This window comes from Sorex araneus, chromosome 2 (genome assembly GCF_027595985.1).
Source record: "Sorex araneus isolate mSorAra2 chromosome 2, mSorAra2.pri, whole genome shotgun sequence".
Classification (NCBI taxonomy): Eukaryota; Metazoa; Chordata; class Mammalia; order Eulipotyphla; family Soricidae; genus Sorex; species Sorex araneus.
Window position 1 is genome coordinate 25,135,204 of NC_073303.1, and position 288,358 is coordinate 25,423,561.

Sequence of the window (288,358 nt, forward strand, 5' to 3'; positions counted from 1 at the left end):
CCTGGAGCTGGTAAGCCCCGTTCCACAGCACATCCTATTTTTGTGGTTTGGGAGGGGGAGGGGTGGCACAGCTGTGGATGCTCAAGGCTGACTCCTGCCTCTGTGCTCACGGATCACTCCAGACAGTGCTGGGGGACCGGGTGGGGTGCTGGGGATCGAACCCAGACCAGCCGCGGGCAAGGCAAGCGCCCTGCCCACTGTGCTATCTCGCCAGCCTGCCCTGAGTATATTCTAGAACCTCGAGGGAATGCGCTCCTGCCGGTGCTGGTCACCCAGCATGTGGGACTCCACTCGGCCGCAGGTGCCTCTGTCCACCCGGCTCTCCGCACCCCTACAGCGGTGAAGGAACAGACCCCACACAGCAGCGACGCTCAGGCAGCGGCTTTAATGGGGCTGCCTCGGTCCCCTTCCCCCCTTCCCTCCAGCCCAGCCTTGGGGGGAGTCCTATGATGGGGGACCAGGGCCCGCTGGCCTCGGCTGGAAAGGTTTTCGCCCCAGAAGGTCCGACTTAGGCTGGGACCAATGAACACCGAGGCAGCGGCGGGCAGGGGAGCCTGCGGCTGATGTCCCTGCGCCCTGGCTGGTGGCATCGCTACAGCTTCATGCCGCTGCGGCGCCTCGAGTCCTGCCGGGTAATGGGGCTGAAGTTCATGATCTCCTTATAGATGTGCTCTGCGGAGGCGGGGTGGGGGCGGTGTCAGGGGGAGCTCCAGGGGGCGGAGGGCTCAGCGAGTCCCCCCCCAGTGAGACAGCGGGAGGCGGGGAGGCGGAGGGAACCCCGGGAGGGAGAGGGAGGGGCCACAGGGGCGGCGGGAGGGCGGGGGCGCGGGCTTACGCTTCCACTCGTCCACCGTGAGTTTCTCGTTCTCCAAGGCATCCTCGAAGGGCTGCAGGGCCACCGTCTCCTCCTCGGGCTCCCGGAAGGGCTCGAAGAACGGGTGGGCGAGGGCCTGTGTGGCCGTCAGACGCTTGTCCACGTCCAGCTCCAGGATCTTCTCCAGCAGGTCGGTGGCTGCAGCGAGAGCACGTGAGCCACCCCCAGCCCAGGCCCAGGAGGGCACCCCCTTCTCCCCAGGACCAGGAGGGACCTCCTTCTCCCCAGGCCCAGTCAGAGACTCACCCTCGGGGCTGGCACGTGGGAAGAGCTGAGAAAAGTCCTTCTTGGGGCTCTGGGGCAGGGACTGGATGTAGGATTTGGCCTGGCAGAGAGCTGGGTGTGAATGAGTGTCCTGACCACCCCCTCCTGACCTCTATCCTCTATCCTCTATCCAGCATAGGCCTGGGATGGTCCCAGGTTCCAGAAAAAGCCCAGCGACAGTGGAGGGTCCCAAAATCCCTTTGTAGAAAAACAAAAGACTCTTGGGGCTGGAGCGATAGCACAACGGGTAGGGCATTTGCCTTGCATGCAGCCGACCCAAGTTCAATTCCCAGCATCCCATATGGTCCCCTGTGCACTGCCAGAGGTGATTCCTGAGTGCAGAGCCAGGAGTGACCCCTGTGCATCGCCGGGTGTGACCCAAAAAGCAAAAAAAAAAAAACAAAAAAAAAACCCCAAAGACTCAGCACTCCCTTGGAAATCTTGCATTCAACAGAGCTCCCCACCCGCCACAGCACCCCTAGATCCCAGCCCCCTTCCCCTCCCTGGGGATACACGACACGGCTAAAGGGCCAGGTCAGAGTTCAAAGGGGGATGAAAGGAGGGTGAGGTGAACCCTTCTTTGCCACTCAGAGCCCTGGTCAGCGGGGCGCAAGACTGAGGCCCCCCCAACCCCCAGGCCACTCACCGCCTTGTCCTTCAACTTCTGGACAAACTCTGCGCCCGGCACCCCTGTCACCTTCAGGATCTGCGACAGCTGGTCCAGGTCTGGCCTCGAGCTAAGGCTGGACACAGTCTCGCTTGGGGTCCTAGGCTGCCCTTCCTGTCACCCCTCTGTCCCCGCCAGCCCGGCCGTGGCTTCCCGTGTCCTGGGTGCTGCCTGTGTCTAACTGTCCCCTGCTTCCCAGACAAGGGTCCTCCCCCACCGAGAACCCGGGTCTCTAGAAGGCTTCCCCCTGCATGGCTGGGGCCCCCACATACACTCCTAGACTCTCTTTTCATCACCTGTGTGTGACAGGGACTCTTTGTCCTCTTTCCCACGCTGTGCAACAGAGACACCACACACTCCAGTCTTTCTTTTGGGGTCACACCTGCCGGTAGAGCTTGGGGCCCATGAGGTGCCGGGAATGAGACTGGGGGTCTCACGTGCACAGCATGTGCTTTCGCTCTCTGAGCATTCGCCACCCGGCACAAACGCCAGGCAGTCCCCGAACCACAGACAGGGCCCAGCTTGCGTGGCGCCACTGTCAGCACTGTGACGACTCCTACAGGGAACACAGGTCACAGTCTCAGGAGAGAGTGATGGGGCCGCAGTGACACTACACAGCCAGCTCGGGTTCGATCCCCGGCCCCACATGTGGTCCCTGCGTCCTGCCCAGGAGTGAACCCTGAGCCTACAGGTAGGAATAAGCCCTGAGGAACACTGAGTGTACCCCCCAAATTCTCCCCTTCCCAAACGAAAGAAAAGAAAGAACAGGGGATGGGAGATGTGATTCAAGTAGACCCTGAGTTTGATGCCCGGTACACAGAGAGCCCTGAGCACTGCCCAGCGTGGGCCCAGAATCAGACTAAGGAGTTGGTGGGGGAGGGGGAGAGAGGGGCAGAAGGGGAGAGACAGACTCAGAGAGAAAGAGAGAAAAAGAGAGGAGAGAGAGGAACACAAAGAGAGAGACAGAGAGGGGGCTGGAGTGATAGCACAGCGGGTAAGGCGTTTGCCTTGCACACGGCCGACCCAGGTTCGATCCCCAGCATCCCATATGGTCCCCTGAGCACCGCCAGGAGTGATTCCTGAGTGCAGAGCCAGGAGTGACCCCTATGCATTGCAGAATGTGACCCAAAAAGCAAATACATAGATAAATAGAGAGACAGAGAGAGGGAGAAAGAGACAGAGACAGAGAGACTGAGGAAGTAAAAAGTATCTAGGAAGGACTTTATCCCAGTAAGCTAAGCACTGGCTCTTCCGGCAAAGGATACAATCTTTCCCTTTGAACAGAGTCCTGCCCGTCAGCATCTCCGCCATGATGCAGCCCACAGACCAGATGTCCACTGCAGAGGGAGGGGAAGGACAGTGTCAGCTGGCCAGGACAGTGCCAGGGATGACAGGGAGCCTGGGCCCTGCCAGCCTGGACACTGACCCGTCTGGTTGTAGTTCATCCAGCTGAGGATCACCTCCGGAGCACGGTACCAGCGTGTCACCACGTAGCCCGTCATTTCCGCATCCGCGTGCCGTGCCAGCCCAAAATCCAAGATCTATGACTCAGGGGACATTGGAAGAAGGTGCCCACTGAGGAGGGGAGACTCCTGGAGCTGCTTGGGGTGGGGGATCCTAGGGAAGAGCCCCGTCTCCCCGCCACCCCCATTGTACCTGGAACCAGCCCTGCCTGCAGTCCACTCACCTTCAGTTCACAGTCCTCGTTCACAGCCAGGTTGCCCGGCTTCAGGTCCTGTGGGAGGGGGAAGCGGGCCCTGGCCTGACAGGCTGTACCCCAGCCCAGCAGTGGCCCCCCCAGCCAGCTCAGCCAGCTCCCTCCACCCCAACTGATCACCCCCAGCAGTGGGCACTCACCCTATGGACGACCCCCGCCGAGTGGATATACTGAATGGGGGAGACAGAGAAATGTGAGAGCCGAGCCCCCATTAGTCACCCCCAACTCTTCTCACCCAGCCCCCAAGGCCTCCCCCAGATATCAGGCCTCAGCACCAAAGCAGCCCCTCTGCCACCCTGCAGGTGCCCGGACCCACCTTGAGACCCTTAAACATCTGATACACCAGGTACTGGACTTTGTCCTCACTGAACTCCACGCCCATGAGCTTCTGCAGGTCCGTTTGCATGAAAGGCATCACCAGGTAGCTGCAAGGCACGTGGACTTCTAGAAATGTCCCTGGTCCTTCCTACCCGCGCCAGGTCTGAGCCCCCGTTAGTGTGTGTGTGTGTGTGTGTGTGTGTGTGTGTGTGTGTGTGTGTGTATGTTGGGGGGTGAGCAAGGGGCATGACACAGCAGGGGCCTTTGAGATGAATGACAGCATGTGAAGACCCGCCCACCCCACGCAGCTGGCCAGCACCCTCAGCAGGCCTCCTGGCTCCCAGCCTGGCAGTGACCACCACCCGGCTGCCTGAGGCCAGGGTAAGTGTTTCCACTGGAGCGTGTCCAGAGCCAGGGTCCGGCTCTGCAAAGGCGCCCGCTCGTCGCCCTTTCGCACGGTCCTTCGAGAGGCCCGGAGGTGGGTGAGAAACGTCTGCCAGCACTTCCTTCTGCCTCTTTAAATATTTGCTCCCGGAGGTCAAGCCTGGCTGAGACGGCTTGGGTGAGCCCCGAACTTCTGATCTTCCAAGAGGGAAACAACGAAACCACTTCCAGCCGGGGTGGAAGGAGCGGGAGGGAGGCGAGGGGGCAGGGCGGGGGCTGCCCCCTCTTACGGGCCTGCAGAACAAGCGGGGACCTGCCACGCAGCTCAGGCCACGGGGAACGGCCTAACCCAGGAGGGACGTGAAGGCACAGAGAGATACTGCAGCAGGGACGGCACTTGTCGCACCCACAGCCAACCCCGGTTCAATCCCGAGCACTCGGCATGGGCCCCCAGCACCACCGGAAGGGACACCTGAGCACTGCTCACTCCGAATCACCGCTTCGTGGTGGCTGCTTTTGGTGTGATTCTCCAAATTAAAAAATAATAATAATTGTGGGGCTGGAGCAATAGCACAGCGGGTAGGGCGTTTGCCTTGCATGTGGCCGACCCAGGTTCGGTTCCCAGCATCTCATATGGTCCCCTGAGCACCACCAGGGGTAATTCCTGAGTGCAGAGCCAGGAGTGGCCCCTGTGCATCGCCGGGTGTGACCCAAAAATCAAAAATAATAATAATAATAATAATTGTAAAAGAAAAAAAAAGAGCGCTAAGGAAAGAGGAGGATGCGGGGGAGGAGGCCAGCCCTGTGAGCCGGTGACAGCGCCACCTCCTTCTGCCTGACCACTTCTCCCCACACTGTCTCTATGCATCTTCATCCTTCCCCCTTTCTCCTCGGTGGAAGCACACGGGCCTCTGTCCAAGATCCACCCTCCCCTGACCTTCCTTCTTCAAGGCCTCTCTCTGCCAGCTCTTGTGTCCCTACGGCAAGCGTGGCGGGCAGCGTGGCATCTGCTCCCACTGAAACTGGGCGGTGAAGGGCCCTCACCAGTGAAGGGCTGACAACCCCCCCGCCCGCACCCCCTTCACGTTGGACTTTCTGCAAGTCTGAGCCTCGCTCAAGCGTCTTTGCCTCGTTCACCTCTGATCAGTCTCCCTGGGTTTCTTTTTCTTTGGTTCCTCCCACGGATTTTCTCTCGAAACTGAATACCTCAGACCAGGGTACTGGACCGTGTTCTCCCTGGGTCTGAGCCCCCCTGATATTGCCTGGCTGAGGTCTGGGTTTATTGGCAACAGCTGATTAAAGAACTGAATATTCTGGGATGGACAGGTACTCGCCTTGCGTGTGACTGACCCCGGGTTTGATCCGTGGCACCCCATCCAGTTCCCCGAGCACAGCCAAGAGTGATTCTTGAGTGCAGAGCCAGCTGTGCCCTCACCCCCACCCCTTCCCCAAGAAAGAAACTATTCATGGGGCACGAGAGATAGTTGAGTGCATAGGGCACTTGCCTTGCATGTGGCTGACTCGGGTTTGATCCCCTGACAGCCCATATCATCCCCTGAGCCCACCAGGAGTGATCCCTGAGTGCAGAGCCCTGAACACAGCCGGGTGTGACCCCAAAGCAAGCAAACAAAAACAATAACAACCAAAAAAATCTGAATACTCCCAAGCTCTTCAAATGTTCAAGGGTCCCAGATGGGGTTTCTTTTCTCTCCTGAGATGCATCTTCTGCCACCTTGCTTCCAACTAGCGGGCTGGCCTTCCGGCTCTCCAGCCCCTCCCCCTGGTCTCTGCATCCCCATGGTGCTGCAGCCTCATGGGCCCTTAAGCCACTTGCCCAACCCTGAGCACTGCCAGGAGTAATGCCTGAGCAAAGCGCCAAAAGCACGGCCAGTGGCAGCCCAGACACCCCCATCAGCTCCCCCTCTCCTTGACGTGGATCCTGATGTGGCTCTCTGCCATCACCCCACAGGCCCTTCCTCTCTGGCTCCTCCAGCTCTTCTCCTATCTCTTGCCCCCTGGGGACTCCCCCAAACTGATCCGACCCCTCATCACCTCTGTGGCCGTGAGGCGGGCTGTGGATGAGGTCTGGGCACTCAGCTTGAGCATACCAGCCACTGGCCTCCCCCCGCCTCATTAACCTTCTCACCCCAACAGTCCGATCTCATATGTGGAAGCAATCAGACCTCAGCCCCGGCCGTGTCTTCTGGGACGCCTTCCGAACCTTTCTATTCCAGGCAAGTGCGCTCTCATCTCTCAGGATGGGGGTCAAATGTTGCCTCCTCTATGAAGCCCCCCCGAGGTGGCATGCAGTCCCAGTTGGTGCTGGCACAGCACACAGGTCCCTCTTCTGTGAATATTCGAACCCCAAACCGCAGTCCCCTAACTGTCCCCTTTAAATTCCCAGGCTAGGGCCAGCAGCTGTCTTTGCAAGCAGAGGTCCACTCAAAACATTCAACGCAAAACAAAGGCCAGGGAGCAAAGAGGCCTCTGGTTACGTTTGAAATAGGTTATGGGGGAAGCCCAGAACTTTCTATCTGTTAGATCACACACTACCCAGCACAGCCAGGCCTCTGGCAGCCTCGAGTTCTGTCTTGATGACTGTCAAACGCCCCATCAGTTGGAGACAGCCCAGGTTCCCTGACCCCCTCTCATGACAATGTTCAGTCCTGCACTTGAACCTGGGGGTGGGGGTTGGTTGCAGGGTGGGAGATTCAGTGGTGGCACAATGAGCTGGTTCCAGCCCCCTGGGTGCCAGCAACTAAGTCAGGGTCTCAGCTGCAGAGCGCGCAAAGCAGTGTGGGAACCCACAAGCCCCGCCCACTTCTTCCTGCTTGCTTTTCCCTCCACACTGGGTCGAAAAATCTTTCTTTTTTTGTTTTTTTTTGGGGGGGTTCACACCCAGCAATTCTCATGGGTTACTCCTGGCTCTGCACTCGGGAATTACTTCTGGCAGTGCTCGGGGGACCATATAGGATGCTGGGAATCGAACCTGGGTCGGCTGCGTGCAAGGCAAACGCCCTTCCCGCTGTGCTACTGCTCCAGCCCCGGTGGAAAAAAATCTTTCTGGGGCAAATCCTAACCCCAACACCCAAAGGAACAGGGGCCTCCAAGAAGCAGGGAGAGCCTATACCCAAGGACAGAACCCAATCCTTATCTGGGATGAACCTCCTCCTGAGAAGAAAGAATCAGTGTGTTCCCCCATGCTGAAGGATGCAGTGCAGCTCCACTCACAAGTCCTGGAAGTTGCGCAGGGAGGAGGCCGACGTGAAGACATCCAGGAGCCCGATGACCTGGGGAAGATCCGGCGTGAGAGGTCCCAGCGCGGGGCCACCCACCTTCCCCACGTGCCAACCCCGGAAGTCGTGAGGACTTCCCTGATCCAGAGGGAGCTTCTCAGTGCCCAGGGAGAGCCAGGTGCGGGGTACACCCCCAGGCTCTGTGCCCGTCCGGAGTCTGGTACTCTGGGCACCAGCAGGAACCAGGCCTTTCACCCTGCCGGCTGCCTGGCCTCTGGGGGCCAGGTGGAGGGGTCTGCCGAGGACTAAAACCCACATATTTTAAAATTCTTTTTCTTTTTTTTGGGGGGGGTTGGATTTGGGGTCTGCTCAGTTGTGCTCGGGCTTACTCCTGGCTCTGCACCCAGGGATCACTCCTAGCAGATCTCTCGGGACCATACGCGGTGGCAAGTACTAAGCCAGAGTCCGCCAGGTGCAAGATGAAGTGCCTTACGCTAAATGTGACTATCACACGCGGGAAAGACATGACCCATGATCCGGGGCCCGGCTCCTACTTCTAGAACAGCTAGTAACTTGCCTCTGGGGCCCAGTTCTAGAAGGAACTAACCGTCAATTTGCTCCTGTCACAGCTTACTTCGCTATACTGCCTGGGATGCCCAGAAAACCCTCCGGAGGAGTGAAGCACAATGCCCCGCGCCCCCAAACGCCAGCCCCGGCATTACAAGGGGCCCCGATCCGTTGCTGGCTCTGGGAGGGATCAAGGGCCTAGGATGGAAGCCCCCCGGGGCCTCACACACCACTGACAGCGCTGAGCCGCAGGGCCCGCCCCGCCCCCCACCCCAATCTAATAATAAAGCGTGGAACAAAGGTGGGAGGGGGCAGGAAGGAGACTGGACTCTCGGTGGGCTCTCCCCCTATCCCGAGGAGTGTCCCCCCACCCCCACCCCGCTGCTTACGTTCTCGTGCTGCATGTGTTTGAGCAGCACCAGCTCGCGGTAGGCCCGCTTGGCTAAGATCTCACACTGGAAGGGCCGGCACAGCTTCTTGATGGCCACCTTCACCCCTGACCGCTTGTCGATGGCCGAGCTGCGGGGGCACGGACGGGTCAGCACGACGGGCTGAGTCAGCTCCCCAAACTGCCCGGCCCGCAGCCCGGGCCAGGCCCCCCCTCCCCCCCAGCCCCTCCAGGTCGGCTGGGAAGGGAAGGGAAAATGCATTCCCCCCCCCTCCCCAACACACACACACCTGCCCCTCTTCCTCAGCCCCTCTCCCCTCGCCCTCCAATACCAGGGATGCGGGGGGACCTGCGGGTGGGGGGCGGGGGGCACAGGCATGAGTTGGAGGCGCCCTGCGCCGGGCACCGCACTCGCGTGGCTCATAGATCATTTCTCCACCGGGTGAGGGGGGCTCCGTGTGATCGCTGGGACCCACCGGGTCCCCGGTAACGCCCCCCGTCCCAGGCAATCGGAACCGGCTCTCACGCAGCCCACCGAGGCGCCCCAAAGCAGGGAGGGAGAAAGGGAAGGAGGAGGCGTCCGCGCGCGCTGGCCCCCGCCTGACTCCGTGTCCCCGGCGCGCCCCCGGGACACCTGCACGGGCCCAGGAGTCGGCGATCCCCCGGGGTCGCGCGGCCCCCAGCGCCCAGCGGGTGCGTGGACCCCCCCCCCCCCACACACGCGGGCTTGGAGAGGGGGTGCAGGGCGCGCGCCCGCCCCGTCGAGGGTCTCACCACACTGCGCCATAGGCCCCGCTGCCGATGTGCGTCGGGCACACGTAGGTCTTGGGCAGCTCCCAGGCCGTCTTGTGCACGTCCTGCCTGTAAAAGCTCTTTTTCCAGGTGAGGCTCATCCCGGGCGCTCCGTCGTCGCGGCGGCCCCAGCGCGGCGGTTCGGTTCGCGGCCCGCGGGCTCCCAGCGCCCGGGCCCCGCCGCCGCCCGGCCGGGCCCGCCCCGCACCCGCCGCTCCTCCCCGCGGGGGCGGGGGCTCGGGGGCCCAGACGCGCCGCACCTGCAGCGCCGCGCCCAGGTGCGCCGAGCGCCGCCCCGCCCCGCCCCGCCCCGCGCGGGGAGGCGGCGGGTGACGCCCCCTGGACGGTCCACCGAGTCACGAGAGCGGGGCAGGGGGCGTCCCTAGGGCGCGGGGAGCTCCTTCCCCACCCCACCCCCCACCCCCGAGGGCCCTGGAAGCCAGGGTCCCCGGCGGGGAACTCCGTCGGCACATTCATCTCTCTGTTTTATTTATTTATTTATTTTTATTTTTTGGAGACAATTTAGGGAGGGGAAAAAAAAAAAACCCAAACCAAACCCATTGGCTTTGTTGTTCTGGAAAGCTGCAAACATAGACCCAGGATGTCTCAGGTTTAGGCACGTACGCAAGCCCCGTGGGGTTTTATTTTGATTAAGATGCAATTCTGATTCACTACGTCTGGGAAGGAGCCAGCACTTTTTGTTTGTTTTTGCAGTGACAGATCAAACTCAGGGCTTCACACATGCCAGACACGTGCTCTAAGACCTACACCCGCTGCTCAGAGACTCCCCTTGCAAACCAGCTGCCCAGGTAGACGCTTCGCTGCACCACCCTTGGATACGGAGCCTACAGAGCCTGCATGACCCCAAGCCCACCCCACCCCCCAATTCTAGGTCAATTCTCCCATCAGTTACTTGTTTGCTTCTGCAGTGATTGAACCCAGGTGTCATGCGCAAGGCCAGCCTTTCCCCCTGGGCCTTCATCCTTTTTTTAAATTATTATTGTTGTTTGGACGACTCCGGAGGTTCAGGGGTCGCTCACTGTGATACAAAGCTAGCCAGTGTTTGCTCCCTTCCAGCTGGGATTCTGCTCCTGCCACCAAAACCACACCTGTGGGTGCCTGGGAGAGAGGATGCAGCTTCCGGTTGGAACTTGGGTTCTTTTATTTTTTTTTAATTAATTAATTATTATTTGTTTTTGCTTTTTGGGTCACACCTGGCAATGCACAGGGGTTACTCCTGGCTCTGCACTCAGGAATTACCCCGGCTCAGGTGCACAGGGGACCATATGGGATGCTGGGAATCGAACCCGGGTTGGCCGAGTGCAAGGCAAACGCCTCCCCTACTGTGCTATCGCTCCAGCCCCGGAACTTGGGTTCTTGTGGATGCAAGGAACTCACTCCTGACCTCTGAGCTCTCTCCCCAACTCTTTTCCTATGAATTTGGGGGCAAAACCAAGTATCTTTCATTTCACGCAAACATATCTTTTCCCAGGGCCAGGTACAGGGGATAGGGCACCCAACCAATCCTGGTCCCATCCCCAGCACCCCGTATGGTCTCCCAAGGAAGAGTGATCCCTGAGCACAGAGCCAAGAGTAAGTCCTGAGCACCACTGATTATGTCCTCAGAACAAAAACAAAACAAAACAAAAATTTTTTCAACCAAAAAAGAGCTTTTATAAAGAAAAGTGTCTGCCATAGAAGTAGGCTGGGAGAAACTGGGGACATTGGTGGTGGGAAATGAACACTATGACAGGGACAGTGTTGGAACGTTGTATGGCTGGAACCAAATTACCAACAACCTTGCAACTGTGTATCTCACGATGATTCAATTATTAAAAACAAGTTTTTTTTTTAAAGAGCTTTTGAATCTGGAGAAGATGAGGATCGTTTTCAAAATCATAATCACAATAGCATTTCTATGCCTCGAGGGAATAACGTGACTTCTATAAAATCAGCCCGCCACTCCAAGTTCAGACGTTCTGGTTTGAACACAGTGTTTGGCCGCTTCTGAAAACTCCCTTGGGGCAATCACAAACCCCGGCCCCTGGGCCACCTGGGCTGGTGGCTAGGCAGCCCGGAGGGAATTCTGTGCGCAAAGGAATCCAGAGCATCCCCAAGCCCTTCCCGGGGTGCAGAGACGGGTCGCAAGAGGTAGGATGCTTGGCCTGACCCGTGCAAGCCTTCCCTGGTCTGGGGGAAGGACAGCGGGGCACGGACCCTTCCTCGCCACATCACAAGGAGAGAACGTCTTGATAAGGAAAGGACTCGTTTGTACCCTCTGTGCTGTTTGTGGGGCACAAGGGTTTTTTTTTTTTTTTGCTTTTTTTGTCACACCTAGTGATGCTCAGGGGTTACTCCTGGCTTTGCACTCAGGAATCACTCCTGGCGGTGCTTGGGGGACCATATGGGATGCCGGGGATCGAACCCGGGTCGGCCGTGTGCAAGGCAAACGCCCTACCCGCTATGCTATCGCTCTGGCCCCGGGGTTTGTGTTTTGTTGGGGTCCACACTGGCAGTGCTCCAGCCCCAAGGGGCACCAGTGTGATTGCATGCAGGGAGTCTGTCTGATTTCTCCCTGGCACACCACAGGTTATCAAAAACTGTGTGGAGAATCACTGGAGGAGTTGCCTATGAGAAGTGAAACAATATTTACCAAACACTTGGTTTTGTCACAGGTCAATCATCTTGCCAAATGCTTGACACAGACACCTCCCTTCATCCTGCTAAGAGGCCTGTGAGTCAGTGTTGTCATTAGCCTCATTTTTGGCGATGAGGCTAGAACAGAGAGGTGAGGTAACTTGTCAGAGGTTGCACAGCTGGGGAGACACAGAGCTGGGCTGCAGTCACTAACACAGCCTTGTTCTGGAGTCCCGGTCCGGGTCGAGAGGAATTGTCCTTTATAAGGGTATGGCTGGTGTTTCTGTTTTCTTTTTTTCATCACGGTGAAATATTTTTGTTTTTTAAAATTTTCTTTTAAATTTAAATTAAATTTCTTTTAAGTTTAAAAGATTTGGGGGGCTGGAGCGATAGCACAGCGGGGAGGGCGTTTGCCTTGCATGCAGTCAACCCGGGTTCGATTCCTAGCATCCCATATGGTTCCCTGAGCACCGCCAGGAGTAATTCCTGAGTGCAGAGCCAGGAGTAACCCCCGTGTATCGCCGGATGTGACCCAAAAAGGAATAAATAAATAAATTTAAAAGATTTAAATTTAAATTTAATTTTTCTTTTAAATTTTGAATCACTGTGAGATAGACCATTACAAAGCTGTTCATAATTGTGTTTCAGTTGTACAGTGTTCCAACGCCCATCCCTCCACCAGTGCACATTTCCTAGCACCAGTGTCCCCAGTTTCCTTGCCTGTAACTCTCCCCCACACACACAGCCTGACTCTCTCTCTCTCTCTAACCCCCTCCTCCTCCTCCACCTCCTCCTCCTCTCCCCCCCCACACACAGCCTGACTCTCTCTCTCTCTCTCTCTCTCTCTCTCTCTAACCCCCTCCTCCTCTCCCCCCCACACAGCCTGACTCTCTCTCTCTCTAGCCCCCTCCTCCTCCTTCTCCTCCTCCTCCCCCCACACACAGCCTGACTCTCTCTCTCCCTCTCTCTCTCTCACCCCCTCCTCCTCCTCCTCCTCCTCCCCCCACACAAAGCCTGACTCTCTTTCTCTCTCCCTCTCTCTCTCTCTAACCCCCTCCTCCTCTCCCCCCCAACACACCGCCTGACTCTCTCTCCCTCTCTCTCTCTCACCCCCTCCTCCTCCTCCTCCTCTCCCCCGCCCCCAGCCTGACTCTCTCTCTCTCTCTAGCCCCCTCCTCCTCCTCCTCCTCCTCCTCCTCCCCCCACACAAAGCCTGACTCTCTCTCTCTCTCTCACCCCCTCCTCGTCCTCCTCCTCTCCGTCTCTGGCTCATATTTCTAATGACCTGCTTTGCCCATGTCCTGCAGATAGAACTTCTGCTCAAATCTCTCTCCTGAGCCAGAGAGATAGCTCGGTGGCTGGGGCACTTGCCTTCCACATGGTGGACCCGGGTTCGATCCGGTTCCCTGAGTCTGCCAGAGCGCAGAGCCAGGAGTAAGCCTTGAGCACCGCCAGGTGTGACCCCAAAGCAAAACAAAAAGTCGTTTCTTCTTCCTCACACTCAGCCTTGCGGTGTCTGACACAGCCCCTGCTCCCGTCCCTGCCACTGGGGTGAGGGAGAAGGAAGTGACACTATGCAGTGCAAGGGGCCCTGATTCTAATGTCGGGACCCCGAGGCCGGAGTTCCCAGGGGTGCTCAGGGCAGAAAGAGAAACCCCGAGGCGTGACTTAAGGGCTGGGGTGAGGACCTGCTCTCCAGAGAGGGGTCTGGCTCCCGTCTGAGCCCACCGAAGCATGGGGGGCGGGGGGCGGTGAGCCCAGGACGGGGGGGGGGGGGGGCGGGAGGGAGTACAGGTACAGGGAAGTGCTCGTTGCCCAAGTGGGTGCAATCCTGCCAGGGCACGAGCCGGCCACTCAGACGGTGACTCTGGGCACCTCTTAAGCAATGATCAGGAAATGACTCAGGCCTCAGGCGCTGCTCACCGGACACCTTCGGACCTCAGCTGGCCTGGGCGTGCTCAGCCTCTGGTGGCCTTAGATGCGTCTTGTCCGTCGGGGTGTTAGCGGGGGAGCCACAGTGGGAGGAGGGTGGCACTGAGGCCCCCCGTGCTCCCTTCTGCTGCCACTCCTCCCCAGACACAGGGTCAGTTAGCTTGTTAACACCGACGAGGCATGTGTGTGTACATGCATGTGCTTATGTGTTTACGTGTGCTTGTATGTGCTTATTTCATGCATGTGTGGATATGTGCGCGCGCATATATATGTGCACATATGTGTGTATGTGTGTGCATGTATGTATAGTGTGTGCACACATGTGCATAGTGTGTAGTGTGTGGCATGTGTGCACATATGTGTAGTGTATGCATTGCGTATGTGCATGTGTGTAGTGTGTGTGTGCATGAGCGCGCGTGTGTGCGCGCGCGCGCGTGTGTGTGTGTGTGTGTGTGTGTGTGTGTGTGTGTGTGTGTGTGTGCACATAAACCCACTTTAGAGTCAAATGCAAACTTCCACCCTGGCTCGCCCTCCCTGCTGGGTTCCCGGGACGGGCGCCTTCTCCCGGGAGTTCTGGTGTCCCGCTTGTAAAGGGAAACTACCGGAGCATGGCATGTATTTAAAAAGCTTTGGGAGTGCATCACTGCGGTGCGGGTGACAGCAGCCCATGAGCTGGCCTCTAAGTGCCTCCCAGGGACAGCCCGTGGGGTGATTACTGGGCAGGGGGAGGAAGAATGCGCAGCCTGCGCCCGCCCGGTGACTTGCCCCAGGAAGAGGGTGTCAGGGAGGATTAGCAGGCTGGCTCGTGGGGGGTGACTCGAGGAGGGTGTAAGGAAGCAGGACGCCGGTCTGGATGAGATCGGAGGCAGGCAGGAAAGGGAGAGAATCCTTCCGCTGGCCTTTCCTTAGCCCCCTGGAAGGTGGTATGTGTAGGGGGCGGGCGGGGGTATAAAGCAGCCGCCTCGGAGCACCTGGTGGGCCGGGTTTGGTCCTTTTGCGGTTTCGGCCATACCATGATTTGTGTTCGGGCGTGATTACAGAGTGGTGGATATTTTGGCTCCCCCATCATGTCACAGATGACCTTGTCCTGCTTGAGAGGATCATACCGAGACTAAGGACACACCATAGTTAAGGATCTGCGGACAGGCCCCGGCAGCTCCCGCGTGCCACACGGCCTGGCTGTGTCTGTTCGGCTGGTCCCCAGCACAGTGGCAGTTTGGCCCCCGGGGGAAACGTGCTCTTCAAGTCTGCTGTCTGTTCCAGAGTCTGCCCCAGGGACAAGTGTCTGAGCAATGTCACACTGGCCTCGGAGCTGAGGGTGTGCCTGAGGATTGGGGTGGGATTGGGGGGGAATGATAAGGGCCTTCACGAATCAAGACAAAGGTTAGGGTTAGGGATAGTGTTCAGCGTTAGGGCCCAAGGGTTTGGTTAGAATTGGGGGTAAGGGCTTGGTTTAGGATTAAGGTTTAGGATTAAGAATTAGAGTTAGGGCTAGGGCAAGGTGAGGGTTAAGGTAGCATTAGAGTTAAGTTTCGCTGTAGGATTAGGGTTGGGTTAAGGGTTTGGGTGGTATACAGTCCGGGTTAAAGTGCGGGTAGGTGTGAGGGAGAGTGTTAATTGTATGATATCAGGGTTAGGGTCAGAGGGCGAAGGCTAATGTTAGGGTAGGTTCAGGTTCGTGTTGGGTACTGTTCAGAGAGGTTAGTATTAGTTTAGGCATTCTTTGTTTTCCTCTCTTGTGTTAGGGATAACATTAGAGTTTGGTTGTGATTTGGGTTAGGGTAGCATTGAATTAGGGTTCGAGTTTGGGTTAAGGTTAGGATTAGGAAAAGAAAAAGTCATTTTTTTAAGTGAAAATTTAAAAGTAAACTAAACTTTTAGAAAGGTTGGGATTAGGTTTGTGAAAGGGTTAGGGTTAGGGTGATGGGAGGATCAGGTTATTGTTGGTGTTAGGGTCGTGTCAGGTAAGGTCAGGGTCCTGGTGGGGTTACTGGCTAGGTTCATCCTATTGCTCCGTGACCCTCTGGGTTTTAGGTTTAAGGTCAGGATATAGGTGTTAGGGTCAGAGTTTTGTTTAAGGCTAGAATTGGGGTGAGATTGGAATTAGAGTTCTGGTAGGGTCGAGGGGTAGGTTTGGGTTAGAACTCATGTAGGGTCAGGGCTGGAACCAAGGTTCGGGTAGTTAGTGTTGAGTGTGTTAGTATAAAGGTAGGTTAGGTCAGGTTCGGGTCAATATTAGGGCACTTAGGGTTAGGGTTGGGTTTAGTGACCATAAAGCACAGGGTTAGGTTAGGGTTGCGGGGGGGGGGGGGGGTGTGTAGCGCTGGGCTTGTTACTTGGGGTCTCTCGGGGCCCTTCTCCACACTCCCCCGCACTCAGGCATGGGCGTCTCCTCAAACCTTAGAGCTGCCTCTGTACCACGAGTGCAAGTTGCATCTCTAACTCTCCTCCTGGTTAGCCCTGAGCCCGCGAGAGGTCGGCAAATCACGACACTCCTGATGGACAGGCCTGAGGCCCTCGGCTCCTGCTCCAAGACTTGGCCACCTGCCGGGGAGCTTCTCAAGCTCTAGGAACCCACCAGACTCATCAGGATGTAGTACGGGGGTCTGGGAAGCCCCTGCATGTGGGGCCACCCTCTGGTCCCGCTGTGGGAGCACGGACAGGTGTGTCGGAGTCTCCGTTTCCCCATGCCAAGGAAAGTGGGTGACAATACCCACCTCATGGGGCTGGCAGGAAGCTGAAAAGAGAAGATTCTGGAAGCTTGCACCGGCCCTGCCATGCAGTGGCCCTCACAGGGTGCTTCTTGCCCCGGGGGAGCTGGCTTTGCCTCCTGCTCCACCCCTGTCCTTGCCTCTCAGCTCCCCTCCTCACAATCAGTGAACTGACCCCATCCCCGTGGCCGTGAGGTTCTGGGGACAGCACCAAGAGAACAGACACTCGTCCCTGCCACGTGGAGTGAAGCTTCGCGGGGTGGAGGCCAATGAGAAACGGATGGACAAGTCAGTAGCATCAGCCCGAGTGGTATCTAATGTCTAATACTCGCCCGCGTCATCTGGCTCACCCAGATGAGGGCCAGGTGCCATCAGGTGCCAGGAAGAAACTACAGCCAATGGACAAGGACAGAAGGACTTGGCTCTCTTAGCTGGGGAATGGGGAGGGAAGGGCTGAGGAGGGGACATTTGAGCATCAGGGACTGGGCAGAGGCTGTGTGTGTGTGTGTGTGTGTAGGGACAGGGGCCAGGCAGTTTTCTTCCCAATGTTAGTTTTATTTATTTACTTGGGGACGGGGGGGACTGGAGCAATAGCACTGCGGGTAGGGCATTTGCCTTGCATGCGGCTGACCCGGGTTTGATTCCTCCGTCCCTCTTGGAGAACCTAGCAAGCTACCCATGGCAGATTTATTATACCAAAAACAGTAGCAACAAGTCTCACAATGGAGACGTTGGGGTGCCCCCTCGAGCAAACTGATGAACAACTGGACGACAGTGATACAGTGCTATTTTTGTGGGGGGGAGGAAAGAGGGGGTATTTTGTTTTTGTTTTGGGGCCACCCCTGGAGGTGCTCAGAGCTTCTTCCTGGCTCTGTGCTCAGGGATCACTCCTGGAGGGGGTTGGGGGACCCTATGACGTGATGGGGATTGAATGCAGGTTGGCTGTATGCAAGGCAGGCGCCCTATCCATTCTACTATCTCTGCATCGACCCCTCTCCCCATGCTGACTGGTGAGGCGGCCCCCTCTTTCTCTCCTGTGCCCCACTCATAGGTCTTCTTGCTATATCCCTTTTCTGCCACTTTAGCCATATCTGGTAATTTTCTCAGGGGGACCCAGCTCTGAATCTCTGGGGCACCTAACTGCCCCGTCGGGAAACTCCAGGGCGGGTCTCCAGCCCTTCCTGAGCAGCCGCACCCCTCCCCATCTCTTCCAGTAGCATTTTCCCTTCTCGAGCGGGGTGTGCTTAGCAGAAGCATGCCCCCAACACCACCGTCTCAGCCCCCCGCGTCTCCCCCGCGGCCCCCGGGCTCTGCCTCCCCTTCCCCGGCGCGGACCGTCTCCGCGCTCCCCGCCCTCCGCTTTGGCGCCCCCTGGTGGACAGCCGCGGTAGGGCCCGCCCTGAGAGAGGGGCTCAGCACGCAGCGTGCCCCCTTCACCCCCGGGCTCCACACTCCACCCCGGGCCAGGCCACCCGGGCTCCCGCAGGCCCAGCAGGGCAGTCAAGCGGGGTCTGCCCCGCGCGCCAAGGTGGGAACTGCCAGCCTATGGGCGGTAACTTAGAAGCTGGACCCGATCCCACGTGTCCAGCTTCTAGCGCAGACCAAGCCCCGGGGTCCTGTGTAGCGGGCCAGGGGTCCTGGGGTTCAGCCATCAACAGAGCAGCCAGGCCCCCGAGCCCGCAGAGCTGACCTGGCAACAGCAGGCCACAGATGACCAGCTCAGAGGCACAGGCAGGGCTCAATGAGGCTGGAAATGAGGGGGACGGATCTCGGGGGTCACAGCAGCCTCCCCCACCCGGATCACTGCCGGCTACCCCCTAGGTAACGCTGAAACCTGCTTCTGGCCAGGGTTGCCCCCTTCCGGCCTTTCCTGCTCTCCAGGGGCACCCGTGCACCCTGACCACTTCGCCCCGTGCCCTCCTTCTGCTTGGCCAAGGACTGCTCACTGTCCCCTCGCTCCTCGCTCCAATCCGGGCTGCCTGTCCTCTGTCCCCTGCAGCCACTCAGCAAGGGTGACAGCCGTCATCCATTTAACCTAATTCTGCAGTGTAGCGAGAGAGACGGCAGCTCCGTGGACAACTGCCTGGGCCTGGGTCCTCGGGAAGCTCACGACCCCGTGAGGGAGGCAGAGATGAGAAAGAGTCACAGGGTCTCCTGCAGGGGGGAGTCTGCACCGGGGCGCCTTTTGGGGGGATCCATTCACTGGAAAATGCGCACCTCATTCATCTCACAGGCCTGTCCAGAAGCAGATAAGGAGGCGCCGCCTCTCACTGTTTTATCCTCATTGAGATTTATCATCATTCCAGCATCTCACGGAGAAAACTCAGAAATAAAGGAAGCGTGGATGGAATGTTCCAGAGAGTAGGTGGGGGGCACGTTTCGCTTTAAAGAGACAGAAGAGGGCCCTAGGGATAATACAGTGGGTGTTTGCCTTGAATGTGACCAACCTGGGTTCAATCCCTGGCATCCCTTATGGTCCCCCGAGCACTGCCAGGAGTAATTCCTGAGTGCAGAGCCAGGAGTAACCCCTGAGCATCTCTGGGTGTGACTCAAAACAAACAAACAAAAAAAAAACAAAGAAATAGACAAAAAAAGCAAAAAGAGAGAGAGAGAGAGAGAGAGAGAGAGAGAGAGAGAATCATGGGTGGAGAAGCTATAAAGAGAATAAAGAGGTGGAGGCTCATGACTGACATGTGACCGACGTCAGTTCTATATCCGCCCCCACGTGGTCCCCCGAGTGCCTCTGGGAAGATGGCCAGGGGAGCCCAGGTGATCCCCCCACTGCTGGGGCCTGAGTAGCACATCCCAGGCCCCTCGCATTGAGCCACCAGCCACACTGGACAAGCTCTGAGGGTTAAAAGTAGGTAATGGGATTTTTTTTGGAGGGGGGAGATTTTCTTGATAACCTTTCAGTATCAGTATTGCAAATCACAATGCCCAAAAGGAGAGGACAGAGAGACAGACAGACAGAGACAGAAACAGGGAGATACAGACAGAGACACAGAGGGGGGGGGGAGACACAGAGAGGGAGAGAGAGAAAGAGAGAGAGAGAGAGAGAGAGAGAGAGAGAGAGAGAGAGAGAGAGAGAGAGAGAGAGAGAGAGAGAGAGAGAGAGAAGCTCGCCTCTTGCCATAGAGGCAGGCAGGGAGTGGAGGGGTGGGGGTGATAAGAGGGAACCTGGGGACACTGGGGACACTGGTGCTGGGAGATGTACACTGGTGGAGGGATGGGTGTTGGAATACCGTATGACTGAAATCCAATCATGAACAGCTCTGTAAGGGTATATCTCATAGTGATTCAATAAAAAAGAAAAAAAAAGGAAACTATCCCACAGTAAGTGTGAGTGATGAGCTTAATTCAGCAGGTGGAGATGGTGGAACAAGGGACAGGTACCCCCTGAGGCAGGCGCTGAAAATTGGCCACTGAGTTATTTCCACACCAGTAACAGAGTCAGTTCAAATCCTCATGAGGTGTTAGGGCTGGGGACTTAGCACAGGGGTTAAGACTCTTAACTACGTTGACCTAGTAAGACCTCCAGTGCCTTACGTGGCCCCCCAAGCACTGCCAGGTATGCCCCCTAAAAACGGTTCTAGGGACTCATAATTTTTTTTTCTTTTTGGGTCACACCCAGCAATACTCAGGGGTTACTCCTGCCTCTGCACTCAGGAATTATTCTCGGCCATGCTTAGGGGACCATACGGGATGCCGGGGATTGAACCCGGGTCGGCCGTGTGCAAGGCAAACGCCCTGCCCGCTGTGCTCTCACTCCGGCCCTGGGGCTCATAATTCTGATAGTGGTGAAATGTACAGAGCTACTCGCTGCTCAGAGTTTTTCATTTGCGCTCTCAGTGTTTCACCACCACCCTGCGAAGTGGGTCCCACGTCCCATTTTACACATGTGATAACTGGGGACTGACCAGCCAAGGCCACACAGCAGGAGAGATGGGACTGGTAGGAGAAACCACACTGCGGCACCAGCTCATGTGTGGTGCCTGGAGACACAGGACAGGCTCGTGTTCAGCACTGAGCTGCTGCCCAGAGCCCGCCACGGCCCTGCCTGGCTCCGAGCCTCGAGCTCCCTCCCCAGGGGTGAGCACTGCCCCCCTGCCCCGCCCCCCGAAGATGGAGGTGTTCTCACGGCTGCCATTGGCCTGTGCTACGTGTGTCCACGGCAGCGGGAACTTCCCTTCCCACCTGTGAGCGTTGGTGACACAGACCCTGCTGGTGACACAGACCCTGCTGGTGACACGAATCCCACTGCTGAGACAGTCCCACTGTAACACGGATCCCCTGGGTGACACAGACCCCACTGGTGACATGACCCCATTGGTTGAGACTCCTGGTGAGACAAACCCCACGGGTGACACATACTCCACTAGTGACACAGGCCCCATTGGTGACACGGGCCTCACTGGTGACATGGACTCCACTGGTGACACGGACCCCATGGGTGTGGCCTCACAGGTGAGGCAGGTCCCATTGATGACACTGACTGCACGGGTGATACTAACCCCATGAGTGACACGGCCCCCATGGGTGAGGTGACCCCCACGGGTGACACGGCCCTCATAGGTGGGGTGACTCTACAGGTGACATGGCCCCCATGGGGAAACTCAGCTCTGGGTTCCCAGCCTGGGCCCCAGTGCCCATGGGGACCGGGGTCTTGCTGGGTGGGGGGTTCTGCTGGGCATTGTAGGGTCCTTGGCTTTACTCACTAGATGCCATAACTTAGTGCCTGCCCAATTTTTGTGACAACTCCAAATGTCTCCAGATGGTGCCATTTGTTCTCGGGACACAGCCAAAGTCACGTGGGCGGGAGGTAGAGGCTGAGTTAATTCATTTGCTCTCGCTGCCTTGTAACTTGGTGTGGAACAGACTGCAACTTATTTTCCATTTCTCTTACTGATGGGCTTTGAGATTTTTTTTTTTTTTTTTTTTTTTGCTTTTCGGGTCACACTGGGCAATGCACAGGGGTTACTCCTGGCTCATGCACTCAGGAATTACCCCTGGCGGTGCTCAGGGACCATATGGGATGCTGGGATTCGAACCCGGGTCGGCCGCGTGCAAGGCAAACGCCCTACCTGCTGTGCTATCACTCCAGCCCAGGGCTTTGAGATTTTATCATTGTTTTCCCACTGCTGATAATGTGGGATGAAAAGTTCTGATACTTGTTTCTTCGAGCCCAAACTTGTTTCTTTGGGTTTGGGCTTGGGCCACCCCCAACGGTGCTCAGGGCTTACTCCTGGCTCTGTGCTCAGGTGGTGCTGGGGGACAGTACTGGGAGCCGGGGACGGAGCCCAGGTTGGCGACACGCAAGACAGACACCCTACCTGCTGTTATTACTCCGGCCCTCGTTCTGCATTTTTTTTTCGACATGTATCAAAACCCTTCTCCATTTCAATTTATAATTTTTCTGGGATTGTAACTAAAGAAAAAAGGGAGCTGTCCAGTGGCTTCCAGACTACTTACTGACATAGGTGACTGAATGATATGCATTTAAGGTTTATTTTTATTTATGTTGGTGTGGGGGGCACACCCGGTGGTGCTCAGGGCTTACGCTTGTCTCTACACTCAGGGATCATTCCGGGTGGGCTTGGGAGACCATGGAGGCTGCTGGGGATCAAACCTCGGTCTGCCGCAAGCCAGGCAAAGGCCCTACCCACTGTACTATCTCTCTAGCCCACACTTATTTTTATATGTACAGATTCAGGAACTTCTCGAGTAAGTTACTCGAATCTGTCAATGGTTATGATTTCCAGGTAGTGGGCTAATGAATGTCACCTAACTACATTAACAGTTTCTTTCAATAATAATCTTTTGTGATTTCTTTTTGTTGGGGGGGGGGTGGGAGCGTGGGCGGGGGGAGTTTGGGTCACAACCAATGATGATTAGAAGTGATGCCTGGCAGAGTTTAGGTGACCAAATATGATGCTGGGGAATCGAACCTGGGTCATTCGCATGCAAAGCAAGTGCCCTATCTCCTATACTATCTGGTCTAACAAGAAACGTGTCCTACTTGCATCAGGAAGCAATGCTAGCTGGAAAAATCAGGCGGCAAATTCCTTGTCACCAGAAACTCCATGCAAATGACAGAGATTCCAGGAGCAGGGCCTGGACCAGAGAGGCAGGGGAGAGGAAGCTGGGGGGCGGGGCGGGGGTGCTGGGGAAGAAAGCCACACCCCTCCAGCACTTTGTCAGCTGCCATTCTGAGGTGTCATAGCTTGGTCCCGGGCAGAGCCGTGGGTGTAGGTCTGCTCAAGACCCTCCCATGGGCTCTGCCATCTGCCACCACCCAGTGGCCAGCAGACACAGGCCCTTGGGTGACGGTGACCGATGACAACCTCACAAGCGGAAACAGATGGTGATATTGGTGGCCCTGCAAGTGGAGCCAGCTGGTCAGGGCAAGGGAGCACAGGGGAGGGAGCTCAGGCCCAGGACTCCCATGAAAACAATCTCATTGTCCGCCGGGTGCCAGCAGGACCCAAGGTCTACCTGGCCCACAAATGGCCGAGGACACCAAGGAGCTCAGGTTTCATCCCAGGGGCGAGGGGGTTGTTTACAATAGTCTCTTCCTGTCAATATGTCAAGTCTGAGAGCACAGGAGCCTCATTTGTATTTTCCCCGCGTTCCCAGGGTCTGAGAGATGCTCTTTGTGACATGGATAGGTAATGGCACAAGATACCAGAACGACTTTCCAATGCCTCCTTCACCATGTATCCCTTGAAAGATGGCAGAAGGGGCCAGAGAGATAGCAGAGCAGATAAGGAACCTCATATGGTTCCCGAGGCCTGCCAGGACTGATCCCCGAGCACAGGGCCACGAGTAAAATATAAGCACTGTTGGATGTGGCCCACCTCACCCCCCCAACCCCCCCAAAAAAAAGATGGAGAAACAGGAAATTCTTTTAATTCTCTTGGGGGCTGGAGCGATAGCACAGCGGGTAGGGTATCTGCTTTGCATAGGCCAACCTGGGTTCTATTCCCAGCATCCCATATGGTCCCCCGAGCACCGCCAGGAGTAATTTCTGAGTGCATGAGCCAGGAGTGACCCCTGTGCAACGCCGGGTGTGACCCAAAAACAAAAAACAAAAAATTCTTTGAATTCTCTGCATCAGAGCTTCTATTACCTTCAGTAATCTTTGGATCCTTGTTCCCACTCACTGAATGTTGGTGCATCAAGGAAACTTGAGTAAGATGGACCCAAGGATTAGAACCCAATCCTCCTGCCAAAGATCTCTTCTCAAACTGGGAATTTCCCCCCAAGCCGCTTTTCTTAGGGCAGATAATGGTTCAGTGTTTGCTTTCTTTAGATCGCCTTTGCTTCCGAGGGCTGTGGAAACAGGGGGCGGAGGGCAGGACTTGCAGGGGATTAAGAGGCGGTGACTGGCTCCTCATTGTGAAGGACCGGATGCCTCCTCCTGGATGCCAGGTGATGGGGACACGGCTGTCAGTCAGCCCATGCCACCAAAGACATACAGCCCGGAGCTAACATTCATCACGCATTCTGAGTACGCCGAGGGCTTGACTCATTGAACCCCGGGCAGGTAGGTTTACAGATGAGGCAATCTGCTCGATCGAGGAGGCAGACAGAGAGCCCGGCGCTGGAACCCGCAGGCCGCTCCGGCTCGTGTCCTTAGCCTCCGTGCTGCAGCCGGCTCAGATCAAACAGTGGCGTGACCAGCACCACCGAGCCATGCCGATGATCAGGGGCACACAGGAGCGACCACCGACCCGAGCTGAAGGAAATTAGCTAAGAGAAGCGGGGAGGGGAAAGCCAGGGCAGAAGGGAAGGCCGAGAGAAAGAGGCCCCCTGGGTGCCCCCGAGGAAGGCTGTTCTCACTACCCAGCTCTCTCCAGAAGACGGGGACATTTCCCTTCTAGATGAGCCAGGCAGCTGGGGATGGGAGGGCGCAGGGCTGCGACAGGGAGAGAGGCCAGCGCGTGCCGAGCGAGATAAGGCAGCGAGCGCCCAGCCACGGCTGCCCTAGGCTCTGGGGACCCTTTGGATTGTCTTTAGCAAGGAGCAGCCAGCAGGTCTGTAGGGAAATTATGCTGAATCTCTGTACGTGTGCGTGTGCGTGTGCGTGTGTGTGTGTGTGTGTGTGTGTGAGAGAGAGAGAGAGAGAGAGAGAGAGAGAGAGAGAGAGGAGAGATTTTCAACAATTGAGGCAGGGCTGATATCAATGCTAAAAATCTCTGGAACAGGTACTGGAGCGATAGCACAGCAGGTAGGGCGGCTGTCTTGCATGAGGCCAACTTGGGTTTGATTCCCAGCATCCCATATGGTTCCTCTGCACTGCCAGGAGGAATTCCTGAGTACAGAGCCAGGAGTAAGCCCTGAGCATTGCCGGGTGTGACCCCAAAATAAACAAACAGAAATCTCTGGCATAGCGATTCGTCCTTCAATACTGGTACGCGGACGGTCTATTGAACCCGGCCTCGGTTGTCATGGGTCTAGAATGTCCAGGGAAGGATGTCAGTGGTGGAATGAATGGGCCCAATGCAATGACTTCCGTCTTGGGGCCACACCAGCAGTGCTCAGGGCTTATTTCTCCAAGATGACAGCCTCCGTGTCCGGGGCCAACTGACATAACCAGGACCATGTGTGCATGCCTGTGTGTGTGCGAGAATGGTGCTATGGATGGAACCCAGGGTCTCACACATGGCAAAGCAGGTGCTCTACCACTAAGCTACATATCCTATCTTAGAAAAAAAAATTTTTTTGGCAAAGCTTTTCTCACTTTATTATTATTATTTTTCTTTTTGGGTCACACCCAGCAGTGCATAGGGGTTACTCCTGGCTGACTCAGAAATTACTCCCTGGCAGTGTTCAGGGGACCATATGGGATGCTGGGAACCGAACCCGGGTCGATGGCATGCAAGGCAAACGCCCTACCTGCTGTGCTATCCCTCCAGTCCCCAAAGCTTTTCTCACTTTAATGTGTGTGTGTGTGAGAGAGAGCATAGCAGGTTAAGAGCTTGCACTTAGCCAATCCGGTTCAATCCCTAGCACTACGTATGGTTCCCAGAGCACTGCTAGGAGTGATCCCTGAGCACTGCCAGGTGTGGCCCCCAAACAATAAAGGACTGGAGAGAAATTCTACTCCAGTGCCAATACAGTCCCCTAAGCAATGCCAGGGGTCACGCCTGAGCACCCGCAGGTATGGACACCAAAACTTGGCCGGAGAGTACAGCAGGTCAGGCGCCTTGCCCGTGGCCAACATGGATTCCTATCCTGCTACTCCACCTGGCCCACGGAGCACCGCCAGGAGTGAATCCTGAGCACGACTAGGGGTGGTCCCCAAACCAAAATAAACACTTAAGAAAATCTGGTGAGGGACTGGAGCGATAGCACAGCGGGTAGGGCGTTTGCCTTGCATGCGGCCGACCGGGGTTCGGTTCCCAGCATCCCATATGGTCCCCTGAGCACCGCCAGGGGTGATTCCTGAGTGCAGACCCAGGAGTAACCCTTATGCATCGCCGGGTGTGACCCAAAAAAAAATGCAAAGCAATTGTTATCCCAAGCAAAATCACAAAAATATGTGATCTGGCAGTCAAACCAGAAACAGTAGAGGAAACAGTGATAAGGTTACTGCCAACAGATACTGATTTTTTTTTTTTTTAAAAAGGACAAAGTGAATATTCAAACAGTGAGGCCATCAGGAAAATCATGCAAGAACCCAAATATTCTGGCAAAACGTCTTCTGACTACAGGGTTGGGGTTGTGGCTCAAGAACAGGTAGACACTTGCCTTGCAAGCATAAGACTCTGGGCTCAATCTCAGTCATAGATTGGTGGTCTAGGGACTGGCCCTGGGTTTCCAACACTGCCGGATGTGGTCCTCACTCCTGGGGGGGGAAATCCCTGATCGTTCCAAATATCCAAGAGGAATGACACTGTAGGCTCTTTCCATCACGGTTTTGCTTGAGAAGCAAATTCATGATTCATTCTGTTCATTATATTTGAAATCACAGCATGTTTCTATAATTTTGGTTGATGATAAAACCAAAAGCTGACACTCCCTCGTCCCCAATCCTACCACTGTGAAATTTTGGTTCCCAGGGCTGGAGTGATAGTACAGCGGGTAAGGTTGCATGTGGCTGATTCAGGCCTGACCTGGTTTTAATCTCCGGTATCCGGACATATGGACCCGCAAGCCCCACCAGGAGTGATCCCTGAGTGCAGAGTCAGGAGTAAGTCCTGAGCATTACCAGCTGTGGCCCCCGAACAAAATAAAACACCCCCCGCCCCCCCAAGAAGGCGATCTGCTTCTGGTGTCAAGCCGCTCCTCCAGCTAAGTAGATCTTCCATTCTCAGAAGTCTGATGTGTCATTCAGTTACCTGTATGTCCGGGCACTCATGCCTGGCACATAAAGGCGACACTGTCCTACAACTGTCTGATCCTTACAGGAGCTGCTGATATATTCAATGTGACAACGGGTCCTTTTTCTTCAACCTGCAAGAAGTCGCCAAGGACAGAACGCAGAACCTGGGGTGCTTGGCGGCCCCGTGGCTGCGGTCATTCCCAGCTGCCAGCCAGGGACCAAACAGAGCAGGACAAGAGCGCAGCTGACGCTCGAGATACCCTCACTGGCCGGGACTCACAACCCACCCAGGGCACCTGTCAGCATTCCGGTGCCAGGAAAGAAAATGCTCCCCCAGGGGCCTGAAAAACTCAGCTGGGAGACCTTGTGGCGCTTTAATCCTGTGATGCAACTCGGTCGCCTGAAGAGTATGTCCAGGGCGTGAGACCAAAAGGTCATAGGATACATTTGCTTAACGGACTAGAAGCCACATATACATTCCACCTTCTCTCTGACAATAATTTTAAAATAAAAGACCCACTTCCGGCATGTAGTTTTAGAGTGTTAATGCCGAAAGGCACCAGTGCCTATTTAAACAAACTGCATTTTACGGGTCGAGAGATGGAAGTCTGGGGCCGGGCTCGGGGAACGGCTGCCGTGAAGGTTCGGGTAAACAGCTCAGGCCGCGCAGGGCACAGGTCAGCTCTGAGTCATGACTCGGCTCTGTGTCTGGAGCACAGAAACGGCCCAACAGAAACATGAACACATGCAGGTGGGCCCTGCTGAGGCTTTCTCTACAGACCCCCGAGATGGACAGTGTACATGAGTTTTCACAAAAATAGCTTTTTTGAAAATGCAAAAATCTTCTCAAGTGAAGTGGTGTAACAACAGGGTCTGGCCTTGGGGCCTCAGCTGCTGACGCCGGGCGGTCGCACCCCGACATGCTGCCGGGCGCGCGTGGCCGGCTCTCCCCGTCCTCACGGCTGCGTCACCACGGGGTGGACGGCTAGGAACTGAGAGCCAGGCCGTGGAGGAGTAGCCCTCGGTAATGACAAACAAGGGAAACATGCAATAAATCTGAGCCACTCGTTCCATTTTGAAAAATAGGCTTTATTTTGACCAGTGGTATTGGAGGACACCTTAGAGAGCATAATTGATTACAGCCAAGTTCATGGATACAAATAAAATAGCAGTTTCCCTCCTTCTCGCGTTAGTTCCCTCTTCAGAGAAGTCGGGAGGGGGGGCGGTGCCCAGGGGCTGCTCCGTGGGCCCCCCCGCCCCCGCCACCGCTGAGGCCCAGCTCCTGGAGCCTCCTGACATGGATGGGTCAAATGTGCAAAGACTTTTGTTTCAGAAAGGTACAGAGCAGTATTTCTGGAGGAAATCACACTAGCGGCCGCCAGCAGACACGGCCAGTAAGGTTCCTCTGGCTGTGGACGGAGGGTTCCGGCGGGATGGAGGGGAGAGGAGGCCTTTGTGCTCATTGTCTTTGACGAGGGGGTGGTCCCCGGAGGGGCCCCGTCAGCCTGCCTCGTTCCTCTGAACTCCAGGTGACTCAGGGGTCCTACCAGCTGCCCCCGGAGTGCGCCGGGAAATAAAAGTCCCTGGGCTCAAATACGAGACTGTCACACAGTCCACAATGGAGGAAGCATTCTACATCCTTATTTCACAGAAGGTTCAACTCTACCGGCCTTCTGTGGAACAAGGTGCCTGCTAATCAGAAAATTATGAAAACAACTCTTCTCCACCCCTGAGGATATTTCATCTCTATAAAGTTGAAAGTACAAAATATTAAAATAATTTGCCCTTTCTCCCCATCAAAAAAGAATCACCTTCTCGAAAGATTCCTGCAAAATACAAAATTCTGAAATAAAATTTATTTCTTCCCAAACCAAGACCAAGAAGTCAATGGTAAGCTGCCAAGAAGACGCTTTTCCACAGCGGGGTAGAAAAGACACATTACTTTTTGCTTTCGTTTTTAAATGGCCACGTTGAAACAAAGATAATGAAAGGGATCTCTGGCCTCATGGGTTTTATTCTCACTTGGATGTTCGGCATGTCTTAGCGTTGGTGACTGGGAGTGAAGAGAACAGCTTGTTTTCCAAAGTCTGAGGCAGTCCCGGAAAAAGCCCTGATCTTTCCCGCTGACAACTCCCCGAATGCAGTTCGCGCAAAACCAGATGGCAAGACTGAAAATGCTCTGCGGCTATCCGTCCCCTATCTTCATAGTTTTCACATCAAAAGCACCTGGAGTATCGATTGTGATCAACACAAAATAGCATCGGGGGGGAGGCTGAAGAGACGATGATGTCACCAGCCGGGAGCGTCAGCCGAGGTGACACAGGATTCTGAATGACCCGAGCAGTCGTCACTGGCAAACTGGCCTGGCACGGGGGGCCTCCCGCGGAGAACAGGACAAGCAGCTGTGCATGCTCAAATAGCAAGACGTGCAGAAACACGCTGGCACTCTGCGGGGGGAGGGGGGGCACCGCGAGCCAGGGCCAGCTCCTGACCCCGGGGCCAGCACCCGAGGAGCCTCTGCACTGCAGGAGAGGAGGAAGCGGAGAAACGGCAGCAACACCTGGGGGGGTGGTGGGAGGGGGGAGCAGGAGCGAAGCGCACAACCGCAGGCTCACACATGCGCACACGGTGCCTCTGGAGACCGCCCCCGCCCCGGCTCACTCCGGGTTCACGCGCGACGCCCTGCCTGGTGCAGAAACTCCATCTGCTGGGCTCTCGCGGCTAGCTAGACCCTCGTCCTTCTCTTGCAGGCACAAACAGTTCCGCATACGCCAGCTGGGTTCCGGGCCTGGGGCTAAGCATGTGAGCCAGGTGGTCCTTTCCTGCCCTGGGGGGGAAGCAGCCAGGAGGGGAGCCTTCTCCCCCTGCCACCCTGGGCTGTAGCCGTCGACTCCCCCTAATCACGGGCGGGGGCTGAGGCAGGCAGGCAGGCGGGTGGGGGGGTTAGGGGGGCGGCGGGGCAGTCACAGGTCCAAACGGCAAAAGCGCGGCTGGGGTGTGGGAGGGTTACTGATTTTCGCTTGGCATTTCACAGACCCCTACTGAGATGCTGACTTGCAAGAAGAGATGGTGGCATCTGCAAGTCCATGCGGAGTCGCTGGGACCAGAGTTTGCTCGTGATCTCGTACTGACCCTCCCACACAGACAGACACACAACACACATGCACACACGCACACATACACGAGCACGCGCACACGCACGCACGTGCACACCCTTTCCACCACAGAGGAAATCTTTGTAACGAGAGGCACTTGAATGATATTTGGAGAGTTCCCGTGGAAAGGCCTTCCCCTCACAGTGAGGTGCGACGGACGGGGCGGCGCTCAGGACTCCATCTCTTCTTGGTCAAGGGGAGGCGGCACGAAGCTGATAACTTCATCGTAGGTCAGGCCTACGGGCACGGGAGGGAAGTAAGAGGTGAGATGGCCGTCTTGGCTGGGGCGATCGCCCACCCGGCTCTTCTCCCTGCTGGGCCAGTGGCCTGACCGGCTACTGCAAGGACCTGTGTGGGCGCTAATGTGTGAGATCCTGAGAGAAGGTTCATATAGACACAGAAGTTCGAACACACACACCCACGCACGCGCACATGCGCGCACACCTTATTCCTCCCATTCTTCATCACCGAGTCTTCTTTCAAGCTCTGGCAAAGCTGCTCGAGAATCATCTGCACCCTCCCAAGCACAGCAAGGAAGCCCTGGCTTTTGGGGTTTAACTGAAGTCCTGTATTTGTTTTATTAAGAAGAACTGGCGATCAGACCGAGGAGAAATGGCTTCCATTTCTCAATGTATCCCTTTTCTTTCTTCTTTTTTCCCTCCCTCACCCCATCCCACCCCGTGATGCTCAGGGGTTACTCCTGCCTCTGCACTCAGGAGTTATTCCTGGCGGTGCTCGGGGGACCCCATGAGATCCTGAAGATCGATCCTGGGTCTGCCGAGTGCATGGCAAGCACCCCACCCACTGTCCTTTGGCTCGGGCCTGGCTGCAGCAATTCTGAGAGCAGAAAAATATCCTAGTCTCTACTTATCTCAGAGAAATATTGCAAATGTGAAGACTTGAAACACCAAAGCTACCAGCGTAGCTGCTCTCACCAGTGGCCGCGTTCTATTATTCCTAAGCAGCTTCTACAGAGAGCTTGAGAGCGAGAGACTCAATGGTGAAAGGATGAGAGGGACTAAGGGCAAACCAGGGCGGAAACCCACTTGAGAGATCCCCAGACGCTCACCAGCCACAACAGGTCACTTCCAGGAAAAGGACTACGTCCATTCTGTACCTGAGACCCTAATTACAAGCTGTAGTGAGTTGAGGATAACCACTGGGGAATTCTGATTTCCCTCCCCAGGCTCACCTAGGTGAACGTTTAAATGCTAAGCCTGGGAACCAGATGGGAATCCTGCCCACAGGACTTACTTTTCCATTCATCAATAAGGAGGTCCCTGCTTTCAAACGACTGATCGTAAGGGTCAGCCACGGGTTCGTCGTCAGGATCATGGTACTGGGCAAAGTAGGCATGAGCGAGGGCCTGGGCCGCCGTGATCCTCTTATCCGAGTCCAGCACGAGCATCTTCTCCAGCAGGTCCACAGCTGTCGGGAAGTGCAGATTGGAAGGAAGGGAAAAACAGAACAGAATTGAATGTGTCACCCAAAGAGCACACCTGTTCAATCAGACACACCGTTCCAACCTTGTACACCTAAGTAAAAAACTCCCCGAGTTTCTGGCCTAGGAGGTAATATCCCTTATTTTCTCCTGTGTGTTGTGTGTGTGTGTGTGTGTGTGTGTGTGTGTGTATTGTTTGGTTTAGGGTGAATATATTACTCCTGAAAAATAAAAAGATTTAAGAACAGATACTGTTTGAACGAGCTCTGGGGGATGTCAGCATGAAACTGCTAGCACTGTAGTAGAATTGTGAGAAGTGAAAGTCCACAACTGAAATAATTAAGAAGATGTAGGAAGGATTCAAATTTATATAGATTTTTGTCTCCTTTCACTACTAATATCAGAAATAAATTTTCTAAGCAGATCTTCGACATGAACAAGTTGAGTATTTTATGTGGGAGTGCAAGTATGACATAACTGAGACAAAGAGAATTTTCCCAGGCCAGGGCAGAATTACAGCAGGTGGAGGCTCTTGCCTTAGGTCCCCGGCTCCCCATGGGGCCCCCTGAGCACCTCCACGAGTGATACCTGAGCTCAGAGCCAGGAGTAACCCCTGAGCACAGCTGGGTGAGGCTCCCCCTGAAACAGAACTTTCCTTAAAAATGTTCACTCTAGGGGCTACCAAGACAGTATAACAGCTAAGGCACCTGCCTTGCACGTGGAGGACATGGTTGACACAGGTTTGATACCCGTTATCCCAGATGGTCTCCCAAGCCCCACCAGGAGTGACCCCGGAGAAGGAGAAGGAGAGGGACAAGGAGAAGAAGAAGATGGAGGAGGAAGAAGAAAAAATTGTTCACTCTAAGGGGTCTAAGAGAGAGTCGGGGATGAAGGTGCGTGTCCTTACATGCAGCTGACCCCAGCTCCATCCAGGGCTCCACTCAAGGCAGCCCCAGGCCCACCCCCTACCCCTCTTGGCATGCTCAGTTCTGAGACTGCAAATTACGTCAGTGTGGAAGGGGCAGGAGTGGACACAGCACGGAGGCCAGTGTCCTGGAGGGGTCTACTGCTCTGAACACTGGGGGCAACCACAGACCCTCCTGTGCAGCTTGAATTTCAGAGGTATGCAGTGAAACATGCACATAAGAAACTCATAACTTCGCATTTCATTGGTGCGTGCGTGCGTGTGTATGGCTATCTGGGAGTGCTCGGGAAACCATATGGTGCCAGGGATCAAATTCAGCCTTCGGCATGCAAAGCACGGCTCAGTCAGTTGAGCCAGCTCTCCAGCCCCTTAAGTTTGTATTTTAAAGCTTTAGGAGGATTAACTAGATTCTCAGGAAAAAAAAAAAAACAACCAAAAAAACCCACGTATTGGCTATTGTTTGGGTGACAATGACTCTTTGCCATCCCTAGCAGAAAAAGGACGGTGTTCTTAAAATCAACAGCTTGGTGAAAGCAATCAAGTCAGAGAATCAGATTTCTCTGGGATGGAACTGGTTCAGCGGCCAACGGCACTCAAAAGGGTGAGGCCAGGAGTGTGCGCCCGGAGCCTGCCCACCGGGGTCGAGTGCAGTACCAGCAGCTCCCGACAAAATGCGGCCCCCAGTGCACAGCTTTTACACAGCACAGTAACTGCAAGCCTGCACTGAAAAACCAGAAAGTGCTCAAGGACTACAGCTTAAGTGTGTGACCCCAGCAAGCACTGGGAACAAATAAGGAAGCAGCACCATCAAGTGTGTGGGGGCCCTTGTTGATTGCAACAACGGCAACGAAGGAAAGAGAAGGGGGCCGGGGTGGGGACACACACACAAGAGGACAAACTTTCCTCGAAGATCCCCATGTGTGGGTTTGTCCTGCTGCTGCCTCGCCAGGCTCCGCTAAGGCCCGGACAGATGCAAACACAGGGTCCCACAGGGCAACTGGACGTTCAATCCACCTCCTGAGAATAATGGTGAAAAATGAAGTCGGTGACTGAAAAACACATGGCTGTGAACGGTCACGACGCAGATGTCTTTCTGCTCCGTGAATGGCCCGGGCATAAGCTTGTGGTGGTATTATGCTCTGCCAGCAAGGAGGGACTCTGTGATATTACTGCTTGTCAGTGAGCTGCCAGCCATGTTTTAATTCTCAGAACTGCTGTGCTGAACATCAGGTGGTCCAAGGCCTCCCTTCAACTCGCTCACCATCCACATTTCTAAGTGACATCCAGTTCTTGACAATGTTTACGTGCGATAATGCTGGGAAAAGTGACACGGCAGATGTACGTGACCTAGAAAAAGCTGCATATATCCTTCCAGCCCCTTGGAAAAGGAATGGACATGTCTCCTTGAGACAGCTACCGGGCAGTCCAACAGTGCCGGCTATTATCAAGTCCACAACTTGAACTGCTGAAAAATAACTCAGAACAGGATGACGGGAAACAAAGCTTGCTACCTACGAACAACATCACTGCTCGACATCCCGGCGTACTGACTACGCAGAGAGCGTCTCACAGGTCTGTAAACTAGAAGAGGATGGCTGAGGTAAGTCATACAAAACCAGGAAGAGCACACCAGGGCGGACACGACCACACCAACCCCAGGGGAGCTCGGGGTGTCCCCACCCCAGGAGTCTTGACCAGGACGGCCGCTCCGCGAAGAGCTCCCTCCCTCCCTCCCGGTCTCCCAGGCCGACACGGGCTCATCGACAACTGCCGGACACGTGAGAGAACAGGAGCGTCTGTGCCATTGTGTGAATTGTCCCAAGAACACGGGAGCCACGCGCCACACTCCCTCTGGATGCAGGGATTAAAAATAGGGCGGCCACTTAGCCCGCACTCCAGCTCCTGGAGAGCTCCTCGTGCCTGTCAGCCCTCAGGACGACAAAACGGAACGTGAGACACAGCCGGTGGGCGGGGTCCTGAAGTGAAGGGATGAGCCACACACACTTGAAGAGATACAAGAAAGACGGAAGAACGTGCCACTCTACCACGGCACAGAGAAGCCTGAGGCTGGCTGTTACCAGCTGTCCTCCCAGGGAGAGTCCCGGCCTGCTCTCTCCATGTCCCCCTTCAGACAGCACTGCCCACTGCGCTGCTTGCTCCTCACTGGAGAATCAGCTGCAGTAAGTGCCAAGTGAAGCACATCGGAGCTCCCAGGTTTAGGGCATAGAACAGCTATTCCAGCCGAGACAGTACTGGGTCTATCACGCCCATGTCACTTCCCCTGCCCAAGGTGGCAGGAAGGAACACGGAGCCATTCCTGGAAGTGTGAGGTGGCAAGTTAGCGCCAGAGAGAGAGAATGGTTAGTCTCTGAGGGGCAGAGGAAGAAGATGGGAAGGAGCCAAATCCATGGGGACGACAGGAGCCGGAGCACCGGGAAGCTCCAGGCAGAGCAGAGCGCGGGGAGCCCCTGGGTGAGGCTTCTCCGGCCTAGCGGGGCTTCAGGTGTTCTCAATCCTCGGGTCTGAGACACCAGAAAAATGACAGCAGCGTGAGTGACTCACAGGCTTCCTACTGCGCCTTCCTTCCTGGGCCATTCCATCTTTCCTACCAACTCTCCTAATTCTTTCTCTGCTCTCTTCACTTTATCGGCCCATTTCTCTCACAGAATTCTGTGATCATATAAATATAAGCATGTCACGTGATTAAAAACAATCTCAAACACCAATCGGACAACACAAGCACAGCTAACAGATGGCATTATTTACCACCTGCCACGACTTCATTACCGGCAACCTTTCAGTCGAAAGGGAAAGCTCAACCAATGAGGTATCTACGAGAGGAGTACCTACAGTCAACTCACCCAGGGGGTTGGCACCGATAAATACATTTGCAAAGTTCATCTTCGGCATCTGGTTCAAAGACTGAATGTAGTTTCTTGCCTGTAAGAACAAGGATATTCAAAATGATTTTATTCAATAATTTGACTGGTCCCAAGTCCCATCAAGGAACGACTGGTCAGTGAGAAAGTCTCCTGGCTCCAATGTTACACTGTTACTGATTTTCATTAAATACCTGTCTTACCCCTGCTAGCCTACCCTCCTTACAATCACCTTTATTTCTTCTATCCTGAAGTTTTATTTCAAGTGAGTGAGCATACGGTTAAGCTTCCTGTCATTAACTTTCTGGTCAGAGGATCAGAAATCTGAAAAATGAGGTCAAGGTATCTAAGAAGTTGCCTATTTGAGACAATCTTCTGAAAAAGCTAGCAGTGCCATGACACGGTATTCCGAAGTACCCACTGAGGCCTGTGTTATCAAGATGACCTGGGTCAAAGATCATGTGTCAAAGATCATGTATCTCTGACCAGCACCCTTTTGATATTAAAGGCTTCTGTGAGAATGGACACTGGGGGAGGGATGAGCTCTTAAACACTGCATGAGGGAAAAACAAGCACGAAAATATGTGAATCTGTAACTGTACCCTCACTGTGACTCACTAATTAAAAATAAATAATTTTTTTTTAAAAAGAAGGCCTCCGTAGGTACACTAAACATACATCGATATTAAATCTTGCCAAGAAAGTAAATATATTTACTCAGATTATTCCAAGACGCTGGAGCACATTTAAAAGAAAAACAATCTATTACAAATAGAGATATAATACCTCCAGTCCCGAGGGAGGAACAAGCTCGTCTGAGCTATTATTATCATCACATCAGGCATGTTACTTCTTTAAGCATATAATAGTGGATTATAAATGATGTGTAGAAATCTGTCACTTATAAGTCACATCTTTGTGAGCAACTATCAACTAACGAATCAATTACCTGACCTGTAAACACCAGGGCTGGGTATCAGTATTTGGTTTGCCTTCTTCACAGTGTCAGTGTAACATTCAAGGGAGAGAGAACTCATGAAAGCACTTCAGACAAAAATTCCAACAAAAACAATATTTCTATTACTAATAGAGTTGTAGCACCTTCAGTCCCTGAGGTGGGACAGGCTTGTCTGAGCTGTTATTTTCATCATATTGGGCATGTGGCTTTTTCTTTTAAATCTTAAGTCCTCAGTTGTACAATAGGTTGAATGACAGTGCTTCTTCTCATGACTGGGGGTGAGGGTGGGCAGTGACACGCCAGCACCACGGGAGTGGACTTATTTGGTTTAGTGTGAGCTCAGCACACACCAGCTGCCATTACAGCTGCTTGTATGAAGTAACATCTGCTTGTTTCCTTGTGTCAGAAACTTCACCACTTCTAAACCTCATTCTAAAGAATTTAAGGTGCCAACGGACTGATCAGCTCTGATTAAGGCAAACCCAAAACCTGGCCTTGAGACTAATCACGTAACACAAAGCTCTGAAATGTGCGCTTCAACTATTCAGGGATGTTTCGAAGAATAAATCCCACCATCAGTCCATCTAAGATCAAACATCTTTCAACCTACCTGAACTGCCTCAAGATTCCTGTTATAATTCAGGTTAATAGCTGTGTGAGTGTGTATGACACACACACACACACTCAAATACACACACACACAAGGTTAGAAAGCTCTGGTTGCTAGGGCAGCTCCATCTTCTTGGGCTTCCGTACGTGCAGCAAACAGGAGGGGTGCACTTTTAAAAGCAGCTGACAATTGGGATTTGAAGACACACGTGGCTGTACCCTCTTCCTACGTGAGCATGGAGATAAAAGGTGAAGGGAAATAGAGGCAAGAGAGACCAGTCTTGGGCAGAGAACAGTCATGCCTCTAATAGCATGTAGAGATAAGTAACAAGGCGGCCTGCCTGACTAGAGCTGAGGCACAAGCAAAGCTGGGGTGGCCTCTATCCTGGTTCCCCCGGACAGTTAAGGGCAGCTCAGAAAGAAGTGCCCGAATCATCAGTGTTAGGCTCAACAGTTAGAGTCAGTAGAGAAGGGACCAAGAAGGAACCAAACTCTTAAGTGTTTGTATTTATTTTACAATACTCGTCTCTTTTCTTTTACATGCAGTACTTATTAATGTCAGTATACAGCTTTCTTTTCTTTTTTTTTTTTTTTAAGCAGAGAGTCCTCTCCGGGTTATTAAAATAAAAATGAATGCATGGGAGAGCATACACCTTCAATTTACTACACCTCCAGCCAAAAGTCATTAGACAGGAGCATACTGTAATTGCAGGCATGGGAACTAGGAAAACACAGAGCCGCCTGAACACGGAATTCATCAAAGCCCCACGAGAAAGGCACTTTGTTTCCCATGAACAAGGCTGTGCGTCCACAGGAGTGGACGACATTTCCTCCCTGGGGTCACCCTCTTGCAACAGCACCCAGCAGCCGCTGCTTCGGCCCTACGGGCACTTTGCAAGCGTTCCGTGCCCAGAGGAACTGTGTTGGTTACACGGCGGCGACAGAACGGGAACGAGGCCTTCTGCCTAAGAGCCCTGCGAAGCCCGCCCATTCTCACCTCGTGGCTTGGCATCCTGTTAATGAGATAAGCAGGGGGGGTCCCCGTCAGGCGCATGATCTGCTGAAGCTGGTTAATATCTTAGATGCCTAGTCAAGGGCATTGTTAAATATATATCGCAATAATAATAATAATAATAATAATAATAATAATAATAATAATAATAATAATAACTTTCAACTCAAGTTTCAAAAAAAAGCTCCAAAGCCAGCCCCAAACAAGAAGCCTAATCCCCACCCACCCCACCCACCCCAGGCTGCTTGGCAAGTACACGTCTCTGAATGGCGGGAGAGTTACTAGGCTTGTAGCCGGCAACTGGCTAACCCGTTGCTCATCGAACTGTCACTGTCACTGTCATCCCGTTGCTCATCGATGAGCTTGAGCGGGCACCAGTAACATCTCCATGTGAGACTTGTTGTTACTGTTTTTGGCATATTGAACATGCCACGGGAAGCTTGCCAGGCTCTGCCGTGGGGGCGGGATACTCTCGGTAGCTTGCCGGGCTCTCTGAGAGGGGCGGAGGAATGGAACCCGGGTCGGCCGCGTGCAAGGCAAAGGCCCTGCCCGCTGTGCTATTGCTCCAGCCCAACTGGCTGGCCAGGATGCCAGCCCGAGATAGTCTGAACCCTCTTGCTTGTGGGCTAAAGGGAGATGATTTAGAACATTTGTAACCAACTTCGGACGAAATATTCAACATGTTTTATTCCATTCCAAGAGGCGGCTAAGTTTCTGTGCCAGAGGTTCTGGTGATTCTCCGAGGCACCACCTGTCCAAATGTGCGATGTGAGTGGGTGTGCGGTATGATAAACAATGTCAAGCGTCACAGATGTTAGTAGTGGAACACACACACACACACACACACACAAATGGTAATGAAGGGAGGGGAAATGGGGGAGCATTAGAAACGAAGGGCATAGACAAAGCCAAGTCTTAGGCTGCTGACAGTACAAAAGTTGCCACGGACATTGCAGCATGCCACAGTGATTTCTCTCACCACCCCCCTAATGGGCAAACAGACGAACCCCACTTAACAAAACAGGCAGGAGGAGTAAATCTGCCCCCAAACTCAGCAATTACCTGACGAGGGCAGAACCGTGAGGTTCTCCATATGTAAGTTTTACTCCAAACTTCTCTTAGTTGTTGCAGGATTTTATTGTTTGGGGGCCAAACGGAGTGGCACTCAGGGGCTTCCCCAGCTCAATACCCGGGGGACCACTTGGTGTGGGGTCTGAATCCAGCCTCCTGCCTACCTAGCTGCTGAACTACCCCTCCAGCCCATCGCCTAGATTTTAAACACGATTCTCCATCCAAAAATACCATTAAGAGCTGCTAGTTTATCATATGTTCCTATCAGTATAGAAGGGATGGAATTTTTTTAAATCCTCCAAGAAAATCAATAAAAGCCTTTTTATGTTTAATTCTCTCTTTCAGTTGTAGCACCATTGTCTATGAATGCCTTGGGAAAGTAATTTCCCTTCATTGTGGCTGTCTTTAATAATTTCCCCCTTTCGACTCATACCCTGAACTAAAATCCAGCAGTGGTCAGATTACACATACTCAGGCTGGTCATGAGTATTGAGTGGGGGTGGTCAGATGCCCCCCCCTTCCGGCTCCTCCCTCAGCCCACACTCAAAAGATAGCATGGGATTCTTTTTAACAGTCTCACAATGATGTTGAGATGGAAAATTTCAATATTTAAATACATTTTCATTATTTAAATACTTCAAATCATTTTAGTCTTAAAAGTATTGTAAAACAAATTACAGAACAAACAGTATTCTGCATGCCAAGAGAAACAGCAAAAGGGTGATCGCGAAGCAAAGCAGCAAGAGCGGACTCTCCACTGGGGTCTATCATTTTAAGATCCTGCCATTTCTCTTCCTGTCTCTGAATAACACTGGGGCTGTAAATTCTGTACATTGTCTTGTCTCCTTTAAAATGGTTATCCTGGGGCTGGAGCAATAGCACAGCGGGTAGGGCGTTTGCCTTGCACGCGGTCGACCCGGGTTCGAATCCCAGCATCCCATGTGGTCCCCTGAGCACCGCCAGGAGTAATTCCTGAGTGCAGAGCCAGGAGTGACCCCTGAGCATCGCCGAGTGTGACCCCCCCCCAAAAAAAAAGTTAAATGGTTATCCTCTCCCCTGCTTGTCAGAAGACTGGGAAGAAAATATTTCTACAGAAACATGTGACCGTGAGTCACTGACAGGGCTTAGCTGTCCTCCTATGATTTGGGGAGATTCTGTCACTGTAGGTCACCAACCCAAAATTCTCTCTCCTTGGCCATCCCTCATCAGCCTCTGTCACCACCCACGTGGCACATGCCAGTGTCTCCTCAGTCAGCACCCCTTTAGGGGCCCTTCCCCAGAAAGACCTGTTTACGGACTGAGCTGTTACAGAAACGAGGGCATCACCACTTCCTCTGTACTTTACAGAAGTCATGAAAACAGCTATCACCTTTCTGTCTACTAGAGTCCTTTACGAAGATTTTATTTTTATTTAAAAAAATCTTTAAACAATTTATCCACGTGATTTTTCTATTCACCCATTTTAATGTGCTCCACATATCATGTACTTTTTACATAAACATGTACCTGAGTAGTGACGCTAACATCAAATTGATTTCATCTCCCCTTTGGGTTTTTTTTTTTTTTTTGCTTTTTGGGTCACACCCAGTGATGCACAGGGGTTACTCCTGGCTCATGCACTCAGGAATCACTCCTGGCGGTGCTCAGGGGACCCTATGGGCTGCCAGGGATTGAACCCAGGTTCGCGGCATGCAAGGCAAATGCCCTACCCACTGTGCTATCTATCGCTCCAGCTCTCAGCTCCCCTTTGAAAGGTTTAAATTACTTTAAGCCTTAAGCCATCATGTATCTATTTGGTGGGGGGCAGGCAGAGGAGAGGCACAGGACAGGACGTGGGGAGGCGCGCTTATTCTTTAATTCAATGCAGCGTTACATAAGTTCTGCATTCTGCTGCTCAATTTTATTATGCCTGCTGCGATACACAAGCCGTGAGAGGCAGGTATTGTCTTATTTCACTTACGATGAAGACACCTTATTATCAGGTAGGGGTCTTGGTGTTGTTTCTTTATTAGAATCAAATGACTGATGGTAGACAGACACTACGTTGCCAATACCTTTCCTCTCTGGAACGCTTGTGACTAAGAGCACATCTCTCTAAGGCAGGGGACTGGAGGTTCAGGAGCAGGAATGGAGAAAGAGCCGACAGGGAAGACATTTGTTCTCTTCAACTCCCTAGCACTAAGAATCAATACACGGAGCTCCCTCTCATTCCCATTCTCGGGCCCTCCATCCTAGTCGCTGATCTTTCCAATAAGCAAATGCGTTTAAAGCCGAAGAGCACTATCCCCCTAAAAGCATTTTCTCATACCTTTGATTCATTCCAATCCAGCTTCTGCATTTCATAAAGCAAAAGAAAACACCTCTTTCAGGTTGGCATTGTGATCAAGAACTCTGACAATGAACTCCCAAAGACAGTGTGCAAACTGCCCAAGATAAGGCCGAGGCCGTGTCATCGGGACATCTGGGAGCGAGGCCCAGCTCTGCCGAGTGACTCAGTGCATGATTCAGGCAAGCCGCAGCCTTTCTAGTCCTTTGCTTCCTCATCTTAAGTAAATAAAACAAAATCAAGTAGGGCCACTGCACCCTGGAACCCCTTCGTGTGAATTAATAAACACACTGGATTTAATGGTCATTTTAAGGAATGTAACAGATGATCACCGGCTTCATGTCGTCCGAGAGACGATAAACAGTTAAAACTCACCTGCTCCCGTCTGCCTGACGCCACCCAGTGGTTTTCCCGATTGGACAAAAGGAACCTGTTCAGCCAGAAAGGCTGGAGGAGAATCCAGAAGGGCACCAACGGAGCTGGGTCCGTGACTATTTTTTCCTTTTATCCAACATCCTGGCACCAGGCAGAAGGGGAAATGGGGCAAAGGTTGGGCTCTCATGGCTTCGGCCACATCTTTGGTCCAAGAAAGTGACCAAGAGCAGGAAATCGCAGCCGAGTAGGAGCTGCAGTGCCCGTTTCAGTCCAAATCTCTTACTCAGGTCTGCCGACTCGTAGTTACAAAGGCAGGAGGTGGGGGGGGGGGCTTCTAAGCCCCCACCCAGTGGGTATAAGGTAACAGGAATTGGACTGTCTCCACTGATGATCGGCAGGCTGTGTAAGCGCGTAGCCCCGCTGGGAACAGACACCCGGCAGAGCATGACAGTGACTTCCAGAAATGAGTAAGAGTGTGCAGAGATAAGACGCGATCATCCTTTCAGTGCTAAAGCCAGATTAACACAGGGTGAAGCTCATGCCGTGAGAACAGTCACCAGCACAGAGTGAAAAGAGCTCTTGGGTGTCTGTGAAGCTTCTGAGAGAGAGACGCAGTCAGAGCTGGGGAATGGAGACGCACATTCCCCGTTAGTCTCGTGGGCAGGAAGTGGAATCTTAATTCGCGTGGACCGAGGACTCCCCGGGCACAAACTCCCATGACCAAAGCACACACCCAGGGAGAGAAGGAGACACAGTCATGCATGTGAGTGGGCAGGCGCACACGTACACATGCACGCCCGCATGCTCGGAGCGCGTCCGCGGGGCAGCTTGCCGAGGGGACCCGTGCGCGTACCGACTCGGCCCAACCAAGGACAGACGGAAGGAAGGAGAGGGAGCTGCCGACGGGCAGAAAACGACAATCAAAGCGTCAACTCACAGACTCTGAGGAGATTTTCTTCAAAAGCTCAGCCCCTGGGGTTCCAACGAGTCTTAAAATGAGCTTCAACTGATCAATATCTAATGGTGGACTATAAAGGAAAATGTTGGGACAAAATAAAGGTGAAAAAACAAAACAAAACAAACAGAACAAAACGAACAACATAACCCAGAAGGAAAAAAAATAAAATTCCAAATCAAGACAAAACGGTGACTGCCGAGGCCCCGGCACCTGCGGGACGGCGCCTCTGAGTAGAACAGGCTCCTCCTGTGTGCAGAGATCCGAAACCCCACCGGACACGCAGCTAACCCACAGGCCAGTGCGCATCTGCCAACCCAGCTATTAGTAAAGAGCAGCGGCTTCCAAGGGGGCAGCCGGTGAGAACAACGAAGCTTTACTCAGTCCAGAGAGTCAAAGGCAAAGAACACCCAGAACCGGGCGAGAGGCAAGAAAAAAGCAGCAAAGCACAGGCGTGGGGAGGCAGAGAGCTGGGAGAGACCCCGAGGTTAGGATGCCTCTAGGAAAGCTCCTACCGTGACCTGCCAGCACCTAGGGAGGGACCGATGGGGGGCCGGCTGGCCAGCAGAGGGCGCCACTCCTCCACTTGCAGCTCCCTGAGAGCGGGCGCAGAGAGGCTTCCCTCACTGTAACGGTGTGGTTTATGCTTTGGGGCCATACCCAGGGGTGCTCGGGCTCGGGCTTACTTCTGGATCTGCACTCAGGAATCACTCTTGGAGGGCCGGGTAGGGTGCCAGAAATCAACCCAGGTCAACTGTGTGCAGGGCAAGTAGGTTACCCACTGTGTGATCTCGCAGGCCCCCTGGTGAAGCTTTAAGCCTACGAATGAATTAACACAGCTAAACAGACCCCAAAGGCTTTGAATCGAAGCTCCCGACCAGCCTGCTCTGACTTCACCTACCACCCCCCTTCTCAGGAGGAAAGCCAATCGCTACGTGCCTACCTTCGTTAAGTGAACAAAGTGCCCACCAACTATGCACGGGGCTTCCCTTGCTCCCCCCCACCCCGGTGGTTTCAGCTCTGCCCGGAGGGTAGCAGGTCAAACTGGCCACGCGCCCAGGCCCGGACTCTGGTCGCCAGCCTCCCACCTATCCTCAGAATGATGTGCACTTATTAACGAAAACATTTATTCTTACAGCTTTCAGCCCTGCCGGGAAAGAAGTAAGTTCAAAGAAAAAAGGTGTGTGTGGGGGGAAGACAGTTGGGGTCTCAGCAGCCAGCCTGAGACTCTGACCCAATCCCTTGCTCCCGGAATCAAGAGCCGGCCCTGCTTACGGGGACCCAGGGGCCTGCTCCTGAACTCCACACACAAGGCACTCTGGCTGAGGGTGAGGGACGGGACAGTTACCATTTACCCGACCCTGAGAGCAGGAGATGCAAATCATTAACCAGCATCTGGACTGAGCCCGACGAGGTAAATGTGACACAAGTGGATTGCCCCCTGAACTGCATGAAAACCCCAGTGTGAGCGCTAGTAAACAGACTGCTGACTGACCACCAGCTCTCCCCGCTCCGCATGGCTCTCTCCCTGAGGCGGCTGGGGTCCAAGGTGCACGGAGAAGGGCAGACGCTTCTCTCCTACCCACTCCCTCTCCTGTAGGGAGTAAGTCCGGGGTCCTGGCCAGTGGACCCCGGGAGAAGCCATCTTACAGTTTTCCATATATTAAAATTTTGATGGGGCCGGAGAGACAGTACAGGGCATTTATTTGCCTTGCAAGTGGCCAAGCCAGGTTCGATTCCCAGCACCCCATGTGTTCCCTGACCGGGAGTAAGTCCTGAGTGCAGAGCCAGGAGTAACTGCTAAGCATCGCTGGACGTGACCCACCCAAACTGAGTCGATTATCCACATCTAAATAAATCCACATTCGGGAGGGAGAGGGAGGGAAGGTGACTGCCTCTGGATCCTTGTCAAAAGTCCTACTAGGGTTTCCACAGGCTTGGATCCTTTTGACTTCCGCTCTCAGACCTCCCCTCATGCTCTCTAAAAAGCCCGCCCAGCTTCCCCTGCTACGCTTCCTGTCTATGCAATGCTTAGAAATATCACTGTGCTCATCAAAAGTCACAGTTACTCGGCGTTTTCACCCTCTGTGAGCTCTACTGATCTGCAGCTCTATGAGGGCTGTGGGGCATTCAACCTACTCACTGCTTACCTAACAGCCAGGACACGCGGGATACTCGAAGTACTTAAGAAGAGAAAAACAGAATGAAGAGGAGGATGGAAGTAAAGTTTCCTGCCTATGATGAGACAAATAAAGGCAATGCAACATACCTTACAAACAACAGCTTCTGCACGCCAGGGTTACCTAAGTACAGGAGTTACTTATGCAATAATATTGCTGGCATCCTGTCTTGCTCTGCCCGCTCTCCCACCACCCCCCAGCCCCATATGAAATTGATTAACTGAGAAGAAAAAGCGTTAGCAAACCCTGCTGTGCTTCGTGCTCAGAATAATAAAGTTTTATGGAAACAGTCTTGCTCACTTTTTTATGTGTTGTCTGATTTCTGACTACACAGCAGTATCGAGTAGCTACAACAGAAACCGTATGACCCAAACAACGGTTGTTCTATAGAAAACAAGAACAAGTTAAAAATAGCCCGCAGACACTTATTTCTGGAGCTTGGGATAGTAGAGAATTTCGTCATTAGCAAACAGCAAAAACCAGTGTGTACTGGAGGTTAATATTCAATAGTGGTTCCCTAGTTAAAGGCATTGACAAGAAAAAAATAGAGCATATAATAATGGGGACAGTGAGAAGGGTGGGTGAACAAATTACCTTGTATAATCAAATAAACTATGATAAAAGAACTTAGCATAATATATGCAAAATAACTGCTTATAAAAATTTAGTTCTCATAAAAAAAGTGTCATTGTCACTCATGATCAGGGAAATGCAAATCAAAACAACACTGAAACGCCATCTAATGCCAGTGAGAATGACAAATCACCCCAAATCTGGAAACAGTGCAGGCAGGGCTGTGGTGAGAAAGGAGCCCTCATTCACAGCTCTTGGGAATGTCGTCTGGTTGGGCCCCTACGAACAGCCATTTAGGGATCTCGAGAAAAAAATAAAGGGCTGAAAAAAATGGGGGAAAAAAATAAGGAGCTGGAGAGATAGTGAGTAAGCGAGTAAGATGCTTGCCAAGCACAGTACTGACCTGGGCTCAATCTCGGGCACCCCATATGGCCCCCGGGCCCACCAGGAGTGATCCCTGAGCACAAAGCCAGGAGTCAGCCCTTGAGCACAGCCAGGTTTGCACCTTTTTCCCGTTCAACAAAAAGGGAACTCCCACATGACCCAGTGGTACCACTTCTTGGCATCTAACCCCAAGACAAAGATTAAGTTGAAAGGGGACAGACATACCTATGTACATCGTACTGCTTAGCATAACAGCCACGACAGGGAAACAGCCCAATTATGGACAAATGAATGGAAAGAGAATACTACACAGCTCTAAGAAAGAACAGAATCACGTTACTTGCCAGGATATGGACAGAACCAGTGTATATAATGCTGAGTGCTGTCAGTCAGAAGGAAAGGGACAGGTACAGGGTGACCTCTCTAAGTGTGGGAATAGCGATAGAGGGCCAATGGCAAGATGATGGGAGAAGTACTCACAAAACTGAGTTTCGTGAGGAGGGGGAAGGTTTGAAAGGGCAGGACCTCGGGGGAGAGAGGTGGGTGCACTGGTGAAGGGTGTGGTGTTGGAATTTTACGTACCTGAGACCATCACTAATAACTGTATTGTAAGTCACCGTACCTCAACTTTTAAAGAAGTGTTGTTTTTTTATTTTTAAGTCAGGTAATCTTGATAAGTAAAAGATTAGAGCAAATGAGTTCTCTAGGAATACTTGATCTCTGAGGTCTTTGGAAACTTAAAATTCTAGAGCTACTGGGATTATTTCAGGCAAGATAATGGTTCAAGATTGACTAAATTAGACCCCACCCTAATGAAGCTGAAGTTGTACGAAACACGGAGCCCTGGTGACTAGTCTGAAGGTGTGTCTTAAATTGTTTTCCAAGTCTCCTGGGAAAATCAAGTTGTACTAAATCCTGGGATTCCACTGAGTACTTTTAAAACTACGGGTTTAAACCTATAAAGAGTGTAAATACCTGTTTTAGGTGAAAATGATAATGGACGGAAATTTCTCTGTTGGGCAGAAAAAGAAATGCTGCTTTAAAGCAAAATGGAATGAAGCAGTTATAGGACAGAATGAATTCAAGGAATGTGTAAAAGGTTTGATGACTGTGTTTTAGGGAAATAAACTTTGTATGGTGAAGGTAAATTATTACAAGGAACTTAAAATTAAGTTTATGTACACAATAGCATGTCTGAACAAATTCAGATTTAAATTTTCTTTGCTAACAGGAAAGAAAAAGTGTCATAAAAGACCAGTGAGCTCCTTCAGACTGTAAATTGTTTTCATGCATAAAAAATGAAAATATTTGTTATCTAAAGTATTTCATGTCAGTTTTATTACTAGTCTTGGTTTTAGGAAAATTAAAATTTTTTTGCTTCCATGTTTGAATTAGTATTGCTTCATTGCTGTCTGTGTTTTAAAGTTTATAATACCCGTGAGACAAAACTTCTGAGAAATCAAAATCCTAAGGAAAAAAATTCTTGGTTGGTTAGAGGGAAAGTAAATGTGGAACATCTCAGAAGAGCCAAGACATCCCATAATAATTACTTTCTCCCTATGGAAAGATAAATAGCTATGATTCGGCCTATTTGCTACATAAAGGCTTCATGGGATGCTTTGTCCAATAAGCAATATTTAACCTTTTAACATATTATGTGAATAAGTATTCTATAATTATTTGGAAATCCTGAAGATACTAATAATTTTGATTATTTCTGGATACTTTAGGAATTACAAAATCGAGCAAACTTCCTTGTCAATTAATTGTGCTGTAAGATTTTTTATAAGCATTCTGAATGAAGCCTTTCTGCCATTTGTAGAATTGTTTTAATGCCTTGTTTAGAAAAGTCTGTATGAAAAACAATCTGTGGCAAATGCTCCAGGGTACAGTCATGGAACTGAAGATAAAAATTAGAGAGCTCATGGAAAAACTGGGCACTTAAAAAATTATAGAACACCAAGATTTTCTATGTGGGACTGAATGAACTGAGAATAAATTCTGATCTATATTTGAAAAATTTAGTATTCTTACACTCTTTGGGCTTATATTTAACCAGGTAGCTTATCCCACAAGATAGAGGGTATCGCACAAGAAAACACTTACGTTCTACCTTATCTTATAAATATTGTAGAAACTTCACTTTCCACTGAGTCTGAGCTATACTCTCCGCACAGGGATGGCCAGCGCCTACCAGAGCAGCTCAGTTACCTACTGGCTGACCTGAAAAATCGGCTATACTGTGCATTTCGACTCAGTCCCACCTCTCTGCTTTCCCCCTCCACATCTAGAAAAGTCCATTAAAAAGGAGTCAGGGCGGGGCTGGAGTGACAGCACAGCAGGTAGGGCATTTGCCTTACACGCGGCCGACCCGGGTTCAATTCCCAGCATCCCATCTAGTCCCCTGAGCACTGCCAGAAGTAATTCCTGAGTGCAGAGCCAGGAGTAACCCCTGTGCATCGCCGGGTGTGACCCCCCCAAAAAAAAGCGTTTGGGGGCGAGGGGGTGAGGGGCAGAGAGATAGTACAGCAAGTAGCGTGTTTGTCTTGCACAAGGCACCACATACGGTCCCCTGAGCCCCTCTGAGAGTGATCTCTGAGTACAGAGTCAGGAGCCAACCCTAAGCACTGCCGGGTGTGCCCCCAAGGCAAAATAAAAAACTTATATGCAGCACGTGGACTGTCAATCAGCAGCCCTGCTCTTTGCTAGCAAATGGCTTTTACAAAACTTTATACTATATACTTTATTATTTTTTTGTGTGTATAGTGATGGGGGTTAAATCCAGGGCCTCACACATTGCTAAACTACACCCCTAGTTCAATGCTGTATAGGAATATTTTACTATAAATCATGTTTTAAGGAGTACATAATGATATTGAAAAACTCTCTTAAAAAAAGGCTGTTACTTTTTTGTTTTTGGGCCATACCCAGTGATGCTCAGGGCTCCTCCTGGAGGGTTCAGGAGACCGTTCGTGGTGCTGAGGGTCAAACTCAGCTTTGACTGTGAGCGAGGCAGAGGCCTGCCTACCTGCTATCCTATTGCTCCGGCCCGAATTTTCCTAACAGAACTATCCTACTTACTTATGTACATTAAGCATATAGTCAGAACAATGTGAAGTTACAAATCATGGGAGCAAAGACTAGAAAAATGCAGTTGGCAGTGTGTAAAGGCAATCATTTCGTGATTATGGATATATGTGCAGTTGTTCAAAAACACCGATTTCGATAGCATTAATGTTAATTTACATGTGCAAGTTACTACACTAATTCCTCCACCCATGTTTCAAGGTCTCACCATTATGATCCCACGGTTTCTCCTCCCTCCTTAGTAAATATCTGACTAATACCATTTCTATGAAAAGATACGAGAAATCTACACATGAAGAAAATTAATTTGATTACCTAGGAGAGGAAAACAACTAGGAATGCTGTAATTTTCAGAAGAGAAAATGGTATTTGACATGTGTACCAGAGCTACTAAACTCATTTGCCTTTTGTCTTGGGCATGCTATTACTGCTACAGTAATCGGCTAACTCTTCAAAACCAACATTATCTGAAAGAAGCATTATCCCTGAAGAGGTGTTCTGTGTCCTTACTCTCCCCTAACAGAAAGATGTGTCACCTGTGTCCACTTGACACACCTAGTCCACTAGACTGGGAAGGAAGAGCTCCCATCCTTTACAGTAGAGTCATACTATTTTTGAGCTAAGCCATAGTTAAGCACTATTTTCTTCCACAAAATCACAAACAAGGGGCTGGAGTGATAGCACAGCGGGTAGGGTGTTTGCCTTACTGGTGGCCAACCCGGGTTCAATTCCCAGCATCTCATATGGTCCCCTGAGCACTGCCAGGGGTAATTCCTGAGCGAATGAGCCAGGAGTAACCCCTGTGCATCGCCGGGTGTGACCCAAAAAGAAAAAAAAAAAGAAAAAAAAAATCACAAACAAAACCAAAAAGTACTTCTTATAATTTTAGGAGAGTCCAGGGATTAGCAACCACTGCCAAAAGGAAGGAGGGAGGGAGGGAGGAAGGGAAAAGAAAGAAAGAAGAAAGAAACTGAAGACCTCAATAAATGAAATGCTATCTCATGTTCATGAGATAGAGACTTAATACTGTCAAAATGCCGACATTACTGAAAGTGATCTAGGATTCAATGCAGCCTCTATCGTAATTCTAAAGCCAGTCCTGCCCCCTCCCACCCAAATAGAAAAGTCCATCCTCACGTCCATATGGAACTGCAGAGTCCAAAGAATAAGAACAACATGGGCCAGGCATGTGGCTTATGGGCAGTGCACAGGCCCTGGGCTGGATAATTCCTCACCTTTGCCCTCTCCAGCCCAACCGGAAAATGAGGACAAACTTGGAGAAGCCCTAAATGAAAATTTGTAACTTCATATCACATTTAAAAATTAATTCAATTCAAGGACAGGGAAAACAGGGCCAGGAGAACGGGTCTATGGTTTTGCTTGCCACAAGTGTGTGCCCTGGGGTACAGGGCAGTTAGGATAGAGAAGGGACCAGTATAACAATAGTTGGAATCAATCACTCTGGACAAGAACTGAGTGTTGTAAGTAGGTAAAGGGATATACATGATAACCCTGCAGTATCTTTACTGCAAACCATAATGCCTGGAAGGAGAGAGGGAGAGGGAGAGGGAGAGGGAGATGGGGTAAGGGAGAGGGAGAGGGAGAGAAAGAGGGAGAGGGAGAGGGAGAAGGAAAGGAGGGAGTGAGGGAGAGGGAGAGGGAGGGAGGTAGTAAGGGAGGAAGGGAGAGACAGAGACAGAGAGAAATGCCACAGAGGTGGGTTGGGAGTGGAAGGAGAGAAAGTGGAGACACTGGTGATGGGAAATGTGCACTGGTGAAGGGACAAGTACTAGAACATTGTATGACTTAAACCTAATCATGAATAAACCTGCAACTGTGTGTATCTCACTGTGATTCAATTAAAAATAAATAAAAGTTTAAAAAAAAAAAAGGCAGCTCTGCTGTCTGGGACCCCTCGTCCTGCGACTGATAAACAGGCAAGCCCAACAGCCATGAGCAGCATGGCCAAAACGTGCACCTTTGCCAAGCACAGGGGTCCAAACGCGACAACCAGGATGCACGTGAGCACCACAACTAAAGTGAATGGGAGCACCACAGCCGGACACGCACGAGACTCCCTGGTCATCACCACAACCAACAGAGGGGTGGTGATAAAAATAAATATGTAACAAAACTTAAGAAAAAACTAAGTAGGGGCTGGAGCGATAGCACAATGGGTAGGGCATTGGCCTTGCATGCGGCTGACCCGGGTTCAATTCCCAGCATCCCATATGGTCCCCTGAGCACTGCCAGGAGTAATTCCTGAGTGCAAAGCCAAGAGTGACCCCTGTGCATCGCCGGGTGTGACCCCAAAAGCCAAAAAAAGCTGAATTAGGGGCTGGTGTGATAGTACAGCAGGTAGGGCATTTGCCTTGCACACGGTCAGCCGGGGTTTGATTCCCAGCATCTCAGATGGTCCCCGGAGCACTGCCAGGAGTAACCCCTGTGCATTGCCAGTTGTGACCCAAAGAGGAAAAAAAAAAGCTGAATAAAGAATTACTATATTATTCAGCCATTCCACTCCTAGATACTGACTGAAAGTACTGAAAACAGGGACTCAAACAGAAACTTACATATGCCAAGTTTCACTGCAGCACTGTTCACAACACGCGAAAGGTGAAAACAACCCTGTGGTCCCTGGTAGACGACAGGTCAGCAAGTGTGGCGTACACGGACAGTGGGATAGTAACAACAGGGAACGAAATCCTGATACACGTTTCAACGCAGATAAATTTGGAAAACATTATGCTAAATGAAACTATCCAAGCAAGTACTGTTGATCCTACCTGTGTGAATATTTGGATTAAGCACATTCATGGCAACAGAACAAAGAAGAGAAGTAACCAGAGGCTGTGGGTGGGACAAACACGGGAACTGGTGTTCAGTGAGTACAGAGTTTTTGTCTGGGACAATGGAAATGTCTTGGAAATAGTGGCAAAAACCTGCACATCATGCATGTAATGAGTGTCACAGTATACTTTAAAAAATTTGGTCTATGTAAAAAAAATGATTAAAACAATAAATTTTATATTATGTACATTTAACTACAATAAAATAGTTCAGGATAAATTTTACGATAGATACCACAAAAAGTCATGTTTAATTCAGTGACTAGGTTTCACTAAGCCACACTTTATGTAACTCAGTGGCCACATGTGGTTGGTGACCTTCAACTACAACATTGGACAGCAGTTAGAAAACATTCCCAGCGTCAGAGAAACATGTTTTTCTTTTAAAAACGGGTCACATCCAGCAGAGCTTCTGGGGCGCTCAGCCTGCCACTAGGGCTGGACCCAGCAGTGTCCAAGGGCTGTGAAGTGCAGGGATCAAACTCTGGGCCTTTCCCCAGGCCAGTTCTGCATGGGACCTACCCTAGAGCCACCCTCCGGGTTCACCACAGAAACCTTTACTAGGAAGTTCTTTTTGTTGCTGTTGTTTGTTTGGGGGGGTCACACCCAGCAGTGCTCAGGGGACCCTATGGGATGCCAGAGATCGAACCCCGGTCGGGCCCCGTGCAAGGCAAGTGCCTGACCCGCTGTACTACTGCTCTAGCCCTGCGATTTTTATCTGGAAGCTAAAACCACCAGTTCTAAATATAAGATGACTGATAAATAGGAACGCAATCAAAAGGCTGCCTTGCACCTGGCTGCACTAAATAAACAGTCACCGCAGGCCCTTATGAGCAAAGGGAGAACCAACGTGGGGCCAGTACATTCTCCAAAGATTTTTAAAAAGACAAGATCAAGGAACCAGAGAATGAGACAACAAACTGAATTTTGGAGTGACAATGAGCAGAGTGGTAGGTAATAGTTTTGTTTTTAAGGGCTGCAGATGAAACTTCATACATGCAAAGCAAGTGTTATACTGGCGGATGCACCCCTAGCTGTCGGGAATAGTTTTTCCATCTATTTTCTTTGGGTCTTGGTTTAGATATACCAACAGAGGTCCAACTAGACATGTTTCAAAAAAAAATTTTTTTTTTTGATGCTCTGGAGTCTAGATTTTCTGATATTACTGGAATCTTTAAAAGAACAAACTTAAACTCCCTGGTTTTGATCCGAGGACCTGGGTTTGATCCCTGGTACTGCAGAAAAAAGAAAACAGAAAGACGAGGAAAGGGGACCAGAGTAGCTCAGTGGTACAAGTGCCTACCTTACAAGCACGAGGCAAGAAGGCCACAAGTGAGACCCCAAACCTGCTCCAAGTCCCCAGTGTGATTACAGTGGGCTGCAGCCAAGTGTATGAGAACACTGCAACTGAAGTGTGCAAGCAAATGGAATACACTGTGATTCCAGTGGGTGGCACAGCCAAAATGTGTGCAAGTCCCCTAGCTAAAATGTGTCACTCCCAGCAAGCACTGTAACTAAACCTTCCAGCACTGCCAACAAGCATGTGATTACTGATGGGTCCCACAATCATTTATTCCCAAGTCATTGAACACACAGCAGAACTAATAAAAGGGAAGGGGGAAAAAAACATTTTTTTTTTAAGTTATGAAAGAGTGCTAAATAATTTTTTAAGGATCAGCCAAGGTTAAAACTAAAATTCAACTCAGTCAAATCTACTTATACTCAACACCAGCTACACATCAGATCAACCAGAGTCTTAACAAATATACCAAAGCCTTTTTCTGGCTCACACCAACTACCAACTACTACCGAGTCAAGCATGGTGTCAAGCATCTGGCATCTTTGAAAGCTTTCGTGGGTCACACTGGCAGTATTTGGGGGACTAAGCAGTGGGAGGGATCGAACCCAGGACTCCTCTGTGTTTGGCATGTACTCCAACCCTCTGTGCTATCTCCCCAGCCCCATATTCTGATATACAATAAAGACTAAATCATTTTGCAAAAATATGAGACTGTACATATCTGGCAAGAAAAGTATTAGAAATTGCTCTCTGTCAGAGGTACAGAGGTTCGTGAAGAAAATTCATTTTCTCGGGCAGAAGACAGTTAGAATATGCAGATAGACAACATGAGTATCAGTCACCAAAGAAGTAATCCCACCCTCTAAGCAAGCAGACAGGCAGCAGGATTTACAGATGCAGTAGCTGGCTTAGATAAGGGGCTAAGACAGCTTTCAGACTTCTTAGCATCTTAGAACAAGTATAATAGCAGTAGCTCTAAAAGATCAACCTAAACTATGGGCAACTTGTCAAATACAGTTATAAAAAAAAAAAAACCCAAAAGAACGGTGGTCATACATTTCAACATTTTTCTCACCTAAACATCTTTCTCAACGAAAGACTGCATTTTGATACTACTAAACAAGTCACAATTTGATATTACTAAACCATGAAATAAGCATGTAGCAATAAGACAGAAGCTAAAATAAAAGGATAATAGTAAATTATAGATTAGACAAGTCTAGGAGCAAACTAAACCATATCTGGCAACAATCGGGATAAAAATTTAGTTGTGCTGGAAAAAAAAATGGGGGGTGGTGGTCACACAAGGTAACCTCTCACTTCTTGCTTTTAATATTTGTTGTTCAACAATCTCAAAAGTGGTAAAAATATAATTACCAAACCCAAATAGACCCTTTTAAATATGTAAACCAAACATATAAGCAAGATACCCCAGATTTATAAATGGTGTCTGGTTCGTTAAGTGTAAATACAGGCAGACTAAACCAGTCTCTGAGGCCAACAGCTTCCCAAGGACACCCCAAGTTGCAGAATTGCTGTGGGAAGTTGTCTGTAATAAGGAACCTGCTGCAAACAGATGACATGTGAAGGATTTTTCAAGTTTTCCAGCTTCTGAGAAATTTTCTCAACTTGTAAAAGTAAACTGAAGTCTTTTTCTTGAGCTAGTTCAGCAAGAGGGCAGATCTCATGATTCAAACCTAGGATTCTAAAAGAAGTAGCCAAGAGTTTTCCCTAGAGGAAAGAAAAAAATAATACACTTCCATGGAGCCTGGGATACAGATAAGAAACAAGAATTCCAAACTTTTTAAAGGATACGGTCTGTACCAGGAAACAATGTTCTTCCAGTCAACAGCTCGGCCATTATGCATCCCACTGACCAAATATCAACTGGCAAAATTAAAGAGAAATAAAAGTGCACACAATGTCACCATTATCATAGTTGGCCACAAAGGGAATTATAACTAGGAAGGAAATATTCAAATTCATATTTAAGACATCAGAAATTCAACACCCATACTCATTTTTATATAAATAGACTTATTAAGAACTTGATCCCATTAAAGGGTTTCGTAAGTCAAATCATATCAGAAAAACAAGCAGTTCATAAAATGGCAAATACTTCACACTGATAGAAATTATGAATTATCCCAATAAATATGGAGAAGATTGTGAACCCATTGTCTTCAGGTAGAAGTAAAAATCTACATAAAATAAAATAAAATAAAATAATAAAATAAATAAATAAATAAATAAAATAAATAAATAAAATAAAATCTACATAAAATAAAAACTCAACTGCCAGAGTGATCACTTCTAGCTCTCTTTGTCATAGTGGGCCCTTCTCTATCTCAACTGCCTTTCCCCTAGCACTATCCCCCAGGCTTCCACTCATGGGCCAATCCGACCAACCCTCCTGGCCCTTGTTTCTACTGTCCTTGGGTATTAGTGGGAAATGTACACTGGTGGAAGGACGGGTGCTGGAACACTGTATGACCAAAACCTGATCATGAACAGCTTTGTAACTGTGTATCTCAGTGACTTAGTTAAAAAAACAAACAAACAAACAAACAAACAAAAAAAAACCTCAAAACAAGCAAATTAAAAAACCCAACTGCAAATCAGAAAGTTTGAAAGTTGTGTATAAAAACTTCACTTTCTCTCTCTGAGAAACTGAATATTTTCTATTTGTGGTCTTCAAAAAGATCACTGGGGGAAAAGATGTTTCTTCCCACTCCTACCCTCTGCACTTCTGAGAATCCTCAGGTAATCAACATACCAGTAAGACCCCAAAAACCAACGCCAGCAATACCTGTCTGGTTGTAATGCATCCAGTTCAGCATGATCTCGGGAGCCCGGTACCACCGAGTGGCCACGTAGCCAGTCATCTCATCGTCTGTATGTCGAGCCAGTCCGAAATCCAAGATCTAAGAGGGAGAAAGAGAAATTAGTCACCGGAGACATACAAATGAATCTCGTACCCGAGCAACTTGCTGCAGAGATAGCCCTGGACTTTGCAATAAGCCATTTTCGCCAGGCCACTTGGTGCCATCCCTCCACCTGCCCTCTAGGAACCCCAGTGGACACCGTCTTCTAGAACTCAGAGAAATGCTCCAGGTACGGGTGGCGGTGGCGGGAAATGCCAGGCCTCATGGGATCGAAGCTCGAATATAAAAGCTGTTACTATACCTCAGGGTGAATCAATAAAAAGGGGGGGAAATATATATATATGTATATATATATGTTATATATATATCATACACATGTGTTCCCAAAGCTAAAAAAAAGAAAAGAAAAAAATCAGCTACCAGAAAAGTCATATTCCTCAAAGCAGAAGCAAAAAAATTCTAGTGCCTAATAAAAACGGAAAACAATACAGTACTCTCATAAATATACTTACTGATCTTTGCTTTAAAATGTGCGGTAATGGGGCTGGAGCAACAGTACAGCAGGTAGGGCATACTTGCACTCGGATGACCCGGGTTTGATCCCCGGCATCCCATATGGCCCCGCAAACACTGTCAGGAATAATTCCTGAGTGCAGAGCCAGTAATTCCCTGAGCATCACTGGGTGTGACCCAAAAAGTGTTTGTGTGTGTGTGTGGGGGGGGGGGCCCTGTACGGATGGACTCGGTAAATACAGCAAGAGCTTAAAAAAAAAAAAGTTATTAAAAGAAAAAAAAAATGCCACTCCCAGGTGTTTTCCCAAAGCAATGAAAAATGAAAACACAACGTCCACACAAAGCCTTGCACAAGGAACTCAGGGCCGCTTTCCACAGCCCCAGCTGGAACGAAGGACAGTCCCCCAACAGGTCCACAGAGAAAGGAATGGTCGTATGCTTATAAGATCAAATACTAGACAGCGATAGAAAAGAACCAACTACTGATACACAGGCAATACAAATGAACCTCAAAATACTATGTTAAATAACTGAGGTAGAAAGGCACAAAATAAAAAATACTGTATTAGTCTTTTTTTTTTTTTGAAACTGCAGGAAACATAAATCCACTCAGCAAAAAGCAGATGGATGTTTGTGTGAACCAAGATTAGGGCAGTGACATGGGAAATGGCTAAAAGGGGACACAAAGGAACCTTTCCAAGGGTTGGAAAACATTTATATCTGTATTAGTAGTTAGCAGGGTGTATAAATTTGTTAACTGTACATTTTAAATAATCCATTTTATTGTATGTGGACTACTTCCTGAAAAACGAGTGAAGTGCGTGTGTGTGTGTGTGTGTGTGTGTGTATAAACACATACATATTTTAACCAACATACTAAAATTCTAAATGAGCTTTATTACTTTGGGGTAGAGGGGCTTGGGCCACTGTGGGTGGTGCTCAGGGGCGATTCCTGACTCTCTGGGTAGGCATGTCCCCTCATGGTGCCCCGGGTACCACTATGTAGTATACGGGGATTGGAACCAGAGATGGGGGAATAAATGAACTTTATTTTAGAATGAAAAAGGCACCTGATGCCACCTTCAATGTCACTTCTTAACACTGAAGTTTTAAAGTTGGGGGGGTTGCCTTGGAAGTGTAAGACTGTAAGTTTGAGTCCCGGTGACTGTCACACGTGTCACGCATAGTCTAGGAGACTCCTGTTTTCTGGGATCCTCAGTGCCACAACAGTGTGTGATTTCGAGAGCACGGCAACTGAAAATACAGGTGTACTGCAGTGACAGACATGTATGTGAGCACCAAGAAAACCTCTGGTGAGCACCACAACCAAATGTGTGAATACCTCAAACAAACACACGTGACCTCAGATCATTGCAACAATGAAAGGAAAGGGAAGGGGGGAAATATCCAAAAATATATAAATCAACTAATCTGAAAGTCTGATATTCCTAAAAATAGTGTTTGCAGATTAAAAAGTCACAGCTTATAAACTAGCCCCTACCTCTAAGTTTAACTAGTTAGTCAGAGACATAATCACAAGGTAAAGCAATCAACCTTCATGGTCTCTTCACCTTACCTTCAGCTCACAATCTTCATTCACAGCTAGATTACTAGGCTTTAGGTCCTAGGAAGCAAGCACATAGAGGAGGATCAAATTTATAATCCAGAGGAAATTCTCCTCTCATCAATAGTAACGAGGATCCAGAAATATAAGACTTCACCTGGCTCTAAGCACGCTCTACCCTTACAGGAGTCTCTAGTCCTTTCTTTTTTTTTTGGTTTTGGGTCACACCCGGCGATGCACAGGGGTTACTCCTGGCTCATGCACTCAGGAATTACTCCTGGTGGTTCTCGGAGGACCATATGGGATGCTGGGAATCAAATCTGGGTCGGCCTCATGCAAGGCCTTACCCGCTGTGCTACCGCTCCAGCCCCAGAAATCTCTAGTCTTGAAAAGTCTAAAGTAAGTAAAACAACATACAACTTCTTTCTTTAATCAGTTTAAACTTCAGCAAAGTTCCAATCAATTTTTTAAATTTCTAAAGCAAGTCTAGATTAAGAGTTGACTAAATGACCAATTCCAACACGCACCCCACCCCCCAAGTCACCTCTGCCCTCACACCACCACCCTACCAACCCAGGCACCCAAATAGTTTGATCAAAACTGCAATACATACCCTGTGAATTATGTCAGCTGAATGTATATACTGTCAACGAGAAAAAAAAAAGGATGTAAGAAAGTTATATCCAACACCCAGCCCCCACCCCACACCGTCACCCAATGTCACCCAACATTTTTTAAGTGTATTTTCATAAGTGCATTAAGAATTGATTATATTGACAGTTGGATAAAAATCTGAGTAAGGAATTTCAAGTAGTCTGTATGTTTATTGTGACTATGCCTTCGTACTATCAACTCTAGTCACAGACTGAAAACACTAGAGCTTTCAGCCTACTTTCTGGTGAATTATCTGAACCCAATCAAGACTCGAAGCAACTATCAAAAGTGATTTAATTTTAAACATTTTATCAGCTCCTCCTACAAATTAGCCTCATGACCCATTCAGATATTAGAGTATAAGAAGAAATCACACTGTTAAAATGCAATAATGAAGCGTCCTTAACTCCCAGACATACATGCTGGGCGAAATGATATAATGTCTAGACTCGTAATCCAGGAGTTTGGGGAAACAAGAGACAAGACTGTCCATATGCTGATAATTATGGTCACTAAATGTTTGAAATTTTCCATAAGAAAAGTTTGCCTTCTTTCCCCTCTTAAACCTTAAGTGGAAGGGAGAAAGGGAGGAGAATTCAGCTCTCCAACTATTACTACTTGTGGGGCTGGAGTGATAGTACAGTGGGTAGGGCATCTGCCTTGCACGCAGCTGACCCACATTTGATCCCTGGCACCTCATAAGGTCCCCTGAGTCCTCCAGGAGTGATCCCTCAATATTTTATTTCTAAAGCAAGTAAACTTTGAGTACCACTGGGTGTGGCCCCCAAACCACGCACACACAAAATTGTTACTCATAGTGTCTGTACCTTGAGACCTCGGAGAATTTGGTAGATAAGAAACTGAACGTGGTCATCTGTGAGCTTCTGACATTTCACAATGTTGTTCAGATCTGCCCCCATGAGATGGGTCACCAGATACCTAGAAATTAATAAAGAGTTACACAATAATCCACAAAATTATTATCTTCGTAATTTTCAAAACATTACCCAGAAGTAAACCAGGGACAGCACAAAGTCGAGTAACTTCATGGAAAGGCAGAAGCCTTGCAATATCACTATTCTAATTTAACCATCTGCCATTTTTTCTAAAACATACACACACACACACACACAGACACACATACACACACCCTTGTTCCTTAACATAACCGTTTCCTAGGTTTGTGAAAATAAGGAAAGAGAAAGAAAACATGAGACAAAATTTAAATAAACTTAATTTAAATAAAATTAAATGCTTTAGCACAAGTTTTTTTTTAACATTAATATTACACAAGAAATAAATGCCTGGTCAAAAATAAAAGGATTCTACGGTTTTAAGTTTATCATTACAATTTCATATCATCTCACTATAAAACTCCCAAATTGTGGGGCTAAAATAGGAGTATCTTTAAATTTCCAAACTACAATCATTTTCTTCTTTAGGAATAGGATCTCATTCACTGGGAAAAAAATAAAGTAAAACAGCTAATCTGTGACCAAGAGAGGCAGTCCAGAACCTCTCATAGGTGTGGTGCTGCTTACTAATCCTGTCTTTATGTGGTAAGATTAGGGAAGATTATATTCAAGTCCAACAGGTTCAACACAGATACTGCAGACGTAATACCTTACCCAATCACATTACTGTACCACACAGCTACGGGAACCTAAGAACCAGATCAGTGCTAATAAGGCTGAATTTTTAAAAATTAAATTGGGTTTTATCTGCTGTATGAGAACCACTACCGATTCCTGAGACCAAATAATGATGTGTATCAGAGACCTAAAGAATGCTGACTTTCTACCGCTTCTATGAGTAAACTGCAATCTGTTAGTGTGCTATGTATATGATGCATACACTGGCATGTATATGACATGTATCTGATGCACACACATACATATACATGCACACATACATACACACATACCTGTGTACTACACAATATCTACTTATTACCTTCTTCCCCCAGGCAGTAACTGAATTGTCTGTTTTGGTTTGGGGGCCACACCAGCGGGTGCTCGGCAGGCGATGTGGTGCCAGGGACCGCACCTGCAAAGCACGGGCACTACTCCTCTGGCCCATCCCCTCGGCCTTGAATTCTGTGTGTGTTACAATTTTTCTGTGGGACTGTCATGGTCAGTCCCCAAGCTCATGAAGATCAATAGGACTTAGTCTGCATGTAAAATAAAGGTAGATTTTAGTTTTTCTTGAAACATTTCATGATTGTACTGTTGAGGAAAGGATAAGCTCCAAGTATAATTTAAAGAGCAAATTGGACTTGTTTTGGGGATTAACTGAAAATGTTCTCATAGGGGCTGGATCGATACCATGAGGCCGACCTGGGTTCAATTCCCAGTATCCCATGTGGTCCCCTGAGCATCGCCTGAATGCAGAGCCAGGAGTGACCCCTATGCATTGCTGGGGTGTGACCCAAAAAGCAAAAAAATAGAAAACAAAAAAAAGAAACGATAATGTTCTCATAGAAACAGATCTGACTTAAGAATGGATTGTACCAAGCTCAACCAATACACTTTCTACCAGGTACCACTCATCATGCCCAGGGCCCAGAAACTCTTCCTGGAAACTCATTTCATTGATGAGGAAACAAGAGGTAGGACAAAGTACTCTATTCAAGGTTAAACAGTGGTGATAAGTTCAATTACTGATAAGTCTATGAATAATGATGCCTTAACAAACAAACAAAAAAAAACTTATTGAACTGTCTGATTTTAGATCCAGTGATGTCTGGGATCCGGAAATAATGCAGGTACTGATCCAGATTCGATTCCCAGCACTATATGGTCTCTCAGCATCATCAGATTGGGCTCTGAGGCTCCCCAAATGCCAGGATGTCCCATGTAATCCCCAGCATCACGGCACTACATACAGGGGCCCTTATACTGAACTGCCCATGTGGCTGGACTTTCTGAATATCACAAAAAGCCAAAGATAACAATAATAAAAACAGGAACCATTAATCTTTATCACAGTAACACCACCCTCCAAATTATTTTAGTTGACAAGGAATTTTTTTTAATAATAAAACATCACGTTTTAGAATTAATGATTAAAAACACAAAACTAAATTAAACTTAAAAAAATAAAAGCATAAAACCTAAACCTATCTTTAAAGATTTTTAAGTAAGGTTCAAAACTGTCGTAACATCCAGGGAGGCACGATCTATAGATAATCTCCTTAACTATTCTCAATATTTATCACCAATGCTAATCGTTAAATAAGCTGGCTCATAAAAAGCTGACAAAAACAGAATATCCCCACCCTTATCAGGTTTTTCATTTTTTTAATCCCAGACGGATACATAAGCTAACAAGTGAGAATGCTGTATCTGATTAATCTTTTGAAATTAGGACTCCCCCAGAAAATTTGGGATAATAGCATATTCCTAACTGCTATAGTTAAAAACTGCAAGGATCAATCAAGCTGAGGAAGAGAGTCCAATTTCTGTCTTATAAATGATTGCTTTGCAAACCACGACATCTTACGACACTGCAAGTAAAAAGGTTATTCTCGCCACTTAAAAAATAATTATATTTGAAACCACAATTTCAAATTATACCTGAAATTGTAAGGATTTGAAAAGGTATGCAAAGAAAACATTTTCAAAATAATTCTGCCTAGAGTCTTGATTTGTCTGGCTAGAAATAAACTCTTAACAATCCTCACTCTCCGGTATGTCCGTGGCAGTTCACAAAGGCACTAAGCAGTGTTATCAATATAACCAGGGTGACTTCAAGGATAACTTCCGTGTTTAAATGGTAATTAGTGGCTAAAGAAATCCTATGCATTCAGAACACCATACCACAGGCTCTAGTCTAAGATCATGCTTTTAGTTAGAATACTGCCCGATCCAGTTTACCACTGAATTCCCTGGCAGAGGGTGAGACTGTGAACACATTATGTAAGTAGCTGAGATTAATTGGTCTGCACAGTAATAACAACCAAGCATCGCTGGTCGGCTACAACTAAATCAAATGAAAAGAATTCATAAAAGTGTCTTCCAGGAACAAACCTAATTATCATACATTGCTTCTATGAGTTCTCAGGAACAATCCACAAGGTTCGATTGTCAAATCCCTACTTATCATTTACAGGAAAGCTTTCACAGAAAGTTTACATCATGCAGTGTCACTGAATGAATGCTAATGGAGGTCGTATCATCTTTTAGGGAAATGAAGATGACACATTTAAAGTAAGTCAATTTCCAAAGGGGCATTAGTGGAAAATTCCATACTTTTTAAAGCATGGGTCTCTGGAAAGCAAATATAACTACATACTAGAAAAGACACACCTAATAGTGTCAATGTTTATAGCACCGCAGATTAACGAAGAGTTGAAAACTTCCAGAAAACTATCTAGCTGGGGGGGGGGGGCGTTGCAAGAGACTGAGAGAGGAAAAAAAGGAAAAGTGCCTGCTATAGTCGTGGGGGATGGGGGCAGGAGGGAAACTTGGGACACTGGTGATGGAAATGTACACTGGTGAAGGGATGGGTGTTGGAACATTCTATGACTGAAACCCAATCATGAACAACTTTATAACTGTGTATCACACTGTGATTCAGTAAGAAAGAAAGAAAGAAAGAAAGAAAGAAAGAAAGAAAGAAAGAAAGAAAGAAAGAAAGAAAGAAAGAAAGAAAGAAAGAAAGGAAGAAAGAAAGGAAGGAAGGAAGGAAGGAAGGGAGGAAAAGAGAAAGAGAGGAAAAGAGAGAGAAAAAAGAAGACTCTAGTTCTCACATTTGTTTATTCATATTTGTTTCTAATAGAATAGGTAACAGTTACGAGAGTATCACTGTATCACTGACATCCAGTTGCTCATCAGCACCAGTAACATCTCCATTTGAGACTTGTTACTGTTTTTGGCACAGCAAATGGCATAGTGAATACTCCATGGGTAGCTTGCCAGGCTCTCCGAGATGGGTGGAGGAATCTAACCCGGGTTGGCTGCGTGCGAGGCAAATGCCCCACCCGCTGTTCTATTGCTCCACCCCCAGTTACAAGAGTATTAAAGCTTATGGCACTGATGCACAAAATTACTGCACCCAACCACCACCAAACTGTCGAAGACCAAAAAGGAATTGCAGAGGCTGAGAAGGGCAGCTCGAGCTATTCAGAGAACCCATCTTACATACTGTGAAGCCCTGGGTTCAATTCCTAGTGATACATGGTCCCCTGGCATCACCACAAGTGAGACTCAAGCACCAAACTAGGGGAAACCCCTGAGAATCCTCTGGTATGGACCAAAAAAAAAAAAAAAAAACCCAACACTAAACCTACTTCTCCCACAGAATAATTAGGAATTCAGTAGGGCTCTGTAAGATAAAGGCCAAAAAGCTGAATTTATGGCCCATTACAAATCTACCTTGTTTTTCACATTTATTTGTGAAGACGGTCTCCCTCATATTTAACCAAACCATAATGAAGGGAAGTCCCAATTTCCCAAAATGACTCTTACAAATACAATATACCAGACTCCGCCGATGGGAATATAGTTAGGTGGGAGAGACTTGCTTTGCACGCGTGAAGCCCTGGGTCTGAGCCCTGGCAGCAGGAAAACAAGATGAAACTTTAATAAGCAGTTTTTAGCATGTAGACAGCTTCATTTAGTAAGCACGTCTGGAGTGACCCCAAGCTCACGGCCCTTGATTCTCGGCCCAGCAGTCCAGTGCTAGGGAGGTCGGGGCATGAGGTGCGGGGTGTTCGCGACACCTAGGCTACCTACCCGCCCCTTTCCTGTTCCCTTTAAAACAAAAAGGCTTAATACACTCAGAGAAAGTCTATGTAGGGGAAAAAAAAAAAAACCTATGCAGAAAAAAAAAATCTCTATAACTCATCATCTCCCTTATTTGATAAGATCAATTAGCAACTGTTTAAAATAAAACAAAACAACATTTCCATGTTTAAAGAAAGTATTTAAAGTCATCACAGGATTGGCAATTTTTTTTTTTTTTAAAAGAAGCATGCCACTAAAATGGACTGAATGATTCTTAGGACTTACTAGGAATGTTGAATACAGTCTATTCAACATGGCAAAGTGATTCTTTATTTAAAAAAAAATTCTGGAATTCTGGGCTGGAGAGTTAGTACAAAGTTGTTGAGGCCTGGGGTCGATCCCTGGCACCATGTGTGGTCCATTGACAGTCACCAGGAGTGATCCCTGAGCACGGAGACAGGTGTAAGCCCTGAACATGGCGAGGGTCATGACCCCAAATCCCCAGTTAAATGTATTTACTTATTTAAAACTCATCGTATCACACAGCAATAATAATAATAATAAAAAAAGCTTCCGGTTTCACTTAAAGGCACAATCCTTTCAATGACCACACGGCCCTTCGTAGCCTCGTACTCTGCCCCATCACTCCTCTGATTACATGACCTACTTCATCCCCTTGCTCCCATGCAGCCCTTCACTACCTACTCTCGTGGCAAGGGTCTCTCTCGTTCTTCCCCCTCAGAAGCTTTGGCAGTGGCTACTCCTTCTTCCCTAGATATGCGTGGGTCTAACTCCTCTACTTCTTCCAACTTTTGCTCGCCATGGGCCTTCCCAACATGGTCTATCTTCATCACCCCATGCCCCATTGTATCTTTCCCCTTGCTTCCGCCACACACCGACCAGGACCAGGCGAGGACACATCTCACTAAAATACTCAACCCTTATCCAGGCCAGCAGGCCAGCTTGCTCTAAGGTTAGCCCACAAACTACGTGCACTTGAAGTACAGCGCAGTGGGAAGGACATCACTGGTGCCAACCAAACCCAACATGATCTACTCTGCAGGAGAAGCTAAAAAGCTGGGCAAAAGGATGCGCTGGCCACGTTCCCTCAGTTCTCTTAGAGGAGCTGGTCTGTGTCCAGGTCTTTAATCCGCCTGGTATTAACTTCTGTGTATGCCGTGAGATCCGGAGCCAGTCCCGTTTTCCACAAGTGGCTCCCAAGTCTTTCCAGCACACGTGCTGAAGAGTTTGCCTCACTCCACTCCATCACTCCATCCCTCTGTGACAGAGTAACTGTCCATATGGCTGAGGGGTAAAACTACCCCTGGCCTCTCAATTCTATTCCACTGATCTGAGGGTCTCTTTATTCCAGGACCAAATAATTTTGATAGCTATAGATTTATAGTTCAATGTAAAGTCAGGAAATGAGAACATTTGGCAGTGGCTACTAGTGAGGTTTTATGATTCCACGCCTATCTCAGTAGCTCAATATAAGTCCTTGAAAAATGTCATTGAAACTTTTCAGGACATGGACCTCAGAGGTATTTTCTTCTTCTTCTTTTAGGACCACACCCGGTGATGCACAGGGGTTACTCTTGACTCATCCACTCAGGAATTACTCCTGGTGGTGCTCAGGGGACCATATGGGACACTGGGAATCAAACCCGGGTCAGCTGTGTGCAAGGCAAATGCCCTACCCGCTGTACTATAGCTCCAGTCCCTCTGAGGTATTTTCAATGATCTGACTATTGTCAAAGATAACACAACCAAAATTAAACAAATAAAACTCTATCAAGTTATTGACGGGAAATAACAATCTTTTTTGGTTTGTTTTCCCTTTGTCAGGCAGCGTGGTGATTATTAAACAGGCGTGAACTCGGTGGCGCAGGACGAGGGGGGAAAAAAATAGAAAAGTTATGTAACAAACAGCGGGACTTAACATCTCTACATTCTCAGCAATGGAGAGCCATCAAATGCTTCCTTGACAGTGGGACTGTCTTTTCTTTTCTGGGGGGAAACCCTAGCAACAATAGTGAGTTATGTGTTGAAACATGGACTGTAACCAAGATAAAGCGTAAACGAAGTGAAACTTATCACTTACAAGGGCGGGGACTGGGGGGGGCGGGAGGGGGCGGGAGGTATAATGGGGTGGTTGGTGCACGGGTGAAGGGAAGGGTGTTTGAGTATTGTATAACTGACATAATCCTGAGAACTATGTAACCCTCCACATGGTGATTCAATAAAATTTAAATTAAAAAAAAAAACTCTATCAAGTTTAGAACATTATTACATGGCTAAAAGAACTTGGACTAAAGTAAAAAAGAGACACCACTGAATTTAGAAAGAAGATATTTGTATACATCATATAATATCCAACATACAATAAAATCATTCATAAAGCTCAGCAAAACAAAACAAAAATAGCCCCTTAAAATCCAATCCAAAAAATGGGGAGAAGAATTGAACAGGCACTCACAGAAGACATAAAGATGTCTGCAAAAAGTGTTCATAACTCTTTCTTCTTATAATCAGGAAAACAGACCGAAACGACAATAAGAAAACACCTCACAACAGCGAGAACAACCTGTATCTCACTAAAAGGCTGCAAACAACCAGTGCTGACAGGAATGTGGTAAATGACAGACCCTGATTCACTGTTGGTGGAAATATCTGGTTCAACCTCTGTGGAAAACAGAATGGAGATGTATCAAAACACTAAGAATGGAGCTTTCCTATGACTCAGTGATTACACTTCTTGGCATCTACCCCTAAACACACAGGAAAGATTAATTTGGGGGCTGGAGCAATAGCACAGCAGGTAGGGCATTTGCCTTTGCCTTGCACACAGCCGACCCAGCTTCAATCCCCAGGACCCCGTATGGTTCCCCAGGCACCACCAGGAGTAATTCTTGAGTGCAGAGCCAGGAATAACCCCTGAGCATCGCTGGGTGTCACCCAAAAAGAAAATAAAAAAGATTAATTTGAAAAAGATATATGCAGGGCCAGAGGGACAGTACAATGGGTTGCCCTGCATATGGCCTACCCAGGTTTGATTCCTGGCATGCTGTATGGTCCCCTAAGGCCACCAGTGATCCCTGAGCATAGAGCCAGGAGTTAACCAGGAGCACTGTGGGGTACGGCCCCCAAACAAAACAAAACAAAACAACAGATCATAAAGATATATGCACACTTACATATTCACTGTAGCAACAAACGGATAAAGAAGTTGTTTTACACACACACACACACACACACACACACACACACACACGTGTGGTCATAAGCAAAGATGAAATCATGCAGTTCCCTGAAACTTAAACTGAACTGGAGAGTATCATGTTAAACAAAATAAGCTAGAGGAGGAAGGATAAATACTAGATGATCTCACTCATCTGTGGCATACAGAGAGACAAAGCGAGGGAACAGATAGTATCAAACAACGATAAACCCTCCGCCCTGGCGGGAGTGATGAGTACACTGGAAGTAACACCAAGGACAACTGTGGAGAACCTTGGGCACTTGGCTGACTTGAGGTGTGGGAACTGCACTCCCAGGCCATAAGCACCGGGCTGGAGAAGATGCAGAGCACTCGCCTTGCAGCCCGACACGGGTGAGGCCCTGGTTCAAGTTCCAATACCCACCCCCATTTTTTTTAAAAATGCATCTATAAACAGTAATGCTATTGTAAGCATGTGACCTACACTATAATAAATATGAGGAAAATGCACTGGGTCGACACCAGATCATTACCCAATTACAAACAAGATAGCACAAGGTTATTTACTTGTGCAATCAATATTTATTGTTGAGCGCTGGTGGTGTAACAATGGAAGAGACAACTGAGATGAGAGGAAAGCATTAACACAAAATAATACAGCACAATGAGCACTGTAGCGGGGAACCTGGGGGCTGGAGAACACACAAGAGAGGCTTTATGCAGACAGAAAGCAGTGGATTCGGCTTTTAGAAGGATTCCAACATTAAGGGAGACTGAAACTACTTTATTACATCTTTTAATCAGCTAATCAGAGGCAAAGGCGGCATTTTATTGATCACACAGACAAAACTGAACAGTATTTTCTTAGAGGATGCATACTTTGTTTAAATATTGTGTGACTCAATAAAGACATCTGTAAGAAGTTTCTTAACTATCTTACCATTATCTTCAACAAATAAGGGAATAAACTGCAAATATAATAGCTAATGTACTCAATCTCTTTCTCCCGAACTACTTCTTTTGTTTTGTTTTGTGACCACACCAGCGGTGCTCAGGGCCTTCTGGCTCTGCACTCAGGGGTCACTCCTGGGAGACTTGGGGAACCTATATGGGATGCCGGGGATCGAACCTGGGTTGGTGCAAGGCAAACGCCCTACCCGCTGTACTAGGGTCCCAGGCCCTCTCCCCAACCCGATACTTCTTTTTCTGTATTTACTGATGTTCTTACCCTGTTTTCAAAGAATAAAAGAAATCTGCTAGATGACAGAAGAATTGAAAAAAACGCCTGCACTTACTTCCCTCTTCAAGGACTCAGCAGAAATAAGGAACTCAGATACAAAGAAACTGGGGCTGGGAAGACCGGGGAAAGTAGGGCAAGACTAGTGACAATTCAGTTCTTCTTAAATTTGGGGAAATGGTTCTCACCGAGAAACTGAGTTTCTTCCTTGCCCACCAAGTTTTGTCAGAGAAACACCCAGTTAAGAGAAGGCAATACTGAAACTGAGGAGATAAATCAATGCCAGGCGACAGTGGGTTGAGCCCCAGCGCCAAGCATTGCCCCAGGGAGCCCCGAGGCCCCTGAGGGCCACTGCCCGGATGGTCCAGGTAACCCCTGGCGCTGCAGGGCCCTAGCCGTGCCACATCTTCGGGACCTGGCTTTCAACCACCAGCCTGGTTGGCCAGGGACCACCAGGCCTTCTGAGCAGTCCTTGGGAGACACCCCCACACCACCATGACCTTCGAAAGAAGACAATATTGTAACAGCACAAAATTCGCTGACTCCTGGGATGAGTATCGAATACTGGCTCTGCTGGCCGTTTGGATGTTGAATGCTCAGTCTTTACAGCATTTTCTCTATTACCCACACACTTGTGCCACCTCCGGAGACAGCAACTAACAGGAAGCCAGTGGAGGGACGGGGTTTGCATACTGCAGGCATCACACGGGCCCCTGAACACCACTACAGGCAAACTCGGAGCAACAAGTCAGGAGCAGCACTGCTAGATGTCTCTCACACACACACACACACACACACACACACACACACACACACACACACACACACACACACACACACACACACACACACACACACACACACACACTAAACGTTCAAATGATCTCCAATCATCTATGTACAACAAGTCAGGAGCAGCACTGCTAGATGTCACTCACTCACACACACACACACACACACACACACACACACACACACACACACAATGTTCAAATGATCTCCAATCATCTATGTACATGTTTGTACCTACAAGCATATCCTGCGGTAGCCAAAACCAGCTTAGTTTCCTCATCCTTTACCTCTACATTTTCCAACCTCACCCCATATGTTGTTTCTAACGGTCAAAACTCACTGCCTGTTGTCCCTCTCGCCACTGCCTGTAGGATGCCTACTGAGTGGTATCCAAAATCAAGTAAAAATGTAAATATGTGACAAGAGAAAAGTGCTGATTGGGGGGGGCAGAGAGATCGTAAGGGGTTAAGGCGCCTCCTTTGAATGCAGCCCATCCGAGTTGGATTCCTGAGACCGCACATGGTCCCCCACACCCCAAAAGGAGTGATCACTGAGCACAGAGCCAGGAGCAAGACCTGGGCACTGCCAGGCATGGCTCCCTCCCCGCTAAGAGTGCTAACACAAATGTAAACGCACAAATACTTCTGACACTACACAGAATCAAAAGTCAACTGTACGTATGAACAGAAATGAAAGATTTTGTTCATTATCACATACAATTCATGTTCGAAACTGTAGCCTGCTCCCAACCTGAAAGCCCGGAGAACCTCTCTAGCCCCAGGGAGCCGGAACCTCTCTAGCCCCAGGGCGCCGGAACCTCTCTAGCCCCAGGGCGCCGGAACCTCTCTCATCTTCAGGAAGTTTGATGTGGCTGCAATATTGGGGTTCTGCTAACTTGTTTTATTTTATGTGAATCTGAACGTTTTTGGGAAGTACAGATATTTTACCACAGACCTACCACTCTCTGTTGTTAATGCTAAGCTTTATCTATGTTATTGGCCTGACCCTGCAGGTATTAAATATTATAAGCCTCAAATTATAAACTGTATTTAGTCTCATGCAAATATGAAATCACTATACTTGTATAGTGACTAGGTGACTGAGGACACACTAGTTTCTTTTCCAATCATACAAAACAATGAAGAAAGTAAACAGAACAGTTCCCTACAGGCAAATCTGGGTTTGTCCCTTTATTTTCAGAGATTCTCTGGGATCGAATTCACTTCAGAAATCAAATACTGCAATATTACCACTTTTCAGGGACACTATACAAGGCCCAGAGAGACAAGATGACTGACTTGGTCCAAGAACATACAGACAACTGGTACCTTGGTAACTAAAATGTTCTTTCCCCACATCAAAAAAGAAAGAGCAGGTTACTGCTAGCAGTAATAGTATCTGTGAAATAAATTAATATTAGCAATTTCAGTTCAGTGGGTATACTTGTGGTCAGTGGGCCTTCAAATACATACAGTTTTACAAAATCCTTTTACAAAAGCACTGGCCTTAAATTAAGTCTTTCCCCATCAGGACCAAATAAGGCAAAATGGTCATCTGGGGCCGGAGCAATAGTACAGTGGATACAGCATTGGCCTTGCATGTGGCTGACCCAGGTTCGATCCCCGGCATCCCATATGGTTCCCCAAGCACTGTCAGGAGTGATTCCTAAGTGCAGAGATAAAGACTAACCCCTGAGCATCCCTGAGTATGGCTCAAAAACAAAACAAACACCAGATCCTATGTCCAGGGTAGCAAATCAACATTGTTAAATAAATCTCACTCTCATTGTACCTAAAATCTTGATACAACAAATGTTTTCAAGGTAGTTAACAAACACACTTTTATCATTTCTTCCACATTTAAGCAGCATAGAATCTGCCATTCTTGGGCAATAAAAATACACTGCAACATATTTAAATGATGAAATCTAATTACACATTTTGTCCAGACCCACAGAAGATACAATAACAAGAGTAAAGCCTGAGGTAAACTATGGATTTTGGGTAATTATGTGTCATATAATTTGATCCTTGGTAAAAATGTGCTACTCCGGTGAGTAATACTGACAGTGAAGAAAGCTCTGTGTGTGGGGGGGGGGGAAGTAGATGGAAAATTTCTGTATCTCCTTTCAATTTGCTGTAAACCTAAAAATGTTCTTAAAAACAGCCTTGAAACAGTAAAAATTAACTTACTACGGGGGAAAAAAATCATTCAAAATATTCACTTTCCCAAGTAGACTCTACAGCAGGGCTCACCATTTATAACACGTGTGTCCCTGCCCAAGTCGGCTGAGGGCATTTCTGGAAGCTTCGAGTTCTCGTGCCAAGCGGGGCTAAAGAAAGCACAGCTGTTCTTAGCTATTGTCTATTTTAGCCTTTGCTTGTTTCTTAAACTTTCATTAGCAGGATAAAAGTTAATCTGAGAGGGACTCTTGTACTTGGACTAGATTCTCCTCTTTCATCTTCAGAACTGATGCTCCAGCCAAGCGCCAGCAGCGGGGAAGAATTTCTGCTCCTCTTCAGCCCCCTTTGTTCCATTTACCAGACAGACTGCATTTCTCTTTCACTCCCCCCCCCCCCCACTCTTCCTTTCCTTACTCAGAGAGGACACACAAGCTCACACACAACCCCCTGCTCTTTCTTTGGGGAAGGAGCAAAAGGTATTCCGATTTAGCTTGGGAAATGTGGGAGAAGTTGACCTCAGGGTAAGGGGAGGGAGGGAGCAATCTACTAAATTGAGCGCTGGGGACAACCAGGGGTAGAGTTTCAGAAAAGGCAGCAACAATCTACAGTTCTTTTATTGAGCATGGTGGGGAGCGGGAGGTGGGCCTCCCGGGGATGCTCTAGGCCCACTCCTGGTAATACCTGCAGTGGCACAGGCCTGACAGCTGCTCGGTGCTTGGCCCTACAATGTGGATGGGCTGGGACCACCAGAGTTAACCCTGGTAGTGCTTACAACCAGGTGCTATTGAGGGGGGGGGACAAGGGCACGATGGTGGTGGAATGTGGGGTCTCTTACAGTTATTTGTTTCACCTCTTTGGGCTATCTCCCCAAACCCTGCAGTTATTATTATTATTATCATTAAACTTTTCCAACAGTCACCTTTTTCAGTTAGAAATGCCAGAATCTCAGCAGCTTACAATGCATAAGTGGCGGAAGGTGTTGCTACTTTCTGTAAATTAGGGGTGGGAGGGATGAGTCATAATACTGATACTAGATGAACCACAGTAGTGAGCTCATACAAAGACAAGAAAGTATTGAGCAAGCAACCTGCCCTGCATACAGCCTGGGCACGCAAGGGCACTAATGGTGCATGGTGCGACCTTATCAAGAAGGCTTGGGGGAATCAGAAAATGCTCTCCCCCCCAGAGATACAGCCTGCGTCGCTCTTATAACATGTGTCCTGGCTGTTTTTAGCCCAGTCGCCTACAGTGATTTCCAATTTGCCATAATCTTGTAGTATCTTTCTCTCATCATTTTCTCCAGCCCTCCACTTCGGATTCCTGATCATCTCAGGTTCTGATTCCTGATCATTCCAGGCTCTGATAATCCCAGGGGATCCTGGACTCTAACAGTAGAGACGGTGACAACACCGGGATGATTAGCAGCAGCTTATCAGCCTTCTCAACGTGGGATGCACACCCCCTGGAGTACAGCAATCCAAGTTTTCGAGGATTAACATGCAGTTCTGGTAGCTTCCCCAAACACAAGTGAGAAAAGTCAGGGAGAGAGAGAGATTCTACACAGAACCAGAACACTTGTTACATTTCTGGAGGTAAATGTAATGATGCTAAGGTGCTCCTCTAAAACGTGGAACAGACAACCCCAGAACAAAGATCATACTCTAAACTCTCTGTGCTCTCTCCATGGACTCTTATAAAGACTTACCACTGACTCACCAAATGGAGAGCAAGAAGCCTGAAAGGGTAAAAATACGAATATATATATATTCGTATTTTTGGTATATAATATACATATATATATGTATATACCAACCATATACTTGAATCTATTCCCATCCCATGGAGAGTTGGAAGACAGAAATAAAGAATCTTTCAAAACAGTTCCACAACAGAAACGGACTACTAAGTGCCATCCTCTAATTAAGGAAGACAAATACAAAAGATATACTCACACATCATTGAACTCCTCCAGAGACCTTGCAGGTGTAAAAACATCCAACAGACCAATTACCTACGAGAAAACATAAAAATCAAGCTAAGCGCGTGCTGGACTTACTATAGTACTCATCACGTCTTAATCACAGGAACTAATTCCAAATCGAGTCAGGTCAATTCAGTGACACTACAACATCCTTTGGTTTTCTTTTTTTAACTTGTTCACATCACTGTTCATAATACTCTATTTCACTATTAAAAATCTTAGGGCCGGAGCCAGAGAGAAAGTACAGTGGATACAGAACATGCACCGCACACAAGCTGACCCGGGTTCAATCTCCAGCACTCCATGTGGTCCTGTATGAGCCCAGAGTGACCCCTAAGCACAGTGCCAGGAGAGGACCCTGAGTACAGCTAGTGTGGCCCAAAAACCAACAGATGAAAAAATTCAACAAGTTCCAACACCTGTTTATGAGAAAGACTCTCATCAGAATGAGGACAGAAGAAACTTTCCTCACTATAGTAAGAAGTCACAAATCCACAGCTAGATTTATTCCATGGCAAAAACACTGAAAGCATTACCTGTGTGATCAGTGTTTCACGTAGAGAGTCCCAAGATAAGGATGTCCACTCTCAACACTGTTACTCAAAATAGTATTATAAATCCTTAAAGAGATTCAAATTGGAAGAGGCATCGAACTATTACTACTTACTGGTGACATGATACATAGAAAACTCTAAAGACTCCACCAAAAAACCTTCTAGAAATAATAAACCTATACATAAAGTGTTGGGCTATAAAAATCAATAAAGAAATCCACTGCACTTTATATGCAAATGCAATGAGGTAAAAAAAGAAAGAAAATATAATCCCATTCACAATTGCACCAAATAAAATCTAGTAACTAGATATCAGCCTAAAAAAAAGGAAGTAAAAGACATAATTTTTTTTTTTGTTTTGCTTTTTGGGTCACACCCAGCAATGCTCAGGGGTTACTCCTGGCTTTGCACTCAGGAATTGCTCCTGGCAGTGCTTGGGGGACCATATAGGATGCCGGGGATCGAACCCGTGTCGGCCGAGTGCAAGGCAAACGCCCTACCTGCTGTGCTATCGCTCTGGCCCCAAAAGACATAATTTTTTAAATGTAAAAAAAAAAAAAAAAAGTTAGTGAGCCATATGTTTTTTATATTTGTTTGAAACAATAAAACTAATAGCCCACCACTCCTGAACAACAACAATAACACACACACACAAGAAAATGGAAACACAGTCCTTGTTCATGGTTTGGAAGAATTAATTTGTTAAAATGACTATTCTACTCAAAGCACTATAGAAATCCAAGGCATTCCCCACCAAAATTCCCACAACATTCTCTAGGGAAATGGTTGGAACAAGTACTTCTATAGTTCATACGAATTAATAAAAACTTCCCCCAATAGCCAAAGCAATCGTGAGAAATAAGAAGATGGGAGACTTCTTTCCCTGATTTAAGTGATATTATAAAGATACAGTAATCAAAACGGTGGTGCTGGCATCAAAGCCAACTCTCACCAGTACAATAGACTTGAGAGTCCAGAGATATACTCTTCAACAGACTGACAGTTAATCTTTGACAGAGGAACTAGATGCATGACAGAGAGCAAGAAAAGTCACTTCAACAAACACTCGTAGGAAAACTGGTTAGTCACATGTAATAAATGTTCAAGCGGGCACCAGTAACGTCTCTCATTGTGAGACTTATTTGTTACTGTTTTTGGCATATCGAATACGCCACGGGTAGCTTGCCAGGCTCTGCCGTGTGGGCGCGATACTCTCGGCAGCTTGCCGGGCTCTCCGAGAGGGGCGGAAGAATCGAACACGGGGTGGCCACGTGAAAGGCAAACACCCTACCACTGTGCTATCACTCCAGCCCATGTAATAAATAAATAAATAAATAAATAAATAAATAAATAAATCTGGCCCCCTGTCTCATAATATATACAAAAGTTAATGCAAAGTGATTAAACACCTCAATATTACACCATATTCCATAAAATCTATCAAGGAAAAGACAGACGAACTCTCCATTCTAGGCTGGAGAGGTAGTTGAGGGCTAAGGCACTTGCCCTGCCTGCAGCTGACCCTGTTCAATTCCCAGCACCACATGGCCCCCTGTGCAGAGAGAGAGGAGTAGTTAACTCTGCACTCACCCTCCAAAAAGCATTGAAGGCTAGAAACCTCACACAAGGGTTAGCCCTTGCCTTGCATGGAGCTGACCCCAATTCTATCCCTGGCACCATATACGGTCCTGTAGTCACCTCAAGGAGTAAACTCCTAAGAACAGAGTCAAGAGCAATCCCTGAGCACCACTGGATGTGGCCAGAACATACCCACCCCCAACAAAACTCTCAGTCTTCAGAGTTATCTTCAATGAGTAGCCACTGGCTAAGAAAAGAGAAGGAGTATTAAGCAGCTGGGTTTAACAAACTTCCTATAGTGCAAAAGAAATGGTCACTAGGATTAAAAAAAATACCACACTAAATGGGAGAAAATATCTGAAAAAGAGCTAGTATCCAAGAATGATAAAGAATTTATAAAACTTAATAACAGAAAACCAAACAATCCCATCAAAAAATGGGAACAAAGAGCGGAAAGAAAGCCCAAGTGCATACAGCCAACGCAGGTTCAACTCCCAGCATCATATATGGTCACCCAAGCCTGCCAGGAGTAATTCCTAAGTGCAAAGCCGGGAGTAACTCCTAAGCAAATCTAGGAGTAACTCCTGAGCACTGACTGTTGAGTGTGGCCCCAAAACAAAATGGGGGAAAAAAAAAAACCAGGAAAGAGAAGCTGACACTTCTCAAAGAAAACATATGTATGTCCAATTGGTATGTGTAGTGCTGGTCATCAAGTGATGAAAATCAAAACAGCACTGAGAGGGGCCAGAGCAATAGGACAACAGGTAGGGTGTTTGCCTTGCACATGGCTGACCCAGGTTCGAACCCCGGCATCCCATATAGTACCCCCAGCACCGCCAGGAGTAACTCCTGAGTGCAGAGCCAGGAGTAAACCCTGAGCATCACTGGTTGTGGCCCAAAAAGAAAACAAAAGCAAAAACAAAACACTGAGATATCCATCTGTGGAATATAGAATAAAAGAGTAGGAGACTAACACCCAAGAAGAGTAGAAATAAGTACCAGGAGGTTGACTCCATGGCTTGGAAGCCGGCCTCACATTCTGGGGAGAGGGCAACTCAGATAGAGAAGGGAACACCAAGTAAAATGTGGTTGGAGGCCACGAGGGGGAAGGGTGATGCGTGCTGAATGTAGACTTGAGACTGAACACAATGGCCACTCAACACCTTTATTAAAAGCCACAACACCTAATTAGAGAGAGAGAACAAAAGGGATACCCTGCCACAGTGGCAGGGTGGGGTGGGGGGAGATGGGATTGGGGGGGTGGGAGGGATGCTGGGTTTATTTGTGGTGGAGAATGGGCACTGGTGAAGGGATGGGTTCTCGAACTTTGTATGAGGGAAACATGAGCACGAAAATGTATAAATCTGTAACTGTACCCTCACTGTGACTCACTAATTAAAAAATAAATTAAAAAGAAAAACCACTGAGATATCACCTCATACCAGTGAGAATGGCATGTGTTTTTTTTATTATTAAAAAAAAGGTTGGAAACCACCAGCACTGGGAGGGAAGTGGTGAAAAAAGAAGCCACAGCCCCTGCTGGTGGGAATGTGGTCTGGTTCAGCCTGCATGGAAAAAAGGAGGAGACTTCTCAAAAAATTAAAAATAGTGCTTCCATCTGACCCAGAGATTCCACCTCTTGGCAACTGCCTCAAGAACACAAAGACATTACTCTGAAAAGGCACGGACACGCCTGTTTTACTGCAGCACTATTCACAAGAGCCAAGACCTATTAACTACCCAAGTGCCCAACGACAGATAAAGAAACTGTGGAACATACACGCAACAAACTACTGTAGCACTGTCCTCCTGTTGTTCATCAATTTGCTCGAGTGGGCACCAGTAATGTCTCCATGGTCAGACTTGTTGTTACTGTCTTTGGCATATCGAATACGCCACGGGGAGCTTGCCAGGCTCTGTGGTGCGGGCGGGATACTCTCGGTAGCTTGCTGGGTTCTCCAAGAGGGACGGAGGAATCGAACCAAGGTCGGCCGCGTGCGAGGCAAACACCCTACCCGCTATGCTATCTACACAGCTCAAAGAATAGATTAAACCCCACATTTCATCTTTTGAAATGGAACTAGAGGGTATCACGCTAGTGAAAGGGGAAAGGAAAAATACTAGATGATCTCATTCATATACGGCGTATAAAACTACACATGGGGAAGCAACAGCGGCCAATGGTAGCAGACTGCGAGAACCTGCCTAGGGAAGGGAGCTCGCTAACGGAGGAGTCAGTGATGGGAAGATGTGGGCACTCTGGTGGCATGTGGGGTGCGGCAACACTACCTGAAACACTGATGTTAACACTACTGTCAATCATGGTGCCGAAAAAAATCTTCAGATGTCAGGAAAAAAAAGAAACCCCAGAGATTCTATTTGTTTTGTTTTGGGGCCACACCTGGCAATAGTCAGGGTTACTCCTGGTTCTGTGCTCAGGAATTACTCCTGGCAGTGCTCGGAGGCCATATGGAATGCCAGGGATTGAACCCAGGTCAGCCTTGTGACAAGGCAAGAGACCTACCTGCTGTACTCTCACTCCAGCCTCAAAGAACCTTTCCTCAAAACCCTTCCACGTGGGGCTGGAGCAATAGCACAGCGGGTAGGGCGTTTGCCTCGCACGCGGCCGACCCGGGTTTGATTCCCAGCATCCCATATGGTCCCCTGAGCACCGCTCTGAGTGCAGAGCCAGGAATAACCCCTGTGCATCGCCAGGTGTGACCCAAAAAGCAACAAAACAAAACAAAACTTTCCACGTTTCTTTTACATTTTTTTCTATACCGATATTACCATCTATAAATAATCAGTCTTTAAGACTGCTTTTTGTTGTTGTCGCTTTTCCCTTTGGTTTTGGGGCCTTTTCTAGCAGTGCTCAGAGGCCCACGGGAGGTGCCTGGGATTGAGCCAAGAAAACGTGCTTTAGTATCCTTACTATCTCACTGCCCCAAAGACAGAATTCTTTTTCCTTCAACAGGAAAGTTTTCCATTCTTTTTGTTTTGTTTTTGCTTTTTGGATCACACCTGGTGATGCACAGGGGCTGCTCCTAGCTTTGTACTCAGGAGTTACTCCTGGCAGTGCTCAGGGGACCAGATTAGATGCTGGGAATCGCATGCAAGGCAATGCCCTACCCGCTCTGCTATCACTCCAGTCCAAGGTTTCCATTCTAAAATATGTCTATTCTCTTTTTACTTAGCTATTTTTCTTATCAATAGTTATAATTTCATATGCTTCTTAGACTGCACAACCCTTAAAACCCTAATTCCTACCTTTTAAATTGTAATTGGAAAAATCGTCAACACCAATGCATATTTGGAAGACTTAGAAATAAATTCTCCTAGTATCTACCCATGGGGGAAGAGGGGAACCTTCCATGTAATTCAGAAATAGCCCAAGTACTCAACAACAGATGATGGATAAAGAAACTGTGGTGTCACCAGATCTATGGTGATCTAATTTTTTATGGGGAAAAAAAACCAAAACTGAACAAATGATCGCCTCTTGAACAAATGGCATAGGGAAAACTGGATAACCAATGTAAAAACTGAAGCTTACCAAAAACTCAATTCAAAGCAGTGGATCGAAGACTTGAGAACAAACCCATGGACCCTGACTGTGGAGCTGTGGTTACCAGAGCAGGAGAGAGGAGGCAGGGGTGGAGGGGAGGCCTGACAGACTGCAGTGCGGAGAGGCAGGCCTGGAGGGGAGGCCTTTGCAACTCGGGTGGTGCAACTATGGTGGAGGTTGTGGTGTGGTAATGCACACTTTGAAAAGGCATGAAATATGTCCCTAAAACACAGGTCCCTAAAAATCTCAATAATAGTAATAAAAATAATAATAAATCTTCATCTCTTTAGTTTTGGTTCCAATACATTCATTAACTACTCAAGAGGCAGAAAGATTTAGGATTCTTTTTTTTTTTTTTTTTTTTTTTTTTTCTTTTTGGGTCACACCTGGCGATGCACAGGGGTTACTCCTGGCTCTGCACTCAGGAATTAGCCCTGGCCGTGCTCAGGGGACCATATGGGATGCTGGGATTTGAACCCGGGTCGGCCGCGTGCAAGGCAAACGCCCTACCCGCTGTGCTATCTCTCCAGCCCCAGATTTAGGATTCTTATCTTACATATAGAGGAACAGCAGTAATAGTCTAATAGTAACTGGCACTGTTTTATTTTCTTATTTATTTATTTATTTATTTATTTATTTATTTATTTATTTATTTATGGTTTTGAGTATTATTCAGAATTCCAGGAATATAAGCAAAATTCCAGGAAGATGTACCAACTGCATCAATGCTAAGGGATTACTCCTGGCTGCACTCAGAAATCACTTCTGGGGGGTGCTCAGGGGAGCCTTAAGGGGTGCCAGGGATCCAACCTGAGTCAGTCACGTGCAAGGCAGACACCCTACCTGCTGAACTATGGCTCCAGCTCCCTAAACCTTCCTTGAGTGATTTAATCCTCATTTAGGACCTCTACTCTTGTTTTTTTGTTTTGCTTTCTGATTTGAAATTGCTACTGCCAGTAACAAAACATAAGCTCTAGAGCTAAACTAAATTATTCATATGATCAAAAAAGCACAGCTGCAAGAAGTATAATGAACTAATTTGGAAAAAATAATAGAGAAAGTCTTATAAACACGCTATCAAATATTAATTTCCTTAAAAGAAACACATTTTATGAGATTAAAACTCTACATGTTATATTACAATGTTCTCATTTTGTGCATGTGAATTTTTACATATGGCCCTTCTCTGTTAATTGTATTTATAGAGTAAGGAAAACATTGTAAAATATGTTTCCCAGTATTAAAATGGATCTGGGGAACATTTAAGAAATATTCTATAATCCATTCATTTCTCATTTCTTAGATGAAAATTTCCTTTTAATTCAAATCATGTTTTAACCTATTTCCTTACTTTTCCTGTCATTGCATGCTCTTACCTAAAAGTAACTTAGGAATCAGTTTTCTGGGACAGAATGTATTTATTATACAAAAAAAAATTAGCAAACATCTCTGGTGATTATCATACAATGGTGCAAAAACTCACAGAAATAACATTTTTATTAAGTTTGTGCATACTTAAAACACTTTAACTCAGTAATCAAATAACAATACTTAATGTATTTAATAACAATACTTAATGTATTTAATACAAACACCCCAAATGATCACTTGGTCTACTAAATACATTTACAAAAAGATTCCTTTAACCACTTAAAAATCTTCAGACACTTTATTGTGTGATCTAGAGTATGGAATCAAACAGCAAAAGGACGAAGCTAGCAAGCCGCTTCCTTTTCTTTTCTTTTTTATTGGGGGGGCCATAAATGATGGTGCTTAGGCTTACTCCTGGGGATAGAACCCAGGTCAGCCACATGCAAGGCAAACGCTTTACTCTCTATACTACTGCCGCAACAGGGCCATACTCTCTCATCTTTCTTCACTACAAAGGCTCGTTAACCTTTGATCACGGTGGAAAGTTTAACCAGGTACAGGCCAGCTAACTCTGTTCAGAGAGCAACTCTCACAGTCACAGAGGTTATCCCCAGCTTCTGGCACCATCTGATAAATGTAAATATGACAACCTTTATCACTTATATAAAAAAAACTGAACACGATCATGAGATGGTATGTGTGAGAGACCACACATTTTGGCACCTGGAAATTCAATTTGTTACCAATACTTAAATTTTTAATTCATTGTTTCTGGAGTTGGGTATCATTAATACTTTTTAAAAAATGTTTAAGAGTTTCAAGATACTGCAGTTATTGTCTTTGAAGACCTGGGGGCGGGTTAAAAGTTGGACAGTGCCTAAAGCAGTGACTAAAAAGAGGCTGAAAGGGATTCCTCTTAAACTTTTCAATTTCACTTAGTCAGGGGCAGAGAGCTAGTACGGAAGATCAAACTCTTGTCTTGCATGAGGCTGCCATGGCAGCCTTGATAGCCTGGTTCAAATTTCTGACACCATAAACGGTCCCTTGAACTTGAATCACTAGGGGCTACTCCTGATAACAAAGCCAGGAGCAGCTCCCGAGCACCACTGAATGAAGCCTCAAAACAAAAATCAACCCTTTTTTTGGGGGGGGGGGCTGGAGCAATAGCACAGCAGGTAGGGCGTTTGCCTTGCACGCGGCCGACCTGGGTTCAATTCCCAGCATCCCATATGGTCCCCTGAGCACTGCCAGGAGTGATTCCTGAGTGCAGAGCCAGGAGTAACCCCTGTGCATCACCAGGTGTGACCTCCCCCCCCCCAAAAAAAAAAAAAATCAACCCTTTTTAAGTCTTCTACTCTTTCCTAAATTGTTTCTCATTACTGGGCCTCCTTTCTACAAATACAGAATGGCCCAAAAACAAAAACAAAAATAACCAACCCCAAATCAGGAAAGACACATTTTTTTTTAAGACACATCTTAAGGTATCTCAGTACAGAAAATTAAAGCATAAAAAACAAGTAAGTTTGTTTCTTATGACTGGTAGAAAAGCCAGGACCGAATTCAGATGACACAAATAATTTTTGCCCTGAACAATGACTTAAACGAAGAAAAGCAAAACAATGAAATATGACAATGATATCTTCAAAACCCATATATTCTTTGCTTTTGGTCTTGGTTTTCTGGCCCCACCAAGCAGTGCTCAGTGGGTATTCCCGGCTCTGCACTCAGGGATCACTCATTCCCAGTGGGGCTTGGAGAATCATATGCGATGCCAGAGATCAAACTGAGACTGGCTGCGTACAAGGCAAGTGCCCTACCCACCATACTTACTGGTCCAGCCCCAAACCCACATGTTCTTAAATTAGCATAAGCAACATCAATGGATCCCAAGTCTCATGGAGGTATTTGAGGGTTCCATAAATGTTTGGCTTGCATACTATTATCAAAGTACTTTTAATATTTAAAGAGCTCTGTCACATTTGTTGATGTTTATTAATGATATTTATAAATTAACAGTGTACACACTGCATAATATGACATTAAGAACTGTATTAAAAATACATATACACATACACACACACACACATATGTATAACCACAGCAGTTAAGCTGTCAGGTCAATTTGACTTTATACAAACCTTAGAATCAAGTTCTTCCTGTCAGCTATTCCATATATCTCAACTTCTTATAAACACATCAATGGTTAGGAAACATGCTGCTCTGTATTAAACTTTTTAAAAACTCAGGTCTGGGGTTGGAGTGGGAGTATAATGGGTAGAGAGCTTGCCTTGCCTGTGGCTGACCCAGGTTCAACCCCCAGCACCCCATCTGGTCCCCCAAGACTCTCCAGAATGATCCTTGAGCATGAAGCCAGCAGTTAGCCCAAAGTACTGCTGGGTGTACCAAAAAAACAAAAACAAAAACAAAAAACAAACAAACAAAAATCCTCAGGTTCATAGGAGTAATTTTGTTATTATTGTTCCCAAATAAAAGTGCCGTCACTGGGGGGGAAATCATATATAGTCATGGAAAATTATACCCAGAAATAGAAACCTGTGAAAAAGTGATTTTCTCAATGGTACAAATTAAAATGGAACAAGAAATTAAGAAACTGCCAAGTGATTACAACAGCACCCATAATCCGGCTCCAAAATGAAGTCTCCGTGTCCTTCAGCACTGCTCAGCGGTTACTCCCGAAATGCTCAGGGGCCTGAACCGTGTTAAAGTCTGAACCCGGGATTCCAGGATGCAGAGCATATACTCCAGCCCCGCGGAGCTATCTCCCAACCCCGACATTCTATTTAAAATAAAGTTCTACTTAGTGAAACAAAAGTGTTATTAATTAAAGCATCATTTACCTGTAGGGTTTTTTTTCTTTACTATTGGAAAAAGCTTCAATTGGGGAAAAAAAAAAATTTAATTTTCTTGGTTTTGGGGTCATACCAGGCTACGCTCAAGGCTTACTCCTGGTGCTGTACTCAGCATCACTCCTGGTGATGCTCAGGGACCCACAAGCAGTGCTGGGGAATCAAAGTGAGGTCAGCCACACGTAAGGCAAGCACCTTAACCCCTGTATAATGTTTCCAGTCTGAAAACTTTCAGCTTTCAAGCAGAAAAAGTCTGAAGAGCCAAGTGATAAGATTCATATATTTTGAATTTTTTTTCTTCACAGTATCAACAACGTAAAATTACTTTAAAAATCTTCACGGCAACTGCTAGGAATGGAATAGTTCTTTTTGTACAGAAATTATATGAATTCTTGGGGCCAGAGCGATAGTACAGGGGGTAGGGCATATGCCTTGAACACGGCTGACCTGGGTTCAATCCCTGGCATTCCATATGGTCCCCCAAGCACCGCTAGGAGTAATTCCTGAATGCAGAGCTAGGAGTAACCCCTGTGACCACACCCCCCCCAAAAAAAACAGAAATTATATGAATTCTTGAAGTTGGAGAGATGGTAAAGCAAGTACAATGTTTTCTTTGTAGAATGACAGAGTTCTCAAATTCTCAAACTGATAGAAAACATTTTTTGTATTATTAAACACTGAAAGTTCAGTAAGTTTCTAAATATAATAAATTTTACCTAACATGCATCTAATAATATTTTTGTCACATTTATAAGAATATTTGAATCTGGAAAATTTGCATTTGAAGATTTAAAAAACTACAGTAGAAATAAGGATCATGAGGATCGCTCCACGGCTTGGAAGCCGGCCTCCCATGTTGGGGGAAAAGGCAGCTCAGATGAAGAAGGGACCACCAAGTAAAGGATGCTTGGACAGCCCTCTCGGGATGGGAGATACATGCTGAAGGTAGACTGTAGACCACACATGATGGCCACTTAATGCCTGTATTGCAAACCCACAACACCCAAAGGGAGAGAGTGAGTAAAAGGGAATGTGCCTGCCACAGAGGGGGTGGGATACTGGGAACACTGGTGGTGGAGAATGGGCACTGGTGAAGGGATGGGTACTCAATCCTTGTGTGACTGAGACGTAAGCACAAAAGTTTGTGTGTCTGTAACTGTACCTCACGGTGATTTATTAAAAAATAATAATAATAAAATTTAAAGATTAAAAAAAATAATTTTTTTTTAACGAAGAAAAAAAATACAGTATGAAATTATACATAAAATGATATCCATCCTTGATAGGACATTTCAAGACTAAGCCACCCTCTCAATTTTTTTTGCACTGAAATAACCCTTGATAACAAAAATAGTCTCCAAACTCTGATAATATAGGCTTAAGCAAGCCAGGCAAATAAAACAAAATTCCCCTAACAATTTTTCTTAAAATGTCTTAGGCCAAGAGTTGTAGCTCAGCAACAGAGTGTTTGCCGAGCATGGTCAAGGCTCTGAGTTCAATCCCCACTACCATAAAACTTACCTAGAGTTTCGGGTGAATTTGTACTATACTTCGTATCATACCTTTTTCATTTAAAGTATTTTAAATGCTACCCCTCTAGGAACCAGAGCAATAGCACAGCGGGTAGGGTAGGGCGTTTGCCTTGCACGAGGCCTACCCGAGTTCAATCCCCAGCATCCCTTATGGTCCCCCAAGCACCGCCCGGAGTAATTCCTGAGTCCAGAGCCAGGAGTAACCCCTGTGCATCACTGGGTGTGACCCGAAAAAGAAAACAAAAACCAAACAACAACAACAATAAATGCTACTCCTCTAAAAGCCTCTGAAAGTAGGGGGGAAGGGAGGGGGTGATACCAAGACAAAGGAGGAGGGAAGCAGACTCTGCTATGTACCGTGTCGGATGCTGTTTTCACGAAACCCGACCTACCTCTAACAGTACTGCCAATCACAGTGCCTCAGGTGAAACTGCTTCTTACATAAAACTAAACTAAAATCTTTAAGTACAATACAAGGCGAATGCCAGGAAGATGTACCAATTGCATCTCAGGGCTCTCTGCGGTAACTGACAAAGGAGGGTCCCAAGCCTGACACCCTGACACACGCTAATGTGTATCCATTTGTGGTAGTGAAAGCATTTTTTTTTTCAGTCTATAAAAGAGCAGAATCTAATCTTCCTTGAAAGGACAACTTACATTTTCATGTTTCATATGTTTAAGTAGCCGCAGCTCTCTGTAGGTCCTCTTGGCGTGAATAATAGACTGAAACGGTCTGGAGAGCTTCTTGACTGCCACACGTAACCCAGTTTTGGTGTCAAATGCAGCACTAAGAAAAACAGGGGAAAAAATAGCCATTACTGAAAGCACTCTTTCAAAATTAGTAAGATACTAACTGTAGTGATTTACTCATTTTGAAATATTTAAATTAAGGCTACTTATCTATGAGAAAATTTTAAAAAGCTTCAAGTTCTAATTTAAGTTTGATCCATTCCCCAAAGCCTGATTTTATCTTCTTTTACAACCCTATTTTCAAGACACTGACATAAAAATCCAAGTACCCACAAAGTTTTTGGTCCTTTTTTTTGCTTTTTGGATCACACCCGGCGATGCACAGGGGTTACTCCTGGGCTCTTCACTCAGGAATTACTCCTGGCGGTGCTCAGGGGATTATACGGGATGCTGGCAATCAACCCGGGTCGACCCTGTGCAAGGCAAACGCCCTACCCGTTGTGCTACTGCTTCAGTCCCAGTTTTTGGTACTTTTGAGAAGCTGAGTTATAGCAGGGAGCAAGTCAACACATTCCTTACAGGGACAGGAAAGAGCAGACTAGTAAAATAATATCAAACAGTGATGATGCAATGGCCAATAAAATATGTGTAATGAGATAAAGAATGACACACAGTCACTGGTTAGGTAAGTTTACCAGTGGCTTTGTGTCGCTCTTTATCCCATTACACTATTTTATTTGGTTAAAGTAAATCTTACCTAGATTACCTGAGCACAGACTTTTGAGCTGAGACAATGGAATGAGGAGAAAGCAGTAAACCAATCAAGATACAGGGAAGAGAACTCCAAGTGGAGGAAAAACAATCTATTATTGGCTCTTACTGAGTCTTCGCTGCACACCAACAACTTCCCTATTTTACAGTGATTTTTAAACATGCTTGGGTTCAGAGAGCTAGCACAGCAGGTAAGGCACGTGCTGTGCTTTCAATCAGCCTGGGTTTGATCCCCAGCAACCCCTACGGTCTGCAGAGCCCCACCAGGAGGGATCCCCGAGCACGGACATGGAATCAGGGTTAAGTTGAGCACTGCCACATGTGGTCCAAAAACCATAACCATAACCAAAACCAAAAAAAAAAAAAAAAAGAGATGTTTTAATCCCTTGACTCACACGTGAAGTGAAGTACTGTTTCCATCCCCCTATTCACATAAGGACACCAAAACCAGGGATGCAATGACCTACAATCACAAAGCTAGAGATGGCAGAAATGGGGGGGGTCTGGACCCAAAGCTCATGCTAGTAGTTATTTTGCTAACTGTCAATCAGGAGAGTGCATGCCAACAAAGAGAAAGAGAGAAGGGGGGGCGGGGAGAAGGTATGCTGGAGCACAGAGCAAGGGGAAAGAAGGAAAGAATGAGGTACAGCAGAGGCTAGATGATGTAAGACATCTGCAGCAAGAAACTCGATGTGTATTTGATTTATTTTTATTATTATTATTATTATTTTTTTTTTTTTTTTTTTTTTTTGCTTTTTGGGTCACACCTGGCGATGCACAGGGGTTACTCCTGGCTCTGCACTCAGGAATTACCCCTGGCCGTGCTCAGGGGACCATATGGGATGCTGGGATTTGAACCCGGGTCGGCCGCGTGCAAGGCAAACGCCCTACCCGCTGTGCTATCTCTCCAGCCCCTGATTTATTTTTAGAGACTGGACGAACGCTGCTATTGTGCCTCATCTTCCCATTTATCTCAGAATCTAATGGGAAGGCAGGACTTTCAGACCGGTTGCCACCAAGCTCTTTCTCATGGGACTGCACTTAGGCCACACTCCCCCTCCCTACTCTCAAATGCTTACATTACGTTCTTGCTCAACTCCCTGCAGTGATAAATGCCTGGAAGTCAGCCACCTCTTCCTCTGCTGTAACTGTCACCTTCACGACACTACGCGTACTTCCCCTGCCTTAGAGGGAAGTCTCCCACTTCCCGTGTACTGCACTCAAATACTAAAACACTACCGCTTCCAGACCGTAACTTTCCTGTTTTACAAGGACCCCCCCACCCCCGCTCATGCCCATTTCTGTTTCTTTGCTGCTGTGATGCACTGGAATTTTCCATCACTCACTGAAAAGTCTGCTCCGAACTCCATCCAAGTCTCTCTCCAGTTCCAACTTGTCATCCTTCTTGGCAAATCCAACATCCAGGTGGAGGGCACAGGCACCTCCTGGCCGCTGAGTTTCCTGACTCTCTCCAGGAAGCTCCACCCCACCCAGTCATCTTCGTGGCCACACCTAGGGTCTCTATCATCGCCCCAAAACCGCCCTGCCTACAGAATCTGAACACCAGCTGGTTTCTCCATCACAAACCACCTACCCCCGGGAGTTTACTTTGGTTGACTTATGCCCTGACTACAGTCACTGCTGAGCTCATCATCCTCGTTCCAAGGCTTCACCCTGTCCTGTCTTCAATGCCCTTCACACCCGACACACCAGTCCCCGTTCCTCCGGGGTGCTCACCTGAGTTAAGTCTAGCTTTGGGGAGCCCCAACGACTCCATGCTCCCTGTATACATGCATCTAAGGACAAACTTCGGCGGAAGGAAGGAGAAGGCTCCCTCACAGAGACTGGCTTCCACCTCCATGTCTGACCTGAACCTCAAATCAGAGTTTCAGTGGGGCTGGAGCAATAGCACAGCGGGTAGGGCGTTTGCCTTGCACGTGGCCTACCCGGGTTCAATTCCCAGCATCCCATATAGTCCTCCGAGCACTGCCAGGAATAATTCCTGAGTGCAAAGCCAGGAGTAACCCCTGAGCATCGCCGGGTGTGACCCAAAAAGCCAAAAAAAAAAAAAAAAAAAATCAGAGTTTCAGTGCTGCCGCTGTTTTCCAATTAAGTTCACTTTCCTACCCAAACTCATCATCTGACCCCACGGCGCTCCCCAAACCTCTGGTTCACCCTAAGTACTCTTGCCTTCACCGAGGAAACAGAAACTACCCAAAGGGAACTCCAGAGACTGACGCAGCACCTCCTCGGGCTGGAGCATGTGCTCTGCACAACAGGGGACACCACACAGAGTCCCCACGAGGAATGACACTGGGAGCGAACACCGGGCACTGCTGTGGCAGAAGTCCCACAGCATGCGGGGCAACCCCTCAATAACAAAGAAAGAACCCCACTGGGCTGCAAACCCATCATCTCTCCATCATCTCTTGCTATTCTATTCTTTTAATATGTTTGCTTTTTGTATTTCTCTATCCTCTAATTTTTAAGTTAATATTCTTAATAAGGTCATTTGTAAAATTTAAAGCACAAGAAGTACCTCAAAACAAGAGGTATTCTTTCCTACTTTAATAAAAGTATGATAGTTGTATATCCTCTAAAATTATGCTTACATGACTACACTCACAGTATATAAATTTGTATCTTCCATTCCTCCAAGCAGTAAGCATTTTCTATTTGCTAAACAACCACACAAAATAATTTAAATATCTGAACCACAATCTACTCAAATCACTCTTTTACCAATGGGCCATTTCACTCAATCACACACTCAAATGATACGCCTGTAATAACGAACACCTTCATTCGTACTGCTTTTCCCATAGCCTGTGACCTCCTTAGAACAGATTAATCATTTTTACTTCAGAAGACATCCAGTCCCGCTTCTAAAAACATGTTTTACTTTAAAAAGAGAAACAAGGGCTGGATGAATAATAGAGCGGGTAGAGCGCTCGCCCTGACATGGCAGACCCAGATGCGATTCCCAGCCCCCCGTAAGGTCTCCCATGCCTGCTGGAAGTGATCCCTCAGTGCAGAGACTAGGAAGCCTTGGGCCAGGTGTGGTCCAAAAAACAAGTGAAACTGTTACTGTTATCCCATTGTTCATCGATTAGTTCCAGCGGGCACCAGTAACGTCTCCATTGTGAGACTTGATACTGTTTTTGGCATATCGAATACGCTATGGGTAGCTTGCCAGGCTCTGCCATGCGTGTGAGATACTCTCTGTAGCTTGCCGGGCTCTCCAAGAGAGGCGGAGGAAACGAACCCGGGTTGGCAAGGCAAATGCCCTACCCGCTGTGCTATCGCTCCAGCCTACCAAATGAAAAGAAGAAGAAAAAGAAGCAGGAATTATTCAAAAACATTGCTCTCTGCTTTACTAGGACGTGAGTCCCTACAGCAGAAACCACTGAAGCAAGTAATAGAAGCTCCGTCTCCACCCCAGCTCTGTAACCATAGACTGCTCTGTTCCTACAACTTACCAAAGCAGTCTCTGGAGAAAAGAGAAATACTTCACCCTACCTTGAGTATTCTAATTTCCAAAAGCAGAAATCCCTAAAAAATTTTAAGACAACTTAATATGTTATAAAAACCGATCAAACACTCAAAAGGATAAAAAATTAAATTCAGTGAGTACCTGGGCGCTGGGTATACATAGTCTGGGAATGGTTTGATTTAAATTCTTACGTTAACTTTGTGAGATATACTGACTTTCAAAAAGAACAAAAATCAACTAGTAAATGATCAGAAACACTGACTCCTTGCCTAACGTCATATGGCCAGTAGATAACTAGTATGCGCTGGGATTCCAACCCCGATCTGTCTAGTTTCAATACTCCCGTCTAATTCCAGGATGCCAGACTGCGAGGATACGGACAACAACAGGACTCATCTCCGGCTCTGCCTTTATTGTCCTGATTCACTTCCTACTACTGCCAGTGGGGAAGATTCCTCTTAATCATGTATTTTAAATTATAGCTACAAATCAAACCTTGTGTTTGTGAACATCATCGTAAAACGGAATTATCTTTACAATGATCAAGTTCTCTCAACTAAAACTCAGGATAAGTTGCTTAATAAAGTTTCTTCCCCTGATTGCAAATTCACATGTGTACTTCCAAAATTACAATATTAATGCACATTCTACAAAATCATAAATCATGATAAAATCAGATTTAAATAATTAAATATGGCTAAAAATACAGGAAGAAATAAAATTAATTAAAGGCAAATATAACGACACTGTTACTCATCCACCTGGGTGAATCCAGAGCCTAATAGACAATAAGATTCATTTAAAGCTGAATGCCTTGTTACACAGTCACACTTGTCTCCTCCCACTGGTTAAAAAAAAAAACTAGCTTACTACATTCCCCCTATTTCTGAAAATATAATTTAAATTTCTAAACTATGGATATATGCTCTCCTTTATTCCACAATAATTTAAAGCAACCTGAAACTACATATAAACAAATTGATAAAATAGTAAGTGAGCAAATGGAAAATTAACTAAATTAGATATTTTGTATGGGCAAAGCATACAGATGGTATTATGTGGTGTTTTCTAAATATCCGTTAAAGGGGTGGAGGGGCGAACTTGGCTCTGAGCCCACCAAAAAAAGAACACAACCAGTTAGGATAGAAGTCACAGGAGCCATATTATAAAAACCAGCCAGGTACCCGGAGAACTAAAAAAGGCATAATTATTCCCTCAATAAAACCAGAGAAAAGTTCCTCCCGTGTATGTTTACCAAGGAGACACCGTATAATGTGGTTTAAACGCCCTAATCAACATCCTTACACAAATATAATAGTGGGTTTCAGATGGGTCTTTCCCTATAGCATCTATCATGGAGGAATGCTGCTATAAAGCCAAAACAGGCTTTGGGATACAGCTCAGTCATAAAGCACTTGCCTTGCATGTGTGAGGCCCGGGAATCAATTCCCCCTCTTCCTCAACCCGCTGCAACACACACATATACACACACACACACACACACATCCCTCCCCCCCATCATACAGCCAAAACATTTATTAGCAAGGAGTAAGACACAGGGAGAAAATACCACAACATGTCTTAATCTAAGAGGAAATCTTAGGCGCTGAGAGTAATAAATAGAAAGCTACATTCATTCCTCAGACAATCCTCATAGATGTGGACATTAACCAAGTTACTGGCAGGAGCTGAGACTCAGGCTCTCATGTTTACGCTACGAGACTAGCCCTGCCTAGCTGACTTTCTGTGCCACGAAAGGAGTCTCGGTAAGCATTTAACAGCCAATGGCAGAGAAGGGGGGGCCTTCTCAAGAAAGGTGGGGTGCTATGTAAACAGAAATAATATCAACATCCACAGAGCAGGAGAGTACAGAGAAAGATGCCAGATTTTCTTCAAAAGATAACTGGAATGTCCCAGATAAGAAATCACTGGGCAAGTCTCTGAGTACTTTAAAGGATCCTAAGTGATTTTTACCATTCTTTCAATCACTGTATCACCGTCATCCCGTTGCTCATCAATTTGCTCGAGCGGGCACCAGTAACGTCTCCATTGTGAGACTTGTTACTGTTTTTGGCATATCGGACACGCCATGGGTAGCTTGGCAGGCTCTGCCGTGCGGGCTCTCAAAGGGACGGAGGAATCAAACCCAGGTCAGCCACGTGCCTTACCTGCTACGCTATCGCTCCAGTCCAGAGTATAGGATGGGGAAAGAAAGAAAGGGTGGGGGAGAGGGTGAGAAGAGACAGATGAGATCCAGTGGGGGCCAGGTCAGGGGATTTGGATACAAAGGATGACAGAGCCAAATAACTGAACCAGAGAGTCAAAAATACTGAAATGAAGAGACCCAAACCTGAACCATTTATCTTAGAGGGGTGCCTGTGTCTGTCCTTATTCTTTCAATGGTAACAGAAATGTCACTGTCATCCCGCTGCTCATCGATTTGCTCAAGCGGGCACCAGTAACGTCTCCATTGTGAGACTTGTTACTTTTTTTTTTTTTTTGGCATATCGAATATGCCACAGGTAGCTTGCCAGGCTCTGCCATGCGGGCGGTAATAGAAATAGAACAGACAATTTCTTTAATCCCCCTATAAAGTTAATTAAAAAAAAAAGAAACCCTCAATGATTCAAAAGGCAAACACAATCTCACTTATCCTTGAAAATAAGATAGGGGGGCTAGAGCGACAGCACAGTGGGTAGGGCATTTGCCTTGCACTAGACTGTCCTGGGTTCGATTCCCAGCATCCCATATACTCCCCTGAGCACCGCCAGGAGTAATTCCTGAGTGCATGAGCCAGGAGTAACCTCTGTGCAATGCCGGGTGTGACCCAAAAAAGAAAAATAAAATTAAATTAAAAAGAAAGAAAAGAAAATGGAAATATATATTGAAACCTGTTACACTAACAAAATCTAATACAGCGAATTCATTAAAATTTGTAAAGATGTGACACTTTTACATATGATACTGCCCACCTCTGTGTCTGGGCACCATCACCCACACAGAACTATTTAGGTATGTAAATTGAATTCATTTCTAGGCTGGATTCCGTATTTGAAATCATCCTCAAGGAGTTTGTAGAAAAATAATCAAGGGAAAGCAAAAAACATTACATTTCAATATACCTGGAACTCAAAGGATTAAATGTTAAGCTTAAGTTTAGAAGCGAGAAATTGAATATGCAATCTAGGAACATGGCCACTATTAGGAGCATCTCGACAATGACCCCAAAAAGAACATAAAACGCACAGAGAGAGTATAGGGGCTTTAAGGTTCTGCAGATGAAAGATTAAAGTTATTCTCTCTAGGTTTCTTCTTCTTCTTCTTTTTTTTTTTTAACTCAGGGCCAATCAATCCAAACACACAGTCAGATAAATAGTTCTCAGCCAAGGATAATTTTGCACCCAGGAGAAGTGAAGCAACATACAGAGGCAATTTTTTTGTTGTCACACCAGGGGCTGCTGCTCCAGAGAGCACAGGAGTTCTGCTAAACATCCTCACACAAAGGACAGCGCCGTAACAAAAAATTCTCCCACCCAACACGCCTATAAGTCATGTTACCCTTACTGACGCTGTATTTGGGCTGTAAACAGTTCAGCAGATGCTCAAACTGCTCTTAATTTATAGGGCTTTTGCTCACTTTCTCCTCAAAATAGGCTCATTTGTTCAGACTGCTCATTTCCAAGCAGATCATTCAAGATATAGGACAGAGGACAGTAAACTGGAAATCAGAAAATGATACAAAGCAGACATACCGTCAATGAGGAAGTTAGTGGAAGTATATCATAGGAGGTATTAACGTTAATATCACTCCAATTTAATCCTTAGATAGACATGTTTCCTAATTCTCGGGGGGAGGGGAGGCTCCTAAGCAGTGCTCAGAGCACCCAGACATCACTCGGCCAACCCAGCTCAATGCTTGGGTGATACTGCCCAGACCCAGAGGTGCTTCGGGTCACCAGGGCAGCCAGTGGTATTCAGGGGCCTTCACGGCCACACCTGGTGCTCAGAGGGTAAAACTGCTGGGATCCAATTCCAAACATCACACATGTTCCAGTCCTTCGCGCTGTCTCCTGGGCCCCATGTTTTATTATGCCAGATGAGAAGGATAAGGTTTTCACCAGCATCTGACAGCCTGGAGGGAAAAACACGCAATTCGAAAATCTATATTCGAAAAGGTTCATGCTCTCTACTGCCCTAGGTGAAGAAGTGGGAGCTACAGAGAATAGAAAGAATAAGGCAACTGGGACTGGAGCAATAACAGACGGGGAGGGCACTAACCATGCACGCAGCTGACCCAGGTTTGATCCTCCAGCACCCCATAGGATCCCCTTAGCCCCGTCAGAGGGATCCCGGAGTTCAGAGCCAGGAGTAACCCTTGAGCATTGTCAGGTGTGGCAAAAAAAAAAAAAAAAGAGTAAGGCAATTATTTCTCAGAGAACTGACATCTCTATTATAGGAATAAGGCAACACAATAAAGCCAAGTTCCATATACCCTCACCAGCCAGCCGGCGAGCCGTCACTGGGCAGACTAGGCAGAGCGGGAGGCATCTGGTTGGTAGGTGGCAAGACTGTCTTGGCAGAGACACAACCCCAAGAGGACGCAGAGGAACGGGACAAAGGTCTAGGGGACCTTCCTTCCCCTGGAGCAGCCTCCCTGAGCCTTCTCAAGCCTTCAGCAGATCAAAAGACGCTCTGAACTTTTGTGGGCACATTGATGTCACCACTTTCTAGATCTGAATCATCACATATTTTCCGACACTGATTTCTAACACACAGCCTTGCAGAGTGCTGCCCTAGATATAAAAAGTGATCCCTCTGCCACTAGACTCAAGGGAATCTGAAAGAGGACGTCAGGGACGGGGAGACGGCCCGGGCAAGAGAAGACGAGCCTAGCATGAGCAATGGCCTAAATTGGATCCCCAGGGCCACGTGCCCCCCCACCCCAAAACATGTGGCCCTGGGACCCCTCTGCTAGGAGTACTCCAAGGCCGAGCACTGCCAGGTGCAGCCTCCATTAAAATAAATAAACAAATAAATAAGGGTCAGGGAGATGGCATAAAGGGCTGGAACACACACTCTCAGGAAAGAGCTTGAGGTTCAGCCCCCAGCACCACATGGTTCCCTAAAAATATAAGGCGTTGCCCCCCAAAATAAATCCATTTCAGTAAAGGAAGCATCCAAATTATAATGATAGATTCAGGATGGCAACTAAAAGGAAAGCAAAAAAAAAAATAAAAATAAAAAAATAAAAGGAAAGCTACAGGGTCTTCCAAAGCAATCTCTCAGGAGCAGAGAACCATCCCTTCTAGACTAGCATCTTTTCAAAGGCAGGGACTCATCCTTTTGCCAATTTTATTTTTTGTTTGTTTTGGCTTCTGGGCCACACCCTATAATGCTCAAGGTTTACTACTACTGGCTCTGCACTCAGGAATTACTCCTGGCAGTGCTCAGAAGACTTTATGGGATGCCCGGGATAGAACCCTGGTCAGCTGCATACAAGGTAAATACCCCAACCACTGTACTATTGCTCCAGCCCTCCCCCCTCCTCCCCGTCTTTATAAATACCGAATGCAGTATCTAGCACTGGTAACACTGAATTTAAGAAAACAAAAAGATAATTGCAGTGCTCCCTCAGGCCAGCCCTTGGCCACGTGCTGTGAGCAAGTGACACGGACACTCAGGAACATGAGCAGGGAAAACCCACCGGAGTGTTATCTATGAGCAGATGGCAGGATGGGAAGGCAAACCACACCCCTCCCTCAAGTAAAGGCTCCGTGAGCATCACGGGAAGCATAAGAGGAGAAAGTTCCGAGACAAACAAACAAGCGTTCTGCAACAACATCATTCAAAGCGACGGGAACCAACATGTTCAGGGTCCCAAGTTGTTCCAGTCTGCAGGTCTAGACAAAACAAACATTTGTTCTATTACCTTTATGCTCTGTTGCCATGGGAATCTGGGTTGCGGACACTAATTTTCAGCAACTAGTTGGTGGGGCAGTGAAAGGGGAATCGTCTCCATGAAAAACAAGACAGGGCTAAAGCAATAGCACCAGCAAGTAGGGCATCTGCCTTGCACTTGGCCAATCCGGGTTCGATTCCCAGCATCCCATATGGTCCCCCGGGCACCACCAGGGGTAATTCCTGAGTGCAGAGCCCGGAGTAACTACTGAGCATCACTGGGTGTGACCCAAAAAGCAAAAAAACAAAAAAGGCTTTTATCTGTGAAGGGAGGGAAGGCCGTATCCTCAGAGGTCATCTATGTATGGAATCACTCAATCTTTGACTTGTCCAGGTAAATGGAGAAGTTTGTAGAGCCTCAGATCTAGAAAAGAATGATATCCATCTAACTATTACTAAAATTATTGGAATGGGGGGCAAAAGTGAAGGAATATAAAGTAGACACAGGACCAAGTAAAAGAAACCATAAGGGAAGGTAAAAATGACTTTCAAAATTTAAGCCAATAAAAAGAAAAACCTCAGAAGCCCAAGGAAGTTAGAAGACATTCAACCTTGAGCAAGCTAATTTTTTGTCAACGGTCTAAAGCTAATCTCTTTTATTCCTTTCCTTTCGGCATCAGAAACCTAAAGAATGAAGTAAGCTCAAGTTATTTCAAGAACCAAACTGCGGGCTGGAGTGACAGTACGGCAGGCAGGACGCTGGCCCTGCACGGGGCCAACCCAGGATCATTCCCCGGCACCCCAGACGAGTCCTCCAGGCCTCACCAGGAGTGATTTTTGAGTGCAGAGCCAGGAGTAAGCCCTGAGCAGAGCTGGATATGGCGCCCAAAACAAAAATAAATAAATCCCTGACCTGGAGTACCCTGAATTCCAGGGCAACCAAAAGTACACGCTCTGGTACACTGAACTTTCTGGAATGAGTTGGGAGCACAGGCCAGGCTCTGCACTAAGTCCCCTGCGGTCCCTGCACCCTCTTCCGCTACCTCGGCCCCTGGTCCTGTTGGCACCCGTCATGCTCAGCCGGCAGGCCTCTGCCCTTGCTCACCCCTCTGCCTGGATATTCCCCCTCTCCATCCAGGCCGTGCTCGCCATCACCTCCTCCGGGTCTTTACTAAACTGCCACAGTCCCAGCAACCTAGCCAGTCTACCTGTAACAGGACACGTTCCAGGCCTCCCTCTCTGTTCCTCGCCTCATTCTCCACGTGCACGGGCCACTGGACATATTGCAAGTTGTCATTATTATCTACTTCTATCCACCTTCGAATATAGTTTGACAGCAGAATTTTGGGGTCTATTTTATTCGTACACCTACAGAAGGCCCAGACGTAGCAGTTATGGATGGAACAGAGCCCCGTCCTCAGGACCCACATGACTTCCTGCTCTTCCCACTCTGATATCACAATCTTGTATCCTAGAATACTGGGGTTTTGTTGTTTTTGTTTGTTTGTTTGTTTGTAATGACACAAAAACCGGACCCATTTGCTTAAGGCAAACCCTTTGGCAGTCATCCTCTTCTTCCCTCCCACACTCAGTCTGGGAGTCAAGCAAAGCAGAACCCAGGATCGACATGTTAAAGGGCAGAACTTACAGCCCACCATCTCTTCCTTTCTAGCACAATCATTAAAAGACTGAAATGCTGTAAAGCTGGTTAATTTCATGTCCTCAACTCATGTAAGTTATGAAAGCACTGTACAAAGACCAACTACTTCTAATAGTGAAAGCTTCATTTAAAAGAACATAAATGTTGAAAACAGTTTAATGATCACGCTGGGCAAGATCTGAGTATTAAAAGTAGGAAAAGGGATATTCTTGATAACCTTTCAGTGTCAGTATTGCAAACCACACTTCCCAAAAGGAGACAGACAGACAGACAGACAGACAGACCGAGAGTCACAGAGACAGAGAAGAAAAGTCTCTGCCATGGAGGGGGGGAGGGGTAGGAGGGTGATGGAAGGGAACCTGGGGACACTAGTGCTGGGAAATATACACTGGTGGAGGGATGGGTGCTGGAAAATTGTCTGACTGAAATCTAATCATGAACAAAGTTCAGTTTTGACTGTTTTGTCCCAAAGAAACGTGCAAAATTTCCAAGTATACAGATACATAAGGTTGCAATCACTAGGTTTCAAGTCAGGGGAAGCCACCTATACAAACAAAAAAAGAAGTTTCTTTTGTTTGTTTTGGGCACTATAATTAATAATGCCTCTTGGATCACTACCAAATTTTACAGAAAAGAGGAAAAAAATCTTTCCAAAAGCTTAGAGGGGGGTGTCATTTCTGCTTGTACCCTATAATAACACCTACAAATTCTGAAATTACTCATAAAACCTAATTTTTCTTTAGGAAAAATCAGTTTAGGCAAAGAGTCATTTTTGTTTTGTGAATTCTACGAAGATTCTGACCTCTGATTCTGTGAGGTAGTAATTAAGGTAGTAAGATTAATGAGACAACGACATTGATGGGATCGGATTCCTACAATCACAGCTCTCCTGCCAAGTAACTCAGCAACACCTTTTACATCACACAAGCTCAGCTCTTATATAAACAGAAAAGACAATCTCTCCAGTGCTGATATCACAGAACTCAATCCAAGGTAACACTGACAAATCTATCATTTCTGTCCCTACCCACTCGTCCCCAGGAGTGGGAGGGGGAGAAGGGGGTTGGCCCACACTGGAGATCTCAGGGGCTACTCCCAGTGCTTGGGAGAATGGGGGGAACCAAACCAGGGATGGCGGCATGCAAGACGACCACCTTCCTGCGTTCTGGGTGGTATCGCCATAGACTGGAGCCATAGCACTGCGGGTAGGGCATTTGCCTTGCACCACCTCCACCCTGTACTATCTCTTCAGTCCCATGCCATTTCTTTAATGAATGACTGAACCCAGTTCCTCACCGATATAATGAGGTTATTAATTCCACCTTCACAGAGAATAAGGATTGGATGATAATGATTTGAGTGAAAAGACTGTATAAACTGAAACATCCCATTTAAAAAGTCAGGGTTGGGGGCTGGAGCAACAGCACAGCGGGTAGGGCATTTGCCTTGCCTTGTTCGATTCCTCCATCCCTCCCGGAGAGCCCGGCAAGGTACCAAGAGTATCCCGCCCGCATGGCAGAGCCTGGCAAGCTACCCGTGGCATATTGGATATGCCAAAAACAGTAACAAGTCTCACACTGGAGACGTTACTGGTGTCCGCTCAAGCAAATTGATGAACAACGGGACGACAGTGCTACAGTGCTACAGACTTGCACTATGTTTTTATATGTAATCTCATTCCATGAAGTATTTAGGAAACCACATTTTATTTCTTAGTAAAATATGCCACTGGCTCTGAGTCTTGATATGTGTGGTATACTGATGATATGTATAAACTGCACAGCACCAAGCCTGAGACACTATAAGCAAACAAATATATTATTCGCAATAGATTATAAACTCTGAGGTAGTATGTTGCTGTTTCATTCGGGCCTCTTTACCTCAAGAAGTCTAAACCATTACCTGTTCCACAGCAATGCTGCTATGGACTAAGTATCATTCTCACCTCTCACATTTTGTTACAATACTACCAGTGCCCACACCCCTCTTTTCAACTGTAACACCTTTTCAAGTGCAAGGGGCTCTAAGAACCATACCCCAGAGGAGAGGCATTGAAGTTCCTGTTTACATTTCCTTAAACTTACCACAAAGAATCCCCCCCCTCAGGTCCCAAAACCACAAAATCAAGACGCCCTGCAACAATGTATTCTTGAACAATTTTGCTTATTTCCCTTCACATACAATGCACAAAGTTCCTGAAAACGGAAACTTAGTGTAGTTCCCTTTAACCCTCTGAAAGGCATATTTGTAAAACCTTAAAAGTTCTCAAATTTTGAGCCAAATACTTAGATTTTTTGTACCACACCCAGCAATGGGGGGGGGGGAGGCGGGGGTCCATTCCCTGCAGAGTTGGGGAACCATGCAATGTCAGGGTTAGAACTCAGGGCTCCTAGATGCAAAGCATGCACTGCTCCCTAGCCCAAACTCCTTGATTTTTTCTTTCTGGGTCATACCCTGAGATGCACAGGGGTTACTCCTGGCTCATGCACTCAGGAATTATGGCGGTGCCCAGGGGACCATATGCAATGCTGGGAATCGAACCTGGGCCAGCTGAATGCAAGGCAAACGCCCTACCCACTGTGCTATCGCTCCCAGCCCCTCCTTGATTTTTAATTAACAGAAGCTGCAGTCTGGGTGGGAGTATTTCTTGGGTTTTTTGCTTTTTGTTTACTATATACTTAGCAGTACTTAATGAAAATGGGCTTATAAAAATTGCTAAAAGCTACACACCGAATTATATGACATTTCAAAACAAAATGACTAGCATTTCAGTGATGCTGCATTCCTTGAAACACTTTCAGACAATTTTTTTTTTCAGATCCAGTTCTACAAGTTGTACAAGAAAGTCTGTGTCATTACTCTATAGTTACAACTCCTATTTCACCTAGAACAGTACCACAACATGATTGCCTAATACTTCTCAGCAGACTTGAGCCCAAATCCCTACAATTAGTTAACTCCACTTGATTGCTATTCCCTAAAATCAAATCTGCTCTCAAAGGATAAAGAGGGTGAAAAAAGTGGGCACTCGAAAGATTCTGTCAGAATCTTCTAAGACACTTCAAAACCTTTTTGCGGGGCCTGAAAAGTTAACAGAAAGAACTTCAAACAACTAAGCTGATGGGAGATAATTTGTACAACACTTAGTTTTGGAAATTCTCTATCCAAAACTGGCAAAAACTGTTTCCAGTCAACTGTCACATAATTTTGTAATTCTATGTAAGGTCATATAATTTCAGTTCCTCCAACAAAATAAAGGTCACCACTTTAATTCCCTTTAGCAGAACCACTACTAAAAACCAAACTAAACTCTGGCTCCTTCAAAAGACACAAAAGGAACTTGCCAGACCATTCTCGCCGTGGAGAAAAGGAAGACGGCTGGAGAGCAAGAAGGGAAAGGAGCCATTTCACTGTATATCCCTTTATGCCTTTTAAAATGTGGGTGCGATTTCTTTTCTTGGTTTTGGGGTCACATCCGGCAATGCTCAGGGGTTACTCCTGGCAGTGCCTTGGGGGACTGACACTGGGGTGTAGGGGATGGAATCCAGGCAGCCTGCGTGCAAGACAGGACCTGACCACTGTACTGTCCCTGCAGCCCCACACTACATATTTTTAAAGTTTGTTTATAAAATTGCTTCCAACTGTCAGAGACTGCTGGCTATTGAGCACAGGGCTAAAGAAATGTGCAGGCCCTTTCAATGGCACTTCATTGTGTGTCTGGATTTCCTGTGCCAGTGCAGAGCTATTGACACCAACAGCAGGGGAACCTTGCAGGCAATTCTCTTCAAGTTCACTCAAGGCCCCACAGTTGAGATTTTGTGCATAAATTTCATTCAAGTTTAAACATCATTCGAAACAAACACCCCAGACTAGAAAATTTTTTAAAAGACAAATAAGAAAACTAAATATACAGAGAACTCTGTAAATTAGCAAAGCAATAAGCTGTGTAACTGATCGTAAACTGCCACAAATTCTCTTAAAATGTAAACAACCATACCAGGGGAAAAAAAATAGGAAAAATATGTCAAGATTGGTACCATCAGCAACATAAATCACGAGGTTTGAGCTGGAGAATGCAATATGATCTGTGACTGGATACAATTGCACAACCTCAATTACCCTGAAGATTGGACCAAACAGGAAATTCATGATGTGACTTTAAGAAACACTGGAATTATATTTCAAGATTAACACATCCAAGACTAGATTTTGTTCCCCCACCACGCTGACCCCTTTCAAATCACCCCGTGCAAACTAAATGATGCAATTCAGCAATCCGTTTGCATCCATCCATTACATCAATCCCAGACCCCAGTAGCTCTCAAATGATAGCAAATCTAATAGTGTGCGTGCACAAAACCTGCATTATTTCGGGCTCGCCAGCGATTCGAAAAGACACGCACGGGCTGAGTTACAGCTGAAAACGTGTCGCTTCCTTCCTATAGAGTCCATCCATAGCCTTCTCAAAGATGCATGCCTCTCCCTGTAAATGCAGATAAGTTTCCTGCAAAGCCTGTCTCTAAGGGGCTTGAAAAAACAGGCATTCTCACAAGAATTACCCCAACTGAAAAATATTTACAATACCTTGTAGAATTGTTAATAATTTTTTTTTTAAATCTTGAGGGCGTGCAGCGGATCTGAATCTCACTTGCTCCCAAAGAGAAAACTGTTTGGCGAAACAATACTTAAATGAGCAGTGGTATGTGACTAATCTGCGAGGCCGCCAGTTTCTCGAGCTGCAATGTTCTTGCATCCCCCCCTCCCAACTCCGCGCAAAGGAAATACGCTTTCAACCCAGTCGGAAACGGCACTCCAGCGGGCGCGCTGTTCTTCCAGATAAAGTCGATATTTTAAGCCTTTTTTTCCTGGGTCGCTGCTAACTCATGGGCAAATTCCAAAAGTTCGCTTCTCAAAAAGGGATTTTGCAAAGAGAGGCTTGCAGAAGGCAAGCAAGCAAGCAAGCAAGCAAAGCCGGGACAGAGCGGGCTACGCTCCGTCTTCTCGATCGGGTTTGGCTCCTCGGCAGCTCCTCAGGAGGGTCTGCTCGGGCGGCTTCCCGCGCCCACAATGGGTGCAATTCCGGGGCCCTAGGGTCCTGCTGCTGCACGCCAGCAGAGCGCTCCCCAGTGAGCGCCCCCCCCCGCCCCACCTCGTGCCTGGCCCCCGAGCAACCACCCCTCCAGCAGCAGGGAATGCGTGGGGTGCGAGCCAGCACCGAGCTCCAGCACCAACCACCGTCTGCACCAGCGGGTGGCCTACCTGGGCGTGCAGGGGGAGCGGTGCAAGAGGAGGGGGGAGAAGGATGCAAGAGAGGGGTCGAGGGAGGGTGGGGGGTTGCAATGCCAGCCCCTAGGAAAATTCCTGCCGCTGGGTGCATCGCTGAGCTGTGGGGGCAGGCCCGGCTCTCGGGCACGAGGGGCCGCCCGGACCCCCGCTGCGCCGGGCTTGGTGACACTCACCACACCGAGCCATAGGCGCCGGAGCCCACCGGGGACAGGTTCTGGTAGCGCTCGGGCACCTCCCAGATGGTCTTGTTCAGCTCCTGCCGGTAGAACGTGGGCCTCTCCTGAGACATCTTCCAGCGGCGGCCGCGGGGTGAGGAGGTGCCCCTGCAGGGCCCCGCCTGCACCCGCACCCGCTCCCGGGTCCTCCTCGCCCGCCCGGCCGGGCGGGGGCCCCCGCGCTGGCCGTGGGCTCCGGTGCGGCTGCTGCGACCCCGCCGAGTCCCGCGCGCGCGGGCGAGCGGCCCCGGTCAGCTGCAGCCCCTGGACGCGCCGCGGAGAGTCGGGGCGAGCCCCGCAAAGGGCGGGCGCACGCTCGGGAGCCTCGGGCTGCGCCGGCCGCGCTCCTCCTGCACCCGCTGCCTGCCCGGGCCGACGCGGGGCTGCGCCGTAGTTCTGCGGCTCCAGCTGCAGCGCCCACAGGCTTCCAGTGGTCGCGGTACCAGCGCCAGCGAACAGGAGCCTCCCGCCGTGCTCTCGCGAGAACAGCCGCCGGGACTCTCCGCGAGTCGAGATTTTACCCAATATGGAACCTGGCCGCGGGAGGGGGGGCTGTGAGGGGGAAGAGCTCGGGAGGAGCAAGATCTCGCGAGAAGAGAACGACAGCTGGAGCCCGGAGCCTGAAGCTCCCAGGGACAGTATTTTTTTTTTTAAGGGCGCGAAGGCAGCTGGGGCACGAGAGCCGAGTCGTGCAACACATGCCGCGTGCGCCTCGCAGTGGCCGACGGGAGGAGTAGCTGGCTCGGTCGCAGAAAGCGACAATGACAAATAGGCTGTCCGGGCAAAGAGCCAAAGGGTATTTGGACTGAGGGTAGTCAGCTGCAACTGAACACCTGCTCCGAGGAACCCCACCCCACCCCCGTTTCCAAGAAATGTTTGCAAAAAAACAGGGAAAAGGAGAGATTCCGGTAAGAAAGCTGTTGGGCTTCCATTTGTTTAGGAATATATGGCTTACTTACTTTGAAATTCTCTCCAAATTCGTCTCATGAGCAAATAAATACCCGCTCAGCAATAAGGCTGAGGTTCCCCATCCAAACTCTCCACGGGGTTCTTAAGTGCAGAATAATTGCACTGGGAGTGGGATCTAATTGGATAAGTCTGTGATGGGCACCAAGAATGTGCTTAGACAAGTTCCAGTGTATGCCGTTTGAGCAAAAGAGAATTCCTGACAATACTTCCATCTATTAAAGCCATGTTAGAACTGAAAATAATGTGAATAGGCAAGATATTATAACACCAGGCCTATCCGTACTATTATCAACCTATTCTTAGGATAAAACTTATTACAATAAGCACAAAGTTGACCCCAATTTTATTCTCATCCCTGATTATTTTCTTTGGTGTTAATCATCCCTTAAAGTGTTCAGACTTAGCTTGTTTTTAGCCAGCATCTTGCAGTACAGTGCCTAGGACATAAAAGGCACCCTATAAAATTTTGTTTAAAATGCTATGAATAGTCTTGGGCACATAAGTGTAATGTCTATGCAGTAACTTGGTGCAATGAAACCATAAATGTTAGCTATTGTTACCATGTTACCTAAACCAGTTTTTAAAAACTTTAAGATTCTAAGCTTTTACCTCAGTTTTGGAGGATTCTGCAGGATACTCGGTTTTCCTCGAAAGTGGGGAGTGGGGGGAGTCAAAGTAAAGGTTCTGAGTGATTTGTGCAAAGTTGTTTTGTTTTATTTTGTTCAGTGTAGTCTAGCCTGGTTCTCTGGCCCAGGAGGACATGCTGCTTGAAGGTGTGCCTCGCAGACAATCCAGGGCAGGTTAAGTTAGAGAAGGTGAGAGTGAAGACTGAGGAAATGAGGGTAGAAGTAGAGGATCAGGGGGCTGAGCATATGAGAACAAGGGGAGAAACTTGGAAGAATCCTAGTTTGGCCTACAAAGTGAGATCATGAGATGTGACAAAAAATGTAAAGATGAGCACATCTCCGGTTAGAAGGCTAGCCTAATGTCCAGGAGGTACTTCAGACAGAAAAGTGATTGAAGAACTGTAAAGGAGGGTGTTGGAAAGATAATATGGCCGGTAGGGTGCTTGCCTTGCACTCAGCCTACCAGGGTTCTATTCCAAGAATCCCATATGGTCCCCCAAGCACTGTCAGGGGTAATTTCTGAGTGCAGCGCCAGGAGTAACCCCTGAACACCTCCTGGAGTGCCAGCCCTTCCCCTACCCCCACCCCCCCACCCCCAAAACACTAAAAGGTAATCATTCGCCCAATCAGTAACAAATTTACTGACTTCATGCTTTAATCATTCAGAAACAAATTTACTGAGTTCATACTGTATCTACCATATTGCTTAAGCAGTGAGGATACCAGCAATCAATGCAAAACACTTAAAATCTTTTTAAAAACATCCTTGCCTTGGGGCTGGAGTGATAGCACAAGGGGTAGGGCATTTTGCCTTGCACGTGGCCAACCCGGGTTCTATTCCCAGCATCCTATATGATCCCCCAGCACCGCCAGCAGTAATTCCTGAGTGCATGAGCCAGAAGTAACCCCTGTGCAACGTGGGTTGTGACCCAAAAGAAAAAAAAAATCCTTATCTTTATGGGGACGAGGCAGTTCACAAGACCATCCCTGGGTGTGACCCAACAAAGCAATAAATAAATAAATAAATAAATAAATAACACGTAAATGGAATATCGGGTACAAATATAGTCGTGCGCAAGAGATACTTGCGCCTGGAGGACGACTCAGACCGAGAAGCAGAGAAAGAGGCTCTAGGGAAGCCTCGGGTCTCCTCGTGCATAGTCTGTCCTCACAGAACATAATTCTGGAAACTTCAGTGACGCGAGGGGGAGACTGCACGCAGCGAGGTACTCGGTGCGAGGCCACCCAAAAGGCCCCGCATCAAGAGCCGTCGAACCAAGAGGTCCGGATGGCCCAGGTAGGGGTGCAGGGGCCCTAGGATCTAGGAACGGGGACGGGCAGGGTCCTGGGCCCGGGGACGACCCCAACCCCCGCTTCCCGTGCTCCCCTTGCTCGTACCCACCCTTGTCCCCCGCCCGCCCGAACGCCCGCGGGTTCGGCCGCAACGGTTCGGGAACCGCCGGCGTCGGCGCCCGCAGCCGGGCGGCCGGAACCGGAGCCGCGTCCGTGTCCGCGTCCAGCCCGGGAACCAGGTGAGCCCTTGGGGGGATGGGGGGGCTGCCGTGGAGCCGCGGGGCCTCGGAGGTCGCGCTGCGAGGGCCCGGCCCCGGGAAACTCTTGCAAGGCCCGGGGCGGGGGCTGCCGGGGAACCGGCTGGGCCGGGCACGTCGCGGGGTTTGTGCAATGAATGACAGCCGCGCCTGGGAGCGGCTCTCTCGCAGCTATTGTCTCCGCTTTGGCCAGGACGAGGGGGCGGCGTGTGCCCGCCTCCCTTTGCAAGCCCAGTGCAGCACGTCTTGCGGGCCAGAATCTGCAGAGCTGAGCTGCGGTGCCCGCCTCGCCCGCGGAGCTCAGCTGTGGAGCCCCGGCTCGCTCCGACGCGCCGGTCCCTTCCCGCTTCTCTGCCTTTGTGTCTTCCCACAGAGCTCCCGCCCCCTGGATCTTTGCTCCGCGGTGTCACAGCTCCCCCGTCCCGACACCCCGTGAAACCTTCTCCACCGTCTCCACTAGGAGGCTCTCACCGCGCACCCGTGGCCTGGGCTGGAGCTCTGTCCTGGGGTTTCAGGGTGAGGGGTGGAAGGATGCTCATCATCCTCTCAGTAACGGATTCACTGGGTTCCTTCCATATCTAACTCGTTGTTTTAGGCCCTGAGGATGCCCAGTAATCCACGAAAGAGACTTGGAGCGATAGCACAGCGGGTAGGACATTTGCCTTGCACAGGGCCGACCCAGGTTCGATTCCTCCGCACCTCTCCGAGAGCCCGGGAAGCTACCGAGGGTATCCCGGTGGCTCGGGAGAGCCTGGCAAGCTACCCGTGGCGTATTCGATATGCCAAAAACAGTAACAACAAGTCTCACAATTACTGGTGCCCGCTCGAGCAAATCGATGAACAACCCGAAGACAGTTCTACAGTGTCAGTGCCTTATGGGGCGAGGTAATTTACACAAAGGAACTTGTCAATTGATTGTCAGGTTTTGAATGTAAACTGAATATAGTCTGAATGAGCAAGAAAAACCTGAAGCAACGTTTCTCTTTGCTTGTGCCTTTTCTATTTTCCAACTCCATTGCCCATAAATAGGATAAACACTATTTTCTATCTCCATCACAATAAACATGATATGTAATAGTCTTGGGCAAGGGCATATTCTTCTGATGAAATTATAAATGTTTATTCTGAAGCTTGGCAAGAACAGATGAAAGGAGAGAACACAGGGGACCTGCACCAGATATTGGGGCAACAAGAGGAAGGTTTGGCATTTCACAAGGATCAATACTCAGAAAAGCAGGGTGCTTTTCGGCCGCTTGTTCTTGATTTTGAATATGATATTTTTATACATTGTACCAATGGATATCTGGAGAGCTAGGAGTAGTCTCCCAAACACAGAAGCTAGGCAACACTTCTTACCTTTTTTCTCTTTTTATTTTTCCTTGGGTCACATCCCAGTCTTTGGGGAGGGATTCTCTTCCCAGCAATTTCAGGGGACCAGGTGGTACAGGGAGTCTAACCAGGCCTCCCACCTGAAAAGTTTTCTTTGTGTGTTCTGATTTAGCAGCATAGTCTGAATCTCAGTGGGCCTCCTACTTCATTGTTCATCTATTGAGACACCTGGGGGCTATTTAAAAAGAAATTCGGGACCCCCTCTAAGGGTTGTTAATCAGGTCCCTTCCTAGATGGAGTTTAAGAGTGTGCAATGCTAGCAAAATCCACACGATACTGTCACTAAGTGTGGAGGGACCACGTGTGGGCTACAGAGAATAAATGAACTATTGGAAGTGAATCCAGACGCCCCCAAATGAAGTCCTATTTATAGAACTGGAAGAAGAAACCTTAAATAGTTGAGACCATGCTTCCCAGGAAGCCTCTCCCCCTTTTCTTCCTCCCCCTCTTCCTTCTCCTGTTTCTGTTTTTGGGCCACATCTGGCAATACTCAGGGACCACAGTTGCGACTGCAGCCACATGGTAGGCAAATGGCTTAACCTCTATATAATCACCCCTTCATCCCCCCAGCCCCCCGAGAGAATTGGTTTCTAACTAGACATATATATCAAGATTAAGGATAGACATATGGGGATGGGTGTTTGAGCATTGTATAACTGAGACTTTAACCTGAACGCTTTGTAACTTTCCACATGGTGAATTAATAAAAGAATTTAAAAAAAAGGATAGACATATGGGGCTGGAGTGATAGCCCAGCAGATATCACTTGTACGCGGCCAACCGGGGTTCAATTCCCAGCATCTCATATGGTCCCTCCGAGCACCACCAGGAGTAATTCCTGAGTGTGGAGCCAGGAGTAACCCCTTTGCATCGCCGGCTGAAAAAAGGAGAGATCATAGCATGTTGCTGATCACATTAAGTGCCCAGATCCCATCATCCACACACCTTCTAGATAAGAGATACTGTCTTGTGTTTATATCTGAGGGGACAGTCACTCTGCCATCAATGCACTTAGGATCCCCCGTTTCTCTTCTGAAATGCATCTTCTTATTCACCCCAAAGTGCACCTGTCACTTGGCAGCAGAAGTTTATGCTCATTGTTCCTTGTTGTGAAGGGTCCTGTTAAATACCTGTGCATCGCCGGATGTGACCCAAAAAGCAATAAATAAATAGAGGTTAGAGTTTATTGTACAGATAAAGTCGAGGATTCAGGTCTCTCCACAGATGACAGGCCTCTCCTTTACCTGTGAATGGCATCACTGGTCCTGTCCCCAATGCTGTCCTGTCCTATGAATAACTTCACTTCCCTGTCTTGTCCCTTGCAGTCTACTCACCTCCCGGGAACAATGGCCAGGTCCTGCCCCCACGCCGCTCTCTCTATACACTTTCCTCAGCCTCCGGCCACAGCCACATGCACGTGGGGGAGAGCCCTGCGCTCTGTACCCACTGCTGGGCCTCCCAACTCTGCCCCAGCAGCTCCTGTAATCCTGTGCCACCTGGGCTCAGTACCTTGTCAGTACCTGGGCCGGAACCTGAGCTTCCCTTGGGCATCTGAACCCTGCCTGGATTCTGCCTTTCCTGGGCCATGTTTCAGGGGTGCACAGCCCTACCTGAGAGAGGACTGAGTCCGGAGAGTGCTCAGGAGAGAGAGAGGGGGGAGGGAGGGAGAGAGGGAGGAGAGTGAGGGAGGGAATAAGGGAGGAAGTAGAGTGAGGGAGGGAAAGAGGGGGGGAATGGGGGAGGGAAGGAGGGAAGGGGGAGTTGGGGAGGGGAAAAAGGGAGGGAGAGAGATGGGGCTGAGTACTGTCTTTCTTTTTTTTCTTTTTGGGTCCCACCTGGCGATGCACAGGGGTTACTCCTGGCTCTGCACTCAGGAATTACTCCTGGCGGTGCTCAGGAGACCATATGGGATGCTGAGATTTGAACCCGGGTCAGCCACGTGCAAGGCAAACGCCCTACCCGCTATGCTATCACTCCAGCCCCTGAGGGCTGTCTTTCATCTGCCAAATCACACTCTCTAGTCATACCATTATCTATTCTGATTGGCTACCTGTTCCATGAGCAGATATTTAAAGTGCTCCACACCTCAGCTCCTGCTGTATTAACAGTAGCACTGTCATCCTGTTGCTCGTCGATTTGCTCAAGCGGGCACCAGTAACATCTCCATTGTGAGACTTGTTACTGTTTTTGGCGTATCAAACATGCCACGGGTGGCTTGCCAGGTTCTGACGTGCGGGCGGGATACTCTCGGTAGCATGCTGGGCTCTCAGAGAGGGACGGGGGGAATCGAACCCAGGTCGGCCATGTGCAAGGCAAATGCCCTGCCCGCTGTGCTATGGCTCCGCCCATAGTGTTAATAGTACAACAGGAAAAGTGCTTGCCTCGAACAAGGTTGGCTTGTGCTGGATCCCGGGCACCCTACATGGTCCGCCAAACCCTCCAGCAGTCATCCCTGAGCACAGGGCCAGGAGTAGGCCCTCAGCACAGCCGAGCATGTCCCCAAGACAAACAAAATAAAACAACGGGCTCCTGCCTGTCCCTTCCCCAGCTGCCGTCACTATGAGCTATGTCATAGCCCCCTCCCACCTATCCAGTTGATCTTTCGTCTCAACCTCTTATCTCAGAACTGTTTATTTGTGTTTATTTTCATTGGTGGTGGGGGGGTGTTTACCAAGCAGTACTCAGGCGTGCTTGGGATGCATAGTGTGCCTGGGATAAAATGCATGGCAGCACAAGGCAAGTGCCTTAATCCCCTTCGCTCTCTCCAGCCCCAGAGCTGTTAGTGCCCCCCCCCCCAACACATGTGTTCCTTAACCTCTTGAAATGTACTTAAGGGGCCGGTACAGCAGATAGGGCATTTGCCTTGCACATGGCCGGCAGTAGTCCATCCCCTGCAGCCTATTCGGTCCCCCAAGCACTGCCAGGAGTAATTAATTTCTTAGTTGCAGAACCAGGAGTAACCCCTGAGCATCACTTGGTGTGACCGAGAAGGCCTGAGAAAAAAGAAACATATGTAACATTAAAACCTTAACTGTTACAAAGGCTAAACATTGAAACATCAACTTGAAATTAGATGAAGGAACTGAACTGTTTCTTTTCTTTTCTTCCACTTTGGCGGGGTGGGGTGGAGTGGGGAGGGGAGAGAGACCTCACCATCAGTGCTCCAAGGGGCCGGTTCCTGATGGGGCAGGACCTCATGGTGCAATGCTGCTCCGCTCAGGTACAGGGGTCAGGGGGCACACAGTGCTGGGGACCCAACTTTGTGCTCCACCAGTTTGCACTATTTCCTCAGCCCCTTGTTTACTTATCTATTTATTTGGTGTGGGGACTACCCCCCCCCCGCGGTGCTTCCTCTGTACTCAGGGATCATCCTGGGGTACTCAGGAGGCCATATGCAGTGTTGAGAATTGAACCGGGTCAGCCACATGGAGTGCAGGCACCTTACCCCTGGACTATCTCTCCAGCCCCTCTACTTCATTTTAATTCAGTTCAGTTCAGATAGCCACAAATGGCCAGTGGCCACACATCTCTAGTCAATTCCACTGGCACCATTCATCTTCCCAAGTGCACGAGTGCATATCACTTCCTCTGCTCCAAAAACGTTTTTATTTGGGTGCCAGAGCAATAGTACAGGTAAGGTGCTTGCCTTGCACACTGCCAACCCAGGTTCAATCCCCAGCATCCCATACGATCCCTCAGCACCGCCAGGAGTGATTTCTGAGTACAGCACCAAGAGTAACCCCTGAGCATCACCGGGCATGATACCCCCCCCGCCCCCAGAATAATGGTTTTGTTTGTTTCAAATAGTAGGACTGACTTTATTAATGTTTCTCCAGATGCCTGTTCTTAAAGATCTAAAGACACGATTAGCTTACAGAAAATATGGAATTTCAAAGATTTTACTTCACACCTCTGCCCTCTAATATCTGTGCTGTGATCACCACCAAAAGATACCCCCCTCCTTCCTGCCACCCCACTTCTTGTTCCCACCATGGTTTCACTGAACTAATTTTGTTGTTATTGTTTCACCATTTTGTTCATTTTATTCACATTTCTCATGTGAGTAAGGCCATTCTGTACCTGTCATTCACGTCAACACTTTATTTCACATGGCACCATCACCTCTAATTACAACCATTTTGTTCCAAATAGGTACTTTTCTCCCTTTTTCTCAAAAAAAAAGTGAGGTAAATATTCACTTATCATATACCTTTTTTACTGTATAAGGTAAATTAATGTATAGCACAGCGGGTAGGGTGTTTGCCTTGCACACAGCTGACCTGGGTTTCCTCCATCCCTCTCGGAGAGCCTAGCAAGCTACCGAGAGTATCCCACCCACACGCAGAGCCTGGCAAGCTAGCCGTGACATAATCGATATGCCAAAAACAGTAACTAGTCTCACAATGGAGACATTACTGGTGCCCGCTTGAGTAAATTGATGAACAACGAATGACAGTGCTACAGTGCTAATTTAAAAGTTCAAATAGGCACTCTTCTCTATCTGAACTGCCCTCTCCCCCAGTATGTGAGACGGGATGGGAGAGCCGTGCTCAAAGCAGACTGTAGACTGAACACGATGGCCCCCCAATACCTTCATTGCTAACCACAACACCCAAAAGGAGAAAGAGAACAAAATGGAATGCCTGCCACAGAGGCGGGGTTGGGGGGGATGGGGTCATCAGTGGAGAACAGGCAGTGGTGGAGGGATGGGCACTCAAGCAGTGTATAACTGAAACACAAGCACGAAAATATGTAAATCTGTATCTGTACCCTCACGGTGATTCATTAAAAAATAATAATAATAAGCAAAATTAAAAAGTAAAAAATATTTGTGCAGGGGCCAGAACGATAGTACAGCGGGTAGGGTGTTTGCCTTGCACACGGCTGACCCGAGTTCAATCCCCAGCATCCCATATAGTCCCCCAAGCACCGCCAGGAGTAATTCCTGAATACAGAGCCAAGAGTAACCTCACAGCATTGCTGGGTGTGACCCAAAAAGCAATAAATAAATAAACAAATAAAATAAATACATAAAAGTTCAAATAGGCACCTTTTTTAAAAACAGGTAACAACCGGGCTGGAGAGATAGCACAGCGGGTAGGGCGTTTGCCTTGCACTCGGCCAACCCGGGTTCAAATCCCAGCATCCCATATGGTCCCTTGAGCGCCGCCAGGGGTAATTCCTGAGTGCAGAGCCAGGAGTAATCCCTGTGCATCGCCAGGTGTGACCCAAAAAGCAAAAAAAAAAAAAAAAAGGTAGCAACCATACTCACCTATTGGGTATGAATAACCACAATTTCTTTGACCCATTATTTGTTAATTTATGTTGATCCCAAGTTTTGTCTATTATGATGTTGGGTACAAATATCCTTTTGAATTAGTGTTGTGGCATCTTTCAGATAAATGCCTATGGGTGGTATTGCTAAAGCATTTGGAGTTTTCTTTTTCTTTTTTTCATGGAAACTCCATTCTGTGTTCCATAGAGGCTGCACCAATTTGCTTTCCAGCCTCTCACTGTGCCATATCTCCATATTTTCCCTATGTCTCTTGTTGTTTATAAACCTTTTTGATTTTAGGCATTTCTTCTAGGTGCAAAGATAACTTATTGGGGGGCAGAGCAATAGAACAGCGGGTAGGGCATTTGCCTTGCATGAGGATGACTCAGGTTCGATCCCCAGCATCCCATATGGTCCCCCAAGCACCACCAGGAATAATTCCTGAGTGCAGAGCCAGAAGTAACCCCTGAGTGTCGCTGGGTGAGACCCAGAAAAAGCAAAAAAAAAAAAAAAAGATAACTCATTGTAGTTTTGATGTACATTTCTCTGCTGACCAGTTATGCTGAGCACTTTTGCATATGCACTCCGACTTCTATTCTTTATCTTTTTAAAAAAATTTTGCTTTTTGAGATCACACCCAGCAATTCTCAGGAGTTACTTCTGGCTCTGCACTCAGGAATTACTCCTGGGGGTGCTGGGGGACCATATGGGATGCCGGGGATCTAACCCGGATCGAACACATACAAGGCAAACTCCCTACCCACTGTACTATTGTTCCAACCCCTCTGTCTTATTTTCATAGAAGTAACATTGCACTGTAAAAGTTTCAGATGTGTGTGGTTGAAAGCAACACAAACATCTGTTGCATCAAATCCACCACTAAAAGTCCAGTTCTATTCTTCACCATACAATTATCCTCCTTCACCAATTTGTCCACTCTCCTTCTCTCTTCCCTTTTAGCAATCACCAATTGTCAGACACTAAATATATAAATATTCACATTCAAACCCAATGTGAAAGCCCTCTAGGTATGTCTCATGCTACTTTTTTCTTTTAACTCAATGTTGACTTTCTTCAGACCTGTTGAATTGACCTTTATTTACAATCTCTGTAATTTCTCCTTTTCTTTCCTTGAATTGCTTAATTCTCTCTTCTGTGTCAGTGTAGTCATTTTTCTAAATTGCGAAGTGTTTGTGCTTTTGTTTCCCCAGACCACCTAGAATTCTGAAAATATTTGCGGAACACTAATTGAACCAATCACAGGTAAAATAACATCACAGCACACCGCCCCCTCCCCCAAATTGGAAACACAAAAAGATTGATTGTATACGGTGGACACTTATAAAATTGTGAAAATAAAAGCAGATGAACTTGCCAAACTCTAGTCTCAGGGCCTCACTCTTGAACTATAAAGGATGTTAAATGAAAACAAAAAAGAAATATATACTTTCCCTGAGTGAACTCATGGGACATAATAAATACCACCAAGGGATGCAATAGCAGATTTCACAAAATTTACACTTTGCATGAAATTTGGGGGGGGGGGATAAGTTACAATTTATAGTGGTCAGAGAGTCTATCTTCAAAATAGCTCTCCGGAGAGAGCTCATGCCGGACCTCCTGGATTCACTGACTGAGGCGGCCTGCTTTGCTGTATGCCTGTGGTTTCACTTCCAATTCTACAAATGTGAATTATTTGAGGGTACCTGGATTTGCTTCTAATAGTTCATTTGTTCTCTGTAGCCCATACTCGGTTCTTCCACACATGCTATCAGCATCATCTGGGACTTGCTAGAAATGCACATTCCAAAATCCCATCTGGGAAGGGGCGTGATTAACCTACAGGTCTAAGATGGGCCAGCAATTCTTTTTTGTTTTTTTTTTAAGCAACCCAGGGTTTCACTCTTTGCTTGTTTTTTAAAATTGGTTTGTTTTAGGTTTTGACCACATGCTAACCATGCTCAGGCTTACTCTAGGCTCTGCACTCAGAGACAATTCCTTATGGTGCCTGGGAGACCACAAGTGTTGGTTGCCAGGGATCAAACTCAGGTCAATTGCGTGCAAGGTCCTTATCCTCTATCCTATCTCTCCAGTCCCTATAAATTCCATTTATAGAACCGGAAGAAGAAACTATAAGCAGTTGAGACCACGGTCCATATGGCCCTAGGGGTCCCAGGACATTTGATAGGGGTTACAGGTGGAAATCACATAAATGGGAGATCATGGCACAAGACTTAGGGGCCAACAAGTATGAACCACAGGAAGGTCAGAAAGCATCCATGGTTGAGAAACACTGACTTAGGGAACTAGGCAGCCTCATTCAATATCTGGATTCCAGTCCTGACTCCAACTGTTATGAAGAGTAAAGACTGTTAAAAATTCTGAGGACTCATTTTCTCTGTTTGGAAAATGAGAATACTACTATTCTTTCACCTTTATTTAGAATAGTATTTATTTATCACCTTGCATTCTTTGTAGGATGGTATTGAGGATATAGTTGTCCCAAACATGAGACCGTGTAAGAAAACTACAATGTCTTAGGCATCCGAAAATTTGAGTTTTTTCAAACAAAGCAAAACAAAACCCAATAACAATAACAACAGCAACAACAACAAAACTCTTTTAAGGATCTAAATGTTTTTTGTCTCTTTTCCCTTCTTCAGAAATGATGCAAGACAGAAGTACCTCACGTTACAGCTCGAAATATGGGCAAAATTCATACTCGTATGATGTTAAGCGAGATGTCTACAATGAGGAGAAGTTCCAGCAGGAACACAGAGGGAGGCTCAGTTCCACTGGGAATGTGGACATTGACATCACCACCTTCAGACACCACGTCCAGTGCAGGTACATGTGTGCGGCCCTTCTGCTGCTATGTTGCTCAGACACACCCAAACCCACCAAACGCCTCTGACACCTACTTCTATTTCACTCCTCTGAATTCTTTTCAGATTCCCTAGATTACTGGATGGGTAACAGCTACAGTTACCTTTTATTTGGTTTGGAGGGGGTGAGGGTTACCCTGGGTGGGGTGTCAGGGATCAGACACTTGTGATGGAGTCTGGGGTTTTGTGTAATCAGGGTTTGTGCTCTACTGCTGAACCACATCCCATGTCCCTGCTCTTCATCTGCTCTCTTTCTCTTTCTCTCTCTCTCTCTTATGGTTGGGTTTCAGTCCTACAATGTTTCAGCACTCATTACTCCACCAGTGTATATTTCCCACCACCAATGTCTCTAGTCTTCCTCCCACTATCCCATCCCCCCCATCCTGCCTCTATGACCGGATCTTCTTTCTCTCTCTCTCTCTCTTCCTTTGGGCATTATGGTTTGCAATACAGGTACTGAAAAGTTATCATGTTTGTTGCTTTACCTACTTTCAGCATGCAGTTCTTATCCAGAGTGATCATTTCCAATTCTCATTTTTATAGCGGTTCCTTCTCTATCCCAACTGCCTTCTCTCCCAGCACCTGAGGCAGGCTTCTAACCAGGGACCAATCCTCCTGCCCCTTGTTTCTCACTGTCATTAGGTATTGGTCTCATACTATTTATTTTTGTATATGTCCCACAAATGAGTGCAGTCATTTTATGCCTGTCCCTTTCTTCTGACTCATTTCACCCAGCATGATACTCTTCATGTCCATACACTTATAAGTGAATTTCATAACTTCATTTTTTTCTGGTGGCTGCATAGTATTTCATTGTGTAGATGTACTGTAGTTTCTTTAGCCATCTGTTCTTGGGCACTTTTATTCACTTCTTTATTTTATTTAGACACCATCATGTACATAGTAGCTTGCAATAGATTTTCAGGCATACCTGAAAATCCCACCTCTGTTCCCAGCACTCTGTGTCCTCATCCTCCACTTCTGACCCCACATTCCCTGCCATCCCTCAATCTGACTCACTGGCTGTTGAATTTTTAAGTTTAACCATTGTACTTTAGGCCCCATGGTCCCAGCACTGTTGGATCCAGTGATTTATATCTATCCAGATAGTTTGTCTCTACACCTTAGAGGGGCCCCTTGCCCCTGACCCTTCCCCTATGTTACGCCTCTTTTTGCTTCCTCTCCTCTATTTCTCTCTTTCCTTGGCATTTTTATTTCTAAAATCTAGAGTAAGTCATGGTACCTTCCTGATTGTGAACTTTCTGTGCATGAAGACCTTCCATGTACCGCCCCCTGCATCTAGGAATAATCTTGAATAAAGACAGCTTTTGATTCACCACCCTAACCAGTCTCCCAACAACAACAACAGCAAAACAGCAAACTCTGTGGACAGGTAAAAGGCTGCAGGAGGGCCTCGCAGCTGCTCCCTGGTGCAACACAGCTACACTCAGCGTCTCCAACATGCGCCTTCCTCTGATACTCACAGTTCCCATGCAGGTTCTACTGCTCCAAACCCATTAATCTGCCTGTGGTTATCCTACCTCTTAGCCATCTGGTAAATCTGAGGAATTTATGTTTAAAAATTTTTGTTGTTTTCTGTCTTGGGAGCCACACCTGGTAGTGTGCAGGGCTTACTCCTGTGCTCAAGAATCATTTTTTTAAAATTTTATTTATTTATCATATGGCAGAGCCTGGCAAGCTACCTGTGGCATATTTGATATGCCAAAAACAGTAAAAACTGTCAAGCAAATTGATGAATGACGGAATGACAGTGCTACAGTGCTATTCATTTATTTATTTTAATAGTGAATCACCGTGAGGTACAGTTACATACTTACAAACTTTCATGTTTGCGTTTCAGTCATACAATGATTGAGTACCCATCCCTCCACCAGTGCCCATTCTCCACCACCGATGATCCCAGTATCCCTCCCGCCACCCCCACCCCTCAAGAATCATTGATTCTTGGGGGACCATATGTGGTGCTGGGAATTATATACAGGTCAGCCACGTGCAAAGCGTATATCCTACCTGCTGTACTATCCCTCCAGCCACCTCTGGACATTTAATTTTTCAAAATCAAAAAACTTTGGGGGCCAGAATGATAGTATAGTGGGTAGCGTACATGCCTTGCATGCTGTCAACCTAGGTTTAGTCCCAGCCACTGCATTTGGTCGCCTATGCCCTGCCAGGAGTGTCACTGAGTCAGGAGAAAGATCTCTCAGGCAGGTGGGGCCGTATTGTGTCTGTGAGAGGGGAAAAATAACACCACTGCCTCATAAGGCCACTTTGAGAATTTGAAGAAAACTTGTAGATCACTAACAAATAGCAAACACTGCATACCAGTGAGCCTTGGGGCGGGGGCAGGGGCAGGGAGAAGAAAGAAAAAAGAAAACGACTTTGAAATCTGTCTCTTCTCTTTCTGCATAAGACGTTGTCTCTGTGACCATTCTCTCCCTGTTAGGCAGCATGCCAACACCTTTCTTTCCAAGATCTGCTCGTGCCTTGGCCCGCCTGGTACATCAGGATTCATGATCAAATGCTTAGAATGTCTCCCCATCAGCTTTGATTTCTGTTCATTGCACTTCCTCTTTAAAGCCTTTCAGTCTTGGACCAGCAGCATTCCGTGCTCCTTGTTGGGGGGTGGGGGCTGTGAAAGAGCGAGAGTGATTCTGGAACAGAGGGGAGAGTGGACAGGACCCAGTGAAGGGACAGGCTCTACTCTCCCCGCTCAGGGCCACAGTTGGCAAGAGCACATTTGATGCGCTGCCCAATCCCTCGGACTCTCCTACAACGAGCAGTGCCGTCATGCTCCTCCCAAGTCAGGGCTTTGCTCCTGACTCCAGCCTGGGCAGAACAGAGCAGTCTGCGGGAACTGTGGCAGCAGTGGAATGCAATAGAATCCCAAACGTGGACGTGGAAGTCTTGGTTCCTTGTTCCAGTTCGATCCACACTTGCTCCTGTGTCTTAAGCTTATTTGGGTCCTTGGGTACAGCTGGAGTGTGAAAGTTCAGTAGAAGAGAGAGAAACAAAAGCTGCTTTTCCGAGAGTACATTTCCCACTCCCCCCACACCACCACCATCCCCAGAGGCTAAAGTTCTCTCCTTATTCTGGCCCAAGCTCAGTTTACCAGCCCCAACATACATGTGAAAGATCCTTGCACAGCTGCCTTTCAACCTGTACTAAAATGTAGCAAGCAAAAGGCAATTTAAAACCAAACTTTGGGGCTGGAACAATAGCACAGCGGGTAGGGCGTTTGCCTTGCACGCGGCATACCCGGGTTCGATTCCCAGCATCCCATATGGTTCCCTGAGCACCGCCAGAGGTGATTCCTGAGTGCAGAGCCAGGAGTAACCCCTGAGCAGCGCTGGGTGTGACCCAAAAAGCAAAAAAAAAAAAAAAAAAAAAAATTCATCTTCCCAGTGGATGGATGATGATTCTGCTCATTTGATAGAGAGCTTAGAGCAATTCTCAAGCTCAGAACCACCCCCGTCTGGAACCAGGCATTATTTCTCATAAAGCTGATCTGTGGGTTATACGATGGTTAGTGATATTGCTGGCCTTTCCCCACCAGGTACCTGTTGTGATGATCTTAAATATCTCCAGGCTTAACAAGTGTCTCCTGGGAAGTCAAACTGCTTTCTGCTGCGTGTCCACTGGTCTCAGATAACAAACAAAGCCTTGTCATACTGCTTTTTCTATACACAGTTTACTCCTCAGTACCATGACTCCACAGTATTTGTGTTAGATTAAATCTTACATGTTACAGGTTAAAGCCACATACAAGTAATAGTTGGGAGAAAGTTTTAGTCTATGGGATCATATGGGTGGATCCCCCACTCCAGTATCTGCCAAAATCGCATCTCATGAAACTGTGCTCAGCAAGAGAAAGCAATGATCGCTTCTTTTTCTCAACTGGGACGTTGGTAGGGTTCATTCTTTCCAAACATGCTGTATATACAAGCCCAATTTGTCTACTGGACTTAAAAGGTTAGTTCTTCTCTATATGTGGTGCTGTGTTCACAGCAGAAGGTAGGGGACATGGGCAATGCCTGGAGAAAACTTTGGTTCTCACAACTGGTGGAATGGTGCTGTTGGCAACCTGTGAATAAAAACCAGGTGCACAGGACAACCCTATGCAAAGAATTTTTGAGTTGAAATGGCCATAATGGGGCTGGAGAGATAGCACAGCGGGTAGGGCGTTTGCCTTGCACGCGGCCGACCCGGGTTCAAATCCCAGCATCCCATATGGTCCCCTGAGCATGGCCAGGGGTAATTCCTGAGTGCAGAGCCAGGAGTAAACCCCGTGCATCGCCAGGTGTGACCCAAAAAGCAAAAAAAAAAAATGAAATGGCCATAATAAATTACTGTACGGTGAGCTGCACCTTTACTTGGCTACATGGGCTTTTACCTTGGAGAAACTAATCAATTCTTCTGTTCTTCTTTCTCACAGTTGCTCATGGCACAGATTCCAAAAATGCCTACTTACACTCTTTCCTAGCCTAGAGTGGGTGTGTTTTTACCAATTCAAGGAGTGGTTTCTTGGAGACATAATTGCTGGCATAAATGTTGGCATTGTGCAAATTCCCCAAGGTAAGGAAACTAGATATAAAGCCTTTTTGCCCACAGACAACATGTCCACTCACTGGTTATGAGGAAATGGTTTCTTGTGCTAAATGACTTGGGGAAAAGAGTGAGTTCCATTCATATTGTGACTATTTATGTCATTGCCTGACAGATGTCTAATTCATCCAAGGTGGATCCAAATGACTCAGTGATAGTTACAGACACGTGAATTAGTTATCTATACTGCTTATAGTTTATATATATATATATATGTGTGTGTGTGTGTGTGTGATGGACAAAAAACTCAGCATCTGGCCTCTCTTCAGTCAGTTAGACACACAACTAACTCCTCAGGGGCTACTCAGTGGGTTTTCAAGTCACAGGTCACACGGAAGTGACAGCTTCCACACCTTCTGAGTGTGGGAGCTATCTTGAGTGTTAGAAGTCTCATTTTCCAGATAGGAACCAACAGCTCATAATTTCCTAAATTGCTGTTTCCAGAGTCCTATACGGCAGTTTCAAGAGTCACTGAAATAAGATAAGACCAAAGCTAAAACCTCCCACTTGGTATTGTCTTTCATTTACCATACTCCCAATCCAAACAGAGGACGCTGATCAGACTCAGGGACCCGTGGGGCCTTTTGGATCACTCTTTACTATGCTGGGGGGGGGGGGGGCTGGGGGTGTGTCTCTGTGGGGTCAGGGATGAAATCAGGGTCATTGCATGGAAAGCAAATACCTTAATCACTCTGGCCCCAGACAGGCTCATATTTGGCCAATGCTGGCAAAACAGATGGCAGTGCCGTTACCAGGCCTCCAGAGAAACATCTAGAAAAATTATCTCAAGATCCAATTTTTCTCCACAGAAAAAAGAAATTTTCTCCACAGAAAAAAGAACTGCTTTCCTCAGAGCAGTTCACAAAGTCTTTATAGAGTCTTTGAACACCTACATTTCCCTACTTTTCTGTGTCCTAGCAGACAGGGTTAAAGTTTGTGATTATACAGGTAGACAAAGCTGAGAAGAGGCAAAAGGACATGTGGTATCTGCAACCCGACTCTGGCTCAAGGCTGTTAGTCGGAGAGAAAGAGTTGCTCTTTAAAATTCATTCACGGGTGGGGGGGTGGAGGGGGCTGGAGCGATAGCACAGTGGGTAGGGCGTTTGCCTTGCACACAGTCGACCCGGGTTTGATTCCCAGCATCCCATATGGTCCCCTGAGCACCGCCAGGAGTGATTCCTGAGTTCAGAACCAGGAGTAACCCCTGTGCATTGCCAGGTGTGACCCAAAAAGCAAAAAAAATAAAATAAAATTCATTCACGGGGCTGGAGTGATAGCACAACGGATAGGGTGTTTGCCTTGCACGTGGCCAACCCAGGTTCGATTCCCAGCATCCCATATGCCCCCTCCCACCCGAGCCCTGCCAGGAGTGATTCCTGAGTGCAGAGCCAGGAGTAACCCCTGTGCATCGTTGGGTGTGACCCAAAAAGCAAAAAAAGAGAGAAATTTAAAATTCATTTATTATCACATAGCCCGCTCCAACTCCTTTGTGTGGGTATACAGATGTGTGGCTTTAATCACAGGTCTAGATTTGTGTAGCCTTCGCCACAGTCAGTCTGCGTAACAGTTCCATAGCCCCACAATGTCTTTCTAAAGATGATGTGTTATTGGTATTACCGCCTTAACCCCCCTTCTCTTTGCTGCTGCCACTCTGCTGTTGTGATGATGGGGGAGGGGCCACATACACCCCCCGGCTGTGGTGCGTGCACACTTTTTAGCTGGTGACACTCACAGGGGGGTCCCATATCAGGCTCGGTGTTTGCACACCTGGCCGCGGTACTAACCGAGGTTGGTGTTTTGTTTTTGCTTTTTGAACCACACCTGGCGGTGCTCAGGGGTAACTCCTGGCTCTGCACTCAGGAGTTACTCCTGGCAGTGCTTGAGGGACCATATGGGAGACCAGGAATCAGAGAACGCGGGTTGGCCGTGTGCAAGGCAAGTGGCCCACCTGCTGTATAGTCTCTCCGGCCCTACTCCCCGAGGTGGGCGCTGATCCTTTAGTTGCTCACAAATGTGCTCATTGGGGCTCACGCTTTTAGTCGAGGTCCACAGGCCATAGTGTTCCCCAGAGCACCAGTGTGGTGCTCCTGAGATCGTGCTCTGTGGCTACAGTCCTCACACTGTTTAGCTGCAGTACCCACTGTGGTGCTTGTGTGGTCAGAAATCACCTGACTGCAGTGCAGCCAGAAATCACTTGTGGCCCTGGGAGCCACAGACAGCAGGGTCACTGGGCTCTCACAGCACAGATGCTTGGCCAGATGTTTGGCACAAGTGGCCACCCAGAATTGGAGCTCATGGCCAAAAGCTTGCAAGGCGGGTGCTCTAGGTCAGCTCTTCTCAACAGGGTGCCATACGGCCTTCTGTGGCTCCTAGAATATCCCCAGGAAGCCCCAGGTGAAAGTGAGTAAAGAGGGGCACAGCATGCGACTCGGGTTCAACTGGTCAGACACAGGGAAGCCAGGCCAGAAGAGAGTCCCAGTGCAGACAAGGCTGAGTGAGAAACACAGCTCTGTCTCTCCTGCTTCCTGCCCCCACGCTCCTTCACTCTCCCTTGGAACTCTAAACCTTGGCAAGCACTGGTCTGCTCTCCGTTGCCATGGTTGTGCTTCAGACAGCATCATCCAAACGTGCTGACATAGTATGTAACTTTTTTTTTTTTTTTTTTTTTTTGCTTTTTGGGTCACACCCAGCGATGCTCAGGGGTTACTCCTGGCTCTGCACTCAGGAATTACTCCTGGCGGTGCTTGGGGGAACCATAGGAGATGCCGGGGATTGAACCCAGGTCGGCCATGTGCAAGGCAAACACTCTACCTGCTGTACTATCACTCCGGCCCCCAGGACATAGTATGTAACTTTGGAAGGCTGACTTCATTACTTCAGCACTGTGTCTTTGAAATGAATGCCAACTGTCCTATGCATTAATAGTTTCTCCCTCCTTTCTTCCCTCCCTCCCTTCCTCTCTCTCCTTTTAGTCCAGAGGTTTTTAAAGAGCAAAGACTTGTTTGTGCAAGGAGGTGGGGGGAAGGGGGATTCTCAGGCGGGGAGGGGGAGATCCAGTGGGTGAAGATGGGGGGTATCTTCCCACTACTTAAAGGAGAGTCTCTCAGCTCCAAGGAAAAAAGGACCAACGTGCTCTACGTGACTGCATTGCTCTTGTTTTCTTAAAGTCAATTCTAGCAATTGGTGACATAAATAAAAGTCCAGCAAAAACTCCTATAAACAATAAACAATTACAGTAATGTAACAGGTTACAAAATCTATACACAGAAATCTGCCGCATTCATTTATGTAAAGGAAGTAAAAGAGCAACTTTGTTTTGTTTTGGAGCCACACCCTGCCATGCTCAGGGGTTACTTCTGGCTCTGCACTCAGGAATCTCCCCTGGAGGTGCCTGGGGAATTATGGGATGCCAGAGATCAAATCTGGGCCATCTGTGTGCAAGACAAGCACGGGAACTGCTGTACTATCTCTCCAGCCCCAAGAGAAAGAATTTTTTTTTAATTATCCTATTTACCATCATGTAAAAACACAACAATTCAGGTATCTATGGGTCAACTTAACAAAGAGGTGAAAGAATATTCTTTTTAGTGAGAACTATAAATTACTATGGAAAGAAGTTAAAAAAAACATACAAAGAAGTGGAAACATATCCCTTATTCACGGATTGCAAGAATCAGCATCATTAATTTGTCATAATGATGTTTGTCATTAATAAAATCATTAATGACTTACTCAGAAATTTATAGAATTCAAAGCAAACTCCATCAAATTTTCATAGCAGTCTTCAAGAACATAGAACAAATACATTTAAAATTCGTATGGAACAATAAAACTCCCAGAATAGTCAAAGCAGTTCTGAGGGAAAAGATGAAAGGCATTGCCTTCCCAAACTTTGAACTATGCTAAAAAGCTATACTAATAAAAAAATAGCATAGTGCTGGAACGAAGATAGATTAATGAGCTAGAACTGAGAGTCTAGAGGTAAACCTTCAGATGATGGGCATTTAGTTTATGGAAAAGGTGCTAGGTTCATAAAGAAGAGCAAGGAAAATCTCTTTAATCAATGGTTCTGGAAAAACTGGTTAGCCTCATGCAAAAAAAGAAAAGAAACTAGATCCCTATCTCCTGCTGTGCCTAAACGTTAATTCAAAATAAACTATAGCTAAAAGATATTCAGGAAAATGTTGCAGAACTCTCTACAATATTGACCTTGGAGGAATCTTCAATGAGAATTTGAGAAAATAAAAGCAGAAATAAACAAATGAAACTATATCAATTACTAAAAAACTTCAGTACTAAAAAATAAATGAGGTTTAAATAAAATAACACCCCATAGATTTGGGAGAAAATATTTGCCAGTCATACACGGGGCGAAGGGCTAATATACAAGATACAAAGAACACTTGTTTACAAAGCTAAATAAACAAAACAAAAATGGAAAAATCAGGATATAAGCTTAAAAACATTTCTCTTAAAGGTGGCATGAAGATCCAATGACAGATGAGTAGATTATGAAGATGTAGTATATATATATATGTATATGTACATATACACACAGAGAGAGTAGAATTCTATGCAGCTTCAAGAAATGATAAAAATCATGCAATTTGCTGCAACTTGGATGGAACTGGAAGATATGTTGAATGAAGTAAGCCAGAAGAAGAAAGACAACAGGATGATCTCACTTATTATGGAATATAGATAACTGGATGATGAAATGTATTGTAGTAAAGGAGAATGCTTAGATCATCCCTTTTTTTTGGGGGGGGGAGGCTTAGATCATCTTTGACCCCAGTTTATAGAGGACACAGAGAAGGAAAGAAGTCAAGTGGGGAAGAAAATAACAAGTTGTGGGTTAACAGGCATCAGGGCTTCAATTATGCCATTGATATGAGTGAGGGCTATAGCCATATACCCAAAACACTGATTCAACAGAACTGGAAACATTAGACCTAAGTGACAACCACTGAAACTTCATAATGTGCCTGTAAAATTCACAGGTTGGGGTGGAGTGAGGGTTGGGATGGGCAAGAAATCTGGGAACACTGGTTGGAGGGATTGGTTGAATTATGAGATACCTAAAATGCAGCTATCAGTAACTTTATAAATCATGGCTCTTTAATAAAAAAAAAATTTTTAAAGAAACAAACAAAAAAGATGACATGAAGATGGCCTACAGGATAGTACAGCGGGTAGGGCATTTACCTTGCACATGGCAGACCCAGGTTCAATCTCCAGCATCCGAACTGGAGGTGGCGTAGTTGCCGACCGTCTATCTTCATTCCCATTCCTTCCTATTCTAGTCATTGCATGATGTTCTCGAGGGTGGCACTGAAGAATTTCCATGAAATGGTCTTACCCTGCCAAACCCCTCTCTTTACATCAATGATCACTTCCTTGTAGAATGGTGAGATCCTGGTGGTGAATCCATAATACAGCTTTCGGGGTATCCTGATGTTATTAAAAAGAGCTAAAGAGCCAGAGAATACACAATCTTCTTGCAAACTAATCTCAGAAATGGCATCTTAATTTTTTAATTGAAATCTAGTAGAGGCTGGGGCCTGAGAGATAAGTACAGCAGGGAGGGTGCTTCCCTTGCTCATGGCCGACCTGGGTTCAATGTCCACCATTCCATATGGTCCCTGAGCACCGCCAGTGATTCCTGAGTGCAGAGCCAGGAGTGAGTCCTGAGTTTCACCAGGTGTGGTCGCCCCACTCCAACCCACCAAAAAAAAATCTGTTAGAGGCAACTTATAATATTTATTCCATACCTAAGAGCTTTGCTGGCCACCCACCTACAAGATGGTCAGACTTCTTCGTCAAGACCCTGAACGAACGGTTAGAGGCTTTTCATGTTCCTGGAGTGAGCAGAGGCCATTGGGCTACACTAACACACGACAGGGTCGAATGGAGACATTACTGGCGCCCGCTTGAGCAAATCGATGAGCAGCAGGATGACAAGTGATACAAGTGTGATACCTAAGAGATGGGGCTCATACAAGAACATGAATATCACTTATCCACTGTGGATCACCTTAGAGGTCCTCTTCCACACAATCATTTTGAGATTAAAGAGAAAATTGGAACATGGAGTCGATATTTGATAGCATTAATTAAGCATTACTAGGTTCTTTTAATTTTTTTTTTTTTTGCTTTTTGGGTCACACCTGGCGATGCACAGGGGTTACTCCTGGCTCTGCACTCAGGAATTACCCCTGGCCGTGCTCAGGGGACCATATGGGATGCTGGGATTTGAACCCGGGTCGGCCGCGTGCAAGGCAAACGCCCTACCCGCTGTGCTATCTCTCCAGCCCCTCTTTTAAATTTTTAATTTATTTTTAAATTCAGAGACACTGGGTCACAGACAGCACTGCTTGGGGCTATTCCTGGCTCTGTGCTCAGGAGTTTGGGGGACTTGGCAGTGTTCGGGGGACCCTTTGCAGTGCTAAGGATTAGACTGGGGTCAGCTGTATTGCAAAGCAAGAACCTTACCCCCATCCTATCTCTCTGGCTCCTTTATTTTTATATTTGCATTGATCAAACCAAGGATCAAACTCAGGGCTTCACGATACACAAGGCAAGTGCTCTGCCTCTGAGCCATATCTCTAGCCCCATTATTAGTTTCTTAGGGATAATGCTTGTATTGTAGCTAAATCAAAAGCACGTCTTCCTTTTATTTCATTTTATTTAATGTGTGGTGCTGGGAACTGACCTCAGGGCTACATACAAGCCCCACCACTGAGCAACTCCCGCCATCCCAGGAAGATCTTCTTTTAAAGATATAATACTAAAATATGTACAGGTGAAATGACTTAGTATCTTGGGTTTGCCTCAAAACAATACAGAGTAAGAGAAAAGTGGAGCACTGGTGGAACAAGATTGGCATGAGTTGACCATTGTTGAAATGATTCATGGGAATGTGCCAGCTCATTATATTCTGTTATTGTAATTGTATCTGTTTGAACTTTTCCATTAAGAAAAACATTTTTGCTTGTCTGAGACAATCAGTCCTCTGGACCCATCACTGAATTCATTCACTCTTATGATGTAAGTTGAAAAGACTCCCTCAGGGCAAGAGGTGTGGGCTTATGACATCCAAGGATAACACCATACCTGTTAACCCATTCGCTGCAAAATTTCTAAAGTCTAGTGTTGCTTCTTAGAAAAGAAAGTATGGAAGAGGGAGCTGAGAGAAAAGACTGGAGCAGTGGGTTGATGCAAGATGTCAAACAACATATTAACTTCGAGTCATTAGTCAAGTGTGATTCTTGCTTTGCTCTCCAGCTTTTATCTGGAGCCCTGGAGGATTTCCAGAACTTTCTTGTGCTAGACTGGGAGTGAGAATGGGGTTGCTTCTGAGATGTTGAAATTAGACGTTTTATTGCTGTGACGTTTGCTTTCCACGATTAGCACGAAGACCTTGCAGTACAAGGTGTTTAAACCTATGATTTAAAATTGAGGTGTAATAGCACGTGGTTTAAAAAAAGAGAGAGAGAGAAGCTAAGAATCAAAGAAGATAATAAAAAGGTCCTAATTAAGAGCTGCCTGACAAGGGATACCATTACCACAGTTGACTGCTCCATGAATTTTTTTTTAATATTCTTTTTACAGGGAGGGGCACATTCAGTGGTGCTCAGGGCTTACTCTTAGCTCTACATTCAGGAATCACTCCTGGAGGGCTTGGGGTACCATAATGGGATGCCAGGGATCAAACCTAAGTCAGCCACATGCAAAGCAATGCTCTACCTGCTGTTCTATTGCTGTGGCCCCTATTTTAAATACCTTGCAGGTTTTATTTAAAGGTGTTTTTGTCATGCTAGTCTAACTTTCTTAAATTGTCTTGCTTTTCAGGCCTGACACTCTGCTTACTGACAAGGCAACTGATTCCTCCTCTCAATGTCTCATATGCGACTTTCTGCTCTTCGGTGATTTATGTGATCTTTGGATCATGTCATCATATGTCCATTGGTGAGTTCAGTACTGGAGCCACAGAAAGTCAAGGAAATCTTCATTTCAAATAATCATTTATTGCAATAAAATTCAAGTTTAAGATAGAAAGGAGGCAAAAGAGAGACGTTCATGGGCTTAATGTTCAGACTTTAGAATTCAGATATGTCTAGTGTGTCGATGTTAATATCACAATCAGACGAATAGGCTTGGAAGCTGTTTGACACAGGGATGAAAAGGACAATTACTGGGCTGGAGTGATAGAACAGCAGGTAGGGTGTTTGCCTTGCCCGCGCCGACCCTGGTTCAATTCCCAGCATCCTATATAGTCCCCCGAGCACCGCCAAGAGTAATTTCTGAGTGCATGAGCCAGGAGAGTAGCCCTTATGCATTGCCAGGTGTGATCCAAAAAGCAAAAAAAGAAAGAAAAAAAGGAAAGAAAAGGACAGTTACTTCCTTGGTGAAATTAGCACACACTAGAAGCTGACTGCCCTCAGTCTGAAAGATCTAAAAATAATTTTTCACATTTCTTTCTCCTAGTGAGCATGCTTATCAATCAAATCACAAAATTTTCCCCGACAGTTTTGGAAGGGCATGGCCAGCACTTCTCAATGAAGGGAGTTGGCTTGGCCTTTCACAGCACAAACTGACCAAATGGCCACCATTGACCATCCTAACCGGTACACTCTCATTCCAGAGGTGTGCTAGATAGAGAGAACTCTCTGCCTTTTTTTTTTTTTTAACTTTTTACACCTTGATTTTGTCTTTTTTGGGGGAGGCATAACCACAGGGGCCCAAGGGTTGCTTGGCAGTGCTCAGGGGGCCATGTGGAGCTAAGCATTGAACCTGAACCTCCTGCACGCACAGCATATTTTCAGCCCTTTGAGCTCACTCCCAGCACCCTCTGCCCTTCTAAAAGACAGTACTCTTTGCCTTTATTAAAGTCTGTTATGTATTAATTTTATTGTGTATGTGTGTGTGTGTGTGTGTGCATGCGTGTGTTTGTGGTGCTGGGAATGGACCCAGGGCCTTACATATATAAGGTGAGTGCTCTGTGACTGAGCTACATACCTGGCCCCTATTTTACATTTTTAACCAAGTTCTTCAAGCACATTGTAGTCATTTCCAAGTACTGGTCACAAGTACCTTTAGGATTTTGTTTCTGTGAGGTACTTTGGGCTGGAGCAATAGCACAGTGCACAGTGAGTAGAGTGTTTGCCTTGCATGTGGCCAACCCGGGTTCCATCCCTCTGCCCCTCTCGGAGAGCCCGGCAAGCTACTGAGAGTATCCTGCCCGCACAGCAAAGCCTGGCAAGCTACCCGTGGCACATTCTAAATGCCAAAAACAGTAATAAAAGTCTCACAATGGAGACGTTACTGGTGCTCGCTCGAGCAAATCGATGAACAACGGGATGACAGTGATACAGTGATACTTTGATTTGTTTGTTTCTTGGGTCACACTCAGCGATGCTCAGGGATTACTCCTGGCTCTGCACTCAAGAATCACACCTGGCGGTGCTCAGGGGACCATATGGGATGCTGAGGATCGAACCCTGGTTGGCCGTGTGCAAGGCAGATGCCCTAGCTGCTGTACTATCGCTCCAACCCTGTGGTCTCACATTTTACCATGTCTGAGAGCAGGCACTGTAATTGAACCTAATACACACTTTTAGTACATTTCTCAATTTTTCACTGTGTACCTACCTGGACAGCCAAGACCTACATTTTGCAAATTGATCCTACTCTGTAGAACCAGAGTCCTTGGCTCTGTTTTTTCCTTACTTTCCAGTGGCCACTTTAAAATAAAAGAAGTTCTTCAGTGGCCAGAGCAATCATACAGCAGATAGGGTGCTTACCTTGCACGAGGCTGGCCCAGGTTTGATCCACTGCATCCCATATGCACCCCCCACCCCGCACTCCACCAGGAGTGGTCCCTGGGTGCAGAGCCAGGAATAAGCCCTGAGCATTGCTGGGTGTGACCCAAAAAACAAACAAATCACTGTATCACTGTCATCCTATTGCTCATTGATTTGCTCGAGCGGGCACCAGTAACATCTCCATTGTGAGACTTGTTGTACTGTTTTTGGCATATCAAATATGCTACAGGTCACTGTCACTGTCATCCCATTGCTCATCGATTTATTCGAGCCGGTACCAGTAACGTCTCTCACTGAGAAACTTATTGTTACTGTTTTTGGCATATCCAATACGCACGGGTAGCTTGCCAGGCTCTGCTGCGTGGGCTCCATACTCTCGGTAGCTTGCTGGGCTCTCCGAGAGGGACAGAGAAATCGAACTCAGGTCGACCGCGTGAAAGGCGAATGCCCAACCACTGTGCTATTGCTCCAGCCTTAATGCTACAGGTAGCTTAAAAAAAAAAATGTCAGACCATGATGGAAAAATCAGAGAAAAAGCCAATCAACAATAATCAGCCTGGTGTGGTCTTCCCCCAAAAATAATTTCTTCAGCTGAAGGACAACACCTTCTTTATTCCTTGTTTTGTCAACATCTACACATTTACATGGACTTGAAACCTTACCTTCTGCCTCACTATTTTCTCCCATAGGTTACTTCTTCCTTGTAAGTGCTCTTATGGTCAATGTCCTGAAGATGTACCCTTTCAACAGCGGCCATCTCCTACTGGGGACATTCCTCGGTGAGGACTTCTCTCAGCTCCACACTTTAGTAGCCTACAACAGGTCCTTGAGTGCAGTGGCCTCTCGAACCCTTCTGACTGGAGTTATTCAGGTAGGATCTGGGTCTCTGAACTTCTGAAGAAAAGTAATTAATAAATAGAATACAAGTGAATCCCTTCCTTTAACTGTTCATGGTGTGTGTCCATTATGATATACTTAGAATTACGGGAACTTATTTTTGGAAAATTTGGGGGGATAGCTTGCCTCCTCAGTGGCAAAATGTCCCCCTCCTCAAAAATTAGAATCTACTGATTTAGGATTCTAAACCTAAGCTACATAGGATACTGAACTAAAAATACATATATAACCCCTATAATCATATCTCTAGTCCTTATCTTTTAGTTCTTTCCAGTGAAAGAACATGAGTAGCATTCATAAGCTTAGCTCTTCTGAGTTAGTAAATGTTAAAGTCAGTTTCATACTATCATTTTTCTGCAGTGACTGGCCACATCTGAAGGTCATAATATTAGCGACTTAGAAAAATATCTATGTTTATTTCCCCATGTCTTTTATTCCTCTGAGAGTCTATGGTTAAAATTTTCCCTGCTGACTAAAATCACACAATTATATTCCAGCTTTATTTTTCTTTCTTCTTAAACACTTTGATTTTCTTCTGATTTCCTCCCAGAACTATCTAGAAGTCACAAGGTCATTTGGACCCTACAAAAGCATTCTGTGAGGGCTGGAGCAATAGCACAGTGGGTAGGGCATTGCACACGGCCGACCTGGGTTCGATTCCCAGTATCCCATATGGTCACCAGAGCACTGCCAGGAGTAATTCCTGAGTTCAGAGCCAGGAGTAACCCCAGTGCATCAACGGGTGTGACCCCCTCACCCCCCAAAAAAGCAGTCTGTCATCTTGGGTTAGCCCTAGCCTTGACAGCTGGCAACTGTATGAAATTGCTTAAATTATTTCATCTTTCTGGATCTCCGTTTTCACATGTATTAAATGGAAATAATATTACCTATTTTTGAAGATTCTTATGAGGATGAACTTAGAAAGTGTAGGACAAAGACTCAGCCCAGAGCTTTTCACATAGTAAGCATAAAAATATTATTATTGGACATAGGAAAATTTTAACTTGTTACTTTATTTTTGTTTGGAGCCATACACATTTGGTACTTAGAGTTTATTCCTGATTCTGTACTTCGGGGCCATTCGTGGTGGTATTGGGGATCAGACCAGGATTAGTCACATGCAAGGCAAACACCTTAAGCACATGCGTACTTAGTCTTCTAACCCTGAATTTGAAACTTAAAAGAAAAAAATATTAGAAAAAAGAAAATTACAATAGTTAAAATGTTCATCTTGATGAAGATAGAAGAAGAGACAGTAATTCAGCAATGTACCAGTAATCTAAGCAGCCTTAAGCGTGCTTTTGGGGTGTTGAATGATGCCCGCCTGGCTCTGTGCTCAGGGACACTCCTGGGGCTGCTCAGGGGACCTTCTGTCATGCCAGGGATCAGATCAGGGTTGACCACGTGCAATTTAGGCACCTTATGTCCTTTACTATCTCTCTGGACCTCTTCCGAGCCTTTCAAAATATATAATAATGGAAGAGGTATCCATTATTTCCAGGAAGATGGAATATATGTCCTTTCACCATCCCTCCTACTAACAACTAAAAACGTTGGGATATTATCTATAAAACAAATGCAAGGAAGACTTTCACAGGAAGACTCCGAGAGGTGGTGAGAAGAAGAAAACTGATTTGGCGTTGTTTTTTGTTTTTTATTTTTTGGCTTTTTGGGTCACACCCAGCACTGCACAGGGATTACTCCTGGCTCTGCATTCAGGAATTACTCCTGGCGGTGCTCAGGGGACCATATGGGATGCTGGAATCGAACCCTGGTCGGCCGTATGCAAGGCAAACACCATACCTGCTATGCTCCAGCCCTGAAGCAAACTGATTTGGAACAGCCCAGTGGTGAGTCCCCTGGGTTTTCTCTTTCCACCTCAGACTTGATGCTAAAGAAGCCAGAAATACAGATGCCAACAGATGCAATCAACCAAATCATCCAACAAGCAAAACACCAGGAGTTCTTTTTATGTCCCTGGGAAAGAAAAGCAAGGCTGTTCTAGTCCAGAAAAGATTTTTTAAAAAGTTGTGAGGTCATCCTGTCATAACAGCAACAGCCAAAAGAGGAACCTCGAAATCCACCCTCACCCAACTTGTCATGAGATACCAACCTCCCCTGGCCGAAATATTGTCTTCTATGATGAATTCCTTTACCTCTCTGCGTATAGCCTCCACCAACACCACTTGACGGTTCTTGCTGGCCTTTGGGAGCAGAGAAGACTTAGCAGAGAGCCACATAGTTTTGTCACCATCAGCAATGACGAGAATAACCCTCCTCTGGTGTTGGTGGAGGTCATTTGGGGAGAGGTAAGGGAATTCGTTTCTCTGCCCCCCAGAATAATATCAGTGGAGACTTCACGGGAAATCAAAACTCCCACTCCTGCCCAGTGTTAACGAAACATTTCAATGATGAGGGTTTCCATGGAGACAGAGAGGAGGACCTGATCCTCAGCCACTAACAAGATGGTACCCTTCCCTCATGCCACAAGCATTTTGTCAAAATCTCTTGCTACCTCAGCAGTTTAAAAAAATTATAGTTTCGGGGCTGGAGCGATAGCAGAGCGGGTAGGGCGTTTACCTTGCACACGGCCGACACAGGTTCGATTCCCAGCATCCCATATGGTCCCCTGAGAACTACCAGGGTTAATTCCTGAGTGCAGAGCCAGGAGTAACCCCTGAGCATTGCCAGGTATGACCCAAAAAGCAAAAAAAAAATGTATAGTTTAGGTAGCATAGTTACAACAGCATTAGTGACAGTTAAATGTATATTTCTATGTTGTAGATGAATAGGGCTGGAGCGATAGCATAGTGGGTAGGGCATTTGCCTTGCATGCAGCCGACCTGGGTTCAATTCCTCCACCCTTTTTGGAGAGCCTGGAAAGCTACCGAGAGTATCTTCTTTTCTTTTTTAATTTTTAATTGAATCACCATGTGAAAAGTTACAAAGCTTTCAGGCTTAAGTCTCAGTCATACAATGATCAAACACCCATCCCTTCACCAGTGCACATGTTCCACCACCAAGAACCCCAGTATATCTTCCATGCCACCCCCACCCCCTGCCTGTGTGGCTGATGATTTTTCACTTTACTTTCTCTTTACTTTGATTACATTCAATATTTCAACAGAAAACTCACTATTATTATCTGGAATTTCCCCCTAACAATCAGACCTGCCGAAAAGGCATCATTTGATAATTTGTTTTCCATTGCTGAGAATGAAGAGCATATGAGGTCGCGTGGCTGCAACAGCGGCCACATGGTTTTGGATTTCTGGTATTTTGGTAATTAAGTCCAGAGAAATTTCTGCCAGAAGTCGCATCACTGCAAGCTCATACCACTGTTTAGTGGACCTGATAAGATGGCGGTCGCTACGCTGCCAGGGAAAGGAAAGGCCGAGAGAGAAAAACCTTTCCCCTCCCAGGGCAGCATGGGGCCGTAGCTTAGTTCATAGCCTAGAGGCATTTCTGCAAGAAGCCACTGGTGGCAAAAGTGGTTAATTGGCCTCCAGATCATGGGCATTCAGGAATAGTGGGGTCACATCTGGGTGGAGAGCGGCGCCGGTAACGCCCCCCATCCTGAGATCTCCCTCAAGTCCTGTCACTGCAAGCTCATACCTCTGTTTAGTGGACCTTATAAGATGATGGTTGCCCCATTGCTGCCAGGGAAAGGAAAGGCCGAGAGAGAAAAACCTTTCCCCTCCTACCGAGAGTATCTTGCCCGCATGGCAGAGCCTGGCGAGCTACCCATGGCGTATTCAATATGCCAGAAACAGTAACAGCAAGTCTCACAATGGAGACGTTACTGGTGCCCACTCGAGCAAACCGATGAGCAACGGGATGACAGTGACAGTAGATGAATATGTGCATGTAAATACCATATTGTTGTCTTTTAAAAAATAAATCCAGCTTAATCATTCTTAGTAAAAATAAAAGACAAAGTGCAAGAAGTTTAGAGCCCGAAAGATAGTACAGTGAGTAAAGGCAATTGACTTGCATGCATTCCTGGTTCACTCCCTGGCACCCCATGTGGTCCTCTGAGCACCGCCGGGAGTGATCCCTCAGCACCAAACCAGGAGTTAACCCTGAGCATCGCCAGGTGTGACCCAAACTCCCCTCCTCCAAAAAGAAGAAGAGGAGGAGGAGGAGGAAGAGGAGGAGGAGGACGAGGACAAGGAGGAGGAAGAGGAGGAGGAGGAGGAGGAGGAATTTGAGATATATTCAGCCTTTGGAGTTATCTTCTCCTTTAAGAAAAGCTGTGTTCTTTATGTGGAGAGTTAATATCTGCTTGAAAAGGGTTATCAAAGCTGATCATGAAAGGGCCTTTACAAAGTTCCACTTCTTTTTTTTTCTGCTTTTTGGGTCACACCCAGCGATGCACAGGGGTTACTCCTGGCTCTGCACTCAGGAACCACTCCTGGCCATGCTCAGGGAACTATATGGGATGTTGGGAATCGAATCCGGGTTGGCCGCGTGCAAGGCAAATGCTCTCCCTGCTGTGCTATTGCTCCAGCCCCACAAAGTTCCACTTCTTTGTCTGTGTTAAGCCCATGGTTTACAAGGTCAGTAGAGCTGAGGGTGAGAAATTTAGCCTGAGTGCTCAAAGCAAGAAGTGTGGTCCCAGTGCTCTTAAGGAGTCCAGATCACCCCACGAACCCAGCCCATGGCAGCGATCAGAACTGATTAGGAAAAGAGGTTATGGAAGGGCCTCACCAAACATCATCCTGTCATTGGGTACTGTCTGGAGAGTGTGATGGGTGCTCCCGTGGGCACACACCTGTCTGCCTCACTCTGCTTTCCTTTCCCATCTGGATTCCTTCCAGCTAGGAATGGGCATGTTAGGCTTCGGCTTCATCGCAGCTTACCTTCCGGAGGCGGTCATCAGCGCGTACCTGGCTGCCACGGCGCTGCACGTTATCCTGAGCCAAATAACCTGCATCTTGGGAGTGATGATTAGTTTCCACGCTGGTCCCATCGCCTTCTTCTATGTGAGTAATTTCTGCCCTCACCCAGGGTTACAAATGGTTCTCTCTCCTCTTGCTTCCTCAAAGAAGGCCTGAGTGGAGAGTCTCCGTCACAGGCAAGGGAGCGAACGGGGTCCTGGAAATAATTGTTTCTAGATTTACCATCTTGAGCACTAACAGTTGGGCTGTTCTCAGTTGGGATGTTCTCAGTTGACACCAGTTGGTCTCTGTTCTCCATTTCGCCAACCTTTTTTTTGGCTTTTTGGGTCACATCAGGCAATGCTCGGGGGTTATTCTTGGCTCTGCATTCAGGATCACACCTGGTGGTGCTCAGGGGACCATATTGGGTGCTGGGGATCAAACCTGGGTGAGCTGCGTGCCCCACAAATGCCCTACCCACTGTACTGTTGCTCCAGTCCCGCACCAACCATTTTTTGCCCAGACTTTTATTATTTATTTATTTTGCTTTTTGGGTCACACCCAGCGATGCACAGAGGTTACTCCTGGTTCATGCACTCAGGAATTACTCCTGGCAGTGCTTGGGGGACCATATAGGATGCTGGGAATTGAACCCAGGTTGGCTGTGTGCAAGGCAAATGCCCTACCTGCTATGCTATCACTCCAGCCCTTACCCAAACTTTTAAACAAACATCATTGATATTAAAATCTGGCCTGTAAAACGCTGTACCTAGCATTGCTTTGCATTACATGCCTCACAACATACCCAAGATACCTGCAGAAATTGCTTAGTGGTTCCTGAATGCAAAAATAGTTGTAGGAACCTAGATAAAGAATATACATTTTTAGTTTTGCTTTGGGGGTCACAGCCCGTGGTTCTCAGGACTTACCTCTGACCTGAGCTCAAGAATCAGTCCTTGATTAGTGGTGCTGAGGGGACCTATGAGGTGTTGGGGATTGAAGCTGGGTCAGCTGCTTGTAAGGCAGCCTTATCCACTGTCCTATCACTCTGGCCCTAAAAATATCTATAAGGTCCAACATAATTAGGAATAAACTAATAAAAGAACTCCTGGGGCCATCTTATTATACTTAACCATACAGAGTGTATTCTCTCCTAAACTGGGCATGGAAGACTTTTAAAATTATCTTTTCAATTTAAACAAGCAAACAATTTGCTGTGTTCTTTTTTTAAAAAAATTTTTCATGAATCACCGTGAGGTAGTTACAGACTTACAAACTTTTGTGATTATGTTCCAGTCATACAATGACGGAGTACCCCTCCCTCAGTGCCCATTCTCCATCACCAATATTCCCAGTATTCCTCCCACCACCACCTCATGCCCCCCCCCCCGCCCTGCCTCTGTGACAGGCACTTTCTCTTTTACTCTCTCTCTCCTTTTGGGTGTTATGGTTTGCAACACGGGCACTAAGTGGTCATCATGCTCAGTCCATAGTCTACTTTCGGCAAGCATCTCCCATCCTGAGCAAGCCCTTCAAGCATCGTTTTTGGTGGTCCCTTCTCTATCTCAGCTAATTTGCTGTATTCTAATGGTGCTCACAAAGCCCTTTCTGCCCTGCAATATTTGCTAGAGACTTCTTTGGTGTATGGTGGGGTGAGATGAATGAGATGGGGACGGGGGGGGGGGGGCCGGTGTGAGAAGGGTTGGGCCATACCTGGCAATGCTCAGGGGCTCAAGCATGACCCAAGGATTTGAGCCCAGGATTTGAACCCAGGGCCTTGACCAGCATATCTGCAAGCAAGTGTCTGACCTCCAGTACTATCTCTCTGGCCTCAGGGATTTCTTTTTTGAACTAATCTAAGAGTATCATTTCCTAGACTTATGCTGTTATTCTGTCCTTTCCTAAGCACCTGTAATTTTGTTTTTCAGAACACAATTAACTACTGTATAGCTCTCCCCAGAGCTAATTCCACCAGCATTCTGCTCTTTCTAACTACCGTGGTCATTCTGAGAGTGAACAAATGTGTCCGGCTCTCCTTCAATCATTACCCCATTGAATTTCCCATGGAAATATTTCTGGTAGGTATTTTGATGCCCCCCCCAGCTAAATTCATTTTCCATATGATTTTAAATGCCTACCTTAAAAAAGTAAATAGGTCAAATAATCCAGGAAGGGAAAGACTCAAGGGGGACTATAAAATAATTTTAATGTTCATTTAAATACATATATATTGAACTGCAACAGAGCTGAATATATTTAGATTTTTGTTTTCAGTTTGGTTTTGTTTGGGGGTCACACCCAGATGGGATCAGGTATTACTCCTGGCTCTGTGCTCAGGGATCACAGTGCTTTATCCACCATACTATCCACTGTACTCTCAGGCCCCTGAATACATTCAGTTTAAATGCTGTATTTGTAAAACATGCTTATATTCAAAGTATTTTTATCTATTGCCTCTTTTTCATAGTATCTCAGGAGTAAGGTTTCTGTCATTAGTTTTGGGTATTCTGATGGTGCTCACAAAGCCCTTTCTGCCCTGCAATATTTGCTAGAGACTTCTTTGGTGTATGGGGGGTCCCTTAGCTTCTGAGGGGCTACTCTGGGCTCAGTGCTTGGGGTCATTTCTGGTCATGCTCCAGAGATCACGCCATGCTGGAGATTGAATTCAGGCCTCCAGCATGCTAAGAATGGACTGCAGTCCTTTGTGTTATCTCCCAGAAACAGAAACAGAACTCTTCTCTCCCCTTTATGAAAATAATACAGGCTCATTCAAGCTATTTTGGAAAACACAAAGAAGGGGGAAAAAAGGGTGGGAAAGAAATTCCTAGAACTGCACCACTCAAAAGCAACCACAACAGACATATTTAAATTTTCAGTTCTTCACGGAAAATTTATTTCAACACATGCAAGTGGCTTATGCTCAGTCTCAGAGAGTCTCTGTCTTCCCTGTCAAGGTTTTGTTCCATTTTATTTATGATTCGTCTGTTTTATGCTGTAAAGAAACTGAGGGGGAGTCCAGAGAGATGGCAGAGGGGTTGAAGGGCACCCCTTGCAGAGGGTCAGCACCGCTTCAATCCCCGGCACTACATGGTCCCTGAGCATCTTGGGTGAATTTCTGGAGGTTCTCTTGCATCGCTGAGGTGGCCCAGGTAACCCTGGGTACTGCAAGTTGGCATCACATCCTTGGGCTGATGTCTGCACTCCTTATGATGGAAAGACCAGGGCAAGGGCTTTGGGAAGGGAGACCCATCTGTCTCTGTTGTCTACGTGTGTAGATACACAGGTTCCTGGGAGCAGCTAAAAAACTATTTATTCATATAAGCCAAAGGCTTTTATAAGACTTTCGAAAACCCTGGACACAGAGGGACCTTCTAGAGGTTCCGATGGGCGCCCATATCTGGAGAGGAATTAGGGACAATTTCCCTTTTCCAGTCTGGCTGTGGCACCTGAGGAAAGGAAGCTGAGGCTCTGGAGTCACCAGCAGATGGCATCTGTGACTCAGACATAAGCACACCCGGCCGTGCTCAGAGATCACTCCTGGAGGACTCAGGGTACCATATGGTTGCCAGGGATTGAACCTGAGTTGGTCACATACATGCCCTACCTGCTGTACTGTCTCTCCAGCCCCTCCTTATAAGAACATTTAAGATCACACTTTCTCAACAAATCACCCACTACACCCGTGTCGACGTCATGCATAGGAAATCCTTGGGCCTTATTCATCTTGCAGCCGGAAGCTTGTGCCCCTTTACCAACTTTTCCCTCCATTCACCCCCACAACTCCAGCCCCACAGACCTTGGTAACCATTTTTCTAATCTTTGTTCCTGTGAGTGTGACTATGTTTGTTTTTGTTTTTATTTTTAGTGATACCATGTAGCACATGTTAATGATACCATGTAGCACTTGTCTTTCTCTGCCTGGCTTATTTCATTTGGTATTATGTCCATCTTCTCAGTCAAAAATCAGCCCTGTTGGGGGGCTGGAGCTATAGCATAATGGGTAGGGCGTTTGCCTTGCACGCGGCCGACCCGGGTTCAATTCCCAGCATCCCATATGGTCCCCTGAGCACCGCCAGGAGTAATTCCTGAGTGCAGAGCCAGGAGTAACCCCTGTGCATCGCCGGGTGTGACCCAAAAAGCAAAAAAAAAAAAAAAAATCAACCCTGTTGGGACCAGAGCAATAATACAGCGGGTAAGGCATTTGCCTTGCACGTGGCCAACCTGGGTTCGATTCCCAGCATCCCATATGGTCCCCCAAGCACCGCCAGGAGTAATTCCTGAGTGTAGAGCCAGGAGTAACCCCTGAGCATTGCTGGGTGTGACCCAAAAAGAAAAAAAAATCCTATCTTAAGAGAAATCAGCATCAGGAATTATAGTCCAACCCCTTCAAGCAGCCTCTTAACCATTTACATTATTAGGAAAAATGAGAGGTAAGCGTGTAGGGGTACCATCCATCCCTGACATCCCATATGGTCCCCTGAGCCTGCCAGGAATGATTCCTGAGTGCAGAACCACAGGAGTAACCCCCCAGCACTGCAACATGTGGCCCCTGTAACCGTCCCCTTCCACCCCCACTCCAAAAAAAAAAAAGAGGTATTGGTGTAGCAGATGCTATGGGTAGACTGTGACTGACGTTAGAGTTGATGAGCCACAGTGAAGACATTCCCCTGGAGAATGCTAGAAGTAATTAAGGTGCACCCTGGGCATAATTGAAGAAGAATCTAGAGTCCAGCTATGAAAGCTGGTGGGGAGTTTAGAAAGATTGTAATGTAGGCATTAAACTTTTTGTGTCACCTCATTTATCCTCAGAAATCACTGAAGCTTGAAATATGTTTGCATTTTCTTTTTTATGACGTTTTATTTATTTATTTATTTATTTATTTATTTTTTAATTTTTTTTTTTCTTTTTGGGTCACACCCAGCGATGCTCAGGGGTTACTCCTGGCTCTGCACTCAGGAATTACTCCTGGCGGTGCTTGGGGGACCATATGGGATGCCGGGGATCGAACCCGGGTCGGCCGCGTGCAAGGCAAACGCCCTACCCGCTGTGCTATCGCTCCGGCCCCTGACGTTTTATTTATTATTGTGACATTTTCTATTTCATACCACACTCTATTTTCTGAATTTGTTCCCTTTTACATTCATTCTTTTTTTTTGGGGGGGTTTGGCTCACACCCGGCGATGCACAGGGGTTACTCCTGGCTCATGCACTCAGGAATTACTCCTGGCGGTGCTCAGGGGACCATATGGGATGCTGGGAATTGAACCCGGGTCGGCCGCGTGCAAGGCAAACGCCCTATCTGCTGTGCTATTGCTCCAGCCCCCCCCTCTTACATTGTTTCTTCTGAAAAACAGTAAAACTAGTCCCTAGTCTGTCCAACGTACTTGAAGGCACTGCCACAATTCTTGGGTTTACAACACATCAAATGATTTTATACACATCAAGGGACTGGAAGCACTTTCTGCCATCTAGCAGGGGGGTGATTTTAAAAAGAAACCCCCATGGGCCAGAGATCAAGGCTGACGCTGTATTTCATTTTGCCTACAATACTAAAGAGAGCTCGGGGCACCCCCAAAGTTGGAGAACACTTTTGCCTACCTTGTTCCACGGAACTGGCCCTACCTTTTGCCAACCTCCACGCCTAGAGACCACCACAGGTTTTATTTCCTGTCCTGTGACAGGGTTTGGGCACCTCTGCTTCTGGTAGCCATAGACAGTATTCGGGTGCTCATTTGTTTTAACATCATTTGTTTTAACCCCCTACAGATTATTTTCTTCGCTGCAATTTCAAACAAGATAAATGTGTCCTCAGAATCCAGCACACCGTTCATTGAAATGATTCCTTATAGGTCGGTAATTACGTTCTTCTAGATTGCTTTTTCCCTTTCTGTAACTTTTTCTTGGCCTCTAATCACACAATCTGATTGATAGTTCCTACTAGCAGTCTCTGGCCACAGCCAAGTTCAGGGCTTGGGCTCAAGTTCATTTTAGAGCCTAGAGGTTCTTGAAAGGAGAAGGACTAGGACCCCTCATTTCTTCTCTGGTCAGCACCTCTCCTCTCCCAGGTAAGTGGCCCCCCCTTTGTCCAAGTAAAGCCTCCACTGTCACCTTCACTGATTGGGGTAATAAATTCCACTCCCTTCTTTAGGATAGTTATATTTTTCACCTAACTTCTTTTAAAAGAAGGGAAATTTGGTGAAAATTTAAATACCTCATTTGGCGCACCCAGTCATACCCAGTAATTTATTAATTACTTGGAAAGCATCAACATACGTATAGCTTATATTATTAATAAGGAATCAAAACAGACATAGTTGAGGCAAAGAGATAGTACTCGCTTTTGTATGTATCTGGTAGAGGTTCAGCATTAGGACCACATATAGTTCCTTGAGTACTACTCTGGTGTAGCCCCGCAAAACTAAATAAATTGAATAAAATAGGCATAGTTGGATGATGAAGTAAAAATATTTTTAAATTGGAATTTATATTCAAACACATAATAATGGTGAAAAATAGAAATAGAGGAAGAAACGGCACTTTGAGTTGCTAAGAGAAATGGAAGCATTCTACCTTAATGGAAATAAAATCCACAATGAACAAAATTTAATTAGAGAAGGGGTTCAAATATGTCAAAAAAATAATTTAGAAACATCTTCCCAAGTATTACTATTTCCAAGTATATTGAGTACATTTTTAATTTTTAATGTTTCTTAGTTTATATTTTACACAAAATTTCAAGTATAATTCAGTCATGGGAGTCATATTTATCAGTATCTTTGTTAAATAACAAAAATAAAAGAATTAACATTTCAAACAGCAAATCTTCCCTACAAAAATTTAGAAGATATCTAAAATTTAGAAAGTGATCTAGAGGGGCTGGGGTGATAGCACATCGGGTAAGGCATTCGCCTTGCATGCGGCCAACCTGGGTTCGATTCCCAGCATCCCATATGGTTCCCTAGGGTAACTCTGAGTGCAGAGCCAGGAGTGACCCCTGTGGATGACCAGGTGTGACCTAAAAAGCAAAAAAAAAAAAGGGATCTAGACAGATGAAACAGAAGCATATATCTATATATACCCCCAATTTCTATTTAAAGGATTATTTTAGAATGTTCTATGAAAAACAATACTCGTTCAAATTTACTAAGATTTGTTTTCCTGAGGACCACAGCAATAGTATAGCGGGTTGACCTAAGTCGACCTTGCATTCAATTGATCTAAGTTTGATTTCCGGCATCCCATATGGTTCCCTGAGCAGTTCCTGAGTGCAGAGCCAGAAGTAAGTCCTGAGCATGGCCAGGTGTGTCCCCCAAAACAAAATTAATTTTTTAAATTTTTTTTAAAGATTTGTTTTCCCTTTCTCTGTTGATCTCTCAGTTGAATCATGAATGTTAGACCCACATTGCATCCTGGTATAAGCTTCACTTGGTCATAATGTTTATGTATTAATGCTCTCTAAATTGCTTTGCTGAAATCATGTCAACAATTTAGGGGGGTGGCTCCCAAAGCATGCTCAGGGATACCCAGAGTAATTCTTGGTGATACCTGCCAACCAGGCCAGGTAGTAAATCTTGGGCCCCAGAGCTGCAGAGATAGCTCAGAGATAAATCCGGGATGCTACATGGCCTCCAGCCATGGCCTCCAGGGTTGTCCTGGTGGTCCCAGAGCAACACCCCATTCAGCACACTGCTGGGAATCAAATCTGGATCGGCCACGTGCAAGGCAAATGCCCTACCCGCTGTGCTATTGCTCCAGCCCTTTGGAATTATTTATTTATTAAATATTTAGTAGGGTATATCAGCAAAGATAACTAAGACCTACATAGAATTTCCTCTGTGGAAAGCTTCTAAACTACTCTAAAAACTTTAATAGACTATTTATTAAGTGTAGCACTATCGTCCCGTTGCTCATTGATTTGCTCAAGCAGGCACAAGTAACATCTCCATTGTGAGACTTGTTGTTACTGTTTTTGGCATATTGAATATGCCACAAGTAGTTTGCCAGGCTTTGCCATGTGAGCGGGATACTCTCGGTAGCTTGCCGGGCTCTCCGAGAGGGACGGAAGAATCGAACCTGGGTTGGCTGCATGCAAGGCAAACGCCCTATCTGCTGTACTATCGCTCCAGTCTCATTTATTAAATAAAACTGCTATTAAATGATATGATCATTATCTATAATTTAGGTTTTGTATTTTTTTAGCTTCTTTGTTTTGGTGTTTTAAAGAATGTGTGTTTTGGGGGCGAAAGAAATAGTACAGTGTGGGGCTGGAGCAGCGGGTAGGACATTTGCCTTGCACACGGCCAACCCGGGTTTGATTCCCAGCATCCCATATGATCCCCTGAGCACTGCCAGGAGTAATTCCTAAGCGCATGAGCCAGGAGTAACCCCTGTGCATTGCCGGGTGTGACCCAAAAAAAAGCAAAAAAAAAAAAAAAGAAAAAGAAATAGTACAGTGGATAGGGCTCTTGCCTTGCTCATGGCCAACCTGCACGATCCTCAACACCCCCCAGCACTGCCAGGAGTGATCCCTGTGCACAGAACCAGGAGTAAGTCCAGAATACCACCAGTGTGGCCCAAAAGCAAAAAAAAATAGTGTGTTCCTACTCTATTTTGAAATACATTGGTATAAAGTTAGTTCGAATATTTTCATCTTGTTTCAATTGTATTATGACTGTTGGTCTCTTATTCTCAGGCCATAAACTTCATCATTTTAGGCCTGGGGAGATAGCCCAGAGGCTGGAGGGCACACACTGCCACGGGCAGGACCGGGGCTTGACCCTTCAGTACTCTAAGTCTCTTGTTCATCTCTCGAGTAGCCCCTGAGCACTGCTGAGAATTGCCCAGAGATCAGCCAGGGAGAGACACCTCTTCTCTCCAAATCACCATTTCAAAGTATACAGTTTAGTGGGTTTTCGTATATTCTTAAAAGCATACAGTCATCACCACTACCTAATTTTAAAGCACTTTATCACACACATACCACCAAAAGGAAAAAAAAAAACATGTCCATTCAATTCTCCCTCCATCGCTCTTCACTGGCCCTGATCTACTCTCTGTGTCAGGGCCTACTCAGGAGATGTTGTATAAATGGAATCTTATGGTAAGTGTAGGAAGTTTTTGCCTCTGACTTTATTTAATAAAATGTTTTCATTATGTTATCTTCATTACACAATGAAAGAATGTTATCGTATAATAAATGTTATGTTATTTAAAGATTCACCCATGTTGCACTGTAAATTGTTCTTATTTTGAATGAACAATGTTTCATCATATTCATCACATTTTGTTAATCCAGTCATCAGTTGGTGGACATTTCAGTTTATATTCACCATAAATAATGCTACTATGAATATTCACGTGTAAGTTTTTGTTTGAGGAGTTTTCATTTCTTTTGAGTATATATACATTGGTTTTTTTTTAAAAAAAAAGAAGGTACATTTATACATATATAAATGTGACCCAAGAAATTTATTCTGATTTTCTGGGTCATATTTTCAGGTAATTCTGTTGAACTTGTTGAAGAATGCCAAACAGTTTTTCACGTAGCAGCATCGTTTTATTTTATTGCATTTTATTTTATTCTTACAAGCAGTATCAAGGCCCCAATTTCCCACAAAATGTGTTAATTTTGGTTTTATTATGTTATTGTTATATAATAGGAAATGCAATATTATGTAATTACCTTATATAATTTTATTAAATAATATTATGATAACCCTCCTAGCAATTATGCCTATTATTCTGATTTTTATTGGCCTTTTTCTAATCCCTACTGATGCTGGGTAGCTATTTTTCATGAGATTTCATCTTTCCTTTTTGGGAAATGCCTGTTCAAGTACTTTGCCTATTTGGGTGGGTGAAGTTGGGCCATACTCAGAATGCTTTGGGTCACTCCTGGTTCTGTGCTCTCTACTGCTTGGGGACTGGGGTTGAATCTGAGTCAGTTGCATACAAAGCAAGTGGTTTAACCCTTGTTCTATCTCCTTGGCCCACTTTGCCCATTTTTCATGGGGATGTTGGCAGGGCACGTTCAACAGTGCTCAGGGCTTACTCCTAGTTCTTTGCTCAGGGATCACTCCTGGCAATGCCAATAATGGAATCCTGGTATTCCCTGTGCAAGTCAAGCACCTTAACCCTGGTACTATCTCTGTGGCCCTTGTTCTATTTGGTTTTTAAATTTTTCTTCAATTTTCCCTTCATTTGTTATGATGACAAGGGGGCCACACACACTTAGATGTGGGGTGCTCACACACTTTAGTTGCAGTGCCTGTACATATATTTCTGTTGTGTGCAGGAGACTGCATATTTAATTGTGATATCTCGGAGCTACCCCCAGGCTCCAGTTATTTGTTTTCTTGTGGTGGTTCTTTATATATATCCTTGACACCAACCCTTCCTTAGCAGACATATACATCGCAAGTATTTTCTCCAATTCTGTGGGCTGTTGTTCACTTTCCTGTTAGGTCATGTGACATGCAAATGTTTTCAATTTTAAGAAAGTTAATTTTTTTCTTTAACACTCTTAGTTTGGGAGGTTTATCTAAAGAACTATTACCTAATCCAAGATCATGAAAATTTATTCCCAGGTTTTCTTCCGAGGGTTTTATAGTTTTAGGCCTCACAGATCTTCAATCCATTTAGAGTTTATTGTTAAATGTGTTGTAAGGTAGACCTTCAAATTCATTGCTTTGCATGTGAATATCCAGTAGTTTCAGCTCACTTGCTAATGAAACTTTTCCTCTCAGGTGGAATGATCTTAGCATTCATGTAGGAAATCGATTGACCATAAATGTTTGGATTTATTTCTGAATTCAAAAATCTTTTCCATTCATCTATGTCCTTGTCCAGTCCTGATTAGGATAACTTTGTAGTAAATTTTGAAATGGAGAAATGAGACTTATACAGCTTTGTTCTTGTTTTCCACGATTGTTTTGGTTTTGCAATTGCATATGGATTTTAAAATCTCCTTTTCAGAAAGCTGAAGAGAGACCGTGGGCAAGGCACTTGCTTTGCATGTTGGAGACCAGGGTTCAATTCCAGCACCTGTATGGTCCCCAAGGCCTGCCAGAAGTAATCCCTAACTGTAGAGTCAGGAGTAATCCCTGAGTATGGGATTATTACAAAACCACTAGTATGGCTGGAAAACAAAACAAAACAGTAGAGATCTGATAGAATCTTCTTTACCATTTCTGCTAAAAGGGCCATCTGCAGAACAAGCCCTAAAAAAATTTCAGTAACTTTTTCTTCAGAGAAAAAGATTCTTTAGAAAAAAGAATCCTAAAATTTGTAAGAAACTTTAAAAGCCTCTTAGAGTCAAAGCCATAACTGAGAAGGAAAAAAAAAACCAAAGCCAAAGGCAAAATATATATATATGATCAATTAATTTATAACAAAGGATTCAATAATATACAGTGGGGCAAGGACAATCTTCTCAGTAAATAGTGCTAAGAAGGGACAAATAAATGATGCTAAACCTACTATCTTAATTCATACACAAAGATCAACTAAAAATGAAACAAATACTTAGACATAAAGCCTGAATCCACAAAATTCCTAGAAAAAAAAACAGAGGAAAGGTTTTTTTTTTTTGACATCGCTTTGGTGGTTTTTTTTTTTTTTTCTTTTTGGGTCACACCTGGTGATGCAGAGGGATTACTCCTGGCTTTACACTCAGGAATTACTCCTGGCCGTGCTCAGGGGACCATATGGAATGCTGGGAATTGAACCTGGGTCAGCCATGTGCAAGGCAAACGCCCTACCCATTGTGCTATTGCTCCAGCCCCTGTTTTTTTTTTTTTTAACAAACCAAATTTTGATGCTTTTACTTGTAAAAAACAACAAAAGCAATATACAAGTGGGACTATACATCAAACCAGAAAGCTTTTATGTAGCAACCTATAAAATAAAAATAGAATCTATTGAGTGGAGAAAATATCTGCATATCATACATCAGATAAGAAAGCAATGTCCGGGGCTAGAGTGATAGCACAGTGGGGAGGGCGTTTGCCTTGCAGATTGAACCTGACCCAGGTTCAATCCCTGGCATCCCATATGGTCCCCCAAGTACTGCCAGGAGTAATTCCTGAGTGCAGAGCCAGGAGTAACCCCTGAGCATCGCTGGGTGTGCCCCCCAAATAAAAAAAAGTCAATGTCCAAAATACATAAAATTATCATACAACTCTCTAGCAAAAAATTACAATAATATAGAAAAGATAGGTGTATCCCATCAAAAGTGAAGAGAGAAGCTGAACAGACATTTGCTCAAAGAAGACAGAAAAGTGGCCAATAGGCATATGAAAAGTGTCCATCATTACTGTTACAAGGGAAATAAAAATGAAAATGACAATGAGATATTATCTCACACCAGTGAGAATGAGCTAAATTCAAAAGAATGGAAACAATCAGTGTTGGTGAAGAGGTGGTGAAAAAAGATCTTATTCACCATCATTGTTGCTGTTGTCTGATTCAGCCTCTGTGGAAAACAGTGTGAAGATTCCTCAGAAAAATAAGAGTAGAATTGTCATATGACCCTCCTGGACAACCTTCCAAGAACAACCAAACATTTTCTGCAAGGACATATGCACATCTATGTCCATTGTTGCATTGTTTATAATAGCCAAGGCCTGGAAACAACCCAAGTGCCCACAAACAGATGAATGAGTAAAGAAATTCTTGGATATGCACACCATACACACACTCAAGATGTGAGAAAAATGAAATCATGCAGTTGTTGCAGCCTGGAAGGAAATAGAGGGTATCTTGCTGAGTCAAAAGAGTCAGAAGGGAAAAGATGAACACGTGGGGTTATAAAGAAACAAAAAGGGCTGGAGTATAGCACAGAGGGCTGGGCATTTGCCTTGCACTCGGCTGATCCAGGTTCGATTCCCAGCATCCCATATGGTTTCCCGAGCACTGCCAAGAGTAATTCCTGAGTGCAAAGCCAGGAGTAACTCCTGTGCATTGCCGGGTGTGACCCAAAAGGCAAAAGCAAAAAGAAATAAGGAAGGAAGGAAGGAAGGAAGGAAGGAAGGAAGGAAGGAAGGAAGGAAGGAAGGAAGGAAGGAAGGAAGGAAGGAAGGAAGGAAGGAAGGAGAGAAAGAGAAAAAGAGAGAAAGAAAGAAAGAAAGAAAGGAAGGAAGGAAGGAAGGAAGGAAGGAAGGAAGGAAGGAAGGAAGGAAGGAAGGAAGGAAGGAAGGAAGGAAAGGAATTAGATAATCCCCAGTGGAAACAAACCCTGTGGTACTCCCCAGTTGAATAGCAAACTGAGGTTGCACAGTGGGGGACAGTGGGGAGAAGGGATCTTCTATAGTGATGGGAGGTTATTGATACTCTAGGGTGGGGGAGTAAAGTAGTATTGCAATAAAATGGGAATTCTTCTAAATAAATAAATGGGTGAAGGATATGAATAGACTTATTTTTTTAAAAAGAGACATATAGATGACAGAGGTAAATGAGAAAGTGTTGGACATCACTAATTATCAGGGAAATACAAATCAAAACCAGAATGATGTATCACTTCACACCCAATAAGCAGCTGTTATAAAAAGATAAGCAACAAGTGTTGGAAAAAGATGTGAAGAAATGACAATTCTTGTGCACTGTTGGTGGGATGGAAGTAGGGGCAACAACTAGCAGGGGGCGGTGGGAGGGGGGAATGGTGAGGTATGAAGATTCTTCAGAAACCTAAATATAGAATCGCCTTATCATCCAAAATTCCACTTCTGGGTATCAATCCAAAAGAAATAAAAAAGCAAGCAAACAAATGCGGGGGGGGGGAAAATCAATTCATTGCAGCATTATTTACAATATCCAAGACATGGGTATAATCTAAGTAGAATCTATAAATGGGTGAATGAATAGTAAAAATGTGAGGGGAAAAATATGTGTATAACACATGCTTTGCATGTGAGTGCCCTTGGTTTGATCCCCAGTACCATGTAGAGTCTCCCAATCAGTGCTGGATGTGGTCCTGAAAAAATTCAGAGAAAGGAAAAAAAATCTCATTGCAATTAAAGTTGTAAACACACACACATACACACACACACACGATTAGATGACAAGAACTCCAAGACCATTCAATTGGAAATTAAAATCTTTGAACCAAGTGCAGGGAAAACTGGATATCCAAAAGAAGGAAGCTGGACTCTTATCTACCACCATAGACAAAAATCAACTCAGAATGAGTCAAAGATTTTTGTGCAAAACTTGTATCACTGTATCACTGTCATCCGTTGCTCATCCATTTGCTTGAGCGGGCACCAGTAATGTCTCCATTGAGAGATTTGTTACTATTTTTGGCATATCGAATACACCATGGGGAGCTTGCCAAGCTCTGCCATGCAGGCGAGATACTCATGGTAGTTTGCCGGGCTCTCCGAGAGCGATGGAGGAATCAAACCCGGGTCTGCTGGGTGCAAGGCAGACTCCCTACCCGCTGTGCTATTTCTTCAGCGTTTTTTGTGCAAAACTTAAAACTATTAAAAAAAAAACAGAAAAAATACATAGGGAAAAAGTTTCCTGATATTGCATTTGACAAGTTCTTAAATAAGGTAGCGATAGCAGAAGAAAAAATAGACAAATTGGACTACATGAAAATAAAGAGCTTTGCCTTTCTGCTGCCGCGCGAGATCGACCCTGGAGGCAACTGAACCACTTTGGACACGAGCAGCACCCCCAAAATGCCTCCAAACTCTGTGCTCAGAGCTACTGGCCCAGGCGCCGCCAGCGGGGTATGGTCTTTTCTCTCTCAACTCTTTCTTTTTGAACGCAGCGAGGCAACAGCCAGTTTTTAAACTATGCAGGAAGCCTGGGAAAGCTGATGGGGCGGGACTTCCGGATCCGCCCTGTGCCAATATTTAAGCACAGAGTCATGTGGGTACGCTCCTTTCTGCCGCCGTGCGAGATCGACCCCGGAGGCAACTGAACCACTTTGGACACGAGCAGCGCCCCCAAAATGCCTCCAAACTGTGTACTCGGAGCTACTGGCCCAGGCGCCGCCAGCGAGTAATGCAATTACCAAAAGAATTTTCCCTGGACTTCATATAGAAATCCAAAAACGCGCGGCTGCAGCAGCCGAGCGACCTAATATCTCTTGATTGTCAGCAACGTGTAAATGTTCCTTTTTAGCAGGGCTTACCGTGGGGGGAAACTCCAAACAATAGTACTGAGTTTTTTGTTGAAGGGTAAAAGATTGTAGCAATAGAATTTTAGGCAGAATTTTCCCTGGACTTTATATAGAAACCCAAAACCCAATGTCATCTAATCATCAGCAATATGAAATGGTTCCTTTGTAATGGGTTGGACTTTGGGGGGACCATAATAGGGTTAAAGTTTGTAGTGACGTCTAATTTCTGGCTGTACTTTCCCTGGACTTTATACAGAAATTCAAAGCCACGAGGCCGCTGCCATGGCCACGCAACCTAATGTCATTTAATCATCACCAATATGAAATGGTTCCTTTTTAATGGGTCGGACTTTGGTGGGAAATCCTAACAAGAATAGTAAGTCTTTTGCTGAAAGATTGAAGGCTACCAAAGTGGTAGCCATCTCTATAGACTGAACTAAGCCATATCCTGATATTCTGACATACATTGTGATATGGATGACCTTTGAACATGGGATATTAGGTGAAATAAACTAGCTGGAGAAGACAAATACTGCATTATTCCATCTGTCTGAGGTATCTGGATTGGTTAAGTTTATCAGAACAGAAAACAGAGTTGGAGATCTTTAGGATTGGGACAGGTTGAAATACAGAGTTATGTTGTGACGATTATAGAGTTTCTGCTTTACATTCAGAAAAGAGTTTGGGAGTGAATGGACGGTGAGGATGATTGCACATTACAAATACATTTAGTACCACTGAACTGCACACTTGAAATGGGTATCATGGCAGTTTCATGTGAAGTGCATTTTTAAACAAGTAAAAATTGAATTTAAAAAATAAAAAGGATGGTGAGGAAAAGCTTGGTGTTGGAGACTTTTCTTTATGTGTGTGAGGCCCTGGTTTCAATTCCTAGCCCTGCACCAACCCCTGAAAAATAAAGTTAAAAAAAAAATCCAACATTGGGCCGGGAAGACAGTTCAAAGGTCTGGAGCATGTACCATGCAAGCAGGGCCCCCAGTTTAATCCCCAGTGCCATATAGTTCCCCAAGCACCTGGGAGTAACTCTTAAGCACTGACCATTTACTGTGCTCCTTCCCCAATTTTTAAAAACCATTGGATAGCATTCTCAAAAGTAATATGTATAAAGTACAATGATGGAGATTATACTTTGAAAGATTTGAGTATGAATACAAGGAAATTTCTTGAGCATCTTGGCGCTTGAATGTTTGCCCAGTGGGTTGGTGTACTCACTCTCAAGAGAATGTGAATAAATCATTTTCCATCTATCTTTGTCAGTTTTCCTGTCTAATTGTTTCCACTGACATGTGGCAGACATGTTGATCAGAAGTTAGCAGAGCAGACTCTTTTCATGCCCTTTGTAACTTGTATTTTAAAAAAGAAACCTTTGTTTTATTATATCTCATTTAGTTTTCAGTTTTCAGGCCACACCTGGTGATGCCTAGGGCTTACTCCTGGCTCTGCTCTCAGAATCAGTCCTGGCATTTCTCAAAGTACCATGGGATGCTGGAGCTCTATCCCGGGTCTGCCGTATGAAAGGAGGACCCCACTCAGAACCCCGTAATTTGGTTTTGTGTGCCTGCAATTTGGGCAGTGCACCACCACGGTTGCTCTACTTACTGTTTAAGGCTTAAGTCTGCCCACTAGTTGGAGTGGTGCGGGGAGGTGCCCAGAATGGTTCTGCCCTCCGGGAACAATTCCACCGTTTCATTCCAGCTTCCTGTTTCCTGTAACACCAGAGACGAAATATTTTCCTGAAATTGTTACAGAAGGCTTCTCCTTAGCTTTAGTGAGCTCTGCCCTGCTCGTATTTCTGGGCAAGAAGTTTGCCGATTTTCATGGCTATCGCGTCAATTCCAACCAGGTGAGAAGACGTCTTTCTCTGTTCCCTCTGATGTCCCAACCTTCCTTCTCCATTCTTTTCATCATATCCTTAGAACTAAGTCACATACTGATACAATTAAAGATAGTATCGAGTATTGAAGTCAGACCGCTGGTATAATTGAGTTGGTCTCCCCAAAATATCTATCTTTTAGCTTGGCCTTTAACCTGAAACTCAGAAGAAAAACTACTTGGTTTGTTAGGAAGGTATTAAAGGGAGAGAAATAAAACTGCCATTCAAAATCTTAGAAGAGAGAATAGGGCAAAAATCTTATTTTCTCACTTAAAAAAAAAAACCTTTTTTTTTGTTTTTTGCTTTTTGGGCCACACCCAGCGTTGCACAGAGGTTACTACTGGCTCATGCACTCAAGAATTACTCCTAGCAGTGTTCAGGGGACCATATGGGATGCTGGGAACCAAACCCTGGTCGACCGCGTGCAAGGCAAATGCTCTACCCATCATGCTATCGCTCCAGCCCAAAAACACCTGTTCTTTTCTTTCTTTTTTCTTTTTCTTTTGTTTTTTTTTTTTTGCTTTTTGGGCCACACGTGGTGATGCACAGGGGCTAACTCCTGGCTCTGCACTCAGGAATAACTCCTGGCAGTGCTCGGGAGACCATGTGAGATGCTGGGAATCAAACCCGGGTCAGGCAAAACACCTCTTTTCTTATGTTCACTAGCTAAAATAAAGATTTAAATCAGATTTGTCATTTTTTTGTTCTAAAAACTACAAAAAACACATTTCAGAGATCACAACGATAGTACAGCGGGTAAGATGCTTGCCTTTCATGAGGTCCACCCAGCTTTGATGCCCAGCATCCCATAAGGTCCCCCAGCACCACCAGGAGTGATTCCTGAATGCAAAACCAGAGGCAACCCCTGAGTGTTACCTGGTGTGCCAAACAAACAAACAAACAAACAAACCCACACATCTCAGTATTATTTCAAGTGATGTAAACAGCTCCATCTTCATATTCGAGAGGCAGCCAGTAGTTTTTCTTTTTTGTTGTATTTATTTTAAGCCTTTCCTTTGAATCAAATAAGCAATTTGTTCTACAAATTGTGAGTCTAACTTGTTTGTTGTTGTTGTTGTTGTTTATAGGATTTAATAGCCATTGGGCTTTGCAATATCGTCAGTTCATTTTTCAGATCTTGGGTGTGTACAGGTGCCATTATTGGGACTGTTATCCAGGAAAAAAGTGGAGGAAGACAGCAGGTATGCTGATATAAAATTTAATCTCAAATATAAAAAGAAATTTGTCTTGGGACTGGAGCAATAGCACAGCGAGTAGGGCGTTTGCTTTGCATGGGGTCGACCCGGGTTCAATTCCCAGCATCCCATATGGTCCCCCGAGCACCACCAGGAGAAATTCCTGAGTGCAGAGCCAGGAATAACCCCTGTGCATGGTCGGATGTGACCCAAAAAGAAAAAAAAAATTGTCTAGTCATATGCATTGTTCATGTATTGTTTATAGAAGGGGGTTGTATTTACCATGTTGCTGTTTTAAAGTAATGCTTGTTGGGGAAATATCTCTTGAAAGAATTTATATTTCATGTTTGCCTCAAGGTTTTTTTGTTTTTTGTTTGTTTGTTTGTTTGATTTTGATTTATGGGCTACACCGGCTGTGCCAGGCCCTACTCCTGGCTCTGTGCTCAGGAATCACTCCTGATGGTGCACAGGGGACTATATGGAATGCACTACCCACTACTACCTCTCCTGCCCCTTGCCTCAAGTTTTGCTTGGATTTTGTCTTAAACGCTATTTAGCTATTTTAAGCTTTTAAGTGTAAATGGATGAACAGTGCAGTGCTACAGTGTGGAACTTGAAAGTTGTTTCCTACAGAAATATTTTACATGAGATGTTCATTGTATCATCCTACATTTAGTAGCCCTTTTTCTCACGTAACAATAATATTTCAGGTAAACTTAAGCTATAGGTTTATCACCTATTGACAATATTTTCCTCAGGGTAGATACAGTATCTTTTCCTAGACCAGGAAAGTGATACTACTACACGCTTCATCCTCAAAATGGAAACTCTGATGTTACAGAAAGAAGTTTTCAATAAAGTTTGTATCAAGGTGGCCTAGGGAATTTGACACCATTCTGCATTTGTATAAGGGGAAAATAACTAAGTCGGTTTCTTTTAGGTATTCTGGGTTCATAAACTAAATATATGAGTGGGTAGAAAAGGGAGAATCATGGTAAGGATGACTCTGAAAGCAAACTCTTGGCTCAGTTGCAAGCCTGAAATTTTGTAAATTCAGTGTCCACGAGTTTGTTTTTGTGGTGCAGGAGGATCAAACCCCAAACCTCCCATCTTAAAGGCAAGTCCTTTACCACGGAACATTTTGAACTGAGTAGCTAAAATTTTACAACAGGAAAAGTGTCCCATCTTGGTGGTAGAAGGTGATGATGGGTCCGAGAATGATCAGAGATAAAGCTGGAGTGACCGCAATGGAAATTTTCATGTGTGTCTGTTACGAATACAAAATGGCAAATGTCCTGTGGAGATAGTCCAGGGGTTACGGCACTTGCCTTGCTGGTGGTCAACTCGGGTTTGATCCTCGTATCACAGAGTGTTCCCTGGGCAATACCAGGATTGTTCCTAAGCACAGAACCAGGAGTAAGCCTTGAGCACGAATGGGGGTGAAACCCCAAACCAAACCAAAATAAAACAACAAAAACCATGGCACAGCAATTTTGGCATTGGAGAGTATTTTCACATTGTTTTAAAAAATTAATCGCACACTGTGAGGGTTGGGTGGGAGGGAACCAGGAATTCCGGTGGAGGTAAGAAGGTGCACTGGGGCTGGATCGATAGTGCAGCGGGTAGGGTGTTTGCCTTGCATGAGGCCGACCCGGGTTCGAATCCCAGAATCCCATATGGTCCCTTTTGCATCACCATGGGTAACTCCTGAGTGCAGAGCCAGGAGTACCCCTGTGCATCACCAGGTGTGACCCAAAGAGCAAAAAAAATGAAATAAAATAAAAAGTCACTGTGCATGTTTATTTGGGGCTGGAGTGATAGCACAGCGGGGAGGGCGTTTGCCTTGCACGCAGCCGACCGGGTTCTATTCCCAGCGTCCCATATGGTCCCCTGAGCACCGCCAGGGGTAATTCCTGAGTGCAGAGCCAGGAGTAACCCCTGAGCATCGCTAGGTGTGACCCAAAACGCAAAAAAAAAAAAAAAAAGAAGGTGCACTGGTGGTGGGACTGGTGCTGGAACACAGTATGTCTAAGACCTAGTTATGAATAACTTTGTAAATCATGGCATTTTATTTATTTTATAAATTTTTTATTAGTGAATCATCGTGAGGTACAGTTACAGACTACAACCTTTTGTGCTTGCATTTCAGTCATACAATGATTGAGTACCCATCCCTCCACTAATGCCCATTTTCCACCACCAGTGGTCCCAGCATCCCTCCCACCACCCCCACCCGCCTCTGTGGCAGGGCATTCCCTTTTGCTCTCTCTCTCTCCTTTTGGGTGTTGTGGTTTGCAATAGAGGTATTAAGTGGCCATCATGTTCAGTCTATAGTCTACTTTCAGCCCACATCTCCCATCCTGAGTGGGCCTTCCTAGCATCCTTTACTTGGTGGTCCCTTCTAATCATGGCATTTTGTCACTTGTCACTTGTCAATCCCGTTGATCTCCTATTTGCTCAAGTGGGCGCCAGTAACATCTCCATTTGTCCCTGTCGCACGCTCGTGTAGCCCAGTGGTATCTGCTCACTCCAAGAACACAAAGAGCCTCAAACCATTTGTTCAGGGTTTTGACAAAGAAGTCTGACCATCCCATAGGTGGGCGGCCACGAAGTCTTTTGACATCCTGTGGAATCCAGTCGCTCTAGTTCAGCAGTCATCTCTAAATCGCATTACATGTCTGGCCCATCTGTTTTTTGAAGCCTTGGCAAATGAGACAGTGTCCCTGATTCTTGATCGTCAACGGAGGTTGGAACTCCAGAGTCCTTCTCTCACTTGAGTAAAATGTGATATTGCAAGCATAGCACTTTCAGTTCCTCTTTGGGATACACGAATAGCGTTCTTGTCCTGTTTTCGTAGGGCCAAGGTCTCTGAGGTCTATTAGTGCAAGAAGAGCGGTGGAGTTGTAAAGATGTGCCCGGAGGCAAAGGTTCTTCATCCTCTTAACAACTTCTTTGACACTCTTGAAGGCATTCCACAATGCTCTCTTCCTCCTGCGCAGTTCTGGTGCCAGGTTGTTCCTCATGTTGAGTTCTCAACCCAGGTACACATAGCTGCTGCATTCGGAGATGTTTGTTCCATTGAGAGCAAATGGAACATCAGGGACTAGTTCGTTTTTCATGAACATTGTCTTGATTAGATTCAGCTGCAGTCCTACCTTTCCGTATTTGCAGTCGAAGTTGGCCAGCATTTGTGCTGCTTGGCTAATGTTTGGTGTTATTAGAACAATATCATCAACAAAGCAGAGGTGGTGTAGTTGCCAACCATCTATCTTCACTCCCATTCCTTCCCATTCCAGTCATCGAGTGATGTTCTCGAGGGTGGCACTGAAGAGTTTCGGTGAAATGGTATCACCCTGCTGAACCCCTCTCTTTACATCGATGATTACTTCCTTGTAGAATGGTGAGATCCTGGTAGTGAATCCATAATACAGCTCACAGAGGATCCTGATGTAATGAGTTTAAACAACCTGTTTGGCTAGGGCTTCGACGACCACTTCAGTCTCAACAGAATCAAAGGCCTTTAAATCAATGAACGTTAGACAGAGCGGCATCTTGAACTCTCGCAAAACTTCAATGAGCTTGGTCACTGTGTGGATATGGCCGATCGTGCTGAATCCTTTTCAGAACCCGGCTTGCTTGCAAGGTTGTCCTTCTTCTAGTGTTCTGCCTATTCTATTCAGGATGATTCGAGTGAACAACTTGTAGACGACGGACAACAGGCAGATTAGACGATAGTTACTGATGTCGTGGATGTCTACCTTCTTGTATAATAGAATGGTCCTGCTGGTTTTCCATTGGGATGGAACCTTGCATTCAGACAGGTAGCATGTGAAGAGCCGAGCCAGTGTATTGACGAGTACTGGTGGCAGATTCTTCAGGTGTTCAGGTCTGACCTTGTCTGGACCAGATGCTATACGCATCTTTACCGACAAAATGGCATGTCGGATTTCAGAAGGGAGGACGTTGGGAACAACATATCCTAACAGAATTTGGTGGACGTGGCTATCGAAGAGATCCGAGTAGAAGTCGTGAATAATCCTCTCCATTGCCCTTCTGGAAGATGTGATAGATCCATCAGGACTTTGGAGGGCAGTCATCTTGGTCTTGTAGTTGGCGAAGGACAGCAAGCATTGCGAATACTTTTCCCGGCTTCTGCCACATTGGCCAACACTGCTGCTCTTCTCTCTTTCAGGTCTTCCTTTATCACTTCTCTGCAGTTTTGTGAGCTCAGACATTAACTTTTGATTGCCTGAGGTTCGTGCCAAACCACATTGGCTAATGAACTCGAGAGTTTCCAAAGACAAATGTTTGTTTGTGGCTTTCCCACTCTCGGCATTCCTTGTGCAGTCATGGAGGTGCTGAACCAGTTGACCGTATTTCTTGTCCATGTTGTCAACAACTTCCCACATTGCCGCAGTAGTGCCAAAGAGCTCCCAGTTGGTGGTCATCCTGGGAGTTCTCTTCTTAACTAAAACTTTGCAGTCCTTTCTCCCCGCTCTGTGAAGTAGAATTTTGCACAAAGGAGACTGTGGTCCAATCCCTTTTGGAATTTTGGGAGAACAGTAGCACCGGTCAGGCAAAACTGTTGATTGAATATGATGTGGTCAATTTCGTTGTGGAACTATCTACCAGGAGACTCTCATGTCCAATGTTTACATTCGGCCTTCTGGAACTGTGAGTTACCATGGATGGTCTTGGTCGACATGATGAACTCAGACAGTCTCTCATCCTGTTCTTTTCATTCTAGGCCATGGTCCTGATGTGGAGTTCTTCGGGCGACCTTCTCAGTCCTATCTTGGCATTAAAATCACCAACAATGATCTTGTAGAAGGTGTAGTCTTCTTTATAGAACTTCTCCAGATCTGTGTAGAACTTCTCAATTTCTTCTTCATCGTAGTTGGATGTTGGTGCGTAGACGATGAAGATAGAAACTGCCAGCAGTGAGCCACATCTATTGAAGCGTAATTGTCCGATTTGGGTTGTTAGGCATTCGAATGAATCAATGCTCATGGTCAAGTTTGTGTTGACAAGGACACTGACACCACCAACGCCTCTATCGTTGCATGTTCCAAGGAACAGTTCTTCTCCAGTGTCAAAAATGCTATGATGTGACTGATGCCTTCTTGTCTTGGTCAGACCAATGATGTCGTACTTGATCTTCTGCGCTTGCACCATCAGGTCCTCGATGGATGTTTCCAATGCCAACATACATGCATTGAAAGTACAGTCATTTTAGTCCTTCTTCGTTTTGGCAGTTTAGTTCGTCCCTGAGATTTTATCAGCCTCTCCTTGCTCATCCTTCTTCATGCTGCCGTTTTGGAGGCTCTTTCAGTGTCAGGGGAATGAGGCCCATTGTGGTTACTGTTTTTGGCATATGGAATATGCCACAGGTAGCTTGCCAGGCTCTGCCGTGTGGGAGGGATACTCTCGGTAGCTTGCTGGGCTCTCCAAGAGGGATGGAGGCTTTTAGGGCGGCCTCTAATCACCCCTTGCAGATGTTCCCATGGTTCACACCATATTTGAACCCCATCAAATATGGTGCAGTAATTATGGAAAATGGGTATTAAGTGTCCAGGTCCAGAAGCGGGCCTGGAGTGGAGTGGTGGCTGGATAGTGGAGGTAGCGGAGGTCAGTCGATGAGGTATTTACCTGGCGCCGGTAGGGTGGGTCATCTGGGTGTGATCCCTGGAGCCCCGGAGACTGGGGGAAGCAGGCAGAGGATCTCTGTTTCTGGTCCCATTGAGCCTAGAGTCCGAGGTCACAAAGTTCTGCTTTACATGGTTCTGTGGGACTCGCCTTGATTGTCAGGAAAATGGCCTGGAGGGTGGCATTGGCTGGCATTTTAATAAAATTTTTTTAAAAAAAGCTCGAGTGACTTCAGGGTTTAGGAGTAGGTGTTGATTTTATTGTTGTTCTTGTCCAAGAAGCCTTACTGAGGAAAACAGCAGTGAGTGATGAGAGGGAATCCAGCAAAAAGGTTTTTTTTCTCCCCACATAAGAAACAAAGGGGGAAATGAGAGAATTCTTGCTAAGTGGTTTTCTTCATGGTTTAGATTTAAGGAACTCCCTCAGTTCTTGTTTGTATATGCCATTGTTTTGATTTGTGGTTATAGCTTCATTCCTCTCCCCATCTCCACACACGGTGGAAAATTCTTTTGCTCTATTTTCTTTTTTAAATCAGGGGCTTAAACAATAGAAATTTACCAAGAAAGGCGATAAGGAGTTAAGGACTACATCCCCAAAGCTTAGAAATTGCTTGGGTTTTTCTTAGCATTTGATAATTGTAAGTATATAGTTATCTATACACTAATTAATTTAGCCATAAAATCCCACTAAGTTGGGTTCAGAGCAATAGTTCACAGCAGGAAGGGCGTTTGCCTTGCATGTGGCTGACCAGGGTTCAATCCCTGGTATCTGACCTGGTTCCCCCAAGCAATGCCAGGTGTAATTCCTGATTGCAGAGCCAAGAGTAACCCTGAGCATTGATGGGTGTTACCCCAAAAGCCAAAACAAGCAAACAAACAAATCCCAACAAACTGGTAAATTAAATTATTGGATCTATAGAAGTCAGTCTTCTAGTTTTTAACTTCAACTTCCGTAAAAACCTAGAGATTGTGAGGGAACTAGGTTTCTTATTTGCTAGAGCAGGATCAGTTCTTACCAAGGGCCACTGAGCCCAGAAGGTGAGGCAGAACTATGATATGCCTCTAGGCTGCATGGGTGTAACTTTTTCTGATGCCAAAAAAACAAAACAAAAAAAAATCAGAGAGAAACAGAAGTAGGAAAAAATTTTTTTTTTCATTTTGGGTTACACCCGCCAATGCACAGGGATTATTCCTGGCACTGCACTCAGGAATTACTCCTGGAAGTGCTCAGGGGATCATATGGGATGCTGGGTATCGAACCCGGGTTGGTGCAAGGCAAACGCACTACCTGCTGTGCTATCACTCCAGTCCCAGAAGCAGAAATTTTTAAAAAATTGATTGTTGTTGGATTTTTCCAATGAAGCTCTAAGAAAGATATTCTATGGGAAGACACCCAAGTTCCTACGAGGGAGCTGAAGAAGGGGCTAGATGCTGACACAGGAGGGGGAGTGGTGGGACCCTCTGGGCTGACAGCAAGGAAGAGGACCGGGCCCTTTTAAACTGTCCCGGGAGGGATGGAAGAAGGGAAGTCCAGAAGAGTCCAGGAGTGTAGCATAATGCCATGCCAGTAAATATCCCAGTGTCCAAGACACAGTGGGACGTGGCAGAAGCGTACAAGCAACCCGCCAGCTAGAATCCAGCAAGAAAGTAGCGAATACACCTCCTGTCCAGTGAACACAACTCAGTATGTTGTCAGCACATTAAACAAGATCTCAACAGTAACATTTGCACAAAAATATAATTAGGGTCCTGGAGCAATAGTCCAGCAATAGCGGGTAAGGCATTTGCCCTCCACGTGGCCAACCTGGGTTTGATCTCCGGTCTCCCCTATGTTCCCCCGAGCACCGCCAGGAGTAATTCCTGAGTGCAGAGCCTGAAGTATCCCCTGAGCACCGCCAGGGGTGACCCAAAAAGCCAAACAAATAAATAAATAAAATCTTCCTCTAGGGGCTGGAGTGATAGTACAGCAGGTAGAGCGTTTGCCTTGCACGCGGCCGACCCTGGTTCGATTCCCAGCATCCCATATGGTCCCCTGAGCACCGCCAGGAGTAACTCCTGAGTGCAGAGCCAGGAGTAACCCCTATGCATCGCCGGGTGTGACCCTCCCCCAAAAAAAAGCTAAAAAAAGAAAAGAAAAAAGAAATCTTCCTCTATGAAAAAGCATTTATATATACAAACAGACTAAGAAGGGGCGTGCTTCTCCCCAAGCAAAAGGCCTCGGTTGTAGATAAGGCACCAATAAATTCCTGCGGGTCTTTCTCTAACCGCCTGTGTCTCCTCAGTTTGCATCTCTGATAGGCGCATGTGTGATGCTGCTGCTGATGGTGAAGCTGGGCACCTTCTTCTCTGGCCTTCCAAATGTAAGTAGCACTGGGTCAATAACTGAGTTGCGGGAGACTCACCCTTGATGGAGCATCTCTGCAGAGAACTCCACTCAGCCATCGATACCCGGTGGTGGTTGCCAAACCAATTCCCAGTGCCTTTACCTTCAAATAATACCGTCTTGGGTTGGAGAGTTAATACAGTGGGTAAAGCACTTCCCTTGCAGGCAGCTGACCCCCAGTTCCGTCCCTGATAGAGCTAATGATTCCCTGAGCACCGCCAGGAGTGATCCCCCTGAGCAATGCCTGGGTGTTACCCCCAAAACACCAGTAATAATGTCACTGTTACTGTCATCCCGTTGCTCTTCGATTTGCTCGAGCGGGCAACAGTAACGTCTCTCATTGTGAGACTTATTGTTACTGTTTTTGGCATATCCAATACACCACAGGTAGCTTGCCAGGCTCTGCCATGCGGGCGCGATACTCTTGGTAGCTTGCCAGGCTCTCTGAGAGGGGCGGAGGAATCGAACCCGGGTCGGCCACGTGAAAGGCGAACGCCCTACCGCTGTGCTATAGCATTACCAATAATAACAACAATAATAATAACATCTACATCCCAGGCCTTGTGAGATAAATAAAATGATACACCTACTGTCAAGTGAACACTACTGCATCCCTCTTAGTGCTCCAGGAACATGTCTTGCCATGACTGTAATTGTTTTCATCCTAACCAATCTTTTTATTGCTTAAACTCAAAAGTAAGGCTTGAAGTGTGAATTCGGTAACAAATGACCAAAATAGACTTCCGGTGCCAGAACAGTCCCCAGCAACACAGGCTTAGAAAGTCGCTGTGCCGTCACACCATCTGCTTTCCTGAGCATCCACGTGAGCGCCATTGAACGGCCGTTATATTCTCTCGGGAGCAGTTCCCACCACTGGGAGGCAGTCTGAAAGCTGTTTTAACTGTTCAGCTAGGGTGACTCCAGCATTTCTTAAGAAATAATACTGTCCTGGAGGTGCTGGAAAAGTGTAGGTTGAAGGGGTTATGTAGTGAATGAAATTGGTGGGAGGAGCACTTTCCATTTGATCAAAACTAAATTTGAGGCAGGGCTGGAGCAATAGCACAGCGGGGAGGGCGTTTGTCTTGCATGCTGCCCACCTGGGTTGATTCCCAGCATCCCATATGGTCCCCCGAGCACCACCAGGAGTAATTCCTGAGTGCATGAGCCAGGAGTAACCCCTGTGCATCGATGGGTGTGACTGAAAAAGTGCCCCCCCCCCGAAAATATTGAAAAGTAAATTTGGGGGGTGGTGACTAAGTGATTATCGTTTTTCTGGAAAAAGGGGAACTTCTCCATGTTTACCTGCCACTTCCTTGATGGGAGATGACCACCTTCCATGTAGAGAGATGGGGTGTGTGCCCCACTGGCTAGCACCAGTTTGTTCCAAGTTACCCTGCAGATCAGTGATCAGCTGATAAGTGACTAATTTCTTTTTTTTTAATTAAATTTAAAAAAATTAAATAGTGTGATTTACAGTTATCCATGGTTGAGTTTTAGGCATACTGTGTTCCAGCATCAGGGCCCCCATCCGTGTCAACTTCCTTCCACCAGTGTCCCCAGGTTCCCTCCCACTCCACCCCCTTACATCCCTCAACATGGACAAATTTTGAGTTGGTTTATTGAGGTCTGGAGCTCACGTTTTCAGTGTCGTTGACTCTGTGGTCTGGATATAGATCATTCCTCCGCACCCCTGAGGTACCCGAGGCCCTTGACCCCTCCTCTTCTCCCTCCCAGTTTCTTCCTTTCTGCCTCCTGTTGCTACACCCATTGATTTCTCTCCCTCTTGTCCTTCCAGACAGTTTCTTCTTCAGTTTCTCTCTGTTCCCCTGGTGCTCCGGGGCTAATGGAGGCACCTGCTTCTATCCTGAGATGCTGGTCCTGAAGGGGAAAGGTGGGACCCTCCTGCCAAACCCAAACCCCTCCCATGTGGTGGCTTCAGGTTGTAGGGAAGTAGGATGCCCAAGGCTCATGCTACCTGCGGTTCGGGAATTCTTGGGGGTTCTTGGGTTTATCACACGAGCTGTCCTTGGGTTCCAGCACAAGTCATGTCCAGAATTCAGTGTCTTTCGCACCTTCAGTGCAATCCTGCGTATCATCTACTTTTGGAGGGCCACTCACAAATTTCCTTTCAGCAGTGATTTTTTTCGGGGGAGAAGAGAGGCTGGGGTTAGGGCTGGTTCTGCTCAGGGCTTACTCCTGGCTCTGCACTCAGGGATCACTCCTGGCCGTGCTCAGGGAGTGGAGAGCTGGGGTGCAACCAGGATCTGCCACGTGCAGGGCAAGAGTCCTATCGCTGCACTATCTTTTGGGCCCTGGACAGTGATTTCCTTCTTTCCTTTATCACTAGAGGAGTTGGAATTTTTCTTAATGCCAGACACAGGAATATGTGTCAGGAATCACTAAGAGGTTATTATGCTAACAGCTTTATCTTGTGGTTTTCATATGCCATACTTATCCCCACTATAAATATGCTGAGGACCAAGCACCCCTCATATTTCTTTGGTCACAGCAGCAGATGATCATGATCTGACCCATGGAATATCTAAATCATTACAACAATGGACTCTCTGAGTCTTAAATTATGCCTGATTTCTTCCTTCCTTGAAACCCCAGGCCCACGGAATGGCTCAGTGGCCAACAGGCTGGTCCTGCAAGCATGAGGCGGTGACTTTGACCCCAGGGCTGCCAGGTGCAGGCGCAGAGCCCCAGTGTGGCAGGTCTGCTTAGGTCCCCTCTCTCCCACCAGCCATTTCCATCTGCATCACAACTAAAAAGGGCGTGACTCCCGGGGAGCACTAAAAAGTTGTGTGAGCATTGTGGCTAGGAGGGAATGGGAACTTCCCAGCAAACAGGACCCCAGTGGCCTCAGTGACCAGCATATGCATGAGCACCGTAACAAAGTGCAGAGTCCTGAGAGCACAACCCTCAGGGAACAGAACCCTAAAGCTATGCTTGGCTGATTCTGGTCATTGCAAAGCACCATCAGAGGGAAGAAAAAAGAAGCGGGGAGAGAATTAGGATGGGAGAAGAGCTTGATGGGCTGAGCACTTGCTTCTGACATACAGGTGCCCTGGGCTACATATCCAACACCACATGGTGCCCAGAGTATCGAGTCCAGGGGTTATCTCTGAGCACTGTTGGGTTTGACCTCCAAATCAAAAATTTTTTGTTCCGTTTTTATTTATTTATTTATTTATTTTGCTTTTTGGGTCACACCCGGCATTGCACAGGGGTTACTCCTGGCTCATGCACTCGGGAATTACTCCTGGCCATGCTTGGGGGGACAAATATGGGATGCTGGGAATCGAACCCAGGTCTGCCGCATGCAAGGCAAACGCCCTACCCGCTGTGCTATTGCTCCAGCCACTGTTTAGTTTTTAAAGTAAAATAAATACCAGCCTCTTTGCCCAATTCTGAAAAAATAAGTAAATGTTTAAAGACCGTGGACAGCAAAATCCTTATTGGAGCAACTGGTGGAACATTCTAGCTAGGATTCAATTATTTGGTAAATAGAGCTACACAATCTTATAAAATATGATACAGGGGCCGGGAGGTAGCTCAGCAGAAGGCCACTTGCCTTGCATGTATGAGACTCTGAATTTGTTCCCCACCACTGCAAAACAAAAGAAGGGGTGGGGGGAAGGAGAGAGAAAGAGGAAAACTATATAAGTTAATATCTTTAATATTGATCCAATTTTGTGTAAAAAAAAAGTTAAAGACTATACCAAATGTTAACAATTATTAGCTCCGGGATAATGGAAACTTGTGTATAAGCTTGATTATTCTTTACAGTTAGCATGTTTTTACCTTAATATGTGAGAGGGCATATGATCTGTCCCCTCTGTCAAGTACAAAGAAGCACAGTAAGGGAATAAGAAAATAGCCAATGACCACAGACCCTGAGAGTCTACCACAGAACCAAGTTTATTAAGTGTGTGTCAGAGAATAGAAGTGTGAGAAGATCCAGTAGGGAACACATACTGAACAGTAGTGAACAGTAGTGAACATAACATTGATATTTTGGGTATTCTGAAACATTAATATTAATGGTATATAAGTTATAGTGCACAAAATAAATTTTAAAAAGCTTTGATTCATCTGCCCTTGGCACATTTATCATTTCTATTCTGCATCCAGATAAAAGTGCTGTTGATCTTTAGACAAACTAGAGTGTAGCCATGCCAACCCTGTGCAGTCAAAGTCCTCAAATAAATTTCAGCTGTAAGACTGCTAAAGTCTGTTATTGAAGCCTTGCAGGGAACAGGTCAATTAAAATATTTGTATGTTATATGCATTATAAACCATATTCCTACAAGAAAATAAGAAAGTTATTAAAAAACCACAGGGAGGGGCTGGAGCAATAGCACAGCAGGTAGGGCGTTTGCCTTATACGTGGCCGACCCAGGTTCAATTCCCAGCATCCCATATGGTCCCCTGAGCACCGCCAGCGGTAATTCCTGAGTGCAGAGCCAGGAGTAACCTCTGTGCATCACTGGGTGTGACCCAAAAAGCAAAATATATATATATATATATATATATAATCAACTTAAAAATTAAAGGTATAGTAAAAACAAAACTGAACCCCAGTAACCCTTATTGATCATTAATTGCTAATAAAGCTTTCTTAAAAAAATGATTGTCTGTGCAAACACATTCATGTAGCAAGCAGTTTTTAAACTGCAAACTACAAACTCTTTGTAGTTTTTAATGTATAAATATTTCTAAGGTATAAATATTTTGTTGATTTTACCAATGATGATGGGTATTGTACTTTCTGATGTAATGAACCTCCTTTATATCTTTAACCTTTATTTGGTTTTGTATATTTGTTATTGTTATATTGCACGGCAGAGCCTGGCAATCTCCCCATGGCATATTCGCTATGACAAATACAGTAACAAAAATGGGTTTCATTCCCCTGACCCTAAAAGAGCCTCTAACACGATACCGTTTGGAAGGAAGAGTAAGGAGAGGCTGCTAAAATCTCAGGGCTGGGACGAATGGAGACGTTACTGGCGCCCGCTCGAGCAAATCAGTGAACAATGGGATGACAGTGATACAGTAATGTGGGAAAATAAATGTTGGGGGAAGGATTTTTTGAAATGAAATTTTTTTTGTGTGTATGTGGTGGGGGGCACACTCAACAAAGCTCTGGGGTTACTCCTGGCCCTGCAAGCAGAATCACGGGAGACTCCTACTTGGGGACCTTATGGGACATCGGAGATCAAACCCAGGTCGGCTGTGTGCAAGCAACCACCTGCCTGCGGTTCTATCTCTCCAGCCACTGAAATGCTGTAATCTCTGCTGATTCTGACTTTGCTCTTTTCTCTTCTGACCTGATGAGTCCAGCTAGTCCCTCAGTAACCTCAGAAAACTGTCATCAGCATCAAGCCAATCATTTCTGGTTCAGGTTCAGTTCAAATTCCCAGGTAGGATATAGAGAGGGGAGGATGTCCAGGAAAAGGCTATGAAATGCTTAACAGGTACTTAATGAACCTGCAGGGGCCTTGTGAACCATAAGAAACTATTTCTTTTCTTTTTTTTTCTTTTCTTTTTTTTCCTTTTTGGGACACCTGGCAATGTACAGGGGTTGGTTACTCCTGGCTTTGCACTCAGGAATTACTCCTGGCGGTGCTCAGGGGACCATATGGGATGCTGGGAATCGAACCCAGGTCGGCCAGGTGCAAGGCAAATGCCCTACCCACTGGGCTATTGCTTCAGCCCCAGAAACTATTTCTTAATTAGGTTAATTCTGCCTGGAGCACCTGATGATTTTTATACCCGTTATGAGTACGGATCTTCATTTTTACATTTAAGAAAATTGTTTTCCATGAAGGTAGTGGACTTGCTAACGTTAAAACTCTGGAAAATAATTTATTTTCAATCACAAATAAAACAATATTAACATTTTAGAATATTTCTAACTAATATGGGGGGTCAGTCACATGCAAGGCAAGCACCTTTACCCACGTATTATCTCTCTAGTCCTGTTATTCTATCTGCAAGTTCTGCAAGTTCTTTTGTCCCCCCCGCCCCCGTTACCCCTCACTCTCTCTCACAAGTATCACTCACAGGATCTACACCCTACCCGCTTTTTAATAATATAATGGGACTGGAGCGATAGCACAGCAGATAGGGCATTTGCCTTGCACGAGACCGATCTGGGTTTGATTCCTCCGTCTCTCTCAGAGAGCCCGGCAAGCTGCCAGGAGTATCCTGCCCGCACGGCAGAGCCTGGCAAGCTACCCTCGGAGTATTCTATATGCCAAAAACAGTTAACAACAAGTCTCACAATGGAGATGTTACTGGTGCCCACTCGAGCAAATCGATGAACAACGGATGACAGTGCTACAGTGCTACCCTTTTCTAAAAGTATATCAGATTTCCTGTGTGAAAGCATATCAGCATTTCTTGCTCCAAACTATTTTCCAAAAGAGTAGTCTCCTTTTATACTCAACAACTGTGTTTTCAACTTGTTAATTTGATGGGCAAAAATATGATATAGTTAAAATGATTTGATCCTGGGCTGGAGCGATAGCACAGCGGGTAGGGCATTTGCCTTGCACACGGCCAACCCGGGTTCAATTCCCAGCATCCCATATAGTCCCCTGAGCACCACTAAGGGTAATTCCTGAGTGCAGAGCCAGGAGTAACCCCTGTGCATTGCCAGGTGTGACCCAAAAAGAAAAAAAAAATTGATCCTGATTAGACTTGAACAAAAGCCTAAATATTAGGGTTTCTATGAGGTGAAGTTCCCTTAGCTTGTCAGCTTGTTTAAAACTGTGTCTAGGCAATGTTAAAAACACAAACACATCAAACTAGACAAAGACTGGCCACAATAGCCAACACCAGACTAGTGGTCAGTGGAACCAGCTCCTGGTGGATTTTGTTCAAAGATAACAATTGTGTCAGTTTGGAAACAGAAGGGTCTAGATAACTGTCACCTTTGGCTATTCTTTGTTTTGTTTGTTTGTTTGTTTGTTTGTTTGTTTTTGGCCACACCTGGGTCAGGACTTACTCCTGGCTCTGCACCCAGAGATCACTCTTGGTGGGGCTCAAGGAACCATATACAGTTTCAGAGATCAAGCCCAAGGCAGGAAGCGTGTAAAGCAAAGTGTCCCACCTGCTGTACTTACTATCTGCCTAGCCCCACACCTTTGCCTATGCTTCCTTTCACCATCCACAGGTCATCAAGGAACTAATTCTAAAAGGGACTCCTGGGACTGGAGTGACAGCACAGCGAGGAGGGCATTTGCCTTGCACGCAGCCGACCCGGGTTCGATTCCCAGCATCCCATATGGTCCCCCAAGCACTGCCAGGAGTAATTCCTGAGTGCAGAGCCAGGAGTAACCCCTGAGCATCACTGGGTGTGACCCAAAAAGCAAAAACAAATTAACAAATAAAATAAATTAAAATAATAATAAAAGGGATTCCTGATAGCATCATTGGCCAAATTACTTATCTTTTTTTCCTTAACTACTAATGCTTGGCATATTCTGAAGAAGAGCAGGGAGAAATGGGAAATTTGATGAGAAAACAAGCCTGACATTTCTTAAAGAATAAAAATAGTAATTTAAAATATCCATGTGGCAAGGCTGATGAATTTTTATAGTATCCTTGTTGATGTTTGTTTTATTTTGTTTTTTAAACGTCCAAAGGGAGAATGCAGCTGGGTTTATCTTTTTTCTTGCCCCTCCCCCGCCCCCTACAGGCTGTCCTGGCTGGAATTTTTCTGAGCAACCTCCTCTGCTACTTCGAAACCTTTATTGACCTGCCCACTCTGTGGAGGCAGAGCCCGCATGAATTTGTAAGTACGTAAGAACCGCCTGAGCAGGTGAGGGACAGTGGAAGGTCAGAAAGAGGGAAAGAGGACAAACAAACCATCAACCATAGAGCTGAAGGACGCTAGCAACTCTTTGTCGCCTTTGGTATTGCTATTTTGCTTTATGCAAGGGAGCCAAGTGTGTCAATGTATAAAAATACCAAAATTTCTATCTCAATGATGAAAATCAAATTCGAGGAATTAAATGGTCATAGTGACAAGGAAATCTGATCAAAAGGGGCTTGACCTGCACTGCTTATTTGAATGACTTTCAATCCTGTTTGGGGAAATACGTTTTAGGACCAGATACATAATTATTCCCCATCACCAACCCCCCCACCCCCACACACACACACCACCCCCACCTTTCCCCTGGACACAAAACTCAAGAACAGAAATAGGAAATGTCAGGCAATAGAATATGCTGGGGGGGGAGGGTGGTGGTGGGGTGTAGGGTGTTGAGAGAATGGCTCAGTGGCAGCAGGAAAATATGAAAGGCAATCAGTTGTCGAGCCAGGAGAGGCAGGGTAAGAGATTTGGAGGGGTGGAGTAGGGTCTGTGATGGAGATGGTGGGACTCTGTGCTCATCTGCTGTTCCCAGGTTTTATTCAAGAGTATTTTCATTCTTGGGGCTGGAGCGATAGCACAGCAGGTAGGGCGTTTACCGTGCATGCAGCCAACCTGGGTTTGATTCCCAGCATCCCATATGGTCCCCTGAGCACCGCCAGGAGTAATTCCTGAGTGCAGAGCCAGGAGTAACCCCTGTGCATCTCTGGGTGTGACCCAAAAAGAAAAAACAGAAAAAGAGTATTTTCATTCTTGAAAATATTGACTAATAAAGATGCTCAGACTCTGTCATTGGAAAGAGAAAAGTTCATTGAAAAGTAGAAGAGAAAGGAACTTCCCAGCCAGGGGGAAACAGAGGACTAGCACGGCTCATTTGGTCAGAATTATCTAGAAAACCTGGGTCTTTGTGTTCCTCGTCAAAGTAGCAGAGGATTTACATTTGTTTCCCAGAAAGGGTTTGTTCATTTAGGTCCTTTGTGTGTAACTCAGATAAGAACTTCCTTCACCCACCGTAGACTGTTGGGGACAGTCTGTTTAGTGGAGACCTCTTGGGGCCTGTATTTCACCATAGGCCAGGTGTAGGCCCCTTATCTCTTTGCCTCCTATGAGGACTGGGACAGAATTTGCAATCTTGGGCAAATGTAAACTTGCCCACTCTCAGGTCCCAGGGGTCTGCGGGACTGTTTTAAAATGTGGAAAGGGGGAGCTAAAATGCAGCTGTTCACAGTACCTGACAAATTGAGAAATTGGGAAATTGAGCACTTCTTTTTTTTTTTTAAGATCCAGGAGTGGGTTTTTTGTTTTTTTTTTTTGTTGTTGTTTTTTTCTTTTTGGGGTCACACCCGGCGATGCACAGGGGTTACTCCTGGTTCGGCACTCAGGAATTACTCCTGGCAGTGCTCAGGGGACCATATGGGATGCTGGAATTTGAACCTGGGTTGGCCGCATGCAAGGCAAACGCCCTACCCGCTGTGCTATTGCTCCAGCTCAAGTTGAGCATTTCTAAGAGGTCCCCAGAGAATGAAGGAGGCTGAGGGCAGACACTCAGCGGGGGCAGCTGGAGAGCAGAATGTTTTCTTCTTAGAGTTTCAGTCTCTCTTCTCTGGAAAGTTGCAAGTTGAAGTTGCCACCTGCTGAGTGTTTGGGGACAAATGGTGGGGCCAAAGATGTTATAGAGCTCAATCATTAGTACAGGTATTCAAATAGCACCTGCCATTTGGCCAGTGCTCTGGGTTGCTTTGCAAACAGTATTTCTGATCTCCACCAAGCCCAGAAGGTACCTAAGCTTACCTCTAGTTTGCACGCAAGGAACCAAGGTTTCAAGACAGAACTGGAAAGAGAGGTGATGCATTAAAGACTGGCGAGGCAGGGTCCATTGTCCATTCTATCAATTTGATTGTGGAATTGGCTTTCTACAGGCCAGGGTTCTGCAAGGGGTTACAAAAGCAAAGTTGAGAGGTGGGACTGGTGGGTTTCTCCAGCTGCTGCTCTTCATGGTCTTTCTTTCTCCCTTCTACCCGTACCCCTAGGTTATTTGGGTAGTGACCTTCTTAACCACACTTATCCTGGGATTGGACCTGGGTCTGCTTGTGTCCACCTTTTTTGCCTTCTTCATCATTACCGTTCGGTCACACAGGTACCTGGGTCCTCGGAGGTGAGCCCAGCACCGCAAGGTAAGACAGAAACAAGCTGAAGACAGCTGTGTTTCCTTTCAGCTCTAAGATTTCCATCCTGGGGCAGATCCCTAACACCAACATTTACAGAAGCCTCAGTGACTGTGGGGAGGTAAGAACAACCCAAAGCAGAGACCTGAGTGACAGCACAGCGGGTAGGGCAATTTGCCTTGCATGCAGCCGACCCAGGTTCAATCCTCGGCATCCCACCTGGTCCCCTAAGCACTGCCAGGAGCAATTCCTGAGTACAGAGCTAGAGGAAACCCTGAGCATCACCGGGTGTGATCCAAAAAGCAATGTAATTTTTTTTTTATAAAGGAACCCCAATCAACCCCACTCCTTTGTCTAGTTTCTCTCCAAAAACGACCTCTGGCTGCTGAAAACCAGTCGCCCATTTACAAGGGAGAGAGCACAGTCGAGGGTGGTCAAAGTGATGCCTATAGATGCTCCTGGCATTGCAGCCCATTTGAATAAAGAAAGTGAGTGTTCACAGCAGTATTCTAGCAGGTAGGGCACTGGCCTGGCATGCTGTAGACCTGGGTTCAATCTCCAGCACCACATATGCTCCCCTGAGCCCGAACAGGAATGATCTCTGAGCTTAGAACCAGGAGTAAACCCTGAGCCTGGCCAGGTGTGGCTCGCTCTCCCTCTCCCCATCAAATAAACAAAAAAATAATAATAATAAAGGAAATAAAAAGCTGCACTTGGAGGGAGGATGGCATCCAAAAACAAGAATGAGAAGACAGATAGACAAAGAAGATGGCAGGGAATGCCAGGAGCATACTGGTTGGTGAGAAAGGGATGAAGGAATCTGCTCGTTCCAGCCTCTTGTTTTTTGAAAAAATTAAAATAGGGGCTAGAATGATAGCACAGTGGGAAGGGCGTTTGCCTTGCACACAGCCGACCCAGGTTCGATCCCCAGCATCCCATACGGCCCCCCAGCACTGCCAGGAGTAATTCCTGAGTGCAGAGCCAGGAGTAACCCCTGTGCAACGCTGGGTGTGATCCAAAAAACAAACAAAAAAAGAGGCTGGAGCAATAGTACAGTGGGTAGGGTGCTTGCCTTGCAAGCAACCTGCTGGGGTTCAATCCCTGGCACCCCATATGGTCCCCTGAACCCACCAGGAGTGATTCCTGAGCACAGAGCCAGGGGCAGGCCCTGAATACCACCAGGTATAGCCAAAAAAAAAAAAAGACTAATTAAAAAATAAAAGTGTATAAAATTGCACCTTCTCTGAGAGGTCCTAAAAGTTTGTTGTTGTTGTTGTTTTTCACCCCGGGAAAGAGCACAGGAGCTTTCCTTTGACCCGACATCTCTCCTGCAGATTGTGAGCCTTCCCGGGGTGAAAATCATCAAGTGCTGCAGGTCCATCACCTTCATCAACATCCACCGCCTGAAGATGTTGCTCCTGAAGGAGGTGAAAGCTTTCCTCGATGCCCGCCCCCCCCCAGACCCCCTCCTCCCTCACGGCATCTGGCTGAGACCTCTTCCCTCCCCCCCACCCCCTCTGCCTCTCAGACTGATTTGATTAGCATACCTCTCAAAGAAGAAGAAATTTACAGGCGGTTCTATGAAGAAGGAGGCTCTTCCACATCCCAGAATGAGAAGGCGTGTCGGTGTACCTGCGTCTGCGATGACCAAGAGCCGCCCCCCAGGGTTAGAAATACCTTTTCTATACCGACCCCCCACGCCCTCAGCACCCCAACCACAGGCTCCTCTTTCTATAGATGGGTTCTGTTTGGTGTGTGTTTGGGGACCACCTGCTCACCAAACTGGCTGAGCTCAGGAGGATCTACTCCTGACTCTGTGCTCATATCACTGACGGTGGTGCTTGGGGGCGGAGACGAACATACCATATGGGGCACGGGGCACGGAATCCGGAATGACCCGATAAGCACATGCCTTATCCCACACCTCCTCCTTCACCGCTCCCCACCCTCGAGCCCCTGAAGAAGTGTCTTTTATATTTTATTTATTTATTTTGGGTTTATTTGTTTTGGGGGCAAACATGGTAACGCTCAGGGGTTACTCCTAGCTCTGCATCCAGGAATCACTCTAGCAGGGCTCGGGGAACCATAGGGGATGCCGGGGATCGAACCTGGTCTCCCACATGCAAGACAAACACCTTTCCCACTGTACTCACTCCGGCACCCTCAAGAACTCTCTTTTTAGAGGAAGAGAACAAACAAAGTAAAACCCTCAAAATTGCTCCCTTTGAGATGAACCGTTGGAAAGCAAATATATCTGATATCTAGAATGTCTGGCTAAAGACCGTGGCACTAATACACGAAAACTTTGAGCCGAGAGAAACTGTGGAGGAGCTACTTCAAGGAAAGTGTCACTAGGTACTGCAGACTAAGTCAGATCTGGGCACCAAGGAAAGGAATAGGTTCAAGTTGGTTTTCAAGTTTCAGCCTGGCTTAGTAGGATGAGAATGTTCTCGATATGCAAAGGGAAGTGGGGAGGGGCCCTAAGAGAGGTAGGGGAGGACAGGTAAGTGGGATATTAGTCATGAACTTCAAATGACTGTGAGTTACCCACCTAGAAAGTGTCCAGGTCCACGGTCAGAGTTGGCACGGGGTGACAGTGTTTTCCTTGCACGCAACTAACCCAGGTTCCATCCCTGGCACCATCCATGATCCCCTGAGTGCCCTCCTCCCCCCGCCAGGAGTGATCCCTGAACTCAGAGCCAGGAATAACCCCTGAGCACCACTTGCTGAGGCCCAACACCCTCCACCCCATATCAAGTGTCCAGCACCTACTATGGGGCCTTCCCCCAAACAAGAAGAGAAAAGGTCAGTGGGTAGGTGGGAGTGGCAGAGTAGAACATCCGTCTTCTCGCTCTCCTTGCAGGTTCTCTACACGGAGGTCTACGAAAGCAGACTGGACCACGACACCTCCGCCCTCAACCTGGTCCACTGCTCGCATTTCGACAGTTCAGAAGCCATCCCCCCGTTCTCCGACCAGCAGATACAGTGCACGCTGTCTAACTCGAGCCACCGACTCGAGGAGTCGAGTAAAAGCTGGGCTTCTAATCAGCCTGCGAGCTTAGCCGCCCCTGAGTCTATGGAGAGTCAGGCCCGCAGCAGATCCTTCCTGCTCCAGTCAGAAATGTCACTTCGGCCCAGCATCCACACCATCATCCTGGACTTCACCATGGTACATTTTGTGGATGCACAGGCTTTAGTCATATTAAGACAGGTGAGGATGGGGAGTTTAAAACTAGAGCTCAGTTCCTCTTACTTATGGGTCCGCTACTAGGGGACTCTCGGGCCACTAGGGATTTGGACACAGGATATAGTTTTAGGTCAGCCAGAATTGAAGGAGAGTGAAACCATCCCCAAAGCTTATCTCTCAAAGAATGAAAAAGAGGGACTTTCAGCACCATTGAAGCAACTGTCTGCGATTTCATCAGCAGCTCCCAATATAACCTGGGAGTTTGCTGCAGATCTCCACAAGATACCAGTTTGAATGCTACAGAAAGAAAAAACAAAGCACCAAGAATTTATTGTTATTCTGAGCTAGTCATTGTAAAAAGGCTCTTAGGTTTGATGAAGTTGTGGTGAACTGAGATCCAATCTTTGGGTGAAAAGGAGAGGGATGAATAACCAGAATCTGGAAAACAACCCGAGTGCCCGAGGGACAGATGACTGGTTAAAGGAACTTTGGTACATCTACACAATGGAATACTGTGCAGCTGTTAGGAAAGGTGAAGTCAGGAGATTTGCTTATAAGTGGATGGTCATGGAGAGTATCATGCTAAGTGAAATGAGTCAGAAAGAGGGACAGACATGGAATGACTGCACTCATTTGTGGAATGTAAAATAACATAACATGAGACTGACACCCAAGGACAAGTAGAGACAGGGCCAGGAATATTACTCCATGGTTGGTAGCCTGCCTCGTGGGCTGGGAGAGAAGGCAGCTGGAATAGAGAAGGGATCACTAAGTCAATGATGGTTGGAGGGATCGTTCGGGATGGGAGATGTGTGCTGAAAGTAGACAAAAGACCAAATGTAATAGCTTCTCAGTATCTGTATTGCAGACCATAATGCTGAAAAGTAAAGAGAGAGTATGGGGGAGATTGTCTGCCATAGAGGCAGGGAGAGGGACAGGATGGGGAGAGGGGGATACTGGGGACATTGGTGGTAGAAAATGTGCATTGGTGGAGGGATGGGTGTTCAATCATTGTATGACTGAAACTCAAATAGGAAAACTTTGTAACTCTATCTCACAATGATTCAATAATAATAATAATAAAAGACAGATAACAAACAGGGCTAGAGAGATAGCACAACAGGTAAGGCATTTGCCTTTCATGTTGCCCAACCAGGTTTGATCTATGACACTCTATATGATTCCCAGAGTACTGACAGGAGTGATCCCTGAGCACAAAACCAGAAATAAGCCCCAAGCACTGCTGCAAATGGCCAAAATAAACAACAAAACAGAGAAAAAAAGAAAAATAGGAATGATTTTTTTTCCTCCAAAAGCTGTGTGCTTTTGATTTCCATTCTCTCCTCATACAATAGAGACAGTTTAGAGGTCCAATTAACCATATTGATTTCATTGTTTAATGTCCTGCTAGTGCAATATCTTCTTTTCAACCAGCTTATCTCAGTTTTCCAGTCCTTACTCTCTTTCTTTTTGGGTCACACCCGGTGATACACAGGAGTTGCTCCTGGCTCATGCACTCAGGAATTACACCTGGTGGTGCTCAGGGGACCATAAGGGATGCTGGGAATCGAACCCGGGTCGGCCGTGTGCAAGGCATACACTCTACCCACTGTGCTATCACTCCAGCCCCTAGTCCTTACTCTTTATCCTGAAAGGGACAACGCTGTTTAAATGTCTCAAATATTGTCTTCTGGGTTCTCTCTGCTTCCACTGGTCCTGACAGTATCTGGAGAGATGTAACTTTGGCTGACTTTTCCTTCTTCTATCCATGGACCCTCAAGGAATAAGATTATTCTTTAAGGGAATTCAGCTCCTCTTGTGTCAAAGGTCATGGGAAGAAGAGGAACCAAGGTTGGTGACCTGGATTCATGGGCCTGGTCCTATATCCCGGGGCTCATAGGACACAAGGCAACTCTAACCTACGCCAAGTTTTGGTTTTCACACCTATAAAAAAGGATTGAAAGAGATTAATGTCAAGGACTTTCCTATCCATGAAATGCCCTCTTTCCCCAACCCCATTTTCAGACTCAAATATATAATGGTCAGTGCCGTCATTTTGGTTTTTTTTTCCCATCTGAAATTACTCACTGGGCCACATTCCCTTCTCCCAGTCTTGCACTCACTGTCCATGTTACTTTAGATTTCATCCGGCCTCCATTCTTGAGTGCCCATTATATTCCATTCACTGTCCCATTCACTTCTCAACAGCCCTGCGACACACGTCTCACAGCTAGTGATAGCCTGTCCAGCACGGAGACTTAACAGCATCTGCCTTTATCTCACTCTCTCACCTGTCCCCTCTCCCCTCTCCCCTCTCTCTCTCTCCTCTCTTGCCTTCTTTTTTGGGCAGCAACACCTGGTGTGTGGGTGCTTGGCATGCACCATGCACTCCTGGCCAAGGTTGATGGCTTCTGCTCCAGCCTGACCTGAGTAGCCTTACTTCAGCCCTGTCAGACACTTGTACTTCACAACTTTCGGGGATTCTTGGTACGCTCTTATACTTTAAGGGCGCAGCCTTCTTCACTCCTTTTGGAAGTGTTCTAGACCACCTTCTAGGAGGAAAACTTGATGTGTTTTTTTTTTCTGTTTATAACAGAAAACTTAAACCCTACAGTGGGGGCTGGAGTGATAGCACAGCAGGTAGGGTGTTTGCCTTGCATGCGGCCAACCCGGGTTCGATTCCCAGCATCCCATATGGTTCCCCGAGTACGGCCAGGAGTAATTCCTGAGTGCATGAGCCAGGAGTAACCCCTGTGCATTGCCAGGTGTGACCCAAAAAAAACAAAAACAAAACAAAAAGAAAACCACCTTAAACCCTACTAAGAAAATTGGGGCTGGAGCGATAGCACAGCGGGTAGGACGTTTGCCTTGCACGCGGCCAACCCGGGTTCGAATCCCAGCATCCTGTATGGTCCCCTGAGCACCGCCAGGGGTAATTCCTGAGTGCAGAGCCAGGAGCAACCCCTGTGCATCGCCGGGTGTGACCCAAAAAGAAAAAAAAAAAAAACCCTACTAAGAAAAGCCCCAGCAGTCATCTTCCTCATTTAGGGGCCTTGATTCTGCCATTGTTTGTTCTTCCCAAAGACTTTATGATTTGCCCTAGGACCAAGAAGGACTACAGCTTTAGTGTTGGAGACCATGCCCATGGGTGAAGCCCTGAATTTGCTCCTCAGCACTTAAAAAAAAAAAAAAAAGGAATCGTTTTCTGGTTTCCTCTGGGTAATGAAAGTAGTATCTGTCTTTTATTTTCTCTTTGGATAATTTAATGTATTCATAAGCATTAGCCCAAAAGCAATACGAGGGCTCAGAAGTAATAACTCAGGCTAGGAGTTGCTTCAATCTTAATGATATTAAGATTAATATTTAATTGCTTAAAACTGAACTTTAAGGATTATGGTCCCAAGATAGATATATCGACTGAAGTAAACTGGAGGTCAGTCTTTGATGTTTACTAATCAAATACTAAAAATTAGTTGATTTTCTAGAGTCAAATTTTGCAGGATATTAGGGTTCCTGAGTTCTATCCCCACTATAGCATTTGATAGTCCACTTTGATAGTCCATTTGATAGTCACTCCTGTGGATACTCAGGGGACAATCTAGGGTGCCAGAGATCAAATGCCAGTCGGCCGCGTGCAAGGCAAGTGTCCTACCCACTGTACTGCCCCTCTGGTCTCTCATTTGATTACCTCTGGACCGCCGTTTCCTTCCCCTGTTCGTTGAACTCCAGAGTTAAGAAGTCACAAGCAAACACAAAGCAATAACGCCGAGGCAGCGATGAGGCCTGAGGACTTGGCAGTAAACTCTCACTCCACCAGTGCCTGTGGCTCTCTTAGTACTGTCTGCACTCGAACCCCCTTTACTTGGTGGTCCCTTCTCTATCTGAGCTGCCTTTTCCCCCAGCATGTGAGGCCGGCTACCAAGCTCTAAAGGGCAGGAGGGAGGGAGAGAGAGGAGAGGAGAGGAGGGGAGGGGAGGGGAGGGGAGGGGTCTGTCACCGAGCCTGGGCAGGGGGTACCGGGGGATAGGGATCCTGGGAACATTGGTGGTGGAGAATGGGCACTGGTGGAGGGATGGGAACTCGATCATTGTATGACTGAAACGTAAGCAAGAAAGGTTGTAAGTCTGTAATTGTACCTCATGGTGATTTATTAAAAGAAAGAAAGAAAGAAAGAAAGAAAGAAAGAAAGAAAGAAAGAAAGAAAGAAAGAAAGAAAGAAAGAAAGAAAGAAAGAAAGAAAGAAAGAAAGAAAGAAAGAAAGAAAGAAAGAAAGAAAGAAAGAAAGAAAGAAAGAAAAAATGAGAAAGGGGAGCTAAAAACTTGGCTGATCAGAATACCCCTTCCCTGTGACCGTGAAGGTCTTTCACGCTGGTTTACTTTCTCCCCACAGATGTGCAATGCTTTCCGAAACGCCAACGTCTTGGTGCTCTTCGCAGGGTGCCACTGTGAGTATTCCTTCCCCCGGGAGAGGGCTGTGTCTTGCCCCCGGACTCTCCTCCCCAACTGTCTGACCCTGCCTGTGTTCTGGTTTGCTTTGTAGCTTCTGTGGTCAGGAAATTTGAGAGCAATGACTTCTTTGATGAGGGTATCACCAAGACCCAGCTGTTCCTCACTACCCACGATGCCGTGCTGTACGCCTTGTCCAGGAAGCTGCCGGACTCCTCCGAGCTGAGCGTGGATGAAAACGAGACAGTGATACAGGAAACCTTCTCAGAAACAGAGAAGGTTGGATGGCGTAGCGTTATCAGGGTGGGCAGTGAGGTGGGCAGTGTCGGCTGGTCTGCTAGAGGTCAGTGCCATCCTGGGAAGGTTTTTGAGTGGGATTCTGCCAGACTTGGAGAGGTTGAAATGCCCCTTGACCCCTTGATTAAAAGCAGTGAACTTGGGGCTGGAGCGATAGCACAGCGGGGAGGGCATTTGCCTTGCAGGCGGCCCATCCGGGTTCGATTACCAGCATCCCATATGGTTCCCTGAGCACCGCCAGGAGTAATTCCTGAGTGCAGAGCCAGGAGTGACCCCTGTGCATCTCCGGCTGTGACCTAAAAAAAAAAAAAAGAAGTGAGCTTGACTCTCAAGTTCCCTCACTGCCATGACATCTTGGTGCCTTTTCCAACTAGCCCATGGAGCAGAGGCCTCTTGGCACAGCAAGCTTGACTGGTGCCAGTGCTGCCAGGGCAATGGCCAAATATTTGAAATGTCTCCCCTAGCTCTATCTTCAGTCACCACCCATCCCACCCTCGGAGTAAACACTAAGACTCATAAATTTGCACAATGAAGATATGTCAGTCTAGCACTTAGTTGGACTATTACATTATGAGTGTTCGGATAGTTCTTCAACTTAACTAAATGCAAAGTGTAATGATAAGCCCCATCCCCCTTTTTGCCATTTATTAATACAAAAAAGGGGAGGAGGGGTTTGACATACGTTCGTGTTTTCAGATTGGTACTTGCAATGGTTAAAGGTTTCCTTTCCGGGTCAGAGCGATAGTCCAGTGGGTAGGGCGTTTGCCACCCGAGTTCAATCCCCGGCATCCCATATGGTCCCCCAAGCACCGCCAGGAGTTATTCCTGAGTGCAGAGCCAGGAGTAACCTTTGAGCATTGCTGGGTGTGACCCAAAAAGCAAAAACAAAGCAACAAAAAAAATTCCTTTCAGGATGGGAGGGATACTGGGTTCATTGGTGGTGGAGAATGGACACTGGTGGAGGGATGGGCTCTCAAACATTGCATGAGGGAAAAACAAGCACGAAAAGGTGTGAATCTGTAACTGTACCCTCATTGTGACTCACTAAAAAAATTAATTAAAAAATATTTTAAATAAAATAAATTTTTTAAAATTCAAAAAAAAATTCCTTTCAAAAGAGCAATGAAAATACACCTAGACACCAAAATATGATCTAATGGTTAGAATTTTCTTTTCATTTAAGCTCCTGCTTCTTTGATTTAATATGCTTTATAATGTTTGTCATAAGGAAAGTGCTAACACAGAAATATGTATTTGTGTGTTAACATGTTAAAAATAAGTTTACTAAAATAAAGAAGCAAAAGATATCCAAGATTAGAAATTACAACAGATAGCTTAGAAATTACAAGGATCATAAGTGACTACTAAGAACAACTTTATGGCATTAATTTGGAGAACAAAGAAGAATTGCACATACTCATAGACTCTTAAAACCTCCACAACCCAAGTCAGGAAGCAATAGATTACAAGCAAAGAAATTAAAAAGCAGTAATAAAGAAAATCTTCCTAAAACACAAACCCAAGACCAGATGGTTGTATGAATGAGTTCCACTAAACCTTCAAAGGTGAACTTTTACCAATCCTTCTTCAAGTGTTCCAAATAAATGAAGAAGAGAAAATTCTTCTAAACACTTTCTGCAAGATCAACATTAACATTATCCTGATAATAAATACATACAGTTACATCATTTTAAAAAGGAGGCAGAAACAGCAGTAGGGAAAACGAAAATCATATGATCGTATCAGTGGATATAAAGAAAACGTTTGACAAAATTCAACTTCCACTTATGACATTCAACAAAATGAGAAAAAAAGGAAATGTGCCTCAACGTATTACAGACGGTAATAGGGTGGAGAGACAGGACAGCAGGTAGGGCATTTGCCTTGCATGTGACCAACCTGGGTTCAACCCCTGCACCCTCTATGCTTCCCTGAGTCCACCAGGGGTGAGCTTTGAGCACAGAGCCAGCAGTAAGCCCTGAGCATTGCAAAGTTTGGGCCAAGAGCCGAAACCAAACAAAAATAGTTAGGTCTTAGAATGCAAAAGGTTTGCACATGTGCATCCAGGAAAGAATAGAACAGCAGAAGGAAAAGAAAAGATGACAGATATCTGCTGGCTGCAAGAGTGCACTGGGCAAGCATAGAGTGAGAGGGGCCTGAGTGATAGTACAGCAGGTAGGACATTTGCCTGGCACGTAGCCCACCCGGGTTCCCTTGCCTGCATCTCATATGGTCACTAGAGTCCCTCTAGGAGTATCTCCTGATTTCAAGAGCCAGGAGTAAACCTTCATCAGCATTGGGCGTGCCCCCCCCCAGAAAGCATAGAATAAACTGTTTAGGGTCTTTTATACTTTTAAGGGTGTCTACTGACTAGCTATGTGAAAAAATGCTAGCTCTGATCTTCTTGTACCTGTAGTATGCTAATGTCTCTCTGTCAACTTAAGCAGTGTCTGTTGGAGGATGGGGGGGCCATGTTGTATTGAATAAATGGCCCCCAGACCTGTGTGATCACCAGTGGCTGCCCTGGTGACCTAAAGCTTGAACAGTCCATGAGTGTTTGTCTCGTCTCTGCTGCAAAGGTGCCAATCTTATTGGCATTAGATAAAGTCCCATTAAAACTGCATGAGAAAAAATTAAGTAACAAGGAATAAATGTAACAAAAGAGGTACAAGATTCATTCTTTAAAAATAGAGAAGGAAACACAAGGAGATGGAAAGATAGTTTTTTATTCATGGAAGGATAAACATCAAAATGGCTGTTTTACCTAAACAATCTACGGAGTCAATGCACTATCAAGATTCTATTAGTATTCTTCAAGGGAATAGAAAGAAGTCTTCCGAAAATTCATATGGATCCACAGAGAAAAAAAAACACCTGAATATGTAAATAGTATGAAAGGGGATCAAAGGTATCATGTGTCCCAACTTCAAACTACGAAGGTATGTTAATCAAAATTGTGTGGTATTAGAATAAAAATTGGCACACAGATCAACAAAATAGAATTGAGAGCCCAGAACTATCCTCACAATTATGTAAAGTTAATTTACAATAATTTACAATACCTCTCGGAGAGCCCGGCAAGCTACCGAGAGTATCCCACCCGCACGGGCAGAGCCCGGCAAGCTACCCATGGTGTATTCGATATGCCAAAAACAGTAACGATAGGTCTCATCCCCCTGACCCTGAAAGAGCCTCCAATCATTGGGAAGACGAGTAAGGAGAAGCTGCTAAAATCTCAGGACTGGGAGGGATAGAGACGTTACTGGTGCCCGCTCAAGTAAATCAACGAGCAACGGGATGACAGTGATACAGAATTTACAATAAAGGAACCAAGAGCACAAATGGAGATTAAAATGTCACTTCAATAAACAGTGCTGGAAAAAATTGAATAGCTACATGAAAAAGAATAAAAATTTGAATTCATCATGTGGACACTAGCTCACACAATGCCCGAAAGTTAACTCAAAATGAACTAAGGACTTGGATCCTAGACCCTGCTCCAGAGTTCCTTTATCTCCACTCTTCCCTGACACCATTTCTATTCCTTTGCTGGAGGCAGTATGGTGGGCGCACCTGATGCCTCATTGTGGTTCTGAGTTTCCCCTTTTCCTGTGGTAGTGGGCCTTCTATATGTCCTTTCCAGAGAGGTGCCTGTTTAGGTTTTTTGGTTTTTGTTTTTTGTTTGCCTTTTGGGTCACACCCAGCAATGCCCAGGAGTTACTCCTGGCTCTGCACTCAGGAATTACTCCTGGCGGTGCTTGGGGGACCATATGGGATGCCGGGGATTGAACTCAGGTCGGCCGCATGCAAGGCAAACACCCTACCCTCTGTGCTATCACTCCGGCCCCCTGTTTAGGTTTTTTTAACCTATTTTTTGAAATCCCAGAAATCAAACCAAGGACCTCACAGATGTGAGGCTTGTGCTCTACTGCTGAGTCACATCCCAGTTCTTGTCCTTTTTTTTTTTTTTTATTGAATCACTGTGAGATAGTTACAAGCTTTCATGTTTGGGTTACAATCTCACAATGATCAAACACCCATCCCTCCACAGGTGCACATTCCCTACCACCAATATCCCCGGTATACCCCCCCTTTCCTACCCTCCCCCTGCCTCCACGGCAGACAATATTCCCCATACTCTCTCTCTCTCTCTAATTTGGGGCATTATGGCTTGCAACACAGACACTGAGAGGCCATCATTTTTGGTCCATTATTTACTTTCGGCACACATCTCCCATCCAACTGATTCTCCAACATCATTTTCTTAGTGATCCCTTCTCTATTCCATCTGCCTTCACCCCTCCGCTCATGAAGCAGGCTTCCAGCTATGAGGTTCTTGCCCATTTTTTAATTAGATTGCTTGCCTTTCTGTTTTGTAGTTGTGTGAGTTTTTTATATATTCTGGATATATATATCTGGAGATATATATATATATATTTATATATCTCTTATCACACATAGGATGTGCAAATATCTTCTCTTAATTGCTGTTGCCTTTTCTTAGTAGTTTACTTTGAGTTTCAAAAATGTACACTGGAGGGTGGGGCATGGGAGGGAGGCTCTGACTAGTGGACACTCTGTGGGGAGGAACATTATATGGTGAGTAAAATGAAATATCTTAGTGTCTAAAAATACAGTTGATACAGTCCCAATTGTAGATTCTTGCTTTTGTTTTCCTTGCTATTCAAGTTGAATATCCAATGCATCTCTGTGTTGAGATCCTGGAGTATATCACCTGGGCTTGGTTCTTTTTATTTTATGGATTTGGGTTTGGGAAAGCTTCAGTTCTGTCAACTAATTCTCTTCCATTTCTTTTATTTGTTTTTTCACTTGGATGATTTTCCCTGCTAGTTCTCTCATTTTTGTTTTTCTGCTGTTGCTCATCGATTTGTTCGAGCGGGCACCAGTAACGTCTCTCATTGAGAGACTTATTGTTATTGTTTTTTTAGCATATTCAATATGCACGGGTAGCTTGCCAGGCTCTGCCGCATGGGCTCGATACTCTCGGTAGCTTGCCGGGCTTTCTGAGAGGGGCGGAGGAATCGAACTCGGGTCGGCATCGTGAAAGGCGAACGCCCAACCGCTGTGCTATCGCTCCAGCCCCATTTTTCTGTTATTGTAAATTTTGTTTTACTATTCCTATGAGGACCCTTTGAGTCTCTTACTCTCTAAGATCATTTTCTCTGTGTGCCACTATTGATGAGACAAAACAGATTCTATGCTATTCCTCTCCTTTGATATTTTGTTTGTAACTCACTTTATTCTTGTTTATGTTTCTGGCTCCGTATTACCATTGTCGCCAAGGTCAGGGTTTGATATTCTTTTGCTTACAGGGTGGATTTTTATAGACTAAGATTTTGCTGGTTTCTAGTACGTGTCTTTGATGAGCCAGAGAGAGGCAGCTTCTCCTGCCAAACTGTCTCTGATGAAATCCTTGAGATTTCTCTCTAGCTGCAGGTGCCTGCCTGAGCAGCCACCTGGACCCCTCTTTTCTATGAAGAGATTATAAATGACCCAGCATCCTGTGTCCAGTCACTTTCCCTCATTTGATGGTAACCCAGCAGAGCCTTGGTGACCCCTCCTCTCTGGGTGCTGGGTAGGGAAGTGTAGCCTGAGACTGACTTGGATGCTTAGCACTAGTGGTAAGAAAGAAGAGCTAGGGGCTGGAGCAATAGCACAGCAGGTAGGGCATTTGCCTTGCACGCGGCCGACCCGGGTTCGATTCCCAGCATCCCATATGGTCCCCTGAGGATTCCCAGCATCCCATATGGTCACCACCAGGAGTAATTCCTGAGTGCAAAGCCAGGAGTAACCCCTGTGCATCGCCGGGTGTGACCCAAAAAGAAAAAAGAAAAAAGAGCTATAACATTATGTCTGCAAAAGTTGTCAGCTTCCAGGGCCGGAGCGATAGCACAGCGGGTAGGGCGTTTGCCGTGCACGCGGCTGACCCAGCTTCGATCCCCGGCATCCCATACGGTCCCCAAGCACCGCCAGGAGTAATTCCTGAGTGCAAAGCCAGGAGTAACCCCTGAGCATCGCTGGGTGTGACCCAAAAAGCAAAAAAAAAAAAAAATGTTGTCAGCTTCCAGGGCCCTGGCACTGTAGCCGGATTCAGACAGACGAGTATTTATTTCCCTCCTCGGAGTTTCACTGGGTGACCCCATAGTCCTGCCACTCCCCCTGCTTATCGCTAATTCTAGCTCTAACCTTTATCTAGGCAACAGGAATTCTGAACTCCTCCCTGTTCTTTTTCTATATGCCTTATTATGATTTTTTTTTGCCCAGGGTGTGTTATAAACAAAGACATTTATATGTCTCTATATAGGCAGCTATGTCTACATATCGATGTTATAAATGAGTCATAAATAAAGACATCTATATGGTGTTTTGTTTTTGTTTGCTCCAGGTATGGGCCAAAAAGTCCTAAAAGAGAAAGGAAGCCATTGCTCTGTGGGTGTCTCTTTTCATGTTACTGTGGGTGTTTTATGTAGAAATTCTTTCAACATATAGGGCAGGGCAGGTGAAACTCTGTTAGCATTTGTTTGAAAGTTTTGTACCTCCATCACACTTGAATTAAAATTTTGCAGGATAAAGTATATGTGGATCTTTTTTTTTTTTTTTTTTTTTTGCTTTTTGGGTCACACCCAGCGCTGCTCAGGGGTTACTCCTGGCGGTGCTTGGGGGACCATATGGGATGCCGGGGATCGAACCCGGGTCGGCCGCGTGCAAGGCAAACGCCCTACCCGCTGTGCTATCGCTCCAGCTCCCTGGATCATTTTTTTTAATCTTTCAAAAAAACAAAAAACAAAAAGCAGGACTATGTCATTCCACCCTCTCCCTTGCCTGGAGGGTTTCTGCCGAGAAGTCAGCTGAGAGCTTGACAGAGGTGCCTTTGTGTGCTACAAGACACCTAGCAAGCACCACTGCTTTTTCTTTATTGTTGTATTTTGTCCATTTAACATTGATGTGTCTTTGTTGGAGGTTGTTTCAGATTCAGAAATTTGGGTGTTCTCCCAGAGTTATGGACATCTATGATTAGTTCTTTTCTTGAATTACGGAAGTTCTCAGCCATTATTTCTTTGAATATGGTCTCTGTGCCCTTCTCTCTACTTTATGGAGTGCCCATCATCCCGATACTGACGTATCTGCTGGAATCTGATATTTCTCATAAAACTTATTCATTTTCCATGAATATTTTTCCTCTCTCTTCCACTTAAATCAGTATTGACTTTTTTTTTGGGGGGGTGGAGGAGGCGGGCTTTTGGGGTCACACTTGGAGATGCACAGGGGTTACTCCCAGAAAATTAATTACAGACTAGCTTGTGATGAGGACGGGAAGAGCCCAGAGGAAGGCTTCACACTACCCCTGCACATCCAAATGATATTAGAGAAAGAGTATATTTACTATGTTTTTCTAGTTTTCTAGAGAGGAAATTTTATTTATCATTGTTGATTTGGGGGCCATTCCAGTGGTGCTCAGGACCTACTCGTGGCTCTGTGCTCAGGGATCACTCCTGGTGGTGCTTAGGGGACCATATGTGATGATGGGTATCAAATCCAGGTCAGCCATGTGCAAAACAAGGAAAATTAAGTATGTCTACATTTACTGTCTTGTTAGATGTTGTATTCAGAGTAACATGTCTATATTTTTTTTCAGATGAAGTATAATTGATTATATAGATTATATTTTCTAAATTTGTCATTTAGAAAATATAATCAGTACCCCACTACTGTCTCTCTGACTCTAAGGCATCTTTCTGGTTTACCACTCTTATTATCAGAACATACATTAAGAATTGGTATTGTTCCAGGAGTACTACCAGGGGTATCAGGAGTGACCTCTGAATACTACAGGGTATGCATTCCCCAGACCTCAACATTAGAAATGTATTCAAATACTCAACTTTAATTGCAAGTGCAACAAAAGCAAGAATAAACAAAGGGAGGACATAAGATTAGCAAGTGTTTTCCATAGGAAAAGAAACTATTGCAGAACATGAACAGGAAACCTAGCAATTGGGAAAAGATATTTTTGCACATGAGATATCTAACTAGGGGTTGATATTTAAAATTTTTAAATTTACAGAACAACAAAAAGGAAGGAGTCCAATCATGAACAAAGGAACCTAGATATTTCTTCAAAGAAGATGTATAGGGGTGGAGTGATAGCACAGAGGGCAGGGTATTTGCCTTGCACTCGGTCAACCCGTGTTCGATTCCCAGCATCCCATATGGTCCCCTGAGCACCACCAGGAGTAATTCCTGAGTGCATAAGCCAGGAATAACCCCTGTGCATCGCCGGGTGTGACCCAAAAAGAAAAAAAAACACAAAGAAGATGCATAAATGAGGCACAGAAACATAAAAAAAAGATCAGAATCACTTATTATTAGGAAAAGGCCAACCAAAACATCAATGGGAGGTCACTCGTTACATGTGACAATGGCATGGATTGGAAAGATTGATCCCTGAGTGCAGAGCCAAGAATAAGCCCTGAACTTTGCCAGATGTGGAAAAGAAAGGAGAAAGAGAGAAAGGAAGAGAGAAAGATAGAAAGAGAAAAATAAAGAGGGAAAGAGAGAAAGAGAGAAATAAAGAGGGAAAGAGAGAAAGCGAAAGAAAGAAAGAAAGAAAGAAAGAAAGAAAGAAAGAAAGAAAGAAAGAAAGAAAGAAAGAAAGAAAGAAAGAAAGAAAGAAAGAAAGAAAGAGAGGGAGGGAGGGAGGGAGGGAGGGAGGGAGGGAGGGAGGGAGGGAGGGAGGGAGGGAGGGAGGGAGGGAGGGAGGGAGGGAGGGAAGAGGAAACCAGGAAACCAGACCTGAATTTGGATTGTGTTGTGAGCCCTCACCCCACAGGAGGTAATCATGGAACCAACTTTGGTCCATGCACAATATAAGCACAATTTAGAGGTTGCTCAAACAACTGCTCTCCCAGATGAGGATGATGATTTTTGAGAAGATGAAGCTAGAGGCCAGCATCAGAAGTCTAGTTTTATAGGCAACAGTACTGTGATGTCAGTGGGACAGATATAGAGCTACAGTAGAGCAGGTGCTGAATCTTTGGGTTGCAGAAAAAGATGAATAAGCTTCTGAGTGAATGTGGCAGTTAAAAATAACCTTCTTTTGGAGTACAGTTGTCTCCTTTAAGTTTTAAATCTTAAGACTGCTGCCGTCATATCACAATATTCCCCAGTGAATCTTTTTTTTTCTCTTTTTTTCTTTTTTGGACCACACCCAATGATGCTCAGGGGTTACTCCTGGTTCTGCACTCAGGAATTACTCCTGGCGGTGCTTGGGGAACCATACGGGATGTTGGGGATCAAACCCACCAACCCGGGTTGGCCATGTGCAAGGCAAACACCCTATCCACTGTACTATCTCTCCGGCCCCACCCCTGGTGAATCTTGCTTGCTATTGTCATTCCATTCCTTTTCATTTGAATGATAATCAAGTTGTATTTCAAATATCGTATTTTTTAAGTTGTTAATTAGATAAGATGCTGCCACAACAACTACACTCATGGACTTTGAACTAACCTACGGTCCCATGTAGCCCTGGGAGGGAAAGGGTTTTTGTCCTCGTCTTTTTCCACTCTCGGCAGCATGGCAACCACCATGGTCTAGTGCCAATTGGACAGAGAGGTAGCAGCTTGCAACAATGGGACGCATGGGGAATCTTGCAATGGGGTGCGTGTGTGTGTGTGTGTGTGTGTGTGTGTGTGTGTGTGTGTGTGTGCGCAGAACCGGTCTTGCTTCCTGCCCAATGAGATCCCAGCGGCCTCCCACAAACAGCTCCCCCGCTCCTGAACAGCCATGATCCCAGAGGCACACAAACCAATCTCGTAATGCAGGGGCTGCTGGCAGAAATATTAATCTCTGGACTTAATACCAGAACCCCAAAACTGGGCAGCCACTTTCACGACCGTGCAACATCATAGGCTCATTGTTATCAACAATAGAAAACATACGATCTAATGATGCCATTCCGACAGGTCTGACTGTTGGGAGGAAAACTCCAAATAATGATAGTGAGTTTTCTGTCAAAAATTGTATGTTATCAAAGCAATGAGAGAGTTAATTGAAAATCATCTGCCACATAGGCAGAGGGGGAGAGGGAGAGGGAGGGGGGTCTCTGGAATCCTTGGTGGTGAAACATGTGCACTGGTGAAAGGATGGGTGTTTGATCATTGTATGACTGAGACTTGATCCTGAAAGCCCTATAACTGTTCTCATGGTGCCTCAATTAAAAAGTATAAAATAAAATTTAAAAATTAATTAAAAAAAAAGATGCTGCTACAAGGGTGTTTTTCCAAACCTCCAGCACATTTGCTACATGATGGATCCAAGTGCTTAGATTTGGGTAGATCAAGAACCAGATATGCTAAAGGAGCTCAGAATCTAAAAACAGTGTGTGTTTGTGAACAAATAATCCGTTAGTGGCACTATGATAAAGGTGTGAGGGGGGTACAGTTGGAACACAAAGTTATGAATCTGGCTGGTTATCTTTGATCTGAATCTAGAATAATAAATCTGTGAAAGAGACAAAGATGGTCAAGGCAAGCAGAGCAAAGGTACATAATAATAGGGCATCTTTGGTTCATTTCATGAGCAGAGAAAGAGGTGGGAACAACCGAAATAAGGAAGGTGACAAGAAATCAGGTCATGAAAGGCACTAAGTTTCCGGACAGGGATTCCACAGTGGGTTGGAAGATAGGTCGAAAAGACAAACTGTTTTGAGAGACTGTCAAGGTCTTTAAGTGGCAGACTGTGAAATCCAGGCTAGCTAGCAGAGCCAGAGAAAGTGGAAGTCAGGAGGTTGAAGAATAATGAGGATGCAACTGAAGATGCAAAGATAAGAGCAGATTTATCACCTACTTTGCCAGGAACCCATGATTTCTGGTGCCGTAAGGCCTTGTATATTCTGAAATTATTCAATTGCTTAAACAATAGGCTTTTTAATTTAATTTTATTTTTTTAATTACCGTGAGATACAGTTACAAAGCTTTCCTGCTTGAGTTTCAGTCATACAATGATCGATCACACACCCCTCTACCAGTTCACATCTTCCAGCCCCAAGGTCCCTAGTATCCCACCCCTCCCTCTGCCTCTATGGCAGACAATCTCCCCCATACTCTTTTTTTTTATTGCTTGTTACAAATAGCGTAAGATGTCACATGGCCGCAAGTGTAGTCACATGCTCCTGGAATTCTAAAATTTTAGATAATTAGGATCTGAAGAAACTTCTGCATCGAGCTGCTCAGTTCGGAGATTCTTTTGTGTGTCTGTGGATCGTGGCTTATGTAGCAGCCGAGGCAGTTTATGGGCGTGACCTCCAGGGTCTCATGGGGGGAGGGGGGATGAAAAGGACTGGCTTCTCATCCCCTATCCCTTGAGGCCTGGAGTTTGTCATCACTGAACCCACATCCCTGCACTTCTCATTGGGTTCTGGAGGTTGGCGGCCACTGGGGTTTTTAGGGGGCAGGTGGAAGGACGACACCCGCCCCCATCTGAGGCGCCCTGGTGGAGTTGGCCTGGCTCGCTGCAGCGAGCTGCTTGGTTCGGAGATTCTTTTGTGTTAAACGATAAGCTTTAATTGGAATTATGAACCCACTGTATCTATTTCAGATAGACGAGGCAAGATACTTAGCAGACGAAGACAATCCTCCTAACCCACAAGGTAGACCTAGGTCCTACTCCACAGGCCTGGCGTCAGTCGGCGAGGAAGATTCAGAGCTCGACTCGGCCCTGAAGCACTTACTGGATTCGGAACATGATAATGAGCTTGAGACAGTGCCTGAGTCCGAGCTGGAGCCTGAGTCGGAGCTGGAAGCTGAGTCTATGTCCCGATTACAGCCTGAACACAGACGCACGACAAGGATTTATACTTACCCCTTGGTGGATGAGTGGCCTCCACGCCCATCCTCCTATCCCAGCGTCCCAACTCAGACTTACCCTTCGTCATGGACAGCAGGCCCCAGGAACAGATTGGAGTCTTCACAATCACCCGAGTCTGTTAATACTAAATATCCCTTCAAGAAAAGTTATCAGTAGAGGGCGATAGTCCCTTGGTGGTTGTTCCCTCACCCAACGGGGTCATTGGGTCACTTGGTGACATGAGTTACCAGACAGCAGTCTTTCTTCTGGCACCCCTCCATCCGCTGGCCTTCGTCCTCACTCAGCCCCGAGGTCTCCCTCTCACATCACAATATTCAACACCAAAGGAAAGATCTCTGGATCCCCTATCCAGACTCACCTCATTCCACCTCCCACATATATTTTAGTGAAACGTTTCTTTCCTCAAACACCCGACACCTCTGGGGTTTTCGCCAGGCCAGCTCTAGTTTATTCCTCTCATCTCTGTTTCCCTTGCTCCAAAGAGAGGAGGCTCAAATAAAATATAAAACTAGCTCTATTTGGATCCTTCCTGCAACTTTTCCTTTCTCTGTATCCCATAAGGGAATGTGGGGTGGAAGAAATTCCAAAAGTTGATGGAAATGGTGGAGAAAGAGATGTGCAAGAGGGGAAAAAAAAACAACTGGGGAGTATTTGTATTTTATATGTCAGGTCTCTCACTCCCAGATGGTGGAGACGGGCCAGTGGAGAGCCTTTGAGGATGAATTGTTACACTGAAAGCACCTTGACCAACACTCCAAGGTCAGGATCTCTTCCTGGTATTCAAATTCTCAACCACCATGCCTTATTTCTGATAGGTTTCTAAGCTATAGGCAAGCAGAAATCTGTATTTTTGGTGGATCAAATTTGTTGCAATCTGCGACATACATAAATCTCTTAGAAGTTGGAAAATCTTATCATAATTGGAACACGGAGATCGTTCCAATGCTAACACACATAGCCAGTAAGTGCAAGGCCCTAAGTTTGATGGCCAGGATCAAATGAGCCCCCAAGAAACACCCTAGGGTAATGGTAGCACTGTTGTCCCGTTGTTCATCAATTTGCTTTAGCAGGCACCACTAATGTCTCCATTGTGAGACTTGTTACTGTTTTTGGCATATCGAATATGTCACGGGTAGCTTGCCAGGCTCTGCCATGCGGACAAGATAACTCTCGGTTGCTTGCTGGGCTCTCAGAGAGGGGAGGAGGAATCAAACCCAGGTCGGCTGCATGCAAGGCAAACGCTCTACCTGCTGTGCTGTTGCTCCAGTCCTAGGGTTATGGTATAAAACTAAATAAATAAATGTCAATCGTAACTAGCTTGGTTCAAATCCATTTTAAAAAGTTCCCCTTTAGCATTGAAAAATAAATCTATTATTAAGCTACAACCAAAAAAGAAGTAAAGACCCCTGGGCTAAGGTATATGAAATTCTAAATCTTATTTTCCATTCAATAAACAAGATCCTTCTGGCTTGGGTACTTAATCTCTCTTGTCTGTTAAAGAAATTCTTGTTAACATCTAGGTGTGTTTTAACACAGCTAGCTCATTCTACAAACATTTACTAAGTACTACATACACAGCACCAGAAACTAGGGTAAATCCCTACTTTACACATGCCTAAGCAAACTCAAGTTTTGTATCCAGCTCAAAGTACTTGGGTACTTAGGGGCTGGAGTGATAGTACAGTGAGCAAGGCATTTGCCTTGCATGCAGCCGACCTGGGTTCGATTCTAAAAAAACCAAAGACGGGGTATGGTGCCACCAACAGGTCAACCTGTAGCTGTGGGGCAAGTGTATCAGCAGCCTGATGATGACTTCAGACTTCCTGACACCCCAAAGTTGCCATCGTGCCTTTGGCCAGACCCCAATTACTTGGGACCAAGTTTACCAAGAAATTAAACGGCCAAAAATTAGGTATGTGGGAGCCACACCCACAAACCACCTCAGGTTCAGCTATACAAGCTCATTTATTGCCCCTATTTCAGAGACCCATAAATCTTGAAAAAGATCAAAAGCTGAAAGAGATCAAAAGCCACAGTTAGGGGGGTTGGGGTGATAGCACAGCGGGTAGGGCATTTGCCTTGCACTCGGCCAACCTGGGTTCGATTCCCAGCATCCCATATGGTCCCCTGAGCACTTCCAGGGGTAATTCCTGAGTGCAGAGTCAGGAATAACCCCTGTGCATTGCCGGATGTGACCCAAAAAGCAAAAAAAAAAAAAAGAAAAAGGAAAAAGAAAAGATGAAGTCATGAAATTTGCATATAGGTGGATCAACATGGAAAGTATCATGTTAAATGAAATGAGTCAGCAAGAGAGGGACAGACATAGAAAGATTGCACTCATTGGTGGAATATAAAGTAACAATGGGAGACTAACACCCAAGAACAGTAGAGATAAGTACCAGGAGGATTAATCCACAGCTTAAAAGCCAGCCTCACATGCTGGGGGAAAAGGCAGCTCAGATAGAGAAGGGACCGCCAAGTAAAGGGTGCTAGGAGGGCCCGCTCGGGATGGGACATGCATGCTGAAAGTAGACTATAGACCAAACAAGATGGCCTCTTAATATCTCTATTGCAAACCACAATATCCAAAAGGAGATAGAGAGCAAAAGGGAATGCTCTGCCACAGAGATGGGGTGGGGATGGTGGGAGGGATGCTGGGACCATTGGTGGTGGAATATGGGCACTGGTGGAGGGATGGGTACTCGATCATTGTATGACTGAAACGTAAGCACGAAAGTTTGTAAGTCTGTAACTGCACCTCACAGGGATTCACTAATAAAATTTTTTTAAAAGGAATAGCTTAATCATATAGTATAAGCCTCATGTTTAATTCATAAAGTAAAATCTCTGTGATTTATTTAAAAAAATTAACATTCTGAATTTTAAAAAATGTAAGGTGGAGTTCATGCCCACTTCAATCAGCTTAATCAATGGTTGAATAAATAGCAGTACTCCCACATTAAAAAAAAAAATAAGAAACTACCCCACGGTGATTCACTAATACATTTTTTAAAAAATAAGAAACAAACAAACAAAACCCCAAAGTTATTGGGTACAATTTTACCCTAAAGAGGTAAGTGCCCAAGCTATAGCTGCATTCATTTACTCAGCACATTTATTGATCTCCGGTCATGTGCCAGGCTCTGTCTCAGCTGCTAAAGCTATAAGAAGCACAGAACAGATGACAAAGAAAAACCTTGGCTGATACTCAACCTATCTCAGTTGCCAAGAAAAGTTTTTCCTATGGCAATAACAAATGACCTGGCATACGAAAGATGTGTAGGAATTACCCTGAGAGCAAATTCCTGGGCCCGAGAGGGTATAAGGGTTTAGGTACCTGCCTTGCATCCCACTATACCTGGTTTAATCCCTGGCATTACATATGGTGCCTAAGCACCCCTGAGCACAGAGCCAGGAGTAGCCATTGAGTGTTACCAGTATCACTAAAAACATCCAACAAAAACATCCAAAAGTTCCAGTGATGACCAGAGGAGAGCCAAGAAGGAGGCCAGGAATAGTGTTTACAAGTGGGAACAGAAGCGGGTCATCCAGGGACACAGCAAGATGGAACCTAAGGGCAATTACAGGAGGAACTAGAGCTGAATCAAGAAGCAGCCGAACCCAGGAATAAATCGTCGGGAAATTTATTTTGGTGACAGAGGAAGATAAAGATGTGTCAAACTATCAACAACGTTTCACATTTAAAACTGGGGACTGAATGATTGAAGCAGAATATGACTAATTTACTTATTTGAATCCAAGCATTTTATTGGTCTCTCTGGGGCCGAGCGATATCACAGAGGCAGGGCCTTCGGAACAATACAATGATTAGGGACTTGAATCTCAAGCATCACGTGGCCTCCTGAGCATCATAAGATACATCCATGGAGGTGCCCACGCACCACTGGGTAGCCCTGGTGGTCTCCAGCATCACAGCTTTGAATGTCACCAAAACTTCAGGTTTTAGCACTGAACCAACAGCTGGTTTGGCCAAGTATCACCCAGAGTGCTCCTTGGGTTCCATGAGCACTGTTTGTGAGCCCCTCCCCCCTTTCCCCCTTCTCCCCACACACATACACAAGAAAATAGATTAAACAGGAGATTGGGAAGTGCATGGAGAATTTAATTTCAATGGACACATGGCTGAAAAAGCTGGAGTACATGCTTTGCGATCAGCAGTCCTAGGTATAATCCCAGACACCAAACGGTCCCTCAGTCACCTCCGGGAATGATCAGCCATTCATGACCTGAAAAAAAAAAACAAAAATAAGGATCCAATTTCTATGGGCTGCTACCTGTCACTCCAACCCCATCTCCTTCTATCAAGGGAGGGACTTTAACACCAATTCAATTGCTCTGACAATTGAGCAGCAAGAGGTAAGGATTAGATTTTGGTTGTTACTGCTACAACTGCATACAGTAAAATCTTGGTTTTTGATGCATGACCTCAGAGAGACCAATCACTGTCACTGTCACTGTCAGCCCATTGCTCATCGAGTTGCTCGAGCGGGCACCAGTAACATCTCTCATTGTGAGACTTGTTACTGCTTTTGGCATATCGAATACACCACGGGTAGCTTGCCAGGCTCTGCCATGCAGGCGCAATACTCTCGGTAGCTTGCCGGGCTCTCCGAGAGGGGCTGAGGAATCAAACACGAGTTGGCTGCATGCAAGGCAAACTCCCTGCCTCTGTGATATCGCTCCAGCCCCAGAGAGACCAATAAAATGCTTGGATTCAAATAAGTAAATTAGTCATATTCTGCTACAAACTCATAGCACCCTTTTCCTCAATAACAACAAATAAGAAAAATGCTCATTGATTAAAACTAGTTCAGCATTTAAGAAGAGTTAAAGTGAGTTAACAGGGGCCAGAGAGATAGTACAGCAGGTTAATTGTACCCAGTTAACCCAGATTCGATCCCATATGGTCCCCTGAGCACCACAGGAGTGATTCCTGAGTGCAAAGTAACCCCTGAGTGACACAAAAAGAAAAATAATAAACAAAGTGAGTTAACACTTCAAGGCTAAGTTTTCTTCCAAAACACAAATCACCTGTAATTCTAAGGTATTTCAATTTTAAAAATTTGATTTAGGTTGGTTATCTCACTTTAGAGAAGGTTTATCATTCAGGTTACTATAGTCTAATGAGAAATTAGAGCAAAATTCCAAAGATTGAAAAAACAGTACAGGTTTGATCTGGAAGTGTCTTAACACAAAGTTTTCTTCTTCATGGGAAAAATAGTTTCAAAGCAGCTATTTTCTCCATTAAATAGGACTGGGGGTATAATTTTTGGAGGTGGAAAACAAAGTGGCGTCAATAGAACTGTAGAAAAAAATAGGTTTGGAAAATAAACTGCTGAAAAATCTGTGAGGCATCACAAGACCAATGGCTCACACCTTGAAACTGACACTTGCCTAATTTAGAGGATTTTGTTTTGTTTCATTTTGGCACCACACTGCCAGTGTTCGGGGCTAACTCCCATCTCTGTGCTCAAAAAATTACTCCTGGTGGTACTCAGGGACAATATGGTATGTGGGGGGTTAAACTGGGTCGGCCGAGTCAAGGTAAACACCCTACCCATGGTACTATCTCTCCAGTCCACGATTTAGAGGATATTGAGACAACACTTGTTGAGATGTGGGAAGGACATAAATTTTGGGAGGCCAGGGACCTTAGGCTTTGGCCTAAATATCTATGCCCTTAAAACTTCATCTGTTAAAGGGGCTGGAGCAATAGCACAGCGGGGAGGGCATTTGCCTTGCACTCAGCTGACCCAGGTTGGGTTCCCACTGTCCCATATGGTCCTCTGAGCACCACTAGGAGTTAATTCCTGAGTGCATGAGCCAGGAGTAACCCCTGTGCATCGCCGGGTGTGACCCAAAAAGCCAAAAAAAAAATTCATCTGTTAAAATCTTAAACCCTGAGGTGATGGTATTAGGTGGAAGGCTTTAGGAGGTATTCAAGTCACTCTTGTAATGCATTGGATTCATATCATATAAAAAAGACCTTGGGAAGAATCCTGGCTGGCAGGAACTGCAAGCCAGAGAATGCTCCAGACCCCAGACCGGGCCGACAACACCGGAGTACCCCAGACGGAGAAGGTGCAGAGTCCCCGCCTTCTCCAGATTGAATCCCGGCGACACTGAGCTTCTACTAACATGGCTCCGGTATGTGGGGACCAGGACTATTTCTCCAAACCATGCGGCCGAGAGCCCTTTCCTAATATACAAAAAACTGCTTAGGAATGGTGTCCCCACCCCTGAGCAGCCATGATCCCAGAGGCACACAAACCAATCTCGGAAACACAGTGGCTGCTGGCAGATATACTCCTGGACTGTGAACTAAGCTACGGCCCTGTGCAGCCCCGGGAGGGGAAGGGTTTTGTCCCTCGGCCTTTTCCCCTTTGTGGCAGCATGGCGACTGCCACCTTTCAGAGCCAACTGGACAGAGAGATAGGTGCTTGCAGTGATGGGACCCGAGGGGAATCTCGAGATGGGGGCGGGAGGCAGAACTGGCCCTGCTCCCCACCCAAATGAAACCCCAAGCGGCCGCCCACGAACAGCTCCTCTGCTCCTAACAGCCATAATCCCAGAGGCACACAAACCAATCTAGGAACGCAGTGGCTGCTGGCAGAAATACCTCTGGACTTAATTACTAAAATACCAGAATTCCAAAACCATGCAGCTGCTTTCACAGCCTTACATCATCATATGCTCTTCGTTGTCAGCAATAGAAAACAAATGATCTAATGATGCCTTTTCGACAGGTCTGATTGTTGGGGGGAGGGGGAAACTCCAAATAATAATAGTGGGTTTTCTGTCAAAAATTGAACGTAATCAAAGTAAAGAGAGAGTAAGGTGAAAATCATCTGCCACACAGGCAGGTTGGGGAGTTGGGGGTGTGTTATACTGGGGTTCTTGGTGGTGGAACCTGTGCACTGGTGAAAGGCTGGGTGTTTGATCATTGTATGACTGAGACTTAATCCTGAAAGCCTTGTAACGGTTCTCATGGTGATTCAATAAATTTTGTTTTTTTTTAAAAAAAAGACCTTGAAGTGCTTCCTCTTTCCTTCTAACCTGTGAGGACACAGCAAAAAGGTGGCCCTCGATGCACCTGGCAGACACCAAACCTGCCAGCACTTAATCTCTGATTTTCCGTCCTACAGAAACGTGAAGAGTCGATGTCTTCTGTGTATATGACACCAACATCTAGCGTTTTCTTATAGCAGCCCAAATGAATGGAGATAAATAAAAACAGAAATGTTTCACATCTGTACTCAGTCACACTTATTGGTAGGCAGATGTGTAATAGCAGAAATCCCAACTCACTCATGCTCTTGACCTTACAGCAGAGAGTTAGGAAGGACTTTGAGAACCCACATTCTCACAATCATATTTAATTCCACAAATGCTCATTAAAACACCAAGTCATCTGATACCCCAAAATTGCCACTGTGCCTTTGGCCAGACCCCAACAACTTGGAACTAAGTTTACCAAGAAATTAAACAGCCAAAAGTTAGGTCTGTGGGAGCCACACCCACAAATCACCTCCGCTCAGCTATACAAGCTCTTTTATTGGCCTTATTTCAGAGACCCGTAAATCTCGAGTGAGACCAAAAGCCACAGTTAGGGCCAGCAGCACAGTGCGCTTCAGGCAAATGGGCACGTCCTAAAGGGCATATGCCAATAATTTATTTCTCTGGAAAAGATGGATACAGGGCCATGATCCAGAGACACACAAAAGAATCTCTGAACCGAGCACCTTGCTGCAAGATGCCTCTGGACTTTAAGCCAGGCCAACTTCACCGGGGTGTCTCAGATGAAGGCAGGTGTCGTCCTCCACCTGCTCCCTAAAAATCCCTAGCGGCCACCAACTTCCAGAACCCAATGAGAAGTGCAGGTATGCGCATTCAGTGATGGCAAACTCCGGGCCTCAAGGGATAGGGGATGGGCCGGTCCCGCTCATCCCCCTGTCCTCAAGGGACCCTGGAGGTCACACCCACAAACTGCCCCCAGTTGCTACTGAAGCTTCTAAGGGCCATGATCCAGAGACACACAAAAGAATCTCTGAACTGAGCAGCTCACTGCAGAGATTTCTCCAGACCCTAATTGTCTAAAATTTTAGAATCCCAGGAGCACGTGGTCGCTCTCGTGGCCACGTGATATCTTATGCTATTCATAACAAGCAATACAAAAGAGAGTATGGGGGAGATTGTCTGCCATAGAGGCAGGGGGAGGGGTGGGATGGGGGATACTGGGAACCTTGGTGGTGGAAGATGTGCACGGGTAGAGGGTTGGGTGATCGATCATTGTATGACTGAAACTCAAGCAGGAAAGCTTTGTAACTGTATCTCATGGTGATTAAAACAATTTTTTTAAAAAAACACCTAGTCATATTTCATACAATCTGTTTTTAAGCCCTAGCTGCATAATCATCGTTTCAAATATGCTGTGCAAAACCTTACAATCAGTCATGCAATTACATTTGATTCTGAAATCTGGGTTGTTGCTTAGCTAGGCCTACTCATGAGATTCTAGTCACTCAGAGACTCGGTGGGAGCTTGATATCAAAGATTGGTCTTACTCATGTCTGGTCCCTCCACTGGGATGACTGAAATTGCTGGGGGTTGGCCAGGGAGCTCTCTTTCTCTCTCACACAGTTCCTCCAGGTACCTTGATGTGATAAGGAAACAGTTCCACCAACTACATTCTGTTCATCCAAGCAAATAAACTTGCCAAATGTTGATTTAGTCTCTGTGTGTGTGTTTGTGTGTGTGTGTGTGTGTGTGTGTGTGTGTGTGTGTGTTTTCTGGAGCAGGGTCGATGGGAATCATTCCACTTTCTGAAGGGAAAATTCACTGCACTTTCTTTTTCAGTCAAGGTGGTGTCAGAATTCCTTCTGTACCAACTCTCCAATGCCTCCGCCTCTTGAAGGAAAAGAATGTGTGGCCATTTCTAATCCATCTCACAAGTATAAAGCACAAGTATAAGGAATGAGTCAAATATGATTTCTGCCCTCAGAGATCTCCCAGACTGCAGACACTGTGGAAAGGGATTTCCACTGAGTCATAAAGGAAAAGATGACAGAGGGGGAAATGCTAGAAAAATATTAGGGCTGGGAAGAATGAGAAGAATGTGGATCAGAGAAACTACCAAGAAGAACTAACAGTTGAGCCAAGCATTAATAATGAGTTGGAGGGGTTGGAGCGATAGTTTGCCTTGCACGCGGCCGACCTGGGTTCAAATCCCCCCTGAGGACTGCCAGGAGTAATTCCTGAGTGCAGAGCCAGGAGTAACCCCTGTGCACTGCCAGATGTGACCCAAAAAGGGGTGGGGGGAAAGAATGAGTTGGAATTATCACATCTGATCAGAGAAAGATACAGTACCATCTACAAAATAATCTTGCCAAAATAATAAACCTGAATATTATAAATCCTCTAGTTCCATCTTCAACATGCTTGGAAATACAGGGGCCAGAAGAACAGGTTAATTGATACTAAACAGAGGCAACCAGCAGAATCCAGAAAAACCCAATGGTACCCATGGGCCAGTTTCTCAAAAATAAGTTGAAAACCGAGTTTAATAACAAAACAATTTATATATAAAACATTATATAAATTAAGAGGCTGAAGAATCATATCAAGGGCCAGGCTAACTATAAACCAAACAGGGTGTTTGCCTTGCATGTGGCCAACCAGATAGAAAGTGTGTGGACTTTGTTTGAATCCTGATTTCAACAAACGGGCAAAGAACCTGAAAAACCTACTCCTGATTAAATTATAGTTGGAGGTGAGAGATTATCACGCCCTCTATATCATAACAAGGATCACTGAATTATGAAAGTAATATTTATAAAGCTACCAGAGAAGACTAAACAAATGAGTAAAGCCCAATGAATCAGACAGATACAGAGTTTCACCTTTATCTGGTTTAGATTGGATTTAGAAAAGACTTTGGACTTAGACCTTGAGAGGAAACAAGTTGAGAGTTGAGATTATTGACTGTTTTCCTTTTTTTTGCTTTTTGGGTCACACCTGGCAATGCACAGGGGTTACTCCTGGCTCTGCACTCAGGAATTACCCCTGGCCATGCTCAGGGGACCATATGGGATGCTGGGATTTGAACCCGGATCGGCCTCGTGCAAGACAAACGCCCTACCCGCTGTGCTATCTCTCCAGCCCCTGTTTTGTTTTTTTTTTAAGGAATTTTTTTTAAAAGATTTCAGGGACTGGGCCGGAGCGATAGCACAATGGGTAGGGCGTTTGCCTTGCATGCGGCCGACCCCGGTTCGATCCCTGGTATCCCATATGGTCCCCCAAGCACTGCCAGGAGCAATTCCTGAGTGCAAAGCCAGGAGTAACCCCTGAGCATTGCTGGGTGTGACCCAAAAAGAAAAAAAAAAAGATTTCAGGGACTGGGGATGAAGCTCAGTGGGAGAGTGTTTGCATGTGTGATACCCTAGGTTAAAGATATATCCTGCACATGTATCTATTCCCTCTCCCCCTGAATCTCGACTCAGGTGTTCTCCTTAAGTAAAGGGCTTTTACTAGCTCCAGCCCCCAGAAGCTTCATTGGTTTTGTCTTATCCTAGTAAAGAAATTTCTAATACTAATATTGATGTCAAAGGGGTTTTGTTTGATATTTTTGTCCTGGACTTTGGGTCCGTTTTTATTTTAAACAGACTTTTCTTAAAAATCATTGAGCCAGGGGCTGGAGTGATAGCACAGCGGGTAGGGCGTTTGCCTTGCACGCGGCCGACCCGAGTTCAAATCCCAGCAACCCATATGGTCCCCAGAGCACAGCCAGGGGTAATTCCTGAGCGCAGAGCCAGGAGTAACCCCTGAGCATCGCCAGGTGTGACCCAAAATGCAAAAAAAAAAAAAATCACTGAGCCATAGGGGCTGGAGCCAAAGCACAGTGAGTAGAGTGCCCACCTTGCACAAGGCCAACCTGGCTCCGATTCCCAACACAACATATGGTCCCCTGACCCCACCAGGAGTGATCCCTGAGGTGCAGAGACAGAAGCAATCCCTTAGCACCACCAGGTGTGGCCCAAGAATAAAACAGTTCAAACATTCTTCTGCTTATAGTCAGTTGAATGGTTTCTATTTGAGAGCTATGCTCTAAGCAATAATATAAAAGTCTTTGTAAAGACATGGTTTTCATTTCTCGTAGGAATAGAACGGTAAATTATATGCTAAGTGTCTGATTAACAGTTTAAGAACTTTCCAAAACATTTGTACTATTTTACATTTCTACCAGAAGTGCATTAGGTTTTGGTGGCTTCATATCTTTATCCACCCTAAACGTTCAGTCTGTTTATTTTAATTTATTTAGTTTTGAGTCACACCCAAGACCAATGCTCAGGGCTTACTCCTGGCTCTGTACCCCAGGGATTACTTTTGGCAGGCTCAGAGGTCCATATGGGATGCCCAGGACTGAACCTGAGTCGGCCCTGTGCAAGGCAAGCACCTATACAGCTGCACTATCACTCTGGACATGTTATTGATTACTACTCTGGTCTTTATTTCTTTCCTTTGCATGCTCATCTTTGATTACACTCTTTGGGTGGGGAGGACTCATACTCAGGAGTGATCAGGGCTTAGTCCTGGCTCTGTGGTCAGGGATCACTCTGCGTGGGGCTCGGGGACTGTATCGGAACCATATGCAGGGCATCAAATCTGGGTCAGGCACACGCAAGGCAAGTGCTTTACCTGCTGTACTATCTCTCCAGCCTCTGATTAGCTTCTGAAAGTAAGATGAGGCCATTGACTGAAGACTTTTATCTCCTAATAATAGTATGTCATACTATACATTCCCATCTACAGACTGCTTTAGCAACATTGCACAAATGTTGTTGTGTCGTGTTTTTATCCTTTTCAACATATTTTGTGATTTCACTCTTGATTTTTTTGGTCCCCTTGATTATGTGGATGTATATGATTTAATTTCCAAACATTGGGGCATTTTTTAGATTTTTTTGTATGTTTTGGGGCCATACCCAAAGATACTAAGGGCTTACTGCTGGCTCGGTGCTCAGGGAACTCACCTGGCAGGCTCCAGGAATCAGATGAGGAATCTATCAGGATTGAACCCAGGTTGGCCACACGCAAGGCAAGTGCCCTACCCATTGTACTATTGCTCCAGCCCCTAGATATCTTATTTATTTATTGGACTTAATTCCATTATGGTGAGACAATATACTATGCATGTGATTCCTTCGAAATGTTTTGATGAGTTTTATCATCCAAGGTTTGGCTTGGCAAATGACTCATGCACTTGAAATGAATGTGTTGTTGAAATGAATGCTTTGTTATTGTTGAGAGGTCACTGTCGCTGTCATTCCATTGCTCATCGATTTGCTCAATCAGGCACTAGTAACGTCTCCATTGTGAGCCTTGTTTTTACTGTTGTTGGCATATCGAATATGCCACAGGTAGCTTGCCAGGCTCTGCCGCGCGGACAAGATACTCTCGGTAGCTTGCTGGGCTCTCCGAGAGGGGCGGAAGAATCGAACCCAGGTCAGCCACGTGCAAGGCGAACACCCTACTCGCTGTGCTATCACTCCAGCCCATTGTTGAGAGGACTTTTTCATAAATGTCAATAAGGTCCTGGTGGATTATAGTGTTCAAATCTTAGATTATTCTAATTTCTTCTCCACTATTCTATCAATTATTGAGTATGATATAGTAAAATTTCCACCCAAGCATAGATTTATTGATTTTTCTTTGCATATGCTTAGTACTACTCTGTTCATGGGTGCTTAATACTTTTGTTTCTCAATGAATGAAACCATCTATTCCTTATGAAATTACATGCTTTTGCCTGGTAATATTTTTGCTCAAGATTTACTTTTTCTGTTATTAGTATAATCATTCTCCTTTCAATCGAGTTACTATGGAAACTGCTTTTCTATATTTCAACATGTTTGTGTCTCTATATTTAAAGTGGGTATCTTATAGGTGATGTATAATTGGGTTCTGTTTTTTTCCTACCTTCAAATCTCTCACTTTTAACTGGAATATTTATACATTCGTATGAATGCAATTATTGATATGGTTAGGTTTGAATCTATCACCTGGAGCTATTTTTTTATTTGAATCATCTTTTTCTTCTTTCCATTTTTCCCTGCTTTCTTAAGGATTAATTGAAAAATTTTAGAGATTCTGATTTATCTTTTTTATTAACTATAACTCTTTGTTAGACTGTATAAATGACTTCTCAGGATTTGTTTTATTCACATTTAACTATCTCAAATCTATCTTCAATTATTACTATGTGACTTTAGCTTAAGAATCTTACTGTTAAGGGGCCAGAAAGATGGCACAGTGGGTAGGACACTCGGCTTACGTATAGCAGACCTAGGTTTGATCTCCAGCACCATATATTTATTTCTTTCTTTCCTTTGCATGCTCATCTTTGATTACACTCTTTGGGGGGGGAGGACTCATACTCAGGAGTGATCAGGGCTTAGTCCTGGCTCTGTGGTCAGGGATCACTCTGGGTGGGGCTCGGGGACTATATCGGAACCATATGCAGGGCAAAAAATCTGGGTCAGGCACACGCAAGGCAAGTGCCTGAAACCCACTGGGAGTGATCCCTGAGCACAGAGTCAGGAGTCAGCCCTGAGCACAGCAGGACTTGCCTCTCCACAGCCCCCAAAAATGTTACCATTGAGGGGTTGAAAAAATAGAACAGTGGGGAAGGTGGTTGCCTTGCATGTGGCTGACCAGGGTTCAATCCCTGGCACTCCATATGATCCCAAAGCCTGGCCTGAACACTGCTGGTGTGGCCCCAAACCCAAAATTTAAGGAAAGAAACTTCCCATTGAAAACTTCCACATATTTCCTGCCAGCCTTCACAACATTGTTGTCACACATTTCATTTCTGCGCGTCAGAAGTCTTAAATACATTGCTATTTTTCACTTTAATATCTTTAATATAGATTTAATTAAAAAGGAAACATTTTAAAATATTTACCCACTTAACTTTTCTGATGTTCTTCAATCCTCTCTGTAGATCCATGTGTCCTTTAGTATCTCCTTCCTTGTGTTTAAAGAAAATCCTAGGACATTTCTTAAAGTATTACTCTTTCAGATTATTTATTTCAAATATTTTTATGTCCTGGAACTAGGGACGTAGCTCCAAGTTAGAGCACTTGCCAAGCATCTGTGAGGCTTTGGACTCAATTCTGGTACTGAAAAACAAAATGAAACTCTTCCCCTTAGGCATATATTTTATGTTTAAAAGATGTCTTCACTTCTTTTTTGTTTTTGAAAGATATTTTGCTAAGTCAACTCTACATTGACAGTTGAAGAGAATGCTTCACTTTTTCCCAGCTAGCATAATTTCAAAAGAGAAATCTGCGGTCATTACTTCTCATTCCTCTATTTACGATCTTTGTTGTATGGGGCTTTTTGTTGTTGTTGTTGTTTTTAAGATTTCCTCATTATGACTGGCTATAAGCAATGTAGTCACCTATGGTTTGGTGCCGAGTTCCTCTTATTTCTTCTGTTTTGAAGTCATTGAGCTTTTTGGATTTCTAGTTTTCATCAAATTTGTAAAAACTTTGACCATTTTTTTCTTAAATATTTATTCCATCACACTCCCTTCTCCAGCCACTCTGCTTGAGTTGTCCCATAGCAAATTGATATTGGGTTTTATGTTTTTTTTAATTATCTTTAGTCATTCCTTTTGTGCTTCATTTTACATACTCTTCAGGCTAACTGATACTTTTTCTTCTATAATTTCTAACTAGTAATTCTCCAATTTTCTTATTCCCATTTTTCCTAAAAGTTTAATTTTCATCTTTTTTTTAAAATGTCTTACATCTCTACCTGACATGTTCGATAGTTCTTCTCATTTCCTAAACTTATGGAATACAGTTCAGTTGTTTGGAATGTTCTTTTCTATTAATTCAATGATCATTGTACTTTTAGTATAGTTTTGCCTTGGGGCCATTCCTGGTGGTATCCAGGGCTTATTCCTGGCTCTGGCTCAGGATCACTCCTGGCAATGCTTGGGAGGATCCTATGCAATGCCAGGGATCAACCAATTCAAGACAGGCCATGCTCAAGGCAATTTCTTTAACCCCTGTAATATCTCTCGGGCCCTCATCATTGCAATTTCTGAGTCAGTTTCAGTTGTTTGAGTATTTGATTTTTCTTGTCATCTTATAAACTTCTATTGGACAATTGTGGGGGCAAAGCAATAACACAGTGGGTAAGGTGCTTGCTTTGTATGCAGCCAATGGGGGTTTGATCTCCAGCACCATATATGGATCCCAGAGCACCGCCAGGAGTGATCCGTGAACACTGAGCCAGGAGTAAACCCTGAGCACTACCACGTGTGCCCCCCACACACAAAAAATTTAAACTTATTGGACATTTGGCCAATCCATCGAGATAGTGCAAATTCTATGTTGTTGGTGTTTTGGCATATTTATAGTCCTATAAATATTGTAAGACGTGGTTAAATTACTCAGAAACAGTTTCATCACTTCACATATTCCTTTTATACTTTGACAGATGGGATGGGAGCAGCATTTAATCTAGGGCTGATTTTCCCCACAATTGAGATAAAATCTTTCTGTAATATTATTCTAATCAATGCTCTGAGTATTGAACCTAACACAGTCAAGGAAATCTCACACTTTAATTAATTGTATTGTTACCAGAGAGACAGCTCAACCGGCTGGAGCACATACTTTGTATGCAAGAAATCTGAATTCAATTCCAGGCACTGCATATGGTCCCCTGAATACTGCCAGTAGGGATCCAGAGTATCAAGCCAGGAGCGTGGCACTGAGATAAAAACATTCTCAAGTCAATGGAATAAAATTGAGACGTAAACCCTCAGATTTACAACAAAGTTTCTAAGGCTGTGATAGAGCAAGAAAAAGCTCTTGAACATACAGCGTTGGGAAAACTGGTCAGCCTCATGCTAAAACAAGGTGAAATTGGACTCTCATCTCACATCTTTTGCAAAAGGTAATTCAAAACAGATTAAAGACCTCAATATTAGGCTCAAATCCATAAGATACCTCAAGGAAAACATAGGCAGAACTCTCCATGATATTGACTTTCAGGAGGTCTTCAATGATTCAATTCATTGGCAAAGAAAAAAATAAACTAAATGCAAAAGTAAACTAACATGCTTCTCCTACTTGTCCAGGGATATGACTCAGTAGTAAAGCACAAGCCTTGCATTGCACATACGATACCCTCAATTCAATCCTCAGCACAGCCAAAAACCAAAGAGGATACCCCAGTGAGTGGGAGGAAAATACCCACACATCATACATTTGACAGAGGGCTAACATTCAAGACCTAGAAAACAATACATCTTGGAAATACATATGTAAACAAATCGAGAACTGGGGAAGGACCAGAGAGACAGCACATGAGTTCAGGCCCACGCCTCCTGCATGCATCAGCTTGGATCATGACTTTAGTTCAATCCCAGGCCAACTAGATGGTTCCCTAACAACTTTAGGGAACACAAAAGAGAGCACAGAGCCAGGAATAGCATCATCATCATCATCATCCCGTTGACTGTCGAATTTCTAGAGTGGTCTCAGTAACGTCTCCATTTGTCCTAGTCCTGAGATTTTAGAAGCCTCTCTTTACTCATCCTTTCCAATGGTACCTCATCAGAAGCTCTTTCAGGGTCAGGGGAATGAGACCCATTATTGTTACTGGATTTGGCATATGAATACACCATGGGGAGTTTGCGAGGCTCTCCCATGTGGACAGGAAACTCTCAGTAGCTTGCCAGGTTCTCCCAGAGGGAGAACTAGGCTATAAGATGTCACTTCCGGGAGTTTGGTTTTATAGTCTCCGGGTGTTGTTTAGAAACAACAGTTCCAACAAGGGTGTGCTTTAGCCGCTCTGGATGGCTGTATGGAAGCTTTTCAGAGCTGAGAGGTGGGAGCTTTCCAAGGCAGTGTGGCCCCAAGCTAGCAGTGGCTCCGAACTACTGAAAGACTCTAAAATTCTGATATTTCAGATTAGAAGGCCTTGGGGCTTGGCTTCCTGAACGGCCACCAGTTAATCGCCCCCATCCTATCCCGTAACAGATGACAAATTAGAACCACAATTTAGCCTCTTATTTGGACTTCACTAGGGCAGCCTGACCACCACAACCATATTAGGTCAATAGTCCATACAACATTCCAATCAACATTTCCCCACAAAAGACAAAAGCAAACAGAAGCGCAAGAATCCAATCTGCAAAAGTCACAACGGTAAAGTAATGCACAAACACACCAGGCTTAGTGAGTGAGGACGCTAGCCCAGATAACCCAAGCAGTAATAATGAACTATATAAACTCAGACAAGAAACTTAGAAGGGAGCTGTTAAGGATGCATAAGAAGCTCAAAGAAATAATGGAACACACCACCAATAAATTACAAGAGGATCTGAGAGCAGAAATGAGGAAAACACAAACAGAAATGGCTGATCTGAAAAACACTGGACTGGCTAGTGAAATGAAAATCTCACTGGAAGGCCTCAGCAGCAGAGTAACAGCTGCTGAGGACAGAATCTGTGAGCTCCAAGACGAGGTGCAGAGAATCTCCAGATCACAGCAGAACAAGGGAAAGTGGCTCAAAATAAATCAACAGATGGGGGCCGGAGCGATAGCACAGCGGGTAGGGCATTTGCCTTGCACTCGGCCAACCCGGGTTCAAATCCCAGCATCCCATATGGTCCCGTGAGCACCGCCAGGAGTGGTTCCTGAGTGCAGAGCCAAGAATAACCCCTGTGCATTGCCAGGTGTGACCCAAAAACAAAAACAAAAACAAAATCAACAGATGACAAAAGAATATTTGGATGAATTTAAGAACAACATAAGAATCACTGGGGTAGCAGAAGGACGGGAAGAAAATCCTGATGTGAGTGCTTTTCAAAAAAAAAAATTTCAATGGGGAGGGAGGTCAGAGAAATACTACAGAGATTAAGATAGTATTTCCCTTGCCTGTGGCTAACCCTGATTTGATTCCCCACCATCACGTGGTTCCCCCCTCCCCCCCGCCAGCACTGTCAGGAGGACAAAACTGGAATTAGGCCCTAATACCCCTGGGTGTGACCCCAACCCTCCCCCCCTTCCCAAAATTTAAAATATAATAACTACAGGACTGGGGTGATAGCACAGTGGGTAGGGAATTTGCCTTGCACTCTAGTGACTCAAGTTCAATCTCAGAATCTCATGTGGTCCCCGTATACCACCAGTAATAATTCTTGAACAGAGAGCCAGAAGTAACCCTTGAGCATCACCAGCTGTGACCCAAAAACCAATTAATTAAATAATTAATTAATAACAATTAAAAAATAGTACTGTCTGATCCAGTAATTCCAATCCTGGGCACCTACCCCAAGAACACAAAAATATCAAGTGAATGGGACTGGAGCAATAGCACAGCGGGTAGGGCATTTGCCTTGCACTTGGCCAACCCGGGTTCAATTCCCAGCATCCCATATGGTCCCCTGAGCACCACCAGGGGTGATTCCTGAGTGCAGAGCCAGGTATAACCCCTGTGTATCGCCAGGTGTGACCCTCCCCCCCAAAAAAAAAATCAAGTGAAAAATATTATAATGACAGTGATCATCATTGGAGCACTATTTGCAATCACCAAGACCCTGTGCCCAGGGATGCATGAAAAGATAAAGAAATGTAGCATAGACACACAATGAAATACCAATCACTATAAGAAAAGATGCTACATCTCAGAACTAAAAGGTTCCATGAGAAGTGAAATAAGTCAGAGGGAAAAGGACAAATTCTGAATGATCTCGCTCATAAGTGATAACTAAAGAAGCAAAGCAAGGCACTGGACAAGGTCCAGTGAAAACAAACCCTTGGACTCTGACAACAGAACCAAGGTAACAAGAGGGCTGCAGGGTTGGGGGAAGGGAGGCAGGGGTTCGGTGGACCAGAAAGGACCTAGGGACAGAGGTAGAGAGCTTGGGGCACTCCTGATGGCACAGTAACTTTGTATACCAAAAGCATAAACATTAACACTATCGTAAATCATGTGACCTCAGTAAAGAAATCAAAAGTCACACTTAAAGTTTTTTAGATGAAAACCAATATTTGAGCTAAATTAGATGTTTTTTTTTATAGCCTAAGTGACATCTGTCATTGCAATGGTTACCATGAGTAATAGTGCCCACCACATGAGTAACAGTACTCACAATGTGAGTAACTGCGGATAGTGTTTGGCAGGTAACACCAAGCTTACATACTGTACTGAAAAAAAAAAACTAATACTGATAGCTGTGCTTGTACTGGCCGTACTGTACCTTGGATATATAAGCAGATCTACTTAATGCCCTTTGGAGAGTTTATTTTGCCTTGACAGGCAAATAACTATAATTTTTCCTTCTATAATGAACAAAATGAGTATCAACTTTTTATTATAATGATGCTCTCTTGGGGCTGGAGCGAAAGCACAGCAGGTAAGGCATTTGCCTTGCATGTGGCCAACCTGGGTTCGAATACCAGCATCCCATATGGTCCCCTGAGCACCGCCAAGGGTAATTCCTGAGTGCAGAGCCAGGAGTAACCCCTGTGCATTGCTGGGTGTGACCCAAAATAATAATAATAATAATAATAATAATAATAATGATGCTCTCTTTTTGAGGAACAGAGGAACTCCCATCCAGCAGTGCTCAGGGGACCATGCAGTGGTAGGGATTAAACCTGCGACTCTTGTATGCACAGCATGTATTCCAAGCATTTTTGAGCTATCTTCCTGGCCCTATAATGATACTCCTTTAAAAAACAATTTTTTTTCATTGAATCACTTGAATCATAAAGTTATTCATGATTGAGTTTCAGGCACACAATATTCCAGCACCAATTCCTTCACCTCTGTCTACTATACTCTTAGAAAAATCCCTCTGATATTGATGCTTACAACTTGCGGGTTGACGCAGAGAGATTGTAGGATAAAGGGGAAAATTCTGTTTGGTGATAGAGTAAGCGGTTGTTCAAAAGCCATACAAGGAGTAAGGACTTTGCCCTGCATGCAGCCAACCCGGGCTTGGTCCCTGGCATCCCATATGGTCCCCTGAGCACTCACGGGAGTAATTCCTGAGCACAGGACCAGGAGTAACCCCTGGGCATTGCCAGGTGTGGCCCAAGAATAAACAAACAAAAGTCATGGAAGGACTGAGGTCTTTATAATGTTCCAAAGTCCTGGTACAGCAAAGGAATGAAATGCACAGTAAAACTCATGTTGTATAGGGGTGTGGGGGTGCGGGGTGGAGCTATACTGTGATTCTTGGTGGTGGAATATGTGCACTGGTGAAGGGATGGGTGTTCGAGCATTGTATAACCGAGACTTAAACCTCAAAACTTTGTAACTTTTTGGGGCTGGAGTGATAGCACAGCGGGCAGGGCGTTTGCCTTGCACGCGGCCGACCTGGGTTCGATTCCCAGCATCCCATATGGTCCCCTGAGCAGCCAGGGGTAATTCCTGAGTGCAGAGCCAGGAGCAACCCCTGAGCATCGCTGGGTGTGACCCAAAAAGCAAAAAAAAAAAAAAAACTGTAACTTTCCACATGGTAACTCAATTAAAAAATTTAAAAAAAACACACAATGGGGCGGAGAAGCCCCCTCCCCGCCCCCTGCCCGCCGCGGCTCGGGGCTTCTCCTGAAGCCCCTGCCTGGCACCTTGCCGCCGCCGCCGTCGGATCCTGACCAATCTCCATCCTGCAGGTAAACAGGCAATCCTTTGGAGAGCCTGCCTCAGCGCGGAGAAGCCCCCTCCCCGCCCCCTGCCCGCCGCGGCTCGGGGCTTCTCCTGAAGCCCCTGCCTGGCACCTTGCCGCCGCCGCCGTCGGATCCTGACCAATCTCCATCCTGCAGGTAAACAGGCAATCCTTTGGAGAGCCTGCCTCAGCGCGGAGAAGCCCCCTCCCCGCCCCCTGCCCGCCGCGGCTCGGGGCTTCTCCTGAAGCCCCTGCCTGGCACCTTGCCGCCGCCGCCGTCGGATCCTGACCAATCTCCATCCTGCAGGTAAACAGGCAATCCTTTGGAGAGCCTGCCTCAGCGCGGAGAAGCCCCCTCCCCGCCCCCTGCCCGCCGCGGCTCGGGGCTTCTCCTGAAGCCCCTGCCTGGCACCTTGCCGCCGCCGCCGTCGGATCCTGACCAATCTCCATCCTGCAGGTAAACAGGCAATCCTTTGGAGAGCCTGCCTCAGCGCGGAGAAGCCCCCTCCCCGCCCCCTGCCCGCCGCGGCTCGGGGCTTCTCCTGAAGCCCCTGCCTGGCACCTTGCCGCCGCCGCCGTCGGATCCTGACCAATCTCCATCCTGCAGGTAAACAGGCAATCCTTTGGAGAGCCTGCCTCAGCGCGGAGAAGCCCCCTCCCCGCCCCCTGCCCGCCGCGGCTCGGGGCTTCTCCTGAAGCCCCTGCCTGGCACCTTGCCGCCGCCGCCGTCGGATCCTGACCAATCTCCATCCTGCAGGTAAACAGGCAATCCTTTGGAGAGCCTGCCTCAGCGCGGAGAAGCCCCCTCCCCGCCCCCTGCCCGCCGCGGCTCGGGGCTTCTCCTGAAGCCCCTGCCTGGCACCTTGCCGCCGCCGCCGTCGGATCCTGACCAATCTCCATCCTGCAGGTAAACAGGCAATCCTTTGGAGAGCCTGCCTCAGCGCGGAGAAGCCCCCTCCCCGCCCCCTGCCCGCCGCGGCTCGGGGCTTCTCCTGAAGCCCCTGCCTGGCACCTTGCCGCCGCCGCCGTCGGATCCTGACCAATCTCCATCCTGCAGGTAAACAGGCAATCCTTTGGAGAGCCTGCCTCAGCGCGGAGAAGCCCCCTCCCCGCCCCCTGCCCGCCGCGGCTCGGGGCTTCTCCTGAAGCCCCTGCCTGGCACCTTGCCGCCGCCGCCGTCGGATCCTGACCAATCTCCATCCTGCAGGTAAACAGGCAATCCTTTGGAGAGCCTGCCTCAGCGCGGAGAAGCCCCCTCCCCGCCCCCTGCCCGCCGCGGCTCGGGGCTTCTCCTGAAGCCCCTGCCTGGCACCTTGCCGCCGCCGCCGTCGGATCCTGACCAATCTCCATCCTGCAGGTAAACAGGCAATCCTTTGGAGAGCCTGCCTCAGCGCGGAGAAGCCCCCTCCCCGCCCCCTGCCCGCCGCGGCTCGGGGCTTCTCCTGAAGCCCCTGCCTGGCACCTTGCCGCCGCCGCCGTCGGATCCTGACCAATCTCCATCCTGCAGGTAAACAGGCAATCCTTTGGAGAGCCTGCCTCAGCGCGGAGAAGCCCCCTCCCCGCCCCCTGCCCGCCGCGGCTCGGGGCTTCTCCTGAAGCCCCTGCCTGGCACCTTGCCGCCGCCGCCGTCGGATCCTGACCAATCTCCATCCTGCAGGTAAACAGGCAATCCTTTGGAGAGCCTGCCTCAGCGCGGAGAAGCCCCCTCCCCGCCCCCTGCCCGCCGCGGCTCGGGGCTTCTCCTGAAGCCCCTGCCTGGCACCTTGCCGCCGCCGCCGTCGGATCCTGACCAATCTCCATCCTGCAGGTAAACAGGCAATCCTTTGGAGAGCCTGCCTCAGCGCGGAGAAGCCCCCTCCCCGCCCCCTGCCCGCCGCGGCTCGGGGCTTCTCCTGAAGCCCCTGCCTGGCACCTTGCCGCCGCCGCCGTCGGATCCTGACCAATCTCCATCCTGCAGGTAAACAGGCAATCCTTTGGAGAGCCTGCCTCAGCGCGGAGAAGCCCCCTCCCCGCCCCCTGCCCGCCGCGGCTCGGGGCTTCTCCTGAAGCCCCTGCCTGGCACCTTGCCGCCGCCGCCGTCGGATCCTGACCAATCTCCATCCTGCAGGTAAACAGGCAATCCTTTGGAGAGCCTGCCTCAGCGCGGAGAAGCCCCCTCCCCGCCCCCTGCCCGCCGCGGCTCGGGGCTTCTCCTGAAGCCCCTGCCTGGCACCTTGCCGCCGCCGCCGTCGGATCCTGACCAATCTCCATCCTGCAGGTAAACAGGCAATCCTTTGGAGAGCCTGCCTCAGCGCGGAGAAGCCCCCTCCCCGCCCCCTGCCCGCCGCGGCTCGGGGCTTCTCCTGAAGCCCCTGCCTGGCACCTTGCCGCCGCCGCCGTCGGATCCTGACCAATCTCCATCCTGCAGGTAAACAGGCAATCCTTTGGAGAGCCTGCCTCAGCGCGGAGAAGCCCCCTCCCCGCCCCCTGCCCGCCGCGGCTCGGGGCTTCTCCTGAAGCCCCTGCCTGGCACCTTGCCGCCGCCGCCGTCGGATCCTGACCAATCTCCATCCTGCAGGTAAACAGGCAATCCTTTGGAGAGCCTGCCTCAGCGCGGAGAAGCCCCCTCCCCGCCCCCTGCCCGCCGCGGCTCGGGGCTTCTCCTGAAGCCCCTGCCTGGCACCTTTCCGCCGCCGCCGTCGGATCCTGACCAATCTCCATCCTGCAGGTAAACAGGCAATCCTTTGGAGAGCCTGCCTCAGCGCGGAGAAGCCCCCTCCCCGCCCCCTGCCCGCCGCGGCTCGGGGCTTCTCCTGAAGCCCCTGCCTGGCACCTTGCCGCCGCCGCCGTCGGATCCTGACCAATCTCCATCCTGCAGGTAAACAGGCAATCCTTTGGAGAGCCTGCCTCAGCGCGGAGAAGCCCCCTCCCCGCCCCCTGCCCGCCGCGGCTCGGGGCTTCTCCTGAAGCCCCTGCCTGGCACCTTGCCGCCGCCGCCGTCGGATCCTGACCAATCTCCATCCTGCAGGTAAACAGGCAATCCTTTGGAGAGCCTGCCTCAGCGCGGAGAAGCCCCCTCCCCGCCCCCTGCCCGCCGCGGCTCGGGGCTTCTCCTGAAGCCCCTGCCTGGCACCTTGCCGCCGCCGCCGTCGGATCCTGACCAATCTCCATCCTGCAGGTAAACAGGCAATCCTTTGGAGAGCCTGCCTCAGCGCGGAGAAGCCCCCTCCCCGCCCCCTGCCCGCCGCGGCTCGGGGCTTCTCCTGAAGCCCCTGCCTGGCACCTTTCCGCCGCCGCCGTCGGATCCTGACCAATCCCCACTCTGCTGCTTAGGGGCGTGTCCTCATCTCAGGGGGCGTGGCCTAAAAGTGGGCGTGGCCTCTTTCCGGAGCGGCGGCCGCTAACGCGGCCGCAGTTATTCTTTGCTACCTCAGCTCAATCCGTACTGTGTATTCCTTTCAAAACTCACTTTTGCGATCTCAAACATTTATGTAAAATAGCCATTAGCTTAGGCTGACAGTATAAAAGCTATCAGGGAATAACGGAAGTTTAGCACAATCGGAGCCCCTTCTTCCCACAAAAAGGAAGAGGAATAAATAACTACAAGGTTCCAACTCTGCACTTCCGTGACAATATGAAGAAACAGCGAAAATCCCCTCCACCAAGAGAGGGAGAACAAAAGATACTAGAAACCTCAAAACAGTCTCCCAACATCTACGACCTCTCAGATAAACAATTCAGAGAGGAAATATGGAGGAGATTCGACCTACTCCAAGCAACTATGGAACAGACATCCAATAAATTAAGGGAGGAGATGAATCAAGCGCTCGAACGGTCTACCAAGAAAATACAGGAAGAAATCAGAGCAGAAATGAGAGCAGAAATTTCAAACCTTCGAACGGAAGTCTCACAAATACAGCAATCAGTAGATGAAATAAAAATCTCACTAGATGCCCTCAACAGCAGAATGACTACAGCCGAAGACAGAATCAGCGAGCTTGAGGATGAGCTGCAGAAAGCTTACAGACAGCAACAAATCATGGCCAAAGACCTCAAAATGGCTATAGAGCGAATCAGAGCCCTGGGGGATGACTTCAAGAGGAACAACATAAGAATCATTGGAGTACCAGAACCACAGGGAAGTAACGCCAATGAAAAAAACATAGTCAAAGACATCATCGCTAAGAAATTCCCAGAGCTGGAGAAGGCAGGCGTCCAGATACAAGAAGTCCGAAGAGTGCCAGCAAAAAGAGACCCAAATAAAAAGACTCCAAGGCATCTCATAGTCAGAATGGCGGATGCTCTAGATAGAGACACAATTCTACAAGTAGCAAGGTCAAAGAGGGAAATCACATACAAAGGAGCACCCCTCAGATTTACGGCCGATCTGTCAGAAGAAACCCTCCGAGCCCGAAGACAATGGTGGGACATAGTGAAAAAACTCAACGAAATGAATGCCTCACCAAGAATACTTTATCCAGCTAAACTCTCACTCAAACTCGAAGGAACCATACACTATTTCTCAGATAAACAACAGCTCAGGAACTTCATAGACTCAAAACCAATCTTGAATGAAGGTCTAAAGGGGCTACTGTAAGACAAGGAGGAGCCCCATAAGAACAACAAATCCCACAGAAAGATGACACAAAACCACATCACAATAATCTCTCTCAATGTCAATGGCCTAAATGCACCTATCAAGAGACACAGAGTGGCTAAATGGATCCGGAAATTAAACCCAACATTCTGTTGCCTGCAAGAAACACACCTGAACAAACAGAGTAAACATAGACTCAAAGTCAAAGGATGGAAAACAATCCTCCAAGCAAACAACCCCCTTAAAAAAGCTGGAGTGGCCATCCTGGTATCCGACAACATAGATTTCAGGATGAAAAAGATCAAAAGGGACAGCGAAGGTCATTTTCTGTTTATCAAGGGATATGTACAACAGGAAGAAATCACACTCTTAAACGTATATGCTCCTAACGAACGACCGGCTAAATATTTAAAACGACTCCTAACAGACTTCAAAGAGGACATCACTAACAGCACAATTGTAGTCGGAGACTTCAATACGGCCTTATCACCTCTAGATAGATCCACAAGAACAAAACTCAACAAGGAAACACTGACTCTGAATGAAGAAATCGAAGAGAGAGGCCTAATAGACCTATACAGGGCCTTACACCCCAAAAAGAAAGAATACACATTCTTTTCCAGTGCACATGGAACATTTTCAAAAATAGACCATGTACTGGGCCCCAGAACATACCTCAATAGAATCGGAAAAATAGAAATTGTATCAACCACCTTTTCAGACCACGATGCACTGAAGATAGAAGCTAACCACCCACAAATACGGAAAATCAAATCAAACACCTGGAAATTAAACAATTCCATGTTGAACAATGAGTGGGTCAAGAAGGAAATCAAGGAAGAAATCAAAAGATACTTAGAAACAAATGAGAATGAAGACACGAGCTACCAAAACCTATGGGACGCAGCTAAAGCCGTGTTAAGGGGAAAATTTATAGCTCTCCAAGCATTCCTCAGGAAGGAAGAAAGGACCCACATAGATAGCTTGACTTCACGACTCAAGACCCTAGAAAAGGACCAGAGAAAGGACCCCAAACCAGACCGAAGGAAAGAAATAATAAAAATTAGAGCAGAAATTAATGACATCGAAACCAAAAAAACAATCCGAAAGATCAATGAAACAAAGAGTTGGTTCTTTGAGAAAATAAATAAGATTGATAAACCGCTAGCAAGTCTCACAAAGAAAGAAAGAGAGAAAACTCTAATAAATCGAATCAGAAATGAAAAGGGGGACATCATAACAGAAACCAGTGAGATTCAAAAGATCATTAGAGACTACTTTGAAAGTCTTTATGCCACAAAAAAGGAGAACCTAAAAGAAATGGATGGATTCCTTGATTCCTACAATCTCCCAGCACTGAAGAAAGAAGACCTGGAATACCTGAATAGACCCATCAATGTTAAGGAAATTGAAACGGTAATCAAAAACCTCCCCAAAAACAAAAGCCCAGGCCCAGATGGTTTCACTGGCGAATTCTTCCAAACATTTAAAGAAGACCTATTGCCTGTTTTCCTCAAACTTTTCCAGGAAATTGAAAAAACAGGAACTCTCCCAAACAGTTTCTATGAAGCACATATCTCCCTAATACCAAAAGCAAACAAAGACACCACTAAGAAAGAAAATTACAGACCAATTTCCCTGATGAACACCGATGCGAAGATCCTCAACAAAATACTAGCAAATAGGATCCAACAACTCATCAAAAAGATCATACATCACGACCAAGTGGGATTCATCCCAGGGATGCAAGGATGGTTTAACATTCGGAAATCAATCAACATAATCCAGCATATCAACAAAAGTAAAGATAAAAACCATATGATCATATCAATAGATGCAGAGAAAGCATTTGACAAGATCCAACATCCTTTCATGATGAAAACCCTCGCCAAAATGGGGTTTGGAGGAACTTTCCTCAAGATAGTCGAAGCCATCTATCACAAGCCTACGGCAAGCATTATCCTCAACGGGGAAAAACTAAGGGCCTTTCCTCTGAGATCGGGCACAAGACAAGGATGCCCACTCTCACCACTCCTCTTCAATATAGTACTGGAAGTACTTGCGATAGCTATTAGACAAGAAAAAGAGATTAAGGGCATCCAGATAGGAAGGGAAGAAATCAAACTCTCACTATTTGCAGACGACATGATACTATATCTAGAGAAGCCTAAAACCTCTACTAAGAAACTCTTAGAAACAATAGACTTATACAGTAAAGTTGCAGGCTACAAAATCAATACCCAAAAATCCATGGCCTTCATATATGCAAACAATGAGGCAGAGGAAAGGGACATGAAAAAAGCAATCCCATTCACAATCGTGCCCCAGAAAATCAGGTACCTCGGAATCAGCTTAACCAAGGAAGTAAAAGACCTTTACAAAGAAAACTACATAACGCTACTACATGAAATTAAAGAGGACATGAGGAAATGGAAACATATACCCTGCTCGTGGATAGGGAGAATCAATGTTGTCAAAATGGCAATACTCCCTAAAGCGTTATACAGATTCAATGCGATCCCTATAAATATACCCATGACATTCTTCAAAGAAATGGATCAAGCAATCCTAAAATTCATATGGAATAACAAACGTCCAAGGATAGCTAAAACAATTCTTGGGAAAAAGATGATGGGAGGCATCACCATCCCCAACCTCAAACTTTACTACAAAGCAGTAACAATTAAAACAGCATGGTACTGGAACAAAGGCAGAGCCGTAGACCAATGGAACAGGGTGGAATATCCCTACACACAACCCCAAATGTATGACCATCTAATCTTTGATAAGGGAGCAAGAGATGTGAAGTGGAGCAAGGAAAGCCTCTTTAACAAATGGTGCTGGCACAACTGGACAACCACATGCAAAAAAATGGGTTTAGACCTTGACCTGACACCATGCACAAAAGTCAGATCAAAATGGATTAAAGACCTCAACATTAGACCACAAACCATAAGGTACATTGAAGACAAGGTTGGCGAAACCCTCCACGATATTGAAGATAAAGGTATCTTCAAAGGTGACACGGAACTAAGCAATCTAGTAAAAACAGAGATCAACAAATGGGACTACATTAAACTAAAAAGCTTCTGCACCGCAAGAGATACAGTGACCAGAATACAAAGACTATCCACAGAATGGGAAAGGATATTTACACAATACCCATCAGATAAGGGGTTGATATCAATGGTATATAAAGCACTGGTTGAACTCTACAAGAAGAAAACATCCAACCCCATCAAAAAATGGGGCGAAGAAATGAACAGAAACTTTACCAAGGAAGAAATACGAATGGCCAAAAGGCACATGAAAAAGTGCTCTGCATCACTAATCATCAGAGAGATGCAGATCAAAACAACTTTGAGATACCACCTCACACCACAGAGACTAGCACACATCCAAAAAAACAAAAGCAACCGCTGTTGGAGAGGATGTGGGGAGAAAGGGACCCTTCTTCACTGCTGGTGGGAATGCCGACTGGTTCAGCCCTTCTGGAAAACAATTTGGACGACTCTCAAAAAATTAGATATTGAATTCCCATTTGACCCAGCAATACCACTGCTGGGAATATATCCCAGAGAGGCAAAAAAGTACAATCGAAACAACATCTGCACATGTATGTTCATCGCAGCACTGTTTACAATAGCCAGAATCTGGAAAAAACCCGAATGCCCCAGAACGGATGACTGGTTGAGGAAACTTTGGTACATCTATACAATGGAATACTATGCAGCTGTTAGAAAAAAGGAGGTCAAGAATTTTGTAGTTAAGTGGATGGGCATGAAAAGTTTCATGCTGAGTGAAATGAGTCAGAAAGAGAGAGACAGACATAGAAAGATTGCACTCATCTATGGTATTTAGAATAACAGAGTGGGAGACTAACACCCAAGAACTGTAGAAATAAGTACCAGGAGGTTGACTCCATGGCTTCGAGGCTGCCCTCACGTTCCGGGGAAAGGTCAACACAGAGAATCGATCACCAACTACATTGTAGTCGAAGGCCATGTGGGGGAAGGGAGTTGCGGGCTGAATGAGGGCTAGAGACTGAGCACAGCGGCCACTCAACACCTTTATTGCAAACCACAACAGCTAATTAGAGAGAGAAAACAGAAGGGAATGCCTTGCCACAGTGGCAGGGTGGGGTGGGGGGGAGATGGGATTGGGGAGGGTGGGAGGGACACTGGGTTTACAGGTGGTGGAGAATGGGCACTGGTGAAGGGAGGGGTTCCCAAACTTTGTATGAGGGAAGTATAAGCACAAAAGTGTATAAATCTGTAACTGTACCCTCACGGTGATTCTCTAATTAAAAATAAAAAAAAAAAAAAAAAAAAAAAAAAAAAAAAAAAAAAAAAAAACACAATGGGGGTAAAGGAATGGAATTGAATTACCAGAATTAGAAGAAAATAAATAAATAAATAAATAAATAAATAACTCAAGTTGTGGCTTCGCTGATGTCTGGCATGAGGGCAACGGCAGTAGTGACAGCAGCTCACAGAGAAGAGAGGGGCCTCGGGCACGGAGCGCCTGGACAATCATATGGGCCTCCCAGCTTCCTTTCAAGAACGCTTTACGCTTCTTCAAGGTCCGTCCCTGTCCAGTAACAGAGATTACCTGCCATTGAGTCCCGTGAAGCACACGGCAGCGAGAGTAAACAACCCCTGCATGAACTTCCCAGGCTCCCTGTCTGCTCTTGGGCACGGCTGTCCCCACACTGGTGGTGCTCCTGCCTGCAGGCTGCCTACACAGACAGGATGGCTCTGTTTACTTCTGAGTCACAATTAGCTCATGCGATTGCAGCACCATCCCCACATCTTTCAGTCACTTCGGGGAGCTAACACTGGTTCCAGGTTAACCTGCACAGTGAGTGGCTTCAAATGTTTGTATGTATGCCGAAGATGGGGGAAGGGAGCTTGGGGTGGGGGGCTAAACCCGTTTCCTTATTAAGCTGCTTTCTCTCTCTTGGCCTGTCTTTATCTTCTTCGGTAAGAAGCCCAGGATGAATCAGATGTGTAGTTAAAAATATTAAACATGGGAGGCTGGAGCCATAGCACAGCGGAAAGGGCGTTTGCCTTGCACGTGGCCGACCTGGGTTCAATTCCCGGCATCCCATGTGGTCCCCCGAGCACCACCAGGAGTAATTCCTGAGTGCAGAGCCAGGAGTAACCCCTGAGCATTGCCAGGTGTGACTCAAAAAGAAAAAAAAATTAAACAAGGACTCCCAGGGACTGTAAGCTGTTTAATCAAATACCTGTTGGGGTGGAGGGTGTTGGCGCTACACCTGAATCAGCAAAAAAAGGGTGTTTCTAAAGCGTTCATTCAGCAAGGTGCATTTTCCTTGGATCAGAAAAGAGGGACTTTGGCTACTTGAGTAAGTTCTCATGAGGAAAACACCAGACCTGTAACCTCTGCCTCGGGGAGCCATTCCGCATGCTTCTAGAAACACTACCGTGGCATATACAGAGCGGATCCCATCTGGGCCACGCTCATCCTTAAGTCCCCATTAAGTTCTACAAACTTTTGTTTTTTAATTTTTCTGAGTCACCAATGAACTTTGTGTTTTTGTAGAACAGGAATGTTTTTCCTTCCCACCCCATGGGGCATGTCAAGATTAGGAATCTCAGCTCGCAAGTCTGGTTCCTGGGGTGTCCCATGAATCATGGCCCTTTTCAAGGCTCAGTTCAACTATCTAAGGAATTTCAATGGCCCCGTTTGGGTTTCTCCTAGAATCCTCTCGATGGCTCAATCCCAGTTGTTCCCTCAAGCTCTTCTCTCAAGGACCTGCTGAATGGCTGAGGGACTGAGTCTCCTTCACTCTCTCTCTTTGTCAAACAGACACGGGGGCCCATGCTCATATTTCCACTACCATTTCCTCCCACATAAAGGAAGAGGTTCTCCACGCCCGTATTTGAAATGATCCCACAATTTCACAACTTCCTTCATTGACTTTAAAGTTGGTGACCTACTCTAGGTGGGGCGCTGGTAAGGCGGGATGATTTTGGAGAGTTGAGAGCCTTCAAGGAAATAAATGGCTCTGCTGGCATGTTCCTTGTCTGAAAATTCTGTGCCTTTCTCCTGTGTTGATTTCCTAATGTGTCCTCAGTTCCTCTAAGATGTGCTTCTTCTCACGCTGCCATAATGTGTCTGTCATCGTCAAAACTCAGATGAGGGGCCAGAGCAATAGTATAGAGGGTAGGGCATTTGCCTTGCATGTGGCCGACCCATGTTCTATTCCAGGCACCTATATGGTCCCCCAAGTACTGCCAAGAGCACTGAGTGCAGAGCCAGGAGTAGCCCTTGAGCATCACCATGTGTCGAACACACCCCCAAAGAAATTAAGATGCATCTGTCATCTTCAGATACATCTAGTACATTCTAAATTCTCATTCTTTTTATGCTTTTAATGACTGTGCCATGTGGGACAAGATCCCAATTCTTTTTTACCCTCACTCATACAGTTCTAAGGATAGGTGCCTAATAGTTCCAGTGAGAGTCCATTGGTGATCACTGTTTACCACCTAATCATTGAAAAAATAATGCAAACAGCCTTTATTTATTTATTTTGTTTTTTTGGGGGGAGGCACATCTGGCTGTGCTCAGGGATCACTTCTTGTGGCACTCAAGGGATGCCAGGGATCCAACCAAGTAGACCATGTGCAAGGCAAGTTCCTTACCCACTGGACTGTCATTCTGGCCCCAAATGTCCTTTATTTTTTATCCTATTGCTTTTGTTGTAAATTAGGTAACATGATTATAATAGTGTTAACTTTAATGGTTCTGATGGGCAAATTAACTACATCTCCACCACACCACCACACCATACACACAATAAAATACTATGCAGCAGTAGGAAAGTCTGACATCATATAATTTGCTTCAACTAGAATGGGGGTGGAGAGAAACATGTTAAATGAAATAAGCCAGAGGGATAGGAACCGGAACAAATATGCGACAGTCTCACTCATCTATGGTATGCAGAAAAACATAGTAAAGAACAGGCAACAGTTTGGGGAATTCATAGGCTCAAAACTAGTTTTGCAAAAAAGCATTTCTGAGAGCTTCTTGGAGCTGGAGCGATAGCACAGCGGGTAGGGCGTTTGCCTTGCACGCGGCCGACACAGGTTCGATTCCCAGCATCCCATCCCATATGGTCCCCTGAGCACTGCCAGGAGTAATTCCTGAGTGCAAAGCCAGGAGTAACCCCTGTGCATCTCCGGGTGTGACCCCCCCCAAAAAATTTAAAAGTTAAAAAATAAAAATAAATAAATAAATATATAAATAAAAGAGCTTCTTTCCCACTTTAATCCCATCACTAGAGAATCAGCATTCTTCGTTTTTTTTTTGTTGTTGTTGTTGTTTTTACTTTGAGGTCACACCTGACAATGCTCCGGGGTTACTCCGGGCTCTGCACTCAGGAATTACTCCTGGTAGTGCTTGGGGGACTATATGGGATGCTGGGGATTGAACCCCAGTTAGCTGAGTGCAAGGCAAATGCCCCAGCAGCTATACTATCATTCTAGCCCCTCATTTTTTATTTTTAAGTACAAAATTGGGCTTTCATTGTATGTACTTTTTCTTTTAATTTTTATTTATTTATTTATTTATTTGCTTTTTGGGTCACACCCGGCGATGCACAGGGCTCACTCCTGGCTCATGCACTCAGGAATCACCCCTGGCAGTGCTCAGGGGACCATATGGGATGCTGGGATTTGAACCCGGGTTGGCCGCGTGCAAGGCAAACGCCCTCCCCGCTGTGCTATCACTCCAGCCCCTGTACTTTTTCTTTTAACATTAAAAGAATTTCCCTCGCACCATTAAATATTTATTTATTTATTTATTTTGCTTTTTGGGTCACACCCAGCAATGCACAGGGGTTACTCTTGGCTCTGCACTCAGGAATTACTCCTGGTGGTGCTCAAGGAATCATACGGGATGCTGGGAATTGAACCCAGGTTGGCCATGTGCAAGGCAAACGTCCTACCCGCTGTGCTATTGCTCCACTCCCACCATTAAATATTTATAAAAATTTTAAAAGCGCTCCTTTAAAGGACAGGAGAAAGCTCCTGTCACGTGACATTGAATATGGCACTCACTGACAGTGCATATGGCTGCCCTCTTCTAGACTAAGACAGGCTGAAAGCATAAAAGACAATCATCCCAAATTGTCTTTTATTCACTTATTTTATGAAAATTCCATTTGCCATTTCTTTAAGTCTTGTGGGAGCAAGTACTAGGAGTAAATTATTATATGCCTGCCAAGGAGGCATGCTGGGAGCTGGGACAGAACCTGGGGACATTGATGTAGGGAAGGGGACATTAGTGGTGGAATTGGTGTTACAACATTGTATGCCCAAAACAGCTCTATTATGAGCAACTTTGTCAATTTTGGTGTCTTAATAAAAATTAATATTAAAAGTTATTTTATTGGGGCTGGAGAGATAGCGCAGTGGGTAGGGCGTTTGCCTTGCACGCGGCCGACCCGGGTTCAAATCCCAGCATCCCATATGGTCCCCTGAGCACCGCCAGGGGTAATTCCTGAGTGCAGAGCCAGGAGTAACCCCTGTGCATCGCCAGGTGTGACCCAAAAAAAAAAAAAAAAAAAAAGCAAAAAAAAAAAAATAAAAGTTATTTTATTGGGTCAGAGAGATAGTACAGGTGATACGACACTAGCCTTACATGAAGCCGATCCCCAGTTAGATCCCCTGGTTGATCCCAACATATTTGGTCCCCTGGGCCCACCAGGGGTGCTGGGTGCATGGACCCCACAAGTTATTTTATTGACCCATCAACTGACAATTCCAGGAGATCCTCGCTCAATTGTGTCAAAAATAACATTACTGGAAATCATCTTATTTGCAAAAAGCTATGCAACCCTATCATGAAAATGATTCACTTTTTTAATTCAGTCACAGGTATTTTTTTTTCCCACAGGTATTTTAATAAGTTCTTTTGTTTAGACTCCAGAAAGGTTTCCACGCCCTGGCAGACAGCACACCTGACAATGGTTCTTTGGGACAGGGATTCCTTTCGTTCTATTTTCGAATGTGTATGTCTACCCAGCCACTCCCTGGAATGCAGGCTCAGTAAAGACAGGGATGTTTAACTTTTGAGTACTTCGGTATCTGCAGGGCCTGTGTCCAATACCTGAAAGGTATTCAGTGATATATTTCAGTGATATATTTCATATATATATATGATAAATATTTTGGATGTTTATACCAAAGATATAAAACTATGGGTGTTTATTTCTTTTCCAACTATTATTGTCATACTAGTCAAGATCACTCTAGACAAGAACTGAGTGTTGAAAGTAGGTAATGGAATATACATGATAACCTTTCATGATCTGTTACTACAAACCATACTGTCCAAAATTAAGGAGATGGGGGGTAGAACAAAAGGTAAAGTTGGAGACTTCAGGTGGAATCCAGGGCAGTGGCACCTCCATTTCTTCATCCCCCAACCTCCCAAGAGGGGAATTTCAGCCCTATCTCATCGGGTGATTATGCAGATTAAGGTGCTAACTGCTAAATTCTTACCATATTTCACAGCATAATCATCCCATCCTGCTTTTTCCAGTCCAAAATCTGGTTTACAGCCTGTTCCTCTTATAATCTTCACACAGTTTAATTCTGTTCTTTGTGGAGCGATAGCACAGTGGGTAGGGCATTTGTCTTGCACGCAGCTGACCCAGGTTTGGTTCCTCCACCCCTCTCGGAGAGCCCAGCAAGCTACCGAGAGTATCTCGCCTGCACAACAGAGCCTGGCAAGCTACCCGTGGAGTATCGATATGCCAAAAACAGTAACAACAAGTCTCACAATGGAGACGTTACTGGTGCCAGCTTGAGCAACTCGATGAGCAACGGGATGACAGTCACAATGGAGTTTAAAAGGTGAACAGCCCAGTAGTGTATCCGCCATGGCCTAGGGACTCACATTTATCTTCCACACTATGGGGGTAGCCTGGAATTCTCAGTGTATGTAAATAGATTTATTTTCTTTTTCTTTTTTCCTTTTTCCCTGTTTTTGGTTTTTGGGTCACACCCACTGATATTCAGGGCTACTCAGGGATTATTCAGGTGAGCTCTTGGTAATCATATGGAGTACCGGGAACCAAACTCGGATTTGCTATGTGCAAGGCAAATGCCCGCCCTGCTGCACTGTTTCTCCGGCCCAATAGACTTTTTTTTTTTTTTTTAGTGTCTGACAACATAGATTTTTTTTTCCATTTTATTTTTTTATTTTTTTTAATTTAAATTTTATTGAATCACCATGTGGAGGGTTACATAGTTCTCAGGATTATGTCAGTTATACAATACTCAAACACCCTTCCCTTCACCCGTGCCCATATTCCATCACCAACCACCCCATTATACCTCCCGCCCACTCCCGCCCCCCAGTCCCCGCCCTTGTAAGTGATAAGTTTCACTTCGTTTACGCTTTATCTTGGTTACAGTCCATGTTTCAACACATAACTCACTATTGTTGCTAGGGTTTCCCCCCAAAAAAGAGAAGACAGTCCCACTGTCAAGGAAGCATTTGATGGCTCTCCATTGCTGAGAATGTAGAAATATTAAGTCCCGCTGTTTGTTACATAACTATTCTATTTTTCCCCCCCTCGTCCCGCGCCACCGAGATCACGCCTGTTTAGTAATCACCACGCTGCCTGACAAAGGGAAAACAAACCAAAAAAGATGGTTATTTCCCGTCATCAGCCAGCGTGGGGCTCTGGCTTAGTTGATAGTCTGGTAGAATGTCTGCAAGCAGTTTCTGGAACCAAAAGTAATACGCTGGTATCGGCCCCGGCTCGAGATTCCACCAGCGTCCCGCTGTTCCAAGTACATAATAATTTATTCCCTTGTATCCCATTCCCATGCCACCAGGTCCGTGTCAGCTTAATGGACATCATACTATGGTTAACGCCACGCCGCGTTTCTTCCCGAGAAAGAAGGATATTTCTTCTCAGCCGGCGTGGGGATATGGCTTAGTTCAGTCTATAGAGATGGCTACCACTTTGGTAGCCTTCGATATTTCAGCACAAGATTTACTATTCTTGTTAGGATTTCCCACCAAAGTCCGACCCATTAAAAAGGAACCATTTCATATTGGTGATGATTAAATGACAATAGGTTGCACGGCCATGGCAGCGGCCTCGCGGCTTTGAATTTCTGTATAAAGTCCAGGGAAAGTACAGCCAGAAATTACACATCGCTACAAACTTTATTTTATTTTTTTTTTAATTTATTTATTTTTAATTAGAGAATCACCGTGAGGGTACAGTTACAGATTTATACACTTTTGTGCTTATACTTCCCTCATACAAAGTTTGGGAACCCATCCCTTCACCAGTGCCCATTCTCCACCACCCGTAAACCCAGTGTCCCTCCCACCCTCCCCAATCCCATCTCCCCCCCACCCCACCCTGCCACTGTGGCAAGGCATTCCCTTCTGTTTTCTCTCTCTAATTAGCTGTTGTGGTTTGCAATAAAGGTGTTGAGTGGCCGCTGTGCTCAGTCTCTAGCCCTCATTCAGCCCGCAACTCCCTTCCCCCATATGGCCTTCGACTACAATGTAGTTGGTGATCGCTTCTCTGAGTTGACCTTTCCCCGGAACGTGAGGCCAGCCTCGAAGCCATGGAGTCAACGTCCTGGTACTTATTTCTACAGTTCTTGGGTGTTAGTCTCCCACTCTGTTATTCTATATACCATAGATGAGTGCAATCTTTCTATGTCTGTCTCTCTCTTTCTGACTCATTTCACTCAGCATGAAACTTTTCATGTCCATCCACTTGACTACAAAATTCTTGACCTCCTTTTTTCTAACAGCTGCATAGTATTCCATTGTATAGATGTACCAAAGTTTCCTCAACCAGTCATCCGTTCTGGGGCATTCGGGTTTTTTCCAGATTCTGGCTATTGTAAACAATCGCTACAAACTTTAACCCTATTATGGTCCCCCCAAAGTCCAACCCATTACAAAGGAACCATTTCATATTGCTGATGATTAGAAGACATTAGGCTGCCGCGGCCGCGCGGTTTTGGGTTTCTATATGAAGTCCAGGGAAAATTCTTTCGGTAATTGCATCACTCGCTGGCAGCGCCTGGGCCAGAAGCTCCGAGCACACAGTTTGGAGGCATTTTGGGGGCGCTGCTCGTGTCCAAAGTGGTTCAGTTGCCTCCGGGGTCGATCTCGCACGGGGCCGGAAAGGAGCGTCCCCACAAGGCTCTGTGCTTAAATGTCGGCCGGCACAGGGCGGATCCGGAAGTCCCGCCCATCGGCTTTCCCGGGCTTCCTGCATAGTCTAAAAACCGGCTATTGCCTTGCTGCATTCAAAAAGAAAGAGTTGAGAGAGAAAAGACCATACCCTGCCGGCAGCGCCTGGGCCAGAATCTCCGAGCACACAGTTTGGAGGCATTTTGAGCACACAGTTTGGAGGCATTTTGGGGGCGCCGCTCGTGTCCAAAGTGGTTCAGTTGCCTCCGGGGTCGATCTCGCGCGGGGCCGGAAAGGCCCAATAGACTTTTTAAAATTATAATCACTGTCACTGTCATTCCGTTGCTCATTGATTTGTTCGAGCGGGCACCACTAACATCTCTCATTGAGAAACTTATTGTTACTGTTTTTGGCATATCTAATATGCATGGGTAGCTTGCCAGGCTCTGCCGTGCGGGTGCGATACTCTCGGTAGCTTGCCGGGCTCTCCGACAGGGGCAGAAGAATTGAACACGGGTCCACCGCGTGAAAGGCGAACGCCCTACCGCTGTGCTACCGCTCCAACTTTAAAATTATAATAATAATAATAATAATAATAATGATAAAGCCATTTAAAACAATAGTCCAGCAGGAAGGGTGCTTGAGCTCATTCCTTGGGTGTTTCAGGGTGGCGAGGGCTGCACCCAGAATGGCTGGACAGCAGAGGAAACTTATGTGCTGAAAGTAAACTTGAGGCCTTTTACAAGCCATGCACAAGAAGTATCTTCTGGTCCCAATAAGAGACTTCTTAAGCATAAAATTATATTATCAGAGAATATTCTTCTAGGGAATAAAATAGAAGAAAAATACAAAATGAAGAGAAGTTTATAATTTAAAAAATTTGTAAATTTTTGTGTGTAATATTTGTAAAGTTTGTAAATGTTATAGTTAACAATACGGGCTTGACAGGAGGGGAAAGGTATCTCTCTCTCTCGCCTGTCCCTTCCTGGGGATGAAGGGCGTGGGGACGCCATATTATGACGACCACAGATGGGATTATACGACAAAAACTGCAGCAAAAGGGCGCGAGGGTGCTCTTGGGAAGGTGGGAGGCACCGGCCCCTCCTGCAGCTGCTGAGATGTGACCCTGGGGGCCACACGCATGTGCAGCCTCTCCGCAGCTGCACGAGCGTGAATCCAGACCCAGCTGAACCAAATTCAACATGGGCAGCTACTTGCAGAATGTCTCCAGCCAGAGAACCAAGCCTCGACCCCATGCCCGCCCAGGAGGGGAAAGGTATTTCTCTCTCTCGCCTGTCCCTTCCCAGGGATGAAAGGCATGAGGACGCCATATTATGACGACCACAGATGGGGTTTACAAGCTTGCAATGATCCAATGATCCAATATCCGGAAGAAATCTCCCTGGACTTAGTTGTTAAAGTACAGAAATCCAAAACTGCGCGACCTCATTTCCCTTCACAACAGATCTGACTCTAGTGGGGTGCTCCTAACAATAATGGTGAGGATTGTGTTGAAATATTGAATGTAACCAAAGTAAATATAAAGTAAAGTGAAATTTATCAGTTACAAGGGGGGGTGCGGGGGTGGGCGGGATGGGAGGCGTACTGTTGTTTTTTTTTTCGGTGGTGGGATACGGGCACTGGTGAAGGGATGGTTATTTCAGCATTGTATGACTAAGACTTAAGCCTGAAAGCATTGTAATTTTCCACATGGTGATTCAATAAAATAAATTTAAAAAAAAACAATACAGGCTGGAGCCATAGCACAGCAGGTAGGGCGTTTGCCTTCGGCATATTTGATATGCCAAAAACAGTAACAACAAGTCTCACAATGGAGATGTTACTGGCGCCCGCTCGAATAAATCAATGAGCAACGGGATAACAGTGCTACAGTGCTACCAGATAGTTAACAAAGTAACTTTGCATTTGTTTACACAAATAAACGGCAGTGGGTATCAAGTTGCTATCACACTTAAATTCCACTGGCATTCAAACATTGCCAGGCAACACTTTGATTTTTCAAACAGCCCTTCTTTTCCATTTGCCATTTTATTCCAGTTGCCTGCCCACCGCTCTGACTATGCCCTCTGTCTAATACTAAAGAGAAGCGGTCAGAGGTTCTTGGTCTCAGGGGCAAGGCATTCCATCTTTAGACATGAAATCGTTAGCTGTGGTTTTGCATAGATGCCCTTTATCAGGTTGAAGAAGTTCTTTTCTATTTCTTGTGCAAGGGTTTTTGCATGAGCCATGGTAGTTTTCTTTTTTTTCTCCTTGGATTTCCTTTTATTATTTTATTTTATTTTATTTTATTTTTTATTCTTTTATAGAATCACCATGTGGAAAGTTACAAAGCTTTCAGGTTTAAGTCTCAGTTATACAATGCTCGAACACCCATCCCTTCACCAGTGCACATATTCCACCACCAAGAATCACAGTATACCTCCCCCCTCCCCCCCATAGCCATGGTAGTTTTAAAAGAGGTATTTTACTGGCCAGAGCAATAGGACAGTGGGTAGGGGGTTTGCCTTGCATATAACTGGCCCAGTTTTGAGCCCTTGTGATTCCCCAGGTGCAGCCAGGATTAAACCCTGAACACCAGCATGTCTGGCCCCAAAATCAGAGGGGAGTGGGGCGGGAGGAAGGGAGGGAGGGAGAGATAGAGAGAGAGAGGGAGGGAGGGAAGCCGTTTATCTGAATGTTCAAGTTCTGCCCATCCTAAACCCTCAGAGTCAAGCATAGAACTTGCCTACAGAAGGGACTCTGTAAACATTTGTGGCACAAATTATCTCCTACCTCTCCCCTTGCATTTTAACTTCAGCTCGAGTACACTGGTCACAGTTCTCCCCTGCACCCTAAGCTGTCTTCTCAGGCTGGGGCTTTCCTGTCCCCCTTCTATTCACAGCTGTTACCTACCCAAGCCTTCCCACGCTAGCCAGGTGCTGTCTCCCTTGGGAAATATCTTTCTCCTCTAAGCCTTTTTAAATTCCAGGCTCTTAGAGCCCCATTCCCCCCCCCCACACACACACACACTCTGTAATACTGTGTACACCTGCCACTTTGCACCGTGTTTATTTATTTATAGAGCCATCCCTCATGATAATAGGTGAAATGGCAGGGCTGGAATGATAGCACAGCAGGTAGGGCATTTGCCTTGCACCCGGCCAACCCCGGGTTCGATTCCCAGCATCCCATATGGTCCCCTGAGCACCGCCAGGAGTAATTCCTGAGTGCAGAGCCAGGAGTAATTCCTGAGTGCAGAGCCAGGAGTAACCCCTGTGCATTGCCCTGGGTATGACCCGAAAAGCCAAAAAAAAAAAAAAAGGTGAAATGGTATTGATAAAGAGGATAAACTTCACCCTAAATGGGCAAAGATAGCTCCGTGATCAGGAGGCGGATTTTCCCAGCGTGAGGCTCAGTTATGACGCTTCAGATATGCTGATCCCTGTGATTTCCCTAAATGTGTGAAACTCCACTACAGAATCAGGGATAGTGACGGAATGGCTTTAGCCCAGGAAGGGGGCAGGGTATAGATAAGACTGAATTTGAGAGCCTGGCTTCCCAAACCCAAATTCTTCTCTCTCACTCTCCCTAGTTTATGTCAGCTTGGTTGTGCTGATGCAGGCAGTACACAGGGAAAGGCCCTCAGCAATGACAAGTTAGGAGGAAAATCCAAAGACTGATCCACCCTGCGGATACAGAAAACAGACCTGATAAGACTTTCAGCAGACCCTGAGGAAATTGGAAATTGAACCCTTCATGAAGTTCCTCTTCTTTTTTTTTTTTTTTTTTTTTTTTTTTTTTGCTTTTTGGGTCACACCCGGCGATGCACAGGGGTTACTCCTGGTTCTACACTCAGAAATTACTCCTGGCAGTGCTCAGGGGACCATATGGGATGCTGGGATTCGAACCTGGGTCGGCCGCGTGCAAGGCAAACGCCCTACCCGCTGTGCTATCTCTACAGCCCCAAAGTTCCTCTTCTTGAAATCCTCGAACCTCACCTTTAATCCAATTAACTTTACTGATTCAGATCCAGAACATTCCAGATCAAGACAACCCAAGAGCCTATAAAACCCACCTTGAACAGGGGCTGGAGCGATAGCACAGCAGGTAGGGCGTATGCCTTGCACACAGCCAACCCGGGTTCAATTTCCAGCATCCCCTAGGCACTGCCAGGAGTAATTACTGAGTGCATGAGCCAGGAGTAACCCCTGTACATTGCCAGGTGTGACCCAAAAAACAAACAAACAAAAAGCCACCTTGAACAAAGGAAGGGCGCACATATGCTGCCTGAGCCCACCCCACATGCTGCTTGCACCCATGTGGCCGAGCACATGTGGTGCCCGAGCACATATGTCGCCCGCATCTCCCCTCTTGAGATGTGTAATTTTATGCTTTCCTGTCCAATGCTGGGATGTGTGTAGGGGCTCTCTCCACCCTTGGAGAAGCCCGGGCTCTCTCTCGAGCACGTTACTCTCCACTCTCTCCCACTTTCTCTTCCTTCTTCCCATCAAAACCTAATAAAATCTGTTTCACTTCCCTGCTTGTTCACTCCTGAAATTCTTTTCTATGAACAAGACCTTTTCTATGAACAAGTAACCCTGGATGGCAGAGGCAGATGGGGAGAAAGTGACCATCTTTCTCCTCCCCACTTCACATGAGCCACCCGTAGGGCCTACCAACATCAGTGCCTTCAGTTTCCCTCTCTGTCACACAGAAGGGACAGTGAGTTCCAGCTTTGCAGGAACAAGAGTTCCTCAGGGAATAACAATGATTCTATCAGCATTAGCTATCATGTCCCACATGGTAAGGGTTAGGGTTAGGGTTATACCTAGACCATTGCACATCTTCTCCGAAGTCTGGCTCAAAATCCAAGGGGCAGTGGGTACTCAACATACATTTGGTAAAGCATTAGAGAGACGAGAAAGAAAAATGAATTCGGTCTTGCACAGCAAGTAGAAATCAGAACTCCAACATAGCAGAAAGACCATTTCTATGTATTTCCATAGTTATCTACATTTGGACCCTGAGATTGTCAAAGAAATCTGTATTTATGGAATACCCTAACTAGAATACCATAGGAGTCTCGGGGATTTATCAATGCTCAGAAATCAGGGAAGAGACTTCTCTTACTCAGTCCGTGATTTAGTGATCCCTGTCCACATGATGCTTTGAACATGTGGAGTACAACAGAGCATATTGTTTGTTCTGGAAGCTCCTAGGGATGCCTGATCCCCTATTGATTATATATCACTTGTATCACTTGTCATCCCATTGTTCATCAATTTGCTAGAGTGGGAGCCAGTAATGTCTCCATTCATCCCTATAGCGTACTAGTGTAGCCCAATGGCATCTGCTTGCTCCAGGAACATGAAGAGCCTCAAACCATTCATTTAGGGTCTTGACAAAAAAGTCTGACCATCTCGTAGGTGGGCAGCCACGCGGTCTTTTGACGTGGAATCCAGTTGGTAACAGCTCTAGTCGAGCAGTCATCTCTAAATTGCATTACATGTTCGGCCCATCTGATTTTCAACACCTTGGCAAACGAGACAGCATCCCTGATTCTTGATCATTGACGGAGGTTGGAACTCCGAATTCCTTCTGTCAGTTGAGTGAAACGTAATAATCCGAGGATAGCTCTTTTGATTCCTCTTTGGGATACCCAAATAGCGTTCTCGTCCTGTTATCGTAGGGCCCAGGTCTCTGAGACATATGTTAGTGCAGGAAGAATGGTGGAGTTGAAAAGATGTGCCTGGAGCCAGAGGTTCTTCATCCTCTTCTTCAACTCTCTTGAGGGCATTCCAGGAGGTGTTCCATGTCGTTCTCTTCCCCCTGCGCAGTTCAGGTGCCAGGTCGTTTGTCATGTTGAGTTCTTGACCTAGGTACACATAACTGCTGCATTTGGAGATGTTCATTCCATTGAGGGCAAATGGAACATCGGGAAATAGTCCGTTTCTCATGAACATTGTCTTTGTGAGATTCAGGAACTTCCATAATCTTAGGCAGAATCCAACATATCTGTTTCAGCAACTCACCTAAAGGAGATACAGTACAGACCTCACTGAACCCCTCCCCTAGTATGAGGACCCCCAGTTATTTCTCTTCCTCTTCTGTTGTCATGATCATCCTGGTCTTTGTCCTCTTCCTCTTCTCCTTCTTGGCATTTTCAAGAAATAAATTAAAATAAAGCACTTGACCTATTTAAAAACAGCAAAAAGAGGATGACATTTGGAGGGACAGCCAGGTGCAACTTGAGCTCTATTCAGCAAGCCTCGGGCAGGAGTGGTTAGTGATCATTTTAATCAGCAGAAAACTTCCCCTGCCTGAGTTCTCCAAGGCCTCAGAGGTGATCCAGAGCTTCAACATCTTGTACACAGACCTTTTGTAACATCCATTACACAGATTAACAAGCAACTTGTTTACCACTGAAAAGCTGGTGTTTTTTTTTTTTTTTTAGTGCCCTTCTGACATTGATCCGGGTTGGATCAGCATAACAAAACAAGGAAAATTACATCTGTACTTGCCTGAGGCTCAGAGGCAGCAGAACCACCTGCTCCTAGGATAGGGTGGCCCCTCTCTCGTGTAAAATTCATTCAAGTGGTGACCAGAGCATCCAAAAAGACAGAGCACTACCTCAATGCACTTAACCTAAGTCACAGGCATTGGCTGTTAGCCAGTGGCCCTTTAACAAATCACACAGTGTGACAGATTTGTGTGTCTGTTGGGAGGCTGGGGGGAGGCAAATCTTGATTACTTCAGACTTCCCTGGCAGGTATCATTACCAGTTCAAAAGATTACAGAGTTGAAGGCCAGGAATGTGTCTCGGTAGCAGAGGACTTCACCTATGTTCACTGCAGCACTGTGCATAATAAGCCAAAATATGGAAACAGCCCAAATTCCAAGAACAAATGACTTGGAAAAAGACACCATGGGATACTACTCAGCCATAAGAAAAAATAAAGTCATGCAATTTGGGGTTGGGCTGGAGCGATAGCGTAGTGGGCAGGGCATTCGCCTTGCACGCGGCTGACCCGGGTTTGATTCCTCCGCCCCTCTCGGAGAGCCTGGCAAGCTACTGAGAGTATCTTGTCCGCATGGCAGAGCCTGGCAAGCTACCTGTGGAGCTACCTGTGGCATATTTGATATGCCAAAAACAAGTAACAACAAGTAACAACAAGTCTCACAATGGAGACCTTACTGGTGCCCGCTTGAGCAAATCGATGAGCAACTGGATGATGACAGTGATACAGTAATTTGGGGTTATGTGAAGGGATCTGAAGAGTATTGTGTTCACTAATCAGAGAGAGAGAACAAAAGGGAATTCCCTGCCATAGTGGCAGGGTGGGGTGGGGGGGGAGGGATGTTGGGTTTACGGGTGGTGGAGAATGGGCACTGGTGAAGGGATGGGTTATTGAACTTTGTATGGGGGAAGCATGAGCACAAAGATGTATGGATCGGTAACTGTACCCTCACGATGACTCTCTAATTAAAAATAAACTAATAAAAAAAAAGGAGTATTGTGTTCAGAGAATTTAGTCAGAGGGAGAGGAACAGGCTCAGAATGATCTCTCTCATACATGGGCTAGAAGAAACTTCCTAGGGGAATACCAAATGCTCAAAGTCAATAGAAATGAAGAGCAGAGCTGGTCTTCAGTAGGAAGTTTGCCACTGGGGCAACAGGGAGGGGGGGGGGAATAAGTGAGGGAAGGGAACACTAGGACAATGGGGGAGGGAGAGGTGTCTGCCACAGAGGCAGGCGGGGGCACCGGAGGGAACCTGGTGGTCTTGGTGGAGGGAAGTGGACACTGTGAAGGCATTGGTGCTAGAACATTGAGCGCCTGCAACTCAGTCATAAATATCTTTGTAAACTTGTAATTCATAGAATTATATATATATATATATTTGCTTTTTGGGTCACACCCGGTGATGCACAGGGGTTACTCCTGGCTCTGCACTCAGGAATTACTCCTGGCAGTGCTCAGGGGACCCTATGGGATGCTGGGGATGGAACCCGGGTCAGCCGCATGCAAGGCAAACGCCCTACCCGCTGTGCTATCACTCCAGCCCCAGAATTCAATTTTTAAGAAGTTTTTAAAAAGAAGCAGAGTGCCTGCCTTGCACGTGAAGAACCTGGCTTCAGTTCTCAGCACCGCAAAATAAATAAGTGAACTATCACCAACCTGGGCCAAAGAGATCGCTCAAAGGACTAAAGTGCTCTGTGCCTGCAGGAGACTGTGGTTCACTCTGCCTGGCCCCCAGTCACCGCCCCAGCAGTGGCCCCAAACACTGGCAGGTGTGGTCCTCCCCACCCCACTCAAAGAAAGACCAAGAGCTGGACACGATCCGCTGCGGTTGGCCGCAGCTCCTTTGCTGTCTTCCCAGAGCCTTCCGCGGCACAAGCAAAGGCCCTACCTCCTCTTATAGTGATGCAGGATCCTTCCGCAGACTTCAGGCTGCGGCCAGAGCACCCAAAACGAGAGCGAGACCTCAAAGAAAAACTTCCTTAGATTCTCCATCCGACTCCTCAAGACCTTTCTGCTTTTATTTACTCAGCCTCTTGCCCCCCAACCCGCACTCTAGCCCCGGCTCCGTCTCAAAGTTCAATTTACCAAACCAAGGCAGACCTGAGGATGGCATCCAGCACTCTCTGTTCTCCGTCAAGCCTCTCCGGGGGACCAGGGAGCTGAAAGGCTGCCGCGGGTGTATGCTAGAGACTGCCCCGGCAGGCTGTGCTGGCTATTGTCTGACTGCCCCTCTAGTTTACTCTCCCACCCTGCTTTAGGCCAGGGGAAGGCTGGCAAGCAAGGACTGCAGCGCCCCCGCATCCTTGTCTTCTAATCTCCACTTGGGTTTTTTTTTTTTTTTTTTTTGCTTTTTGGGGTCACACCTGGCAATGCACAGAGGTCGTTACTCCTGGCTCTGCACTCCTGGCGGTGGTCAGGGGACACTATGGGATGCTGGGAATCGAACCCGGCTGGGCCGCGTGCAAGGCAAACACCCTACCCACTGTGCTATTGCTCCAGCCCCTCCACTTGGGGTTTCATCAAATGGAATTGCACTGAACTGAGAAGAGAAAAAGAGATTAAAAAAAAAAGAGGTTGGATGTTTCTTTCTTGACAGGGGTCATAAGTTTTATAGTTTATCAAAGGGCACATGATAGCACAGCCAGCAGGGCGTTTGCCTTGCATACGGCCGACCCACGTTCAATTCCTCTGTTCCTCTTAGAGAGGTCAGAAAGTTACCAAGAGTATCCCGCCCGCATGGCAGAGCCTGGCAAGCTACCCGTGGCATATTCGATATGCCAAAAACAGTAACAAGTCTCAATGGAGACGTTACTGGTGCCCACTTGAGCAAATCAATGAACAACAGGATGACAGTGCTACAAAGGGCACATCTGTTGAATAGCAGCCTTTTCTTACCATAACACATCTGTATGGATTGCTATATTGGTATATAAAGTATGTATATTTTAATTAGTGATTGCTGCAATGTAGGGGATAGAACCCGAGGTTTCACACATGCAAGGCACGTGCTCTAACTGTTAAATCACCTCACCCAGTCCAGTAAATTTAGGATGGGAATTTATTTGGAGATTAAATCTTTATAAGAGATAATCAAATTAATCAAGGTCCTAAGGTTGAGTCCTAATCCAGCATGACTGGTCTTCAAACTCAAGGAGGAAACATGGACAGAGTCACAGTGAAGAAAGAGTGAAAAGTCTGAGAGTGATGTCCAGCTACAAGTCCAGAAAAAGGACAAATCCTTCCCTCTTTGTCCTCAGAAGAAACAGACCTGTGGATACTTTATTTCAGATATTTGGCCTTCAGAACTGTGAGACAATCAATTCCTGTTGTTTAAGATGGCCAGTGTGTAGTCATTTATTTACGGTGATTCATCCGACTAATGCAAGTTCTCCTGGGTACAGGAACGCCTTTTGCTCTTTGCCCGTTGGTCCAGGGCAGGTAAAGGGTTCCCAGCCCTGGTTGATTCCTTTGCCCACTGCACGCTTCATCCCAATCATCCAGTGCTATTCAGTTATTGTCCTGAATATGCCCCGTTTTCTGTAACTTCAAACCTCAACATATAGTTTCCCACAAAATATCATGAAGCTGTCACAAACGCAAAATCAAGGCCTGTTGGAATTCTCCGATATAGCAAATCTGTACAGTGAATTTTATATCATACAAAAAAGGAACATTTAATATTTTGCACTCCTGTTGGCCACTTTCATCCCTCAGAAACAGAGAGTGCACTTGATTCAGATCACAACTGGATAAAATGGGGTCAGAGAGAGAGAGAGAGTAGAGTGGGCAGGGCACTTGCCTTTCATGCAACCCACCTGGCTTTGATCCTATCACCCCGTTGTGTCTGTGAAGCTCTGCCTGGAGTAATCCCTGAGCAAGGAGCCAGGAGCAAGCCCTGACGACAACCCCTTGCAGCCCCCAAAGAACACAAACAAACAAAACTACATAAAATGATCATGATCATCTATGATTGATGAGAGCTACGTCCTAAACTTCAGGAACTCAGACTTCCAAGGAAGTGTCAAGGGGAAATCCCAGCAGTCCTTTTTTTTTTTTGCTTTTTGGGTCACACCCAGTGATGTACAGGGGTTACTCCTGGCTCATGCCGTGCTCGGGGGACCATATGGGATGCTGGGAATCGAACCTGGGTTGGCCTCGTGCAAGGCAAATGCCCTACCCACTGTGCTATCACTCCAGCCTGATCCCAGCAGTTTTAAACCGTAAGTTCAACCTAGAGGAATGGGATCTTTTCAGAAACTGAAAATTTGATACTCCCCATGAAGAGCAAAATATACCATGGTTCAAGTGCTCTGAATAATTCCATTTTTTAACTTGCAGAGGAGGGGAAAATATAGCTGTGGGGGATGAAGATGCAGGTGACTGAAGAATGTGTTTCAAACAACCACAACTGCTTCTCACAGTAGTTTCTGGAGGATTCGAGTCTGCAAGAAGTCAAGCTCTGCGACATTGGGATTGAGCTGTGGGGGGTTTTAAAAGTTACATTTCAAGTAAGATGTCCCAGACAAAGCTATAGACTTTAGAGTACAGCTAGAAAACAAACTAGCTCATATGAGGAATGATAAAGATTATAAAGATCTTAGAAAAAAAAAGTGTGGAACATATAAGCATGCCGAGAGAAGGATGGAAAAGAAAAAGCCTTTGAAATTTTTGGAAAAAGAAGGTAAGTCAATCCTGGGAACACAGTCCAATGAACTTGACACTGTGGAGAAACTCTCAAGTGAGTTATTAAACAGATGGCTTGTAAGCTCCGAGAGAAGCACTGAGAGTCAAAATAGGTGTGACCGACTCATGCCAAGGAAACGTAACATCCCGTCCATGAAGCTACAGAAACCACTTGGGTTTTACCCTGGTTCTCTCGAGGGAGCTCTTGTGTTCTCTCTCTCAGCCAGTCCTTCTTCAGCACTTGTCAGGAGGTCGGTATTGGGCCACTGTGACGGTTGCTCAGGGTCTCTGTGTTGGGAGGGGTTGGGGGCAGGGGTGGGGGAGCCTGTGCTATTTGAGGAGTTGAAGCGGACCTGCAGCACACAGGGCAGGTGCCTTAACCCCTGCACTAGCTCTCCAGCCCCCGTTTATTCTTTGAACAGACAAATATTTTAGCTGCAGGATGTTTTTGCTGCTGAGGAAAATTCAATTTCCTTTCTGGTGAAAAGTGTCATTTGTGGTGGCAAGTACTTTGCCAATTCTAGAACTTTATGGGCTGGAGTGATAGCACAGTGGTAGGGCGTTCGCCTTTCATGTGGCCGACCCATGTTCGATTCCTCCTCCCCTCTCAGAGAGCCCGGCAAGCTAGCGAGAGTATCTCGCCCACATGGCAGAGCCTGGCAAGCTACCCGTGGTGTATTGGATATACCAAAAACAGTAACAATAAGTCTCTCAATGAGAGACATTTGTGGTGCCCGCTCGAACAAATCGATGAGCAACTGGATGACAAGAGACAGTGACAGAGACAGAACTTTATATCAGCCATTGGTGCTTACCTATTCTTTCATTATTATTATTATTGTTTATTTTGGTTTCGGTTCTTAGGCCCCCAAGCTGGCAATACTCAGGGGTTACTCCTGGCTCTGAACTCAGGAATTACTCCTGACAGTGCTGAGGGAGGCAGGGACCTTTATGGGATGCCAGGGATCAAGCCTGGATTGACCACGCACAAGGCAAGTGCCTTCCCCACTATAATTTCCCTTCAGCCCCTCTTCTATTTTGTTTCATTTGGGGGCCAACCTGGCTGTGCGCAGAGCTTACTCCTGACCATGCTCAGGGAACTGTATGTGATATTGGGGATCAATCCTATGTTAGCCGCATGCAAGGCAAGAACCTTACCCACTGCACTATTTCCTCAGCCCTTTTACTGTATTTTTATTTATTTATTTTTTTAGTGGCACAAGGTAGCTTTGATGGAATGAAACTTGCTTAGAAAGATATGAGAAGAGAGAAAGAGAGGAAATGTGTTCAAGAGAAAACACGTTTCTCCAAAGTGGAAACAAGCAACAACAGAGAGAGAGAGGGGGGGGGGGGGGGCGGGAACACAAGCTTGAGTTGCAAGCCTCTTTTTTTTTTTTTTGGTTTTTGGGTCACACCCGGCGATGCACAGGGGTTACTCCTGGCTCTTCACTCAGGAATTACCCCTGGCAGTGCTCAGGGGACCATATGGGATGCTGGGATTAGAACCCGGGTCGGCCGCGTGCAAGGCAAACGCCCTACCCGCTATGCTATCGCTCCAGCCCCACAAGCCTCTTTTTTTAAAACTACAGGTAGGTTTCCTGAGCTAGCAGAAAGTGTCTGCAGTCTGCTCCAAGCTCCTCTTGACCTCTGGCAGAGAGTGAGGTGGAAACCAGGTTGCAGATTTCCTTGGTCAACAGGTGCTGGCATCTTTTGCAATGTGCCCAGAAATGCTATCATTCAGGTTCCACGCGAGTTATTAATGATCTAAATTTCAAATATGGCAAACCTACCTTCCTAGCCTCACATTCTGCTTTGGTCATTAGCATCCCCAGCCCTCGCCCAGAATTTCTAAGACTGTGCTTTTTTGCTCAATCCGTGTTGTCATTCAGGAATGCCTAGCAACTCCTTCTCCACCTATGGAGAGATTTCCCAAGATGGGACTCAAAAGCTGCCTCCTCCCTGGCACGATTTAATCGCTGACTTTGCTCAGTAATTCCTGACCAAGCCCCCATAGATGATATCTACAATACTACCATATAGAGATATATTGGCCTAATAATATATATATATAATATACATATATTATATATATATCTTAGTTTTCCAGGCCACACCTGGTGGAGGGGACTCAAGGCTTACTCCTGGCTTTGTAATTACTCCTGGAGGGACTTGGGGGACATATGGGGTGCCAAGGATTGAACCAGGGTCAGCCACAAGCATTTCAAGGCAAGTACCCTATTGGCTGCTCTATGGCTCCAAACCCTTTCCTGATAGATCACTTTCCAGATAGTTACTTGTCTATCTGGCACACTAGGGTTTAACTTCTAGGGCACCTGTTTTTGCAGCTTTTACTCCATCCGGCTGTAGTATTTTACAACTGAGTTCGTAAGCTAAGGTCTGAGTTAGGAATGGCTGAAAAAGTGATCAACAGATGACTCTTTTCTGAAACATGAAAATGATATGAAATACAAATTTCAGGGCCTGTAAACAAAAGACAACGTGTATTCCTTGTGACAGTTTTTGAGCGTCAGTGACTGATTTTTAGCTTTAATGTTTACCCCAAACGACATTAGTTCTGCTCTCCAACGGGAGTTGAATGCTTTGCCTCACTGGGTTTGCATCACCAGGATGCCAGGTATCCATCGAGGACACGCCACACCCACCGAGGTTTACATTTCTTTTTATACTGACGATAATAACTATCTTCCCTTTAAATGGTCATAAATATCAAAGGAGCTAATACACTTGGAAAAGTATAAAAAACTTCCCATAAATAAAAACCAACTATGTTTACGACCTCGTGAAAAGATGATAATATGGTAAAACGATAAAGCACTGCGTGGTTTTATTATTCTCCTTCCTTTATAGCTTGAAACTGGAAATGATCACCAAGAGAAAAATTCACTTCGAAGTTGCCATTTTTAAAGTGACAGCTGGGTCAGAGGTGCTTTCTATCCAGTCGGGGTTTTGTGTTGCACCCGCTTCCTTCCATTTTTATTTTTCTCACTTGCAATCTGTCCATCCTGTCCCCACTTTTTAATTTTCTTCTTTCTTTCCTCCCCCAGGTTTTATTTTTTTCTCACTAAGCCCTCACGGTAGATGGGCGCAGGAATACTTCTGATTAAGCCATTGCACAGATAGGGAAACTGAGCGCGATCCCCCGCGGGCGGTCGCGTTCGGCCTCAGCACGCTGCGGGGGGGGGCGCCTCGCCTTTTCTGGGGTGCACCCGCCCGGCAAATGGAACAAAGCCGAGCTGCCCGAACTTCCAAGCGCGGTTCTCCCTCGGCGCCCGAGCGCGCACAACCTCGGCATGCTCGCGTTCTTTCCACTCGCGCTTCCCCCGGCCCCGGTTCCCCACCGCACCCCCCTCTCCCCGGGAGGGGCAGGTGGTACGCCCCGCGCTCACTGCGCAGGCGCGCGCCGTGGCGGGGCGGGCCCCGGGCCGGGGGTGGGCGGGGCGTGCGCGGGCTTGATTTGGGGCCGCGGCGGGAGCCGGAGTCCCCCCGTCACTCGAGTGCGCAGGCGCCGGGCGGTTACCGGTCTCGCCATGGAGCGGAAAGGTGAGCGGTGGAGCGGCCTCCGCCACGAGGGGCAACGGCCGCCGGGCGAGGACGGGGGGGGGCGGGGGGTCTGCGCCGGGAGCATTGCCCAGCCGCTGCGGTCCGCTCGCCGGGCGTGCAGCGCCCCCAGTACTGAGGTGGCGCCGCCGCCCCTCCGCCCCCGCGCCGGGGCCGCCGCTTCTCGCCCCTCCGCCCGGGCGCCCTTCCGCACGGGCAGTCATCGCCCCTTGTGCCTGGCCAGGCCGAGCGGCGCGTCGGGGCGGCTCCTGGGCCCGGCCGCGGGCGGGCGGCGCCGGCCCCCCTCCGTGTGCCCCCAGCCCCGGCCCGCGCCCCTTCCGGCGCATCCCGCCTTCGCGCCGCCCTGCGCCCGCTGGGCCGCTGGACCCCCGGCCCGTGCCGCGGCGCCGGGCCCGGAGCCGCCCCGCCGGCCGACCCCGACGCTGGGCCTGGCGCCGCTGCTCGGGCTCCACCGCCTCTCCTCCAAGCACGCCGTTCATCCCTCCTTCTCTCCCGCAGTGCTCGCGCTCCAGGCCCGCAAGAAGAGGACCAAGGCCAAGAAGGACAAAGCCCAAAGGAAGTGAGTCTCGCACCCCACCGTCCCCGTGCTTTTTGCATTTTGCTCCCCTCTCCCCGCCCCGTGGCGTCTCCACTCTCTTAGCTCCCCAAGTACGTGCGCGGCGGTGTTGGGAGACCCCCGCGCCCTCACCCCCAACCGCGCGGCGGCTGCAGCCACATGGCCTTGCCGCGGTCGGGAAGGGCCGCGCCCCGCTGCCAAGTGCAGAAGGTGGGGGGGGGGGGGTGGCCGGTTTGTGGCGCGCTCGGGAGGAGGAGCGAGACCCTGTGTGCGGTGCATCTCCCTTCCCCAGGAAAGGGGCACCGGCTCCCTGGGGTGGGGGGGCTCGCCCTAACCGCCTCCGCCCGCCCGCCTGTCGGGGCATTCCCGTGTTCCCAGCCAGCCCCTGAGATCCTTTTATCCTCCAGACTGGGCCCCGGAGCTTTGCCCCCCGAGGCCCGCGACTTGCCTGGCTGCCTGCAGGGGCGCATCGCCCGCCTCTGCGTCGCGGGGCGCGGGGGTGTGCAGCGAGCGCGGGGTGCAGCTGCCGCGTTGCGCGCCCTCCATCCCCGGTAGCACGTGGCTTCTGGGGCGGGCTTCAGCCGTGCCGGGGAAGGGGCTCAAGTGTGACCGGCTCACTTGGGTGGGGGTGCTTTCAGGTTTGGGGGCCTGGGCGCCACAGGCCCCCCCCCCCCGGGTTTTCAAAGCAGGATGCGCTTGGCGCTATTGTGGGAGACCCAAAAGTTGGCTGGGAGAACGCCCGGCAGAGGGCATCTCTCTGCCCGGCAGGCTCAGCCCGGAGAACTTTTCCCCTGGACCAGTGTTATTTCGCAGTGGAACGTTGAGGAAATCTCTCTTTTTTTTTTTTTTTTTTAAAACTTAAACCGTTTGTTTGAATGCATTGTGTTCAGAGCTTTCCATTTACTTGATAGTACGTGGTGGCTTAAGCGAGTGTTTCTGCCAGATCTCGTGTGTGCACCTGTGTGTTCATCCCTGCTCTCTGTCGAGATCACAGAATTGATACTGGTCCTAGAACTGAGATGGCAGGTGACCTCACTTCTTGCTGCTTTTCTACCAGCTGTCGTTAAAAAAAAAAAATGTCTTATTTGTAAAGTTTGCAGTAACCAAGACATTTAAATGTCGATTTTAATATGTCTGTCTGTGCCTTTGCCTCTTGATTATTCCTTGTGTGGGTTATTCAAAAACCAGATTTTAATTCCAGACTGTTTTCGTGGGAACAGCAAGGAGCTAAGCTGGTTCTAAGATGCTCTGGGTATTTTAAGCATTGTGTATGTGTGCGCCTTAGTTTTGTTACTTCCTGTGGAGGGGGCGGGGTGTGTAAACATATTTTTCACTGAACTAGGAAGGTGATTATTTTTTTTCACTATTATTTAGAGGTCATCTAGGTTAAGAACTTAATCGTCACAGTAGCTTGAATCACCCCTATAATTTGGGAGGTAAAACTATATGGGTGATCATATACTTTATTTTGCGCACAAGATATTCATTACTTGGATTATCTCTTAAGACCACATGCTTGCTTTTTTCTTTTTGTTTTGTAGGCCACCCCAGCAGTGCTCGGGCGCCACTCGGCCCCTGTACTCAGGGGTTGCTCCCTGTGGTATGTGGAGGCCCATATGACTGCCTGGGATTCAACTGGGCATCTCTTGTATGCAAATCATGTTTTGCATGCACTCAGCCTTGCTGAGCTGACTCTATACTTTTATTGCTAAAGCCACAGCAAAGTACATTGTTATGTACTTGGAGTTACTCTGCTACACCTCCATTTATTAGAATGGGTAACAGAGTTACATGGATTCTTTAACTGTTTTCATGTTTGCACAAAAGCAAGTGAAGGATACAAAGAGTTTAATTAGTAAAAGTTACTTTAATTGTGCACCACTTTTTTTTTCTTTTTGGGTCACACCTAGTAATGCACAGGGGTTACTCCTGGCTTTGCACTCAGGAATTACTCCTGGTGGTGCTCGAGGAACCATATGGGATACTGGGAATCAAACCCGGATCAGCCACATGCAAGGCAAACGCCCTACCTGCTGTATTATTGCTCCAGCCCCAATTGTGCACCAGTTTGACTTCACAAAATAAATGTGAATGGACCTCCCCACTTACCTGTTCTTTAGAGGTTTTTTCTTTCTTTCTTTTTTTTTTTAATTTTAAACTCTTTTCCAGTTTTTATTGATAATTGTCTTTTTTTTTTTTTTTTTTTGGCAAGCTTCCTTTCAGGTTAACTGAAATCGAATTAACTTGGTTAGGGTCCTGTAGCAGAAGCCCATCCTGATTCTGATTCCTCGCTGTTCTCCTGACTACCGCAATACCGCCGTTCTGCAAAGTCAGCCTGTGGTTTGCCAGTTAGAAGATCTGGAGGAAGAAGGTCTTCGGAGTTAGTCATTTGGTTTTTTGTTTGCTTGTTTGTTTTTAATTCTGACTTGCTGCTTTTTAGCAGTTTGGATTTGAATTACTTAAGGGGACTTCAGTGTATTAGAACTGCTAGTTTAGTCTTAAAAACTAGAGAACTGATCAGGGCCTGATAATAATAAAAGACATTTTTAGCGTTGAGGATGTGTCTCAACTAACATTTGCATTGAGAAGTCGAACAGTAAATAGAATGTGCGGAATATTCAGAGTAGGTGGGAAGGCTTTGCAGCCCCCCTGACTGGGACCCTGTGCGTGAACTGCCACCACTGGCGCTGTGAAGTGGCCACTCGGGCAGCCCCAGAGTCCAGGGCTTCTGCTCCTTTGCCTTGGGTTCATTCACTGTGCTGAAAGATTGGACTTGGGGAGCTTTCAGTTAATTTAATTGAAGATTTCCCTTCTCATTCCACTGCTTCAGATACCCGATACTCTTAACTTAAAAAAAAAACAAACAGTTGGTGATACTGTTACTGTACAGGTAAGGGAACTGGTATTTGCTGGATGACTCCCCTGAAAATTGTAGAACCAGCCATTCCAGCCCAGGTCTGTCTGATCTAGCCCAGAGCTCTGGGCACTGGCGGGGTTGTTTCCAAGCAGCCCGTCTTTTTGTGTCTGAAGAGAAATATCTGGTGGGAACTGAGAGAACAGGAGCAGCGTGTTTGGGGGCACCTTTTCGTGCTTCAGTGTACTTGCCTCTAGAAGAACACCGGCTGTGGCTCTCTCCGAGCATCTGGCTCTGCATTTGGGATCGATAGCTGTGCCTTACCTGTCCGTAGTTACGAAGCCTTTACAAATGGACATGGTCTGTGTTCATTTGGAAGTTATTTCTGGGCACTGGAGCTCCAGGTGGGATTTCATAGTTTAGTTTTGTTTTTGTTTTTGTTTTTGTTTGCTTTTTTGGGTCACACCTGGCGATGCTCAGGGGTTACTCCTGGCTTTGCACTCAGGGGACCATATGGGATGCTGGGAATTGAACCCAGGTCAGCTGCATGCAAGGTAAATGCCCTACCCGCTGTGCTATTGCTCCAGCCCAGGGATTCCATAATTTTAAGGAACATGGTGTGGGGCTTATTATTTTGGGCCACACCGAGCAGTGCAGGGTGGTGGCCGGCTCTGATAACACTGCCTGGGGAGCAGCCTGAATTAGTTCCTGGGACTCGACCAGAGCATGTGCATGAACTCAACTCGACTCTCTGGCCTCATGGCACCTCTGCCGGTCTCTGACATCGGCTGGAATGTTGATTTTTCACTTTATGTATGGCATTGGATACTTCTGACACCATTGTACTTTGGACATTGGTTGTACGGAGGCTGGAGGGATAGAACAGTGGTTAGGGTGTTTGCCTTGTGCGTGACTGACCCAGCTTCTATTCCTGGCACCTTAAATGCCCCCTGAGCCCACAAGGAGTAAATTGCCCTGCCCTCCGCTGGATATGCCCCCAAAACAAACATAGAAATTTGTTCTATGTCTGTTCACGTAATCCACACTACATTTTTAGTTATGCCTTTTTCCCTGTTACAGAATTGATTCTGCATCAGAACATATGAGAGGGCATATGACTCAGCTGTAGAACGCATGCCTTGCATGTGTAGAAATCAGGGCCAGAGATAAATAGTACAGTGGGCAGGGCACTTGTCTTGCACATAGCAGACCCTGGCTTTATCTCCCCAACTCTGCATGGCCCCCCAACACCACCAGGACTGATAAAGGCCTGCCCTACCCACCCACAAAATATCTCACGTTCATTAAGTGGATATGCCATAGTTCAGTTTCTAATAATGTGTATATGGTTTCTTTTTCTGGTAGGTGTTACGCTTTTTTGTTTTGGCCTCCCAGGCATTGCTCAGGGCCCTGGGGCCACTTCTTGCTCGAACTCAGCTGCGCAAGCGTCTTCCCAGGCCACCTCCTCCTGTGATGCTCTGGTAGCCCAACCCTGTGCTTTCTCCCTGGCTTATAACATGGATATCATCTTCTCGATCTCTTTTTTTTAAAAGACCAAAAATGGGATGATTGAGTTTTTTCTCCAGTGAACATTTTTCATAGCATTAATGATTCAGCTTCGCTTTGAATGTTCCACTGTGCAGTGTTTTCAGCTTCTCACAATTCACGGCTAAGGTAAAAGATCTTTTCTCTTGAATATGCATTGCTCACATCAGCAGTTAATTCCTTAGAATGAGTTCTTGGAGGTGGTGTGACTGCAGCACCTGCCTTGCATGTGTGAGGCTCTGGGTCTAACCCTCAGTAGCACCAAGTCAAAGAAGTGATCTCACTAGAACTGCTGTGGTGGTTTTGGTTTGGGTTTTTACTTGATGTTAGCAGTGGTTTCTCAAGCCTTAACCCGTTCACATCTAGTCATTAAACAAGTGGTTTAAACACCTTGTCCCCGGCACTGGTTTCCATGTTTATGATACAGCAGTGAAAGAAAACATCCCTGCCCTTAGGAACTTTATTTTCATGGGGTAAGACAGACTGAACAGTAGGTGTAATTACATAATATGTCAGGCGATAAGGTTTTTTTAGAAGGGGGGAAGATGATAAAGAGGGTGGAGAAGTGGAGGGGGAGGTGGTTGCTGCTCAGACTCCAGTGCTGGTGGTGGGAGATCTCCTGCTTAGCAGAGACTGGCCATTGTTTCTTGGTAATCTAGGAGAAATCCTGTATGTGATTTACCCCCTTTCTCTTAGTCATTGTTGTTGCCACGACCAGGGAACTTTGTGGGGCCATACAATGTGCTTTAAGGGGTGGGGACTTGCTTGCACGTGTTTCTCTAATTGTGATGTCCCTGATGGGCCACACACTTGTGGACAGGGGCTCCCACATTACCTGCTCAGGGTCCGAGAGCACACAGCCCTATAGCAGGGTCCAGACCTCACACCCGCAGGTCAGGTGCCTTGAGGGGGCCAGCCTGGGGGTGTTTGTTAGTGTGTCCACTTGAATGGATTAGTGATTTTTTTTCTCTCCCTCTCCCCCGGAAGCACTTTTAATATATCCTTGGTTATGTGACGGATTTGTATTTCTCATTGTTAGTGTTCCAAGATTTTGACTTCTTAAAATGTGACCGATTTATCTTTTGCTTTTTTACCTTTGAAAATTTGTGTCAGCTGCCATATCTTTTAAAGAAATCCATAGCATTTTAATTTGATCTCAATTAAATTAAAATTTAATTAAACCAAACTTCCACTAAGGTATATAATTGCAAGACTCATTTCTAGAGGTGCCCTTGTTAGGAAAAAATTTGTCCTCTTCCTTAGACAAGACAGGCTGAACAAGTAGGATTAGTTTTTATTGTATATTGTAGACCTGGTGGAGCAAATACAATTTTTTTCCCTCACCTTAAGTAGACTTCCTTAAGTAGACTTCCTCAGGCTTTCAAATCTTCTCTACGACTAATGCTAGTTTGGGGATAAGTTCATTTCCGTATTGGTTAAAATATTTTAATGCTGCCAGTATAATTCTAAGCAAGTAAGGAAATTCAGATAGGGGCTTGAGTGATGGGACAGTGAGGAAGACATTTGCCTTGCATGCTGCTCGCCCAGATTGCATCCTTTGTACCCATATGTTCCCCAGAGCCCTGCCAGAAGTAAGTCCTGAGCACAGACAGGTAAGGCCCAAAAACAAAAAAAAAAATGAATGAGAATTCAGATAACCACAAAACTTTTAGAATTTTTACTTTTCAGGTATAATGTTTAGTTAAGGAGAAGTATGACAACCATACATATATACATATATTTTTAATTGAATTTGAGATGCTGGGGTTTTTTTGGGTTTTGTTGTTGTTGTTTGCTTTTTGGGTCACATCTGGCTCTGCACTCAGGAATTACCCCTGGCGGTGCTCAGGGGACCATATAGGATGCTGGGAATCGAACACGGGTCGGCCACGTGCAAGGCAAACGCCCTACCCACTGTGCTATTGCTCCAGCCCCAAATTTGAGATGCTGTTTTTAGCTGATTATTTGTGTTGTGATCCCCCACCCCCCAAAAAAGTAACAGACACAGCATTAACATATGTCAGAGATATAAAATGGACAAAGAAATATACTCCTTTTTGGATTTTGTGAAATGTAATTCTAGTGATGTAATAGAATGAGCAATATTTTGTATTTTGTAATGGCAAATGTTAAATACATACCAAATTAAGAAAATCATTGTGTATCTACATTACCTTTAACAATTATTATTTCCCTTCTTATGTTAAAGAAAATAGTATCGTTTTAAATGTATGGGGTTTTAAAAACATAACTGCAAGTACTGTTGTCAACACCTAAAAAAACACTAGCGTGGGTGGGGGCTTTGGGCAGGTGTTGGGCCATACCTGCCGGGGCCTGGGGGCCATTGCCAGCGTGTTTCTCTCTCCTGCCCAATGCAAGGCAAGTGCCTTACTCAGCCCCTGTACATCTCCCAGCCCCACCCTTAATGTTTTTTAACATAAATTTTTAGTATCAAATATCTAATCATTGTTCAGATTTCTCTGCTAGTTAAAAATATTGGTTGTGCTAGACTTTTCAATATTTCTGTAAGAAAGCACCTACAGGTCTTTTTTTGTGATTATTAATGTTCACAAATTCATTGCCTGGATCATTTAAGGTTACAGAATGGTGTTATTCTATTACTTAATTTATTCATTGTAATACTGCTATAATAAGATCCTGACTTCTCTTTGGTTACCCAGAGCAACAGTTCATATATAGGAGACACAGAATTGAATGCTTGAAAGCTGCCAGTTTTCAAAATAATGAGCTAGAGTTCTAAACGTTTTCCCAAAATGACAAAATTTTTTTATACAAATTCAGAATTATAGACACCAGCCCCTCACAGCTGAGGCTGAGGGAGGGGGTAATAGCTTTATGGAGGGGTGATTTGCACATCACACAGTTCACCCTTTTAAGATACACAATTGAGTGGAGTTATGCAACCATCAGATCTCATGTTTAAAATGTTCTGTCACCCTAAAAAGAAATCCTGAATCCATTAGTCATTCTCACTTGCTGCTTGTACTTCCCGGCAGCTCCGACCCTAGGTAAACCTTAATCTTTCTCTTTCTGTGGATTGGCTTGTTTTGGGTATGTTGTCTAGTGTATTTTGTTTTTTGCTTTTTGGGTCACACCAGGCGATGCTCAGGGGTTACTCCTGGCTCTGCACTCAGGAATTACCCGGGTCAGCCGCATGCAAGGCAGATGCCCCACCTGCTGTGCTATTACTCTAGCCCCTCTGTCAGCTAGTGTATAGTATGTGGTCTTTGGGACTAAGCTGCTTTTTTTTTTTTTTTTTTTTTTTTTTTTTTTTTTTTAGCTTTTTGGGTCACACCCAGCGATGCACAGGGGTTACTCCTGGTGTTGCACTCAGGAATTATCCTTGGAGGCGCTCAGGGGACCATATGGGATGCTGGGAATCAACCCCGGGTGGGCCACGTGCAAGGCAAACGCCCTACCTACTGTGCTATCACTCCAGCCCCAGGAACTAAGCTTCTTGGGTTTAGCTTTCATGAACTTTTTGTTTTGTTTTTTTGTTATCCGTGTTTGGCCAATTGGAATTCCTTGGATCGTGACTGTGTCCAGTTGGCTTGCCCTGAGCCATCTTTGGTTGCATTGTTGTTATCTAGTAGGACAGTTTGTTCAGACTTATCCTGTACGTTTTTTTGCCCAATACCAGGAAATAGCCCTTTCTCTTAAGAGTTCTTTAGTGGGATTGACTTTTGGCGATCACAATCTCTCAGCACCTAAAGTGCTTATTCCCTCTGGGTCAATCATTGTTCTAGGCCTCTTCTGTAGTTTAGAACTAGGAAGTAAGTTTTTTTCCCCTTTCTTTTAAAAAAATAGGAGTTGGGATGAGAGGGAGACCCGGGGAAAAAAACAAACATGAGTTTGTTATATACTTAAAGGGGACCCGAGAGACATAGGTCAGGTTAAGGAACCTGCCCGGGTTCCATCCCTGGCACCCATTATGGCCCTCTAGCCCCGCCAGGGGTGGCCTTCAAACCAACCGGAAAAGGACCAAGAGGCTTCTGTCTGTGAACTTGGGGCTTGGTATTTTCCATCTCTTTCAGACTTGGGAAGGAAGGCCCGTGTCTCAGTCGCACCAACGTGATTGCTCGTTTTCTTTTTCCCCTAAAAACAAAATAGTCCGGCAGTGCCCCTCACTGTCACCAAAAATAAGTACTGAGAAAGCTACTGATGTTGTTGGCATGTGTTTCTCCTTTTGCTAGCGGAGTAATTGACTTGTTATAAGCTACTTTCTTGCCCTGTGATTGTCTGCGCTACCACAGGGTAAGCAGTTTGATTTGTTTCCTTTTGCTTTCATTATTACTGGCTTGTTTTGTCTGTTTCCCTTTTCCCCCTTGCTGTTTGCTGTTCTCAGAACACTGGGTGCCCTCTCTGCGGTAGTGGGGCGAGGCGGGGGGTGGGGGGAATCACACCAGAGGCGCCGCAGGCCTTCCTGGGCAGCAGCCCGAGGTGGTGCTGGGGACGGAGTTCCCGACCTCACTTACACAACCATATCTCTTGGCCCTATCCTTACGCTTTTTTGAAGATTCCAAATCTTGCAGAACTTGCATTTGTGGCATAAAAAGAACATCGCATGTGATTTATGATGGCATTGATTTCTTTTTAGAATGTGGCTTTATAAAGCGTGCGATGAATGAGTCAAAGAAAGCAGTAATTATGAAGGTGCGTGGAGTGGGCATTCTTCACATCTCAGGAAAAGACTTCTTGCTGCATGCTGGTTGTCCAAGACGGGACCATTGGTAGCCAGATCATCACGTATTTTTTTCAAGAGACACTAGAAATCTGTTTAATCTCATTATTTATTATATATGTACAGAAGTGCTCAGAGCTCTGCTCAGGGATCATTCTCGTGGGCTGCAGGGGACTGGATGCTGGAAGGCAGCCTGGTTGGCGCCCTGCCCACTGTACTGTCAGCTCAGGCTCATGTTTAATTTTTAAATCTCTGTGAATATACGTTTTGTGGTGAAATGACAGCATTTAGTATAAGCAGCCTGTAGCTTATAGTCTCTGCCATAGTCTTCAGTGCCAGGGTTCTATTTTAAATATGATGGCACTGGACACAATTAGCAGGAGCTCGATAAATAAAAATCCTTCATTTGTAACATTATGTGCCTTAGGTGAAAACTAATTCCAAGTTTAATTCATTGCTACTTTGCAGTAAATTTATTGATGGCTTAATTGTCTTAAGAAATCATCATCATCATCCAAATTGTCGATTTTCTCCAGCGGTCTCAGTAACATCTCCATTCGAACTAGCCCTGAGATTTTAGAAGCCTCTCTTTACTCCTTCTTCCCAACAGTGCCGCATTGGAGGCTCTTTCAGGGTCAGAGGAATGAGAGGGAATTGTTACTGGTTTTGGCATATGAATACGCCATGGGGAGTTTGCTAGGTTCTCCCAGAGGGAGAATTAGGCTATCAGATGTGGCTTCCGGGAGCTTGGTTTTATAGTCTCTGGATGTTGGCTGTTGATGGGATTACGAAACCCCCCCCCCCCCAACGCAGCAGTTTCTGGGTGTGACTGCCTAGCTACAGGAAAATGTGGGATCTGGGCGGAAGAGGCCCAGTCCCTGAGCAGGCTTGGAGATCTCAGCCCCGGGTACCACACACCTGGGTTCCTCTGCCGGTTCCTTCATGCGTGAGACTCATCCGAACGTGTGGAAAGGGGCCTTGTGCATAGCCGTGACTGGGTTCTGAAGGTCTTGGGCTGCCAGGGCTCTGCTGGGGCTGGGGACGGAAATGGAAACTCAACCCACCCCCCACCCCAGGGGCTCCGGTGAAGACAGCCAAGTTCGGGGGCAAGAGACTCTGCTGTATAATACATACGCAGTCTTTATGCTAGAAACTTCAAATTCTGACAAAAGGTATCAAAGACAATCTGAAAAAGCAAGGCGAGATACATCCCCCAGACAGGGTCTGCCTTTTCTTACAGTTGGCCCTTTGTCCAGATTGTTGCATTCTTCATCATCTTCTTGGCCAATTGTCATTTTTCTCTATTTGAATACTCATCTTTAATCTTCCCTTAGGAACCTTGATACCATACAGATGAAGTGATCCACTGTTTCTCAGAACATCCACAGTTCACTGACTCTTACTGAATTGTTCGAATTTGGTGTATGCTTCCATATTCCCTACTTCACGGGTTTCATAGTTCATGGAGGGTAAAGGCTAACATGCACCAATGTACAGTACCCTGCCAACTAGAAAACTGGATATGCAACATGGTTGGAAGAAGTAAATAAAAAGCACCACCAGTCCATTCATATTTAAGTACAGGTAACTGATAATAAAGTCTTTTCTCTTTTGATAAAAGTACAAAGGGCCGAAGCTGACTTAAGGGTGGGTCAGGGAGAAGAAAAGAGGTTGAACATGAAAACTGGCATGATGGGCTCTAAAGATCCAAAATTTATTCCAGTGATTTCTACCAATGGAGATACAAACGGTTACTAATAAGAAAAAAAATTGATCAAATTAAAGTAAAATCTGCAGTGTAGTAATAGAAAAATATCATAGATATTTTAGGATAGCTTAAAAAATTGGTTGAGAACTTTGTTTGGGGTTGCTTGGGGGGTCTGTATGGGGTGTCTGGGATCAAGCCCGGGTCGGCCACAAGCAAGGCGCTCTACCTGCTGCACTGTTGCTCAGGCCCCTGGTTGAGCTTTTAATGTTTCCGGCTCCCAAACAATAGTGAACTGAGGTGGATGTAAGGACAATGAGTCACATTGATGATCTTTATTAATTTGTCCAAGTTGAGAATTCTTTGGAATGAGTAGGAACTTTCATGTGTGCAAAACCACTGGTCCTTTTAGGGGTGATCTTGTGAACTTTTCTTTTCCTGGAATACTTAGTGTCGCCTTATTTGATGATAAGTTCATGGGTAACTGGGCCTTCTCTCTGCTTAATTGTGGTGCTGCTCTCCAGCCTGTGAATGTTCTGAATGTCCTTTCAACTTAACAGTTTGATCACAGACCTCAGAGTCTCAGCACAGGTACTTGGTGGTAACTCCCTTGACACTTCTTTCCGCTGCCTCTGAGAATAGCATGCGTAGGAATTGTATTCATCCTTTTTTCTCTGCAGGGGCACTGGGGGTGTGGCTTAGCTGATAGAACTCAAGCCTTGATTCGGGGGGCCCTGGGGCCAGGCCATTGTGTGGGGGGGTGCCTGGTGCCCTCCACCCCACCCCACCCCGCCACGGGGTGTCCCTCTGCCACAGGTAACCCCAAAAATGGTCATGGATATTAACTGGTGCCCATGTTTTGAGGTGTAAGTGCATGCATGAGTTTACTCTCCGAGGGGTCTGTGCTTCGTGAGTCGAGTGCTGCACTATAGGGGCTCGGTTCTGCGGGTGCAGTTGTGCCTAGTGGCTGGCCCCTGCTGGGCCCTGGGAGGTCTCCTTACTGCCTGGTGCTTTCTTCCTGATGTTAGAGAGGGTGACCTTTGGCTTTCTAGTGACACTTCTTACTAAACCAATCTTGTGTCACACCACTGGTTTTTATATCTGGCAAATCTAGTTTGGCACATAGTTGCCCAGAGATCAGGGCCAGGCTATGTTCAGTTACTCTGTAACATCCCCAGAAGCCTAACACTCAACTGCTAAATTCAGTCTGGCTTTCCCGAGTTGAGGTTAATATGCCTCAGAAGTTAAATTTAGATAAAATCAGATGTGCAAATGTTATGTCAATTTGAAAAAGAAAAAACCGCCTGTCAAGAGGACCTACGTAGAAAAGATGGTTAGGAAAACTTAGTATTTGTTGAGACCGTGTATGGTCTTGACTATCTTCCTCACTGGGTGGAGGCTGTGGATTGGGGTGCTGTGTGCGTGGAACCCTGATGTTAACAGTGTTGGAAATAAAGTACAGGAAGGGGTGAGGCAGGTCTTGCACTTGCCCAGTATGGACTCAGTCCCAGCATCCCATAAGGTCCCCAGGGCACTGTGAGGATCCTAAATTGTCCGGTGTGGCACAAGAAAAAAAATAAAACCGAAAAAAAAAAGGTGAATTGCTATGACTAAAAATTATTTTTAATTCCTCAAGAGAGTACCTTTTGAAATTCTACATCAGGTCAAGTACCCTGCGTACTCTGTCGTTGGGTAGAGATTCCTTAAACACTCAGCTGGCTCCCAGGGACGTATGGTTGAGTGAGTTGAGTGTTACAAAGAAAGATCTTTGTATGTCTGTACCAGTGTATTGGGGTGCCCTAACAAGTACCGCAGGTGGGCACCTTCAGCAGCAGATATGAGCGGATCTCTGTTGTGTTGGGGCTCACCCTAGTGACCTCACCTTTACTTGGTCAGAGGCTCACCACTCTGGAGGCAAGGGCTTGATTATATTGAGGTGGGGGGGGGGATTGGACACAATTAAACCCAAAATGTGGACTTCAGAAACTTTCTAGGCTAGTGATCTTGCAGTTCTTCTTTTCTTCAGAATGGAAAGAAACAAAAGGCTGAGGTTTACAGCTCAGTGGAGTTTTGAAGATTGCTTTTGCAGTCCATTTTTCAAGTTAGCAAAATCCTAAGACCATCCCAACTTCAAATGAATTCCTAAGCTTATTTTATGTTCAATAATTTCAGACTTAACTAGCATTTCTCACCGTTTTGTTCCAATGTCTCAAATCTACTTAAAATTTCATCAGCATACTCTGTCCCTTCTGAATCTTTCTCACCTAATGCTAGAATGTGGACGTGATCAAGACTGAGGGACTCTGTTTCTCCCTTGTTGACTGCATTTCCAGAGATGTGAAAAGTGCCTGTCTGACCTAAAGCACCACATTTTTTAGGGTCAACTTCATTGCTTAAGTCTCTTGCCGACTAACTCAGCATAAATCCAGTATAAATCCAGTGCTTGACATTTTAAGTGCTTCACAACCCAGCTCATTAGGGAACTGGTTGGGTTGAGGGGAGGGTTTATAACAGACATTAGTTACACAGTGATGATTAATAGTTACAGATGAAAGAGAGGTGCGTTTGCTGAGCATTTGGGACAGGTAGGTAGCCTTACAGTCTGGGAGTGTGGGGAGTGAGGACATCGAGAATTAAATAAAGCAGGTTAAGAGTGGGGATGAGGGGAGTGTGGAAGTTATCACAGACCTAAGGAAGAAAAATGAGGTGAGGGGCAGTGGAAAACCAGATCATGGACTTATAGACCATTGTAAAAACATATGTTTGAGTGTAGTAGCTGCTTAATATTGGCATTTTGTTAAAGGTCTCCTTTTTTTTTTAACTTAAGTGTAATTGATTCTGAAAGCCAGGCTGCTGCGATTAAAAAGTTAAGAGGTCACAGCTCCATCTAGTGGCTGTTTGCCGTAAGTGTGAGTGTGTCAGAAAATAAAGTTGGCTACTCAGGTACTTAGATTAAAAAAACTGTTATTAAGTTGCAGACGTTATGTGCCATTTGCATCTAAGTGCTTAAAATAAACACTTAATCACAATATAGTCACCAGAATATGAAATGAAACATTGTTGTAAGGTGAGTAATTGATTCAGATTTGCCAATTGACTGTTCCTACTAGCAGTGGGTGAGGGAGTAGGAGAAAGTGTAGAGGTGTATGTGGAAAAGAAAGAGAAGATTGAATTTGTTGGGAGGGGCCGGTAAAAGTTAGAAAATGGTGTGTGGAGCTGGAGGGTAATACGCTGGGAAGGGCGCCGTGCTTGCATGTGGCCACTCTGGGCTTGAGTCCCGGAATCACATACGGTTTCAGCCAGGAGTAAGCCCTGAGCACCACTGGGTGTGTCCCAAAACCAAAAATTGCATGTAAAATTTTTTTTACAGAATGTCAAAACCAATAATGGCGACATTTGGCATGCAGTGAGGGTTCATTTGTTAACATTTTGTTCCACTTTGGCATCATCTTGTACGTACTTGGGGGGTGGTAGGGTCCATTACCGTGACTCTGAAGAATGAACTATGCAGATGCATTCTCATTCCCCGGACACCCCATTGTCTTTAAAATTTCTTTCTTTTTTTTTTTTTTTTTTTTTGCTTTTGGGATCACACCCAGTGATGCATAGGGATTATTCCTGGCTCTGCACTCAGGAATTCCTCCTGGCAGTGCTCGGGGATCCATATGGGATGCTGGGAATCAAAGAACCGGGGTTGGCTGCGTGCAAGGCAAATACCCTACCCGCTGTGCTATCGCTCCAGCTCCCTGTCTTTAAATTTCTGGATTCTCTTCCACTGGTCTTTTTTTTTTTTTTTTTGGTTTTTGGGTCACACCTGGCGATGCACAGGGGTGACTCCTGGCTCTTCACTCAGGAATTACCCCTGGCGGTACTTAGGGGACCATATGGGATGCTGGGATTAGAACCCGGGTCGGCCACGTGCAAGGCAAACGCCCTACCCTCTGTGCTATCGCTCCAACCCTCCACTGGTCTTTGTTTAAACAGCGTGTCTTTTTTTCACTTCTTTGTATGTGGAAGGTATCATAAGACAGGTGATCCTTTTTTTTTTTTCTCAGTTGAATATATTCTGAATATCACTCTTGTCCCTGCATACAGACCTTTCTCATTCATAAAGCAGATAAAGATCCATCCTGTGGATGTTCTTACCAAGTGTTGGCCAGATTTGCTTTCAGCATGATTGAATTATTAAACATTCTTACAAGTAGTGTACCAGAGTGTTCGTTTGCCAACAGAATGTTACAAATTTCTGGCAGTTTGGTAGTTAGAAATATTTTTTTTTCTTTTTGGGTCACACAGCAATGCATAAGGGTTATTCCTGGCTCTGCACTCAGGAATTACTCCTGGCGATGCTCGGGACCATATGGGATGCTGGGAATCGAACCCAGGTCGGCCTTGTGCAAGGCAAACACCCTCCCCAAATTTGTAAAAAGTTTTAAGTCCTTCACCATTCTTGCATACTTTTTAACATCTCTAATGCCGAGGGGTTACTCCTGGTGGTGTTAGGGGATCACATGGGATGCTGGGGATTGAATTTGAATCTGTGGCTTACAAGACAAACTCCCTACTTGCTGTACTAATGCTTCAGAGATTTCTAATTTAAAGCTATAGAAATAACTCAAGAACTGACATTAAAGGGACCAGGGATAGTACTATGGCCAGGGGTGGTTCAAAAAAATAAGTTTTTAAAAGACTTTAGAAATGAGTTTACATTTTCGGGACTTTATTATAAATGTATTACATTTATAGTATTCTTTTGTGTTTGACTTTTACTTGACAGGTGATTGTGGGCTCCACCCATGTTTTGTGGGCTCATGTTTATTAACACATTACTTGGTATATAACCAAAATTTGTTTATCTTTTTATCCATTCAGTTTTTCGATGAATTTAGACTAGAGTTTAGATGTTTACTTGGGTTATTTCCAAAGGGGAGCCTTTATGAATAAAGCTGTTTCAGCAGTAGGTTTTTTGTTTGTTTGTTTTTTATTGCCGAACCATTTGGAAATTGCACATACCATGATTCATCACCTCTAAATATTTAGTATGTACCCTCTAAGAGTAGCATTTTCTTTTAATAACATAGCATCTCACCTAAGAAATGAGAACAGTATTACAGGAGGTACAGCATTTGCTTGCGTGCATACAGCTGACCCTGGTTCCAATCCCACCTACTGCCTGTGGACCCCTATGTAGCACTAGGTGTGCATCACGTGATGAATATTATCATTCAGTGTCACCAAATAAGTCAGACCATATTTATGTTTTCTAGTCTCAGACCCTTTTGTGTCATTTTCAGATTCAGAACTTAATCAAGAGTTCACTTGCTACCGTTGATTTTATTTCTTCAGCATACATCATGGCCCTTAGCTTCTGTTTAAACAAGCACTTCCGGTCTCTTCGTGCATCCCCTGTCCTGGACAAGAGTCTTCCAGGGAACCACGCAGTATTGTGGCAGGAAAGTAGCTTGTCCTGCCCGTGGTTGACCCTGGTTCTCAATCCCTGACACCCTGAGTATGGACCCCTGAGCATTGTGGGTGAGCCCCCAAACAGACATTATATGCCCCCCCCCAAAAAAAATCATTTCGGGGCTGGAGCCATGGCACAGGGGGTAGGGAGTTTGCCTTGCACATGATCGACTCGGGTTCGATTCCCAGTATCCCATATGGTCCCCCAAGCACTGCTAAGAATAATTCCTGAATGCAGAGCCAGGAGTAACCCCTGAGCATTGCCGGGTGTGACCCCAAAAGCAAAAAAAAAAAATTCATTTCTTCAGACATCCCTTTGTGTTGGTCCTGAGATTTTATTGAGAAACCAGCACCTAGCTCTGTTCCCCAAAGTTGCTAACACTGGTCGTAGCCTCAGCTGCAATTTGGGGTATGTTTTCTGGGTTTTTTTTTGGGGGGGAGGATGGGACACTCGGCAAAACAAGTCTGGAAAACTGGTCTAATTCCAAATATTTTTTATTTGCTGCTTTGCTAAATTTTATTGGTCACTCCTTTTCATTCCACCAATCTCAGTAGGCAGAATTAGGGAATAGACTTACATAGACTGTAATTATACATAAATGCATATAAATAACATAACAGCGCTGAGCGGGGAGGAGTGCTGGTGATATTATGGTCAGATTGGAGCAGTCCCGTGCTGGTGCAAGAGACTGAGAGGCTGGACGGCTCAGCCAGCAACAGCTGGCGATTTCTCGGCCTGTGGGAGGGTGTTAAGTTAGTGGTGGATTCCAGTTCGAGCTGTTTGGAACTTTTCCTCACTGTCTGGCTTCTTTCTACCTAGTTCTCGGTGACCTCTATGTATTTTTTTCTTCCCTGCAGTATACCGCAGTAACTTAAGGATTACAATGTACCACAGTCAACACCAAATTGAAAGTAACCAACTAGAAGTGTGATTGATACAGTAGGTGTGGTTGATGTGAATATGAAAGTGGTTAGCGAATGTCAGTATATCCCTGTGCAAAGAAATCCCATTCTACCTCAGCCTCCCCGGACTGTCCCTCGAGCTCAGAAGGCAAATGGTTTAGTGAAACTTAGGGTGCCCGTGGCAAGCCTCCAGCGTGCTGGGGTCTGGAGTGACCCTGTGCATTCCTACAGTGCTTGCAAGAACATTCTGAAACGGTTTGAGGCCTTGCCCTGCTCCATTCAGAGCAAGGTTATAGAAATTTCAGACAAATGAAAAATAAAATGCAATTAGGGTACCTCCCTTCCTTAAGAATGAAGCCCTTAATATCCCCATTTCGAAGTGGTTTCTCCCAAAAGCTACTAGTATAACAGTATTATGCTGTAGTAGTGAAAAATAAGCGTGTGTGTGTGTGTGTATGTATGTAGTGTGTGTATGTTATTGTGACTAACAATAGCAAAGTAATGCATAGCTTGATAATTTTTTGGACCAGGAGATAATAGGTAATAAACACAGCAGCTGGGGTGAGTTTCTAACGCAGGCTGACCCAGGTTTCGTTCCCCACAGACCATCCCTGCGGAAGAGCTGGGCTGCTCTCTCAGATGTTTCGGCCTCTTGATGTTCAAAAGGTTCATGTTGGTGGTCCCCGCGCATTGCTGTCGGCAAGCAGGAGGCCGGTGCTCCAGACGGCGCTGAGCACTGAGCCACTGAGCACTGCTTGGGGGGGGGGCAGACAGAGACCTTAGTCTGCGGCTCTGCTGTCTGTCCTGCTCGTTCTCCAAGACGAGGAAGGTGGAGGGCAGCTCCTGCAGCCGCCCCAGGTGCCCTCACGTCCCTTTGTTCTGCTTTGAGCTTTTGTGTGGTTACTCTGTACAAAAAAAAGTTCTCGAACTCTCCCCTAGCGTAAGTAAGACTTTTTATTTTTACTACTTTTGCAGTTGGTTAGCTAGTGGTACTGCTTCATTCACCTGAGAAATCAATTGGCTAGAACTCTGACATGTCACCCCGAAACCCTCAGTATTAGTTTTAACTGTTTTAAAGGTTTTATTAAGGGGCAGGGGAATGGGGGGGCTGCACCCACGTAGCGCCCCTTGTTGGTAGGCCAGGGTTCAATCCCTGCTTTCCCACGTGGTCCCCTGAGCACAGCCAGGTGTTGTCACTAACCTCCCCTCCCCCCCCCAAAAAAAAGGAATGCCTGGGGTCATAAAAGTTCTGCAGAATATCAAATATTTGAATTTTGCCTAACTAGGTAATTAAAAATTACGCTTTGAGTGCCGAAAGTAAGTAGACTATAGACCGATTATGATGGCCATTCCATACTTGCATTGCGGACCACAGCACCCTAAAGGAGAGTAACAGGGAATGTGCCTGCCACAGAGGCGGGGGGGGGGGGTGCTGGGAGCATCCGTGGTGGAGAGCAGGCACCGGTGGAGGGATGGTACTCGATCACTGTATGACTGAAACGTTTATAAGTCTGTAACTGTACCTCATGGTGATTCGCTAAAAAATAAAAACAAATAAAATATAAATAATTATGCCATGAAGTACAAACTCTTGTGTTAATAAATTACTTATAAGTGTACATAGAGAATTACGTAAGCTCCGTCAAATTAATATTTGTGTAACTTTAATTTTCATTCTTCCCAAACATTTTTAAAAATTGGGCATGCTTTAATAATTGGTTTGTTCTGTGTCTGGGGAGCAAAGAGATAGTAAAAGGGCTGAGATAGTCACCTTACATGCATGGCTGGCTGGGTTTGATCTCTGCCGCTCCAAATGGTCCCCTGAGCACTGCTAGATGTGGCCCCCAAAATAGTGAGAGTCAGACTGGGCCAGAATGATGGCACAGCAGGTGGGGCGTTTGCTTTGCACGTGGCTGGCCCACTACCAGTGTGTGCTCCTCCCTCCACCCCAGCCCGCCCCCTTGCAGACACACATCTGTTTCATGTTATTACAACACAAAGGCAAATGGCATTATCAAAACTTATCAGTAAGAGTAATATGTGATGACCGTTTTTGCTGAAGTGGTGTTCCTAATGTCCCAGCCCGAGGCGCTCCTCTGCTGGTCAGTGCTAGTGGAGTGTCCCGCATTATCAGTCAGGCTTACTGGGCTCAGTGCTTCTGCCAGCTCTTGCTGTGACCCTACTGGACTGCTTGCTGGTATGAAATTTTTGAGATGTCAGCCGCCGCAGTCGTGGGCAGTAGATCTGGGAGTTTGGTGACTTGGCAGTTTGACTGGGAGTTGTGGAGCGGGGCTGTGTCTATGCCGGAGGGTGTCGGGCCTGGCTTTGGGCGGAAAGGGGAATCCGCCCTCCCCCTTCTGACGGAGAAGGCCTAGAGATCCTACCAGCCTGCCTGGGAAGATGCATGGAACTGTGTTTGTTTCATGGAACAGATTCGTGGAACTGTGTCTGTTCTTTTGGAGATGTGACACCGGCCGTTTCTCCTGGCAAGATTCTGCGTTCTCTTACAGTTATGCTTGTGTTCTTCCTTAGACCTGATACTCAGCACAGAGGCTCTGCGCCCCACTCTGAGAGTGATATACCAGAGCAAGAGGAGGAGATTCTGGGATCTGATGATGATGAGCAAGAAGATCCTAACGACTACTGTAAAGGTGAGCCTGCAAGGGGCAGTGCTGAGGCCGACCAGCTCCGTCTGTGCAGTTTCTCATGTGACTGGTGTGTCATTGTAGACGGTTGGTGCTGTCTGCTTTCTCCGGCACGCTTTCCTCACGTGTGGAGGACTTAGCTTGCTTGGTTTGTTTAAACGGTTTAATGTTTGTTTTTAACTCTTTCTCCCCTGAACAGTGATACAGCCCATTTGTCTCAGAAAGAAAAGTCATAATGGAATCAGTGAAACAAGTAATTGGAGGAGTGTGTGGGGGAGAGGAAAAGTTATCAATGTTTACCTTCTGGGTGATAATTAACATACACACCTTTTTATTACCTTTTCCCCACTTGATGATTGCTAGGATACATTAAAATAGAATATTAGGTATTTAGCAGGTACCATCAGTGGCTCACACTTGAATGTGGTTGAATGAACACGGGTTGTAGTGACGGCATCAACCTGTTAAACGTGGAGCTGCCTCATCCCTTTCCTATTGCATGACATTTTCCAGAAATTGTGGGCAACCACTTACAGCCGTGTATCTTATTGAAAATCCAGGAGGGAGAAAAAGACCTTTCTCATTCTCAGCAGGCAGAGAAAAATACCACAATGTCTTTCATTCCCATCACTGGTGGTCTTCCCCAGATTTGTTTTATTTTGTTTTTGTTGTTGATTTTAGAGACATTTCTGGGTGGTTGTTGTTTGAGGATGACTTTAAAAAGTTGGAGCTTAGGACACATATGCTGCCTGAGCCCGGGTGCTGCTTGCGCCCACGCAGCCGAGAACACATGGCGCCTGCATCTCCCCTCTTGAGATGTGGACTTTCATGCTTTCGTGTCTAATGCTGGGATGTGTCTAGGGGCTCTCCCCGCTCTTGGAGAAGCCTGCATTTTCTCTTGGGCATCTCTCTCTCTCTCTCTCTCTCTCTCTCTCTCTCTCTCTCTCTCCTCCCCCCTCCCCCAAACCCCTCCAAGTAAAATCTATTTACTTCAAAAAAAAAAAAGTTGGCACTTAGGTGATAGGGTTACAGTAGTGTTGTAGTCTGTCTGTGGTATTGATGATGCCCTTCCCACCCTGTGACCTTCCATTGTCCCTAGGTCACCTCCAGTTTGACCTTTCTTCCCGGGAAACCCAGGCTTCCCCCTCTGTTGGTCGATTGACAGCTATGGTCCGTACCTCCCATGTATGTGCTCCTGATCTTCCACCAGTGCTCCCATGTTCCTCCTCGTCAGCCTCCTTGTTCCCCTACCTGCCATTTCAGGGTCTCTATCCTAGTGCCTGGGATACTTACGCATCTATTAATGTATTCCTCTTATACTGTATTTGTCCTTCGCCTCTGGCTTGGCTGGCCCAGCGTGACCGCATGATACCTGCCAGTTCCACCCAGGTTGCCAGGAACTGCAGACTTGTTTTTCCCTTGTGGCTACGTAGAATTCCATTGTGTATGTGCCACAACTTCTCTGTTCTACAAAGTATGCCTTACCCCTTCTAAATCAATATTTTATTTATTTATTCATTTATTTATTTATTCATTTATTGGTAGCGAGCTCAGTAATACCTGGTGACTGACTTGACAACATTTTTGTTGGAATTTTTTTTGTTTGGGGAAGGTTGTTTTGTTTTGGTTTTTGGCTTTTTGGATCACACCTCACTTTGCTCAGGGGTTGCTTCTGGCTCTGCACTCAGGAATTATTCCTGGTGGTCCTCAGGGGCCCATATGGTATGCCAGGGATCGACCCAGATTGGCTCCATGCAAGGCAGACACCTACCCGCTGCACTGTTGCTCGAGGCCCCTGTTGGTGTTTATTTGGGGGCCACACCCAGCGGTGTCCAGGGCTGCTCCCAGTTGTCCTTACGTTCCCGGTGATGCCAGGGTTGGAGCCCAGACCTCCTGTGGGCAAAGCAGGTGCTCAGCCTCTCGAGCCGTCCCTCCAGCTAAGAATGTTTAACGGTTGGGCCTCCTGCTTTGCATGTGGGGGGCCCAGGTTTGCTCCCTGGCACTGCATGGAGCCCCGAGCACAGAGCAGGGTGTGGCCCCAAAACAGCCATGAAAAAATTTGAGTTACTAAAACATGTGATTGGTCAATATTGAAATGGGGTGTGAGACACTTTTTCTTGTTAATTACGTGCCTCTTTCCTGCTGTTCCTTCCAGGAGGTTATCATCTTGTGAAAATTGGAGATCTGTTCAATGGGAGATACCATGTGATCCGAAAATTGGGCTGGGGACACTTTTCGACAGTGTGGTTGTCATGGGATATTCAGTAAGTTCTAGTGACTGGCCGATTCGTTAGTTTGGCTAGGCCTAAACTTTCAAACTGTTTTCCACAGATGACAGCTCTAAGGACTGATTTCTTGATTTTGCTGATTTTGACTGATATTATTATTATTATTATTATTTTGTTATTGAGACTCTATGTCCTCTCTGTAAAGGAAGGCACTTGGAACTCCCATATTCAGCGTTCTACAAATGTTTGTAATTTTTTCTCCCTGGAGTAGCATTGAGTTTTGGGGATGCCATATACCCCTGATGCCAAATGCCACCCCTTGAGGCGGGTGGGGGAGTTACAGGACAGGGGTGGGGGGAGTAATTAGCCTCAAGTACAATGGTTGCTTTCTCTTTGTCACTTAAAGAAGGTAGATTACCATCAGGCAGCACTAAGGAAAAAAAATTTTTTTCCTGTGGTAAGTCAAATATGCTTGGGAACTTCTAACATAGACGAGCTTGTTAAATTAATTTCTTATATTTGAATTCGTGAGATATTTGAAGCTTTGTACAAATCACAAGCAATTAGCATTAAATGTTTATCTAAAAGTTTGCTCTCTAGGGCCAGAAGGATAGTATAGCAAGTGAGGACAGAGGGATGGACAGTGAGCGGGGACAGAGGGGAGAGTATAGGAAGGCACTTGCCTTGCACGTGGCTGACCCTGGCTTAATCCCCAGCGCCACATTGGTCCTCTGGGCATCGCCAGGAGTGATCCTTTCTCTCAAGTGTTTCTCCTGTCTAGTTTCTTACAGGAGGGTGTAGTTCCCTTTCAGTTCTTTCCCATACAGATATGAAGGATGCTCGTGGTCTGTGGGATTTTTCCCCTGAAGTATTCCCATTTCATGGTTTCACTTGATTTCAGGGAGACATTCAGAAGGGAGATTTTAAATTGGGGAAAGAGCTTGGTGGGTCACATGACCTGATGACAGATTTTCTTCCTGTAAAAGAAACCTGGCCAGTTAGTGTAATAAACAGGTCCAGGGGATCACAGAGAAGTAGCATATGCGTGAGTGAAAGGAGCCAGGAAATGAATGGTAGTAGCTCTGTCACTGGCTCTCGGGGTTAGCTAAATCTTGGCTTCCTGAAGGATAGTACACTTGGTCTTAATTGCCTGTCTGTGTTTCATAGGGGGAAGAAGTTTGTAGCAATGAAAGTAGTTAAAAGTGCTGAACATTATACTGAAACAGCACTTGATGAAATCCGGCTGCTGAAATCAGTAAGTATCTGCTTGTGTGTGAACTGCAAAGCATCCTCAGTAAGTCTGTGCTGAGTTAAGCATCCCAAATATGAACTCTGTAGCTTGGATACTTTTACCATACCGTCTGTGCATCCTTAAAAGGTGCAGGAAGATGACAGTATTTGGTTGGCTGTTGGACCGATAGAGCTCTAAAGTACTGCTCAGGGGCTGGACGGATAGAGCAGCGGTTAGAGCGTTTGACTTGCACGCGGCTGACCCGGGTTCGATTCCCAGCATCACATATGGTCTCCCCGAGCACTGCCAGGAGTAATTCCTGAGTGCAAAGTCAGGAGTAACCCCTGTGCATTGCCAGGTGAGACCCAAAAAAACAAAGTACTGTTCAGTGTGCTGGCCTCTGGTGAGGTAAGGAATTTGTGACCAAAAGTAAACCAGAGGTGGAGTGTAACCTAGCAGTTGATGGTAGCTTGGCCCGGGCCCTGAGTTCTGTTCCCTGACGTTGCCAGAACTGGAAAAGGCCAATCAGTGTGTTGCTTCCTTTCAATTAAATTACGTGTGGTTAGAAATGTCATTCCTTGGGCCAGAGGTGCCTCGATGGGCGGGGAGCATGCTGCAGGCCCAGGTTTGATCCTGGGTACGCCGTTTCCCCGTCACGTTGCCGGGTATGCTCCTGAGCACTGATGGATGTCACTCCAAAACAAGGAACTGTCATTACTTAACAGGCTGTTTGAATTCCCTGATTCCTCAGGGCCAGGTAATCTTGGCGTCTCACTTTTGAGTAGGAAAATGCTTGAATTGGAATAATAGTCTAATTCATTATATTGGGGCTGGGGGTGGCCATCTCCCAGTGCTCAGGGATACTCCTGGCAGTGCTCGGGGCACTTGCTGTGTGGTGCCGAGGACCGAGCCAGGGTCCGTTGGTGTTCAGGCAAAGCACTTTAAATGCCCTGTATTTCCTTTTCAGAATTGCCAACTTAAGTTCTTTGCCCATTTGAGCTGTTAAGATTTTTGCTGTTTACCTTACAGAATTATGTGAGGTTTTTCTTGGAGTATTTACTCCTCCGTTATATTTGCTGCGATAGCCGTGAACCTTGGGCTTCTTGTCATGCTCCCTTTTTGACTACATTCTGCTTCCCTGTTGCAGGTTCGCAACTCAGACCCTAATGATCCAAATAGAGAAATGGTTGTTCAACTGCTAGATGACTTTAAAATATCCGGAGTTAATGGAACACGTATCCTTTGAAGAATATGTTTTTCAGTTAATACCTTTGAGCTCTTTCCTGTGGGAGGGAGCCAGTGTGTGCGCTGGCATGGCTTCTCGCCGGGTTACTTACTTTGATTGTAAACACAGATACGAATTATATGTATTGTCATATGTTTTAATTCTTCAGGTTGTTGCTTTAGATTTTCCCTTTTAATCCAAATTAAGCCAAAAGAAAAACTTTAAAAAGTAGTTTCGTGTTGCTTAGTAATAATTCTTCATGGTATTTTAGAATCTACCAAGCCTCACCGTTGAAGGGCTTATGTTTGTTAAGCTTGGAAGCTAAACAGGTTGTATCGCTCACACTGTCAGAATGAAAAAGCCAGCCTATTTTCTGGGAGGTTTTTTTTTGGGGGGAGGGGGGTTGTTTGTGTTTTGTTTTGTTTGTTTTCCAACCCCTCCTTAAAACCAACTGGTAGTTGGGTAGACCAGGGTCCCTCGGACAATTCTCAGCCCTCTCAGCGAGCAGGTAAATGCAGGGGCCCAAGGATACTGTGTCAGGTATTGGGGGGCCTTGTGGTGCCAGGAGTGAAACCTGGGTCTGATACATGCCAGGCCTGAGCCCTGCCCACTGCGGTGTCTCCTGACACCTGTGTGCTTTCATCTGATTTATACTATCTATGAGTTGGAACGAACTTGAGTTGATTTTCTTTCCCTCCTCCCCCACCACCAGTCTTGGTGACCACACAGTAAGCTAACTGAAGGATTATTATAATTGTGGTTGTAAAGTCCTGTTTGATGTTTTAGAATAAAAGATGTAGGAGGATCTCACAAGTGTTAAGGCTGCTGCGGGTTAGAAAACAAAAAGATGTACGGAATATCCTAGCCATTAAGTTGCTTCCATCTTCTTTGATCATGTAATTTTTATTGTTGTATCACATCCTGATTTGAAAAGATAGTAAGTAGAACTCCAGAGGGCGTGGGTGGGGCTGTGGCTCAGTGGGAAGCCATGTACCTCCCTCCCACCCACCCCTGTTCCCCCAGGCATAGCAAGCCCCTCTTTGTTTGTTTGAACATAGATTCTAAAGCAGTAATTTCAGTAATACTGAGTACCTTTAGTGAAATGATCAATTTGAACTTCAAGAGCTATCTTCCAGGTTTAGGAGGTTTGGCCCTAAGCAACTAAGATTTTGCTGAAGTATCTTACTAAATTTTCATTTCAAGTGCTGTTATGTAAGTGTGATGTTACATTCCTGTCCCTCTCATGTGTTCACGGACCACACCCACATGCAACTCTTGATTAAACTTGTCCCTGTCCCCTGCCCCCTGTGGGGCAGGGCCTGTCTGTTGGGAGGGGGGTGGCATGCTTGCTTGTTTATGTGTTCCAGGAATAATTTCTATTGCAGATGTCCTCAGAATCCACCCACCTTTTCCTTTCTCGCCTAAGCCACTATTTTTCCCTTCCATTGTGCTTTTCATCTTAAAGGTCTGGTTTGGGTCTCTCCACATCTGTCACCTTGCCACTCTCCAGCGTCCTGGCACCTGTCGAATGCCACTGACTTCTAGCATTGTGGCTTCCGGGGGCCTGGGAGGCCTCGTGGGCGGGGGCGCTGAGCTGCTGTGCAGGCCCGTCGTTCGGGATTGGGGTACATGCTGCACCCGGTGCCCCCAGCACTGGCCAGTTCCCTTCCTCCTCTTCCCCCCCCCCACCCCACCCCCCCACCCCCCGCCGTTGGTAAAGATGGTTTCTGATTCTAAGTTTGGTTTTCTTGCAGAGGGAGTTGGGAGGGGCCCCCGGGCCAGCAGTGGTTCTTGACCAGCTGGACCTGGTAACTCAGTGCTGAGGTCTGAGGGTATGAAATTGCTCGCCCCAAGGGTGCTGGTGCCCCAGGGCCCCAGCCAGCACTGCCAGAGAGCTTGTGGTCTGGGGGTCTGTCTAATTGGGATCGCTCCCTGTCCTCCCAATTTAGAAGTTAATTTTTTTAACCTCTATCTTTAAAATACAGAGAGAGGTTTTGGCCATAGGCTGGCTGCTGGTTCCTCCGATTAACATTCCCTTCTCCTAGCACCATTTTTCCACAGGGTTTGACCATTTCTTCCAGTGGCCCTGGTGGTTCTGGGGCCTGTGCTCCAACCTTTGAGTTGAGCATCTCCTTGGCTGAGAATCTTACCCAAGACAAAACACTAGGGTACTGACTGCTTTCGGTGTTTGTGTCTTGAGTTTACATAGGAGCCCTGTCTCGCCGTGTAGTGCAGTCTTCGTACTTTCAGAGACCACACGGTGGCGCCAGATACAAGATTAGGTTTTTAAACACAGACCTTAAAACTAGTCCAAGGAGCCCAGTGCACTGCCTGTGGTCTCCTGTGTACCACCAAGTGTGGCCCCAAAATGAAGTTGGAGATTCTGGGAATGTGGTTCTAGTGGCCGGGCACTCCTGGCTTGTGTGAGGCCTCGAGGGAGTTCTGTGCCCAGTACTGCAGGGTATGTGCCACCACCACATCTTCTTTAAACATTGTCATTTGTGGTTTTTAAATCATATCACCTTTTTTTTTTTTTTCTTTTTGGGTCTCACCCAGCGATGCACAGGGGTTACTCCTGGCTCTGCACTCAGGAATTACTCCTGGTGATGCTCAAGGGACCATATGGGATGCTGGGAATCAAACCCGAGTTGGCCACGTGCAAGGCAAATGTCCTACCCACTGTGCTATCCGGCCCCTTAAATCACATTTTGATGCAATGGGTGGGTTGGTTTGTTTTTAATGGTTAAAGTAAAAATTTCTTCACTCTGAGACTGAGAGGAATTTAACCCTGAACATTATTTTTAATGTCTGAGGAAAACATGTTTAGCCTTGTGCTCTTACTGATTGCATGTATGCGTGCACGTCTTTTACTGTGAATTTTTGCGTCGACTTTATCCATTGGCCGGAATTTTCTACTTGTAAGTTTCTTATGACCAAAGAATTAATTAGCCTTTGGGATTGCACAATACTGACATCTGCTTACTTCATGCTCCATAACTTTTCTCAGAAACAATAATGTGACATTTTGTTGGGGTAGAACACATCCTGCCCTCTTTTTGTGTCTCTTTTTCTTCCTTAATGCACTCCTAGATATCTGCATGGTATTTGAAGTATTGGGGCATCACTTGCTCAAGTGGATCATCAAGTCCAATTATCAAGGACTTCCATTGCCTTGTGTCAAAAAAATTATTCAGCAAGTATGTATCTTAAATCTTTTCGTCTTTTGAAAATATACTGGGGTCTTTAGAAAAACAGCATGTCAAGTATGTGTGTGTGAGTGAGTGAGTGTGTGTGTGTGTCTACACACACAAGAAAAAATTTGTGATTTTTTTTTTTTTCCCCCGTCTATGAAAGGCCTTGTATTCTGTGTGTGAGTCTGCTGTTCCATTTCCACTCAGGTGTTGCAGGGTTTGGACTATTTACACACCAAGTGCCGTATCATACACACCGACATCAAGCCAGAGAACATCTTACTGTCCGTGAACGAGCAGTACATCCGGAGGCTGGCCGCGGAAGCGACCGAATGGCAGCGCTCTGGCGCGCCCCCTCCATCGGGATCCGCAGGTACGGCTTCTCTGGAGGTCAGGAGATGTTTCTGCCCTGACCCTCTTAGGACTCGTAATGCGGTGAGGACTTCTGTGTAGGACTAATACCAGCCGGCAAAAGACTCTCGGAAAGGGTAGGGGCCACATCCCATGGTGCTCAGGGCATCCTCCTGGCTCTGTGCTCAGGAGTGAGGCCTGGCAGGGTGCAGGGGACCATATGGGGCGCCTCCGTGAGCTGTGCAGGGCCAAGAGGTCAAGAGGTCAGAGCTGCCCTGAGTCCTGGCTCAGTGATCGTGAGCTGGGGACCCGCTGCCGGTCTCTCAACTTCATTTTCTTGTTTTGTTGCGTGTGGGGGGGGCCACTCCCAGCTGTGCCCAGGGTTTCTTCCTGGCCGCGTGCGTGAGCAGTGCTGGGATTGAAACCCAGATGAGCCCTGCCCGAGACCAGCGCCTGACGTGCTGCTCCGCCCTCAGCTTCAGGTGTCACGTGCCATCACGTGAGGGTGGTTCCTGGGATGAAACGTCATAGAAAGCAGTTAGTAATGTGCAGCATAGCAGTGAGTCCTAAAGAAATGATTACGACTCTTTCCCTTGGAGTTGGGAATTTTTTTCATTTTTGTCAAATTATGTTTGAGAAACTTTCAAAATCCTCGTGTTGAATTGTCAGGGATCTTTTAAAAAGTAGCTCTGGAGAAGGGATAGCTCGGCATAGGTTATCTGGCGGGCCTGAGGGTTTCAGCTTTGTCAAGTAGAAACATTCCGGGCTGCCCTCCTGGGCTGCACCCCTCGAGGGTGGCCCCAGCACACGTACGGGAAGGCACCCAAACAGTGGCTCGCCCAGAGGGCAAGTTCAACAGCTATTAAAGGACCAGGGACGGGGCTTCTTGTAGAAAAGGTGCCTCCCGTGACTGAGGTCCTGGATTTGACCGAAGGGAAGATGAGAGATGGGTGGGGATGGGGTGGGCGTTGCCTGTCATTTTCTGTGTTAAGCATTAAGTGCAAATAGGATTTGAATAACATGGCCCCAGCTAGAAATGGGAAGTTGGTTCCTTGCTTATATTGATGCATATCTGGAGAAGGAATCTTGGCCGTTGTTATTTTTAAGACAACCTGCTTCTGCCAAACTTGTTTAAGAACAGTTGTTTATTTTCTACTGTATAAACTGCATAAGGAAGATTTCCTTTTTATAGAGCATCTTGTATGAGCCTTAGGTTATATTGCCATTTGAATGTTAAGGTTCTTACTTGATTTTTTTGTTTTGTTTTCTTTTTAGTTAGTACTGCACCCCAGCCTAAACCAGTAAGTATAAGGTGTTTATATAATTTTTATCTGTGGGCCATGAGTGTATGCGTTCTTTGACTATGATTGATCACAGTTTTAGAGTTCCAACCCAGAGAAAAAAATTCCTACTCTTCCATAAATTTCTTCAGTAAATTCCCATATATCTTCAGCAAGTTTATACTGGTGAGACATAAATTGGAATGAGTCTGGAATACACCAACCCCACAGACTTCTCAGAAGACCAAGATACTGTTGCTTTTGTTTTTATTTGGCTTAGTAAGAGTATCCACATTTTTTAAATTAATGCAAAACTAAAGCGCTATATTAGGAAAAGAATGGAATTTAATTAGGAAGTAATTAAAATTAACAGTTATCTCCAACTGGGGGTGATGGATTAGCCACCTGAAGGCTTTATCTGTTTGTAATCTCCGCCCAGGCTGACAAAATGTCAAAGAATAAGAAGAAGAAATTGAAGAAGAAGCAGAAACGCCAGGCAGAATTACTAGAGAAGCGAATGCAGGAAATTGAGGAAATGGAGAAAGAGTCTGGCCCTGGGCAAAAAAGACCCAACAAGCAAGAAGAATCAGAGAGTCCTGTTGAAAGACCCTTGAAAGAGAACCCACCTAATAAAATGACCCAAGAAAAACTTGGTATAAATAGAGCATCACAAAAATTACTTTATAGCAAATTTAACATTAATTTATCATTGTTATATAATAGTGGTTTCGTGCTTACAACACATCTCTGGGGGTGCCCTGAATACAGTAAGAATATGGCATTTGCCATAAATACCAGGCAGGTAACATTCAAATGTAATTTCTCTGATTTTTCTCAGGAAATGTAGCATAGACTTCATTTAGCAACTGGGTAAGGCTAAGAAGATTTCTGTCCTTCCTTAAATAGGTCTTAGCTATCCATGTTTTTATACCACCTGTTATAAATTCTAGAAAATACTTTATTCTTGAGTATCTGTTCTTTCACTCCTACGCATACACATACAGCCTTTTTGTCTGTTTGTTCTTTAGAAGAGTCACATACCATTGGCCAGGATCACTCACTCACCCCACTCGGTGTAGAGGGTGGCGCAGGAGAAATTAACTGCAATGGAGTAATTGAAGTCGTTAATTACACTGAGAACAATAACAAAGAAACAATGATGCTTAAAGAGGATCTCCATAATGCTAATGACTGTGGTGTCCAAAACTTGAAGCAGGAACCTAACTTTGTCAACTCCCAAAACGGAGATAGCAGATCTCAAGACACAGACGCTTGTGCATTGCTAGCTTCTGAGGTGCCACCAGACACCATGGTCTGCCAGTCTCCAGCCAATGTAGATCAGTCGTTTTGTGGACAGGACATTAGCCAACTCCAGGAGAGCATTCGGTCAGAGATGCCCTGTGAAGATGAGCAGGAGCGGAACGGCCCCGTGGATAACAAAGGTACCTATGCCGGCCTGTGCCTGGCACCTGCACGCCAGGGTTAGGAGTGTCTGGACCAAGTAGGGGTGTTTCTGTGATGTCACTTTTCGGCAGGTATCCGCCACCCTCCACTCTCCAGCCAAGTGTGAGTTCTTTCCCGCGTGCAGATGCAACATTTCCTAGTACCGTGTCCGGGGCACTTGCCTCGGATGCAGCCAGCCTGGATTCCGTGTTTGCCACCCCTTTTGCTTCCCAGAGCACTGCGGGGTGTGTCCCCAGCCCCCGGGGAGGGAAAAGAAAGAGGAGGTCTCAGTTCTGGAAACTCAAAGGGTTGCAGGACTCTTGTTATCTTGGGGAGCTGGGGAAGGGGGGGTGTTGTCGTCCTCCAGTGGGGGACCTAGGTATACGTTTCATTCAAACCTTTAATGACTCCTGGGGTGTTTTACCGATGTCTGTTGCTGTTGTCTGTAGGGAAATCTGCTGCTGGAAATTTTCTTGTTAATCCCCTCGAGCCAAAAAATGCGGATAAGCTCAAAGTAAAGATCGCCGACCTTGGGAATGCCTGCTGGGTGGTAAGCTCGCTACTCTGTTTTGAATGACTAGGAATACATGAGAATTTGGTTTGTGGTTGTGAAGAACTGATTGTACTTTGTAATTCCGTTACCCTGATTGCTAGGTGACATCTTAAAAAAAATAACGCTGAATTTTTTTTTTAATTTGCTATTAACATTTATTATCATAGAAAAGTTCAAATCTATTAGCAAAAGGAGAATGGAATAACAAAGTATTCCCTGCCTGCCTCAGTCCACGCAGGTTAAGTAGTACTGTCACCTTTTGGCCACCTCTGTTTCATCTGTTCTTCTCTGTGTTCAATGCCTGTGCTCAGACTTACCCCATCTGGGCCGGGGCTGGGGGAATAGCTCAGCATGCCAGAGCACATGCTGTGTTTCCTGGAGGCTCAAGTTTGATGTCCAGCATCCCTGAGCACAGCAAGGAGCAGCCCCTGAGCACCACCAGGTGCCGTGCACTGTCCCCCCACCCAGAAAAAGCGCCCCGCTGTCGAAAGTGAGCATCTCTGAACATCTTACTTACAGAATGTAGCCTTCCCATTCACTTTATTTTGGGAACTTTTTCTTGATTTAGAATTTATGTTAAAGCTAGTTGGTTGGGTGTTCCTTATTGGATATATTGTCACTACCACACTTTTTTTTTTAACTGAATCACCTTTAGATGGATAGTTACAAAGTTATTCATGATTGAGTTTCAGTTATACAATGTTTCAACACCCATCCCTTCAACTAGGGTACATTTTCCCACCAGTTGCCTTCCGCAGGGAAACCCGTCTCTATGGCAGGCACGTCTCTTCTCTTTCTCTCGTATTCTGTGATTTGCAGTCCTGTTACTGAGTGGGTATCATACATGTGTGTCCCCGTACCTATTTTTGATTTGCAGTGAGTGCCTTAATACTGTTACTCACTTAAGACATCTTTTCTTAATGGACATCTTTTAAAGAATATTCTGTATTGGGGCTGGAGTGATAGCATAGTGGGTAGGGCGTTTACCTTGCACTCGGCCGACCCGGGTTCAAATCCCAGCATCCCATATGGTCCCCTGAGCACCGCCAGGAATAATTCCTGAGTGCAGAGCCAGGAGTAACCCCTGTGCATCGCCAGCTGTGACCCAAAAACCAAAAAAAAAAAAGAATATTCTGTATTATTTTTGTGTGGTTTGTGATCGATTAAAGGTAGCGAGGGTAGTTAGTGTGTGCTTGTGTACTCTACACTGGAAACCTGGGCTCCCGCCTATACACCCCAAAACAAAACCAGCAGACGAGAAGCGGCGTCAGAGTTGGCCCTCGCCATTGGGAAGCTGGCTCGTGTTCTCGTAGCCTCCTAAGCTGTGTGACTCCGAATGAATGCCAGGGCTCTGCCCGGGCCCCTCACTACAGAGCAGAGAAAGCTTCCCGTGCCTTCTCGTTTCATTCCTGTCCCAAGACTGTGTGTACAGCTCACCTCCACCTTGAGTTCAAGTTCCTTAACAGCTGTCATCTTTTTTTATTGTGTTTTCGGACCGCACCTCGTGGTACCCAGGACTGGCTCCTGGCTCTTCGGGGGTCACTCTGGTGGACTGTGTGTGCGCAGGCATCGCCGGGAGCGGCCCGACACCCCGGCCCCCACCCCCAAGTATCACAGCAAAAAATCTGTGAATGCTATTTGGGTACTGTGTCTTTTAAGTGTAGACTTACCTTGGGCGGTAGACTGTGTGTAAAAAGAAACAGTGGCGTTTGAGACTACTCATATCAAAATAATAAAAATTAGCTAAATAAAACTAGTTTAGGGCAAACTTTCAGGCTTTGTTTTCATCTTAATTATTAAGATGACTGTTGAGGAAAAAATGGATGCTAAAATACTGTTTCCTTCACTCAGCACAAACACTTCACTGAAGATATTCAAACCCGGCAGTACCGCTCCCTGGAGGTCCTGATTGGGTCTGGCTACAACACCCCTGCCGACATCTGGAGCACTGCGTGCATGGTAATGCTCTGCCCCTCGCCTTGACTTGAGTGTGGTAATCACAAACCGGCCCGTGGGCTCAGGGTAGCACACCGGCCAGCTCACACGCACAAGGGGAACTGGTGAGTTCCCACTGGCGGCTGGGTCTTGTGTCTGGAGACGCCTGAATTCTCAGAACCGTGGAGCCACAAACATCCGGCGTTGCTCCTTCCATGGCCTTGTGCAGCGAGGGGGGTCCCCACACCTTGTCGCTGTGCCAGGGACTGCTCCTGGCAGTGCTGCTGGCATTGTGCTCGGGCCCCCGCTCTAAGAACCCCGTGCTCGCTGGTTCCAGAGACACAGCCGCAGCCGGTGAAGGCAGCTCGGGACCTCCAGAGACTCCTGGCGTTTAGCATTCTGTGCCCAGCAGGCCTCCAAAGGCACAGGGGGTGGTTTGGGGTTTTGCTTTTAACCTCATTTGTAAACTTGTAACTGCTATCAAATACCTTAAGTGCCAAAAATAGTGTTTTTGGAGGCCTTTCTCTGACTAGATTTAAGTACCTAGATGAAAATTTTCAGGAAAAATTCACAAGTGGGGGCTGGAGCGATAGCACAGCGGGTAGAGCGTTTGTTTGCCTTGCACGCGGCCAACCCGTGTTTGAATCCCAGCATCCCATATGGTCCCCTGAGCACTGCCAAGGGTAATTCCTGAGTGCAGAGCCGGCAATAATCCCTGTGCATTGCCAGGTGTGATCCAAAAAGCAAAAAAAAAAAAATCACAAGTTTGTTTCATTCATTAAAAAAAAAAAAAAAAAAACTTGGCTGGAGCGATAGCACAGCAGGTAGGGCATTTGCCTTGCACGCAGCTGACCCGGGTTCGATTCCCAGCATCCCATATGGTCCCCTGAGCACCACCAGGAGTAATTCCTGAGTGCAGAAGCAGAACCAGGAGTAACCCCTGTGCATCACCAGGTGTGACCCAAACAGCCAAAAAAAAAAAAAAAACTTGCATCTGTTGAATTCCCACTATGAGACTTTGTTTTGTAAACTTGGAGTACTGGTTTTAGAAGAGGTTGGCAAATTTTGATAAAAAAAAAAGACTCCATTCTAGGGGGGCTGGAGTGATAGCACAGCGGGTAGGGCGTTTGCCTTGCACGCGGCCGACCCGGGTTCGATTCCCAGCATCCCATATGGTCCCCTGACCACCGCCAGGGGTAACTCCTGAGTGCAGAGCCAGGAGTGACCCTTGTGCATCGCCAGGTGTGACCCAAAAAGCAAAAAAAAAAAAAAGAAAGAAAAAAGACTCCATTCGGGGGAGGGGGGATCTTTCAGGTTTTGGTTTTCTGTTCTGCTTTGGGACTATAAATCTCAATAATTTCATAATTTAGAGTAGGGAAATGACTGTGGGTTGCATCATGATCTAAGGCGGGCTTAGCCCCACAGGAAGCCATCGCCTCCCTGACAGTGAGACAGTCCTGAAACTTGTGGGCTTGTGACTTTGCCCAGTGATGGAGGACCTTCTGCCCTCAGCAGCTGACGTGAGACACTCGCAAGCCGCTGGGGCCTGTGCCTGGCCCCTAGGTCAGCGTGTGCCCAGTTAAATCTGCCTCACGGCCCTGGAGATCATGAACTGATTATACTATAGGCTTAATCAGAATCGCCAGGTACAGGCACTTGACTTAACCCCACTTTCGTATCAGTACAATCATTTTTTTTTTAACTGTTGTTATATTGAGTTAAAAAAAAAAATCAATGAACCCAGCTGCTGTGTTTCCGTGCTGTATTACACTTAATCTAAAGAAGTAAACGCCTGCAGATCCCCTTGACAGGGGAGGTTTTCTTGTTCTGGGAGACGGATGCCAAATACCTGTCATCCGGCTGGTGGATGGTAACTTTCCAGTCACGTAGAAATTGAGTGACTTTATGAATAAATTTACTTAAATATTTTCCTTTCTGTAGACATAGAAATTTGGGAACTTCCTACTTTGGACACTTGAGAGACTACTGTGCATAGCTAGAATTTTAAAATACTTTTTCTCTTTTTTTCCTCTCTCTCTCTCTCTCTTTTTTTTTTAACCAAACACTAAAGACATAGTGAAATCTCTGGATTTTAAATTTTGGGAACAGAATCTCAGTTTCTAGATGCACAAAATTATAGTGCAGAAAAACCCCTGGGAACTGTAGCCGACCCCAAGCACGCGCTCGGGTCCCTGCAGCCGCACCAGGCGTGAGCCCTGAGCAGCACCAGGGAGGGCCCCAAATTAAAACGCCGAAGATGAGTGAAAATACTTCAGTCCAGATGTGCCCCTTTCTGAACAAAAAGTAAAACCTGAAAGCTGAATTGGTGCGTGTCAGGGGGAGAGGAATAATCCACACGGTGATACAAACTGACTTTACTATGTTCTAGATCCATTTACGAGATAGGAAGGAGGAAGAGCTTTGGGGAAAGTCTGAGACTGATCATCTGTGGGTTGTAACGGGGAGGAGGAAAGTGGAGGAGCCAAACACTGCTGTCTCTCCCTTAGGCCTTTGAGCTGGCGACAGGGGACTACCTGTTCGAGCCCCACTCGGGGGAAGAATACACCCGGGACGAAGGTGAGCCTCTCCCAGACACACGTCCTGCTAGTACGCTGAGTAATTAGATCACAGGGAGGATAGTGCATTCCTGCTGTATCAGTGCTCGGTTCTCTCTGCTCCTAAACTTGTGCGCAGTCACGACTCCCAGTTCGTCGCCAGCACCCTGCCTGAGCGCACAGGCCAGCTCCCCTTTGGGAAAGAGGGTGGCCTGTAGCATTCTTTTCCCGCTTTCGAAAACTAAGGCCAGTTTTCTTTCTCAATACTGACGTCTGCGCGTCCATTCCGCTTCCAGCAGAATGGTTGACTCCCAGGTAGTGACAGCCATGGGAAAAGCCCAAGCTGTTGGCGTTGCTCCGTCTGAGAAGTCCAAGACACGCACCAGATGTGTGGCACCCGTGCCACTGGATGAATTAGTAGTTTGTATCAAAATATCAAAGAAATGATTTGCCTTTTTGTTGCACCGTTTAGGCAGCTTGAGAGAGCCCGAGCCCAAATGCCTCTCCCAGTGTGGAGGTGGATTATGTATGACATGCCTGTGCTTCCTTAATAGTTATGGAAATCAGGTTTATGCTCTGAAACGAAGAACATGCTCTGTTTCTCAAATTGTGCTCCCCTGAGTTATTAATATGCGGTGTTAGTAAGTCTACTGACACTCCTGAACAGTTGTCCCGGGGAGTGCTATGCTAATTATTTTCCATAGCCAAATGCCTATTTCCATGATTACAATTAGGAAAAGTTTTCTATACATAAGCCCCTAGTAAAAATACACTATAATAGCTACCTCTGTACACAATTCATTTCTTCTATTCTCTGCTTATTAAAATAACGTGTGGCACAGAGGACGCTGAACACCTAAGATTAATGTTGTATAGGATCTTGTGCTACCATGCCCGAAAGTTGAAGTATATATGAGAAGTCTCAGAAGCCAAAGGAGAATCATTTACCTAGATATTCAGATCCTCATTCATTTCTTCCTGGACCAATCAGTACCAGCAGTCCTAACATGAAACCTCAGACAACTTGATTTGATTTGTACCAGCAGAAAACTATCCTACATACCTTAGCTTAGTGTGTGTATAAAGTTGGTTACAATTCATGGTAAGGCTGGGACCAGTCTGAATCTTTATCCTGCAACCCTAATTCTTCTTATACGAGGCAAAATGGCAAGTATTCTCTCAGTTTTGCCAAGTATATCAGTCCTTTGACTAATTGATAACCCAGAAAAAGGTTGCTGAAGTTAAACATAAAATTTCAAGGGAAAAACAATTTCCTTGATAACTATTAAAAGAACCAATATTTCACTTGGAAATTTACAGTAAGATAAAACATAGTCTCATTTATTGTTAATTTACACGAAGACATTTATTTGCAGGTCCTGCCTAAAATCGGCAGCGATTTCTTGGCAGCCAGGTACTTGTTACCAAACCAATCATACAGTAACCAAAACTGCAAAGAGGTTCTAGTGAGTTAATTAATGTAAAGCCTCATTTATCACTTGCATCTTTACATGAGAAAGATGATCTTGCCATAGATTCCCATATATGGATACCACTAGTGTATTATTCCCTGAAAGAAACATTACTTTTCTTTCCGTTTTTATTTTATATTTTTACGGTGCCATGGATTAAACCTAGGGGTTTGTGCATGCAGAGTCTGTGCCTGCCAGTGAGCTATTTTCTTGACCTATTACTGGCAGTTTATAAGTGACCTAGTAATCCTACAAATAGAATAAAGTAATTTATAAAGCTCATTTGTAGCTAAAAGAAATCACTTTGTGAAACATCTTCAGTATCCTTAGTGATGCAGATAGTCGAGCTCACTTCTGGTGAGAGACAATACACCTCCCCCAGCCTGTACTGAGGTCACTGTTCTTTTTGATTTTTTTTTTTTTCCTTTTTGGGTCACACCTGGCAATTAACAAGGGTTACTCCTGTCTCTGCACTCAGGAATCACCCTTGGCGGTGCTCAGGGGACCATATGGGATGCTGGGAATCGAACCTGGGTCAGCCGCGTGCAAGGCAAACGCCCTACCCGCTGTGTTATTGCTCCAGCCCTAACCGAGGTCACATTGTGACAGGTGCGAAGCACTGCACTACCGGGACCTTCAGATAGCCAAGTGCAATGATACTTTTAAAATGTTTGTGCTAGAGGGGCCAGAGTGATAGTGCAGTGGGTAGCGCACTTGCCTTACACGCCTGGCCATCCCAAGTTTGATCCCTTGCATCTTAATGGTCCCCAGAGCCCACAGGCGGTAATCCCTGAGTACAGAGTCAGGGGTAAGCTCTGAGCACTGCCAGTGCAGCCCAACCACGACCCTATTCCCACGCCTGCACCCCCCCCCCCCCAAACACACACACACAAACCCTGAGATTAAACATGTTGAAATGAGGTTTTCAGGGCCAGCGAGAATGCCTAGCGTGCCCACTGCGGCACAGGTCCAGGTCCTGGCATGGCATCTGGCCTCATCACAGAACCAGAAGTGTCCCCACCCTAAAAAATGATGTGGCTTTTTATTAGTGTTCTAATTATTACCAACCCTAGAGATTCAAGCAGGTCGTTCTACCCAAGGTTCTTTTTCTCATCTTTAAAATAGACTGTTACCTAAGTTTGGGCCTTTTATACAGTCGTTTTATAAAAGTTTTATAAAACTTACTGAGAGTGTGGCTGTCTTCATTGGCAGCATCATTCTTAATACCGTAATTGCTGCTCTAACCCCAGAACAGTCTTACAAGTTCTAGAATTCCTAAGGCAAATGGGTTGCTTGACCTTAACACCAAACAGTCTACCCGATTTCTTACACGTGGACAGCATTGTGTTGATAAAGAGGAACAAAGAGGTGGGTCGAGCCCGTGTTCCGTAGAGTGGGACTTGGCGGCCAAGCACCTGGAGCAGTTGGGCCTGTCCCAGCCTCCCCCAAGCGTCTCTGGGTTTATTTGTAGTTATGTATAAAGCAGCTCGTACTTTAAGAAGCTATTCATACAGAAGAGATTCTGGCACCTTGTCCTTGATCCTGTTCTTCTTGCCCTTCCTTCTATTTTAGACCACATTGCGCACATTATAGAGCTGATAGGCAGAATTCCAAGACGCTTTGCCCTCAGTGGGAAATATTCCCAGGACTTCTTCAATCGCAGAGGTAGTATCGTTACCGTAGTTCTCGTCTAGGCCCTAGGGACCCAGCTCCAGGAAGCAGAGCATTCACACCAGGACTGTCTGTAGTTTCCTCCGGGGGGCCCGCAGTGGGCTCCCGTGTCTTTCCGGTCTCCTGGACTCTCCACTCGCTGGATAGAGTCCTCCTCTGCCCGTTTCGCACAGAGCCAACCCGAAACGCTTTACAGAGAGGTGTGCATGCTACTCTTTCTGCGGTATCTAGAACTGTATGTTACTCCTGTTATGTATGTCTTTTTTCCCCCCTCTTGAAATGTTTGGAACATACAGATCACATTGCATTGATCATAGAACTTCTGGGGAAGGTGCCTCGCAAGCTCATTGTGGCAGGAAAATATTCCAAGGAATTTTTCACCAAAAAAGGTAAAATTCATGTGTTTGTTCCCAGACTTGGAAGAGGCAGTTATTTTAAATAAGGTAAGTACAGCTGGGTATGTGTTCACATGCACCACCCCCTCCAAAAGAAAGCTCCTACTTTTATTGCAGAAAGGTGAAATAAAAGCAGTCGAACGCCAAGATTAGATCACGTGTATGCTACACCCTGGATTTGATCTTTAATAAAATAAAAATAAATTCTGAGAACAAAGGCTGGAGCCAAAACTGTTGGGGTTCAAGTCCCAGTTCTACTAGTTATGTGACCTGTGTCACATGACCAGGCTTTATTTTGTTGTTTTTTGAAAAGTGGTGACAGCAATCTTTTAGTATTATTTATTTACTTTTCTTTTTGGGTCACACCCAGCAATGCACAGGGGTTACTCCTGGCTCTGCACTCAGGAATTACTCCTGGCGGTGCTCAGGGGACCATATGGGATTCTGGGAATCAAACCCGAGTCAGCTGCATGCAAGGCAAACGCCCTCCCCGCTGTGCTAGCGCTTCAACCCCAGCAGTTGCACATAAACGAGTTAGTGTGCGTAAAGTCATGTAAAGTAGCTGGTGCACGGCACATTGTCGCTTGGTTACTCCTTGTACACATTTCTGAAGTGGCAGTTTGGGATGGCGTTTAGTTCAGGCTCCTGTGTTCCAGGGCCCCACGCCTGGTGATGCTGGGGTCACTCCCCGCCGTGCTTTGGGAGCTTGTCTCAGCCTTTCAGGCTCTCTCCAGCCTTGGCATTAGCTTCCTTAAGGCGGGCTGTTGCATCCTGTGACACCCAGCCGTTACTTCAGCACCAACACTTTGCCATGTCCTGTGTTTATACTCTCATTTATTGGTGAAGGAAGCCGATAAAACAATCACCAAGGGTTTTACTTCATAATATATAATGGCACGTTTAAATGTCTATTTTTTATGTATCCAGCTAACATTTTAAAAAGCTGAAATGGGAAAGTATATCCTAAGAGGGGTCTAAAAAACTGCTGCCTTTTTATTCCTCTGTTTCACCGTCTCTTTTCCTTACAACCTCAGCTTCTACTCCTAAAGGGGGGAAATCTGTTTTTCTCTGTGCTCAGAGGCCAGTGGCTGGAGCAGTTGTGCAGTGTTTAGGGAACTTCCACACAGCCGGTGTGGGTTCAACCCCTGGCACCCTGTATCACCCGGGAGTGATCCCTGAGCACCACCAGGTGTGGCCCAGAACCCCACCCATTTTCAATCATTTCTAAAATACTTTTATAGAAAAATAGCAAATTGCTTTATCAAAGTGTTTGTGTGCTCAAATTATGGCAGTGTGTACCGAGTATGTAGTCTTTAGCTGCCCACAGAATAGTAGGTCATTGATCTTATAATACGCCACTGACCTTTGCATCTTGTAAAAATTGTCACTTCAAAGAAGAAAAATTGCACTGACAAATACATGTGCTACAGCTGTATCTGAAATACGTATGGGGTTCTTTTTGATACATACATGTTTGCATGTTTGGGGCTCTGTATTTAAGCTGCTGGTGCATTTTGAAGCAGTATGGACTGGAATATCGAGCCCCACAAGAGAACAGATTGACTATGTGCTGATACAATGCCTCTGAATCGCCATGGGAGTTGCCGGATTGTCTAGACTTTCCCTATTCGCTGGGGGTGGGGAGAGCGGGGAGGGACCGGGTTCTGACGACCACCTGATTCTTCGTAGACATCGCCGGCAGAGGGATTTCCATGGCAGGGTCTTGTGGCTGGTCCCGGGTGGCCCATTTGTTTCATTCCCACTGTCTTTGCCACAGGTGACCTGAAACACATCACGAAACTGAAACCCTGGGGCCTTTTTGAGGTCCTGGTGGAGAAGTATGAGTGGTCTCAGGAAGAGGCAGCCGGCTTCACGGATTTCTTACTGCCCATGTTGGAGCTGATCCCCGAGAAGAGAGCCACCGCCGCCGACTGTCTCCGGCACCCGTGGCTCAACTCGTAAGGCCTGCCCGGCGCAGCTGCAGAGACCTCCGCCGGCCGCGGCCCGCCCCTCTGCTCTTGCCTGTGTCCCTCTTCAGGGTGAAGCTCTCCTCAAGGGTTTCTAGATTGTTGGGGTTTTGGTTTTTTTTTTTTCCTTTTAATCTAGCCTGTTCATTTGGGGGGTGCTTACTTGACACTGTGGAGATTTCTCCCACGGCCCTGGGGCGCATCCTAGGTGAATCTGGCCTTGATCGGGCTCCGCCAAAGACTAAGGTTCTGAAATGTGAAACAATCTCTCGCCCTGTGCCCTGTCTTTGCATTAGGACATCCTTTCAATTATGCGCCTGCGTCCTTTTTCAGAGAGCTCTAAGGCTTGTGTGAGCGCGTCCCAGCGCCAGCGTGAGGCAGAGACGGGGAGAAGACTGGCGCTTCCTGCACAGCAGGGGCATTAAACGTGCTGCGTCCAGGCTGCACCATCCTCCTGGATTGGCTCTCTCGCTCTCTCTATCCACATTCTCTCCTGCCACTGTCTTTGTAAATGCGCTGTAGAAACATCCAACGTGGGTAGTGTTTTATCACTGTTCAGAGCACCGTCAAATTCCTTTCATCCCTTAATAACTCCGTAAGATCCGTGAATCTTCAGTCTGATTTTTTTTTTTTTTGATGGTAACAAGAACAAAGCCATTGGCTAGTGATTCCCTCAGAGCCACAGTTGTCGGGCAAAAGGGTCCTTTCCCGGGAGTTCCCTGTCTGCCTGCGACAGCAGCTCCTCGATGGGCGTCTCTGGTGTGAGAGTCCTTGCCTGGCACTTGACTCGGCACCTGAGTCTGTTGCCCCGTGACTGAAGAATCCGAGGCAGCTTCTGGAAGGCAGCCTGGGCTGCAGAGATTTCCTGCCCGAGAGGCAGATGCCGTGGCATTTCCTGTTCTTCCCCGCACAGCCCCCCCCATCTTGGGACCCGAGAGGCGGCTCGGAGTGGGGCCCTTCCTTGCACGGTGAGGCTCTGCTTCGGATCTGCCAGCCCCGCAGCAAAAGGAAACAAAATCAGTCCCCTGCTTTTTTTTTTTTTTTAAAGCAGCGTTCTTTATTTTTTACCCCCAATCTTGTCTTAAAGTTTGGCCTTGGAGCACTTTCCCTCTCTGATTTCTTCAGAGGCTTCAGGTCTTAAAATCCCCAAATAAAAGAACCAAGGGAGGGGTAGGGTGGCCCTTTTTTTTTTAAATGAGAGTTGCTGGTGTTTTTTTTTGTGTGGGGAGGATTGGGGTCCCCCCCTTTTGCGTGTGTGTGTGTGTGTGTGTGTGTGTGTGTGTGTGTGTGCGTGCGCGCGCACGTGCGAGTGCGTGTATCTGTGAGTATGTGTGTTTTGGGGTGGACACGGATTTTTTTGTTTCTTTTGTTCTTTGTTGTTTTTAGGATTAGCCATTCTCTGCTGCTATATTCTATGATGTCAGATTTAAACTGCAATTTTGAGATGACTGAGTTGTACTTGAGACTTTTTTTTTTTTTTAATGAGAAATGGCTTTGTAAATTTTCATTTTGGGGTATACCTGTTCTAGCTTTGCCCCCGACATTACATACTTCTTCCATCTTAAAAGGCAAAAGAGGGGAAAGATTAGGGTCCCAGTAGCTCTTTGAGCATGGACCAAGCGGGCCTGGGGGATCGCCGCGTTCTCCAGAAGCGGCTGCGAGACGGATTTACAGAGCACCAAGGAGCGGCCGCGTGGGGCTCTTGCTTGCAAAGCCGCCCGCCCTGGAGACGGTGAGGGAGCTGCCATCCTACTGTGAGAGATGGGAATCAGTTTTCTGTCCTCTGTCCACCGACAGTGGCAGAGGCAGACGCGGTGCCGTCCATGATGCAATCCAGTGAGAACTGACCGTGCTGCCCCGAGCGCTGCGCACCAGCCATTCCTCGGACTCTGATCGGGCGGTTCCGAAATCAGACATGTTCCTGTAGAAAGAATCTTAGGTGAGGTTGACTATGCACCTATCACGAAAAAAGCATAGATTGTACCAAACAACGGCAGGGAAAATCCTTCAGCAATTCTAACCCCACTTTGGGCTTTCAACGGTATATA

The 288,358-nt window shown here is 46.4% G+C and overlaps 4 protein-coding genes and 1 non-coding gene across 7 annotated transcripts in view; 3 read left to right on the plus strand and 2 right to left on the minus strand.

Moving 5' to 3' along the window:
- Positions 1 to 468: 468 nt before the first annotated feature.
- On the minus strand, positions 469 to 9,352 carry MAPK13 (mitogen-activated protein kinase 13). Its single transcript, XM_004619963.2, has 12 exons — positions 9,190 to 9,352; positions 8,417 to 8,546; positions 7,456 to 7,514; positions 3,839 to 3,947; positions 3,663 to 3,692; positions 3,493 to 3,540; positions 3,232 to 3,346; positions 3,071 to 3,142; positions 1,785 to 1,864; positions 1,121 to 1,199; positions 836 to 1,012; positions 469 to 672 (listed from the first exon to the last, which is right to left on the minus strand). The coding sequence occupies exons 1-12, from the start codon at positions 9,306 to 9,308 to the stop codon at positions 593 to 595; spliced, it is 1,098 nt and encodes a 365-aa protein (XP_004620020.2). The 5' UTR covers positions 9,309 to 9,352; the 3' UTR covers positions 469 to 592.
- Positions 9,353 to 27,879: 18,527 nt separating this feature from the next.
- Positions 27,880 to 103,630, minus strand: MAPK14 (mitogen-activated protein kinase 14). Of its 3 annotated transcripts, XM_055126306.1 has the most exons (13): positions 103,081 to 103,630; positions 85,767 to 85,896; positions 73,614 to 73,672; positions 59,334 to 59,445; positions 58,466 to 58,495; positions 57,865 to 57,912; positions 55,700 to 55,814; positions 54,706 to 54,777; positions 42,500 to 42,579; positions 41,170 to 41,193; positions 35,194 to 35,272; positions 31,221 to 31,394; positions 27,880 to 30,203 (listed from the first exon to the last, which is right to left on the minus strand). In XM_055126306.1, the coding sequence occupies exons 1-13, from the start codon at positions 103,194 to 103,196 to the stop codon at positions 30,136 to 30,138; spliced, it is 1,107 nt and encodes a 368-aa protein (XP_054982281.1). In that variant the 5' UTR covers positions 103,197 to 103,630; the 3' UTR covers positions 27,880 to 30,135. The 3 variants fall into 3 exon arrangements, with proteins under 3 accessions (XP_054982281.1, XP_004620017.1, XP_004620018.1); XM_004619960.3 differs by lacking the exon at positions 41,170 to 41,193 and having other exon boundaries at positions 103,081 to 103,629; XM_004619961.2 differs by lacking the exons at positions 41,170 to 41,193; positions 42,500 to 42,579 and adding an exon at positions 37,776 to 37,855 and having other exon boundaries at positions 103,081 to 103,628.
- A 2,540-nt stretch (positions 103,631 to 106,170) lies between these two features.
- Positions 106,171 to 192,311, plus strand: SLC26A8 (solute carrier family 26 member 8). The gene is made up of 20 exons (XM_055124326.1): positions 106,171 to 106,249; positions 115,595 to 115,778; positions 120,270 to 120,409; positions 128,291 to 128,407; positions 130,953 to 131,134; positions 135,981 to 136,145; positions 137,969 to 138,118; positions 141,808 to 141,890; positions 152,882 to 153,029; positions 154,148 to 154,261; positions 162,183 to 162,260; positions 169,995 to 170,090; positions 172,202 to 172,308; positions 172,388 to 172,457; positions 173,671 to 173,763; positions 173,865 to 174,002; positions 175,200 to 175,547; positions 179,914 to 179,968; positions 180,064 to 180,248; positions 191,886 to 192,311. The coding sequence occupies exons 2-20, from the start codon at positions 115,597 to 115,599 to the stop codon at positions 192,309 to 192,311; spliced, it is 2,877 nt and encodes a 958-aa protein (XP_054980301.1). The 5' UTR covers positions 106,171 to 106,249; positions 115,595 to 115,596.
- A 52,001-nt stretch (positions 192,312 to 244,312) lies between these two features.
- The window catches only part of SRPK1 (SRSF protein kinase 1), a 44,523-nt gene continuing 477 nt past the window's right edge, over positions 244,313 to 288,358 (plus strand). Inside the window, exons 1-16 of the mRNA XM_055126448.1 lie at positions 244,313 to 244,422; positions 244,939 to 244,999; positions 264,701 to 264,819; positions 266,969 to 267,077; positions 268,209 to 268,296; positions 269,420 to 269,507; positions 272,588 to 272,694; positions 272,896 to 273,061; positions 274,315 to 274,340; positions 274,759 to 274,972; positions 275,348 to 275,761; positions 276,212 to 276,312; positions 278,167 to 278,274; positions 280,758 to 280,827; positions 284,245 to 284,337; positions 286,121 to 288,358. The exon at positions 286,121 to 288,358 is cut by the window's right edge and continues 477 nt beyond it. Coding sequence (XP_054982423.1) covers positions 244,410 to 244,422; positions 244,939 to 244,999; positions 264,701 to 264,819; positions 266,969 to 267,077; positions 268,209 to 268,296; positions 269,420 to 269,507; positions 272,588 to 272,694; positions 272,896 to 273,061; positions 274,315 to 274,340; positions 274,759 to 274,972; positions 275,348 to 275,761; positions 276,212 to 276,312; positions 278,167 to 278,274; positions 280,758 to 280,827; positions 284,245 to 284,337; positions 286,121 to 286,305 — 1,962 coding nt within the window. The 5' untranslated portion in view covers positions 244,313 to 244,409 and the 3' untranslated portion in view covers positions 286,306 to 288,358. The remainder of the gene's footprint in view (positions 244,423 to 244,938; positions 245,000 to 264,700; positions 264,820 to 266,968; positions 267,078 to 268,208; positions 268,297 to 269,419; positions 269,508 to 272,587; positions 272,695 to 272,895; positions 273,062 to 274,314; positions 274,341 to 274,758; positions 274,973 to 275,347; positions 275,762 to 276,211; positions 276,313 to 278,166; positions 278,275 to 280,757; positions 280,828 to 284,244; positions 284,338 to 286,120) is intronic.
- LOC129403033 (small nucleolar RNA SNORA9) lies at positions 262,348 to 262,479 on the plus strand. Its single transcript, XR_008629023.1, has one exon. It is a non-coding gene; the product is annotated as a small nucleolar RNA SNORA9 (small nucleolar RNA).

Coding starts and splice junctions, on each gene's coding strand:
- MAPK13 (XM_004619963.2), bottom strand. CDS start 9,308: ATGAGCCTCACCTGGAAAAAGAGCTTTTACAGGCAGGACGTGCACAAG. Junction 3,948..7,455: donor CTGCGCAACTTCCAGGACTT/GTGAGTGGAGCT, acceptor CGTGCCTTGCAG/CTACCTGGTGATGCCTTTCA. Junction 673..835: donor CACGGTGGACGAGTGGAAGC/GTAAGCCCGCGC, acceptor CCGCCTCCGCAG/AGCACATCTATAAGGAGATC.
- MAPK14 (XM_055126306.1), bottom strand. CDS start 103,196: ATGTCTCAGGAGAGGCCCACGTTCTACCGGCAGGAGCTGAACAAGACC. Junction 54,778..55,699: donor GATGCATTACAACCAGACAG/GTATTGCTGGCG, acceptor TAATTTTGCCAG/TTGATATTTGGTCAGTGGGA. Junction 35,273..41,169: donor TGGATTGGAATGAATCAAAG/GTATGAGAAAAT, acceptor TTGTTCTTACAG/GCAAGAAACTACATTCAGTC.
- SLC26A8 (XM_055124326.1), top strand. CDS start 115,597: ATGATGCAAGACAGAAGTACCTCACGTTACAGCTCGAAATATGGGCAA. Junction 153,030..154,147: donor ATCGCGTCAATTCCAACCAG/GTGAGAAGACGT, acceptor TGTTGTTTATAG/GATTTAATAGCCATTGGGCT. Junction 154,262..162,182: donor AAAGTGGAGGAAGACAGCAG/GTATGCTGATAT, acceptor GTGTCTCCTCAG/TTTGCATCTCTGATAGGCGC.